General features: G+C 33.6%; 3 protein-coding genes and 1 long non-coding RNA gene across 6 annotated transcripts; 2 read left to right on the top strand and 2 right to left on the bottom strand.

The window, feature by feature from the left end:
* Positions 1-46,665: 46,665 nt before the first annotated feature.
* Positions 46,666-56,159, top strand: LOC146993737 (uncharacterized). Its single transcript, XR_015044355.1, has 2 exons — positions 46,666-46,800; positions 55,692-56,159. It is a non-coding gene; the product is annotated as an uncharacterized LOC146993737 (long non-coding RNA).
* Positions 56,160-74,595: 18,436 nt separating this feature from the next.
* On the top strand, positions 74,596-110,169 carry Tsp26A (Tetraspanin 26A). Of its 3 annotated transcripts, XM_085806863.1 has the most exons (9): positions 74,596-74,808; positions 80,398-80,592; positions 82,844-82,918; positions 84,378-84,476; positions 85,913-86,041; positions 87,728-87,778; positions 92,411-92,527; positions 92,886-93,002; positions 100,547-110,169. In XM_085806863.1, exons 1-9 carry the CDS (start codon positions 74,647-74,649, stop codon positions 100,613-100,615), a joined length of 1,014 nt encoding a protein of 337 aa, XP_085662989.1. In that variant the 5' UTR covers positions 74,596-74,646; the 3' UTR covers positions 100,616-110,169. The 3 variants fall into 3 exon arrangements, with proteins under 3 accessions (XP_085662989.1, XP_035211061.1, XP_035211055.1); XM_035355170.2 differs by lacking the exon at positions 92,411-92,527; XM_035355164.2 differs by lacking the exon at positions 92,886-93,002.
* A 7,853-nt stretch (positions 110,170-118,022) lies between these two features.
* Positions 118,023-225,796, bottom strand: LOC118185314 (uncharacterized). The gene is made up of 11 exons (XM_085806862.1): positions 225,642-225,796; positions 216,729-216,968; positions 152,188-152,292; positions 147,271-147,432; positions 143,311-143,382; positions 128,358-128,432; positions 128,176-128,271; positions 122,478-122,540; positions 122,306-122,377; positions 122,020-122,091; positions 118,023-118,622 (listed from the first exon to the last, which is right to left on the bottom strand). Exons 2-11 carry the CDS (start codon positions 216,930-216,932, stop codon positions 118,467-118,469), a joined length of 1,077 nt encoding a protein of 358 aa, XP_085662988.1. The 5' UTR covers positions 216,933-216,968; positions 225,642-225,796; the 3' UTR covers positions 118,023-118,466.
* A 31,192-nt stretch (positions 225,797-256,988) lies between these two features.
* Dpit47 (DNA polymerase interacting tpr containing protein of 47kD) lies at positions 256,989-287,927 on the bottom strand. The gene is made up of 11 exons (XM_085806861.1): positions 287,646-287,927; positions 276,246-276,360; positions 274,272-274,433; positions 272,033-272,110; positions 269,300-269,367; positions 267,525-267,581; positions 265,067-265,153; positions 261,580-261,764; positions 259,970-260,057; positions 257,704-257,783; positions 256,989-257,240 (listed from the first exon to the last, which is right to left on the bottom strand). Exons 1-11 carry the CDS (start codon positions 287,781-287,783, stop codon positions 257,141-257,143), a joined length of 1,158 nt encoding a protein of 385 aa, XP_085662987.1. The 5' UTR covers positions 287,784-287,927; the 3' UTR covers positions 256,989-257,140.
* Between the last annotated feature and the right edge of the window lie 431 nt (positions 287,928-288,358).

The raw sequence follows: 288,358 nt of genomic DNA, 5'->3' as shown, positions 1-288,358 counted from the left end.
TGACCGCCGAACTTCTCGAAAAAGTCGATGCTAAAGTCCGTGAAAATCGAAATTTCACAATAACGGAACTTTCTTTGAGTTTTCCACAAATTTCGCGAAGTTTGTTGCACGAAATCATCAGCGAAAAGCTTGGTTACCACAAGTTTTGTGCAAGATGGATTCCAAAAATCTTGACAGAGGACCACAAAAATCAGCGAATGGCTGCAGCGTTGAACTTTTTGGACGCTTACCATAAGGATGGTGACTCTTTACTCGATAGCATCGTTACTGGTGACGAAACATGGGTGAAACATGTGAACTGTGAAACGAAATTGCAATCAATGCAGTGGGGGCACACAAGTTCTCCCCAAAAACCCAAGAAATGCATGCAAACAATGTCGGCAAGGAAGATGATGGCGACTGTTTTTTGGGACAGAAAAGGTGTAATTTTGGTGGACTTCCTGGAAAGAGGCACTACAATAAACTCTCAAAGGTATTGCCAAACTCTCCAAAAACTCAGAAGAGCAATTCAAAACAAGCGCAGAGGAATGTTGAGCTCTAAGATCTTGTTGATTCACGACAACGCCCGGCCCCACACGGCAAATGTCACTCGTAAAGTTCTTGAATCTTTTAAGTGGGAGTTGTTTCCTCATCCGCCGTACAGTCCCGACCTGGCACCGAGCGACTTTCACCTATTCCCAGCAATGAAGAAGTGGCTGGCTATGCAGCGTTTTGATGACGACGCACAGCTGCAAGAAGAGGTAACGAAGTGGTTGAAGGCGCAGGCGGCCGAATTTTTCGACGAAGGAATTTCCAAGCTCGTACATCGCTACGATAAATGCCTTAATTTGTATGGTGACTATGTAGAAAAGTAGTATTTGAGTGTGGCTTTCATCTGTATATAATAAAATTTGTTTCCTATACTTTGTTTATTTTTTTATTCCAAAACGTAATCTACTTTCTGGATAGCCCTCGTATGTCATCATTTCTGCCTTTACTGTCACTTTCGTAGGCTATGACCTGGATGCAAATTAGTGAATGTGTATAAGTGCAAATTTCTTGAGTCTAGAAGAAGCTTTTGGCACTATTCGATGACCGTCTAGATCAGCGATTCTCAACCGGTGGTACGCAAGACAAAAAGTAGGTGGTACGCAAAGAAACAAGATATTTTTAAGTTCAAAAATCTCGTGAAGAAAAAGAACAATTGATAGAAATTTTCTTCCATCAAAATCTAACTAAAGATTTAAAATATAATACACTTGCTGACTTTTGGCTGTATCGAAAAAAAGAATTTAAAAGCATTTCAAATAAACCTATTAAACTTTTATTGCCATTTTGCATAACCTATTTGTGTGAATAAGGATTTTTCCATGTTATATTTGAAAAGGAAATACAGAATAAAATTAAAAGTAGATTCTAGTTTACGGTTAAAAGTAAGTGAAATAAGACCAGACATAAAAAAAATTGATCTCTCCTAAATCACACCCAATTTTAGAATTACAAATACAGAATAAAATTAAAAGTAGATTCTAGTTTACGGTTAAAAGTAAGTGAAATAAGACCAGACATAAAAAAAATTGATCTCTCCTAAATCACACCCAATTTTAGAATTAAAGTATTATAATTTAATTTTGATAGTTAAAATGATAACCAATTTTTAATCTAAGATTTTTATATGTGCATATTTAATACAAATAGTCGATAGGTTGTGCAAATGGCAAAATATTTTTTTTTAAATATTTCTCTTCAGAAACTGAATAATAATCGTTGTAAAATGTAATTGTGGTACTAAAGTTTTTCAATTTTCTTTTAAGTGGTACACGTTAGTCAGAAAGTTGAGAACCGCTGGTCTAAATAATACCTTTCTCTAGGTCTTGAATTTACCTGGATTCAGCTGTAGTCTTGCTGGCTGTATTTTCTCATGTGAGTAGAGGATCTGAGCAAAACTTGTAGGCGCGGTTTGTCATGCAAATTTCATATTTTATTATTTATATTTTGTTTCTGTTAATGATACAAGTCGCTGAGACTGTTGTGTAAATTGTAAGGTTGAAGAAAAAATTAAAAGATTTGTTTTAAACCTACTTCTGTATTCGACGTTACTTCACTGGAAGATTAGGAGCGGACCATAATACACCTAACTGTCTTCACGGAGCCATAGTTAACGTATAAAATACGCTGCTCAAAACAATAAGCATTCTCCCTCTTTACAGCATGCCTTCGTGATGAAACGGTTTGCACACTCGGCACGTGTTCGAGAGGTTCGGTTTCGAGTCCCGGCGAGGGCATTGCTAATTTTTCCTCTACTCCTGCTTTAAAAAGAACCTAATGACTCCTCAACTGTTTTAACGAAAATGAAAGAGACGAGATCGAACAGGAAAATTATAATTTTTACAAAGTTAGGAGGACGCAGATTTTATCTACGACGCCGAAAACTACGCGCTTTAGATAAAGAACTGAAAAGCGACCTGCAGAATTCTTTCTATAGGAGGAGATTAAAAACATTTGACATGTTTTGTAACAGTGAATACGATGGTTGAGCAAGTTGACTTAACTGAATGGGTAGCCTAGAGGACCATCGGTCGTTTAGAGGTGGGTTAAACGCGTTCCGTTGCAGCTAAAGCGGACGGAGTTCTTCAAATTGTCCTTCCAGACTATGCAGTTGGTTTTTGGAAACTGGAAATGTTCGCTGAAGATCGGATGTCTTGCGCTTGCAACAACGCAAATAAGGATCGGTATTCAGCACAAACGGCCAGAAGAAACCGCACTATGAAAGCCACTTTCTTGCAACAGCACTTTCAGAGGGCTACAGGTACCAGAGTTTCGATTCAACCTGTTCTGAACCGATTCCACCATGTGGGTTTATATTCTCGCAGACATATAGTTTGTACTTCGTCGATACAGGACGGCCGTGCTGCCAGTAGAAGGAGGGAAACAGGAGCATCTCAGATGGAGACGAGATGAGTGGAGCAACATGCTCTTCACGGATAAGTCCGGCTTTAATGTAAAAGCTGACAATAGTCGGATATGTGAAGGGAACTTCGTACACGGAATACTCCTGTATTTGCGCATGAATGTGTCCGATTTGGTGGAGTGGTGGTCTGGGCTGGCATTTCTATCAATGACCGCACCGACCTGCACATTATGAGGAATGGAGCACTAACAGCTCAACGATGTAGGGATGAGATACTGAGACCTATTGTGGTCCTTTACGCTGCAGCAGTAGGAGATTAATTCATTCTTTTGGATGATAACGGCAGGCCACATCGTCGATAGCTCAGCTAGTGGAAAATTTCCTTTCCGACGAAGGGGTCCTTTAAATGGGTTGGCCAGCATATTCTCTAGATTTGAATCCAATAGAACATTTTGAAGCATTCTAGGAAAAAGATTTGCTAGTCGTTTATCACCCTAAGAAACAGTTAAGTAGTTTGAAAGCTCTCTTTTACAGAAATGGAAGAGAGCATCTAAGGCCCTCATTAAAAACTTCATTAATTCCATGCCTCGTAGGAGTGTGACATTGCTTTCGGTTAGGAGGAACCGTACCCCTTATTGAAACTCATTTGCATCCGAGTGTGCATTTTTGTTTGCCCGCAAATTTTGTCATTAAGATTTAAATACTCCTTGTCGTTGCTTCTTTTTCTTTTCTCATATCTTACAGCATCTATCAGTCACCAAAATAGATCCTTTTCATAGGTTTATATCCAAAATCATAATATCCCCTAAATGTTTTTAGCAGTATAGTTAAGCTGTGTGATGCTTCAATGATAGAAGAGAATAAATTTGAATTAAAAACTGTGTGATGAAAATTTAAGAACCTGGAACTCTGTGAATGAATGTTTGAATCTTACCATTTTGAATCCTGAATTCAACAGATATATGCATAAGCCTGAAACATAATAAAAAATACCAACTGCTTACACGAAAGAAACGAAAAATCTCTCTAAAGTTTAAAAAGCAATGTAAGAGTAATAGTGTTCTAGCATAGGAAGAAGAAGGTTGAGGCTTTGTCAATGTATGCTTGTACGGTGGGTCCCATTACTAAAGTAGATGAAAGAAAATCCCAAATTGATTTAGTCCATAACTTCCCAGCCGACAGCTAGTGGTGCTTTAGTATTCTGAAATTTCTAGTCTTCCTGTTATTATTATTGTTATTTTTAATTATTATTCTATTATTATTTGTGTATGTTTTGATAAATATTCAGTTGCAAAATCTAGTTCTTTTTATTTGTTAAAATTGTTTTTGAATTTTGTTAAAAAATATTCTATTCCGTCAGTTGCTTTCAAATCAACCATTCGGTCCGCAGGAAATATGATTTATTAACATTAGCATACTGTACATACAGGAGATGTAATTTCTAAGTATTCTACCCATTGAAAAGACAGTTACTCTTCAGATGAGGAAGTGAAAATTACCATCCCACAAAGCAAAAGAGGATATCACAGAAAAAATTTTAAACCGTTAAAATGGTTGTTTAAAATACTGTTTAAAAGAATTTAATTCAATGTGAAGGATTCAGATTTGAAAAAGAAAAATACAAGATCCGTAGTTTCAACCGATTCTGAATAACGAATTTAGTTCCAAAACGTTTTTCAGGAAACTTACGCATTAAAAGTTTTAAATTATGAGCACTATTTGTATTCTTTTTCATGTTTTGCGCATACTTAAAATAGTGACCTTTAAAAAAAACTGCGGGAGGGTGCACACGTTTCGTAGCTTTTAAATTAAAGTTTGCACAACGTTTTAAACACTTTTACTCCTTAAGTGGTTCAAAATTTGCGTTTTAAATTGTAGCGAAATGAAGTTTTTTAAAATGGAATACTTTTGGTTTTTTGACTTTGGAGGAAACACAGTCGTTTCTACCCAATTAGAAAAAGAAAAGGAAAAACTAATTAACTTTTTACTGACGCCTGCCCAGTAAATTCTAAATTAAGAAGAAATTGGAAAGGCAAAACGCAAAGAATCTTGAAATTTCTTTGAGAACTTACTTTGTGTTAAAGCTAAGTTATGATGAGGGGTTCTCTTTTATACATGAATTTCTACACTTACAGCATAGATCTGCTTTACAATTGGCCATTTTGAAGCAAAACTGCATTGTAGATGTGTTCTAGAACAATCGTCATCACATTGCAAAAGAATTAATGAGCCGTTCGTAGCATGTTACTAAGTTTGCTACCCATACCTTCTATGATAGGTTAGTGAGATAAGAGCTAAAATACTATCAAATAAATTGTAAGATCAAAACTTCTTGGTTAGCATTCAGTGCTACTAGACCTAAAAAGACGAATACAACCGAGAAAGGAGTAAAAACCCGTTTTATTGAATTCAATTATCTACAGATGGCACAGTTTTTGTGCTTACAAATCCTCCATCCATTTGTGGCGATAAAACTAAAGATAATAGTAAACTAAGCTAAGTTAATAGACAAGCTATTAGTTCAAGACTACACAGAATAATTTAACCTAGCGAATTAACTCAGAAGCCTATACCGCCGTGATATTAAACTTCGGCGGCAAGAATGCGAAACTGTGAAAGTAGAGATAATATACACACAATACAACTGAAAAATGCTGATGCAAATAAATAATATACTCTAAATTCTAAACACAGTACAGTAGAGTGATACTACCTCGGTATATATCAGCATTGAAATAAGCCCAACTTTGTACACGTTCTGTTTGGACGTGAAAATGTTTTTTAGTGTACGATACTTGCTTAAAATAAATACTACTGATGAATCACGACTGCTCCCGCTATTCTTGCCTCTTTCGAGCCAATGCTACAACTTCCCATTAGTGTCAGTACACCTGATGCTACTATTCCATAAATAACCCGCATAGCTCTGAAATTTCAAGTGATTTTGTATTTAGCGCGTAAATGATTTGTAAAGTTTTTAACAAAGAAAAGGAAGGAGGAGCAAAAGTCAAGAAAAGGAAAGTTAATAAGAATTAGGGAAGAAATACAAAAAGGCTAATGTTAAGAAGCAGGTGAAATTGGTTACCAAGCAAAGATCACAAATGTCAAAACATTTTAAAAATTGCTTTTGATCGAGATAACAGAAAAACATTTATGTACAATATCATGCCCAGCACTTTATTTATGTACAATATATACTTCACTCTTTGCATTTGTATTTCAATATCAAACAGTATTATAATGATAACAATAAGACTTTTTTATAAAAAAGGATTAATTAAGTTTTTTTTTTTTTTTTTTTTACTTTGTAGAGTCATTAATTATATCGAATCAAGGGAAATGATAAAATCCTCAATGCCCTTACAGGGATTCAAACTCCCGAATAGGCTTCGAGCGCGCTTCCAGTTACGCCAACGAAGGCATGCGGAAATTTACAAAGAAAATACCTTATATACATCCCCCTTTAAAGAGTCAATGTGGATTAACAGACCCAATCCCCAAATTCTGGTGCAGATGAATTCTCGTCCATCATCAACGTTTTTAGTTCAGGCGCCTTTTGAAGAATCATTTTTTAGAATTTTTCGATCATAGGAAACCGAAGAAATCCACTTTGCCCTCGTTGGGATTCGAACTCCGGATCTCCCGAATATACGTCGAGCGCGCTTTCTACTTACATAACGAAGGCACTCGGAAATGAAGGAGAAAATACCTATACTTCCCCTTTTAAAGGACAACTGGGGAGAGGGGATCAAATTGCCAAATCCTGGTGATGACGAATCATCATCCACCATCTTTTAGTTCGTGCGATTATTGTAGTCTTTTGGAGTTTTTCGAATTAAAGAATTCGAAGAAATCCGCAATGTTCTTGCTGGGAGTTGAACTTTGGACCCCCTAATATATGTTGAACGTGTTCCCAGTTACATCACGGTGGCCTACAGAAAGGAGGGAGAAATTATCTAATTAATTTCTTATTAGAAAGGTTCGTTTGGTATATATCCAAGGATCTGCGAATGATTAATGAAGTAAACCGAGTTATTATTGTAAATAAAAAATTATAAATAAACAAAGAACTACTTTTCTATACAGTATATACCATATACTATATATTTTTACTTTAGCAAATCTCTCCTAAATTGAGTCTTAGTTTCTTAAACACCAGTGAGGACAGTTCCACTTTTTGAGAACAAAGTTTTGTTCGCATCTGTGAAAGTTCACGAAGTGGTTCGTATCTGTGAAAGTTAGTATGTTCCGTACAGGGAAGTGATTATATGCTTCATTAGATTTGGATATACGAGTATAAAATGCAACCAAATCGTACCAAATTTTGAATAAAATTATGTCAATATCAAAAAGCAAACAGGCTAAATTTTCATCTTTTTCAAAAGCAAAAATTTTTTGCAAAGTTTGGAGGACCTACAACCATATTTATGTAGAAATTAATGTGAGGCGCAAAGCGAAAACAAACACAGCGCCATCTGTCGAGGAAAAGAGTAATGGGCCTCTTTTCAGTTCAAACAATATTTTTGACTGCTAGATTTTGAGATAATCAATTAATGAAAACAAATTGATTAATTAATTGTACGTGTAAAATATGCACCTATGAATTACATATATTTTTATTTAAAAATTATAGCACTCCTAAAATCATATGGAGTTTAACGCTAGTTATGAAATAAAAAGCAAATTTTACATTTGAAAATGTAAGCAAAGGTCGGAGTCTAATATCCTAAAGGTTACAGGTTCCTCACCTCTGGATACATTTATAACACTTGAATAGGCCATTCTGCTGCTGCATCTAAGAGTCATTAAACTTTGCAAATAGCACTGAACGCGCGAAACAGCTTTTCGCTCAGCAAATGCATATTGTTTTTAGATTTTCAAGGTCAAAAGCGCTTCATAAATATTTAGTCTGCTGTTATTTTATCGCTTCAGGAAGGTTATTCATCAAGTATGGGGCCGAATACAATAAAAGAAAAATTTCATAATAACATGAGAGAAATTGCAACCCTGAAAAACCAGAAGAAAAACATTTTGATGGTTAAGAGACTAACAGTTTTATCCAGCACCATCCTGTACTGTCCCTGATGCCATTCAATAAACGTGCAATGCTTTCTTTTGCGAGAAATTTTACAAGTACTCGAAAATTGCACGAATTTCGGGAACAAAAAATGTCTGTTTGCATGAAAAGTTAGACGATTTTTCAGAAATAAAGGAAAAGTGGGAGGCTCAATTTCTTTATCTGCAATAATCATAAATATTAATAATAAATAATCATAAGAATTAATAATAAAATTTCAGTTAAAAATAATCGTTCTCTTTTCAGTGAAGATTTTACTACGTAAATTTCAACATTTACGATCAAAATTAAAAAATCTGCAAATTTGGCTCATTAAGCAGGTAAAAATATTTTAGAAATTAAAGTACTTTAAATTCGCTCTAAATCTGCATCTATGATTTTCCAAAAAAGCGATGTATCCCCATTTTTCCTAATATGGTTGCATATTGCTACGAATTTTGTATATATGTAAATAATTTGAATGAAATTGCAGTATCTTCAATATAACGTAAAAAGAAATGCTTGAAGAAGACGAAGCTCTGCCAGGAAATATAAGAATATAGTGGCAAGTCTATTCAACATTCGCCAAAATAGTGATCGTTTTGGCGACTAATTTTTGTCGCCAAATTTGTTGAAAAATCCTCCAAAGTCACCAACCTTGGCGATTAATTGACGCAGTCCCTGTATAACCATAATTAGTATTGTAACTGAATAACTGTAATTGATTTCTATTAGTGCAAATGTATTCGGCACTCATATGCCTTCTATTAATTTCGAGAAGTGGAAGGTGCTAGAGATTTCTTAGGGGTAGAGGGAGTACTTTATAAAACAGGGAAGAGCATCAGTTTCGGAGTTTCTCAGTTCATAGTCGAATACGTATTATTGAGAAATCATCGTGTGAGTTTTGCTCTTTGGATGCGCTTTGCAGTGCGTTGCGTTTAACGTTCTTAGTCGTTTGACGTGGTAACTACTGATTCTGCTCTGTGATAATGAGAAGAGCTGTACGAGTATTTTTGGAAAGTTCGAGAACTTTAAAATGGTTGTTTTGGTAAAATAAATGTTATCGAGTCATCATCTGTTCTGTGTGCACTCAGTCTAATACGAACCCGTACGCATGCAACGATATTTAAATATCCTCGAAACGGAAAATAAACTTATTGGCGAAATCTTTGCTTTTATTTTCTCGAAGATCTATTGGAAAAAACTTTAGCTTTTAGTAGTAAGTCCATATATTATTTCTATCCCGAAATATATAAAATAAGACTATTTTTTTTTCATAATTAAGGACGGTATTTCTTATCCACGGGAAATAACTCCGTTAGTTCAGACTTTAGATATGCATATCAATAAACCAATCAAAGAAAATGTAAAAGGACAGTGGAATACGTGTTATGGCAACCTAGAAATAATGTGTATTTGGATAATATAAGCATGGAATGAAATTAAACCCTAAAACATTTTAAAGTCATTAAAAATGTAGTATATCTGACAATCTAGATGGGACGGAAGATGATTATTTATATCGATTAGAGTAACAGTGATGGTGAAGAACAGACTTCGACGATGTACCTGAAAATATAATGGGAAACGAATGTGAAGATCTTTTCATGCTATTCCATAATGAACGTTTTTTAATTCATAAAATATTGCAGAGACATTAGGTATCTTTGGATACGGGAGACGTGAAAAGTGAGCATTGCCCTCGCCGAGACTCGAACCACGGACCTCTCGAATACGCGTCGAGCGTGCTGACCACGAAGACATGCTAAGAAGGCGGGAGAAATACATTATGTATTCAGCCTTTTAAGGGGACTCATATACCTTAAAACCCATAAGATCTTTGAATATGTGACTGTTGCAAGAATTGGAATAATTTATTTATTTTAAAAGAAATTACTTTCAACTTTTTACAGCTGGCTAATAATATAGCTGCTTTTTGAAATAGTAATCAGAAAGTTTGTGTTGCCACAAATATTTGTATAATTTAATCCGCTTTGTGACAAAATTTTTCGTCATGTTTCCATTTTGTTAAAAATATTCTGTTGCATAATTCTATATTTAATATATAGCTTTTATAACATTTGGAAACTACTGTGAACCAAAAATTCTAAGGATTCCGTGTTAAATTTTTATTTTATTTGGAGTTAGTTGGGTTTACAAAATGTATTTTATTAAAAAAATCTGTAATGTTTTCTTGCATAAAATTTTTTAATATTAAAATATTAGATTTTTGATTCAGTTATAGAATAGTGCCCATATAAAGAATCCCAACAAATTTCAAGTATGTACCATTAGCCATTTTTAAAATATCATGCGCGCAAAGGGGAAACATGACGAAACATTTTGTCATAAAGGGGATTAAATTACAAAAGTATTTGTGGCAACACAAACTTTCTGGTTACTAATTCCCGAAGCAGCTATATTATGTAGTCAGCTGTAAAACGTTGGAAGTAATTACTTGTAAAATAAATAAGTTAACCCAATTCTTGCAACAGTCACATATTCGAAGATCATAAGGGGTTTAAAGTCTATGAGCCCCCTTAAAGGGCGATTGGAGTTTTAGGGAACACAATCGCCAAATCCTGGTGGTGAAGAATCATCCTTCACCACCCTTTAGTTCGGGCGCCACTGCAGAGACCTTAGGTATTTTTTGAAAGTAAGAAAGATGAAAAATGAGCAAGTCCCTCATCGGGACTCGAACCATGGACCTCTCAAATACCCGTCGAGTGTTCTGACAATCACACCACGAAGGCATGCTAAGAAGGCGGGAGAAATACCTTATAATATGTCATTTGGTTTAAATAAATCATATTTAGGTACGTGTAGAAATTTAATATTTTCATACTCATCTTATCTTTATTGTTAAATCTATCATTTTTATATCCGATTTATAGCGCGCACACTTAAATATTGATCTTATTTGTTGCATTAAAAGGGCGCGTTATATGCCGAAATATACAGACAGCATTTCTAAGTAACCTTTTTATGTAGGCAAACAAAAAATAATTTTGTTAAAGAATGTGTTTTCCATATTAGCATATCGGAATGAAAATGCTTTTTCATGCTTTAGTCTTTTTGGAAGTAAAATGAAATAAACAAATAAAAAAATTCTCCCACTTCCAGTATAGAAAATACACATTTGGCCAACATAAATCATTTACTCGAAATTGTTAAATAAACAGATGGTTCTATGGACCCAATTAGTTCGTATACTTAGAGTTTCATTGTGAATAAAAATTTTTCTGTTCCTCATAATGTCCTCCCTCTTTGAAAATAATGCAAAGTGTCTTCTGTAGGACATTTACTATAAATGCAAGGTTTTTTTTTTTTTCACTTCATTCTGCAATCTTATATGGGGGGGAGGACTTCTTAAACTGGGCCATCACACCTGAATTAACTTCATTTAAAAATGATACATTTTTTCATGCTGTGAATGAGTTTTGAAAATGCATGTAAAAAACTATTATTTCAGACCCAGTCTTTCTGAACGATATGTCACGTAAGATATTTTATTCACAAAAGTAACAAAACCGAACTTTGATTAGAACATACGTCATGCCCTGAAGATCTTCATTTTGGGTGTATTGCTCCTACCGGGGCAAGGTTAAAAGAAGAAAAGAGAACCGCCTCCCAAATTCTGTGTAAGGTTTTTATTTATTATTTACGTCTGACTAGTTATTTAGACTGACCAAGCCTTTCGGTTAGCAAACCCCACCAAAGTAAGAATGCTATACGAACTGGTTTTTCGGCTCTATCTTCTGTAGCATATAACAAAGAACAAAGAGAATGAGAAAATGCAAAATTTTTTATTTCATTTATATATTTATTTTTATTATTTGTTTATTTATTTCTTCCTTTTTTCTCCTTAATTCCTTTGTCGAAAATGCGCATTAGTTATGAAATAAATTAGTTATTATAATACTCTACACTTTATTTATTAATAAAATAGTTATTAAATTAAAGTATCACTTTTTACCTATTAAGCTTTCAAAACGAAATATAATTATTTGCGGTTCTAGCAGCTCGACTTCTTCATTTCTCGAGAAAAGATTTTTTTTTCTATTGGTGGAAATTTTTCAATAGTTCTCTCGAAGCATAATCTATGCTTAATTTTGTTGCAAGTGACGATTAATATAAGCAAATATCAGTTTATTTCAACATACTGAGAATCAGACTCCAACCAGATGCTCTCAGAAAGGACTTCACGAAGACATCCCTTCTCTGTTAAGTGGATGGTTCTTTGTACTTTCGCAGGTTACTGCGTTTCATTAAACAAGTAACAAAAGCGAATTATTTTTAAGTGAAATTTTTATTTTATGGGTTCTATTTAAATGATGATGATAAACGGTATTTAAAAAGTTGTCAAATCATTAGGAATTCTGAAAATATTACAGTCTAAATGAATTAGCTTTGAAGAGACAGTTCTATCTCCTGAAGTAAATGGAAATTTTTTAACCCTCTTTTCATCAGCATCAAAGTAACTTTGACTGATTCTAGCAACGTATTTAACATCTTCCCCCCCACACACACATTCCGCAAATTTATACTCACAGTATTTGATGCGAATTTACCGTGCATTAAATGTAACAGCATTTACTATGAGTATATTAAATTTACTGTAAATAAATTCAACAACAAATTAACTTATTTTTGTACTTTGTAATTTACTGTGCATTAACTGTGACAACATTTATCGTAAATGTATTAAATTTATCGTAAATAATTTCAACAAAGAGCTGTTGCCTTTTCGTACTCAGTATTTGATGTGAATTTACCGTGCGTTAACTATAATAGCATTTGCAGTGAATATATCAGTTTAATGTAGCTAATTTCAACAAGAAACTGTTGCTTTTTTTGCACTCACTGTATTTAATGTGAATTTACTGTCCATTAACTATGACAGCATTTAGCGTGGTATATTAAATTTAGTGCAAAATCTTTCATCAAGAAGCTGTTGCCTTTTTATACTCAATATTTGATGTGAATTTACTGTGCATTAACTGTGACAACATTTACCGTGAATATATTAAATATACTGTAAATAATTTCAACAAGAAGCAGCTGCTTTGTTCGTACTCACAGTATTTCATGTGCATTTACTGTGCATTAACTGTGACAGCATTTGCCATGACAATATTAAATATACTGTAAATAATTTCAACAAGAAGCAGCTGCTTTTTTGTACTCACAGCATTTAATGTGAATTTACTGTGCGTTAATTGTGATGACATTTACCGTGAATATATTAAATTTACTGTAAAAAAATTGGAGTATAAATTTCATATCTTCTTATGTGGTTAATTGTATCATATCTAGAATTTATTACAAAACATTTGTTCTACGTATTATCCATATTCAGGCCAACTAGTACTTTTTATTAACATTTTAGTTCAGGAATTCATTCATTCATCGTCTCCGAAATATACCACTTTGACTTCTATTTCAAAATCAATCCTAACAACTTTCCTTCATCTTAATCAACACATTTTAGTAATATATTAATAATAAAGAAAAAAAAGTTGAAACTAATTTTCTGCCGTTCTTAAAGCCAAGAAAGCACCTCCAAATGAAATCAAAAAGAGAAATGTACGTGAAAAAGCATTATTAAAAAAGCCAGTGTAATAATAATGATACGAAGTAGATTATGCTTATTAAGAATTAGTTTTCCGATAACAAAACTATGTTGAATCTACGACTACGTCCGTTTGCAAGTGTCATCGGTGCATCTTTTCAAATAAACCATCTCCAATTCATTCTTGATAACTAATTCTGAAGACACATACTCCTCTTTCCACATCATCCTTATGCATGCGATAAGAACCCCCACAATTTGATATTGGAAAGAGGGTCAGTTTGAATACCTAGCAGGCACTGGACCACTATTGATAATACTCGAGGCAATGGACAGCATAGATAGCAGAAGGACACGTGCAAGCAGAGCGTAAGGAAGGCAAGAAAATGAATGCGCATTTCAGCAAAGGGATATTTATAAAATTGATTTCTTTGTTTAAATTTTGAACGGCGATTGGATCATAATGCAGGATTAATAAGATAGCATGACCCCATAAATTCATATATTAGAAATTTTTAAGACAGGAAGGGAACGTAGCCAAATTAAAATGAGGAATTAAAAGATTAAAAGGACTATAGCTAAATTAAAGTTAGTGAGTTTCTTTCGCATTTTATATACCTATAAATTAAACGTAGTATAATTTTGTAGATTTACTTCTCAAATTAAATGATTATGAATAACCTCTAAAATTAAAAAAAAATTAACTATCGAAAGTCTATAAAATTCATTTTATAATTCGATCAGTATCACAAGAATTATTCTCTCTTGAATGGGATCTGAATTCAGTAAATATAGGGGATGTTATGCACTGATTATTTTTCATAATCCTATGAGTAATATGTAGAAATATTTGCTTTTTAGCTTTTTAGCGTTATGGACGTAAAATTCCGTATAGGGAGTTAACGCTCATATTCATTACATATAAAAATTTCTACCAGCTTTTATTTCGGGATGCATGTATATTCGAAGAAAAGCAATCGAGATACAAAGTGAGAAAGTCATTTCAATCGAGGTACAAAGCAATCGAGTGGAGGAGTAATCGAGGTACAAAGTCGTCCAAAGATGAGAATGGCCGAAATGGCTTCCCACGAATTTTTGGAATCCGGGAGTACCTCTCTCAAAACTCAACACCCCGCCGTTACGGAGATGATGTTCCAAAAAGCAAACAAAGAGATAGACGCGCACAGATTTTGGTAGTATAGATTTTATAAGCATGCCGTTTAATGTAATGTACATTGTTTCATTTCATCAGTCATTTTCGCAGATGTTCAGAGAAGAAATAAATCTATATTTGTCATTTAATTTCACTGTAATATAGTGACAATAGTACTTTTCCTTGTTAATTTGTTTATCCAAAACTATGAAACACGAGAACTGTTTTTATATGCCGCTCTATTAAGTAAGATAATTACTAGGAAAATTTCTTATCCCCTTCCTTTTATTTCAGAGCTGTCGTTACACTAAACCTAATCTAATATTCATTTTGGATTCTAGTCAGATTACACTAAGATGTCGTTATGACAAACAAAACTAAAATCGATTGTATCATGGGAAATAAACTACTCAGCTTCTTGAATTTCTCAGGAAATTTTTCAGTTCCTCTTAACAGGCTTAATAATAATAAGACGAATCCTTAGAGTATTTCTATCTACGTCGCATACCTTTTCTGCATATTCTAAAACCGAACACTATTATTAGCGCAAATTGAATGAAACTTATTGTTGTTGGGAAAGCACTTGCTGTGAATGGTAATTAGTTTATTTTTTTCCTATTTGTTCAACGTATTTACTTGTTTCTACGCTTTTGAAAGGAAGATAATTTCGCTGACTATAGTTATAAAAAACTGAAAGTAAGTGGTTGCTAAGATGTTTTATGTAAACAAAGAGAGGCATTTGAAGAGCAAGCAATCTTTCTTAGGAAATTTAACTATCATGTCAATTAGATTACATTCAGTACTTGCAAAATTTAATTACTGTGTATTTCTTAAGCATTTATGCAACATTCTTTTTACCTTTCTTATATCTGTAAATTCTTTCACATCTTTGGTTAAACTAATTAGTTTTTCTTTTCTTTATTCTTTTATTCAAATGTCTCTGTCTTTGAAATAAAAGTGCATTTTTGAGACATTCAAAGCTACAAGCCGCATTCAACATCAAGACAATTTCCTCCTCCTAATGGAGAGCAGTTTTTATATTGTCAAAATTTTACAAAGTGGAACTTAAGCTACTCTGAATGTTCATGTTTAAGGGCATAAATAAAGAGTTATTATTCCACAATTAAAAGCATTTCTTATGTTCTACATGCAGATATCTATTATAACTATATAAAAATGTTTTTTTTTAAATAGGGAAAATCATTTAAAATTTTAATTAACATGTTATTTCATATGTTGAATCTTTCCCACATTTCTGTTATTTCGTTTGCTTTACCAGAACTTATAAATTGAAAGAGTTTTAATAGCATCGAGAATCAAAGTTTTAGAAAGAAGGGTTGAAAAGCTCAATCTGCCTTGGTGAAACTCATTTATTGCTGTCGGTTGGTTCTTTAACGTTGTGCTATAATGCATACCAGTTAGAAACGTGGTAGCGAAGCCAGGTTGTTAAGTTTTAAACTTTAACTGGTAGATAACTTTGAATCTTTTCTGCCTGTCTAGCCTGTAAAAAGCAGTAAATTTGTTAATGTGTGACAAGGTTGCATACATGTTCTTTGTGAAGTTTCTTCCAGGGGGAACGAATTCCGAATGCAATGGTGTCTCTTTCACACCAGAAGAGACATCATATTCCAACGAAGTGCCACTCTTAATTATTCTGGTTTCAGCCTACAAGTTCGTTTCAACGGTTCTAGGGATAAAGAAGTCTTTCATCGGGATTGGAATGTGGACCCGTTTGTTATGTAGGAGTGAAGGAATTCTCACTGTCTCTCCTCCCGAGGTTCAGCGGAGGTAACGACACTTGATATGAGTTACTAAAGTTTTGGCAGCAAGAAATTTTCTGAGAAGAGCCAGGACCTTCCTGCTGCGGTTATGGACATTTTGGCCTGCTAGAACTATAATTCCTCGTATATGTTGTTAATTGCGCACATTCCTGTTTAACAAATTTCTGGAATTACAGAACTGGATGTATCCAAGTTCTACATCGTCATGAACAGCACCTGTTAAAGCTTTTATTTTATTAAAGTTCATGTTATTGTTAGAACTTGAGTTAGAAGCTCATTTCAGGCCTGGATTACAACAGGAGTTCTGGGTAGCGGATTCGGCCACTACATCACAAATGATTTAGTATATGAAACTTAATGCTGAAGTACGAAATAAATTTTTTACTTGTCTCGTACTGTACCAATTTCTTACCGTTCTGATGTTGAAAGATCTAGAATGGACGGGAATTCACCCGACTGTCTAAGAATATTAGACTATTGGTTACATTAAGCCAAATTGAGTTTAACCTTTAAGTGTGTAAGGATTTTCTTTCTTCTGAACGCGTGCCTTCAGAGTAAAAGTGGGAGCAAGTCCTGCTAGCAATCGGAAGGTCCGGAGTTCGAATCCCGGCAAGTGCATTACTTATTTCTCGTGTCTACTGCTTATGATTACTGTTTACTACTTATATTACCTATTGAAATCTACACTGGTGCAGAACTAAAAGGTGATGGACGATAATTCGTCTTCACCAGGATTTAGTGATAGGGCCCTCTCCACCCCAGTCGCCCTTTAAGTAGGGGAAAATGTAATGTTTTTTTCTATCTAATTACCTTGTGCCTTCATGAATAATTGGAAATCCGTCCGGACCCAGTCCTTTTTAATTAGGAACTTTTTTTATTTCCTGAAATTTTGACATAGTCTTTTTTTAATTATTGTAACAGGTTTCTAAATAAAAACATTTATGGAGCATATAATTTTTAAATTAGAGAACCTGTTAAATTAAATTAGAGAATGCATTGGATGTAAATCAGAAACGCATTAAGTTAATAAATTTAGAATGCAATCAAAACAGGAAAGCGTTGTTAGCAAGCCTTCTTAAGGGTTTTCCCGAATTTTCGAATAGCTGTGCTCGAAAACATTCGATAGTGCATCTGGAAACGGTGAGGGGCACTTATCAAAATTAGTAAAATGGAAAAATACTTTAGACATATATCATTCGATTTAATTAAGAATTCAATCAAACACTTGAAAGATTTGATAAACTAGCAATTTTCCAATTTATAAAGCAAAATTCTTCCGAAAATTAGAATTATTTATATATTGACTCGGACATTCGCATAATTCTAAATGTTTGCTGATTCTGCCCTGATTCTGAATTCCATATTAACTGAAAGTCAAGGAAATGAAAGACAAGGCAGGACATCATGCCCTTGGGTACTGAGATACATTCCAACGTGCTTTGGATCTTGGATCATATCTTTACTTCTGGCTTTAGCTACTAGGAGCTCTTACCAGTATATTATCATTTTACCATAGGCCATAAAGTTAAAAATTTAAGAGGTGTATTTAAAATACACCGCGCCCGAAGGCGAGATCAATAAATGAGAGAACTCATAAAATAAGTTTTGCTAAGTTGCATATCATGACATAGCATGGGTGATTATATACGTAAATGGTGGCGAGAAGCGAAATGAAATTCTAAGCTTCTGCGTGAGTCAAGAAGAGCAGGAGCACGTGATCAGCGTCCGGCATTTAGATTGGTCGAGGAGTCAGAGTTCGAAAAATGAAGTTTTTGTAGTTTTTGGCAATAAATAAAGTTCGAACATAGTAAAAGCAACGTCTATTTGTGAATTTAAGAGTCTTATGTCTTTTGAAACACTTGAAAATCTTCTAAACTTGCGATATAATCATTAAATGAATAGGAAACTGTAAAAGGTGAAAATGAGGTCATGTAGCTCACTAGGGCTAATGAGTGAGAGTAAGCACTTGGTGTTACCACGAACTTTGATTTTAAAACACACGATACGAAATATTAAAAATAAAAAGTAAACATCTTGGTTAAATAAGTAGTAAAACGAAGAATTCATCGATGAAAAATAAAGTCCTAATGCCAACGTGCTTGAGAGACTACGTGACTTATATATAGCTAATGTAAACAAACAATGCAGATGACCTCAGAGATCACGTGTATCGCCAATGTAAATAAGCAAAGTTTTTTTCCTTCTTCTTCTCTTATGGAATGTTATTCTTCGAATTTAAGCATGCTTGAACTCAGAAAATGTTCATGTGCCACAATTTATCATTAACTGACGCATTCAATGGCAAGTTCGCTCAAAGAATTCCTAGGAGAAATGCGTGAATAGTAACTAGTAAACACTGAGTACCTGTGCCTCTGGAAATGTAACATTTTAGACACATATAGGAAATCCTGACAAATATAAGCGCTTCATTTGCAGCACTAAAAGTAGATCAGGTAGTAACAGCTATTTCCCTTATTACGTTCTCAAAGACATCAAGACAGAAAATTTTCTTGGTTTGTTTTCACTAATTATATCTTGCGGAATTATATTGGAGATGCAAAAGTTTCCAAGGCTTCGTCATGTTTACTGTTGATGACATTTCTGTCATCGAATGTATTCGAGTAATTATTTGATTTGGATTTCGTCTTTCCATTCTGATGTGTATTTTTCGATGCTGTTTAAACTGAATGGATAAGAATTGTTGGATTAAATCCAGTCTCGTGATTTAAAGTCACCAACGCATTTGAAACACTCTGGTAGGTTATCTTGTATACGATGGAATTGTTGGCAACGGAAGCACTGCGTCCACGGAAACACTACAGTATCGTTCGACTCTTATTCGAAGATGTATAAAATATTAGAAGTCTTAGATTTTGAAAGAGTTATCTGATTTCGGTGTCATGACTATAAAGAGGGCAAATCCTTCTCGACTTTCTTCTATTCTTCTAATAAGTTGTTTATCATATTAGCGTACGTTATTGGCATTATTGACATCGACATTATTGGCAGAAGAAAACAGGCGGTTGTGGACACTTTTGTTTGTCTACAGTCTGCAGCCAGAGACATCGGACTAAACATTAATGAGTATAAAACAAAATTTATGGCAGTGGCTAGTAGCATACATAATCGCCTTTCACTGCAAATAAAGTCGTAAACTTTCGAGGACGTTTCTCAATTTACGTATTCTCGGCACTATCATCTCAAAGTATAATAATATTAAACTTGAAATTGACAATAGATTGTTTACAGCTAATAAATCTCATCGTGGTTCAAAGACTTTTTACTGTCTAAATTATTAAGTTTCAAGACAAAAATAAATCTTTATACAATCCTTATTGGACCTATCATATTGTATTATAGTGAATGTTAGTGATTAACAAAAGCAATGAAGAAAGACTACTAAGCTTTGAAAGAAAAATACTGCAGAAAATGTATGGGCCATCTAGAGAAAAAAATAGATGGTGAATTTTATTTAACCATGAAATGTATAGAAGATACAATCAACCTAATATTGTTCGAGTCATCAAATCTCATCTTATCAGGTGGCTTGGAGTGAGTGAGTGAGTGAGTGCACCGCTATGATGACTTCCGACCACGGACATGAACCAAACGGAGTTGTATACCATCATATTTTCAGATGTGACAGCTTGAATCGTATTAGAAAGGTGACCTTTGCAAGTGCAGAGGGTTCCAGGAAAAGAGGAAGATCTCCCACAAGATGGAAGCAGATCTCAGGACACTAAAAATCAGTCGGTTGGCAGACTGTAGTGACTAATCGGATCTTTTGAAGCAAGCTTGTTGAAATGGCCTTGGCCTGTGATAGGCTGTAGTGCAACTGAAGAAGAAAAATTGTTTATCTTTTAACCTCCAAGCGTTATGGACTTAAAATTCCGTATCAAAGAATAGCTTTCTAACTCCTTGTATATGGAAGTTTCTTCCAGCTCCTTATCAGGTTCAATGTTTCTTCTTACCTTCTTCGGAAACATACAATGACCTGACTAGAACAGAGAGCTTACTAAAGCTATGTTCACTAATTGTAGTAAGTAGACAGGATACAGACGAAGGGTATACAAAACCCTTTATTTTTTCTTTATATACAATGACTTCCGTACTTCGGAATACAATGACCCTCCACTCGGGGTCTAACTTAAAAGATATCAAAATAAAACTAAACTCTAATTTAACTTTAGAATAAGATTGGCCTTATAATAACAGGAAGCGTATGTAGCACAGAGACTGTGAACACTACAATACGTTTAATTTATCAAGAGGATTAAAACCTCTGGCCTGGAAGGCAAAGTAGCAACTGCGTAACTTCTAAGGTAAGCGGCCTGCTTCGAACTCACGGCTTCCTCTCTTCTGCTTGGCAAAAAGGCCACACTTAAATACTTGGCGTTCGCCAGACAACTTTGCATAAACTCCTTCACGCTTATAATTCTGGCCGGAAGTAGAAAATAAGAAGTGATAGTAAAGATTTAAAATAAAATAAACGTTAGTAAAACTTAAGATCCTTACATACTTCCCGCCAGAGTTAATTAGTTTGAAACTGAGGTCTAAAACGACCTTGTTGAAAACTTTTAGCTCTAGAAACTAACGCGAGGCCAAACTTTTACAAACATAACTTAGCTAGAAACTAGAAAATTTTAAAAGAAAGAAATTTGTTACAATAGCAGCTCCCGGAATATACAACAATCTTTTTTCTTTTTCATCTGTACTGCATCAAAACAGGAGCTTTATTCAATTCTGGTTCCTTCCAGATCTCTGGAAGGAAAACTAGTTTAATGAAATGTTACAGAATGACATTGCAAATAACATATAGAATATACTTTTCTTAACATTCTTATTTCATTCATGACTATTTTAATTATCTCTCCCCGTGCTCTCTGACATGTGTTGTAAAAACACCAAACACGAATGTGTTTCTGTCTATGTGTTCAACACTTCCTCCTACAATCAAAACACTAACGTGTTAAAATTCAACATACGAGACCTCTTAACACACCCTAATTTCAACTCTAGACCCTGAGGTACTATTCTGAAAGTGGCTAACTCTAAAGTGTAGCGTCAGAGAGCCTAACTACATCATTCAACCTTTAACACATATTCACCATGATTTAATCTTTACAGTCACACGAATAACAAATTTTTTAACATTACTTTCACTTTTACCATATCACGTTATTTCTAAACATTCAAAATAACAGTTCACATGTATACAAGAACATATCAAGATGCCGTTAATTTTCCACATTTGAAAACATACATTAGTAGTACATTGTTAACTTCTATTCTTTTCAAAGCAAGTGTCAATTCTTTCTACATTGAAATAATACTACATTTCAAAAAGTCTTTCAGACTAAAACTTCTTTCTTGTTAGAATGTTTTAAATAAAATTTATACAATAACTTTTTACAATATTTAAGTCTTTATACAACGCTATTATACATCAACTTTAGTTTTACGCGCGAGTAATTGAAAAACATAATAAGAAAATCGGTCACAACTCATTTCTCGCCCTTTTGGCGATAAAGGTAGACCTCGCATGAGGTAAAACTTCTTCAAATCTGCCACTTGCAGTAAGAATGAAAGATTAACTTAAGTTTGTAAAGTAACACAAAATTTTACTTATCTTTGTAATATTCAGACATCCTTTTCTGGGCCCAGTCTTTAAAGGTGCTGCAGACCGTAGCTTGGTTGATCCTCCTTCTTGTACGGGCTCGCCCTTCAGTGCTTTCCTCTGGAAGCTTCCGTTTTTCACCACTACGGCCACCCTTGAACATCTTCCTTCTGTCCTCTGCTTGTGGTCTTGGTCGTTTGAAGGCAGCTGGTCTTGGTGGAACCGGGAAACTTCTGTCGTGATCCTGCTTGGACCTCGTTGTTGGCCGTTCAAATTTTTCTTGTACTTTTTCCTCCGCCGCTGATGGCCCTTCCGCAGTTCGGCGACTTTTGCTGCGGAGAGTTCTGTCGGATGAGTCAATCTTCCGTTTCACAGCCGGGTTATAGTTGCCGTCCTTTCTCCCGGTCTTTTCCACATACGTCGTCCTTCTCCCTTCTTCATTCTGGGGGTGTTCGTGAACTCTGTTTTTTGGACGGTGGAACGGCTTCTTTTTCTTTGTACCTTCAATTTTTCCGCGGGGCAATTTTCTTTTCACTTGCTTCTGTCTCTCATTGGCTTGCCCTTGTACTTGTCGTTTTCCCACCTCTGGAACTTGTACCTGCGGTGTCTGCCGTACCGGATCCTGCAAAAGATCTGAAAAGATTTGCATTTTATTACGGTCATAGAATGGTTTTATCTGGTCAATGTTTGCGGAACAGGTTTCACCATTTCTTGCCTTTAATACTACAACAGCGTGAGTTATTTTTTCTATAACATATGGTCCTTCAAAGCGTGGGAAAAATTTGGCAGTTTTATCTTCTGGTGCTGAAGAAAGTGAATGCTTAATTTTTAGTACTTCATCCCCTACTTTATAAGTTACTCCCCGTCGTTTCAAGTCATAATACAATTTTTGTTTTCTTTGTGCTACTTCTGTATTCTTTTTTGCTTCTTTTATTAGTTTTTCTATATCACCCATTTTAAATTCTGGGGCTCTTTGTTGCACATAAAATAGTTTATCTAACGGTGTTATAATCTTTCTGCCTAGAAATAACTCAGCAGGAGTTTTTCCCGTTGTATCATGTTTTGCGGTCCTAAGGGCGAAAGCAAATTCATTGACATAGTTATCCCAGCTTTTATGAAAATTTTTAACATAACTACGGATAATTTTCACTATATTTCTGTTGACCCGTTCCGCTATATTTGATTGCGGCCGATACGGGACCATTTTTAAATGACGTATGCCCAGTTTTTGGCACATGTCTTCAAATATATTACTTACAAATTGAGGACCATTATCCGATATAACTTTTAGGGGCGCCCCGTATTTTAAAATATATTTATTTAAAATAGAATCGGTAACTAATTTCGCGGAGGCTCGTTTTAAGGGAACAATTTCGGTCCATTTACTAAAATGATCAACTATAACAAGGAGATAGCGACTTTTGTTTAACTGACTTTTTGGGAAAGGGCCCAATAAATCGATGCCGATTATTTCATTTGGAAATTCGGATTTAATACTATTTAGAAACCCGGCCGGGCGGAAATTAATATAATTAACGGCTTGACATGTTGGGCAGGACTGGACATACGCCCTTGTTAACTTTTGCAGTTCAGGAAAGTAGACTGCCTCGCGTACGCGTTGAGTAGTTTTTCGAATACCAGCATGAGAAGCTAAAGGGCTGTCATGGAGCTCTTGCAGGATATTTAATCTAAGACTAGCTGGGATAACAGGTCGAAATTCGTTGTTGGAATTCGTAGTTTTTGTATAAAATAATAGACCATCTATTAGTTCGTAATGGGCCGCCCTATTTCTTATCGCCACAATATCTTGGTGGCTAAAATTTTCAGGATCCTTCAAATACTCATAAATACTTCCAAACTCAGGATCCTTACCCAGTTCGGTTATTACAGTTTCTCGGGAATTTATTGTACACGCTGTCAGCATTGCAACTTTTACGGTATTACCCTGTTCGTCTAATTTAATTCGTGACAGGGCATCTGCTACGATATTTTCCTTTCCGGGGGTATGCTTGATTACCAGATTATATTCTTGCAGCTTGAGTGCCCATCTTATTAACCTTGGGGATAAATTTTTTCCAGAGTACAATCTAGTTACCGCCGCATGATCAGAATATACTGTTATCGGCGCCTTTCCAAAATAGACTCGGAACTTTTGCACTGCTAACAGAACTGCAAGTGCCTCTCTCTCGGTCGCGGAATAGTTTCTTTGTGTTTGATTTAAAGTTCGGCTAAAAAATGCTACTGGCTGCTGATTTTGCGAAAGTACCGCTCCTACCGCATAATCCGAAGCATCCGCTGAAATTTCTAAATTTTCATCCTTTTCAGGAAATTTCAACACAGGGGCTTGCGTTAATGCTTGTTTTAATTTTTCGAAAGCACTATTGGCTTTGGCCGTCCACGAGAATCTTGCCTTTTTCCTTTTTAATTTTAACAATGGCTCAGCGATAGCCGCAAAATCTTTTATAAAGGACCTATAATATGAACAAAGTCCTAGAAAAGAAGAGAGCTTCTTTGCCGTGTTTGGAGTCGGATACTTTTGTACAGCGATTATTTTTGATTCATCTGTCTCGATCCCTTTTTGCGATATTTTGTAACCTAAATATTTTAATTCAGGGGCTGCAAATTTGCATTTTTCGACATTAACTTTTAGACCGGCCTCATTTAATAAAGAAAACACCTGTCTTAAATCCTGTACATGTTGGTCTAGATTATCACTAGTAATAATGATATCGTCTAAATAGATAAATGTGGACTTTCCGAGAACAGGTCTTAACACAATGTCCATGCATCGCTGAAATGTTGCTGGGGCGCCTGAAAGGCCAAACGGCATTCGCAAAAATGCATAAGTGCCAGACTTGGTTATAAAAGCAGTCTTAGGCACGTCCTCAGGCCTGATCCCTATTTGAAAATAACCATTCGTTAAGTCTAAAGTTGTCATAAATTTGGTTGATTTTATGTTCCTTAAAATTTCTTCTATAATCGGTAACGGATATACCGGATATTTCGTTATGGAATTTAATTTACGGTAATCAATAGCGAATCTCCCCCTTTTTGGATGCTCCAAAGGATAATCATTATTTTTCTTACATAAAACCACCGGACTAGCATAACTACTTGAGATAGGCGTTACGATCTTTTTACGTAGCATATCGGTAATATGCCATTCTATAATTTTTTCCTTATTCTTATCATACCGGTATGGTTTTTGACGAACCGGCAATGCATCTCCGGTGTCAATACTATGGTTAGTAACCTGGGTAAATCCTGGAATATCACTAAATAAGGAAGCAAATTCACTTACCACTTGTCGGATTCTATCTTGCTCGTCATTAGGCAGGTGGTCGAGATTTACCCTTGGCGGTTCAACCTTTTCTACACGCACTGGTTTCATCGTCAGTTTAAGAGACGCTTCATTAAAATCCAGTGTAGCTTGTGCGTCTGAAAGAAAGTCTATTCCTAGTATTAAGTGTGCTTGCAAATTCTTTACTATAAAAAACATCACCTTTACTTGTTCGTCCTTGATACGGATGTACAAAGGTACTTTACCTACGCACTTACATTGTTCTCCTTGCGCCGCTAATACTGTTGTATTATCCGCATTATATATGCGGTATTTGCGAAAATACTTTCTAAAAAAGACTTCTGCCACACAGGAACACTGCGCGCCGGTATCCAGGAGTGCGGTGGCCGGGATATTATTTACCAAGACTTCAATCTTCGGAAGAGTTAAATTTTTCACCATTACTGTATTTAACTTGTAGGAAGAGGGGTTTTCGTGGCCTTCGGATTTCCGCACCCTCTCGTCAGCAGAAATCCGTTTTAGTTTAAATTATTTTTTCTTTCGGTGCTTTCCTTCTTTCTCCACTGGCCTTGAGACTTTTTTTCTGGGTTGCTATTGAACTGTCGACGTTCGCCGGCTGTTTTTGAATGCTCGGGTTTCCTTGCCCACTGATTCGCTTTTTCTCCGTAGCCATGTGCTTGAGTTTGCTGTAGTCTTGGCGTACCAAATTGGTTTCGCTGTTGATATTGGCGTCTTCTTTCGACGTCCGCCGTTCTTCTACTTTCAAACTGGATTGCTAGCTCAAATAATTTTTCCAGTGTAGTCGGATTTCTCAATTCAATAAAGTCTTGCACTTGGGGTAGTAACCTCGGCAAAATCACTTGAATTATTTCAGGATCCGGACGGTTTCCATACAAGAGCTTGAAAACGTGAATTTTTCTTAAAATAAACCTGGAGAGGTTTTCCATTCTTTGTTGATATATACTGAAAAGTTCTGTTTCTAATTTCGCACGATCCCTTACAACAGGGAAGGCTTTTAGTAGGGCAGTCTTGAAATTTTCGTAGGTATAGGTGGGACTTCCTGCTTGACCCAAGAGACTTCTGCCGATACATTTGAACCAGTTAAGCGCTTGGCCCCTCAAAGCGCTGGTAGCTAAGGTAACTTTTTGAAACTCGTGCACGGGGTAGAGCATGAAGTGGTCATCCAATTTTCCCAAAAAACTGGTTACCTGTGAGTTTCCATTAAACGTTGCTTCCGGTTTCATCGAAGCGCGCATGGTCTGGACAATATACCCAAATCCTTCCAGGGCGGCAGCTGGCATTTCTGGATTCTGAGCTGTTTCTGCAGGCAGCACAGGTTCTTCTTGAAACTCGGCCATGGTTATTCTTCGTCGGGCGCCACTATCAGGTTCAATGTTTCTTCTTACCTTCTTCGGAAACATACAATGACCTGACTAGAACAGAGAGCTTACTAAAGCTATGTTCACTAATTGTAGTAAGTAGACAGGATACAGACGAAGGGTATACAAAACCCTTTATTTTTTCTTTATATACAATGACTTCCGTACTTCGGAATACAATGACCCTCCACTCGGGGTCTAACTTAAAAGATATCAAAATAAAACTAAACTCTAATTTAACTTTAGAATAAGATTGGCCTTATAATAACAGGAAGCGTATGTAGCACAGAGACTGTGAACACTACAATACGTTTAATTTATCAAGAGGATTAAAACCTCTGGCCTGGAAGGCAAAGTAGCAACTGCGTAACTTCTAAGGTAAGCGGCCTGCTTCGAACTCACGGCTTCCTCTCTTCTGCTTGGCAAAAAGGCCACACTTAAATACTTGGCGTTCGCCAGACAACTTTGCATAAACTCCTTCACGCTTATAATTCTGGCCGGAAGTAGAAAATAAGAAGTGATAGTAAAGATTTAAAATAAAATAAACGTTAGTAAAACTTAAGATCCTTACATCCTGATCTATCGGATTTTGGGTTTGATGAATATTGGGGAAAAAAGTCAGTATATAAAGAAATCATTTTGGAACTATAGTCAAGACATTAATATTTATTCGTGAAATTTTGAGAAACTCCGAAATTTCGTGACAAAACGCGTAACACTGGGAGTTTTAAACATCACTGCTGTTCTTTTAGAGATACTAAATAACATCTAGTGTCCTGTGATAATGAAGAAGTCTCTTATATTTTAAGTTTAAAAATACATGATATTCGATATTCTTTTTAATTTGCATTGAGTCCATTGTAGTTCTCTGGATTTGCTCTGATTCCTCTTTACTTTTCAGCACCAAAACCCTAAAGCACGCGATAATGTTCATACTGCATTTTGATTGTAAAATCATTTCTTATGATTTTCGGAAATGTTAGTGAAACGTTTTCCTAATTATATTTAATGGAAGTAATTTTCTTATTGGGTAAAATACAAAGGAAAGTTTGGGATTTGAAATCTGATTGATGGAAGTTAATCCGTTGGAACGATCCTCGATGCTATTTCATTGTTTTAAATTTCTACTGAATCAACTTGATTCTAGACTTGAGTATCAAAGGCCGGACAAATACTACCAATTTGTTTTCGAAAATAGCATATTTTTGTAAGACATTTTGAATTATTTAGTTTTCTTTTTAGCAAGAGCATCACAGTATGTAAAGAAGAGTGAATACCTTGCTCACTTTCTTCTTTGCTGTTGGTCCACTCCAATATAGTGGACACTCCAATATACTATATAATTTATAGGGGACTAATTTTGCCGTAATGTTTGAAGACAGTTCATTATGTCCCATCAACATGATTGTTTCTACCACCAGAGAAATTTAGTGCAAGCGTGGGTAAAAGTTTACAGTAGGGTGTCTGTTGATATTTTTGGCAAGTTTATGGAGCCAAGAATGGCGCCAAAAAGCAATGTTTCCAAGATGGCTTTCGCCCAAAACAACGCTGATGAAAAAGTGTATTAGAAAGTACTCACCTCCTATGTTCTTGGCTACGTCTCATCGTCAGCGTCTAATGACTACTGCACATATTAGCAAATTATGTAGTCCCGGAATTGATCTTCCTCCTGCTGATCTCGCTGTTGGCGCTGTTGACGATAAGCTCTGCAAAGAAGGAGTACAAAATATCATCCGACGATTGCCGAAGACCTTGCTTACGAAACTCACACTTAACGTGACTCCACATTCTCTCAATGGTGTTGGCATAAGCTGCAGTTTCGGTCACCTTTTTCGCGACAAACCCACTCAAAACCAGGTGATGGATCCTTAAGTTCGACCACGCGCATACCGTTAGCACAAAACTGATATTCATAGCGAATTAAAACCTTTATTCGTGCACTGATCAGCTACAGCTTTCTTACCCTTTCAATCTAAATCACGGAAAAAAAGTATTAATCTGACCAGACATACTTCTTTGGAGAACTGACGGGACAATGATTAATTAGAACCAGCCAGCTGAGAAACCCAAAGGTTCTCAAACTTTTTAACGGCAATTAAAATTTTGGTAATTCAAAATTTTCAATAACTCCAATAATTCAAATTCCAACATATGTCGAAATTCAAAATACGTTACCTGTAGTACGTGAAACGTATACTACAAATCACATAGTCCTCAATCACTAAAGTTCCAATCAATAAACTTCAAAAAAGTATTAGCACGTAATGAAAATGGCTGCCATAACATTGGGAAAACAGAGTTGTTTCCAGGTTACTAAAAAACTGGTATCAGCTTCGGTATTTGACGCCAAATCAAAGGGCACCCTTGTCTATACTAGAACCTCTGATTTATAATTGCTGTTTTGTGATGTCGCTGGTTTCAGGATCAGGAGGAAGATAATCCGTGTCGAAACTATATAAATTATATTAAAGAATTGTATGTTCTGCAGTCACCCGAAGCTGACGATAAGACATAGCCAGCAACATTCAAGCTGAGTACTTTTGTTGTTTTGGTAACATACGTTTTCGGCGTTGTTTTCGGTGACAGGCATCTTGGAAAAATGGCTTCTTGGCGTTAAAAATCTCTCCAAAAAAATCAAGGGTCCCCCGATTGCAAAACTTTACCGTAAAAAGGTTAATTCCATGGAGTTTTCTTGCTGCTCGTAAAATAATAATTTAGGTTAAACATTTTTAGTTTTAGCGCCTAATTTAACTGTGTAATTTACATTTATCAATTAATAGGCAACATTATTTTGTGTTTTTGCATATGCATCACCTGCATATGTAATGCATCGCGTCTAACATATGCGTAATGATACATTTTCATGGATCAACTTACTCTGAAGAAAGATCTGTAGCCCATCGATGTAATCATGCAGTATTGTTACCTCTTTCTCAGTTTTAATGTTTCGCCTCTCCTGAAAGATATCTAATTTTTAGTGCCTTCTAATTTATCCTATTAACTTGCATTATTAACACTAGAATGTTACTTTTAGGTTATAGAAATTCGTAAAACAGTACGTGAAATAAAGTTTCGGTAGGAGATGTATATCTTCTCAGAGATTCCTTTAACAACATAAGTAGGCAGGAAATCAAATTACATGCTTCCACAAATATAAGGATCAGTTAAATGAAAGACAACTGTGAAATTGTTTCAGTGTAGTTAAAATCATTATATTCGAAAACGTATGAAACAATTGGTAATGCATTATGCAATAATGATGCTTTCTGTCCCGGTTCCCTTCCTAAAATTTAACAACAAAATCTAAAATATTACTCTTGAAAAGGCGAGAAACAACCCGCGAAATTAGCAATATTCAATCAGACCGTGAAACTACATGCATGTTACGAAGTTATCTTCCCAAACCGTTAGATAGGGTCCTGGTCATTAGGGTCTTTGATGCTGGAGACGTGAAAAATGAGCAGTGTCCTCGCCTGGATTCGAGCCTTAGACCTCTCGAATACGCGTTGAGTATGCTTCCAGTTACAACACGAAAGTATGCAGAAAGGAGGGAGAAAATACCTTATATACTCCACCTTTTAAAGGCCGAAAGGAGTATGAGAGAACCCAGTCGGAAAATTATGGTAGTGACGAATTATTGTCCATTACCTATTAGTCCGGGAGCCACTTGTAGAGTCATTAGGGTTTTTGAAGCAGAAGACGTGAAAAATGTGCAGTATCTCGAGCCCTGGACTTCTCTAATAAGCGTCGAGTATGCTTCAATGACGCCACAAAGGTATGCAGAAGGATGGAAGAAAAGACCTTACAGTTTTATATTAGTTATGCAAATAAAGCTTACGTGTTTAAGTGTGAAAATACCTCTTGATAGAGGTCCTCAAACTTTTTAAATTTTTGCCACATAAATAAGGTTAAAATATATGTACCGAAAGGGGTAAGGGGTACCATTTTACATTCATTTTAAAAATGCATTGAAAGCTTTTGTATAAAAATTGTACTAGAAAAAAACAATGTAATATAATGTTCCCCCCCCCGTGCTTGCGTGCAAGGTGTGCATGCTATCAAAATTACAATGCTGTATACTTATTCTGAATTTATGGTTATCTTCAGAACATAAATTTAAAAGCTCTAAAGCTGAGAACATTTGCTCGAGTAATATGTTTAAAGGGAAAGCATCTGAAACTAAAATCAAGCAGCATGTAACATTTGAGTTACCTTTTCCAGGTTTTGCTACCGTTTTATCTCGTAGTGCATTTTTGAATAAATTAGACAAATTAATTATAGAGACTGGAAGAAAAACAATGTTAGATTATACGAGACATTCAAGTAATAGTTGCTATGAAAATGAAAGTTAATGATTAAGTGTCTAAATAAATCTGTCAAACGAGTTTACGTTTCATAATAACAAATTTCCTCTGAGACGTCTTCGAGAAGACCAAAATGTAATTGAAACATAGATTTTTACTTCACTATTTTTTAATTTATCAATATTTCCTCAACTGATTCAGTAAATATACTACTTTTTCCCTCTTTCTTAATTTTCTACAGTTGAGTGTTTTTTTAGCTTCTGAGTTTTCCTCTTTCTAGCTGCCTTTCTTTCCTTGAGCTCCCTTGTTATCATAAGTGTCTTGAAGATAACAATCCATGCTAAATATAAATTCAGACAATTCTTTCCTCCTAATTTTTTATTTTTTCTTGGAAAATGAAATGTCGTTGTGAATTATGAAATTAGTCACAAGCCATCAATAGATGTCTATTCGAGTTAAAAAGAAAAACAAATTTCAGTAACGTGATATGTCCCCGATGGAGCTATCTCCACTAGTTGGAAGTACTGCAAAAAAATCATTGAGGTCAATACTCTGCGTGCTTACTTTCAGAAGAAAAAAAATAACTTGTATAAATAGTTTTATTGGAAAAGTTTCCATTCACTGTCTTGGGAAAAAGACTTTCACATTTACATACATAGATATTTTCAGGAAGTACTTCTAAAATCCTCCAAAATTTCATTAACAATATTCTTGGGCGATTTTGATAGCGTAATGATGGAGGATTCTTAATTCTAATATGAAAAAATCTGATGTGATCAACACATGACATTCTTGTGCGGGCGTATTAAATTATATACATTTTTTGCTGCACTTCATTTAAACTTATTTCCTCGAACTATTCTCCCATAGCTAACAGATCCCTCAAAGCCAGATAAAAATGACACCCAAAACTGCAAATTTTGAAATTAAATATCCCGGTTAATTTTTATCGTACGTATTTTCTTATAATTTTATGTTTTCAGAACAGATATATATATATATGTAATAATAGCAAGAAAAAGACGGAGAAGCGTCGATGCGTAATAGCTATATAGGATAGATCATAGATTCATATTGAAGAGGAAGAATTCTGATTGCGTAGTATGCTAATATGTTGACTTCGTAATATATAAAAAAACTTGGCAGTCGAGGAGGTTTTAATTCCATTTTTATTTCCCAGTTGACGTTTGTGGCCACAGTCACTTGGCACTCTAGTCGGGCCTATTCACAGAACATTTACATTTTTTATACTTTTTGCGATAGTAAGGGAGTTCATCGAAATTGCGTACAAGCACTGAACAGACAGAAGCTGAAGTGCGTAGTTATCCAATATAGAATTACACGAAGAGAAAGGTTTTGGTTTGAGTTAAAAGTTTCAATTCCCAATTATTACGTCATCAGCGCTGCGCAGGCCATGCGAAATGGAATGATCTAGAAATGACGCAATCCAGAGACGTTATTACGATTTTTAAAACAGAGAGGGAGAATTAAAGGGTTACCGTTAGTTTAACTTATAATTTTAATTCACATATTTTTTATCTTACATTTATACATATAGTTAGAGCTGCTAATTGCAGTAAAAAGGGAGATGCACAGCTAGATGTTATAACAGTCCAATACACAACATTTCAAGGAATAATGGCTAATCGTGTTCGAGTTATGCGAGATACATATACGCGTACGTACATACGTACGTACAGACATCACGAACAAAAATCCTTTTACGTATTAATTTTAATCCCATTTTATGATCCCTTTTAGAAAAAAAGGTAAATCCGTAAGTATAGACGTCATACAAAACAATTGTCTACATGGATTCGGGAAAGGTCAAAATCGATATTTTCGTTTGAAATATGGTATCCGAAATTTTTCGCGATTACAATACTTGAGGTAACAATACGTCCATCACGGCGTACAAGGAAGTAAAACGTTTTCAACTGACATACTTAACTATGCCGCAAGTATAAATGTTAGTCTGTATTTTAATTTTCAATTAAAGTAGAAAACGAGATTCATTTAATATTTTGATGGCTACAAAATATAGGATTTTCCTAGATTTTTTTAAAAAATCTTTTTACTATTTTGCCAAATTCCCTAATGCAAAACATTTTTTCCATTTTATTGCAAAAGCTTTTCCTGCCTATTTTTGTTAAAACTGTTAACCAAAAGATAACAAAAGCTAAAATAAGTCTTTTGAAAAGCACAATGTTTTTCAAAGAAGATTTTTTACTCTTTTATTATACAGTCAAGCACCTCTCAAATAGCTAACAGATTCTATCACGGAACTCTTGAATTCCTTTTTCATTTTAATTCTGTTATTTTCAGAGACTTTTATAAGAAATCTAGCTCATCAAGCTAACAGTCTAGATTATGAAATTTAGCAAAACCTTGTGTTTGGTTTAAATTTTAATCAAGAACTCAATCTATTTAGAGGGTAAACAAGTACAGGTCCCTCTTCATCATAGCAAAGAAATCTGCAAGACTGGAAAGCAGCGAGTGCGACGGTCGTAATTATTTCCTACGGCAGTAAAGGGAATAAGACGGTAGCACCATCTGTCGGCAAAAGTACAACGAAATTGAAAAATTAAATTAATAGAATTCTAAAAGCGTTAGGAAGCACTGGATTGGACTTAAAGTCATAAACTGAAGAAGATAAAATTTTGTGAATGTGAAATTCAAGAAAACAAAATTCACAAATTGTAGAACTTTTCGAATAATTTTGAGGACTTAAAATTAAAATTATGATTAAATTTCGAACTATGATGATTAACTATCGAAAACTTGTTAATTTCATCTTTTCGTAGATAAGATTCGTGTACTTGATACGAAACTTAAACGCTGTTTTAGTTTGTCCAATATATCTGAAAACGCACTGAGAACATATGCTATAAATTCCCCAAGAATTAAAGTTAGAAATGAAACCTTAGAAATTGAGTTCTTGATTACTGCAGACGCAAAGTTACAGCTTTGCTAATTTTATGCTTCACTTTTGCGTGTTTTCCTTCTGTTTTGTTTCTTGAATTATTCTAAGATTTATTAGGGCAATGCCTTGCTATTAAAACAGCCGGATTAACAGTAGCATGTGTGGAAGTTTATAGGCTGGAAATCCAATCAGCTTAAAGACCTTCTCCATCGTAAAGTTACTGAAATTAACTGCTATGTTGGCGCCCTAAATCGGAAGATAAATTTTCTCAGTGCAGCGCTACTAATAGCCTTCCTAAACGAAGGAGATACTAATGTTCAACTTGCACGCAGAGAGAATTTGCTCTAAATGTAATCCTTTTCTCTAATCGCATAATAAATGTTTTTCTACCTCTGTCTTTCCCTGAAACAAATGTATACAGGATAAATATGCTACTTAAATGGCAACATATTTCAGAGAAATTTGCATCGTAAGCGATAACATGTTACGAAATAGTTTATAGGAAAGATTCCTTTTTAATCCACATCCCAAAGCAATTTACCTTCATAAGTATAATGTTATTAATGTAAATATATCTTCATACAAAAATGACTCACGTATCATCCGATTCCTGAAATATTTTTGAAAATCATCTATTTTAATGATACATCTAATGATAGCGTCATTAAATCGGTTGATTTCATATTTCATACCTCTATCTCTCTACTTGTTTCTCCTTAAATGGAACACGACCATATGGGGTTAAATTTAAGTCACGTATTCATATTTTTCTACTTAATTTTTTTGGTCCTATGTGCTTGGTTTTTCATCATTCCATCTTTCCTAAATCTGCTTAGAGTGTCCAACCCATGCTGAACAGGATTTAGGTCGAGTAATGGCGGTAAGTAAATAGCCTTACATTTAAGTTTCTTTATTGAAGATACGTATAAAAAGCATAAATAGGTCAGTTCGAATCCTGTTGAGAGTACCGTTTATTTTACCCGTTTCACGGCTTCTAAAATTATAATAAGTCCGTACGTGAATCCTGAAATATAATGTGTGGTGTGTGGGGGGGGGGATAATTCGTTACTATCCGAATTAGTCGAACGGCTCTCGTGCCTCTTCCCAGTCGTACTTAAAAGATGGGATATAAGAAATTATTGTATTCTCCCATTCGCGCTGTCGTGGTGCAAGTGGTTATCATGTCCAGTTGAAGTCAGCTTGGAAGATCTATAGTACGAGTGGTAATGAAGATAAAGTCCATTTATCATAACTAATTTTTCAAAAGATTTAACCACCTCTAAAAGTTTGAAATAAAATTCGAGTTATTTAATAATTTAGGCTGCAGCATTTGACTATTATTTGAAATGAAAATATCTGATGCAGACACCACATGACTTTCTTGTGCGACCTATTAAATTATACACATTTTTAGAGCACTTCATTTAAATTTATTTCCTCGAATTCCATTAGCGATGTATACAGAAAATAATATTTGTATTTATATAAATATTTAAAATTAAATAATATTAATAATTATTATTAATTAAATAATATTTTATATTATATAATATTTGTATTTATAGAACTACTATTTTACGTATTTAAGTACTCTTGAGACATACTAAATATTTTCCTCTGTAATTAATATTTTGTAAATTTGAGCATAATGGTTTTCTACTTTTATGCAGTATAAAATTATCTGAACTTGAAGAGTGCAGATCTTAACCGGAAAGACGTGATATAATTGGTCAAAAGTCATACTAACAAAAGCTGATTTTGCAAAAAATTTCACTTTGCAGAAAAACGCAATCATATAATAATTTTCTAAGAGACAGTATCATTCCATTTGCTGGATTTAATATTCCCATAAAAGGAGCAAAAATATTTTGTCTATAGTTAAACATTTTTTTAAAATGATTTGTGCAGTTTTCGTTTCTTTTTTAGTGATTTTCTGCTTTACATGAGTTGTAATATTTACATAATTTAAATTCAGATTTTATAAAATTGATCAGAAAGTTCAAAACTGGAATAGTGATTTTGTTCAGGAATGCAAAATGACGAAACACGATCCTCTTCTATTGTTGGTGATTGTATGGAGAGATTCCATTTCCCCTTGAAAAGTCGAAATGTTTCTATGGAATCAACAATGATTCTCTTACTTTTAATTGTTTAAAATTTCTTTTAATTAATTAATCCTTTTATTTACCAGTTCATGTTTAGCTAATTTTTGGTTTCCACAATACTACACATTTACTATCTAAATTTCACTTCATATTTTCTAGGAGATAATTTATCATTTCTCTATTAAATTAAATTTTTAATCTTTGCAGCGATAGTGTAGGATTTCGCTTTTTCAGTCCTCTCAAAATAAATTTTGAAGTTCATTAATTTTAAAGTTTTCTCCTGCTATTTGTTTAAAAATTACACACATATATATATATAATTCTTACACTTCCAATTTACATGTGACAATTTAACTGCTCTACACAATCGTTCTCGGATTGAATAATCTTTAAAAAGATTTTTCTTTAGAAATATTTCCTTTTTGACTAATTACTTTATATACGTATACAAGTTTATAAAGTCTAGTCCTCTTACGGAGCATAACTATAGTCTTTAGAAAAGAGTACTGAAGAATTATCTTCCAGTCTTGTGAAACAAAACAGATGGCAGAAGAAGGTTGTATAAGACCCTTTTATTCGAACACAAACTTGAGACAATTACCCAACTTGGGTTTACACAAGAACTTCTGAACAGAAATACGTAACGTTTTGAACAAATTCAAAATGTGGCAGATTAGCCTAAAGGCTCACAGGATAATTTAACGCGCAGACAAGGCTCTGGTCTGTATAAAACCGGCGAGACAAAGACGAATGGCTAGATGTACAAACGCCATTAAATCAAATCGCTAATAATCACAACACAACTTGGCCTGGAATAGACAGATAAGCTCTAAAAACAATTTTTTGAAATTCTTGCTTACATAGCACTTCTTTCTATCTTAATCTGAACAACCGCTCGCTATCTCATTTACATTCTGGCATGAAAAGCGTGGGTAAAAAGAGAGTAATAGGAAAGTGCTAACTTAAAATGAACTATTCGTTGCAAGTAAACAGATATACCTGTGTTTAAAAAAATATATTATTCCATGCAATACATCACGTAACGAAAAGATCTACTCATTTCGTAACAGATGTAATCTCTGAAGGCTAAAAGACAGAGAGACAAGGAAAAGTCATACCGGAAATACAAAATTCCAAGAAGAATGACAGCGCACTTGTTTGCATGTAAAGATGGCGGAATGATTCAATGATGCTTTAACAGACAACACTTATAGATAAAATTACATACTTATGGACATAAGACATAATTGTTATTAACATTTTAAATTACGAATTTCACACATTAGAATTTGTAAGAAAACTCTTTACTAGCCAGTACTTGAAAGTGTTCACTTAACTCCTACAAGCTACAGGGGTTGGACAAAAATATGAAAGCACCTTTAAAAAAAACATGTCTCTTTGCTTAATATGGTGTAGGAAACCCGTTGGCAACCAAAACAGCTTGCAGTCTTCTCGGAATGGATAAATACAGTTTCTGTATGTTTGCTCAGGGAATATTATACCATTCTTCCTGCAAAACGGTGGCAAGTTCAGATAACGATGTTGGCGGTGGATAACAAGAACGCACTTTCCGTTCCAATGAAGACCACAAAGGTTCGATAATATTCAGGTCTGGTGACTGTGGTGGCCAGGGGAGATGGGACAATCCTCGTGCTCAGAAAACCAGTCCTGGACAATGTGAGCTGCGTGAACAGGGGCTTTGTCGTCTTGGAAGACACCATCACCATCGGGGAACAAAGTTTGTACCATGGGATGAACTTGATCGGCCAAAATGTTCACGTAAGTCTTGGCAGTCATGTGCCCTGACACAGTTATCATGGGGCTAGCAGAGAACCACGATATGGCTGCCCAATTCATAACAGAACCCCCGCCATGTTTCACTCTTGGCAACAAGCAGTCTGTATTATAGGCTTGAGATGGCGTTCTCCAGACGTAAACTCGGCCAGAAGTGGGAAACAATGTGAAAGAAGACTCGTCAGACCATATTACTCGCTTCCACTGCTCTATAGTCCAGGCTTTATGACTTAAACACCACGTTTTTCTATTACGGGCATTAGCATCACTGATAAGTGGCTTCTCAATTGCAGCACGGCCAGCAATTCTCTGTTTATGAAGCTCCCTTCTAATTGTTTTGGTACTCACAGGGTTCGGTAACACAACATTCATTTCAGCAGTAACTTTTGCAGCTGTGGTCTTATTTTTCGTCACAATTGCCCTTAATGATCGTCTGTCACGATCACTCAGGACATACTTTCGTCCGCGCTGTGATTTAGCAGATGATGTTTTTCCGCTTTTCAAATATGCGGAAAAAAATCTTCGTTACAGTACCTCTTGAAACATTAAACACCTCGGCTACCTTGCTTACGGAAGCACCTACCATACGTGCTCCAACAATTTGCCCATGTTCGAGGTCTGTTAACTCTGACATAATGCAATGACAACCTCACATAACAGTACTCCGACAACAACTGAACTGTTTAGCACATTTACGAAGTTGTATAGGTGGCGTCAGTAGTCAAAAACGCCAGCGCCAACTACATATTTCATTAAAATCAATCTTTCTTTTTTAAACATGCATTTCACAAGGTGTTTCCATATTTTTGTCCATCCACTGTATGTTTATAAGGTATTTCTCTCGCCTTCCTAGCATGCCTTCGTAGTGGGGTGATCAACACGCTGGGCGCGTATTCCAGAGGTCCGTGGTTCGATTCCCGGCGCAGGCGTTGCTCATTTTTTCTCTCTCCTGCTTCGAAATAACCTAATGTATCTTAATGTTACTTAACCTGTAATTAATGCATTTTTATGTCTTATGTCACCTTATAATTAAAATGTTTTATATTCAGCCCTGTGTCAGACTTATAATTAGATTATATATATTTATATGGTGTAATTAAATAGCATTTTATTATTTGCATTGTTATTTGAGAGATGATGAAATGCTTTTACTAGCCAAAATGTTATTTTCATTTACTCGGTACTTAAAATGATAATATTCTGTCATAAATAAAAGAAATGTTATTTTAAAAATAGGTAAAGTAAATGTTACGTGAGCAATGAAATACTTAAACGATTTCCCTTTCAGAAGTGCAAAAAGAGTGGTTTGAAAGGAACTTTGAGGAAAGTGCAGAAGCGAAAAGTACTTCAAGCATGTCTGAATTCCAAACGATTGACCATCCATAAAATGACTTGTGAGGCCTTGACACCGAATTATTTTTATGGTTAAATGTTTTGTTCAGACAACGTAGAACTCATACATTGATCCAAACTATTTCGATTCAGGATGAGAAATATCACTGTACTACTGGAATTCGAAATAGCTTTATATCGATTACTGTAAATTTTCCTCTCAAAATGGATGTATTATAAAATTCCTAAGAAATTTTATGACATATGTTTTAGTAGGATTACTTGCATTATTATGTGCATTTCTTTGCAATGGGTTTAATAAAAACTGAAAACATCTCTTTATAATAATTTGATACTAACTTTTCACAATATTGGTATCAAATAATTTTATCCTAATAGTTGAAATATTTTGTTCAGAGAGAGAGAATGTTTTTAGAGACTAAAATACAGCTAAAATATGTACTTTACAAAGAATTTTAACTAAAGGTTTTCAAAATTACTTCATTTCTTCTTCATCACCATTATTATCCGAGACCCTAATCCCTAAAATTGTTAAATCAAGGTTTATAGTCATTGTTTATAAGGTGTTTCACGTTAATTAACCAATTATTATGATCTAAAACTTTACTATAATTTTTCCTTTCCGTAGTTCTCACCAGAATGTAAATTAGTTGTTTTTATATTTAAGTCGAGGGTTTTAGCGCTTTTATCAGAGCTTCTGGCAGTCTTATCATACAGTTACCTACTATCACCAGCTCTGCTTAAATTTATTTCTGGCTTTATTACATACTTGCTATCCGACAATTAAAATACGCGACGTAATTGTCTTGAGCCAGCTTAAGTAGATTATTTTATGTTGTAGTCTCAAAGACGTAACCTACATTTGAATTTTATCTTACATTAATTATTAAGTTACCTTACATTAATCTGTAAACAGCTGCGCATGGATTAAAGGACACGAAGGAAATGATGGAAAATATACAGATATACAGATAAATATACAGATAAATTTACGAAAGGATCTGTACAAGACATAGCAACAACAAACAGCAACGTACTGTACATTTAATGGCCAAAACATCATCTCACTATTAATCTGCAACAAATAACAAGGACAGCATGGCGAAAGGTGCGGTGTATCATAAAAAAAAAGAAGGACAACTTTCAATATATTTACAAATTGTAATCCACAAATACTACTCCACAAATAAAATGTATTCTACTCAGACCATGGTTCATTCCTTACTTATTTTTACTGAAGCATTTCATCTATAGATACTGCATCTGCGGCGAATTAAGAGATGGTTCTTATTATCTATTGAAATGACCATTAACAAAAGATTTCTACATTTGTCATCCATCGTAAATAACTCTAAAATGTTTACCGTTCATTACGAATACAGTAGCAAACATAGGCACAGATTTATTTCCTCCCTGATGAAGAAATTTCCCTCTTCTGCACGTATAGAACAACCATTAAGTTATTAACTTTCATTTTACAAGATTTGTTTCAAGCCATATTCAAGGTAACCATTCATGACTGCAAGCATTGCATCGTCGTAAGTACAAGTGCTTCTCGTATACTACAAGTCAGTTCTCGCAAATCTGCTTATGCATTTAATTTTGGAATAGTACTGAACTTTGAAATCGTCTAACTTACAGAAACTTGCAGTCGAAAGGCATTACCTGTTGACTTCACGGTAAAGCACTGGTTCCTTCGTTTGCCATCAATTATCAACTGTCAGCTATCAATTATGTTAATTTAAATACTCGGAAGTGACCGAGGTTCATCTATCGCGCAAGCTGTGAGACAGACATTTAAGAACCAAATTTAAAAAAAGTTTATTTGAACCTCTTTTAAACTTTGTATTTTTTTTTTCAGACTAAGCAATAACTCTTTTCCAATCTAGTAGGGTTTGCAGGTGTTCTACATACAGCAGAACCCTAACCGTTTAAGCGTTTAAAACTTTGGAAACTTTCCTTTGAAGAAATCTTAATAATTTTTGTATGCATCTCAAAGTAGCTTATGCATCCTTCTTTTTTCACAATATTACACGAATATTTATTAAATACAGGGTGGTCATAAAAAACTTTCTCCGATGTATGAGCTCCTAACAACCTATCCGTTCAGACAATCGAAAGGAAATTTCAGACATTGTTATTTGAAAGTATACTCTCGAGTTGATCATGATTTAAAACAATAGAATTCTTACGGTTACTGTTATAGTGGAAATTTTTCCATATTTTCGAATAGCAACACCCTTTCTGATTAGTTATTAACAACCCGAACATAAGTGGGACACTAGTGGCCATAAGGACCCTTGATAAATGACTCAGACAATGGAACTGCGTTGACAAGGTCTATTGGCTCGACTATCCCTCCCCCAAGCACACCCATAAGAGCGTTTGCAATGGTGCTAGTTCATTTGACATGAACTCACAGTGATTGAAATATAATTTCTTCAGCAATGAGCCACGATGTGTAGCAAAGACGAGGCTGGAGATATCCAAGACAGCTAATGGTAATCGAACTACCGTAGGTCACACAGGCCGACAACAAAGTGTCATTTCATTTGAAATTCGGACTTATTTGGTTGCCATTCGTGACCCCTTGCATCAAGACAAGGGGTCTTGAATGACAACCAAAGAAGTCCGAATATTACATCCATGACGCCTTGCTTTTTGCTCTTACTTTCGAGGAACTCCAGGCTTCAATACGAAAATGCACGGTAGGGTAAATAATTTTTAGTCATTACTTACGTGCTTGTCAAACATTTCCTTGATGTCAGATCTCTGCCCAAAAGAGCTCATTTAGGATCAGATGAGAAAACTCTCCGACTGTCCCAGGACGTTGCCGATTTAACTAGAACATTTGGTGGGCAATTACTAACTATTATTACTTTAACTATTAGCACTTTCAAAGGAACTCTTGTGCATCCTGTATGAGGCAGGATTTCAAACACAAAATTAAACTTTACAACTTTAGTAAAATAATATTTCTGAAAATATAGTAAAGTTTTAAGGAACTATAAAGCTTAACTTGCTATGAAAAGCAAGATAAAAACTTCTCCGCTCACTGCTATATAAAAATATTTATTCAGTCAACCTTTCAATAAATTTTAAATGATACCGACCAAAAAAAAAAAAAAAAAAACGTAATTTTCCTAAAGAACCCCGCTTCTTTTACATCGGGATTTTTCAAATAACTACAAATGTTTTAAACTTCTCGAAAAACTAATAAAAATTCTATTTTTAATGTCGCATAATTATACTAAAGAATCTTTTAGAAACTCAGCATCATAGAATAATTTCGTATCCATAACATTAGCAAAACAACAACCTTGTGTTTGACATAGATTTTAGTCAAGACTGTATTGATTTCGAAGGCGAAAGGTACAGGTCGCCCTTCATCATTAGCAATTAAAGCAGCAAAGAAGGAAAGCCACGATCGTATTTATACTCAAAAGGACTAAAGCAAACGAGAAGAAAGCGCCATCTCTTGGTATAAATAGTAAAGAAAATTGAAAAATTAAGTTAATAGAATCTTAAAGCATTAGGAAGGACTAGACTAGAATTAAAATAATTGACTAAGATAAGTTTTTGCGAACATGAAAAACTTTATGAAAATCTGATTCACTAATAAAGAAGTTTTTTCGATAATTTTTACAAAGTCAAAATTCTTAACAAATTTCTAACTACGATTAGCTGTCGAAGGTTGTTAATTTCGCCCTTTCAGACATAGATTTGTGTTCTTTGATGCAAAACTCTAATTCTCTTTTAGTTTGGTCGATATATCTCAAACCACGCTGACGCGATATGCTATAAATTCTCCAAGCATTAAAGCCAGAAAGTGGAATCTTTAAGAGTCGAACCATAGATTTTATAGATAAACGAGAAAATGACTAGAAAATTGAACTCCTGGAGAATCCGTGCAATTTTGTAACTGACAGAAGGATGAAATGGAACCACAAGGTTATTAATGTAGTTTTTAAAAGCGAAAAGTCTTCTTTGATGGTAAGATAAAATTTTTTTAAAAGCTTTATTAAAGACCCCTGAAGAAAATCCTCGGTCAATGGCAACTGATCTCAAATAAGGTTTGTAGTGTTCCAACCTATAATTTACAGCTAAATGTGTGGAACCTTGAGAACTGGTAAGCGAATAATCGCTTGGTTCAGAAAGATAGAAACGTAAACTCACGAGAGCGGTTAATTACCCTTTATTGCTCAAATTAAGTTCACAGTCTGTCCTCTCTTGGGACATACAGAAAAGCCTCTAGTTGTGCTTGAACTCAAGAATGCTAAAAAATAAAACTTAACTAAAGAGATATAGCCGAAGCTATCACAGTTTTACAGGAGTTGGCCCCTTAACGCTAACTAACGGCGAAGCTATCCAAGAGCCTAAAGTACTGTCGAGCGTAGAAATAGAATTACAGAAAGTATAGGCAAAAGGCGAACGCGCGCTGGTTAGAATCTCTGGCTTTCTACTCACATCGCTAGAAAGCCAGAGATTCTAACGAGCTAATTCTTGCTCTTCCTTCATTGCATTAACCGCGATTCTGAAAACACATTCTGGAGGAAATTGTAAGCTAAAATTAAGAAGGATAAGACAGTGGATTTAACTCAAAATTAACTGTTAAAAACTTAGGATAAACCTTAGAATTTCATTAGCAAGTAAAATCTCTAAGGAACAAACATTGAGATCGCGAAATGCATTTTAATAAAACGAAGCTATTTTTGCTTAGCCAGGTGACATGACTTAGCACAAGGAGACAAACAAAACAGAAAAAGTTTAAGGATAAACAAATAAAAAAGTTTCATTTTTGGTACAAATAATAGGGGGACAGGAAAGTGATGCCGTTTCTGCGCATGTCGACAGCAACATGCTAAGGTCAGAAGTGGAAGAAAATCCATGTCAAACGCTCTTAACCAACCTTGGTCGACCATCCAAGAACATTTAAAGCAGAATGGAAAAATAAACAAAGCAGGTGTTTGAGTCCCCCATAATCTGTCCGAAAAGAACAAAGCCAACCTATCCATCACATGCAACGTATTGCTTCAACGGCACCATACAGAACCGTTTTTTGATCGTTTGATTAGTGGAGAGAAAAAAAAATAAGTCCTATATGATAATCCAAAACTCAAAAGGCAGCTTTTAATAGGGGTTACAAAGGGTTTACATCCCGAAAAGGCGCTTCTGGGTGCTTGATGAAGTATTCGCGGAATTGTTCATTTTGAATTGCTGAAACCTGGATAAGCTGTTAATGTAGACCTTTGTTGTGAACAATTGGATCGAGTGAACCAATCTTTAATCGAAAAATATCTGGCGATTGTCAACGGAAAAGGCGTCATTTTTCTACACGACAATGCAAGACCGCACTGTGCAAGACGAATACTGGAAAAATGTAATGAATTGGAGTGGGAGATACTGCCAAAGAATCTGTAATCTCCTTAGAGATTCTCTGATACTGCCTCACCCACCATATTCACCCGATATCGCACCATCGGATTTCCATTTATTCCGATCCCTACAACATTTTCTTAGTGACAAAAAATTTGAAAATTTCGATGATGTCCAAAATGCCATCTCGAGATATTTTACTCAAAAACCAATTGATTTTTATCGGTCTGGGATCGAAATCGGCATACTAGATGGCAAAAGGCTGCTGATAACGAGGGTGATTACATTATTGATTAAAAATAAAAACTTGTAACAAATTTATTCGTTTGAATTTAATGTAAGAAAGCGAAATTACTTTCCGTTCCCCTGTTATAGTCGTGGCTTTCCCTTCGTTGCAGATTTTATTTATTTATTTATTTATTTATTTATTGCTCCTTATGAAAGAGGGATCTATATCCTTTGCCCTCGAAATCGATATAGTCTTGACTATGGCTATACACCGGGTTATTGCTTTGCTAATTTTATGTTTCCACTTTGGCTGTTTCTCTTAATTTTATATCTAGTTTTCTGAAAATTTCGATATATCTAAAAATTGTATCATAGTCTTAAAGATTTAGATTTTTCGTCTAAGGTTACAACTATCTAAAGCCTAAATTTTTATCATGTTGAAATAGTAAAAAGTAACTCTTACTTCTTGTACCTTTCTTCATTACATAAGGCTTCTATTAAAATTGATATTTCTTTACTTGATTTTTATTCTCATTTATTTAGTTATACTCGCATACATACTACGTTTCATTTCCAAAGTTGTTTTTTTACCTTCTTCCTCATCTTTCGTTTATACCTATAGGGTATGCACAAATTCTGTTTTTTAATCTTTTGCGTACCCATATTTGAAGAGGATAAGACAGAGATACACGTTCTAATTAGAACCCCATTTTTACTCAATGTGTTTTTTAGATTTCGCATGGTGTCTTCCTTTTCGTATATGCAGCATTTCAATTTTTTCTAAAAATGAGTGAAGTAATGCAAATAATATCGCAATTACAGACTTTCACATAAATGACCCTCAGGAATCTCAATCAGTAATTAAGGTTCCGAATAAATCGATTGATTGCAAGAATAGTTTTAAGGGTAAAAAATTTATTGAAACAATGTAAGGTACTCCGATGAAAATACTTTTTTTATTAGCAAGTTTTCTAACTGTGCAAAACATACGTATTTATCACCAAACTATCATATTATAATTATAGACAGAGACTGCTCATACATTTATTTAGTCGACTTTGCTTTAACTGCAACTAAGTATAGGTTAACGTCTGCTATTTGACAATTCCGTTTTCACGCAAAATGGCGCATTTAAAGAAGCAATGGACGGAAAGCTACATTTGTGCTCTTTCCAAAGAAAATTATTCGTATTTAGTTATTAAAACATTTTGGGAAAGCCATGTGATATTTCGATATCTAAAGCAAAAATGAAATAAATACAATGAAAATCGTCTAAAAGTGTACGAAAAGTCTTAATATGGAACGGATACTTTAATGTACTTTGTTCTGATGGACAACCGTTTTCTGTGATTATGATAAATGTTTAAATTTGTTATCGATAAGAATATTAAACTAAGTATCTATATGAAAAGGAGTTAGACATGCAAAAGTATGATAGGTAGAGCATGCTAAAAGTTTTAAAGTTCAAAAGATTAGGGTAAGATATTTTCATGTTAACTTGTACGTTTGATGAAGGTTAAATTGTTTAGTATAGAATAAAAGGTTTTATTTAAGATTGCCTATCTTATATGAAATTAAGAAATGATATTTGTATACCAATAAAAATTGTTTTTCTATTTAGATTAAAACTTGAAGCCTTTGATACTTAGTATGCGCTGCTAGATTTACTATCTGCCTCAAATTAACCATTAGTAATATAAAAATTTTTTATCTAGTATCTCTAAGCGGGATTCAGTATGAAACAGATTTTGGATAAAAAAACTTTTCAGTTCACCAAACAAGTTTGTGGCAACAGAAGTTGTATCAAATGTAAATAATGAATAATTAAAGGTTTTTTAAATTTCACTTTCCAAATTATTTTACAAAATTCAGATGGATCTCTTTTAGGCAGCTGTCCAGTTAAATTGCAGATTTTCGAATCAAATTCATGACCGTCTGAGTAACCTAGCCAGTAAATGACTGAAATAGGTATTTTTACTTCTTTCATATAAAACTATAATTCACGAATCATATGCCTCACAGTCTGCTTTCGATATGCAATAATTCTACTTTTAATAAAAAAAGGGGGTTATTGTAATTATTCAGATAAACTGTATTTCAAATGTTTCTATAATGAATTCAAATTTCAAGTCTGTGTTTCGAATTAAATACAAAGTAAAAATTGGCCCGCATTTTTTACCGCTTTGTTGGTCTAAAGATTTCTTCGTTTAAAATTCCTTGCTGAAACCGATGCTTCTTTTATACCAATACTAAGCCTAAAGATACTTAAAAAATACTCCAAACGTTAGCTCAAGGTGTTTATAAAGCACTGGAGTGTCTATTTGAAATACAAAAATTTATTATTTAGTCACCTTCGAAGAAGCGTTCATCGAAACACAACGCATTTTCTTCAAAGTTCCCAACCACTCGTTGAATCATTGGTAGAATACCTTTTTTTGGTATTCATTACAGATTGACCGTTAGAGCGTTTTGAATAACTTGAACTGTGTACAGACGTTGATCTCATAAAGGTCTTGATAACCGATTTAAGAATTGGAGAAATCAGGCAGTTTAAGTGCTTACGGCATTACAGGACTGTGTTTTAACCAAACAAATCCAAACATCTTTGCTGAAACCCCTTTTACTGAAAATGCGACATTGGGAAGAATGGTCGAAAAACACTTTATTTTAACATGATACTTTACCTTGGATAATGTCGTTTCATACATAATTTTTTTCTATAAAGAATATTATATTCAAGAATTTAAGAATCAACTTCAACTATTGCAAGTTTCACGAGCATGACATGACTTTTCTATTTTCTAGATACTTTTTTAGCAGAAAGATATATTAAAATACTTTGTCAATTATTCCTTTAAACTTAAGTGTCAAAAGAAAAACGTTTATTTTATGCAATCTCAAAGTATAATGTTTAAACATTTTTGTTTTTTATTTTTATTTTACTTTCATAACTCCTTCAACATATCAAGTTCAAATATGTGACGTTATAAAAATTTCAGGGTCATCTAAATTTGTGGCACTTTGGATTCGGGCCAGAGCGGTAATTAATGTTAACTATGGGCATAAATTTTAGGTAATCGCTTAAGTAAATAATTGTGTATTTCATTATCTTATTTTCAAATGGAAATAAGCGTTGAAAATTTGCCTTTAATTAATGCAGTTCTTAGTGTAGGAGTTTCCTGTTGTATTATTTGAGGAATGTTTTGCTAGGAAAATGAAACTACGTGTACAACTTTCTGAATAATTTTAAATGAAAGTTATTCATAAATAATGTTTAAAACATCTGATTTGACAAAAGGAAAAAAAGTTCAATATTCCTGTCCATAGTGGTTTCGAAAGTGTTTTTTTTTTTTTTTTTTTTACAGAATAATTCGTCCAAAAACATCTTGTATAAAGCCTAGAAATCGCATTTAGTTTTCTTCTTGATTATATTAATGCTGCTAAGTACATAAAATTTCATACTCTTGAAATGAAAGCATGCATTTCTATTATACTGCTAAATATTTCCACGAAATCAGAATTTTTCCCTCGAACAGACCTTCAAAATATTTTGCCTTAGGTATCTTTTTTTAGTGTTAGGAGTACTTATTAAGTTATACACAAGATGCTTTCTTAAAGAATAAATTATTTGCATAGTTTTAGAATATAAATATTAGAATATTTTAGATTTTTATCTTTTTTATTGGTGCTAAGTAACAGAAGAGAGAATAATGATGGAATGGCCTTAATCAACAAATAGACTTAGGTTTAGAGAAGCTAAGCCAAGCGGATGGCTGCCCCATTATTGGTGGAAAAGAAAATAAAAGCTATTTACAGAAGCTCTGGAAAGAGTGTAATCATATGTTTTATTTGAAAGTTTCTGGAGCTCTTCTTTTACTTGCTTCTATAATTAAGAATGTGTTTATTAATATCGAAACTGAAAATATTAGGTATGTTACAAGTAAAATTTGCAGAGCGATTATTAGTCCCACTTTATGATTAGAGTGTATTTTTCCCTTTCAATTTTTTCGTTTGCGATATTATTATTGTTGTTTATGTAAGTTTCGATTAATATTTAGTAAGCGAAATTTAAAATTTACATAAAATATTTTTCATTATAATAAAAAATTCTTCATTTTGTTTAAAAAATGTGGCCCGTCAACTGTCTTCAGGTAGTGCATTTGGCCGCCATGCAATTTGATTTTGAGAACATTGCTTTTCTAATCCCTCGGTTATATAATTTGCTCGGATCTTAAGCCATTGAACAACTATACGATTTTCTTCACCGATACATTAGGTTAGTGGTTCTCAAACGTTTTTCCCCATGAACTTCTTTCATCATTTGTTAGGCGACAATACCTTTTTCCTTTCCAAAATTCAACACATATACGTTTATTTAAATTTAGATTGTTTTTGTGTTTTATAAATTAAACAAGAAAAGTAGAGAAAATGTTGAAAACTACCTAAATTTGAGTAAAAGTAGTTTTTTATATTCATTAACTAAAACTAAATACTTAACAGGTAAATGAAAGGCTCTCTGCATCCCCCCCAAAACTAAATTCTTCCTAGGAGCGGAGAATATTCCCCTGTTTGTGAACTCTTGCGTCAGACGGATGAGCCTTGCTCTGTTACTCATATAGGACCTTTCGGATGTACCCTTATCTGCAATGTATCAGTTAACTACTTGAAACTTCTTGCCGACTTATTCCTTAACAAGAGACTTCGACTGTTGCCGCAATAATTTCATCTTCTGAATACTTGGTACCTTGTTGAATGACTTAGTTTTAGATCATGGCAGAGGACAGCTATCTGCTTAAAGGAATGGCGTCACGGAGGACTTTTTAAGGGACATTGACTCGCACTAACATGGTACATGTAGAAAACCCCAAAAACTGCCCTGTAATTAAGCCAATTGATTGGATTATGATTTCAGATCTAATTATCAGTGTTCATCAGTTTTACTATTTGGCCGTCCCCTGGGGTTGCGCAAACTGGCTTAGTACCTTACTATACAGTAGCAGCGGCTCTGGGAGCGCAATAGCACGGACTCGTTTCCTACTCCCAGAAACAACAGCCTATAGTGTCTCGGATGATCGTGGCTTAGGCCATCCCAGTAGGCTAACGGTATGGCCAGAAACACGATGTCTAAAGTTTGCATCCTCCCTTGGTGGCCTCCGATACCCAGAGTGTGCATGAGCGGCCAGTTCGGTCTTGGGGGCTTAAAGGGAGTTCAGAGTCTGCGTTGCGGGACTGAGGCAACCGTAGAGTAGCGAGTGATTTCGTTATATTCCTCTTTTGAGGCATTTTCTGTGGGCATTGACCGTCCCTGCCGCCTAATACACAGGTTGTTCACGGTGTGTCACCTTAGTTGCATTTAGTTACGGAAAAGGTTAAACAAATTTTGATTGATTACCACTTGTTCAACAACCAGCGGAGGAGACAAATAGTGATTTTGAATCTATTGCTCTGCTAAGATACCTAACGGCCACGATGGACCAGATACATGCGGCTTTTGACACTGACAGTAATAAAAAAACTTGAAATACTTAAGCAATTACAAAGAGTACTATAACTTATATACTCCTACTGTAATATAAAATCGCATACGTATTCACTATATAATGAAGTTTCTATGCTACAATGTAAATTACTAAGATATTTACTGGAACAAATTTTTAAAATTAGGCAAAAGACAATATGTAACCTTAGATTCGCATAGCTTTTGTACAGACACCAATTCAATTTGCTTTTTTGCTAAGTTTTATATCAGCCTTTTTATGTTTCATATATTCCGATGTATTAAACCGAAATAGTGTTTTCTAAGATAAAGAAATAATGCTCAATAAATTTCAGTAATTGAGTAAATAAATAAATTAAAGAAAATACAATTAATAAATTGAGAAGTTTATTACATACACTTTCAGGTTACAAATTTGTAAACGATTAATCCCAAATATAGTTTCTTACCGCTCCAGAAAAATTCACTGTTATGCTAGAAAAATAATTGCTGAAACTTTTACTTTGCATATAAGTCTCACCATTTATTGTTTTTTTCAATTTCTAGTCAAAGAAGTTTTTGATAATTTTTTCCGAATTCATTTAGCTACTTTCAAATAAAAATAGGAGATTTAATTTGAAAAAAAAATTTAGATACGTTACATGTCTCTAAAAAGAATTTATTTTGGGGATTAAGGAATTTTATCTGACTTACTTAACTATATGTGTCATAAGTTTTAGATCGCTACAAATATTTTGCCATTTTATGAAGCTGAAAGCCAATGAAAACATGGATTTGTTCTTGTACACTTGATTAAATACTATAAATTAATTTGTATTTTCAGAGGATCAATATCATGAATGCAATATAAATTCAACTGGAGACTCGGATCTGAATAACGTTCCAAATCGGACAGAAGAGTTCACTAGATTATTTTCAGATTGCAAAAAGCAAACATTACCTGGGTACGAAAAGACTCTGCTAAAAATCCTAGCTTTCTATGAGTTCTATAAAGCTAAAATCGATAAACAGATTGCCATTAAGATTATTTTCACAGAGCTGCCAGATTTCTGTTTCGAACACCAAGTGGAAGATAGTTGCATCTTGGTAAAACTCCTTCACGGTATTCACAATTTACCATGTACAGCTGTCCCTCATTTAGTGCTCGTCTTGTCGATCATAGGCTGTACGTATAAGATTCTACCTCGAGCAAAATACCAAAAGCACAGCATGAGCCAACTGGCATATTTCTTGCACCATACAAATAAATGCAAGGCTACTTTTGGAGGCAAGCGGTTGACAGAACTGATGCAAGAGACGAATCCATACTTGTTCGCGAAGCTGCTACTTTTTTCTGATTCAAGAAGCGTTTTAAAACTACTACACTACGGCCTCAGGTAATTAATTCTAAACATCAGCATGCCGCTCAACCGGGATAGCGGTTAGTGATACCGTACCGTAAAGACCAGGTTCGAAACCCGGAGAAGGTATGGATGTTTGTAAATGTATAGTGTCCGTATGCACTCATAAGAAGCGACGAGCATGGGGCACTCAATTATGCGGTAGCCGAAGATCTACTCTCGAGAGATTGGCGGTAGAGGAAGAGGATTGGGAGACTCTCGGACCCGTCCACCCGCGGTGCTCTCCTTCAAAATTGGGAGCGGAAATAAGAAAAGTCGTTCTCTCATCTGTATGGTGCCCAAGGCTATTGCCAACGACAGATGCAGTATTGCCTTCTTGCCACAATGATTTTTGTGGGCATGGTCTGATATCTAACAAGTGAGATTAGTCACAACGACAAATATCAGCATAAGGTATAGTTATTATTTATTACGAGCTCCGCCAGATCAGCAAGAAGTATGATCAGTGCTGCTATCTATGCCTTTTGAAATTTCTTGGGTCTATTTCTTTATTATCTCACAACTGCTTATAACTTATTTATTGCCTTTTCCTCTGTATGTCCTACCCGACATTTAAAATATATTAATGAAATTCAAGCGTTTTCTGCTGTTTATCATGAATGCCCAAATTTATATTCTTTTACATTTTAAATATGACGACTTGGGGGCCAAAACATATAGCTCTGTTCAGGCCCCAATTTTTAAGATCCCCCAACGGAGATGGGTCCGAGGATTTTCCACCCCTCTTCCCCTACCACCAATCTCTCCACAGGACTTCTAGCTCACTGCATAGTTTTAACGATTCTATGCCGTATATACAGTATAAAATTAGAAGCATCCATGCCTCCTCCAGGATTCGAAGCAGGGTCCTTCGGTATTGTAGTCAGAGTCACTGATCCTTATTCCGATTGGGCGTCACTATTCTTTTAAATCAGTCACGGAGAAATTTTGTTTTTTCCCTGATGCAATATTCAATAATATTGTTCAATAGAAATGATTAACCCTTTGAAAGCCAAAACGACCGAGATGGCCTTTCATTCAAATCACTACAACCGCCCGAAACGGCCGAGATTGCAATTTTGTTTTCTTCCCTTCCCTAAAATATGCAGTAGCAGGTGGCGTTTCACCAAAAGCGTTGTATCAGTTTATTTCAGATAGCTTGTACAAAAACATTAATAGAAGCTTCTTTGTTAAGAAGCAGAAAGGATTTTATTTGAAATCTTTACAACTTTTTGTGCGTTACTGGACGGGGAGGGGAGGACACGAGCGGGACGGATAATGGACGGGGACGGGCGTTTTCGTATTTTAAGCATAAATATTAAAAAAAGCTCCGGTTTTCTAAGGGTTAAACTTTGTTTGGTTACTTAACGTAGGTAATTTGAAAATATATTTTATTTATATTTTTAAGCTTAACTATTTTTAAATTATAGCATTATACATTTATGTAATCATATACATTTATGTAATTCATTCACAGTAATTCATGCAATTGGAAACATTCTTAAGTATACTCTTGTCCATAAATTAAGGATAATGCAAAATCAGGCAAAGGAAGAGTTAGAAGCAAAACAAATTTGACTTATTTCATTTATTAAACAAAAGGTAAAGAGCAAAAAAAAAAATGCTATATGTTTTATATTATTTAAATATTAGCGATTTTTTCTCCCTGGAGCAAATTACAAAAAAACCAATATTACATGGTTGGTATGATTGTTAATACATTGTATGTCTCCCAGACAATGCAATACAGTCCGCACAACGCCTAGGCATGCTGAGTATCAAATTATCGATCTGATCTTGGGGGATATTACACCACTCAAAACGAAATGCTCTCTGAAGTTCCGGTAGACATGTAGGAAGAGGTTGGCGGGCTGCAACTCGTCGGCCAAGCATGTCCCACACGTGCTCTACTGGATTCAAGTCCGGTGAGAATGCTGGCTAGTCCATACGGGTGATATCCTCCGATTGAAGGCATTCGCTTACGATGTTTGCACGGTGAGGACGGGCTTTGTCATTCATAAACACAAATTGTACGCCCATGGCACCCCGAAATAAACGTACATGTTGTTCCAGAATGACATTCCGATAGATTTGGCTTGTCATGGTTCCAATTTGAACATGCAGGTCAGTTCTGGAATCCAGAATAATTCCACCCCAAACGAGCACTCCTGCACCACCGTAATAGTGTCGTTCAATGATGTTTTCTTGGTGGTAACGGGTACCTGGAGCTCTCCATATGAAGGTCCGGCGAGAATCAGACTGCAAGCTAAACCTGGACTCGACGGAAAACATCACACAAGCCCACTGTTGCGGTGTCCACAATGCATGCTCTCTACTCCAGGCTAACCGCAGGCGACAGTGAGTTGCAGTAAGTGGAACGCATCTGACAGGTCTACGAGCATGTAGACCAATCTGCCCTAAGCGTCTGTACACGGTCTGCCTTGAAATTGTCGTACCAGTAGCTGAAGAGAGCTGACGAGACAGGTTTGAGGCTGTGCTCGGCCTGTTTCTTTTGGCAATAACTGCCAAATACCAGTCCTCATTCGTTGTTGTAACAGTGGGGCGACCTGTGCTGTAACGTCTACTCACATTACCATCATCTTGGAATCATTGCCAAAGCCTGGAGATGACACTCTGGGCAATTCCAAGTTCGTTTGATACTTCCAGTTGGGTACGCCCACATTCCAGACGGCCGATAATTCTACCACGTAAAAAATCATCCAAATGCGTCCTTTGTGTCATAACTATTCGGTTATTGCACTGAAATGCTTATAAAGCGCTTGCGAACAATTTTACTTCTTTGCCTGTATTCCTTATATATCACTCTCTTACACTCTCGTGATTGTGACGTACACTCTCGTCATTGTGATAGATTACGTAGCCAGCCAAATCGACCATCCTCACTGCCAGAACTGTAAGCTGTGATGGACGCCTGGAAGTCAATACGGCCACTTATCAAAAAATGGTGGAAAGTCTCCCAGGCCTGTGCAGGTTGTCATCAATGCAAAGGAGGGACCAGCATCATATTAATATATGCCTCAGGACTCTCCGAGTCCGTATCACTGAATGTCCCGATACTTTAGGCCAGATAGTGTAGAACCGACAAGCAAGAATCACGCTGAAAGCGTAGAAGAGAAATCTTCGTTCTTTTAATCGCAATGCAAAACTTTTATAAAATTATTTGGTTGGTTTAATTTAATTAAAGTGTATTAATAATTTATTAACAAGTAAAATTTTATTAAAAAGCTTTCTTTTAAACTAAACGTACTATATGTAAAATAAGGATAATGAATGTATGTAGATTAATATTTAAACCAATTTATGGAAATTTCAGCCAATTTTTTGAATAAAAGCGTATGTGTCTTGAAATTTTATTCATCGTTTTGTATTTTAACTGCAGCGAATACGTATTCGAGATGCGTATTTAAAACTAAGGTTGTCAATGCAAGTTTATTTGATAGATCCGTTAAAGGTTGTCCGTAAAAAAGCGTATCGCCTTCAACATTTTTCTTTCTTTGAGATGCATTTAAATCCTATTCATTACCTACGAAAAGAAAATCAAACTTAAAATTGCAATTCATTTATCGCCATTTAAGGTAATTATACGTAAAATTAAACGTCAAATTTCACCTTCAGGTTCAGTTAGGTATTTTTAGGAAGGTGACATAAGAACACATTTTCAAAAGCTTTTATCATTTTATCTAAAAATAATCAACTTAAAATGACTTACGGATAAGCGAAATCATGTTTTCATATTAGAAATGTAGATAAATTTAAGACTCTTACAATTTACTGTCTTTTTCCGCAATGTTTGATGCTGCATTTATTCATAAATGGTTAGCATCTTTCTCACCTTCTTTTTTTTTCTATAAGATTACATTACGGCTTTCATGTTTTTCAAACTTGTATACATGAAGTAATTATCCGAAACTAACAAATTTATTACTTGAATAATTGGCTTCATTTCGTATTTTTATTTACAGATTCGAATTACCTTGGCGAAATTCTGATATTCGAATTCATCCTTTATTCATATATTCCGCTCGCCTTTTGATTTCATTTGACAAAGATGATGACTCATTCGAGAATCTTGAGACGCATTCTGAGGTAAATAACTCTGCAGGTAAGCTGTCAAAATGTGCTAAAAATTTCCGCCTTTTGCTGCGCTCCTGCCAGAATCCTTGCATGGTGGTTGTGCTGTTGTCAGAACTTTCTTTTGTAAAAGAAACATCAGGATCCTGCCAACTCAAACAACTTCTGAAAGTTATTCTTCCAGGAATGGACTTTGAGACTTTTTCACCTCCCAGTCTAAAGCATTTAAGTCGCTATGTCATTAGGCAATGTATGTATGAGAATTGGAATCTTCCCTATGGAATTCAAAAACTTCCTGTACCTGAGATGTGTATGCAGTATCTCAACCTAAATATAAAATAAAAATTTTTTAAATTTTATTTTGGGGTGTCGTGAATATTTTCGTGAGCTCCCAATGACATCAAAAACTTCTTTTATTAACTCATAAGATACATGTACTCTATAGAACAGAAAGTTGATCATCCAACAAACCTTCAGGAACTGTCCGGAAATTAAAGAGAATTCTTTATTTTTCTTTCCAAGACGTGTTAGGAGTTTAAGAAGAATCAGGATCAAAAGCAAAATAAAATGCACTGAAAATAAACTGACAATGAATTAAATTGAGTAAAACGTAGTCACCAAAGTTTCAGGTAAGACTGATCAAGGTGAATACTGGATTCTCTATTTTTAGATTAGCGCCAGCCACTGCTTACCTTTTTCACTAAAGCTCTGAAACGACGTTTTATTATTACTGATCAGGCTGTTAACTGTCAGCAGTAATTGCTTTCATTTCTATCTCTCACAGCTACTTTGTTAGCAAACCAATTCTAGACTTAAATCTATTAGGCATTTATGAAACATTATGCAAATCTCGTCCAAAGCCTTTCAGCGATATGTTTCAAATGACATTAACTTATGGATAATCATGAGCAACGTTCCGTCGATTTTTCATTTTTCTTACAGCTGCACCAAATTTATGTAGTTATGTAATGTATTATAGTTCTATGTCGGATATGTGTAGTCCATTGTAATGCTATAGAGCATGCTAGATGAAGTATACTTCTGTGTGGGATTAGAGCAATAGCCTCTGAAGCAATAGCTAATTCTGAAACCTCATCCCGATAACTCTGGTGGGTCACAGATCCTCTATTGAAAACGTGCAAATGCGTGCGTTCATCGGTAATTATTCCTCCTCATACCTCCATACCTAAATTACTGATAATATTTACCTTATATAATGTTCGCAGGAATGGACTCCCTTCAGATGTAAACACATGTAGAATAAGATGTAAAACTAAACCTTGACTCGCCAATAAAGGGAACATTAGACCATTGATGTTCAATCCATGACATAAATGGTGATGGATTGAACACCATTTTTCTTTTATTGTGAAAACAGCGAAACACATACGCTTGGCATTCTGGCATAAAGGCCTTTTTCATTAACGCCTGCTGTATACAGTTTGTCGTGATACAACAGTTCCAGTGGCGGCTGCAAACTCTGATTGTAATTGCCAAGCAGTAGGTTTCCTATTACCAAACAGGAGTTATTGCTGGATATCAATCTTAAAAAGCAGTTGTTATTCATTTACGACTTATCCAGGTCTCCTTACACCATCTTCGGAGTTCTGAAATTGTTTCCATAGCGTAGCGACTGTCTCACTTGAAATATTCATATATCTCACTGCTTCCATAATTGTCTGACCTGTTTCTAAAGGGCCGATGGTTCACCATTTCACAGATCCTCCTACATCATACCTCGGAACCATAAGAAACCGTTTTGTGTCCTTCAGCACTAAGATCAGTTGCAGAAAATCAGAACTAAAATTATTCGCTGTGTTGCAGAAATTCATTCAGATATTCACCGTCAGATGGTGTAATGCCTTGCATATCAGAAAATGTTTGATCACTTTTGATTGGATAGTGTTGATCCGACTCATCTTTCCCCCATTACCAAACTAAACCAAAAAAATTCCTTCCCTCATGGATTCCAGTAGCATCCTGCGTTTTATTATCGGATCTGCATCACCTCGCGTAGGGTTTGCAGGCAGCAGGTAGTTCTCAAGCAGCGATAGTTCCGAGTAATCCGAGGTAGCTAATGCGGAATGCATGAGCCGAATGCACCATCTGCACGATAAAATGCACTGGAGGGCTGTCGGGATGTTGCAAGTTGATGCAAGACAATCCGCGGTTGTGAGACAGCTGAATGTGCATCAATAGGCTCCTAAACTCGTTACCAAAGGAATCAAAACCTCTGCAGAAGACGTTGGGTCTGGACGCCGAAAGATTTCCACAACTGTAAACGATTGCTTTCAGTTGCAGACGGCGTAGATCACTAAGAGCACGACATCTGGCGTCGCATCTCTCTGCTGGTGCAGGACGAACCATTATCCCGCTAAACTGTGCCGCCTCGATTACATAAAAGTACTGTACTCCCGAGGTCCTGTGGTTTGTGTTCTTTTGTCCCCCTCGCATATCAGAACGCGGTTGAATTGCGCCAGTGAACATCGCAACTGGATATCAGAGCAGTGGAGCCACGTGCTCTTTATGGTTGAGTCTCGATTTAATATCCAGATGGATTCCCGAAGGTCAGTGATATGGCGAGAGCCAGGGACATGCTATCGGTTTCCAAACATCGTCGAAAGAGTCCATTGCAGAAGAGGAGGCTAACTTGTATGGGCTGGGATAGTAAAGAACGGCACACCGATTTCCTGGTGGTTCCGTCAGAGCCGTCCGATATCGCGACAAAATTTTACACTCTCTTGTGCGTCCATTTATCTCTGCAGTGCGTACCGACGCGTTACTTATAGATGATAACGCCCGCCCACATATAACTCGAGCGGTGCGGAGTTATCTGGAAAGTGAAACCATCCCACATTTGCCATGGTCTTAGATAACCGGACCTGAATCCCATATTTGTTTAGCAGGGGTGTACTTGATTTATTTCCATTTAACTCAGATTAAATAAACACATTATTCTTAATTGAAATAAGTAATAAAATATTAAAATTGACAATGTAATTTTTAATTTTTCGTACTTTTTACTAAATTTGTAATTTTATTTGAAAAAAGTCAGAACAGATAGTTTGTTTTCTTGCAACAGCATTATGAGTCAATATTTATGTCGTACACAGAGCCGGACAAAAATATTTTTGCGCTCTGGGCAACAGTAGCCTCTAAAGTTCGCTAATATAATCCCAACATAAGAAACAGTTTACTTAAATTAATTTTTAACACTTTGATTTCGTATTAAACCTACTTCTCTGAGAAGCCGCCCACATGTCCTGCTACTTAGTCTATCCTTGGGCGTACATATTAATTGATATTTGCTTAATTTCTTAAAATTTAGTACTTTGTATCACCTTTTAAACTACAGTAAGAAGCTCTTTAAACGAAATTTACTTAATCAGAATTTGGCGAAATCGAACCGATGGAAAAAAAAAATGATAAACTGAATCACAGAGTTCAAAAGCCAACAGTCTAACTCTTTTAGCCCAAAAGGAGCCTCGAAATGGGGTTTTGCGTCAGTTCACTACAAATGGCGAATCATTGTTCAAACTGTTGCCAACAAATATTATCGCCCTGTATTATTTTTAAAGAAATTAAGCAATGAAGAATCTGCATGTATGTATGTATGTTCCTCACCTTGTGAAAAAAAAGAAGGTACCTAAAAAAATCCAACTTTGAACGAAGTATTTTTCAATTTTCGAATTCTAATTTTTTAACAAATATTCAATTTTTATTTTTATCCAATTTGGATTTTAAAACAGAATATTAATATGATTAATTGAAAGAAGACTAGAAAAGAAATGAAAATTGTATGCCAACATTTAATACTGCATCGGGAGTTCTGAACATAAGGCAGTTTTAAAATTTTTACTATTTTGATGCTGAATTGTATATGGTATGAGTGCGTTGAAAACGAGGCTTAATGATAAAACTAAAAGAAAAAAAATGTGTTAGCAGGAGTGAATGCAACAGCAAACTGGTAGACTGCGACCTCAGCGACAGCTTAAAATATCTTAACAAACACCTCTCAGATTTTTTTAACACATTTATTTTTCGTTTTTTCACTCTTAGATATGAAACTAAATTTTAAAATTAAATTAAACAAACAAACTAAACTGTGTGCAAAAATTTCGACATCTGAAATCGCTGCCTAGAAGAAAGTTTGTTATATATTGCTCAAAAGATAACGAAGTAGCTTCTCATTTTGGGAAAGAGAGACGGCGAGGATTCAGAAAAAACACCGCTCATTATTTTAACTAGAGTACAGATATAAATGTTTTGTGATACGTGATCTAGATTGCCGATTTTTTATGTAGTTATCATTACCATCAACTTCCAAAAATAGTCTTTATGGTTTACTATAAGGAAACGTATTACAAGAACTGGTTCCGCCACCATCAGCTCAGATAAGTGGTGTTCTACTCAGTTTAAATAAAATAAAATAAAAAAAGAACAAAAAATAACGTAGTAAAATAATAAAAGTATGTAAATAAATTCATTAAAACGTTGTTATATTTGATTTAGAAAGAACAATAAGAGATTCGGATAACTGGACCCCATCGTGTTTTGCAGTACGGTTATTTGGAGTTTTTTTTTTCAACTTCCTTTAAAAATGCGCATTATACTTTTTTCTAGCATTTCCTTATCTTCATTCCCGCCGGTAACAGTTTTCCTTTACCGAGAGTAGTCATTATCCAATGCTCATGCATTTTAACTCATTCTATTCATATGTCGTGAAGACAGAATCATCAGCTTTTATTAAATTATCGTAACGTTTTCATCGAAAATCAGCAAGACCTGAAATTTGCCCTAGAGGGAGATACACCTGTCTGATAATTGATCTTCTTGTGGCATAATAGAGGAAGAATTCCCGAGCTTTTTCCTTTCAAGCTAGTATATACTTTGACGTTAGGCGTAAACCTCCTTGACCAACAGCAAAAACTCGTCAAGGCTAAAGGTACATTCGTTCTATCTGGTTTTTCCTCAGAAAACAGGGGTAGTTCAAGGATAATTACGAGTAAATAAACGCTGAACAGAATAATATGAAGTGATCTATCTATCTATTGTAACACCAGACTAACAAGCAGTAATGAAAACTGAACGTTCTTGTCTTAGAATAGCTAAGTTAAAGATATTCCTTATAATATGCCTTCTGTACATTATGTCAACCAGACCTAATCTTAAAGTAAGGCAAGAAAAGACTTGAAATTATTGAAAGACGTTGTTGTTCATATAAATTAAGATTTAATTCGTAAGGATTAATCTAATGGAATACTGAGAAGAATAACTACTACGAGATTACTTCTGAACAAAGTGGGACTTCAATATTTAAGATACATGGAGCCATAGCCCATCCAGTGACTTCAAAATATCTGAACCATTGAGTAAAAAATCTTTTTTGTGACAAATATGGATCTTCTGTTATATAACTGAGAGAAATATATTTCTCCGTTTATCTTATATCACTAAAGTATTTATAAAAAAATAAAGCATGCTTGTTTGAAAAAAAAAAAAACATATTTACGCATACTGTAATCCGATTTTAGCTGTCGTCCAAAATTATTTGTTAAGTTTTTTTAGCTCTGGGTGAGCTCACAGTCTACCAGTCTGCTGTTGCACTCCCTCCTGCAAACCCATTTTTTTTTTTTTTTCCTTTTAGCTTTAAGCATCATTTTCTTCTCAATTAAGCCATATACAATTCAGCAGCAAAAGATTTTAAAAGCAGCATAGCAGTATACGAGTAACGTTAATTCCCGATGCGGATTCAATTGTGGTCATAAACTTTTCTAGATTTTTCAGTCTTTTCTCAGTTCATGATATCAAAGCTCAGTTTCCTGAGATGGCTTTTTTTGAGATGGCTTTTTTTCTCTTTTTATTATTAACGTCTCGTGTGTTTACTTTATTTATTAAATATCACTTTCTTGGAGCTTACGCTACATAAAATTTAATTCAATAGCAATATCATAAATATTTAAAAAGAGCACATTTTTAAAATTTCCGATAGACATTTTTTTTTCTCACCTTGAGTGCGTACGAAGATCGCTCGTTACCTGTTGCAGCATCTCCACAGAAATTCTCCCAGTAACGGAAATTTTGCGTGTTAACGTATCCTGAAAAAACGAAATGGCTTCGTCATTCATCAGTAAATTGTTAACAAGATTCTGGTTTCCATTAATCGACTGCAGACGTGCCTGACAAAACTGGAGTCTGTTTCCATAGTCTTGTTCCCGTAGTGATTGAGGAATGTGAATCCTGTAGGCATGAAAATGAAGATCTTTATGTAAGATCCATCGAATGCGGTGGTTTCGATTCCGGAGAATGACGATGCGCAGAGCGGCCTGGAGTCCGTTGAACGATCTCTCTTACTGCCGTGTCAGCAGCCGTGAACCATTTAGGTTGAGATTCTTAATCTGTTACAATGTTCTAAACGATTCAGACTTTCTGTGCAAACAATTTTTGTCAGTCTATGGTATTTCTCATTGTTAACGACAATTTTGACTTGTCGTTTGTTTTTCTCCTTGAGCTATTTTTAGCTGTTTATGTTCTCTGTAAGAACTGTTATTCATCTCAAGATGAAGTAAAATTTCAATTGTTTCTGCTTACATAACCTAGGTACTAAAGACAATTTCCTACGAGCCAGTAAGTACAGAGAACTGTATTTTATCTATCACCTGTACCTGAAGCAAGCACCTTATCGAAAGACCTAACTATGAGTAACCACTGTTGACCAGAAGACTTATCGAGAAAATGAGCAGGAGATCAATACATATTTTGAATGATGTAATGCATGTTATAAGGTTCTAACCTAGAATTTACAGCTACGTGTGGACAACCTTGAGAACTGGTAAGTGAATAATCGCTTTAGCTCAGGAAACAGAAAAGTAAACTCAAGAGAGGTTAATTACCTTTATTGCTCAAAATAAGGTTTTACAGATGGCTCTTTCTCAGGGCGTACAGAAAAGCCTCCACTTGGATTTGAACTCAAGAATACTAAGAAATAAAACTTAACTGATGTTTAACTAAAATGATATAGCCAAAGCTATCAAAATTCTGCAGGAGTTCGCCCCTAAATGTTAATTAAACGGCTAAGCTATCAAGGGCCTGAAATACGGCCGAGCGTAGCAATAGCTTAGAGAGAGTGTAGCCGTAAGGTGAACGCGCGCTAGTCAGAATCGCTGGTTCTCTAACGAAGTCAGTGTGACTTCGACTTAAGTACCGATATGCCTTCATTTGCATTTAACAGCGATTCTAAAAACGCACTCTGCCCGGAAATTTATGAACTTAAATTAGAAGAAATAGCAAAGTAACTTTGCTAAAGATAACTGTTAAAAACTTAAGATAAACCTTACAATGTACTAAATTCTTTTACCTTATAATGAAGTAAATAAGATAGAGGAAAAAGGCCCAATTTTAGATAAATTATAAGGTAGAAAAAATATTTTTCAGTACATAAGCATTGAAGTTTACACAAATTAACACAACTAGTATATTCTCATGAGTTGCTCATATTTTCTACTGGTTGTACCAGCAGAATTTTTGTTATGGTGAGAGTCGACTGGACATGCTTAACACCGTTTTAAATGCAATAAAAAATTTATATTACCATCAGAACTTATATTACTTAATATTACCATAAGACTTCATGTTAATTAGTAATTAAAGTAAAAAGAAATTCTCTCAGATATTGCAACTTGATGCTTTTGAAGTTAAACATCTTGAATGTCATGTGTCACAGTGGCATCACTTATAGGGTTTCCTTTATTTTGCATACCAAATTATTTAAGTTTTGGTACCTTTCCTAAACCTCTCATTTTTCCCTTGCATTTCCTCGCCAGGATGCAAATTAAAAGTTATGTGACGTATGGTATTTAAATATACGAATCTTGTAGTTTATTTAGAGTGTGACTTCACTAGCCACTGCGCGTTACTAGTTTGTCCTGGCTGTTACGCGGGGTTCTGATACGCCTTTTGGCCATTTAATACGTACATTGACGGGTAGATTGTTGACTAAGCCTCTTTAGCCTTAAATTAAATTGTTAGTCCGGCACTACTCTTTGAATTTATTATAGACTATTCTCAAGTTCTACCGCAAGTGGTCGGTGTTTTCTAAGCACGAAGTGCGTGTATTTTATGCTAAGAAGTTTAACGGTTATTTTACCCTTCTTCTGTGCTGGTAATTTTTTACGTCTGTGCGAGAATTCGCCAGGTTATCTCGCAAGATCATTTCGACTGTATGTTAGCAAAGAAGGTACGATCTTACACACTTTCCAGTTCTGTGTGGATGGGACGGGATTCTCAGGTTTTGTGCCGTTTGAAGCCGTGTGAATCGTTGGTTGACAAACACACAGACTTGTGTGGTAAAATTATTTCAACGGCATCAGAAAGTTGCTCCGTATCAGGTTTCTGGCTTCTAGAGACTTTTTTATATAAATTGTTATATGATTTTAATATATGTTTTGCTTCAGTAACTTTTAAGTAATTATTATTTATGTGGAAGTAAGGCGATGATCAAGTTGTAGTTAAAGACGATTGTGTTCTTTATTGAAAGAATACGAGACAAGTGGCACATTTTAAGATGTTCATTCATTTTTTAATTATATATATTTTTTTACTATTTGAATTATGTTATTTATCTAATTTTACTAATTTTTACTATCAAAACAGAGAACTCTTGTGTTCCTTTACGATGAATAAATCGTAAATATAAGTTGTATTAACTTATATTTAATATAAGTTAATACAACTTATATTTACGATTATTACTTATATTTAAATTTTACGATTATTACTTATATTTAAATTTTACGATTATTACTTATATTTTAAATTTTATATTTACGATTATAACTTATATTTACGTTAATACAACTTCTATTTACGATATATATAAGTTGCAATATATATAGGAAATATATAAAAAATATATAATATATATAAAACATATAAAAAAAGAATCATGCAACAGAAAATGAAATGTTAAATTAGCAAAACAATAAAGAGAGTTCAAACGAAAAGTAGGTACTGAACTGATTTTTAGGATAAATGAGAGAATAGAATTTAAAAGATGGTCCAATAGAGGAACACTAGAATTAAAAAACGGCCCGATACAGTATTTTCCTCGATTCTGCTGTGGCAGTCAACGTGCTAAACTTGCATACTAAGTCCTTATTTCAAATTACCTTTAATCTCTTTGTATGGTTTGGGCGAACTTCACACCTTCAATCATAGCGTAACTGTACCCAGATGTTTTATTCATCCTGTCTTCATGTTTAAACATCAAAACCGCCATTATCATCTCCTTTTAGAAAGGAATATAATTAGTCTTCCTTTCACATTGTCCTGAAGGAAATTTCGGCAAACATTTTTCATTGAATTCAACAATCAGTGAGCATCAAATTTTAACGATTGCCTTTGATCCTTGAAACTGCGATATATTCTTGAGAGATGCATTTTAACCTTAAACTGATATTGATATGACATTAATTCAGGGACACAAGCAACATGTTTTGCCTAAGGCTATTTTTGTTTACCGAAAATCATCAAGCTTAGCTCGCTACAAACATCATTGTTGAAAACATTGAACCTAATTTATATCAAGACATGTTATTTTATATTAAAATATGTAACGCATAAAGCCCACAGCGAAAAGAAAATATGAGACTTTAGAAAAATTAAGACATCAAAAAATGAATTGAAAATTACTAAATGATGAATTATTTATATAATAAACTAATGAAGAATTAATTAGATAATAAACAAATGAAGAATTGAATAACAATATACGGTAAGTAATCAAAAATACATTACAATAATTTCTATCTTCGAAGCTGAATCCTCCAAACTCTTTTTCGATTGATATCGCGACGCGTATTGGAGACGGGACAGAAGTTTAGAAATTTATATTTCAAAGATGATCAAAGATACTGTAGATTTATACACAAAGCCACATAATTCTTGACCAATCAAAAGTAATTGAATAGGGGAATATTAACTGCATTTTAAGAGATAAAGACGTCTATTGTTTCGAGATCACATCTGAAAGCAATCGAAACTTTTATAATCTAATTCCAATCCCACATTCCCAGTGATTCTAAACACCTGCGTAAACAGACAGCTTCACCTAAATAAAGTAATTTCTCAAAGACCACGAACTTAATTTCGTAGAAGTAAATATTTTGATTTCTCTTCTCGCTCCTGCATGAATTTAATACTTCTAGAATATATATTCTTAAAGTGGTCTATCTGGACCCCCAGGGCTGTACCCCGACCTGCAAGGAGCCCATATCAATGAAAGAAAAAAACTGAAGCTGCGTTGATGTAAATAGGTGTCCACAAGTCTAGATTCCATATAAGCACTTTATCACTAAATTTCCTTAAATCCCATAATGCACCTAAAACAGATTTCACCTATGTACACTGAAAAAAAATGGGGGCACAGTTCTATATCTCCCGTTCTCCTGGACTGGTTGACGAAATTCAACTTACGTTTTTCATGCCTCGAAAGCGCGACTTAGGATATGTATTAGATTTATATATACCATTATACTAATATAGGTATTTTGGCACTTTTTCTGAAATAATATGCCCTTTTCTTCCATATTTCAATTCTACAACTCAAATTATGCCAAACTGCCAAGTTTTGTAAAAATCGCACAAGTAGTTTTTAAATAATTAGCTATGAAAAGTTTAGCTCCTCAGTGTTAATTAAATTTGGTATACATTTATTATCATCTCTCTTTTTATTAAACTTATTTGATTCTTCCTTTTACATTTCGAAATTTAGGTTTATTCCAAATAAAATTAGTGCATTTTTTATGATTTATTTTAAAATTTATAATTTTATATACTTTTCGAAACACTTTTGAATTATAATCTACAAAATTTTTACCATCATCTTAAAGTAGATGATTTCTAAGTATACCTGCAAAAAATTAGAGTTTTTTATTCAAAATTTCCAAAGATATACGTAAATTTATATATTAACGCGTTTTGAAATTTGGCATATTTGTTGAAAGCGATAATAAGATCAAATGTGGTTTAGGCACTCCGTTAAAATTATTTGAAATTAAGAACGATGTGACTTTTTTTCCGTTCATGCACAATGGAAGGGAAAGGAAAATAGGTTGCCATATATTAAGAAGTTCACCAAGTGAATTATTTTAGGCGCAAACTGAAAAAATACACCAAGATAAATTTTTCAATTTTTTCGCAAATTTCGCACCTAAGTTTACAAAATTTTAATTTTAGGCATAATTTGAATCGTAGAATCGAAATATGGAAATAAATTGGTATGTTATTTCAGAAAAATGTCCGATTTTTTGTCAAAATACCTGTGTTAGAACAATGCTATATATAAATCTAATATATATCCTAAGTGGCGCTTTCGAGACATGAAAAACGCAATTTGAATTTCGTCAATCGGCCCAGTAAAACGGTAGATATAGGTCTTTTTTTTTCGCAGTGTACTTACTTATATAGCAAGCATATAAGTTAAATAATTACATATTAATTAAGTACATTTCAGACTTGTGCCACTTGTGCTTTCACGGAGTTGTTTAATTCGCGAATTGTAAATACGAGTGTCAAACACTGCACTTGTTATATGAGTTTTGAGGGGGGAAAAAAAAAAAAAAGAAAAAGAAAAAGATGAGCGAATATTTTCAAAAATGTAAGTACGTTGGTAGTTAGACACATAAAATTTGAAGTGAATCAAAGTCATCTTTGAACTTTTAGAAAATAACCAATGTTTTTTAAACAAAACATCAAAACATTCTTTTTGCAGTGCCTTTAATTGCGTAGAGACGTCGATCATGTTCACAGCCCCGCGTAATTTCCAAAATTTTAAGATGACTCATCTTAAATTAACATCAAAGGCAGTTCTGCGAACTGTTTATGTTTTGGGACGAACGAAATATTCCTCTTAAAAAACCTCAATGCAATAATTTGTATTATAACGAGTCCAGCTCAATAACCTAAGCCAACTTTGCGTTACTTGATCAACAGCCAACTTTAAAAAACTTTGTATAAAGCCAACTTTGTGTAGCTTTTGTCTAGTAGTTTATTTGAGTTCAGTTTTACACTTGACTTACTGTTACTTTAAATTTTCTCGCCAGATGTGTTTGGCTGAGTTGAAACCACGAATTGTGCCTTCGGTTCTTATTTAGTTTTAAATAAAGGGTCTTCTAAACCCTTCTCAATCTCAACTGCTATTTTAGACCTAGCGATAATTCGTTTAATGTCTACCAAGAGTTTGGTCACTACTGAATGATTGCAAAACACACCAGACGTTATACATTCTATTTTAAAGCCTTTTATCTTTTAAGCATTTTTAAGCAACTACATTAATGAAATATTTTGCAATTCAAATACATTTAAAAGCAGAGAATATCCTTTCTATATATTATGGCCGTATGCTTAAATTTTTTAATTAAAATATGGAATTGTAGAATCAGTATTTAAAAATTATCTATTTAAAACTCTAGTTATAAATCTGTTATATTATCTGTATGTGTGTATGTTAAACCTGTTATATTTTTATTTATAATAGTCAAATAATATTTATTTAACGTTAAATTGTACAACATTTTATTCGACTTAAAGAGTGGAAAGATTGAAGAATCTGGTTCTTGTGTTAATGAGTAAAGCAACCCCCTTCATATCTTTGCGTTATAGAAATTCTCCTATTTGGTTTAAAGATAAAATCCAGTCCCGCTTTCATTACAAGTGGTTATAACTAAAGAAATACTTGATGCATTCAAAAATATTTATGCCGAGAATATTTACAGAAATGGAAAGCTGTTCTTATACATATTGTTAAGTGCGTACGGGTTCATAATAGATTGAATACACAAGTCCGATAATAGATTGAATGCACAAGTCCGATAATAGATTAATAAAAATTATCGTTATCTAAAAAAATATTTCAGAACTCTGGAATTTTTCACAGTATTCGTACAAGTGTTCACAATATCACACAGTATAATCAGCAGTTCCACTTCAAACTACTAAGAATGTTAAACACAACTCAACGCAAAATGCATCTAAAGAAAAAGATAACTAGGATATCTGAGTTCACGCGGAACTAAAGAACAATAACTAAGCAAAACTCAAAACAATAACTAAAAAACAATAACTAAAAAACATGAACTCCGATGCTCACTCTCCGGTCTTTTATAGTTTTTAATCAGCCGCCGAGATTTTTCTAGTACTTTCTGCTTCTCAAAATTACTGGAAAACAGTAAGAGTGTGGAATTATCATAACAGCCAACATAGTGGTCAATTCCATTTATTCAATTTCAGTGCATATTACGGTGATCCAGGGACTGGACTAAAATGTGGCCGAATGGTAGCCAAATTTGGCGACTTTGGGAGATTTCTCGTCAAAACCATTGTCAGCTTATCGATATCTCGTCAAACTCCTGAGATTAACATTTACTCAATGTTAAATGCCACTGTATTCTTACTTTTCCGGCATAGGTTTCTCTTAAAATTTGTCTTGCGCTATATTACACAGAAAATACGACAATTATAATTCTACTAAAATTAACCTATCTAAGTACAAAATTTGTAACAATATTCAATGTCACTTCTAATTTTTCGTCTGCATTTTAAATCCTACAAATATTTCTTTCCTTAAAACTTCATCTCATGACAGTTGACAAACTGTTACCCGAAAATTACATTGTATTACATTGTACCACAACCTGTTACCCGAAAAATTTGGATATTTGTGTTGGTAGTTACGCTGATCAAAAATGTAACTAAAAATGCCAAATTTTACTTCAGTTAAGATACAATATGCAGAACAAATATTCGTTTTTCTATAAAACAAAAACAACACATTTTCTTGAGAAAATTAAGCAAACTAAAAAATACACAAATTAGCTACAGTTAAGTAACCTAGCATCACCATGTTTATTTAGTCCGTTTAAAAAAAAAAAACAAATGGGACGAGATTACTAACATTACAGAATACTCATTAAAAGGCTAAACAATGATTTCTGGAATAAACATAGAAAAGTAAGCTTACATACAGAACACAACTACTTTTCCGTTAATATGAATAAGTTACATGGCTGCCAAACATTGTAAACCAATGTACATGTCATACACTATTCCACAAGATTAAATTAATAGTTTCTTGAAAACGTATAGTCTTCTGTATTACGTTTCATATTAATTAAAACAAGGAAAAATTTACAAGCGGTTAATAGTTAAATAAAGAATCCAGAAGTCTTAATTTTGCTTTATTTAGAAAGAAACCTCGGACTGCAGAACGGAGCTGTGAAAATCTGGAATCAAGTTAGAAGTATAGTCAGCATATTCAGGGTGAATTAGAACCTACAGAGGCTAATAAACATTTAAAGAATATGGTGCCCGTATATTTATCTATTCAAAGCAATAATAAATCATAAAATAAAATGTTCGTATTTTTATGGCGCTCCCTTTTACTCATACATCTTAGAGACACGCTTATTTTAATTATTAATAATCAATCTAAATTAATTAATTATTATTAATTAATCCTATTCTGAATAGATACGAAAATTTAGTTCGGCATCCAGTTGATTTCAGTACTTGATTTTATGGTAAAGGTTTACAATGGAGTGCACCTTCATACTTTGGCGATTTTCATGACGCCAAGAAGGGCGCTAAAAGGCAATGTTTACAAGATAGTTGCCATTCAAAACAACGTCAAAAACGCGTGTTACAAAAACAACAAAAGTACTCACTTGGTATGTTCTTGGCTACGTTTCATCGTCATCGTCGGATGACCGCTGCACATACATAATGCTAATCATGTGGTTCTGGAATTGATCCTCCTTCTCCTGATTCCGGTATTGGTGACGTCACATAAACTCCGGAAAGTAGGAATACAAAATGTCATCCGACGACTGCCGAAGACCCCTCTTGCGAAACTTACTCTTAATGTGGCTCCACCATGCGCTCAATGGTGTTGATATTAGCGCCAATTTCGAACACTTTTTTCACGATAAACCCCTTCACAACCATCCAATTAATCCTTAATCTCGACTAGACGCATATCTTTCGTACAAATTTGACATTTATAACGAAAACTAATTAAATTTCCATTCATACACCAATCAGTTATATCTTTATTATTCTTTCGCTCCAAATCATGGGAAAAAAACGAGTATTTATCTTACATACGTTTTTTATGGAAATGACGGAACAATGATTAATTAGAACTGACTAATAAAACCAAAAGTCAATTAACGCCAATTAAAATTCTAATTATTGAAATTATGGTCAAAACTTAAACTACGTGATTTGTAGTATGTAATACCTGTACTATAAATCTCAAAACTAAGAAGTTCCAATCAGATTAAACTTGAAGAAAACCTTGGCACAAAACAAAAAAATGGCTGCCATAACATTGGTAAAACGAGTCGATTCTGGTTTACCAAAAAACCGATAACAGCAGTGGTAGTTGGTGCCAAATTAAAGGGACCACTTTTCTATACAAAAACCGATTTTATACATGCAAGGTACGAAAAATTGTTTGCGTGAAAATATTGCGGAAGCTCCGTGCGATTGCTCTGGAAAATATGCACCATCGCTAACCTACTTATGAATGCCTCCACATCTATACAGATAATTCCCTTCTGCACTTCAGTCAAGGAAGTAGGGCTGGCATTTTTTATGAACTTTGTTTTATCTATCAGCTGGAAATTTCACGACTCATTTTGATGGTGAACAGCAATCAATCTCAGCAACTCTTCAGCAACTTTCGATTCACCACAATTCCTCTGAGAAGGCTGTGATCCTCTCCGATTCAACATCTGCTCTTCGGGTTTTGTTATCTAATCAGAAGAATAAAAATTTCGCTTCCAGCAGTATAGTTCTCTGCTTGAGAGAATTCAACGTAAAATGTCTTTTCAGTGGGTATCCTTTCACTGTGCTATTGAAGAAAATGAGAAAGCAGATCTTTTTGCAAACAGAGGTTCAATTTTATTTCGGAAACCAAACAAAAATCTGCCTTTTCTTCGAAACTGGGGATTAAAAAAAAATCTTCAGATAGTCTTTCATACTGTATCTGATCACTCTTCCTGTAAAAAGTCCTGGTGTGCCCTTGACAACTATTCCCATCTTGTTCCTCGTGCAGCTGCGGTGGTCACTCTTAGACTGTTGACTGGACACAACTGTCTCCGTGCACATTTATTTCGTTTTAATAGTGTAGACTCTTCTGTGTTATTTTGTGTTCAACTGGAGAAGACATGACCGCTGCTCACACTGGTAAATGCTTTGAATCAATATCTTGTTTTAATTGTCTTACGGGAAAATATTGCAATGCCAACAGCCTAATTACTTTGTGGTTAATAGGCTAGCATTTGAAATTCGTAAATAAAATAAAATAAATATTTAGGGAAAAAAGCAATAGTTTGATTATTATTTAACAGGTTCTACACATACATTTCTCTCGACACACATTCAAGGCCCAATGCTGCCTGAAAGCATATTATATGGAAATTTTGCATTTTAAGTTGGCAAGTTAATCCTGTTCTGAAGAAGTAAAACGAAGAGAGCAATCAAAATTTATTTTTAAGAATCATATGATTAACAATTTTTGGATCTCAGTCTAAGAATTATATCTTTGCGGCTGTGTGAACAAAAAGTTATGATTTATAAGTTAAAATATAAAATTATTGATTTGAAATACTTATCTACTAAAATTTCTTTCTACTAAAATTTTCTTTCTTCTCTTTCTTTGCATTAATGAGACATAAAACTTAAACAATACATAACAATACATAAATATACAGATATGAATACAATAAGAGAAAAGTAAAAAGCAAAAAATGAGCGTTAATCATAGTTTCCCAGCTAAAGAGCAATGTAATGTATATATTAATTTATATTAGATTTCAGTGACTTCTGAGAGTTAAAACACTAAATAGGAAAATCAGCATGTTTCATTCAATTAAGTTTCTCTTTACTCAATCAACAGGTGTTCGTTTTTAATTAAATAAAACATTCTGTTTCAGCATATCAAAGGTGTTACAATAGACTGTTACTGACATTTCACTTTTCTGCCGCATTTTATAATGCAGATAAAAGAAAGGAAATTAAAGGATGCTCTATATTAGGAATCTTCAGCCCGTGGTCTGCCGGGATTTTTGGATAAATAATTAACCGTCTCAAATTCTTTGCTTTTCTTTAATTTTCCTTTCAGAGAAGTTTGGGAGATACGTTTGATAGTTATCTTCTCCTTCATCTCTGCTTTTGCTGCGGGTTAGTATATTTTAAGCGCTTCAACTTACTCGCTTTCTTGACTAAAATAAAGGTAAAAGAAACTCCACCCGAGGACTTTCTGATACCTTCATACGAATCTTGTTCAAAAGTATAGAGGAGGCAGGGAAAAAATTATAAAATTCTATTTCTTTTGATGTTGCAAGTAACAGGAACGGTAAAGGAACATGTGGATGTAAACGCCGTAATTATTTGGCGATAATCTGGGTTTGTACAAATATTTTAAGCTATGTTGCTCGTTTCTGATATTGAAATTCAGTTTTCGGTCTTGGAATGAATGCACAGTTGTCTTGGAATGAGTGTGGTAAGCCGTGATAAGTAAAAAAGAAGAAAAAAAAAGAAAGAAAAATAAAAGAAAAAGTTCGATTCAAGAAAACAGCTCATCTCTTTCATTTTCGTTCAGCACAAGATTTGCAATGAGACTGTAGCTGCAATGAAAGAATTTAACATCAGCAGGCATTGTGATACCAAGCACAGTGGGAAATATTCTGCATTGAGATTAAAGAGTCAAAAATAGTGTTAGAGTCAGCTACATGACAACAGAAGAAATTGCTAAAAGTAGAAAATCTTTTGTTTATGGAGAGTTTGTAAAAGAATATCTTTAGTGCGTAGATGATGTGTTTTTTCCGTCACAGTTTCAAGCTGTTTCGAACATTAGCCTGCCTGATATGCCAAAAGCGAGACGCGTAGACGATCTGACAGCAGATATATTCAGATATATAAAATACAAATGCAAAGAATTTTATTCTGTTGTGATGGATGGATCGACGGATGCAACACAAGCAGCTATTGGTGTTGATAGAAACTTCACAATTGCAGAGAAATTAGGTAGTGTGTTAGCACATAAAAGTACAACATGGAGATCAGATTTGTATTCAAATCTGAAAAAACATTGACTAACTGTGAGTTAGATTTCAGCAATATATCTCTCATAACCGGATATGGTACACCTTCTATGATTGAAAAGAAAGCAGTAGTAATAACATTACACAAATCCGGAACTAAGGCACGTGGAAAGAGTACTATAATGGCTTTCAACTATAATGGTATCGTTCAACAAGAAAATTTGTGCAGGAAGTCCTCAAACTGTGAACATGTGATGATTGTAATTATAATGTTAAGAATTAAAAACAACATACAAACGAATCGAATACAATAAGATTTCTTGTCATTATATTGAAAACTGTAATGATTATGCGAGAGTTTAATGAAAGATAAATGCTACTATCTGTTATTTTTATTTATTTATTTATTTATTTTCTCTTGAGCACCCGACGACTGTCCCGAACTTTTAGAAAACTTTAAAATATACAAATTTTAGAGAATTATAAGGAATACAAGACATAATTGAACATCCTAGACTAATATAACAATTGAATACTTAAAAATAGGAACAAGGAGTTAAAATTACGCATTATATAATACATGAAAAGCATTTGAGAGCACCGGACCGTTTGCCTTTTATGGCTGTTAATCTACGGGTTTCACTAACCGCGCTGAATGTTGTTTGCGAACATTATTTACAAAACAATAAATGGCATCGAAGGTGATGTGAGTCAATTTATCTGAAACTTAGTTTATGTCTTGATGAATATTTGGTTCGATGAACAAATGTCCAATTCTAGGGAGTTACAACATCTAAGGACTATAAACGATGGTAGAATGTCTGGAAGAAAGCACAGACGAGACAAAAGTGAAATTAGCTGTTGTTTAAAATATTTAATTTTCGGTTTTAATGTAATATTTTGGGTAAGTTATTAGAAGAGTTTACTCACGTAAACATAAATATTAATTAAGCATTCTATTATCTAAATTATTGAAAATAGTATATAGTATAGTGATTAATCCCTACTAACCTTTATATATCAAAAATATGCGAGTGCTAACAGTGCTTCTTATTCTGTCGTCAGTGTCCACTTTTTTAAGATAATATTCTTTATAAATGAGAGTATTTTGAACTTATAAAATGCTGTGACTTATTATTTTCTTAATAGCTTTTGATAAAACTTGTGTTATAATATACTGCGAATTTATATTTGCATGAGAAAAAATATTCTAAGCCTTTTCGTAGAATTTTAAACTAAATCACGGTAGGAATGAAGTTTATTTTAGGGACTGAAGTATGAAAGCTTCTTTTACATCTTTTCAGTTTATGTTATTATAAATATGGGGTTTTATGTATTATAAAAAGAAAAATGGGTAATTATTCTTTCAAATATTTTGATTAAGTGGTTGAGCAGAGCATTTTATGGAAAAATAATTGCCTGTGAATCGATTTAAGTTATTGAGTTAAAATTCAAATCTATTCACAAAAAATAGTAAATCAAAGTTGTATAAAAATTTTTGCATGAGTATATTCAGCATGAAAATATTAAGTAGGCTTCTCCGAGTTTCTATACGTTTTTTATTTCATCAATAAAATACATATTAAATTGAGAATTTTCTATACTTGTTACATTAGTAAAACATTTTATATTGCATTTTGTTAACTTTGTAGATTAACTTTTTCTTCATTTTAATTTAATTTATAAACATTTTCTTCTGTCGGATTAAGTAAAACATCTAATCTTATATTGAATGTGGGTTGTGAAGAAAAAGCTTCACATAAGAAGGGAGATTAGTACTAGATCCCTTTTTATTAGTTTTATTTAGAAAGGAATATTTTGCTATTTTTTTCCCACGATATTTTTATTCATCTAAGTAGAGGAATTCTGATTTTTTGCCTTTGGAATGCAGAATTTTTTCTTAAAAATCAGTGTCACTCTGGAATAAATAGGCTTCTGTCTTAATTTAAATTAGAAATTGGTGTGCTTGCTTTAAAAATTTAGTTTCAGTCTTGATAAAATTTTTGCTTGAAATCAATAAAAGCTATGTGATTAAGAGCTGAGTGTCACTTATGGAGTATTTCAAACATCCTTGTAATAAAAACACACTTCTGAATCTTTCTATACAACATGTAGAATTATGACTTTTTTCATTTTTGGTATATCAAGTTCAGCAGTAACTGAATAGCCCTTATGCAAAAACTTTTCTCAGCTTCTAAGTTATACTGTTATATATATATATTTATATTAAGAAAATAATGCGGATGTCAGTTTTTAAAAATTAGTTTAGATCATTCCTAGCAATTCAAGACCATGCTTTTGATAAAAATACAATAAATATTTTTAAATAGCATATATTAATTTAAGCCTTCAGCTGAAAGAAGAATAAAGCGTGCAAAAGGCCGAAATATTGAAAGTAAATTGATGTAACATTTTTACATGCTTTTTTTTTTTTTTTAAATTTTATTTTAGTATAATATTTTTAGGAATAGCATGGTCTTAAATCTTTAAGAATGATTTAAATTAATTTTTCAAAATTGGTGTCCTGGTGCGATAAAAATTATTTATCACATTATATTATGCATAAAATTTTCTGTTTCAGTGATAAACTCCAAAGTATTTTCTATTTTTTTTTTCCCATCGCCATTTTGTCTTCACGAAGTAAAGACATGTTTCTTTTCTTTTTATCTACTGAACACTTCTTCCAACAATCTACTAGCCGAATTACACTTATGCTAGAAATTTTATCTAACAAAACTGCTTAATCATGACAAACATTCACTGCAAAATTGGGAAAAAGTGCACAATACATACTCCTCACGTGTTTTTCAAAATAACACATACACATAAACCATGTACACGCCGACTTATTTTTACTTAAAAAAACATCCCAGAATTACACAAAAATGGCATTGCGTACACTCTTCACTATATTCATGTACACTGCTTTTTTCTCATAAATTAGAAAAATTTCACGAAAATACATGACAATTTTCTGAATCTTTAAACCCGGTAAAAAGAACATATATGAAATTACTTGATCGCGAAAAAGTTTATACCCTTTCCAAATATGAACATTTCCACATATAAAATAAATAAAATATCCAAAAACTTTTACCTCTAAATCATCTATTATATTATACACGTCACCAACGAATTCATACCGCAAGCATTACAAATACTTAGTGTCAAATATTTAAATTATTTCCATGCACGTTTACTTCAACTTAAACGTATATCAAATTCCTACAAACATAAAATTCACAAAATAACTATCATTTAATTAAAATATCACTAAACCATGTACGTGTCGACTTATTTTTACTTAAAAAAACATCCCAGAATTGCACAAAAATGGCATTGTGCACACCCTTCACTATATCCATGTACACTGCTTTTTTCTCATAAATTAGAAAAATTTCACGAAAATGCATAACAATTTTCTGAATCTTTAAACCCGGTAAAAAGAACATATATGAAATTACCTGATCGCGAAAAAGTATATACCCTTTCCAAATATGAACATTTCCCCGTATAAAATAAATAAAATATCCAAAAACTTTTACCTCTACATTATCTATTATATTACAAACGTCAATAACTAATTCATACCGCAAACATTACAAATGGTTACAAATACCTAGTGTCAAATATTTAAATTATTTTCATGCACGTTTATGCAAATTACTTTACTTCCACCTTACATTTAAAACAATGCATAAAAATAATATCCTCAAATAATTTAAAATACTAACTTACCAATTCTTCTTCTATTCTTAAAAATTAATTCTTCCTATTCTTAAAAATACTATTGATTATGTGTCCGATAAACTTTTCTTATTTCTGTTTCAGGATCTTTAAAATCATACTTATAGTTCACACCAAGGTACCAGGTAAAATAAATAACTTAATAAAACATCTTTACTTCTATCTCGCACAACCTTAAAGAAACACTTATTACTACCCCTTTCAATCCCACTAAATACCCATTTTGAATTCACTTTAGTTAGGGCCATGGGATCCAAAAATTAACGAACACTGTTTCACACAACACAGAATAAAGCCAAATACAAAATTTCCAGATTTTTTCCCGATTTCCCCCCTTTTCCGATTAAAGAACCATAATTCGTCCATTAATATCACATGACATATCCCATGATCTCTCATTTCCCTCACACAAAATAATGCGTAATCGGAACTGAGTACTGCTCACATTATTACCAAAGTCCCAGGTAGTAACCTTTATCGCCTCCAAAATGTTGCCGAACTACCAGTTACCATATTCTAAAGATCAGCCAAAACATTTTTCAGGTTTCCAAAGTTTTGACCACTTATGTATGTCGATCTGAAATTCCACTTGTTGGTGGAGAAGAGAAAAGAGAATAAGTGTATATAAAAATTTACTTTAAAAAATTTATCATGAATATGGTCCACATTTCATGAGCAAGCATTTAAAATTTTTTGAAAAATATACCACCACATGTCATGCAGAATTGCAGCTGTTACATTATAAATATTTTGTTTCAGTTGCATAATTGATTACTTTTATATACACAATTCTTAAAATACCCTCATAAAAAAGACGTTTTCAGGAGAAGATCTGAACTCTTTGGAGGTTGTAGGATGTCACTTCTGTAAGGAACCAATTTATTGAGAAACATTTCTTTAATGAAATGTTTGATGTATAGTATTAGGACCATCCTGCTACATCCAGGCCCTCTTGTAGACTTCAAATTCTTGTAATTCAGTCTATTTTCTGATGGGTTTCACATATTTTTTGTTTCAGCAAGAGTGCGATCATCCTGCTTGTTTTGCATTTATGGTAGTAGTAGTAGTTTGTTCAGATTCTTTGAGGCATGCTTTAATTAACACTGGAGCATTGAACTAATGTTGTGTAATTTTTGTTGTAACTGATACAGGTATATGAGTTGCTGTTTTTTAAAAGTGTTTTGCATAAAATGTATACTGTTCACATTTGAAGTTTTTCATGGTGACTAAATTTTCTGGAAATGATATGTTGCTAACTGCTGTCTATATACCCATCTCAAGTGCTTTTTAGCCCATCCTGTATTTTTTCAAATCAGGTGGTTATCTGGCTTCGGTAAACCAAATTTTGTTTTATCGAAAACAAATCAATTAGTTTGGCATTTTTTTGTATAACTCGTAAATTCCCTGCTGTGAGTACTGTATGCACAAGAAATTTCCATAAACCTTATAATTCTTGTATTCTAAATGCCATGCCATTGAAATCATACTTTTGCATACTGAACCATAGGAGGTTATTGTACTTGATGCTGAGATAACTATACTGGAGCAGGATGAGGTAGAAGTGGGAACCAGAATTTCAGAATTGGTCATACAGAATAGTCCTGTTTCATTATCTGCAGTTCCACCCCTATTTTAAGGGGAAGCACTCCGGAGGGGATCTGAGGATCTTGCTTCCTTCTTTCCCTACCATCAATCTCTCGAGAGGACTTTAACGTCACCTTGTATTTTGAGTGCTTCTTTGCCACAGAGGCAGTATACACTTACAAACATCTGTGCCTTCTTGGGGATTCAAAGCCATGTCCATTGGTACAACAGTCAACGTCACTAATCACTACAGAACTGGAATAGCAAAATTAAGAAATATTTTTTTAAAACAAACTCTTGGGGATATTACAGAGTAATAAAATATATTATTTTGTTACCTTTTAGCAATTTATTTCATTGTATTTTTTTTATATATTTCATTAAGTTATTTGAAATTCGATGTAGATCAGTTCATTCATATTCAGATACAATCATAGCAGTGTTTATTATTAGTCTGGAAGGAGATTTAAAAATCTGTACTGTAAAATACTATTCTGTTTTATTAGAGTTTACAATTATCTGAATTGGTATAAAAGTCAAAATATTTCAGTGTTCTGCCAAAAAAAAAAAAAAAAAAAAAAGAAAAGGGGGGGGGAAAACTGTTAGCATTATACATATAAAGTGTGACTATTTTTAGAGGAAATAATAAACATCAAGTTAAACAATCAAATACAAGTGTTAGATAATTTACATACAAATGTGCCAAGAAATGAAAAAAAATTTAAACAGAAAAAAAATTATTTGTTTAGTTTTATTTGAGAATTCTTTAACAGCTTAAATTTAAAAAAGAATTCTTTGTGTTTATTTCTGCTGCCTGCTTTTAAAATTAATGGTATCAAATAGAATTTTAGGTGCCGTATGGTTACTTAACCTACATGAACATTCTATAAACATGTTTTAATTGTATTTTTCTTATTACATATATTTACACCAAGTAGTAAATGAAATATGAATAAGAGTATATGAAGTAATACTTTATTTTGAATTATCAGAGTGATTTTAAAAATGTATAGCTCAGATTTTAAAAAAAAAAAATAGAAGTGCATATCAGGTAACTAGGTATTTTGCTGTATGTGAGTGCTAAATCAGTACTTACTATTTCCTTTGTTCATTATATTATACTTTAATTAAGAATAAGTATTTATTTTATTTTTTTTTCCAGTTATTAGGGTTAGGTATCTTTATTGTTGGAATATGGGCATGGACAGAGAAAGACATTTTTAATAATCTTAGTCGGTTAACAAATATAACCTTGGATCCAGCATTTGTATTTATTGTCTCAGGTGTTATCACATTTACGATTGGATTCACTGGTTGTGTTGGAGCATTGAGAGAAAATACTTGCCTCTTGGCTTCTGTATGTATAGCTTTTATTTTTTCATTTGATGTATTTGTAATTGTAATTTTGATCTGTCTATCAATCTTTAGAGAGAATTTTTATAACTTTGATATAAAGTGTTTTTAATGACTTAAAAATAGAATATATTCTCTTAGAACAAAAAGATCTTATAAAATTATTTTACTATATTTGATGTTTTAATTATGAAATGTGTAGACCATTACGTATAGTTTATAGAGTACTGTTCTGTGATTGGGACTGGATTCAGTAATGTATGTATACATGTATGTGCATATATACATGCATGCGTACTTACATTTCTGAATCTAATCCTGATAACACAGCAGTACCATTTATAGTAATCAGTATTATTAGTAAGAAATTATGTATGGATATTAATCATTCTTATGGAACTAAGAAACTTTTGCATCACATAGTTAAACAGTTAAACTTCGTGGGCTTACTAGGAATAATTTTTCCTCCTGTCACCTCCACATCAGAGAGTGTCTGCCAAAGGAGAGTGTTATGTTTGAAATAAATGTGTTTTGCATTTCGATTTTAAATCTACTTTAATAAGAACACAGAAATATAATTAATATAAACAGTTATATATAATTAAATACAATTAATAAATTTGAGAATAAACAAAGTAAAAAAATGCTTAAGTCAAAAAAAAAAAAAATAAATAAATAAATAAAACTCAAAAGTCATTAGTCAAAATTTCCTAAAGACATTTTGTTTGTGTGAGAAAACATCGCTAAGTGGTATTGGTTGTTCGTGAAATCTGGAAGCCGCTGTGGGAAATGGGTTTTTCGGTAACCCTAATGTTGATTGATAATGTTGGTAAAACTAGCCTTGGGGAAAATTGTGCGAATATCCCCCAATGTGTTGCGATAAATTGAGATTTTGGCTATTTTTTGTAATACTAACCCTTTTGTATCAACCGGGTTTTTTTTTACTCTTAGCATTTTCAATTGATGTGTTTGGTTTCATGTGCATTGGTGGTTGTATTTTGACATGGGTACCATAATTTGAGTATGTCTGATGTTGTGACTTTAATTTCTGATTGCTGGAAGGCATACAGTAGCCTTTCAGATGAAGGCTTTGGATACCTAACAGTAAATCATAGTCTGCAATTTAAGGATCCTGATACAGGTACCGACATTAATAAAATAGGAGGAACGTGGAGTGCAGTTAAACCCAGTTTAGCTAGGAGGAAAACAAAGGACAGCTTGGATTATTATTTGGCTGAATATGTGTGGCGCAAGAAGGCTAGGTGGGGAATCTGTTTATGGCTTTCTTGGATGCTATTATTCGTATTTATCTGCCATTGGCAGCGGATGAGCTGAATCGACCAAAAATCGAATTGAATTGTTACATGGAAAAAGGTTATGTTAAAAAATTGACGTTTCATTTATTTATTTGTCTCTGTGAGTTAATTTTTGTTAAAAGATTTGTTGTTTAATGTTTTTATGTTAGCCCCACCAGGAACATAAAAGGAAATGTGTGAAGTGCAGCATGAGCAGTCCGTAGAAATTTTCACATGTGAAATAAAATTGTGTATTTTATGAACATTTTCATAGTAATAGCTTTAAAAAAAAAGAAAAGGAGAGAGAGATTAGAGAATAAATTCTTTAAAAAAAATAACTTCTATTTTAAAGTCTCATATTTTTGCAATTTTTCAACTTTACAAATTTGTGAAAGTTGTGATTTCCAGAAAACCCTGGTGGGATGGGAAATAAGAAATATCATTTTCAGATTCAGCTCTTAAAAAATTCATAGGAATCAATTAAAAGAAATTAAAAACATGGAACAACCTAAATTTTGCTAGCTTATGTAATTGATTAGTAGGAATTGGGATTAAAATGTGAATGTGTGAGTAACAAGAAAATCCTGGCAAAATTTTGTAACATTTTCTGGTGATATATATATATAGTTTATAAGATTTTTTTTCCTTCTAAAGATTTATGTAGATATTTTGTGCCTTCTTTGCTGCTTATAATTAATGATATGAAAATAATACCTTTATTACAAAATTTAATGTTAATGCACAAATCACATATCACTGCTGTATATTTTACTATTTTAACTTTATATTTTTTAATATGATTGACATTTTATAAAGCAGCCCAAAGTGATTGGTTACATATAAAAATTTTCATTTGCATTCATGTACAAATTTATGTCTGAAATAAAATATTTTTAGATACAAAGTGTTCTAGTAATCACTTTAAAAAAATGTATATCTTAATATTCTTTTCTTTTTCAGTATGCAATATTTTTAGCTATTTTATTGCTGTTAGAGATGACAGCAGGAACTCTTGGTTTTATTTTTAAAGATTGGGTAAGTTACATATTTGTGTATGTAAACACTTTAACTGTATGCTCATTATGCTCTGCAAAATTACTTTGGAATCAAAGTTGATAAACACAATTTTTTTAATTTAATATTAACCTGAATTACTTTTCTTTAAAGTTAATTATTAAAATAAAAAGATGATTTTAAAATATTGCTCTATCAGTATATTATTTCTTTGGAAAAATTTTTTATATAGATTTTAAGCAAACTGCTTAATATTAACTAAATGATTGTAATTTTAGTAGGTTTTTAAATACAGTAGAATAGTTTAGTAGAATAGTTTGCATATACTTCTAATTGTATACTTTTGCAGTTCATGTATGTTTTCAGTTCTTCAGAATACTTTAGTGGAAAATAATGCTAATTGACTTTATGTTATCAGGAAACTTAAATTTCATTCATGTCTTATCCAGGCTGAGAAAAAATTAATTTCCTAAGAGAATACCCATTTTGCTTCACAAAATTTTATACCTTTCTTCATTTTCTGAAATTAATATCTGATAAAGATATAATCATACATAAGTTGCTTAATGCTTTATATTACACATTCCATTCTTTTCAGCAAACTGCTTAGCAAAATAGCATTTAATTAGCCTTTCCCTTTATGGATTAATATTGGAATGAAAGGATCTATCTTTAAATGGTGAAATACAAACTTTGAAATAAATGGGTAACAGGCCTGGTTTGAAGGGGGGGGGATTCTTTTCCTAAAAAGGGAATATACCATGAAAACTAGCTATTGTGATTTCCATATTGACAGTATTTATAAAAAATTATTGGAAGACAATTTTCATTAAAATGGATTACCACATTTAAAAAATCTCAGTTTCAAATAAGAAAACTTGATTTTGAGAAACCTCTTTTACAATGCTCTTTTACAATCAGTGCTGAGTTGTAGATTTTACCCTTAGGTTATACTTTAGTTTTCTGTATGATCCATCAGTCATTGGGAAGGCAAAGGAAATTGCAAGTGAGCTGAATATGATTATGATGCATCATTTTCTGCTGCATGGTTCATAAATTTTACACAAGAGTATTTCTTGCTTTATTTAGCAGTTTTATTTATTTATTTATTTATTTATTTATTTATTTTTGTGTGTGTGTTATTTTAAATTAAGAGAGTCTTTAGAGCATTTCTCACTATATACATATATATATATATATATACAGCTTCATATACAAGATTGTTCTATAATTCTTAAACATCTAAATAGCATACTGTGAGCTAATTGAAAAATTCTTTCTCTTAACATGAAAAATAAATTCCAAGAAATAAATTACTGTGATGAAATTTTTTTAATGTTAGTCTGTACATATCATCCAAGTAGGATTTTCGTAGGACATTTTAACAGAAAAAAAGTCTTTGGATAAATATAATATTTTGTGTTTTAAATTTTTTCTGCATGTTTTGCATAGTCTTAGCCATCATTTATATTGTTTGCAGATTAAAAACCAAGCTACAAATGGCTTCCAAGCTTTCATTGTCCATTATAGAGAAGATCCTGACAGACAGAATCTAATAGATTGGATACAAGAGCAATGGGTAATAAAATATGTCATATAATTTTTTTAATTGAAAATGTGACAGCTGTATTACTTTTCATGGGTACTATTCTGTTTTGAAGACCGTAAAAAATTGAAGCAAAAATGTATGCGCAAAAGCGCCAAATCTAGCAAATGCGCCCATTTAACAGCGCGCCAAATCTCGCGTATGCCCTGATTTCAAATTGCGCAAGTTTAGATAGTTCTATATTAAGATGCCATTGAACTACTAGTTTAATTTTTAAATCCTTTTTTTGATATCCTATGTATTAACGATTTGGGAATTGCCCACGATGAAAAGTCTGTAATAGAATTTTTTCAAAGAAAAGGCATCATTCATTATAGAAAATTATGTTTGAACAACCAACGAGATGAAATTATGCTTTAGCGATAACTTGGTAGCAAAATAGCGATGCAGGAATCCATTCAATTATGTTTAGCCTATTTTTTTATATAAGTTATAATAATGATCTGAAATAGTTATTTACTCTTATGCTTCCATTATGTTTAGCCTTTTTTGTATAAATTATAATAATAAAAAAGCATTATATGAAATTAACTCTTCATATAAATTAAAACAATAATCTTTAGGTAGTTTCTTACTATACTTCCTTTCTTGCGTTAGGGTTGCCGCAATTATTTTTGGCAGTACTGGCATCAACAATAGTTTGGTGATTTTTTACAGTCCTCAAAACGGAATAGTACCCTTTCATGTAATCATGCAAGTTTTCATTTTGCAATAAATCAGTAATGAATTGCTTTGTGTTTTCATACACAAGTTTTGCATAACTTCTGTTAAATTTTTAGATAAATTTCAATTGTTTTAGTTTTGAAAATAATTTCTGTAATAAATAATATATTGGCAGGCAATCATTTGCTGGTTTTCTTCACTTAATAAGGCAGCTTGTCAATTTTAGATGAAAAAAAGAAAAAAATCATGTATTTTTTATTTAAAAAAATTCTATCTGTGTTATATGTAAATCTTCATTTAAAAAGAAACTGTAGTTGAATTGTATTACATGCTTGCCTTTAAATATAGTTTATAGTTATATGTAATGTAGAAAAAACACCTTTTATTCGGCAAAAATTGGTAACTTTTTTAAATTTTTGCTTATAATCAGGATAGTTGCTTACAAAAGTGGTATTTTACACAGTTGTTAAAATTCATAATTTACAAATCTATTTCACTTTTCAATAAATATGCAAGGGAAGTGAACTAATTGTAAAATGTTGTTATTTTGATGGGATTACAGTTATTAGACACTTAATCTTGTCTGCATCTATGCTGTTAGTGATATACTAACAAGACAGGTGCATGTTTTGTTATAGTAATTGATCATAATTTGCTTATTCTCTATGCAAGTTATAAAGCAATAAAAATGTCATGATTTCATGGAATACTCTTCATGAAAACTAAATCATGTTTTTCCATTGTAGTTGGAATGCTGTGGCATTGAAGGACCAAAAGATTGGGATATGAATGTATATTTTAATTGTTCTAGTATTGATGTTGGAAGTCGAGAAGCATGTGGAGTACCTTTCTCTTGTTGTAAACCTCAGCCAAATGTAAGGGCTGTTTCTATATTTTTTCAACTTTTCAAAGTAAAAGTAATTTTAGAATATTACATATTCATGTTACTCCTCTAATGTATTATTTTATTAAGGTTTTAGACATTTTAAAACTGTTAGAAAAATTATTTTTTAGTTTAATTTTATTCTATTACTGATCTAATTGTGTTGCCATCTTTTATCTCTTAAAATATTTAAATTGCTACATTGGTTGCATCCCTCATTTTTTGTGAATGTAAAAAAAGCTCAGTTCAATAAATTTGTCTCTCTGTTCACTTTGTTATTCTTAAATCTGAGAGTTCTTCCCCCTTTTTTGTTTTTGTTAAGTAGAGTATTGCTAGTATTGTTGTGTGTTATTGTGTATGAAATTTTCCTTTCTGATTGATACTAAAAAATTTTTAATTTAATGCTAACTTCATTTTTATGTTGATTCAACTATAGGTAATATTTATAAATTTATAAGTTGGAAAGGTAGTTGTTTTATTTATTGAAATTTTAGTAAAGTATTCAGATTTTGATGCACAGCTTTGATTTTGATATGCAGTTATAGCTGTTGTAGTTCCTGTCAATGGCCATGGAATATATGTTGTGCCAAACTATTAAAAAAGCAGTTTAACATCACACTGCTACGATTTTGTGCTATATTCTATGCTAAACCATAACTGTGCCATATTCTGAGTGGTGTAGTATTTTAATTATGCGTATATATATATATATATATGTATGAAGCAGGGATGTCCAACCTGGGAACTGCATACAGCCTCACAAAATTTTTTTAATATGTGGCATAAAATGTTGAGTGCTTTGAGATCAACTTATGTTTGCAATATCTTTTTTCCAAAACTGAAATTCACAAAACATAAATAATGATTTTCCCAAGTCACAAAAACTGCAGCGTCTGTTATATGCAAATACAAGTATTGAGATTGGCTTGAAAAAACAAGTGAAAAAAAGACAAACAAGTATCTCACTGATTATAGTAAATATAATATTTAATAGTTTTATTGATTATTATTGTTATAATTACTCATGTATAGTCATGAATGTGTAACTGCTGTGTTGTTAATGTATGAATAATAATAAAAACTACATTAATAATGTAGTCTGGTTTAAATTTTCACCTCAAAGAAATTTATATCTGTATATATTTACATTCAGTGTGGCCCAACAGAATAAAGGGTATTTCCAAAGTGGCTCACAAAGTGTTTTGGGTTGGACAGGCCTGATATGAAGAATTTTAGATAGTTTCTACTCATTCTGCTTCAAATTTAGCTAAAAAAGTACTAAAGTTGGATATTACTTCTATTTTTGAAGTATCATTTGTATCTTTTTCAGAATATTTCCAGTATTTATAAATAAATATCCAGCAATGTGATTTTGCAGTCATATTATTGGTAATGTGCTAAATCATATTTTAGTACATTTAAAAATTACTTAAGTATAAATGTAAATGTTTCTTAAAATAAGGATAATTTTATTTAAAATAGTGCTTTGAAATCAAATGTGTGATTTCTAGTTGAAATTTTGGCCTTCTATAAGCAAAAGGGAACGAAAGCAGTTTTTAAAAAATTGTATTTTTGATATAAAGTAATACTTGTATTTATTTAAATATCACAAAGATCAGTTTCTAATTTATAATGTATATATAGAAGTAAAGATAATTTTTTTTATTTTTTGTTTCAGGAAATGATTAAGAACAAGCAGTGTGGTTATGATGTCAGAAAGCAAGACTATGTAAGTTACTATGATATGTAAATGTGGCATTTTTGCCTTCCTTCACTTTTATGACATCCTTTTCCAAATATTTTTATATTTCGCACACGTTTTTTTTATTTTCTGTGAATACAGTGCAAACTGCTTGTAATGAAGCTTTTACTTGTAATGATATGCTTTATAAATATATACTGTATGCCTACCATTTACTGAGTGGCTAAAGCTACAGAACACTGTTAGTTTGCAGTTATCATATTGAGTAAAGATGATAGTTTGAAATTTGTGGGGAATTTTTCCTGCATATAATATAGATGCAAATCATTTTTACTCAGAAAGCCCTCCACAAAGGCAGACTCACAATTGAGTACTAAAAACTTGTAGTTTTACCCAACTTTGATTCTTAGAAAGTGGATATTTACATGCTTGTTTTTGCAGCTTTGAGAATACAGGGCAGTTCCTGCTCAAAAGTTCTCTGCAAAAGCATCTCTTCTCTTAGGCAGACAGATCTTGTTTGTTTGCTATGAACGAAACAACAAAAATTACTAAAACAAAATTAATAAATCCTTCACAAAAGCCTTCTAGCATTATGCCATAACTAGTCGATTAACCAAGTATGTATTCTATTGAGTATAATAGTCATATGCATAATAGATGAAGATTTAAATATCACTGAGCAATTTAGTTGATAAATAAATTCACCATACTTTTTTTATGTAAATAAGCAGAGTATGTGAATTTTTCCTTCTGTTAGACACAGATGACACATTGTAGTTTTATTCTTATACATCCCTCCCCCAAGTAATATTGCATAGGCTAGCTCTTATCACTAATGTCTTTAATGGTTATTAAAAGGCCTTTTAAAATTATTAAATATAATTTTATATTGACAGTTTTCTAGTCATGCAACTAAATATGTTAAATGTTTCTTTCTTATTAATAACAGCATGCAGTAACTTGTTTCTTGAAGAAAAAAGTACTTGCTCGGGTTGTAGAGTTACTATAGATTTTCAAGGTATGCATATTAATCCTCTTAGCAGCCAAAGTTTGGGCCCGAAACCTTTAAAATTCCTTAAAACACCATGTGTAAGTTCATTTTGTTGATTACAATTCCAAAATGACCCTTCCGGTTTGTATCTAATCTTTCTTTCAATATATGTATACTACATTAATTGTTTGGACACATTTTAGGATGCATGTATGTGTATTTAAAGATAACATAATTAAAATGTTTGAATGCAGATATATGAATTGGCAGCTGGAGGTTAATTTAACTTAAAAACTTTATTATGGAATTAATTTGGTTCATAATTTAAAAAAAAAAAAAAAAAACCACACAGTAGATTTCTGATAATCCATAAATCCCTCTAATAACTGTACATTTTTTGGATATTAAAAAAAAAAAAAAAAAGAATTCAATTACAGGGAACTTATCTTGTTGTAGATTTATCAAGTGTTTTTTAAATATGTTTATGTACAATAATATAAATTTTTTAAGAAAAGGCATTATATTTATTATATATTATATATTTGTAATATATTTTGGCTGAAGAAGTGAATGTATTGTGTCATCGAGGTAATTAAGCATTTTCTGTAAGCATGCCAACACTCCTTTTTATTTTAAACACAGATAGTGAATCTGCAGATACTCGGCAATGCTTTAGAATTCCCATTCTATTTTCTGTCAGTCCAATGATATGCTCCTATCAAAGTCTTATAGCCTGGCAAAATATTTATGACTGTTTCAAAGGCATGCCTAGTAATCAGTGATATCAACAAATAGTGGTAGATAATAATAAATAGACTTTTAGTGGGTAGGCCACTAAAAGTCTTTTAACATGGGAATGAAGGTAGCGCTGTTATGCTTTGTGGTGGCAAGAGCCAGTGTCCAGGCATAATATCACAGCTGTAATGATTTATACATCTGTCTAAGATTAAACTGCATGCATAATTTTGCAGCAATCTATCTAGGTGCCCTCTCTTTCTCTATAGTCTTTTCGTTTTTTTTAAACCCCTTTTGAGATTATGAGAAAAGGGCAGTGACTATATTTGATGTATATTAACACATTGATTGTCGTCTATGAAAATACTCATAATTGGCAAACTGTGTTTACTTGTAGGTACAGGATAACTGGTTATTGATCACGTTCTAAAGTATTTCTCCCGCCTTTTCTTAGCTTGCCTTTGTGTCTAGTGGTCTGCACGCTAGGCAAGTATTCGAGAGGTCCATGGTTCGATTCCTGGCGAAGGCATTGCTCAATATTCAAGTCTCCTGCTTCCAAAAAATTCTAATGTCTCTACAACCTTACCAAAATGACCAAGTACATGTGTTACCATAGTAAATGTGTGGAATGTTTATGTGTTGGGCATGCAGAGCGAGACTAAATAATGCACTTGCCATACTAAAATGGATTATTTATTTCTCAAGACTACGAATAAGCGCCCACCAGCAGCCGAGTGTTAAAGTAAACACTGGTAGTTTGGTATGAGGTTTGAATCCCGTGAACAGGCTATCTGCATGGGTGTTTCCATGGTTTTCCCCATATGTAACTTGTGTAAGAGTCAGTTGTCCTTAGGAAGTCCTCGACAAAGGCATATAGCCCCTTAGAAAGTCCTCCCCTTAGGCATATAGCCCCTTAGAAAGTCTTCTCCTTAGGCACATAGCCCTTGAGACTTTGCTGTAATCAAATAAACCAAACCAAAACTATGAATAAATGTTTAAAACACAAACCTTTTTTTTAATTCACTTGGGAATTGTTTATAATCCAGCTTCTCAAATTTTTGTGCGGTGACTCATGTAAACCTAATGGATAGTAGTGCATTGTAGATGAGTTTTGCATGAATATGCAGAAAGGTTGAGTATTGCTTATCTAATTTTGAGTTATAACTATCCACATATATATGATAGGATCTTGGTGCATGTGAGCAGACATTCTTAATCAGCTTTGGCAGCGAACGTGTTAACTCATTTTTAAATTGCACATGTAATACTGTTATTTTCAGTTAGGCTTGATCTAATCTGAAAGGCCTATGATTGTTTCAACATTTTTCCCACATGGAAAAATTCCCTGTAATTTTATTCTTAATTTATATATTTTGAATATTGAATGAATTAATTTGTGATTTTATGTGTATGTTTGTTTCTGATAATGTAATCTTTTTATTCTATTTTCACTGATTCAATTATTCAATGATTTTATATGAGCATTTTCTTGAATAATTTGCTTTTATTGTCATAATGCTTATGTTGCTTCAAAGCCTTTTTTTAAAATTTTGCAGAATAATATATTTAAACTATGAAGTCTGGTACTTAGCCAAATTTCTCTTTTACTACATTCTATAATCCTCATTAATTCTTCTGATAAAATTAACTTCTTTGCATCAACTTTTTCTCATCTGCTGTATACTGCTAAGAGCATTGCATCAACATCTTTTCATCTGCTGTATACTACTAAAAGCATTGTATCAACCTCTTCTTATCTGCTTTATGATAAGAGCATTGTGTATTCTTTTTAATATAATTTTATAAATGATGTCTAATTGCCTCAGAGGGGGAAGATCGTTATAGATTATCAATTTTTTTTTTTTTTTTTTTTTTTTTTTTTTGGTTTTCCAATTTTTTCATAAATTCTCTAGATTTTTTCAGTGCTTAAAAATGTCATGATTACTACAAATTAATTTGAATCATTAGAAGGCTTCTATATAAGTAATAGGGTTTGAAAATATGCCAAAAAGTATAATATATATTAATCTTATATAACAAAACAAAATTAAGTAAATCATCTGCAAGACATGAAAAATGCTACCACTTTACAAGCTTACAATTACATTCTTTACTGCAGAACTTAAGGGATATGTATATATATATTATTGGTCTGCCTACTTGTTCTTCCTCTAATCTCTGCTTTTTAATTCAGATTATAAAATACAAATTTTGGATTAATAATCCATTACTGTAAATAAAGGAACGTGTCGTACAGTATTAGGAGAAAAAAATTATGAATGCGGAATTGCTAAATGTACCCTTAAAATCCTTAAAATGTTAATACTTTTATTATAACATAAAAAGTACAAATTAATTTTTATTGGCATTATTCTTAAAAATTCTGAAGGATAAATTTAATTGTTAATTATTTCTAAGAGTCTAATTGAGAATTATAGTGGTTTTACTCTTACTATGTAGTCATATTAACAGTTACTCCCAAATTTCTTCTATATTTGGACTTAAATGCTTAAAAAATGTAAATAAATAGAAGAAATAATAAAAATCCTCTCCTTATAGAATGTGATTTTATTTCTTTTATGTTATTATATTGAAATCTTAGAACAATGGATTCTTTGCTTGTATTTTCATATATGCGTTGTTCAGATGCTATGATTTTAGCTGCATGCTTTAAAAATTTTTTGCTTTTTAGTTTCTTTGCAATTTTTCCTTTATTTTTATCCATGCACCATTAATTTTACTTTTTGATGTATTAAGATTTCCTTTAAAGAACTGCAGAACTTAACATGCAGTTTGTGAAATGGACTTTTTAAGTTGAATAAATTTGTTTCTTTAATTTAACTGTATATAATCATTTTTGTGAATGATATCTTGTTGGTTAGCTATTATTTGGTGAAGTATTTAAAAAAAAATTCAAATTTTGATGCCACCAGACAGGCGATAAGTCAACAGTGATCTACGAGAAAGGATGCTTGCGTGCTGGCGAGGAATGGATAGAAGCTAACCTTGTACCGGTGGCGGGAGTTTCGGTTGGGGTTGCCGTGCTACAGGTAGCGCTACTTAACAAATTCTTAATGCTGTTGCACTAACATATTGGTGTGCTTCTTGTAAATAACCTAGTATTTTATGTTGTCTGTGTGGTTTAAAATAGAAATTTTCTTTGCATCATTTTACATTTTCTGAACAAAATTTTATGTGCAAATCAAAATGTTGATGTGCTTAAATCTCTTTCTTTTTGAGTATATCAACTTTATTTTGATTGTACCTAAAAATATATTTCCTTTTAATTAATGATGTGCTTGTATTATATGTAAAATCGCAAGGAAAATTTCATTTTATGTTTGTTTAGCTTCATAAGGTAAGTAGAATTATAAAAAGTATGGTATATGAATATATTTGAATCTCCAGGAGCGTGACAGGTCACGTGTCATATTTGAAAAAGGTTGCTTACAGTCAGGTGAAGAGTGGGCAGAAAAGAATCTGTTGCCCTTGGCTGGAGTTGTTCTAGCCATTGCATTTGCTCAGGTATGTGCTTATTTTTCGTGAGAGAAATGATTTAAATTAAACAGTAAAAGGTGTAAATTCTTGAAGTATGTTTTTTTAGCAAATGAATCAGTTACAGAGGAATTTTTTTCCAAACATTCCTTTGAATACAACAATTGAAAAGGAAAAAAAAAATAACTACCCTTTTTTTTCTTAAAATATATATTTCAAAACTGATTAGTGTCAAGTAGTAACCATCACATAAATTGCTAATTAAGCTGAGTAATAGATTTGATCTCTTTTTGTCGTGAGAATTTAAATATTGAATCTGCCACTAATTATAGCCCTGAATCCAATATGTAATTTTCCTATCATGCACAGATTTTGTGATGACATGTAGTGTAAATTTATTTGAGTACACATAAATCAAAGTTTAAGAAAGGAAATTACTCTAATTAGAAAAATACTGTAGTACCTTTCTCCCCCCCCAAAAAAAATACACCTATCAAATACTTAGTAGGTCCTTCACAAGAGCATAGGACATGGACTTGACAAATATGCTGGCGCATTCTGTAAGCAGTGAATACCTGCAGAGCAGACCATAATTTTGTTGTATCCTGAGATGCAAGATTTCTGTATTCACAATGCTATGGATTGCATCCCAGATGTGGTTGATAACTAAAATGTGAGGTGATCATTGCAAGATCCCAAACTTATATCAGTGTTTCTTTAACCATAATTTGTTGTCACTAGACATATCTACACTGGTGCACTAATTAAGGACAAAGTCGAAAAATTAGCCTATCAGCTGAACGAAGAGGCAGAGCAGACAGAAAGACCAATCAGGAGATTAAGTAAGGTGATGTACGGTAGCACATGCTCAGATATGCAGGTAGATGTAATGGGGGAGTGTCTGAGTAGTATAAAGCATGTTGTCGGTGTAAGATCAGTATTTCTGGCAAAGAGATTGCACGCCGTATAGCAGTTAAAATCACACCGAGTTGCTGCCTCAGCGAGAAATGGCGAATAATCAATCTGTTAGACGACATCTGGATGCTTTTACCCGAGGTCGAATCATTGGGAAGTTGGAGGAAGGCCGCAGTGTAACAAGTGTGGCTGCAGAGTTCGGAATTGCTTACAGCATCGTTTCACGACTTTGGAGAGAATTTCAAACTACAGGAACAGCTATATTGGGGGTTTAGTAGTGGTCGTCCATGAGGAACCACACCCGCAGATGACCGGTATATTGCCTTACAGGCCAGAAGAAACCGGCAGACAGCGGAAGAAATTGCTAGACACACGACACAGGCGACTGGACGACCGATATCGCGTTTTACCGTGGCCAGAAGACTGCACGGTGGTGGTCTGTTTGCACGACGCCCTGTACAGTGTGTACCTCTAACGCCTGCCCATCGGAGAAGGCATTCTCTGTGGTGCCGGGAACATCGGAATTGGAGAGAGAATGAATGGGGACGAGTACTCTTTACAGATGAGAGCAGATTCAGTCTGAGTAGCGATTCTCATCGCATACTCATCTGGAGAGAGCGGGGAAGCCGCAATCATCCATTGAACATCATTGAAAGGGACAGGTATGGAGGTTGCGGTGTTCTCGTTTGGGGAGGCATCATGCTTGGTAGTCGTACAGACCTTAACATCTTTGATGCAGGTTCAGTCAACGGGACCTGTTATTGTAATGAGATTCTTCTTCCATATGTGTGTCTTTTTAGAGGCGCTATAGGGGTCCGCAGTTCCATTTCATGGGTGACAATGCACCATGTCATCGCGCAGTAGCTGCCGAACAGCTCTTAGATAGTGAGGATATTGAACATATGGATTGGCCGGCACAATCTCCGGATCTCAATCCCATCGAGCATGTATGGGATTTTCTAGGCAGACGCTTGGCAGCTCGTACCTTACCACCAGTAACGATTCCGGAGCTTCGATTGGCGCTGCAAGACGAATGGGCAGCAATGCCTCAACAACTCATTGACACCCTCATTCTCAGCATGGGCAGACGCTGTGAAACCTGCCTAGCAGTCAGGTGAGATCATATCCCCTATTAAAGACCGGATGTTTCGGCCTTCAGTTGCATTGCACTCCATGCTACTTTTTCAATAAAGCTTCTTTTTATCCCTCTGATTTCTCTTTTAGTAAGTGTTGCTTACATGACTCATGTCCTTACCTATTGGGGATCTTACGGTATTAAATGTGTTGATTTGGAAAGCTTTTGTACAAAGTTATATTGAAAAAACCGTCTCATCCTTAATTTTTGCACACCAGTGTATATGTACATGGTTCTGTTAGAAGAGCCCAAACCCACTGTAATTAATGCTGGGCATAAGTGGGTATGACTCATTAGAAAGGATCCGCAGTAGAGTTCAACTCTTAGAAAAGTGTGTAGATTTTATGGATTATGGTGCCATCTCTAATCTGTACATCTCTAATCTGACTCCTGTTGACCTCTAGAATCCATGAAATCATGAGGTTTTTCACTACACACAAATTCTTTCATTTGTCCAAAAACAGTTAGAAATGAAACTGGTAGAGGTGTTTAGCAGATATTTGTTTCCAGTCATCAAGTGCCCAGCATCCAAATTGCTGACCCCAGGTAAGCTGTGTAACTCTGTGTTATACATTCATCATGCATGCTGTTGTTGGGTATCAACCCCTGAAGCCCTTATAATAATGGAAATTTTAATTCATAAATTATTAAAATTATTGATAATATCGATGAAAATTCGCTTTGGTGAGCTTGTTTTGCATGCCCACAGTATTCATATTAAGTTATGTTATAGTTTAGCTTTACCATTGAAAAGTATAACAATTTTATGGAAAATAGTGATTAAATTTTTAATTTATCTGATGTTTTGATTCAGTGTTATTCTATCTGGAACATCTTGCATGCTTGAACACTTTGTGCAGGCGACTCTTGAACAGTACTGGATGTATTTATTTCAATGTGCTGAGAAATCATCTCTAAAGAGCAAAGGTTAAGAAATGTAATTTAAAATATATATGACAGTTATCTTAACACAAATTTTATTTTAAGCCATATGGAATATTGGTAAAACAAAAAATTATACAGCCCATGGTACTAAAAACAAATGCATCTTAAATTTATTCCTGGATATACTGAAGTCAAATAGATGCCTGGGATATAAAGCATCTAATAACTCACCTTTGCAGATCTATGAAGTCTTAGAAAATAGCTTTACTGCAGTGTTCATCAAGTTCACTGCATGCACAATATTGAAAGCTTGAAGCAATAAAAAGATAAAATTAAGAAATGTAAAATGTATTGAAGATATATATGGGATTTTTAAAAAGGGAAAAAAAGGGCTATGAAATCTTGGTAACAAGTTAAGTGGCCTAAACATATTGTTGCGTTCTACGGTTTCATGGATTTGGAGTAACTGAAGATAACACTCGATGAAGAATTGGAGCACAATTTATTTGCCAGTATTACCCAGGACAGTTCCAAAGATACTTACAGTCATCGAAAAGCTAAGGTAAACACGCTGAAACAATCTGTAACAGTAAAGGCAGCTTCTTGGCAAATCACTAAAGTACAACTCCCGACTCAGTTGATCGCTCTCAAGCTAATCTCTGAAATCAAGACACTGCTACAGTACTGAATTCAAGTTACTCTTCATGCTAAAACTCGCAATACACTGCTATTTTGCATATAGGCAAAGTTTATTTAGCTTTTGACCTGCGCTCAAGAACATTCTTGGGTAAACCAGTAAGAATTCTTTCTAGTATGTTTTTGCTCCATCTATGGCATATTTCCAATTTTGTTGCCAAATGGGCGATTTCACATCTAATCTGGCAACCCTAAACCCACTTTGCAGGGAAGCTATCTTACCACAGCCGGACATTTTGTAACAATACGGTTGATAGACATTTTCCATCATTTAGCACAGTGTTAAAATGAAGTAAATCCATGAAATCTGTTATATGCTACATTTAAGCAATTATTATTGCTTGAAATTTGAAAGTAATGGATGCTCCATTTAAAAATGGTTTTTACATGGGCTGTGTATGCATTAATGTGTATGCAATGATTCAGTGTCATTAGACATTAAGAATTTACTTGCTTCAAGTAGAGGTTGATACAAAATTAACATTTTTTTTTTTTTTTTTTTTTTTGGTGTTTTTTTTTTTTTTTTTTTTTTTTTTTTTTTTTTTTTTTTTTTTTGTTTGGCACATTGTTTACAAAAGTGAGTGAGCAAAAGCTATCATATTTGATGTATATTTTGCTCTGATTATAGAGAAAGTATTTGTGATATAAAATTAATTCCCGAAATTGCTGATAGGAGGGAGACTTTCTATGAGATAATCTGAATAATGTAAAATCATATAGTATCATGTAAAAAAAAGAACATGAGACTATCTAATTGTAATGAAAGTTTTCCAACAAAAAACGTTCTTAATAAAGTTAGAAAAAAAATTAAAGCAGTACCTGTAGTGTGGGTAGCAATCACCATACAAATCTATGATTTTCTGCCAAGTTTGGGTAGTTTTTCAAAATCTTCAGCCCAGAAGTTTGGTGGCCACAACTCCCAAAAACAAATCAACCTCATTTTGGACTTCCTGTGGAGAGTGAAAGATAGCACCAGCAAGATGTATGTGCAAGTGTTGAAAAAGGTAGAAATCCAAAGGAGCAATGTTCGGCCTGTATGGCGGGTGCGGCAAAAGACCCCATTTGAGTCTGCACAGAATTCAGATGGTGAATGTAGACACATTTGGTCTTGCATTATCTTGATGGAACATTACCTTTTTGCATCAGAACTCAGTTTGACATTTTCCCTTGATAGCAGCATCTTGCTGTACGCCTTACTGTCGAGTGTTTTACCTTTTTCCAGATACTCTTTGTGGATAATACCATGGCATTTCCACCAGATACAAAGCATGATCTTTTTGTTAGTCAAACTCCGCTTTGCAACGCTGCTGACAGGCTCACTGAGTGCAGATTAACCTTCCTTTTCAGCCTGTGTTGTTGAAGTAAGTTCACTTCTTTTCATCACAAGTGATGATCCGGTCCAGAATTTTGACCTTGTGTGGATATTCAAGCAGATTAGTGCAGGCCTGAACACCTCTGTCCTAATCTACTTGAGTCAGCTAATGTGGCATCCAGTGATTGAACTTGTACATCAAGTTTATGCGATGCATAGTGCGACTAATGAATATGGCACTGACATCTAACTCCTTAGTAAGCTCTCAAGTGATTGCATACTGATCTTCTACAAGTTCTTCCTGGCAGGCTTCATCAACATCACTAGTCTGGACAGAGCACTCTGCTTCTTGAATGTCATAGTCTTTGTTTTTGAACTTTTGGTAGCAAACCTTCATAGTGTCATATGATACAACATTAGTACCTAAAACTGTATACATTATTTGGTGATATTCTGTAGCTGACTTTTTGGAAGTAAATGATGGTTCTGATCTGGTAGCATGATAGTTCCATTTCAGACACCTTGTACTTAATGACAATGATATATTTTTTACAAATTTCACATGTTCTAAAGCAAGTCTCTTTCCTTCAAATGCCAAAAATCCCAAGACAAAATATGATTAAATATTTCAATGCAAACTGTTTGTGCAGACGTTATTTGCGGTGGCAGAAAACTTTCATTAAAACCTGATATATTCTTCAGTATTTGTAATGATTTTATCAGCATAAGTGTGATTTGTATTTATGAAGCATTATTCTATAAGTAGGCTGCTACTGAACATTATGCATAATGATGCCTTAAAAACTTTGTGGGTTGGTCCTTTGGCACTGAAATTGGTAGGATGTTTTTATAATCTTTTTGAGTAGATAGGCAGCTTAATTGTTTGGTCAGAGAAGACAGTTAACTGAAAATAAAATATTTTTCAGCAACTGTTATTGAGCAGTCATGTGAGAATTTGCATGTTTAGATAGCATTTTGCCCTATAGCTTTGCATTAGAAAATTTTATTCATAGCCATGAAGAGAAAATTGTGTTATATTACTGTACATGCTGAATTAATGACTTTTCAGAACTGAAACATGGAGATCCTTTAACCTATGAAGATTTCATAATAGTCTTGAAATATAAAGTAATGGAAAACCTTTTCTGAAGTACTGAGACATACTTTTATATTTCTGGAATCATAAATGCATGGAATTTTTATGTTTAGGCTTCTGAAAGTTATTATGTTATGGAAAAAAAATGAAGAATTTTTTATGTGGCTCTTGGTGGGGTTAGTAATTAATTTGGACCAGTAGCACATAGTTATTTCAGCCTATGACCTACTAGATTATGTTGTTATTATACGCCTTTGTATCACTTTTATATTCAGTCCATTACCAAGAACAGTCAAATTTTTTATAGCTTTAAGAGTAAAAGCAGCTAAAGTTTTCAAATAACTGTCTAGTTTATGGCAGATTTCCTCTTTTAAAAACTAAAGTGTTGATAAAATTCAATACTATTTTTTACTATGGTTCTGGTAATAATGTTTATTGGGAAATTTCATATATCATTAGAATTGACTGTTCCTATCATTTGAATGCATATTTATTCAGAAAATTTCATTTATAAACTACATTTTATATTTATGTAAATGTTATGAATTAATTCTATTAATTAGTACTTCATACTAATGAAACTTATTATTACATAAAAATATAAGATTATATGCAGTCAACTCCTGATTAACTGGGACCCCACCAGTGGCTAAGGAGTTAAGACTGAATAGTGGTAGTTCAAATCCTGGCTTGGGTTCAAATCCAGGTGAAACAGGCAGGCTTCATGGTTGATTTTTGTTCTTTGCTCCATGTGTAATTAAATACCAGGCAGTAACATAAATACCAGGCAGTTTGTCCTCCCTAAAGGCATCCCTCCCCTGACGCAGATAGTCCTTGTGGCAGATGACCTAACCTAACCTAACCTGATTAACTGAGTTTTTTTTTTTTTTTTTTTTTTTTTTTTTTTTAATTATTTATTGCAGAATGATGGAAAAATTACCATCAAACAAGTGGAATAAAGCAAAATTTTTATAGTAATTACAAAAATGGGAAAAATTATATGAGATAATAGCAACATGTCACAGTATTCAGGAATTGCTTTCATCCATAACAGTAGATAATTTAATTGTATGTATTCTGTATTATATAAATATTGTGAAATTATTGATTAAACGTAAATTACTAAATCTTAAAAAAAATTAAGTGTACAGCCATCAATCTTGTATGTACATTGATTTTGTCAAAATACAAAAGGAAGATAAATAAAAATATTGTTCTTTCTGTTTAGAAGCATATTCTTCATTTTTTAAATGCTGATTTAATTTACGTAATCAAAGAAAGGTATTCTCCAAATTAAACTAATTAAAAATATAGGTAAATTGTTAATAATGATTTTCTATTAATGATAATATAGGTTACTCCTCTTTCCTGTGTATTTTTACTGCTGTCGGGTTAACCTTAATTTGGGGTTAATCATGGATGTTGCCCCCAGTACTGCCTCAATTAATTGGGAGTCTACTGCATTTGGCATAGCAAAATTGTATGCTGTGATTTTATTTTTCAGGTTTAAATTTCTAATCTTAAATTGTTTTTAGATTTTAGGTATATGCTTTGCCCAGAATTTACGAGCCGACATTTTTGCCCAGAAAGCGAAGTGGCACTGACAAATAATGTCAGCAAGGTCTCACCACCTTTGCTGACAAAAAATCAAGAATTCAATCAGTGTGAAACTTTTTGAGTAAAATTTATGAATACTGTACAATTTCAGAGAACTCAGTTTTGAGCTCAACTGCAGCCATACAGCTTAATTATATTAGGCAACATGGCATTTTCCTGACAGATTTTAATTACCTTTTGCTTGCCCTATGATGGGTGTAAATGACTTCTCATTGTCACGTGAACAAATACACTTTATCAACATAGTGACTGAAATAGCAGCTGTTGTGCTGGAAGATACCTTTTTGTACAGTGTGGTTTATTTAGAATTTTGCATTAAATTTCCTGAAAGAAACTCAGCATGGTCTGTAACTGTGATGTGAAATGCTGAGTCTTTAATATTTAATTCTAGACATAACAAAGACTGACTGATAAACTTGGATTCTGTTGAGAAGTAGTTTTATTTTCTGAAAAGAAAGAACAAAAGACACTTAAAACAAGGTTTGTTCAGAAAGAGGGGGGAAAAGAAATTTCTTTAAGCTTTTTCATATGTTTAAGCTTTTGCTGATAATATTGAGATATATGATTGACATGCTGAAAAGTTTTGATGTTTATTTTATGTATTACAATCTGTGAAACTGTATTTACAGTTTGTACTTGATAAATATGTATTTGTGTGTATTTATTTTTATTTTGTATAGCTTCTGAAATTATATTATTTTAATGAATATTTCATGGTCATTTAATTAATTGTATTGTCAAATTAATAATGCTATGTAAACATGTAATTTAAAGGATGCTTTTGCATTTTTCTAGAAGATTTCAACATGCATATGAAATTAATGGAACATGTGCATATGATTGAACAACTATTTAAAAATTGTACTTTGCACATTATATTCATTATTTCATGTTTTTAATGCAACTTTAGTATTTTGTATTTTAAAGAGTTAAAATTATAGAATGGTGTATTTGAAAAATTCTTTCTTAAATCAAATATTTTAAAACTTATTTTTAAGTCTGAAATTTACTTTTGAATGTCGAAAAAATATAACAAATGGCATTTTAGTTAATTGTAGTGTGCAATCTACTGCTTTTAATTGATAGTTATTTTTTAGATCAAGGTACTAAACTTGATGTTGTTTTAATCATTTCCTTTTTTCACTCTTTTATCACATGCTCAAGTTTAAAAATAGCATTATAGTGACACAATCTCAGAAAGAAATAAGTAACTAAAAGTGGTGAATGATTACCAAATTTTGTAACTAGTTTAACTATCTTCATAATAATACAAATGTAATCAACATTTCCATCATTTGATATTTCCAGATACTTAATAGAGACTCAAAAAGGGAAAAAAAATTAAAATAATGTAGTGGAAGAATTTTTTAAATTTTAGACATAATATATTTATTTATTTTACTAAAATTATATTTAATTTTTTGCATTTTATTTAGTTTAATTTAAATTTTGCTCTCCATGTATTTTTGAGGACCAAATGGTAGCTAACATTTGCTTTGTAAAAACCATATATAATCATGCTATTGTGAAATTTTCTAATTTCAGGTTGTTTTCCTTTAATAAATATGAGCAATATGAACAATATACTATGTAATACCAGCACCTTTATTAAGGTATTTCAATTATAATTAAATACTCATATATAATTCGTTTTTATTTCTATGAATTATTATTTGCATAAAATGTTAATGAATATCTATGCTTGTATGAGTTTGCATTTAAATGTATTTGAACATATTTTGGAAAACTTTATTAGTATTTGCCAAGTTTTTCTGATTTTTAATTCTTGTGTTGAATTTTAAACAACTTTTCTATAGTGGTTCCCAATCTGAATTTTAAACTACTTTTCTGTGGTGGTTCCCAGTCTAATTACAACTTCAAAGTTATATATCTTCAATGAGTGTGTCTGTAATTTCTGTTAGTTTTTGTTTAAGTAATTTTTTGGATTAATTTGTTATGCTTTACGTTCATTTGTATATTCTTTTTTTCTTAAGATGCAGATCAATGATAAAGCTAGCTCAAGATTATAAACTTCAATTAAGTCATGAAAAATCAAAAGCAAGACAAATTACCAACTTTGTAGGTTCCTTCAGTAACATTAGGAAATACATTATAAAACCGAGAAAATGGTAACTTTCACCGTTGAAAGGCTTTGCAATATGGAAGTTAAAAATGCCCAGTAAACGAAATAATTTTTTTATTTCAAATTGTCATAACTTTTTTCAATGAAATATTTCACTTTACAAATTTTAGGACTTTTTGACAAAGATGTGATGAGCAGTCTTTAAAAAACACTGCCTGTCTATATCCTGTGCATATATTATCTTACCTATTATATGCACTTCAAGTATTGCAAATGCAAATAGTATAGATTTTGTAGTATTTATATTATTGATTAATTGCAATTTCCTTAGCTTATATTAATAATAAACATTTATAAAAAGTAAAATAATGTTTGTAAAAGAGATATTTCTTCAAATCTAAAAAACTTAATGACTGCATTTTAAACAATTTATGATATCTCATTATTGGTCATCATATTATTTATTCTCATCTATAAGAACTTTACAGAAGAAATTTCAGATAATATAGGATATACAGATTAGTTATAAAATATTCCCAGATTTTTATAATGCTTTTGTAATAAGAAAAAATTTAGAATAATTACAGAAAAACCACAATTTTTTGGCAACTTTCTCGACAAATTGAAATTTGCAAACTGTGTTGTATTCTTGACTATGTGATGCCTTAGCACAGTGTTGGTTTACTGGCAGCTTAATTTGCTGTAAACACATCATTATGAAGGTTATAGCAGCTATCTTAAAATGCAGTTAAATTTAAAACTAAAAAATAATTATTACTTAATGTCTGCAGCTTTTCTTCTTTGGAATATTTTTGAATTTTTTCCAGTGCCAAAATTATTTTTATAACTGTTTCAAAATTTGTGCATATTTATACTGTTTTAATTTTATCTAACTAAATTGTTATGCTAGAATTCTACTTCCAAGCTTTATTTTAAATATGCTGTATTTTGAAAACAGATTTTTTAAAGTTCTTTCATTGCAAAATTTTGCTGTTAAAAGGTGACACTGATCAGTAATATTGCAGTATTTTATAATTTTAGTCTTTCCCCCCAAAAAAATGTTTCTGCTACTATATGTTGTATAATAAATGTCATACGGCCAGGTTATTTAATAAACTAAGCTCTTCTCTAATTCTTTTACTCAAGACTGGATACATAAAGGCAACTTTTTGTTAATTATATATCATTTTTCAAGCAAATTGTTTGCCTAGATTTTTTTTTTTATCAGAAAGGTTAGTTAATTGAGAATTTTATTTCAAGTCTCCTAAACCATTCTTGAAGTTAATGAATTTATTGCTATGCAGAAATAAGTAATTTCAAACATAGGAGAAAAAATTATCAGTTAAGTCATATTGTTTAAAGGGCAGATTTTATTATGAAGATATTTTAAATAAACTTTTTAGTCTTTCAAATATAATATCTTTGTATCTAGCTTTAGGCATTTAATACAGATACTGTTATGAGTCCATAGCTATGCTGAGTCAAATTGTTTGATAATAATTCAGAAATATAATTTTCAAAATGTTAGTATAAAAATTATCATACTACAAGACATAGAATTATTCATTTTAATTTTTATATATTCAAAATTCTTCTTAGTCTAAGCATTTTAATAATCATTTGGGAATTTTTCAGTAGTTCTGATCAGTTATCTGAAAATTTTTAAGTGCAAACTGTTTAATACTTCAAATCTTGTGTGATTTATGTAATTTATAAAATTAATTTAAAATTCGAATGAGATTAAAATGGTTTCTTCTTAAATAAGATAGAATGTTTAATATATCATTATTTTAAATCTTTGTTATACAGCATAATTTTACTTGCAGTTTCAAACCTTCAATCAAAAAATAATTCATGAGAAGTGGAAGAACAAAATCGAAACTTCTAAAGAATATTCAGTTTCAGTAGTAAATATTAGCATAAACTGTTTTAAGAAGAGAATCACTTTATACTGTGTTTTCTTATATTTTTACAATAATTCTTAAACAGAATTTCCAAGCTGTAAGTTATATAAAATATTTTCAAATCTCTAGTATTGTCAGTTTAGTATGGCTGAAGTAGAAGTTTTAACTCTCAAATGTAGGGAATTATGAAGATTGGAACCACTGTGCTTATGTTGTTTAAAATCAGTACATATTTTATACAAATATTTAAAATTTTATGTATTCATATTTGTGCTTGTCTTAGAGATGTATATGTATGTAATATCTAGGTAATTGTAGACAGTTTCAAAGTATATTCATAGTGTAAATATGTGGATGTATATATGTGTTTAAGAGTTATATATGAAAATGTAAAAGTGCAATTTGTCACCACAATGCTTGGTAGTAAGCACATTTAGATATTTAGGTGTCTGTACATTTTAATAGTGTTACCAGTATAACACTACATCTGCACAATGTAGTTGTACATAAAATTTTAACCTGAGAACTAATAGTATTTTGGCTTAAGAAAATATTCATAATCTTTTGTGATTTCCTCAGTCAATTGCAATATGAATTTAAAATGCATAATTAATTAATTGCTCATATTTTTTAGAATCTTTAAAGTGCATTTCAATCTTTCCAGTCTTCTCCATTTAAATCTAGAAATTCATGTTAAATTATTCATTTTGAATATAGTCTAAAAGTATGGATTTTGTGGTCATGAGTACCTGAACAAATGTATTCTTGTCTGCTGAAAGCTATAATTTTTCTCATGATATTAAAAACTTCTTTTGAGATATAGAATATGATTATCAATGTGTAAATGTCGTTACTTGCGAGTCTGAAGAATGATATGTATGTACATGTGCTAGATCTGTTAAAGGCATGTCTTTCTTGAAAAATATTTCAAGTATTTGTAATGTGAATGAATGTATAACAGAAGTAGTACCTTTTATTTCAGCTGCCAATTAAATTTTGTTTGTTTTTGTATTTTTTTTTTTTTTTTTTTTTTTAAGTTTTACATCCAACTTTCAGTTTTTAAAATATTCTGCTTCAGTAGAGCAATGTTTAAATAAAATTATTTAATAAAGTAGAATTTTAAATATAATATATATAAATCATATTTCTTCAGTAGAAGACAAACATTTTGATAGACTTATTAATGGTAGTGTAATGTTAATTTAATAAATAAAGTGGATACTTATTGATGATAGAATGCATGTTATATATAATAAGCATGTGTAGGAACTATATATATAAGAAATTAATGAGAAATTTTTAAAAAAATTAAAGAATGGAATAGCTATTTTCATATTTGGCAGGAAGACAGATAAATTTTGTTAAACTTGTAGTAGTTTCTGGATTTTTACCTTGCCTTTTGTTTTATGCATATTTTATTACACTACTTAATTTTTTCAAGTGAGTTTATATAATCATATATTAGTTGAAAAGTAGAAAGTCAAATTTTTAAATAAAACTCTTTTTGTATTCAGCTTCATGTAATGCAAAATAAATAAATTAAAAAAAAAAAAAAAAAAAAAAAAAAGATTGTATTCATTTTAAAACTGTTTATTAAAAAAAAACTCTGAATTTTAAATTCTCTTATGTTCTTCAAAAATGTCACTATGGAACTTAGAAAACAAAAATATTAAAATAGTTGATAGATTTCGCTGGTGTTAAAGAATCTATATAGTATGATCAACATATATTAGGTGATGTGTGAAACACTGATAACATTGTAAATTATAAACAAAGTTCCATAATTATCTGATTACTAAAATTATTCCATAAAGTGTTCCTTCATTTGATAAATAGTCTTATTTAGTAATCGATCATGACAGTTAACCTCCCCAGAAAAGTTGTATTTATTTAAAATTTACTTTATTAACTTTTCATGATTTTGGATGATAATTTATATTAGTTTTTTGTAAACAATTAATTCATTAAGTTCTAAATTTTGCTTAAAGATTTTTCTAAGAAATGTGTACTGTTAATGAAATGCTCATTTTCACTTTTTACATTTAGTTAGTTAATTTATTATGAAATTATATAATTTATTGTTATGAGGAAAAATTCCTGTCATGCACTGGTTATGCGTGCTAGAAGAACTGTTATCATGACAGTCTTGTAATGCCAGGACTAGAACATGCGATAATTGGTGGTGTTTTGTGCTCATGGGTTGCAGTTTTTAAGTATACTTAAATACTATACACTTATTATGAGAATATGGTGGCCTATATAAAGGAATGTGCATCAAAACTGTGGGAATTTTATTCTGTTCATCATATAGCAAGTGTTTTAGTTCTTTTTTATTTAATTTTCTTTGATAATTATTATTCAGAGCATATACTTGTTTCTTCCTATAAATCTAAGTATAATGGAAGTAAATTATTTTAATATTAAAAAGTTTTTTCTGTGTAAAGCTATTTTTGCTGATTTAGAAATTTATTTATTGCCAATTTTATTAACTTTTGATATGTTTTTCATTTTTTCAGTTATTATATTGAGTTTTTAATGTAATGCATACTTTTTAATTAATTTTATTATATGTTTTTATTTTATTTTTTACATTCTTTGTTACAAATGAGTAATTTTTAAATAAGAGAGTTTCTTATTTGATGCATAAATTGGCCCCCCTTTTTTTTTTTTTGGACTGTATATTAAATTTTCTCTATTGATATTAGAATAGGTAAAGTTTCACTCTATTCTGAAAGCATATTGCATTGAATTGCCATTTTATGCACATGAAGAAACTGTATTTTTTAAATGATGTATTTCTTTATGATGGTGTTTATTTCAAGATTGATTTCATAATGAGAAAATTCAGTAAACATTTGGCCCCAAAAACTAAAAACATGTTAGTGCAAATTCTATGTTGTCTGCTAATACAAGACTTGTGTTAGAAATAATTTTTATTTTGTAGCCACATTTTGCTTAAAATCCCTTCTTTGTACTTGCAAAATTGTATTTAATTATTTCAACAATTGTAATTATTACAAAATGAAAGTAAATTAATATCTAAACTAAAAAGTTTTTAAACCCAGAATTAATTAAATATTAATGAATGATTCTTGATGTCTTCTGAAATATATTTTCTGTTTAAAATTTATCAAGAGTAACTTTATATATATATATATATATTGATGTTTTGTTTTGTTTTAAGTATTAGGGGGGGGTTGCTCTATTTAAGTTAGTTTATGCTTAAAGTCATCTTATAGTATCTTTCAATGAATTGATCTTTGCCTTTTCAGAAGTAATGGAGAATTTCTTTACTTATTTTTAAGATTTATATATTAACAACTAAATTTTAGAAATTAATAACCCATTGTTCAGGTCACAGTGACATTCAGTAACAAAAGTGTTTGCATTTAGACAAAAATTAGAGTATTTCCTTTAGAATATTACCTTTATAGAAAAGTTTAATGGTACATATTGATGTTTGAGAATATAAAAATGCACTTAAATACATTATTGCTATACATACACTAATTGTTATAAATACTCCACTGGCTGTTTGATATATAAAGCATATTGATATGTTTCTTTTTATTATTTTGTGTATAAATGCAGTAAAATTCAATTATGCAACTGATTAAAAATATTGGAATTTATTTAAATTTAAGTGGTTGAATATTACTTTTCATACATGTGGCTGAATAAGGAAATTCTGCCATTCTTTTTATGAGCTCTACAAGAAAACACATGAGCTACACACACATGAGCTTTACAGGGATCATTTTAGAGATTGCATTATAAACATTTTGCCAGTCACTTTACTTGAAAATTAAATCATTTTGTTTAAAAGACTTGTCTCTCTGGATTTCACTTTTAGTTTCTAGTTACTGTATTTCGTAGAACATTTTTACTAGAAGTGTTGGTCACCATTTATTTTGTAAACAGGTTAAAAGAATAATCATTTCTACACAATTATTTTCATATTTTTATGAAGAAGTCTTTTTGAATTACCTCAGTGCATCTTTGCTGAAAAAGATTCTACTTAATTTTTTGTTCATTTTCTTATCCTGTTATTTTATTCTCTGTTGAAAGGTGTTTCTTCAAATAAGCTGCTAGTTTGCAGAAGCGCATTGCAAATGAGTGTTTTCATGTGGCAACATTTTTAAGTTAATTTCTTTTAAAGTTCTGAACTTTAAAATAAGAAATTAATAATATTCCTGAAATGGATTCATATATTCTTGTATTCTAAAGAGATCTAAAAATATTCCGGATAAATCTTTATTTTTCTTCAAATTATCAGTAACTTTTAAGACATTTCTTTTACTGCCATTTTCCCAAACTAGTTATTATGTCATCTATAGTTAAAACATTGAACCTGGTCATGTAAGATATTCATTTTTATATATATATAACATGTGCTTTTTACTCCAAGTATTTTAAATTTCCCTTAAATTAAAACCTAAAATTAATGTTATATATATTCTAGATAATCTCTTCAGGTGCATCAGTTAGAAGTTTTTATATTTGATTTCCATTTCATTATACAGTATTTTAAATCACTCCAAAATCTGAAAGCATGTATTTTGTTAAAGAATTCGTGTGCACTAATTTCAGTGCAGATAAGTTCTTTATAAAATGTGTAGGTTGGTATATTTTTTGTAAGGATTTCATATAGAATGTTGTATTGATATGTAGTAACCATTAAATGAATATATTTATGTGGTCCTGTTATTTGCTGTGTATCAGATATTAATATTTTCTTAGCAATTCTTTTATTTTATTAGGTAGATATTGTATAACAATTCATTTCCATTTTGTTAAAAAAATTTTCAATGTGAAAGGGTTCTTATATTTTACAGTATCTAATTTAAAAACATAACTTCCTTTTATCTTCCTATGTCGGTGCAGCTATAGATGTTTTATTTTAACAAGATTGTACATTTACAAATTTATATACATTATTTGTGTTGTAGGGTTTGATAAGTGACTTAATATTTGTATAACTTTTACTTGTTTTAAGTAAGTAAATTTTTTTCACCAAACTATTTTAGTATTTAATGTAATATTTATTATGCTCTGTATTGTTCGGTTTTTCATATTTTCATTTCCCTTGTTCAGTCAAATATGGAAAGCTGCTTTATTTAAATGAAGGATTAATTTCTCCATTTGGTTGTTTGTATACTTGATTATATATTTATTTATTATGTTCTACAGTTACTGCTAGTCACATTAAAATGTTAAAATTTTAATAGTAAGTTGTACCCTGTATGTGTTCTATTCTGTTACATGGCATTAGCAGCAAAAATTTAGGTTGTAATTTTTTTTATCCAAAATTGTTGTATTATTAAAAAATATGTACTGGATAGCTCTTTGCTTATATTCACAATACATATATTATCTCATTATGTTTTAAATGCTTGAGCTGTGTATATAAAGTGTAATTTATTTATGCATTTTCAGAAAAGAACAAAAAAGAATTCTCGCTTTTGCGTTAACAAGCTGATGTTTCTGAGCTTTTTACATTTTTCAGTAAAGTTAACTTTTATAAATGGAAATAAATAGTTTTTTTTTACAGTGAGTCGTGTTATTATTTTTGTGCATGTTCCACAAGGGAATAAGATTTTAATAATACATGACTGATATTTTGTTTATATGTAATGGAAAATATATAAATACAGTAACCATTAACCATATTCAGCATACTAGAAGTAACTAGATCTGTTGTATTAGAAGATTTGGATAACAAGTGAAAATCCCATTACTTAAAAACTTCAAAACGGACATCTTTGCAAAAGTAAGAATGGTTGCCAGAGCCTCGAGGAGGGCAAAAACACTTTAGAACAAATTAAAAAAAAAAAAAAAAACTATTCCTCATCCAAATCAAATACTTGAATTTGTTAGTATTGGCCATAGGTTGCTGAAGTGTTAGATGAGAAAACATTTAATCTGTTAATTCTAGAGTTCCCCTTCTAGGGATAAAAAGAAATACATGCCTCTTGTAGGGATTTAAAGCTCAGTTACATGTGGTTTCTTTAGATTGGCTATTTTTAGGCCAAAGCACTGCAGTACTTCGAAAGGTGACAGGGAAAGTCTTACAAGCATATTGGATAACTGGGATTAGAAAATGCACTCAAAAAATGTCTCTCTGGTTCTTATCCCAGTTTTGATTGAGGTTTTTCTATTACACCTCTACCCCTAGCATCAACGTTTTGAGAGGATCATGTAAGCAGAAAACGCTACCAAAGCTGTGCTTACTTATTTTTTCATCTGAGGCAAGGAGTCAATGTGTGCCTCTGTATGCAGCCATTTCAAAAAGAAAACTTACAACCACTGATACCGACATATGTAAATATATGTAGTACAAATTAAATAATATACGAGGGCTATCCAGAAAGTAGATTACGTTTTGGAATAAAAAAATAAACAAAGTATAGGAAACAAATTTTATTATATACAGATGAAAGCCACACTCAAATACTACTTTTCTACATAGTCACCATACAAATTAAGGCATTTATCGTAGCGATGTACGAGCTTGGAAATTCCTTCGTCGAAAAATTCGGCCGCCTGCGCCTTCAACCACTTCGTTACCTCTTCTTGCAGCTGTGCGTCGTCATCAAAACGCTGCATAGCCAGCCACTTCTTCATTGCTGGGAATAGGTGAAAGTCGCTCGGTGCCAGGTCGGGACTGTACGGCGGATGAGGAAACAACTCCCACTTAAAAGATTCAAGAACTTTACGAGTGACATTTGCCGTGTGGGGCCGGGCGTTGTCGTGAATCAACAAGATCTTAGAGCTCAACATTCCTCTGCGCTTGTTTTGAATTGCTCTTCTGAGTTTTTGGAGAGTTTGGCAATACCTTTGAGAGTTTATTGTAGTGCCTCTTTCCAGGAAGTCCACCAAAATTACACCTTTTCTGTCCCAAAAAACAGTCGCCATCATCTTCCTTGCCGACATTGTTTGCATGCATTTCTTGGGTTTTTGGGGAGAACTTGTGTGCCCCCACTGCATTGATTGCAATTTCGTTTCACAGTTCACATGTTTCACCCATGTTTCGTCACCAGTAACGATGCTATCGAGTAAAGAGTCACCATCCTTATGGTAAGCGTCCAAAAAGTTCAACGCTGCAGCCATTCGCTGATTTTTGTGGTCCTCTGTCAAGATTTTTGGAATCCATCTTGCACAAAACTTGTGGTAACCAAGCTTTTCGCTGATGATTTCGTGCAACAAACTTCGCGAAATTTGTGGAAAACTCAAAGAAAGTTCCGTTATTGTGAAATTTCGATTTTCACGGACTTTAGCATCGACTTTTTCGAGAAGTTCGGCGGTCACTATGCTGGGTCTCCCACTTCGATCTTCGTCGTGAACATTGGTTCGGCCATTTTGAAATCTTATGACCCACTGACGCACTCCACCTTCAGTGATAATGTTGTCCCCATACACTTCACGAAGCTGCCGATAGATTTCTATCGGTTTACAGTTTTTTGCAGTCAGAAACCTTATTACTGAGCGCACCTCGCAGGATTTTCAATTAACGCAGACATTTCAAACCGTCACCACAGTATCTGAACGGAGCACAGCACGAACCTCTCACTAGCACGGCTAGATGCAGACTGAGCTGCGCAACGCTCTGACCCCAAGATGGCCGCGCTAGCCCCGCCCTTAGCGGACACAGACGGAAACGTAATCTACTTCCTGGATGGCCCTCGTATGTACATTTTTATACAAATAATTTGTTCATTAATTATTACTTTAGATCATAATTTCAAAACTTTCTACAATAATTATTAATTATAGTTTTATAAAAATTTCAGATAGTTTTGAAATGAAAAGCTTTAAAAAATTCCTTTCTGATAAATATAATAGTAACATTAAAAAAGCATAAATGGTAATGTGACTAATATAAAAAGCATTGTATGTATTTCTTCAAGCATTTTTGATAATTTAATTTTTCTTGCTTTTATCAAAGCAAAATTAATAATTTTCTCAAAATCTACTTAATCACCTAATAACTTCATAGAATGACTTGAAGTAGCTGTGTATGAAAAATCATGTTCATAAAATGGCCGAATCTACTTAATCACCTAATAACTTCATAGAATGACTTGAAGTAGCTGTGTATGAAAAATCATGTTCATAAAATGGCCGTGTGAAAGTTTTTCTAAGTGGAGACCTTATTCAGTTTATTTATTATTTTAACTTTGTTGAATTTTCTTTTGCTGCTAGAAACATTAACTGGCAACGTAAAAATATTGTTGCATGCATATGGGTTTGAAATGGATTGAATGCACACAGAACCAATGATAGCTTGATAAAATATATTTCAATAAAAGAAACACAGCTTTCCTCAGTATGATGCTCACTAGTAGCCAGGTAGTAAAGTTGAACACTTGTATTTCGGTTCGAGGTTCGAATCCCATGAACAGACTGGCTGCATGGGCGTTTTCGTGAATTTCCCCATGTGTAACATGTGTACGACCCAGTTTTCCTTAGAAAGTCCCCCACAAAGCCTCCTTTTCCTTAGGCAGATAGCCCTCAAGTGCTTAGCCTTAATCAAATCTTCTCAGTATGAAAGAGCACAATCAATACTTTTAATACTTTCAATACTTTTACTTACTCTTTAAACTACTAAGAACGTTAAACAGAATGTAATGCAAAGCCCTTGTAGAGTACGAAGATCTAATGTTTAATTAAAAAATGAGAAACTATTCAGTTAACGTTATGCCACGATACTGCGAATTTTGCAATGTTTCTGTCACAATACAAATTTTGCACTAAAGGCACGCACTTCACATAAAAATACATCGAGTGAAACTCCCAGAAGAGAAAATTTAACAAATGTGAAAGGGAGAACATTTTCTCATGAAACCAGAGTTCTAATGAATTGGAATATGAGATTAAAGTTATATCAGAGACAAAAATCGGTTGTATACAAAATTCAAACAAGAAATTCAAATAGAAACAGAAGAATAACTGTATACAATATATACATATACAGGAGTGCCTGTGTAGAGTTTACATAGAAAATTTAAATCTCTTAGGAGATGTGCGACATAAGGGCGTAATTCTTTGTTTTCGTGTAGAATTTCATATTGAAACAAGTTGAAATTCGTGAGGTGGTAGCTTTTTGAAAGAAACTTCTATCGATTTTTGTAGAGAAACTTATTGGTAGTTTCAGTATTGATGTTCTAGTGCAATCTTTGATTGTGTTTGCATTAGTAATGATGTGCAGATATTTACTTTGCACTTGTCGGTGTTTGAGCAGTTTAAGCCGGTGAAACATAGGAACGAACCGGGTACACAGTTGAGATATAAATGAGACATTTCTTTCTTAAGTATAATTTGGAATAATTGCCAATAATGAGGAAAGGTAGTTGATGACTTCTGTTTTTTTATTCTTAACTTTTCGATATGATCCTTTCAGTTAAGTTTCTTATTGAAAGTGATACCAAGATATTTGGCATTTGTGAACTTTTGGAATAATTTCATCAAAGACAGTCAGTTTTTTCTTAGGTAAAATATTCACATGCTTTTTACGAATAATTAAAAACAGATTTTTAAGTATTGATGGATATTCTCCATTTTGCACACCAGTCTTCAATTAATGGCGTTAACTCTTGGAGGTTTATGGTATGATTTGACTGCCAAGGCAGTATCATAGCATAACATTCCATAAAATAATTTGTATAATTCACTGGTTTTGGAAAGTCCGTCATCTAGGAGTGGCAAAAGATAAGGCCTATGATAGAGCCCTGTGGAACACCAGCTCTAATTTCCCGTAAATCTGATTGTGCTTTACCAATAATAAGAGTCTCCGATCTTATGTAGTTTCCCTCGGCGGCTGAGAAATCTCTAGTACCTTCCAAATTCCCGAAATTACTGGAAGACATAACGGCCGGATACAGTTGCAGTTACGTATAGTGATCAATTACTGTTATGCAGGGACTGGGCCAAAATGTCGCTAAGTTTGGCGATAAAGGTTAGTCGTCAAAACTAACACAGAATTTCCGATACACAGTCTCACGCGTTGGAGGTAAAAAAATTTTTTTTTTCCCTGTACAACGTTGTTTTTGCTCACTTTGAAATCCTTGAGTTTGTTATTCAAAAATTCGTTAAAGTTTCACAAAACATGAAATCGATAATAAAACAAATTTCAAATTTGCGCTTCCAGATGCCCACATTCGCAGTAGAATTACGTCATTCAAAAATATTTGGTATTTGATCCAGGCGAAAGGCCTGGAGCATGGTTAATTTTCGTGGGTTTTCCCATGTATTGAACGTCCTACGTTAAATTCCCCATATCCAGTTCCCTTAAATCCTCCATGAAGACATATCTTCCCTTAGGCAGATAGTTCTCGTGAGCTTTGCCATATTTACGCCACCTAACTTGGGTTTTTCGTTAATGTTCACATCCACAAATGGCTGACTGGATAAAACTGGAAACTTCACCTGATACGGTTTATGGCAAACGAGTTGGCTGCTTATAGCCAATAGGTTGGGTCTGTAGAAATCGTAGTTCGGTAGCCACGTCATCCTTGCTGTCAATATCACATTAAAATATTATCACTGCACGCATACTACATAATAAAAATTAATCTTTTATTTCAGGATCAGATATGCGTACTATCCCTCGACTGCCGATCTATTATGTTCTGCGCTTCTCCAAAAACTTCTCCTAAGATCCCAATCACATTATTCGCTTCTACACTACGCGGGACTGGAGGTCGAAAGGGACAATTCTCAGAACCCGTCCATTTCCAGGAAGCCCACGTAGTTAGGTTACCATTTTGAATTACTACAAAGACTTTAACAGTAATCCAAAATAACGCCAAACAGTAATTCATGATCGCTTAGATTGGGATCACGTGATCCTTCAGAAGCAGAACTTTCGTCTGACTGGTTGTTCTCTACCCGAGAAAGAGCTACAGCCGAAACAGTTTTGGCGAGGTATCAAAAAATCCGTCGTAGTACGAGTGCTATCAGAATCGCGTTTCTCAGAAAACGTTCCCCTTAAAAGATAGCCCCGCGTGCTTTACTGTACGAGATTAATCAACCAAATCAGTCTTTAATGTTGGTACGCCTTTTATCAGTCAAACGAATTTTTGTTGTAAGAAAGTTTTGAGCTTGAGCAGATCTTCGTAAGCCAGTGATGTGAAACTTGAGCAGTTTTGAAAATAAATTGATGCTATTAATTCAGATGTCTGTTAACTCAGATTGTCTGTTAATTGAGATGAGTTGTTTAAACGTAATGAAACATGCATCAAAGAAACTTGATTGCGGCAAGGAAATAATATTGTTACGAATTTTGTATATATGTAAATAATTTTAGTGAAATTGTAATTAAATTGTGGTATCCCTTGCATAATATAACATGAACGGCCTCAAGAAAGCGAAGCTTTGCCGGAAAAAATAACGTTACAGGGGCTGGTCCATTTAACATTGAAGTAAATGGCTAGCGCGATAGAGCCAAGCTGGCGATGGCTTTAGCGGCAAATTTGTTAAGCAATCACCAAAAGTCATCAGAATCTTGACGGGCGACATTTTGGTTCTAAATCAGTGCAACTGTAGCTGGTACCATCATTATGTAACTAGAATTATGTATATCCGGGCCTAGATAACTGTAACTGTGTATTAGTTCAGAATTTCGCTCGGATAATAATGAGAGATTACTGTGCGAACTTATACATTTGCGGTTTTTTAAAATACCTTGTATTTAACATTCTTAGTAATTTGAAGTGGTAACTACTGATTGTGATCTATTATAACGAGAAGAGCTATGCGAGTACTTTTGTGAAAATTTCCAGAAATGTATAGTGTTTCTTTCGGGAAAATAAATGTTGTCAAGCTATTATTTGGTTGTGTGTGCATTCAGTCCATTAAGATGCATAGGAAAGTTGCAATTTTTGGTGTTAGATGTGGGTCGGAATGCTGGTGACAAGACCGACGGAGAGGCAATTAAGTAACTGCTGACAGCCTTTCCTGCGTTCCGAGATAAAATGGAAAGAGCCACCAAGTCTGTTAAAGAAGAGACGGAAGCTATCTAAGTAAATATAGAAGAAGCTAAAGAGTTCAAGAAAAGATGGAAGAATATCAAGAAAAGGTGAAAGCGGCTGGGTTCGAATCCCGGAGAAGTCATGGATGTTTGTAAATGTATAATGTCTGTCATGGCGACATTCTAAATATGTGGCAAGCTGAAAGTCCTCTCAAAAGGTTGCTGGTAGAGGAAGACAGGTGAGAGACCCTCGGATCCTTTGCCTCCCTCTCTCGGGATGCTGTCATTCAAAATTGGGGTAGGAGTTGAGCTCTGTCACCTGTATGGAGCCCAAGGCTATTGCCAATGACAAGCGCTATCTTGGCTCCTTGCCACAACGAATTTCGTGGGCTTCCTCTGATATCAGAAAAGCAAGATTAGTCACAGCAACAAAGGGTGTGCCAACTAGAGCACGCTTTAAGATCATAAACTGCACAAATAACCTGTTTTGCGTCTTGTGCTTGCTTTCGGAGATATGCTTAAATACGACATAATAATGCATTTATTCTTTAATGCAAAACTTAAATTTACAGAGGGATCTTAGCCATGGTCCAGTTTTAAGCATTGATCTAAAAATTGAAGCTATCGTTTTCGAATTAAATCCTTCAGTTAAGGTCCTGTCACTTGGTGTTTTCTCTAAACCTCACCGTAAAGTTATATCGAGTTGGAAGGCTAGTTGATCCACTGAAGCTCATCGGGTTGTCAGTTCTGAAAACTTATAACATCCCTAATCCTTAGCATGGTTTTATGAAATGCAATTTGATCCATGGTACCTCTCCGACTAATTCTAACCAAACATATGTCCAGATTCAGGTGAATAGACTGGTTCTATGACGTTTTCTTGATTTTCACATGCCTAATGTAAATACGAGCCAGTTTGCCATAGAAAGACCTCCACGAAAGCAACCCCAACAAGCCAGATAGCTTTCGCATGCTTTGCTGCAATCAATTAACCTAACAGTTCAACTAATGTCAAGACTTTCTTTCACACTTAACATTTTCAAAATGTCTTTATTTCTGAAATTCTAACATCCTTTATCAAATAATCGACGATCTTGTCGTGTAAGTCATAAAGATCACGTGTTTTGTTCATAGTAGGGGCTGTTTTAGAGCTCTTATATCCGAAACACTATAAACTGTACGCTTACGAAGAGTTTTATTTTAACATTTGCAATGTATATTTTGCCACGCAGGAGACACGTCTGAATTTTTTGGTGATCCTAATAATGTATTTCAGCCCCCTATATTCTCTCTTTTGAAGAAGAGAGATTAATTATCAGATTCGATTTTAAAATTGCTGTTGCCATATTGTGAGTTGAAAATATTTTCCTTTAAAGTGAATGTTCCGAATGAGTTATTCATATTTAAAATGTATATAATAATAAAAAATAACCAAAACATTGATAAAATATTACATTTATTTATGAGAATATATACCTTTTGACGACGTAAGCCGCTAATATGAAAGTTTTCACCATTCTTTCAAAGTTTCTGCTATTTATGCTTTACCTGTCTGACACCTTCATAAATTTAATTTATTTGTGCTTTTTTGTGGCACTGTAAAAGTCTCTCACTGATTGTTCTTTATTTTTCCAAGTATCTCCTCAAAAGTATTTTTTGAAGCTTGCAATCAAAATTGTAGTTTTAAATATTTTTAAATGCGATAGAAGCAAAGTATTATGTACAAGAGAATTTTTTTAAATAATCCTTCAAGAAAGTTCACTGCCAGATCACCGAAATCAAAGCAGATTAAAATGAGTTAATAGCAATTGGCAATCTGCACAACCCTCAAGAGGTTTTCTGTCTTTTGCCTTATATGGCGATTCTCATCAAACAGGATACTATCACAGATCCGTAGGAGGTGCAGCATGTTTCGTCTTGTGGTCTTCGAAGGAACTGTTGTGGCTAAAGAGTCCCCGTGGTGGTGATTTGGATTCTGGTGACTTCATACCTTGTGGTGATTTGGATTTGTGATCTTGCACAACAGCTGGTTGCACTCTCTGAAAAAAAAAAGAAAAAAAAAAAAAAAGAAAAGAAAAGTTATACCTTAATGGACCAGTTTGTGTTTTTTAATGTTGACAACAGAATTAGATAACCAATAGTTTATGTTCTTCTTATCTAACCAGTTATTTTATATTCTTTTTATCTAACCAGTTATTTTATGCAGCATTACTTTTCAGTTTTCCTGCCAGAATGCTGTTTAGTCAGAGCGTGCTCTGCCTACTGAGGGCCACGTTGCTAGTTGATGTTCTAAGATAGCAATCTGTCTGGCGCGTGTTTTATTTTTGCCAATAGTGCTTGTCACGCCAGTACAGGTTTGAGCCAACTTGCGCATTAATCTTTTCTACCTAGCCTTTGGCTAACTTACGACTTAACTTAGTTTCAATTTGGAATTCATCACTTTTTAAGTTTCACTATAAATACTGGCTGGTTTTGTAAGCGCAAGAAGTGCTTTCGGTTATTTTATTTAAGTTTTTAATAAAAGGGTCTTTTACACCCTTCTCACGTTCTCTATTTTCTTACTAGATATAGAGATAAGTCGCTTAGATCCAGCTAGGGTCTCGTCTTAGTAAGTGTATGCTTCCAAAGAAGGTGGGACTGAAAAAGTCACTGAAAATTTCTCCTCACTATGCAAGGATCCTAAGTTTTACCAACGTTTATTTTATTTTAAAACTTTTCTATCTTTCTTATTTTCCACTTCCGGCCAGAATTAAATGCTTTAACTTGTTTATGCAAATTGTACTTGCTAACGCCCAAGTATTTAAGTTGTGGCTGTTTGCCAAGAGTTACAGAGAGACAGAAAGCGAGCCGCTTGCCACAGCATTCTTAGGAGTTTTCAATCAGTTGCTGCTTGCCTTTAAGGCCAGAGGTTTAGTCCTCTTGATAATTGAAAACGTGTTGTAGTTTCAGCAATTTGGCGTACTACGTACGTACCCTTTTAAAAAGGCCAATCTTAGTGTTAGGCATTTGTATACTAATTTAAAGTTAGCTTTTAGTTTGTAGTTTTATATTTTTACGTTCAGACCACAAGAGGTTGGTCTCTGTATCCCGAAGTACGGGCTGTGTTTGTCCTAGCTAGAATCACTAACACAATTTAGAACTGTTGGAAACAGGGTTCCGAAGGCGTCGCGATTTCATTACGAATTATGGACAGCGTTAGTTGCTCTGCTTTTTATTTCTGATCGCTTTCTTTTGCTACGTATTTTCACGAGGGTCAGTAATCACAGCATTGCTACTAAAAAGTGGTATTCAAAAGATATGAAGTATTTGAAAGAATCACTGGTGGTCATATGTGTCCTATTATGGACAATGAATTATAAAAACATACAAGGGTTTTTATCTGAACCTTAAGAACTACAAAACATATCAAATCTACTACGTAATTTTACGCGTGATCAATGATTATCTACAAAAGCAGGACCGGGACTAAGTATATTGCCATCTGGCGCAATTTTTTGTGTTCTTACATTCTGCTGCCCGGTGTTTCTTTAAGGTCTAACATTTTTTCACCCCTAAATCCTGCTTTCCAGTGCCTTCTCTAAAATCTAAAAATTTTTCCATTTCTAAATTTTGTTACATGGTTTCTCTCTAAACTCTAAAAATTTTGCTGTTCTTATCTTCTGTCGCCCTTCGCGAAAACACCCGCTCTGAGCAAAAAATACAGTATAGGGAATGATCTTTTGAGCTGTGCACCAAAGATATAGTGCAAAGAATTTCTTAATCTTTGATTCTAAAACTTCTAATGCCTTGGTACTAACGGTACCGCCAGGGAAGTTCCTAGCGGGGGTACAGCTCTTAAACGTACGCGGGCAGTTCAAAATCAGGGGCGGCCGGACTCTTACGATACCACGCGGTACTCCCAGCAATACCTAAACATTTTAAATTCATTTAATTACATGTCATATGTAAGTACGTTTTATACAATTTGTTATACGTAGGTACTTATGAGTATGAAATAAAAATTTTATTAACCATTGAGCATTTTTTTTTTAATTTGCGGGTGGCAATTTTAGGAAAGTTCGCGGGCTGTCTATATCCTAGGAACGGCCCTGGGTACATCGTTTAAGGCTAATTCAAGAAAAAGGCCTTTAATTCTATAACGATAAAAAAGTGATAAACATAAGAAAGCAATTTTTTATGAATGCGTCTGCAATACAGGGAATGTTTGCACATTTTTTAGATGGCTTTACTGTCAAAAAGTTGTCTACTTGGAATTTTCCTTTTAAACGTAGCTACGGTTTTGAAAGTATAAATTATTATCTGCTATATGACACTTTTGTTATGCTAAATGGCGCTTTTAAAGAAGCAGTGGATGGAAGGCTATTTTTCTGCTCTTTCTGAAGAAAGTTATTTGCAGCTAGTTATTAAAACACGCTGTGAAAGACATGTTTTTTTATATCTATAGCTACGGTAGGTAATATTGTCAGAAAAAAGGGGAAAAAAACAAAAAAAGTTTGGATCAAGTGGAAAAATTGTTCCAAAGATAAGATCAAAAGAAAATTTAAAAATAAATTAAGAGAGTGGGGAAAAAATGTTAAGATCAACTCCACATATTATGAGGAACATATTCCATGCCCAGTTTTCAATTACCCACAGTGCCATCAATCAGTATCTGCATCAAGACAAAGCAGGCAGCCATACGTCAAAATCCTCTGTTCATAAGCTTTAAAAAATAGAACAAAAAACGGATATCAAAGCCATACCCTTCACTCATATCACTAACAAATCGCTTGATGGATTTATTTACACCCATGGATTTTTGCACTTTTGGACTTTAGCAAAGTGGACTGTCCAAACGACAATCTACAACCCTCCTTGGACTTGAGAAAGCTCTTCAAGAGGAATGGGATAAAATAATCTTCCGATAATACGTAAAGCTTTCTTGTCTTGGTAATTACGGTGTAGAAAGATAGCGAAGAATAAGGGTTATCAAACAGAACGTTTAAAACATAAAACATTTAGGTAAAGTATTTCTTTTAATACAATGAAAATCGTCTCACAATGTGCAAACAGCCTCTGTATGAGGTCTTACCTTCTTGCCTTCAGAATTTCATTTGAAAATTAATTGGAATTTCCTCGAGATCAGATAATTTGAACTTAAAAACCGAAATCATAAATATAAGATTTAATTATATCTTTCGATTACAGAAATTAATTAAGAACATTCTTTGCTTAATACTACAGTAAAATATTCATGACATTTGAGGCTGGCTCATGAAGTTTAATTATGAGAGTATGATCAGGTAAAAGAACGAACGTTCTTACTGTTATAGAATTAGATTTGTATTGCATTTTGTGAACCAGAATATCTTCATCAAATAATTTGAAATTACGATAATAATTGAAACCTGTTTTGTAATATTTCGGAAATATATGAAATAGGTAGATTCTGAATACCTGCATATACTCTTTGAGCCGGACCAAGGTTTCGTTCATTTCTTCCACTGTTTGTTCCGCTATTTCTAATTTCTGCAAAAAAGTAGCTAGGTGTAAACATAAATAGATAAAGACTGTAAGACAGATGCTGATTGAATATCAAAATTACAGCGAATAGTGGAATTTTTGGACAAATAAGACTAGAACACAAATATAACTTCTACTTTACTCATATCCTTTTACTTTAAAATCCTTTTACTTTAAAAGTAAAATTTTCAAATATTATTCTTAATTTAGACTTGCTCACCTTCACTTTTTCTTGAAGAGCCGTTACTGCCTTATCTAAACTTTTGACTGTACCTAATACTGGATAAATATCCTATGAAAGGAAAGAAATATTTATATACATATAAGCAGCATTTTTATATTACAATACTTCGAAATGCGACACATTTTTCATAAAGAAATTTGAAACATACCTGCAACTGTTCTTTAAGTTTCAAGTTTTCCGAGATTGACTCCGCTACTTTATCTTCAAGCACCTGTAAAAGATATTTCATTAAATTTGGAGTATTTTACGTGCAGTTAACCACACATAACGTCACCGAATCCAGAACGGTTGCGTACTGACAACAAACTAACATTTAACTGGATATAGGCGTTTCAGCATTAAATGTCCTTTAGCCTTGACTTTCATGACAAACTAAATAAAACTGTAGATAAATACAGTGGAACCTCGAGATACGAGTTTAATTTGTTCCAGCACTAAGATCGTATAGCGAATTTCTTGTATTTAGAAACAAACTTCCCCATTGAAAATGATGGAAATCCAGTTAATCCGTTCCGCATCCTCATAAATATGAACATAAAAATCAATTTTTCTAATAAATAACACTGGTAAATAATATAACCGTAGTTTACTTTTATGATAGCTTCCGACACCGAATCGCCTTTTAATTGCTGCTAGTTAATATACCAACAATAGCTTCTCAACATCTAGAAGTTTTGGACGGTGCTTGGACGTAACGGTAACTCCTTTGGCCACATCAACTTTCTTAATTTTTTCCTTTTTGTTCAGAATAGTGCAGATCGTCGATGTCGAACGGCCGTAAGTCTTCGCCAATTCCTTCGCTGTTACACCACACTTATGTTTATCTATGATTTCTTTCTTAATTTCAATGGCCATGGTTTCCTTTGTTTTCTTTGCAGTACTATCTGAGGTAATAATCTTCTTGGGAGGCATCGTGAAAAAAATTACTTTCACATTAAATGTAAAAAACAATTAACTCACAAGCATACAAACACGCAGATGAAAGAACACTGAGTGATCTGACTAGAGGATTTTTCGAGTCGAGCCGGATCGGGAAATGGCTCCACGCATACATACCAACAACCTGGCTTGTTGCTCGTTACTCGAGTCAATGCTCGTATTTAGAGACGGATTTTTCGCTCATACTCTCCTCGTATCTCGAATTTCTCGTATGTAGAGGTGCTCGTATCTCGAGGTTCCACTGTCAATAATTTGAGAGTCGTATAATATATTGTAACATTCGCTTAAAATTCCCTTATAGCTTGCAAGTATTATTTTCCCACGAAATTAATGAAAATCTAAATGATAATTCTTGTCCACTGTAGGTAACATATAGCATTAGAAACATCTTTTATTAATAACAATAGCAATGAAGATACTCATAAAATTTATCAGTTGGTTATATTATCAGTATATCAATTAGATATAAAATTAAATTAATAAATGTATAAGTTATTAAAAAGTATATTTATTACATTTAAACCTGCTATGTTCTTAATCATCAGCAAAAATAAACTCATATTGAAAATATTATGCGATGTCGAATGGCAACACTCTACGAACTGGATACTTGTCAAACAGTGTAAAATCTTATTCTTTTGGAATGAAAACATTTGCAAGACAAGGTGGATAAATACCCTGATACCGTAATGTAACGGTCTCCAATTCGAAAAGAATTCCCTGTAAAGATATATCTAACATCAGTAATCATCTAGAACAGGCCATCTCAAACTAATTTTCATTCGTTAGCCTATTTGTTCTCAAGAAATGTTCCGCAAACGCTTTGTATTGTTGTCGTAAGTCCCTGACTTAAAAAATATGAAATCTGTTGCTAATTTCAATACGTTAATAATAATATTTACAGTCTTTATCAAATAATTAAAGAATATTCTTTAAAATAGTTTACACACACATAATCAAGAACCAAGCAAACAATAACCGTACTTACCTTTGAGATACTTTCGAGTATAATTTGATACATATTTCTATTGTGTGTGTAAAAATTTACTAATTTTTCTTAAAAAATAAAATGTTTAAAGTTTTTCTACGACTGAAAATGATTTTCACGCAACCCTTACGTTGAGTCTTGACTTAAATTGTTCAACTAACGTTCGGCAGGACACTTCAGACAGATGGTACTATATTTTTAAGGTCATTAAAATATAAAATAATGCGTTCTTTTTACATATAAAATAACAAGAAGGAATCATTCATTTATCAGCATTGATGTCAAGAATTTAAAATAATGCAATATATTTAAAATATAGTTCTAAACTATGGCTGTCAAAAGAAAGAATCTACAGTAGAGACCCGGGAACTCCACAATATGTGGACGAGAGAACATAATGAGAGAACGTTACGTTACCGAAAATCTCGAGCTGCGGAAGAAGAGATCAGCTATTTGTAACTCATAATATTTCGTCAACCACCTAAATCTAAGGGAAATTTTAAAAGCTTTCGTGTTTCTCCAGTCTTTAAAGGACCAGTTTCATTTTTATTGCCATATTTAACTTCCTTTTTCTTCTCGTAGCACCTGTAAGACTCGCATGACGTAGCACCTGTAAGACTAAATTTAAAATGAGAAACTCTACACAGAATCAACTGAAAGTCTAGCTTAATACGTACAGCTATCAAACCTCAACAGATAGAAAGGAGATATGTAAGCAGTAACCGGCAGCGGTTACCTGACTTTCCTTTAGCCATTTTGTTACTTATAGGAGAAATGGGGATAGATTAGAATTTCTACGAAAAGTACAAAAACCTGTCACCAAATTCATTATACAGGTTCCAAGATACAGGGTCACAAAAAGACAAAAATTGCAAGATTAGAATAGCATTGCAAAGCTTTGAAAAGAAAAGGAAAATATGCAGATATTCATGCGCATAAATGTGTACTATAATTACAGTAATACACGGCTGCTCAGACGGTAAAATGTTCAGTGACGCTGACTGCCGTACCGAAGGCCGGGTTTCTGTCTCTCGGAAATATGGATGTTCGTAAATGTATAGTGTCTGTGCTGCATGGAGGCACTCAAATTATATGGGGAACGGGAAAACTCTCGAGACGTTGGTGGTAAGGAAAGAGGGGTAGAAGACCCTCGAACCCATCCCTCGGCGTGCTCTTCTTCAAAACTGGGGCGGAACTGAGCATAGTCGTATCGTCACCTGTAAGAATTGTAAGAATTGGAGGCTCCCTTCAGCCCACCTGGACACAAGTGTCCCCATAGCTCAAAAGAAGGGGCCCAGTATCTCCACAAACGAGGGCAGCCAGTAACCCAACCACCCCCAAATGTCACCTGTATGCTGCTCAAGACTCTTGCCAATGACAGACGCAGTCTTGTACTCCTGTAGAGACATGAAAAATTAGCAATGCCCTCACCGGTATTCGAACCACGGAGCTCTCGAATACGCGTCGAGCGTGCTGACCACTACACCACGAACGCATGCTAAAGAGGCCGGAGACTTGGCCGAACCTTATACTCCTTGCGACAATAAAATTCGTGGGTTTGTTCTGATTACGTCAGACAAGTAAAATTACTCAGAATACGCCACAATAATATGTTAATTAAAATATATGTATACTTTGGCAATGTGTAGATGACGTTAGCAATCACTACAATCAGTTATTAGTAAATCGCCATATTATTTCAGAGATAATGCTTTGCTTGACCTGCAGATTTAATCGATTAAAGAAAGGATCATTGAGTTATACGAAATGTCGTATAGAACCACTGTGGTTAAGCTAAATAATTATCATTAGGGAAAAATACGTTCTAGTACGCAATAACTTGTAATATTATAACTGCATTGAATAAGTTACGAACTGCACGTAGCTGTAGCTAAGAAACTAAGTTTGGATCTTTAAGAAATGACTTTAAGCTATTATTTTGAGTTCATTCAAAACTTAGGAATAACCAAGAGCCGGTTATGCATTGCTCAGCCCTGAAATGTAACATCAAAATAGAAATTTCTAAGAAATTTGAAATTCACTGGATCAATAGATAATTGATAATTGAGAGTAGATGAAAGTAACAGTGCTTTATCTTGAAGTCAACGAGTACTTCCTTTCGACTGCAAATTTCTGTGAGTATATACTTTCTCAAAGAGAAATACTTTTCAGCATCAGTCCTTTAGCAGAAGAACAAGTAAGTTGTAAAGTGTCGCTGTTGCAGTTTTGACGACACAAAACTCATCACAAACATTTTGATGAATTAATTTGAATAATAACTTGCTTTTAAGCAAGTTATCATTCAAAGGAATTCATTAAATTATAGGAGTAAATTGTAATGGATTGATAGAAAAGTTAAGCATATACAATTGATGAAATATTGGAACAAAACATTCAAATCATTTCGACTTATATGAAATATGATATGATCGCCATGTGCGAAAATACAAGCACAGCCACGCCTCGGCATGCCATCAATGAGGTCATTAATCATTGGTGAGGAATATTTTGCTATGCTACAAGCATTTTTAAGACATAAAAGCTCTAAAATTTGCAACTAGCTCTTTCTTTTGCAATAGCCCAGCTAGTGATGTCTCCCAAATGAACTTAATGGGAAAGAAGGTGTGACAGATCAGGGTAGCACCTCAAGTCCAGCAAGCTATTCGTCGTAACATAAGCAATATGTGACCTAGCCTTGTCGTATTGAGAACCGGCTGCTGAAATATCTGATAAGAATGGCCTTTGTTAATTAAATCAAGGTAACATTGAGTTGGCAGTATACCAGGAAGAATACAAAAGGGATTCACCTACTATGCTGTCTCCCACACCATTATACCTGAAGTTGAGATGGCATGACTTTCGCTCGTGAAAGCTTGTTGATGGCATTAGCCAAGTAATCTTCACACTCCAACCATATTTAACTTCAAGACAAAGGCGAAACTCATCGTGAAGAGGACAGTCTTGCATTCTGAATCAACGGTAACCTACATTGTCACTTGTATGTACACCATCCTTTAAGTGCAATGGCTTGGGATAAATGGAACGTTTGTCTCGAGTTGTTTATGTCGAAACCCATTATCATGATTCTGGTGGTTTATGCAGACATTGCTGGACTTCAGTATGTGACATCCTCGCAGTACAATTAAGGATCACTTCGCGCCATTCTCCTAACTCGACAATTCTTCCGAACAGAGTTTTTCCTTTAGCCACTGTTTGCTGTCATTCCCAGTTCGTTGTTGCTCTCGTAACCGTTTAGATACAGAGCACTGAACAGTGCTGACAATTTGTCGAAATGTGCAAAAACCTTCCATGGTTATTAATCACATTTCTGAATTAAAGGGTTTTATCCCTCCTAATTTGAGATATGTGATGATAAATGGCATCTCAACTAACTCCAGGCTTTGAACTGTCAATGCGCAAGAGTTAATTTAGTTTCTAATCGTTCGCGTGACAAAAGAAAAGCATTTAATCAGATTTCTTCGCTATTTAGCCTTTCCTTTTTTTGTGGCATGTCTTAGCTTCATCTACAATCTCTAATTAGAGAGGCAGATTAATTAGAGAGTTTTCATAATTTTGCGGTTTCTCCTTGCTGTGTTTAAAGTTAAGCAAAGTATTCCGATAATCTGCACTTCTGGCCCTTCAATGGAGTACCGACCTTCCTACTTTTGATTAATAATATTTGATATAGTTTTCCCAACACCTTCAAAAAATTGCTCAAAATAGGTCTTTTGGATTTTAAACTTCTTCATATCTCGATTTTAATGTTAAGCAGATTAAAAAATTCAAAATTTACCTCCAAAAATAATAATAAATAATATTTTCTCCAAAAGAATAATAATAAATAAAATAAAGGCTAAAGCATATTGACAATTCCTCATTTAAAATACATCTGTTAAATAATTTATCTTCAGATGCTTACCTTTATATTGATTCGATACTGAGACATAGATTCTGCTATCACGCGAACATGACTTTCAATATCTTTTGAATGTTCTTCGAGTTCTTCAGCTGTTCCCTAAAAATCGAGAAGAAATTGGAATTGTCAAAAATAAGTGGCAGGACATAACGTAATTGAAAATTTGATGACTAAAAAGATTGTACCTTAAAAGAACAACCTGCATCCGAAAGAGGACAGCATCTTGGCTTCATAGGACAAGCTACTTCGTGAGTAGGTAGCTAAAAGAAAGGTATTTGATATAAATTTTTTGAAGATATAATTAAATCACTTTGAATTTACATATTACGGATACAAAATAAATACAAATTTGCCTTTCATGTTGGCCTAATTGTAAGAAAGAACAGTGCCAGCCCGCGCAATCTTTCTAGCGTTATTCATAGTTCTTTGAAAGGGTTTGTTGCTTTAGGATTCGTCTTGAGTGTTATTTCGAACGTTCAAAAATGGCGAATTTGTAGTGTGTGTCTTCTCTTCCTTTCAAAATCCATTTTACACATTTTCCCGTTTAAATTTCTGATTTATAGAGTGTATTTAGGAGTAGAAAATATTCAGCTGGTTACCAATTCAGTGGAATTAGCAAATTGCGCCATTTCTAAATAAATTTCGGCCATGTGTTATTCATATTGAAATTGTCTCCCACTGCTGTATATAATTTGATGTATTTGTTTGGTGTTTTCCAAAAGCATCATAGCAGATACATCGCGGACGAAAAAGTCGAGGAAAAAACAACGCAAGGAGAAAACATTCCAGTTCTAGAAAATCGTGGTACAAAACAGTGTCATCGAAAATATCGTGGTAAAAAATAAAGCACCTACAAATAATCACATACCGATAACACTGCATACATGCCATTTTCAGGCTTTAAAAGATGTATGTGCATATTTGCATAATGATTTGTGCGAGCAAGAAGGAATGAGGAATATTTTTACTTTTATATTTCACACTTTTGAATTATCTAATACATTTTTGCTGATAAAAAATAGAAGGAAATTTAAGAAGCCAAAAACTGAAAAATGAAAAAATTAATAAATAAATAAAATAAAATAATAATTCTTGGTATAGTAGTTAATAGAATTTTAAACTTATAGTTACATAATAAAGGTCACTAACTAATTAATAACCCTCATTGCAGAGACATTAGGTTGTTTCGAAGCCGGAGACATCAAAAATGAGCAATGCCCTAGCCGGAACTCGAACTTCGGACCTCTCGAATACACGCCGAGTGTGCTGACCATTACTTCATGAAGGCATGCTGAGAAGGAGGGTGAAATACCCTGTACATAAATCTTCAGTGGCAATTTTTCATGAAAAATATAGTCTAAATAAGATTAGAAAAAGGAAAATGAGTAACTGCATGCGGTTACCTCTACTAAAATTATTTTAATTAATTACCAAATTATAAAATTCTGTTAACTTCTATAAAATTAACATTAATTTTCTACTCATTTTCATTGCTTAAGATTCCTTCTTAATGTTTCAGCAAAAATTATTAGTTAATTTAAAATATAAAGGTAACAATATTTTTCAGTTCTTCTTACGCTCATAAATCATATGGAAATATGCATTAAATTTTTTTAAAGACTGAAAAACGCATATTTGCGATGTTATCGTAATGAAAACGCCTGTCTGCGATGTTACCGTCATGTGGTGATTTTTAGGTGCTTTATTTTTACTATGATATTTTCGATCACGATGTTTTTAGAATTGCGTTGTTTTCTCCCATGATGTTTCGCACGTAACGTTTTCGTCTTGCTGTGTTTTCTCCGCGATCCTTTTGCCGCCATGTTTTGCCTGTAATCATTTGGCTTTGCTTTATAGCTTCTGAAAATTGTAAAAAGCAAATAAAAACTGTTGTTCATGCCTCTTTTAGCTAATCCATGGTTGTACATAACGTTTACGTAATTTTTGCCATTACTGAATGAAGAATTCGCAATCATTTATGAAATCCAAATATTATCGTTCTGCTATACTTTTGCTTCCGGCTACCGGAGTTTTTCTTTGAACAGATTCATAAATAATGCCTTTCTGAAATTCTCTATAAAGGTGTAAAGATCCTTGTGCAAAACTAACAATCTGATTTTTTGGCATGATAATCTATAAGGTCAGTGAGTTTTTAACCTCCAAGGAAACTGTTTAGCTTCTTTACCAATTTTACCACTAGATATGTGCTCCTTGAGTTAATTGTAAATGAATAGAATGTATGTTGACGACATTCAGACATTTGACCGAACTTTTCAATGCTATTCCAAAAAGCAGAAAGAGGAAACGAATTACTATCTTGAGTACTTTAAAAGGTTGGATAAGGATTGAAATTAACACAGTGATGTTCAAAGAATGAATTTTGAATAATTTGAACTAAATAGCTTTATTATTTATTAATAAACAACCTTTCAGTAAAATAGTTTTGAAAATTATGGAACACACTGTACATTTATTGAAGATTAATAAATGTTATTAACCTCAAAGTTACTTCTATTATTAAAGTCGAATTAAGATATACCGATAAAGGAAACAAGAAAAGAATTACAACAGTAAAAAAGTCTGATCTATTGACAAAATTTAACATCAGTTTCGAATTTTTCATCTCTATTATTTGCCCAAAAGTTTGACTTATCGAAATTCGATTTAGAAACTCTGCAGCAATCTTATCCGGTCTCGAATCAAAATTCTAGAAAATTGTTTGATCCAAATTGAGTGGAAATTTAATTTGTTTTCATGGGTGAATATCTTTCTCAACTCGATACCTACTCATAATTTTAAAATCGAACCAGATTAGTTAAGTGCTTAAACTCGTATCTTTTCACTATAAGTGTTTTTTTATACATCCCGCAATTCATTCCAATAAAGCTCTTCAAATAAAGTAATCTGCCCTTAATTTTAGAGATGCGTAACAAGCTAAATTGGTCAAAGAGCAAAATTTAAAAAGAAAGACAGGTGCTTCCAAATGCGCACTTTATGGAGAGATCACGAAACAGGATGATTGTGATGGAAACGTGACTTCGAAGTACGTCGTTCAACCTTTTACAGGATACGTTTATAGGCGTGCAGACGAAATCATTAAGAGCTACCTACGCAAGTTATTGGGTAATAAATAATAAGCGTTTATTTTTAGGCGCCACACCTTTATAAGATGACTGACTCTGAATCAGCACTATCGATTTTGAAAAACGATCCCACTATTTATGTTAGCGATTTCCAATCCTTTTGTTCGGTTTACATGAATAACTGACACACCCGTGATATGGCAATATGTTGATTTAGATTCTGGACTGCTGTTAGTTTTATTATGATACTCACTATAAAAAAAGTCTATTCATCTAGCAAATCTGTGCAACTGCCTGGAAAGTCCATATTCCTGTACTATGAACGGCTTAGCCAGACATGCAAAAATAGCAGAAAATTCGGAGACACTGAACGCAAAGAAGGAATTTAAAAGAGCAGGGGGAAATATCCCAGAATACAATAAAAAGTGCGTTGCTCAACCATTCTGTCTGCTCTGACTAATTGCATGGTAGTGCTCTTTGCATTAAGTGAGAATGTCTCTAAGATGGTATGATCAGTTTAGAGGTTTCGGGAAAATTCGCTGAATGTGCATTCCGCCTTCAAGGAAGCAGGCTAGTTTTACCGACGAATCATCGGGCATGTGTTACGAAGCAATGATACAATCAAACGGCATTGCTGGTCCAACCAGGATGTCCATAACTAAGGTGAGGATACCGATAGAACTAAGGTAACAACTTCTGGGATGATTTTCTAGTAATTGGTGGAATAAATATACACGACAGCTTTGTCATCTGCCTTTCAGAACTATTTACCTATATCTTCCGGACGTGTGGTGTCTTAAAATGTTATTATAAAAAGGCTGGCGGACATTGAACTCCATTGTCGGTGTTCGTTGAAACATCGACTACTCTGATAGCTTTGGCATTGAAACAGTAACATTTATACTCTTGGTGTTGTTGTTTGGATGATTGGAAAGCATCGGATGGGAATCATTTAGTAATTATTTAAGGTTCTTTCTTGACTCAGATGACTTACTTACTTAGTTATCACCAGCTGAGTTGCTGTATCGCCTGTTATATGACTATCAACATTTGTACTCAATTAGTAGAGCATTCTGTTGTTGCCAGGCCCAGCCAAAAATATCTTCGGAATATTAAAATTTGTAGCGGAATTTATAAAGTTACTTCGGAAGATTATTTGTGACCTGTAACTATTAAAGAGATCCTGTCAAGATTTTTGACTGTGCTGAATGAAGATTTTATCAATATTTTACGCATTGTGGTTCTGTATAAAACGCGTGTGGAGAAAGCTTTCCAATACTGCTAATCTCAAGTCATTGTGATCATCACATTTGATGTAACCATTTAGGAAACCACTGCTTATGATACTTTTAATGATACTTCACAACATTTTAAAGCTCTAATTATACGTCAGACGATGCCCGTCTATATGCAACGAATGCTTCCAAGATATATGTCTGCAGAGCGTCATAATTTTGTCTCGGCCAGCAGACTTTAATTAAAAGTTTTTAATTTAAAGGCCTATGGTTATATATTAAGTTAATATTGTCCTTGGCAAACTACAACCTGCGGGTCACCGAGTTACCCATTTCATAATTTCATGTGGCTCATCTGAGGTCCGAAAATAAAGGATAATATGTGAAAATAAATTTTAAAATTAAAAATATGAAACGAGCACAAAAATAATAAACCAAAGATAAATAATAACAACAGCATTTTCGTTTGATAATTGAAAATTGCAATAACGAACACTACCCTTTTTTATTCATAAAAAATAAAAAATTGTAACATAATTTCAAGGAGAAATCGATAAGTTTGGCAACGCCTAGTCATAACCCATAATTCTAAAAAATTGGCTTTGCCATTTTGTTCGAATTTGGTTCAACTTATAAAAGTGAGCAAATATTTTCACTATTATTATTTCACTATTATTTTCAGTAAGATTATTATTTCACTATTAATATATTTCACTATTATTTTCAGTAAGAATAGGAGCAACTTAACTACTGAAAATTCAGATGCTTGCGTTTGTCTTAAGACGACTAACTATAAGGCAGACTTAACTAAATTTATGTCACAAATTCATAATCAGGGGAGACATTCATATCGAAGATAAAATAAAGTTAATTCAGTTATATTTATTTTTATATTAATAATAATAATTATAATTTTTATGTTTGAAGCGCATTTTAATTATATTCTCAATAAAATTTGTGTTATTATTCACCAAGAAAGACTTCTAATGAAAATACCACTAACCCTGCACGTCTTCTTAATGTACACACATTTTGGTTGATTCCGATCGGCAGACAAAAAAGCTTGCGACGCCCGAGTTAATATCTGGTTAAATATTAAAATTTTATTCAAATAAAAACAATATAAATTTAGGGACCTGATGATTAATATAATTTGTTTACATCAAAATTAAAATATCGGAGAGTATATGTTTTTCTTTCGGGGCTTTCCTTAAGCGACAACGGTAAAGTTACCGAAAACCAAACCAGTTATAATGAGAAAATCACGGAAAACGTCGACAATGAGACAACTCAAAAATAAAAATGTTAAAGACATCAACAAAAATCTCCGAAATTTTTCATCATCCACCTTTAGAAATAAATTTTTATCAACAAATTAACTTATATCAGCAACATAGACCAAAATTATCTTAATCTAATACTTTAATGAATTTTGTTTTAATTGAAACCACCGGTCTAGTTCTCCAGCTTTTGAACATTTAGTCGTGCATTATTTTAGAGACGAAAATTATGTATTTTTTAACATGACAGAAAAAAAAAATTAAGATTATATGCACGTGGGGAGGCGAATCATATTCAAAGAACAATTCTTTTTTAAACGTGTCTGCATACCTCTTCTGACACGCGTGGGCAAATGTTATTCAAAAATGTCTTTCTGGGCCACATACATTCCCCACTTTGACAGCTTACCATGTTTGTACAGAAGTGTACCGGAAAGGACTGAATGAATCACGAATTCAATACCGTTCCAGATGTCGCTGACGTAAGTAGTAAAAGATTTCTGTATTTAACCAGACAGGTGAGAAATAGGACAGTGGAATAATATTTACGATTCTGTTTTTGCAAAGAAAAGTTCATGGATTTTTGCAAGTGTAGAACAGGTAAAAAAAGTACGGTTTTCTGAAAGGCAACTCCAAAGAAATGGCTTTGATTATTAATTTTTGGCGTCAATTTCTTTAAGTTAAAATTTTGATTAGATTCATTCGAAATCAAGTGTTTGACAGATATTGTTTTGAGAGATTTACGTACATTATGACAACCCAAAATGCATTCTTATATACGAATTAAGATTTCATTCTCTCTGAATATTAAATTGAAAACGTTTGTACAGTTATAAGGTATTTCTTCCGCCTTCTTAGCATGCTTTCGTAGTATAGTGGTCTGCACTCTGGGCGCGTATTCCAAAGGTCCGTGGTTCGATTCCATGCGAAGGAGTTGCTCATTTTTCATCTCTTCTGCTTCAAAAATACCTTATGTCTCAACACAGTAAGCTACTATATTAGCTTGAATGCGACCGCCTTATGATCAATAAGTTCCTATTAACTGCGTATGAGAGGAAATCGAATGCTTCCAAAGTACAGAGAAAACAATTCTGCAACAAAAGCGCGTTCCGAATTCTAGTTCTCGAAATCGCTTTTAAAAAATTACGGAACACTTTACAGTTTTGGAACTTTCTTACAAAATTACTTTTACAGCTCTTCTCAGTATCACAGAGAACAATCAGTAGTTACACTTCAAACTACTAAGAACGTTAAACACAATGCAATGCGAAGAGCATCTAAAGAGCGAAGCTGGCACGGAGATATCTCATACTCCGAACCCAACGCTGAATTATAAACTAGGAACTGATGGTCTCTCCGGTCTTATATAGTGTTTTCCCCAGCTGCCGAGAAATCTTTAGTATCTTCCATTTTTCGAAATTACTAGAAGGCATATATGGTTATTAAGTTATATCTAAGAGTCGGATACTGTTAGAATTACATATAATGATCAATTTCAGTTATTCAATTACAGTATCAATTACAGTTCTACAAAGACCGGACCGCCTAGTTTGGCGACTTTTGGTTCCTCGTCAAATCTGGCGATAAACCTTAGTCGCCATAACCACTGCCAAATTGGCAATATGTCGCCAATTTAGCTAGATAGCAATTTACCTCAGTTTTAAATAGACTTGCCCCTGTAACCTTATTTTTCTGGCAAAGCTTTGTGGCTTTCATGTTGCATTATACAAAATTCGTAAGAATATTATTTGAGAGAGATATATTTCAAGCAATATCTATATTAATAGTTTACATATTGCATACTTTCTGAAAACAGTTATATGTTATTGAGAATGCGCTGGAAATAGGCAAGAATACTGGACTTAAATTTTTGAAGTTTTGTTATAAAAAAAGTGCAGAATACTCACCCTGTGTAAAACTCATGAGTTTTATTTTATCTATTCATGGAATGTTTATGTGTATGCATAAATTAGATCTCCACATTACAGTTCTTGAACAAATGCAAAGTTAAGTAGATAAAAGTTACTCGCGTATGTTTTTAGCTTGCGTAATAAATATATTTATTTTTCTCTGTCACTTGGCAATCTTTATAATCTACTTCCAGCTTATAGAGCGACTTCGTGCTTTTGTGGTGGTTTAAAAAATTTATTCTGCAATATTTTGATCATATTAATTGAACTGTTGATCACAGTAAACAATGTATTTTCGTATACAATGGAGCAGGACATCGGCAATTTGATAGCATTATCCGAATGATACCATAACCGAAATCACAACATTAAGCGGTGTCTGCTGTACATGATTTTGCTATTGAGCATGCACTAAAAAATTGAAATAAACAAGTAATATTAAAAAAAGTTAATTTGTATTAAGGTCACAAAAAAAAATTCTTTTAGAAAAAAATTTTAAATAAACAAAAAATTTTTAAATAAATATTTTAATTATTTATTTTTTAATATTTAATATTAATTTTTGTATATTTTAAATTTAAAATATTAATATTTTAAAAATTTTAGTGTATATTATTAGATTATTTTAGTTCCGATTATTTTAATTACGAAAAAAAAATTTCTTCGAAAGAAATTTTACATTTTTTTTTTGAAAAAAACTATATTAACATCTACTACAATTTAAAGAAAATGTATTTGAACTTGAGTGGATGAATAAAAAGCATTTTATTAACGATTAAAAATTAGTTAATTAATCATTAATTAAATAAAAAAATTAAATTCCTACTTAGGTCAAGAAAGAAAAAATTTTAAAATACAAAAAAAAAAAAAAAAAAAAAAAAAATTATTAAAAATTAAAAAAAAATTAATATGTGAATAAACTGTGTTAACGTCAAGTGTCATCTATTACAAGTTTAAAATAATGTATTTGAACTTGAGTAGATGAATAAAAAGTATTTTATTAACGACTAAAAATCTGAACAAGATATAGGGAGAGTGTGAGCTAATAGTAGGAATTTATAAAAAAAGGAAGAAGTAGAGGTTTGCATTTGCTTTAATAGGGAAAAAATTTCATAAAATTTTTCATCTGAGATAAAATTAGGGATTTTCACAACTTCTCCCATATTGCAAAGTTTTTATTTTCTGTTTGAGATGAACTTGCATTATCTGTATGACAGTACCGGTTGGAAAATATCTATTATTAAAGGAGAATTTTACCCTTAAAAAATTTTAATTTAAAATGAAATGACAGACCGTAGATTATCATCCCAAACCGTAATTTAAGAATATAATTTTTTTTACAGGATATGCTCATTTTCCTTCGAATTAATTTCTCATCTTTTTATTTCCTTCCATGGCTTTTAGAAGTAAATGATATCTGATGGTTTCGGGGAATAATTTAATCTTATTTCAAGACGCAAACATTTTACAACCTTTCGCTAGCCAGGCCGCCATGATGAAGGTTAATAGGAAAGAAAAATTAATAAAATCTCCTTAAATTAGTTTTTTAATCAAATAGTTCAAAAAGCGATTTTGAAATGGAAGTTTCAAAAAGCATTTTTAGGGTTACTGAAATAAAAATTAAATTTTTCAGTCCTTCTGTAATTGTTCTTTTCAGAAATACGAATTGGAAAATACATATATTTGTAAGCTACCGGAGTTTTACGACATATTTGTTAGCATATCTTATAAAGTTCTAGTTAATTTACATACCCTTGACCACTAGAACTTTATGGAAGTGTCCTGTTGGCTGGTCTTTTAATAACTACACTCATCTCCATAAATTAAGGATAATTCGGAGTCACGCGGAAATCGAACCCTAAAATAAATATATTACCTGCAAAATCACTACACACATCTCCAAGAATGATATGCAAATTTCAGGAAGTAACCAGATGACACCGATGGTACGTCACAATGACGAGAGTGTAAGAGAGTGATATATAAGGAATACAGGCAAAGAAGTAAAATTGTTCGCAGGCGCTTTATAAGCATTTTAGTGCAATAACCGAATAGTTATAACACAAAAGACGCATTTGGATGATTTTTTACGTGCTAGAATTATCGGCCGTCTGGAATGTGGGCGTACCCAATTGGAAGTATCAGACGAACTTGGAATTGCTAAGAGCGTCATCTCCTGGCTTTGGCAACGATTCCAAGATGATGGTAATGTGAGTAGACGTTACAGCACAGGTCGCCCCAGAGTTACAACGCCGAATGAGGACCGGTATTTGGCAGTTACTGCCAAAAGAAACAGGCGGAGCACAGCCTCAGACCTGTCTCGTCAGCTCTCTTCAGCCACTGGTACGACAATTTCAAGGCAGACCGTGTACAGACGCTTAGGGCAGATTGGTCTATATGCTCGTAGACCTATGGCCTTGGCTACTAATGTTTAAAATTAATTTATGACTAGGAACAGCATGAATTGTAAACAAATAGCTAAGTTATTGCATTTTATTTTCCGGCTATCGAAATGCGACGCTACGAGCAACGTTTTGAAACCAAAACCTAGCAATCATGAATCAGAACTAGAACTAGTTGCCATTCAGCATAAAGAAATTTAAATATAAATATGAACTACTTATTGCCATTCAGCATAAAAGAAATATAAATATGAATATTAACAAAATATTAAAGTTAATTTTATAAAATAATTAAATATATGAACAATATATGAAATAAAAAATAATTATTTCTCATGCACTAACTGGGCCACTACAGACCTGTCGGATGCGTTCCACTTACTGCAACTCACTGTCGCCTGCGGTTAGCCTGCAGTAGAGAGCATGCATTGTGGACACCCCAACAGTGGGCTTGTGTGATGTTTTCAGACAAGTCCAGGTTTAGCTTGCAGTCTGATTCTCGCCGGACGTTCATATGGTGAGCTCCAGGTACCCGTTACCACCAAGAAAACATCATTGAACGACACCGTTACGGTGGTGCAGGAGTGCTCGTTTGGGGTGGAATTATTCTGGGTCCCAGAACTGACCTGCCTGTTCAAATCGGAATCATGACAAGCCAAATCTATGGGGACGTCATTCTGGAACAACATGTACGTTTGTTTCGGGGCACCATGGGCGCACAATTTGTGTTTATGGATGACAACGCCCGTCCTCACCGTGCAAACATCGTAAGCGAATGCCTTCAGTCGCAGGATATCACCCGTATGGACTGGCCAGTATTCTTACCGGACTTGAATCCAGTAGAGCACGTGTGGGACATGCTTGGCCGACGAGTTGCAGCCGTCAAACTCCTCCTACATGTCTACCGGAACTTCGGAGAGCATTGCTGTTTGAGTGTTTGAGTGGTGTAATATCCCCCAAGATCAGATCGATAATTTGATACTCAGCATGCCTAGGCGTTGTACGGACTGTATTGCATAGTCTGGGAGACATACAATGTATTAACAATCATACCAACCATGTAATATTGGTTTTTGTAAATAGGTTTTTTTTGTCATTTGCTCCAGGGAGAAAAAATCGCTAATTTTTTTAATAATATCATACATATAGCATTTTTTTTTGCTCTTTACCTTTTGTTTAATAAATAAGCTTTGCAAATAAGTCGAATTTGTTTTGCTTCAAACTCTTCCTTTGCCTGATTTTGCATTGTCCTTAATTTATGGACATGAGTGTATAATATAAGTCTAAAGAAGGGTTGAAATACCATTTTATTCACTCAAAGGAGCACTCAAGACGACCCCTTCTCGGGCTTACAGGAAAGCCACCGCTTGGACTTTAACTTAAGATAGAAAATAAGAAACTGTACTTATTCTAACTGGTTAAACTTTAGCCGAAGTTGAATAGATAACTAACCGAGTTGGCCCGTAATTAAACGTCAACGGCGAATACTGACAGGCGTGTACACGCATGTCCGTAAATTAAGGATAATGCAAAATCAGGCAAAGGAAGAGTTAGAAGCAAAACAAATTTGACTTATTTGTAAAGCTTATTTATTAAACAAAAGGTAAAGAGCCAAAAATGATGCTATATGTTTGATAGAATTAAAAAAAAATAGCGATTTTTTCTCCCTGGAGCAAATTACAAAAAAAAAAAAAAAAAAACCTATTTACAAAAAAACCAATATTACATGGTTGGTATGATTGTTAAAACATTGTATGTCTCCCAGACGATGCAATACAGTCCGTACAACGCCTAGGCATGCTGAGTACCAAATTATCGAATTGATCTGGGGGGATATTACACCACTCAAAAGCAATGCTCTCCGAAGTTCCGGTAGACATGTAGGAGGAGGTTGACGGGCTGCAACTCGTTGGCCAAGCATGTCCCACACGTGCTCTACTGGATTCAAGTCCGGTGAGAATGCTGGCCAGTCCATACGGGTGATATCCTCCGATTTAAGGCATTCGCTTACGATGTTTGCACGGTGAGGACGGGTGTTGTCATCCATAAACACAAATTGTGCGCCCATGGCGCCCCGAAACAAACGTGCATGTTGTTCCAGAATGACGTCCCGATAGATTTGGCTTGTCATGGTTCCAATCTGAACATGCAGGTCAGTTCTGGGACCCAGAATAATTCCACCCCAAACGAGCACTCCTGCATCACCGTAACGGTGTCGTTCAATGATGTTTTCTTGGTGGCAATGGTACCTGGAGCTCTCCATATGAAAGTCCGGCGAGAATCAGACTTCAAGCTAAACCTGGACTCGTCGGAAAACATCCCACAAGCCCACTGTTGCGGTGTCCACAATACATGCTCTCTACTCCAGGCTAACCGCAGGCTACAGTGAGTTGCAGTAAGTGGAACGCATCTGACAGGTGTACGAGCATATAGACCAATCTGCCCTAAGCGTCTGTACATGGTGTGCTTTGAAATTGTCGTACCAGTGGCTGAAGAGAGCTGACGAGACAGGTCTGAGGCTGTGCTCCGCCTGTTTCTTTTGGCAGTAACTGCCAAATAGCGGTCCTCATTCGGCGTTGTAACTCTGGGGCGACCTGTGCTGTAGCGTCTACTCACATTACCATCATCTTGGATTAGTTGCCAAAGCCTGGAGATGACACTCTGGGCAATTCCAAGTTCATCTGATACTTCCAGTTGGGTACGCCCACATTCCACACGGCCGATAATTCTAGCACGTAAAAAATCATCCAAATGCGTCCTTTGTGTCAGAACTATTCAGTTATTGCACTAAAAATGCTTATAAAGCGCCTGCGAGCAATTTTACTCCTCTGCCTGTATTCCTTATATATCACTCTCTTACACTCTCGTCATTGTGACGTACCATCGGTGTCATCTGGTCACTTCCTGAAATTTGCATATGATTCTTGAAGATGTGTGTAGTGATTTTACAGGTGATATATTTATTTTAGGGTTCGATTTCCGCGTGACTCGGAATTATCCTTAATTTATGGACATGTGTGTAAGTAATGTAAGGCATGTAAGTAACAGGCCGTACGTAGTAAGACATTCTTAAAACAATGATGTGGCCCGAAGCCAGAACACGCTCTACTGAGAACTTAAGCTTTTACTGAAGTGACTGAACTTCCCATTCAATACTGGTTCCATTTCATTTACATAAAACGGGATACTGAAATCTCATTCTGGCACGGAGTTGTAAGTGGAAAATAAGACGTTAAAGGAAAGGGTTTCAAAATTAAAAATTACTTTTTATTTCATTTATTTCTCTATGCATACACCATCGTCTTTTATTCCTACGATTCTTGTTGCTATAGATCATTCCAAGTCCTTTGAGCTGACAGACACGCGAATAATTTTAAACATAATACGTTTAACATTAGGATTATTTAATTTAGGCAATCACACGAGGATTATCAGCATAAAATCCATCCCTATTTTGACGAGACAAGACAAGAAACGCCTGGAGTACATCTATTGTTGATTATAGACATTGAGCAATAGTTTAAAACTTTTGCCCGCATACATCAAAACCATAACAAAAAAGACAAAAACAAAAAAAAAAAAAAAAAAAGCCTTGTGGGAAATAAAATCCTAAAGTATTTCTCGTTCCATCCACCTCTCGATAAGGATTTCTAGCTGATTGGTTTTAAAGGATCTTACTCCATACATAATATTTCGATTTTTCCCACATTAAAATCAAAACCCGGTGGAAACATCTACCGCAACCATGTTTTCGACAGAAAGCTTAACAACCCCATAACAAACAAATTCTTTTGCAGTAAAATTAGACCATTTATAACGTTTAATAAATTTATTTTGAGACAGAGTTTATAAGGTATTTCTCCCACTTCCCTAGCGTGCCTTCGTGGTGTAACGGTACCACGCTGGGTCGGTATTCCAGAGGTCCGTGGTTTGATTCCCGGCGAAAGCGGTTGCATATTTTTCATCTTTTCTGCTTCCAATTAACCTAATGGCTCTACAAGTGGCGCCCGAACTAAAAGGGTTGTGGATGATGATTCTCCGCACCCAGGATTTGGCGACTAGGTCCCCTAAAACCCTAGTCGCCCTTTAAAAAGGGGAGTATATAAGGTATTTCTCCCGCTTTCCTAGCGTGCTTTCGTGGCGTAGCGGTTCTGCACACTGTTCCGGTATTTCAGAGGTCCGTGGTTCGATTCCCGGCGATGGCGATTGCTATTTTTCATCTTTCTTGCTTCCAAAAATATACCTAATGTCTCTACAAGTTCTCTCGCAATGGGAATATTAAGGCTCCATCGGATACTCATCGATGTGTCGTTGTTGGCACTTTTCGCAAGTGTTGCCAACGATGATATATCATTGTTCGGCACTAAAAGATTGAAAATTTTTCGAGTCAACACGTTCAGTCCCTTGTTTTTTGATCATATCAGTATGACGAATTGAGAGTATCGTTTTCTGTTTCTCTCGTTCATAAAATTTAGGACTTGACTATTACACAATTTACATACTAAACATGGAAAACTCATTTTATATTATGGTTGCTAGAAGCTCCTGATGACTAAATCTTATTAACTAAACAGCAACATAAACTTGCATGTGATTTTAATCGCTTACGGCGTTCTTTAGCATTAAATGGATGCTTTTGTGGTGGTTTTCTTGAATATTAAGGATTTATCAAAAGATTAATTAAGTGCATATACATGTGTCTTAAAATGTGCATAAAATGTTAAAGCACATCAGGAGGAAGGATTCAAAATACAAAGAAGCAGAAACTTTTAGCAGTTTGACCAACCTTTATCACGGTTGTTGCGGTTATGTAGCTGTTTTAGAAACAAATCCTGATATTTTTTCGAAAGCTTTAAATTATTCCTGAATTTTTAAACAAAAGGAAATAATTTTCTTGTGATTTTAGGTGCAGTCTTTAAAGGATTTAAAGCATCTGGAAATAACCTAATGCTGTTAATCTGTGTTAAGCAACTTAGTTAACTGTTTATTTCTCTTTTTATAAATAAAGTTTATTCTAAAGTTAAAACTTCTGTTTTTGTTTCCAAAAAGCACTAATATCCTTTAATTAGAAAGTTTAATTTATGCCCGTTCTGTATAACTATACGGAATAACATTTTGTATTAAAAAATTGAAGCACAAAACCTCTCATCTTTTGCCAAGAACAACTCTACAGTCGTTAGTAATTTTCTTTAGAAAGTTATTAAACTAATTGATTATTCTATATTTACCTGTTCTCGTTTAACCTCCGCTTTACAATGTGGGCAAACAACGGGCCTTTTACCACATACTTCATTGTGGGCCTGAAATGCAAGAAACAGCCATTAGAGTAATGTTTCATTTAACAAAAATAATTCAGATTTATTTTTCATAGAATTTAGTTTGCAACATACGGTACATTTGCAACATAACATTTAGTAGCTTGAGTAATGAGAATTAATGTAATAAAATGAGAACTATTGTAATAAAATGAGTTAATATAATCAAATGAGAACTAATGTAATAAAATGAGTTAATATAATCAAATGAGAACTAATGTAATAAAATGAGTTAATATAATCAAATGAGAACTAATGTAATAAAATGAGTTAATATAATCAAATTTTCATTCACTTTAGTTCGGAGCGAATACTTCATTAATAACATTACTTTACAATAGTTAAATCTCTGATGTTTTATGTAGATGAGTCCATGTAATTGTTTTTCGTGGCTGAGTACAGTCTTGTCCATGTAATTCATGGAAGAATGGCTGCCAGAGCCTCAAGGAGGTTGGATTTCTACTTCCACCCCGATTGGTAGAGCACCCGAGGGTCTCCCATCCCTCTCCTCTACCACCAACCGCACAAGAGGACTTTGGGCTAGCATGTATTTAGAGTGACCCCATGCCGTACAAACACTAGACATTTACAACCATTCATTCCTTCTACGTGATTCGAACTCGGATTATTATAAATGGAGACTTGAATGCACGACACGAATGTTATAATACTAACAGTACTGAACGCGTAATATATACCTTATTCAATTCGGCGTTATTAAGCATAGCAGCTCCTAGAACCCCAACACGATATAGTTCAGGGTCCACAGGAATTTTAGACTTCCTCCTGCTCAGAAAACCAGTGATCCATTCGATATTTCTGTGCTGAATGAGCTTTCTTTAGACTACAAACCGGTCAGAATTCTATTGGACATCAGTTGTCATATCACACCAGTCAAAAGAGCCATTATCACTAGCTGGCCTAAGTTTGGAAAAGCTCTCAGCAACACTCATTATACTCTTCCAACAGTACACATAAAAAATGACATTGACAGTTTGGTTAAGAATTTTACGAGTTCCATCACTGATGTTCATAAATATGCCAGTAGAACTGCTAAAACCTCCACACCTCGCAGAAGTGTTGAGCTGAAGTACCTCATCAAAAAACGTAAAGCTGCTGGGAGACAGTTTCAAAGGATCAGGCATCCGGAAGATAAACAACAATTAAATAGATTGTACGATGCCGTTAGGAATCTTACAAATACAGAAACACGAAACGACTGGACTAGCTATCTGAACTCACTCTCTGTTGATGATAATTCCCTTTGGAGAGCGGCTTCTAGATTAAAAAAAATTGCATCAAAGCTATTCCTCCGTCCCTTAAAAGCCCGAAAGGGATCCATTACACCGAAGCTGAGAACACAGAACTCTTAACTACGCATCTGGAATCTCAATTTTGCACAAACAACTTTCACGACGCAACCACACAAAACATAGTCTCTGACTTTCACTCTAGGTACAAAATACACCCATTCGCCAACAAGATTGCTCCAGCTCGACTGTCGGAAGTTATAGCCTATATAAAAAAACCCAAACAGCAGAAAAGCCCAGGAATTGACAAAATCACTAACAAGATGATTAAAATGCTGCCTCTAAAAATGATCTTCAAGTTGACAAACTTTTTTAATGTTATACTTCGTTGGCAATACTTTTCAGCTGAGTGGTAAACGGTTCATATTTCTCAAGTCCCCAAATCATAAAAGCCAGCCAATGAGTCTGGTCCCTATAGGCGCATAAGTCTGCTACCATGCATAAGAAAGCTCATAGAAGCAGTTATCCTCAAGCGCGTAAAAAGTTATCTAGACAGAAAGAATATTCTGATCCTTTCACAATTCGTATTCCACAAGAATTTGTCAACGTATTATCAACTATATCGTGTTGTTGAACACCTTTCGGAGGGCTTTCACCAAAAGCAATTCACGGTAGGGTTGTTTATCGATATAAACAAAGCTTTCGATTGTGTTTGGTTGGACGCATTTATTTATAAAATTCCCAATATGGAGTTCCCAGATTACATTACACACATAATTACATCCTACCTAACAAGTAGACACTTTTTCGTTCAAATTCTGATACACTGTCAATTCGCTCTATTATTTTATCAGGTGTACCACAGCGGTCCTTACTTAGCACCACTTTATTTAATATTAATGTAAACGATATACCTAATACATCTCACACTACATTTGCAATGTATGCTGATGATACAGCGATCCTTGCACAAAATGCATTTCTTAGTCCATTTATTCAACATCTTCAAAGCCACATACACGCACTAGAGGCCTGGCTTATTAAATCGAAAATCGAAGTGGACAAGATCATTGCAGTTATGTTCACCAGAAAAAAGAACATTAAATAGCATCTGCAGTTATATGGAACAACTCTACCCTGGGCTAAGCAAGTCCCTTATCCCGCGGGGATCTTCACTAATTCACTCACTTAGACCCCATACATAGTACACTCTATTCTTCAGAAGTTTAGAGTTCGCAAAGCTAAACTATACTCCTTAATTGTTCGAAACAGCGTTCTATTAGTTCACAACAAGTTACTCATTTATAAGTCTATGTTGCGCCCCATTTTATGTTATGGCTGTCCAATCAGGAAGTATTCTTGTAAATCTGACAGAAAAAATCTTTAAACCTCATAGGACTGTGTTCGAGGCAGATCTCCAAAGCACCCTAGTACCGTTCGTAATAATATCATTCGTGGAAAACTTGATATTGTCCAACTAAGATCATTTTATTACCATCTTGCAGTTAAATTTCATGCAAAAGTGAGAACACTTAATCTTCCTGATTTCCGGATCTATAACTATCTGGATTAGCAGCATAAAAAGTGGCCTATGACCATATTTAATCCCAAGGTGTGATAATGGAATAATTAGGACTGAATGTCATTTTATTTATAATTTTACCTTCCTTGATTTGTATTTTTTTTACTGTATTGTCTGCTTATTAAATTTTTTAAACTTTACCACTACGACCGCTTGCATTGTGCACTTAGTACTTTTTGTTCCCAGCTCGATCAGCTTTCTGAAAAATCTCCTCCAAATAATTAGTTAACACTTATATTTAAAAAAATTAATGCAAATTTGTTATGTTATTTCTTAACGTACTATTCAGTTCATTATTTCGAAATTTTTAATCGTCAATTCGGCGTAGGGCACTGGGCCCAGGCACTCGGGTCTCTTAAACACCGTTCCACGTCAGTTGTGATTTTTTTCTATGGGGTGCCAAAGTGTTCGCGCTTACATTTCCCCAAGACTTAACAGCAGCTGTAAGTGCTCGAATCATCCACAATGGGTATTCTATCACGAGTGTGGCAGGAACTGGAATACTGCACAGATATTTGCCGTGTCGCCAGACGCCCCACATATAGAATAGCTATAGAAAGTTAGATAGCTATAGTTTCAGTGTAAGTTTGGTTTATCAACTAAAAATATACACAGCGTTTACAGGTATGCTTTCTTTTTCTCCCATTTAGTATGAAATATCCAATTTTTATCTAATTGCCAAAAGAATGATTGTAAGTTACAGTTTCATGACTATAACTATGTAGTTTCCATATTGATACAGCACATGTATTAACAGCTTAAAACATTTCAAAATGGCTTAAGGTTTCTTTTTCAACAAATGAGGAAAATAACCACCCTCATGTAAAGTGAAGGCGTTGCATCAAACGTATTTACTCAAGTTTTCTAACCAAATTTAAATATCAATAAATAAGGAATTAATTTGCTAATCACGAACCATATTTATAAATTATCTACTATAGTCATTGTTAAGGAGTTGTTTGAGTTGGAAGTAGGTAATAATACAAATATTGTTATGTAATGAAATACATTTACAACACAAAATAATAAAATCTTTCTTACGTCCATATCCTTGTAGACTACTTCATCTTGGCAAAAAGGGCAAGCTACGAGCCTTCGATCGCAAGTAGATGTCAAATGCTGCGCCAGTTCTCTTTTCGTTACCTGTAGTCCACAACTGCATGGACACGAAACTGGCACATAACCGCACGTTTCCAGGTGGGTCTGAAATTAAAAAGCCTTTGTATTATTTCACAAAAACAGCCATTCATCATTCATTAAAAATATTATTTAGATTTTTTAATAATATTTTATTTTTCTTTTACTTTGCATCAGCTGCTTGTTGGTGGTTTTTTACGGAGGTGATTTCGTACAATTTACGACTTTCAGAGCTGAGTGGATTTATTTACAACAAATAAAATTTTTTATATTTTCAATTTTCATCTGATTTTTGTTTTAGAATCTTTATAGTCGTTCCAAGTTAGTGACAATTATCTTTTTGTAAGACAGAATTTGTAAAATATGCATACATATCTTCAAATTAAAAAAAATTAACTTTTTAGATATTCCTGCTGTAGAATGGTCTTTCAAAAAAACTCTATTTTTTTAGCTTAATGAGCTAAAATTTTCACCTTAAATTGCTCTGAACAAGAATAGTACATTATTTCTAATTTTACTAAATTATTTTTTATTTCTTTTTCAGCTTACGCAATCTCTTTTACAAAAAAAAAAAAAAAAAAAAAAAAAAAAAGAGTATAGAACTGTTTACTGTTACTAGGAAATTATAATTAGGATGAACAGCACAGCTATTTTAGATATTTATTAATTTTTTATAAAATCCTGAAATCAGCGATGGAAAAGAAATCCCCCCCCCCTCGAAAAAAAAATTATTCATTTGAACAACAGAAAGGAAATGCACCAGCTGCAAACTGTTTGTACTGTGGGGACAAAGGACGTAAAATGCAATAAATTCAGACATCCGTCTCACTTCAACTGTTACTTGACAAGCTTGGACTCAAAAATTCATGTCAGTGCTAATGTCGGCACATTGTTGCAGCTGATTCACGCTATCTTCATATATGTAGAGAGAACCGAGATCGGTATAACATCGTAAAACTGGTGCAAATCACCAGAAGACCTGCATGGAATTGCTGGATGCTAACTCTTCTCCCAGCCTAGATTGGTTTGGTTTGGTTCGTTGAGGTTGCCGCAAAGCACACTAGGGCTATGCGCCTAAGGGGAAGGATGCCTTCGTGGAGAACGTTTTAAGGATAACTGCCTTAAGGATAACTGGATATACATGTTACATATGGGAAAGACCACGAAAACGCCCATGCAGCCGACCCTTCGCGTAATTCGCGCCCCGGGCTGAACTACCAGTGTTTAGCGACTTTTCCGCTCGGCCATTGCTTATCCCCCAGCTTAGAAGGCAATGCTACAGCTTTATAGTGCCGGCGTTATATAGATAGAATACAGAGTGAATGAAAATGAGTTTATTTGCCAGTACACGTGAGTTTTCGCCAGACAATCGTCTGCGAACTTTTTTTTTTATTTATTTAGTTTGACACAATGTCGGTAAATTTTTCGATATTCACTTTTGCTATAAGAAGTCTTTGAAAACTACATTCTAGAAATCTTCTCCAAAAAATGGAAGCTACAATTTCTCCAGCAAGTTATTTGACTTTAAACTTCTTGTCTTCAACACAACACTACAGAAACTATAGTAACACTTGCAAAGCCGTCTACAACTATAACACTACAGAGTCGTTTGTGATTTACGAATAATCCATGCTCATTCGGCAGATATTTTAAACATCTAATATAACATGTTATACAGCAAAGTAGCTCGATCATAATTTGGCAATTAATGGAGCAAAATGATTCTTTGGTCTCTTTATTCCAACATTCCACCAGTATATGCTTATTAATAAAAACTAGGGTCTCCCGCGTATGTCATGCTGATTCTCTACGTCATTCTTACAGGAGTGAAATGAACAGCCTTATTCCAAATGCCATATGTGAAAGAAGGAAACAAGTAAGTTTAATAAGAAAAGAGATATTAATAAATATATACCAAATTCAATTAACATCGAGAAATTAAAATTTTGAGAGCTAATTTTTAAAAAACTACTCGTGCGATTTTAACAAAACTTGGCATTTTGGCATAATTAGAGTTGTAGAATCGAAATATGAAAAAACTAGGTGTGCCATTTCGGAAAAAAATTCGATTTTGTGCCAGAATACCTATGTTAGAAGAATGTCATATATAAATCTAATATATATCCTAAGTCGCGCTTTCGAGACATAAAAAACGCAAGTAGAACCAGTAGAACGGAAAATCCAGAATTGTCTTTTTGTGTGTGTGCGTGTGCAAAGTATACATTCAGTCTATTACAAATCCGTACGCATGTTCGGCAACAATTTTTGATTTGCTACATGCGTACGACTGAATTGTTACATGCGAGTGTGATTCGAATCCTTTTCTGACATAAATATGTAATGTAACATGAGCGGCTTCAAGAGTATGAAGCATCGCTCGAAAACCAGGAAACATTGACTACAGTAATAATTCAAAAGGCTGTAAGCAGACATTAAGTCTCGAAATTTAATTCAATAAGCATCTACATTTCTCTCGTCATTAGTGTAAAAGCTATATTTATGCGACACGGACATTTTTATGAGTTGTGACTTGTGATTTAGAGTACATTATTCTCTTTAGGACCCTAATAAAAGGATATTGATCTATAAAAAGTCTGAAAGAAGCTTAACGAGAATAATTTATTGTTTCATTACTAAGGGATATGGTATTTGAAACTTGAACGGACTGCAAATCTCTTTTTTCATACGTATATCTGAAGCCCATATTATGAGTCTACATGTTTGGATACGTAATTAGACTTACATGACTACGTCAGTCTTAATAAAGCCAGGAAATAGTGTCTCAGATGATACACGCGAATGACTATAATGCATGCCATTAAGACTAAAAGCAAATGCAAAAAATTAAATTTCATTGCATATTAAATCTTAGGTTAATTAATATAACATCTGGCATTTATATGTGTTTCTTTACAACCGGGCGAAAAAAATTGGCTAAAGGATACTTCTGAATAATAAAAAATAAAAAGCAGTAGCTATATAAAAAAGCAGAGACTGGGTTCAAGTACATCGAAAAACGCCACACAAACGAGCTTAACAATTTAATCCCAATTTTTGACGGACTAAAAGGAGGCTATGTCTGTTAACAGTTTGTAATTAAAATATTATCCGTATTACATTCTTTTCGACTTCCTGCCATAATAAAGTTTTCAGTTTTAGATATTTGATAATCAGGATTAAGTTTATTTTTTATGCATTCTCCTGCTCCTGATATAATACAATTTGAAGAGTCTTCTTTCGAAGTTTCTAAACTTTTTCAGCTGAAAAGATTAGCGTAAGAAAGATTAAATTCCGTTTAAACAATATTCTGTTCTCCGTCACATTACACAAGAACAAATTAGTCGAGACCAAATATTATGTGAGCCTCCAGGGGTTAAAGTCCAGTTATCCGAACAGGTTAACGACTCCTCCTGACTCAGTCCCGGATTCGGCCCCCAGACAGGGGTCAAATCTCTACAAGTAGATTTCAAAAACTTTTTTAACTAAGTGCTAAATTATTTACCCTTGGGTCTACTGAGGCAGATTATTCAGATAAATAGATAGACTTACTGTTATTCGTTTACCTGCTTCTAACAAATAATTTTAAAAAAAAATACGAAAAAGTTCAGATTCAGATTTTAGCGATAGCTCATAAGGATTTGTTAAGGTTTTTTAAGCTCTCTCTGAGGTCGCAGTTTACCAGTCTGCGGTTGCACTCACTCCTGCTGGTTTTATTATTAAACACCATTCTCACTTACGTAGTATACGATTCAACAACAAAATTACAACAATTTTAAAAGCAGCATAGGTTAATAATTCCCGATGCAGTGTTAAGTATTGGCATGCGTTTTTCTATCTTTTTCAGTATTTTCTTAGTTCATCATGTCAATGTTCAGTTTTTTTTAGTAAGATGGCTCACAACACTTGTGTCTTTTGTATGTTAATTTTATTTCTTAGATATCATTCTTCACGTTTTCTTCATATAAACTTCAATTCAACGGCAAAATCAGAAAATATTTAAAAACAACATATCTTTATAGCTGTTTTTATATAAAAATAAAATACTGTACGGAGATAAAACATATTTTATTCCGTACAGTTTTACCATTGTTCGCTTTCAAATTATTAACCTTGTTAATCAAAATTCGTCAAAGTTTATATTTTATTCCGTACAGTTTTACCATTGTTCGCTTTCAAATTATTAACCTTGTTAATCAAAATTCGTCAAAGTTTTACTAAATATGAAATGTAAAAATTATAAAGTCAGCTTCCAGGCGCACACGATTGGGTGGACGACGACATTATTCAAAATTTAATGCCTCTAGTTACCGTCGTTTTTTCACAATACGAGGAACGTACGTGCATACATAGACGCAGATTCTTCATTAATTTCTTTAAAGATAATACAGGTTGATAGTATTTGGTGGCAACAAAAGTGATTCGCCGTTTATAGTGGAAGACGCAAAATCCCGTTTCAAGACTTAATGCCCCATTCGAGCTAACAATAAGCATAACGATTAAAAGGTATACTGTGGAGTAGCAATATTCAAACAGGAATCTGATATTAATATCCATTATTATCAAAGAGTATTGTTACTATATAAAGATTGAGAACTTTTCAGAAGACGAAATGTGTTTCCCCTGGACCAATAAAGCTTTTGACTTTATTTTATTTTTGAATGTTGTTATTTAGAGGCGACGGGTTTACGAAAGAATGTTTCATCGAAAAGCAACAATAACAGCAACATGTTTGCGGCCGGTATTAAATGTAAAAAAGTATGAAAAAATGAAAATGAAAAATGTGCGCAAGACAAGAGACAATAAAATTTCGAGGTTACTCACCTCCAGTTCTTTGAGAAGAAGCGTCCTTTTGCATCCCCTTTTCTTCTGTAGACAGTAGACAGCCAAGTCTAAGATCTTATCCTTGATCTCTTTATCGGCGACGAGCTACAAAGAGGACAAGAAAAAAATGCAATTAGTCACCACTTAGTAAGCTTCTTCCATCCGCTTAGCACATTGATTAGTGTTTTTGTGACTCGCTAACAATGCCTGCATTAATCTTTCCCGGAAGAGATCTTCATCTAGGCATAATTTTGCGATTTTCAACCCTAGAGGTAAATGGAATCTATATTTTGTAAACTGGTGTAATGTTTCTTATATGTTATCAGTCTAAAAGCCAGAAATTTGAAAATAATATCACGAACTTGCTAGTTTTATTATTAAACACCATAAAAATTGGTTTGATACAAAATTTTGAACGAGTATTGTATCAAAATCGTTCAAGTTAATTAAAGCATTTAAGGAAATAGTTCTGAAGAATAGCAGATATTCTCTGAATAAACATTATAAATGTTTAATTTTCATTGAGAAAAAGGCGTAGATAACTTTTTTCCTAATAAAACTAATTTTATTTACTAAAAATTTGTCAAATCATACATAAACAGTAATAATAATGATATAAAGGGAAAACAACGATCTTTCTGCTCGATTAATGATGCAAAGAATCTATGCCAAAGTGAAACGAAATGGTGAAATTAATAAGCAAAATGAATTCCACAAAAAGAACGCAATGAATGCAATATGCCACATCTTATTAAGCAATAAAAAATAAATACATATTTATGATTTCTTGTTCGATCTATAATTTCATACTCCAGAAAAAAATATTTCTCTAAATCATATAAATATCATTCTATGATGTATCATACCACTATTCTATGATGCAAAAATTAAGGACGAAGTCGAAAAATTAGCATATCAGCTGAACGAAGAGGCAGAGCGGACAGAAACCCCAATCAGGAGATTAAGTAAGGTGATGTACGGTATCACATGCGCAGATATGCAGGTAGATGTAATGGGGGAGTGTCTGAGTAGTATAAAGCATGTTGTCGGTGTAAGATCAATATTTCTGGCAAAGAGATTGCACGTCGTATAGCAGTTAAAATAACACCGAGTTGCTGCCTCAGCGAGAAATGGCGAATAATCAATCTGTTAGACGACATCTGGATACTTTTACACGAGGTCGAACCATTGGGAAGTTGGAGGAAGGCCGCAGTGTGACAAGTGTGGCTGCAGAGTTCGGAATTGCTCACAGCATCGTTTCACGACTTTGGAGACAATTTCAAACTACAGGAACAGCTATCCAGGGGTTTAGTAGTGGTCGTCCACGAGGAACCACACCCGCAGATGACCGGTATATTGCCTTACAGGCCAGAAGAAACAGGCGACAGACAGCGGGAGAAATCGCTAGACACACAACACAGGCGACTGGACGACCGATATCGCGTTTTACCGTGGCCAGAAGACTGCACGGTGGTGGTCTGTTTGCACGACGCCCTGTACGGTGTGTACCTTTAACGCCTGCCCATCGGAGAAGGCGTTCTCTGTGGTGCCGGAAACACCGGAATTGGAGAGACAATGAATGGGGACGAGTACTCTTTACAGATGAGAGCAGATTCAGTCTGAGTAGCGATTCTCATCGCATACTCATCTGGAGAGAGCGGGGAAGCCGCAATCATCCCTCGAACATCATTGAAAGGGTCAGGTATGGAAGTGGCGGTGTTCTCGTTTGGGAAGGCATCATGCTTGGTAGTCGTACAGACCTTCACATCTTCGACGCAGGTTCAGTCAACGGGACCCGTTCTTGTAACGAGATTCTTCTTCCATATGTGCGTCTTTTTAGAGGCGCTATGGGTCCGCAGTTCCTTTTCATGGACGACAATGCACCATGTCATCGCACAGTAGCTGCCGAACAGCTCTTAGAGAGTGAGGATATTGAACGTATGGATTGGCCGGCAAGATCTCCGGATCTCAATCCCATCGACCATGTATGGGATTTTCTAGGCAGACGCTTGGCAGCTCGTACCTTACCACCAGTAACGATTCCGGAGCTTCGATTGGCGCTGCAAGACGAATGGGCAGCAATGCCTCAACAACTCATTGACACCCTCATTCTCAGCATGGGCAGACGCTGTGAAACCTGCCTAGCAGTCAGGGGAGATCATATCCCCTTTTAAAGACCGGATGTTTCTTGCTGGACACTCACAGGGATGTTTCGGCCTTCAGTCGCATTGCGCTCCATGCTACTTTTTCAATAAAGCTTCTTTTTATCCCTCTGATTTCTCTTTTAGTAAGTGTTGCTTACATTACTCATGTCCTTACGTATTGGGGATCTTACGATATTAAATGTGTTGATTTGGAAAGCTTTTGTACAAAGTTATATTGAAAAAACCGTCTCATCCTTAATTTTTGCACACCAGTGTATATGGCATTAGGCGTTCAGAAGAACTTTCTGCTATGCTTAGATCGAAGGGGTAGTTAGTATGTAATCAAGGTACTTGAAGACTATCCATGTAGAGACATTAGGATTTTTGGAAGCCGGTGAGATGAAAAACTATCAACCACCTTCACCGGGAATCGAACCACGGACCTCTGAAATACCGGCTCAGTGTTCTGACCACTACACCACGAAAGCACGTCAGGAAAGTGGGAGAAATACCTTATATCTACTTCAAGAAGTTGATGGGAATGGGACTGACTAGTATGTTCTAGCTAAATAAGATAGAACACAGTGATTTTTCTGTTTATAGGACTCTGGTTCAATGCTGTAATTTTTAAAATGTTACATATATTACGAAAAAGGATACTTTTCCGTTTTGCCTGCGCAAACGATAAAGTTGCCAATAATGGTACAACTGATGTCAAATGGAATATCTTCGCTGGTAACCTTATACGCCTCAGTTTCAAAACAAGTCGCAGCCATTTCTTATCAGTTGATTGTTTCTTTTAATACTGTCATACAATTACATAGAATTTTTGCAACATAGTTAAATTTTATCCCCTAAGACCATTCGCTGTAATTAAGTCAATTAGAATGCAATCACACCGCTCACCCAAAGGCGAAAACACAGAAAAGGCAAAATCAAGTGTTAAATTCATCAATTCTAATGAGAGTGCACTAGCGAAGTAAAGCAATGCGGTTTTACATAATTTCTGAGTAAGCTATTCGTACTAATTGAAATAATTCTACAGCTAACACAGATAAAGAAACGCGTAAGTTAACAGAAGGCACCGCTCGTGCTTATAGAATAGTCAGCATTTATGGCTTTAATTAAAGGTAATGAAATTGACTTAACTAAATAAATGCTAAAACAGATAAAGAAACGCGTAAGTTGGCTCTGACCTAAGGTCGGCGTGACAATGCCGTAAAATACAGCTCTTAGCTTAGCAACGTGGCCATCAGCAGGAAAAACAAGCTCTGATTCTAACCTGTAAAACCTTCTTTTAAATACTATCTCCTTTCTACCTTGTTAAATACACATGAACTAGAAATTTACATTTGGCAGAAAAATGAGAATGACAGAAAATAAAATTAACAGAAAATAAAATTAACATAAAATAACTGGTTGTTGAAACTAAATGAAACATTTATAGCAGTGGTGCCCAACCTTTGGCCTATCGCTAGCACATTTCCAAAACATCAACACTTTTGTTAAACATATTTCCAATCTTATGAGATACATCTGAAATATTGATGATGTCTTGTCTATGACAAAGTGCAATTATGTTCCAAAGCTGTCAAAGACAGCTTTTGCAACCTCGGCAGCTCTATCAGTATAATGCAGGTCCACTGGGTCTTCAATGCCGATGTTAAACAGTCTGGCCTGGATTGCTGGGCAGCTGAAGATCTGATGGCGACACAGTAGGATGTCATCTGGCAATGAGGACAAATGTTGGTGTAACTACGCTGTCCGTCTGCAGAAATCCTCATCCCTTTTAAGTGATTTGTCCTAAGTCTGATTATGATAGTCGATATGGCTCTGTCACAGTTCAATTCCGGGATGGAGTTTTCCTTAACTTGACCGATTAGTCTTTGGCTGGCAACTGCATTGGCATCAACGAGGGTTAGGCAGTTGGATGGCTGAGGAGAATCACGGGATGCCTTTGCAAGCTCATCGGCCTTCTCATAACCAAAAATATTTACATGAGCCGGTATCCATTGTAAGATGCAGGATCTTTCTGAATCTGAAATATTAATTTTAGCAAATGGGTTTGAGATGAATAGTAATATTGGTTGAACTTTTATGAAAATCAGAGAAGCAGAGTTCAAAATTATTTTTCAGTGCGTTTAGGTTTTCCGAGTATTTCTCTGTTTCAATTGCCTTGTGGTTATTAATAAGGCTTGATAAATTCTGAAAATGGGTGAAATTTTTTTTTCATCTGATTTATCTACAAATTTAACTTTATCTGAAAAGCAATTACAGTCCCAGTCAATTAAAAAAGTGTTTTTTTTTTTTTTTTTTTTTTTTTTTTTTCCTTTTCCCTGAAGATTTCGTTCAATTGGTTCAGTTTAGCTGTTATATCCGTGAGAAAATGCAGATCAGATAACCAATCGTCCAATTCTTTATAACTTTTGTTTCCGGATTCCCAAAACTGCTTTATTGACGAAAGAAGTTATGCAAATCGTTGAGTACTTTTTCCCTGCTGAGCCATCTAACATCGGAATGAAGCAATAAGATTCCATGTTCGCTATCAAGTTCATAAGTCAGCAATCAATTATTTTATAACGTCAAATCTCTTATGACTATAAATGCTTACCATATTTTAACAATTAAGAAAAATAAATGAATGGTTATTTTTAAAATATTTTTTGTTCATAGTACCCAATCGGGCTGGCGAGCACATACAAAAAGATCGGCGAGCACAAGGTTGGGCACCGCCGCCGTATAGCATTATGTCAGATTTCTTTGAAACGGAGAAAACTATTATTTTAAGCTTCATATTTTAAAAAATATAATAACCAAATAAATATATTTTTGCTGTCAAAATAAAATATATGCTATAAAAATTATTGTAACTTATTAGCTATTTTATTAATAAACAAATCATCTTCAACAAAAAATAAATTTTTTTGGATTTAATTCTTGGAAGGGGTTTAAATGTTTCTAGTTTAGAACTTCATTAATTTAATATTCCCTTTTGCGCATGGGAGGACAGATTTGGAATAAAAATTAATTATGATTCGTTATGTGTGATTTCTGAGCAGAGATTTATTTTACAGTTTCAATATTTTTGCTATAGAAAACAGAATTCAGAAAAAAGTAAATGATTCATTGGATTTCTAAACAATGTATTTTCGAAACGTAGACACGTAATAATAATCAATATATGAAAAGAAACTCAAACTTACCATTTTTACTGATATAATATGAACGTTTTACGTGTGCCCCCATTAAACACAAGACACACAGGCGATAGGCGAGTTCCTTTTGTAACATTTTCTTGTCAGTTGTTATCATAGTAGCATTGAAGTATTTCTTGAGTGCCACTGGTATTGTTAACAATGATGATACTTAACTAAAACAGGAATTTTAATATACTCGTAGAAGAAGAAATCACACGGTGTTAGATCAGAAGACCCGGGTGGCTCTGTCACGAAAAGCATGCGCCGAATTCTATAAGAGCTGGGATTTGCACCGTGTCCCGACGGGCAAAAATTAAGATATTTTAGTGCATGAGAAAACTTGTTGAGGTTTTACGTCCCTGCCTCCACGTATCAATTACTATTGTATGCGTAATGTTTTTTAAAATACAATGTTTTGAAATCTGATGCGTCATTGATACTAGCGATTTATACCGAGATTGTGTTTTTAATGAATCTGCATTTATTTTTAAAGAACGAAGCAATACAAAATAGCTTGAAATATTTAGAGGAGAGTGATTTTAAGACTCACTGAGCCGCATTATTTTTCTTTATATCTTCGGTTAAGCAAAGTTAATTAAACTTTGTTTTAATGATGATTAACTTAAATACTATTAGTGTATTTAATTTTCTGTATTGTTAGTGTACCTCCTTCTGTTGCTTCAGAAATTGATCTTGCGTGCAGAGAATATGCCTAGAACTTCTAATTTCAATTCAATTAATTAATAATCAATTCCTCAATTAATTAATCATCACGTCTTTTAAATCTGCAATCAAAATTTAAGTCAAGCATATTATGCGATACCATAGTCACAAGATACTGAATCCCCGAAAATATATGTATTGAATTTTTCTCATTCTAGATCTAATACATCCTCTTTGTATCTTGTAAAGCTGTGTCAAATGTGTAAATCTATTCAACGTCTAGTAGTAATTACACCACTTGCGTTCTCAATGTACATGAGGTTTTTTACCTCTGGGCTATGGTTTACAACAGATCATTAGTAATAAAAGATAACCTGAATAAATTTAGAGGTCACTCTTGCATCTGCGATGTTCGTTATAAAAACATTTCACATTAGAATTGATGGTTTATTCTTTACCTAGCTTGTTTAAAAGGTTAATCTGTAGATTCCATTGTTCTCAATGAAAAAAAAAACATAAGACTAGTAGTTACTATTCATCAGTCATACGATGGTTATCGGAATGATGATCTTCATTTAGTACAGCAAAATTATGCTATTTAGACTTTAATACTCTTACAGCTAACCAATAACAAAGCACAGGCTGCTAAGAAAATTATCAAGTTGAATTTTGTCACTAGATTTGTACATTTACGGTTCATGTCGCTGTTGAACAGGGACAGGATTGATTTTTTTTAAACAGTTTTTCATGTACGCAAAAAATCTGGTATGGACACCACATTACTTCCTTGCAAGGCCTATTAAATTATGCACATTTTTGCTGCAATTTAATTTATTTCCTCGAATTATTGTAACTTAATTAATCGATCGCTCGAGGCAAGTTGAAAATGATATAAAAAAATTGCAGATTTTGAAATCAAATATCCCGGTCAATTTTTGTCCTATGAGAGTCAAACTTCATAACACACAAACACAACGTCAAACACAACGGTTTTGGTTTTCATATCCTAGGATTTCATATATTATCGAAAATAAAATAATAAAAAAATATAATTAAATTTAAATATTTACATACGTTTGGTACTGCCGATAACATAATAAAAAACAGATGCGCATAGCTAGATACTATAATTGTCACATACACAAAATTTCCACGTTCTACGGCTAATCGTTTTTGAGTTATGCGAGATATATACATACGTACAGACGTCACAAAAAATCTCTTTTGATGCCTTTTAAATCCATTTTACAATTCATTAAAAAAAATGTCCTTTATTCTGTCCGTACGGAAGAAAGGATCAGAAGATAGGAGACGAACTCCTGTCCTGGTTCCTTTCAGAAAAATCGTCTCTCCAGGAGACCATCCAAGAAGGCGTAGTCCTGGCGGTCTCCTCTCGGCTTTATGCACAACGTTAGACGAAAGTCAGACAATAAAAAGTACGAAGTCACCTTTGCAATCGAACATCACTCCCGTCGCAACGATTAAATTCGATGTGATGTTGTTCCATCCGCTAAGTCAGTCCCTCAGCAGACGACCGAATGGAGCCAATCCCCCGAGGAAAGCCTCAAATCTAACTATCTTGCGACCCCACAGCCAAAAAACAGACAAAACAGTACCATATGGTCCCTGGCAAGCCTGAACCATCCTCCGAATGAACATAGGTTCTTGAAATACCGCCAGGAAAATTTAGTAATTTATGTCAGGCAAAAGAACAAATACATCGTATTCAAATTTTGACTGGGTTAATTGAAATAAAATAATGTATACATAATTAACAATTATAATTGCATTACTCTAATTAGTTTATTTAAAGCATTTATTTTTCATTTCATTGTAAACTTCCAGAAAGCAGAAAAATACGTGGAGGAAAAACCCATAAAAATGTTAGAATTTTTTTTTTTTTTTTTTTTTTTAATTTAGAAATAAAAGCAGAGTTCTTAAAAGCAAAAATATGCAGTTTAAATTTGATTTATTTTAGATGGATAATATTTTATTTTAACTTGATGCCTTTCTGTTTTACCTTCTACTAAGAACAACTTAAATAAAAAACAGTTTTCTCGTGAATATTATTTGCTACTTTACTGATGCTATATTCTTTGCAACATGATTTGAAACAGCGCCATTTATATTTACATTTACATATTTGTTTCATTTATATGTTCTTTCTTTAATAATAAACCGTGAGGCATAGAGAAGTTTTATTTAATTACTTTCATTCATTCCAACCAAAGAATAATAACTAAAGTTTTCGACACTTTTCAATGAATGTATTTAAAACTGGCTAATTTTCGACTGCTAGCATTATATTAAAATTATATTCAAATATATTCAAACTGAACTGTTTGAAAGTCACTGTTAAGCACAGATCATTCCTAAATTTTTGGACGAGAAGCGATTCGCTTTTTAGTATTTCAATTAATATACATTTTTTAAGAGTATTTATACTATATTCTTCACCAGATAGTATAAATTCTTATCCATGTGCTGAAAAACAGCGTATAAAGCTTAAAGTATGTTAAAATAAAGAGTCAAGAACAGGGAGGGAATTATGTTAATGACCTTTGTTTCTTTCAAAAGACACTCGAGCTCTCACTGGCAGAACTTATTAATGTATCGCGGTCAAAATCTCTGCATTTCTGATCATTTGGCGACTATTGACCTGACGCATGGTCGAATTCCGCAACTCGGGTACATGCTTCCAATTCTTACTTCCGTTTTCGATTGAATTTAAGAGACAAACATTTCCGTCTTAAGATCTGCATATTTTTTTAAAGAGCTCTTGACGTGTCATTGGTAAAAATAGACTAGTCTATAGTTTATTTCTTTTTTTTTTTTTTTTTTTTTTTTTGAATTAACAGCAAAAAGTCTATGAAGTTTTTAATATTTTTTTTTTCTGTTATTCATGCAATAACCAATAGCAAAGAAATGAACATCAGAACAAAAATATCTATTCAAACAGCAGTACATATTAACTGTAATTCTGTTTTAAAATTTAGTAGTGTACGTTTTCAAGCCAAACTCAAGTCCCTAATGCAATATTCTTTTCTTCCTTTTCATAGTTCTGCATTGTTTCACGGTATGGAACTTAAATACCAAATAATTAATCACATAATAACTAATTGTAGTAAAGTTATATTTAGAATCTTTTTCGTTACAGGACAAGCCCACCAGCGGCCGAGCGGTAAAGTCTCTGAACACTGGTAGTTCGGTCCGAGGTTCGAATCCCGCGAACGGGCTGGCTGCATGGGGGTTTCCGTGGTTTTCCCCATGTGTGACGTGTATATGAGCCAGTTTCCCTTAGAAAGTCCTCCACAAAGGCATCCCTCCCTTTAGGTAGATACCCCTCGAGGTATTGCCATAATCACACACACGCGTTACAGTACAACAAATGCAAAGCAGTTTTCTTTAGAAAAATACTGTTGAATAAAAATAAATAACGGTAGGCTTTTTCTCTTTTAGTGTAAAGTGCCTCTGGTGTTTAAATGCGTAGGATTAATAATGGAAGTGCGAGGATGTTGCAGAACCAATAAAACAAACAACAGATTTACACACGCATCTATTTTATTTTAATTTAATTTTTATTACACTTATTCACTCAATAATTAGTCGATGATATGAGAAATAGATACATAATTTAAGATGTCTGAAATTACGAGCATATTCCTACTAAATGTTAAATCTATAAATTTATTGCCGAGTGTACTTGGATAGTTACTTGGCACCATATGGAGATTAGAATGCTGTTTCATAAAATCGAATTCTTTTTCATTTGATATAAAATATCCTAATTAATTTGACAGGAGTATGGCATTCAAGAAGCAGAACGCTCTGGCCGGCTTACTCTTGTTGGTGAACCCTTATTACTTTTCAAAATATTTCGTTTAACTCATAATTAAAAACATTATTTTTTTCTTTATTCAAACTAGCTAATTTTTGTTGCCTGATAGTTATTGTAAAAGGGCAAACAAAATATAGGGATCTATATTTAAGAAGAGAAAACGGTATTTATGAATAGAAAATATATATGCAGGGCTAGCAGAGGAAGGATGCCTTCATACAGGACATTTTAAGAGAAACTGGCTCATTCACATTACACGTAAGGAAAACCACAGAAACTAACATATAGCCAGCCTGAACTACCAGTGTTCAGTGGCTTATCACTGCCCCACTAGTGGATTCCAATGATAAAATTTACTCATATGCAACCATTCGAGAGCTTGTTAAGGAGTTAGATGTTAGTGCGATGTCCATTAGACTTTGAGGTCATGGGCAACTTTTTGCGATTTTCCCATTATTCTCTTGCTATTTTAGCTCAAAAATTTCTTGCAACACTGGTTGGGAGCTATATAATGTGGAAGATTTTGTTAACTAATAATCTGACTCCTAAAATGCACGCTCAGTCATTGGTTTAACTCACTCGCTCACCTTTTCACTAAAGTGAAAGAGTTCCTGAATAGGCTGAAAGCGCTTGAAGATAACTTTAATTGATAAACTTTAATTGATAAAATTTAATTTACTTGATAAACTTTAATTGAAGGAAAAAATCACAACTCGAAAATAGGATGGTACTTTCTTGCATAATTCAAGAGTTTTGAAAGAAAAGGAAACACCGTAAATCAGCAGGATTAAGGGCTTAAGATATCTAGGTCGAAATTTGAAAAACCTAGCACTTGCTGGTATATAAACAATTTCGTTAAGAAATATTTAATGGCTAAATGTATAAAACATCACACATTATGCAATAAGTAAGATATAATGTTTTGGGCAAAAGAATTTAATGCAATAAAATCCCTCTTAAAGCCGCGGTAAAAAACTTTCTGTATATTATGCAATAAAAGGTTTTGCATCAATACAAAATATGCTGGAAATAACTTAGTTTCATTTTCAAAAGTTATAACAGAAAAAGCACATTTTTTCGACGCAATCGAAGAAATTAGCATAAGAACAAATGAGGAACTATGATTTATCTCCCAATAATTATACAATAAGAAACGTTCCGCATAGTTGAGGTATGTAGTTTATGGCGTCATATATTTTGTCGATGACATTCCAACAATTCAAGGGCAAATCTCATTGCATTTTGACGAATGCATTGTCCGGCTGCTGTCTTATTTATAAGCAAGTATTTAAAGCGAAAGGGGGGAGGAATTTTGGTTATTTGCCGTTATTTACATAAGAAGTATCTCATTTTGATTGTTTTAAAATAATATTTTAGAAGTACAAGCTTCCCAACTTACCTCTTTTTGATCTGGAAGCGGGAAATATTACGAAAACCTTTGAAACATTATGCTAATATTTTGTTTCATTTCTGCTTTTAGATAATCAGGAATTTTCCCTTCACCGTTAGTGCTTATCTTTCCTCTACTCGGCTTTCGTAAGGTCTTTGCTCCCTTTAATTTATTTCTACTTTACAAAACTGAAACTGGACATGCAGAGTTTTGGAAATGTATAGCGATACATTTGTCCTGCATGTCCAAAACCATGCATACGAGTTGGTTGGTTAATTCAGGCAAAACACGTAACAGTTATCTGCTGAGAAAAGCAGAGCTTTCGTGGAAAACTTCCTTAGAGAAATTGGCTCTTATTTGTGTCACGCGTGGAGAAACCACTGAAACGTCATGTAGCCAGTCATCCACTGGAATCTCACCCACCCAAAATTTAACGAACTAGTGAAATAATAAACAAATATGTAAAATTAACCTATGGTTTGAAAATATATTTTTTCTTGCACAAAATGCAGAATAAACTCGTTTGCAAGTGAGAGGGCAATTTCATGAACTCTGTATCTTAAACTCCTTATCTTCCATTCCAACATTTCGGAGCTTATTCAAGATTTTGGAAACATTAATTTCGGAAAAAAATTCCTCTACACGGCAAAAGTTATTTTTAAAAACTAGACCCAATGAAAAATGGAAAAGCATTTAGTAACTCCTTCATATGTATGCAGTAAAAAAGTGTGATTGATTGTTTATTGTGATTGCTTGTATTGATGATGTAGAACGCAGACGGTTGAATCCGTAATGAACAGCGAGAATTTCATGCGCAGTATGCTGAAGTGCCGAACCATAATGAATACGAAACTGGCAGCCGAAACAGATAAAATCTTTTATTTCAATCAAGAGATATCAGTTTTAATCTAAGTCTATAATTTTAAAACATCGAATAAAATAATTAACATTTAATATTTTGTTCACTAATATTTTAAAATATCGAATAAAATTCCCAGGATGTTTTTATTAAAAGATTTAATAATTTTACCAAACTTTCATTGATAAGAGTCTCATTGAAGAATAAAAATTGGTGTTTTAATTTTCCTTCTGAAAAAAATTACTTTTATTTTCCTGAAATTAATTTTTCTTTCCTTTTAGAAAATGTCTTAAATACTAACGTAACTATCTTAAAATTATGTTTAAAGAATCTAATCAAATTGGTTCTCCAGATAAGTAGATAGAATTATTCCTTTTTCAAATGTCAGTATTCAGCGAATTCCAAGAATTTTGATAAATCCAACTAAAACAAACGGAAGCACTAACTGAAATAATCTGAAGCTTAGTTGAGTGCCAAATAAAGTTGATAATGTTTTATTATAACGAAATTTCACCGTTGGATCTTATTGATTTATATCAGATAAATGCCAATGTTTTAAAGCTCACGAACACGTTTCAGTTCTATTAAGCGAATATTAAATTTTTGTACAGTTTTCACTTTAAAGTGCGCCCACGAATACTTTTCAGTTGTATTAAGTAAATATTAAATTTTTCTACAGTTTTCACTATAAAATTTCTAAAGTGAAAATGCGATCAAATGTCGCAAAAGAAGCTACAAATCGAAACCTTTCTTTGAATTCAAACCTGGAACTATTTGGTAGTCAAACTTTAAGCAGAAGAATTGAATTTACTAGCCAAGCTTCATCCGATGACCAAAAACCTCATTTAAAAAAAAAATACACGTTAAACCAAAAATCGGAAACTTTTGTCAAATGATCTTTAATGAGAACGCATCGACTCCAAGATATATTAACATATTAAAAACACCTCATCGTACTGCATATAAAGTAATTTACTAAATTATTGACATCGAAACAACCTTCAGGCGTCTGATCTCTTTCCAAGGAAAACTGTTTGCAGAGACTTTAACGAGACGTTTTTGATTACATAAAAATCAAAAACCGTAGTTGCAAAGAGTGAAATATGGATTTATTCTCTAATTAACACACAAGAATACTTGTTTTAAAAAACCAAATAAGATTTAAACTTAAAACATCAAAAGTTGTTTCGATAAAAGAAGGGAAATGTTTCATTAAAAAAGGCTTAGGGGGACAAAAAGTGTTGGATATAACAAAGAGCGAAAAATATGGATTTAAAAGAAAAATTTCTTCGGCTTGTTATAGTAATGTTGTTGTTGTTCCCAAGCTCACCTGTTTGGCGATAGTTAGCGCAAGACCACGACATTCATCGTGGGAAGACGTCAAATGAGCCTGTTGTTGGCAAGAGCTTTGAGCACTCTATAGGTGACAGCCTGACTTTAGATCAGTTCCGACCCTAATTTTGAAAGAGAGCACTCCAGGGGGGACGATTCCGAGTATCTTTCACCCCTCTTTCCCTAACGCCAACCTCTCGAAAGGACTTTCGACTTTCCGCTGCATATTTAGAGTACCTCCATGCCGCACAAGCGTTATATATTTACAAACATCCATACCTTTTCCAGAATTCCAACCCAAGCCCATCTGTCATAATAATGTTTTAGACCCAATGTTTCATCCGAATAACCCCGCACTTAGTGATAATAAAAAAAAAAAAACAGCCTTCAGTAAGATAAGGTATCCTTCCATACTTCGTGTAAATGGTTCAAATTTTGAATATTTAATAATAATAAAAGGAAAGAAAATGCTGTTATATTTAGTCACACTTTTGTTAAATTAGGTGACTGGCTTTTCATGTTTTTAACTTTGATAAAAAGTTATAACGATTTAGACTGACAACATTAGTGGTTCATGGAAAACAATTTTTTTTGGAGCTAAAAAAAATAGTCTTGCCTTTATTTATTCAAATTTCGGTACTTATGTGTTATCGCAAACACCCTAGTAGAAGTCGCCAAATTTTCAGAATGTGCCAAACTGTCGCCAGCCGTGCGCATAACAATTCTTCGGGCCACCAAGCTCATAATAATCCTTTAGTCAAGCAACGTCGCCTTTTCGCTTGCGTTCTTTTTGCTATATTCCAAGTCTTTCATAAACAAATCGTGATATTTTATGCCTTAATTTTAAAATATGCGCTTGTGGAATTCACCAGTCATGGAAGAAACTGAAGTAAGATTTCTTCAGGAATACAGAAATGCTAAAAATCTCTAAAGGAAACAACGAGGATCTGCGTTTGGTAGAGAGCCGTTGCAGCTGAAGTTTGAGCGACGCCGAGTCTGTGCATTTTTCTGATGTTGTAAACGAAAACACATCGTTGTGCGTTTGGAAAATAGAACAGCTCAATATAATTACAGCAAGATTTGAGGACAAATGTAAATGATTTATTTCTAATGTATCACGAAATGCTTAATTAATAATTAAAATGCGTATTTTAAATTGCTAAAGTATGTTTCCTTTTCGTATGTTGGTAATGTTTGCCAGCTTACAATGAATATCGATCATTTGAGATCTATTTTTTTAAAGTCACAAAAACCCCCAATTTGCCCCCGATAATTAACGTTTACCTTTTCATTTGTAAAAAATCTCCAAATTGCGCCAAGGTAGTTGCGTTAATACGTAAGTATCCAGATTTCTAATATGGAGATCTCAAGTTAACAAAGATTCTCTTTTGTATAGTTTGGTTAACAATGTATTTACTATTCAAATGTGTTATTTTAATTTCGCTATAAAATTAAATTTTTCAGCAGATATCTTTACTTTCAGAAGGAAAGTTTTGAAAGAGATGTTCCTATCCCTTTCATGTGACCTAAATCATGCCCTTACAAAATGAGCCCTTAATTTTGGTAGAAGCATTTTGCAACATAACTCTCACAGAGCTATTGAAGTAGTAATAACAAGAATATCCGGAGCAAGAAACCATTACATAGTAGAGTGCGCAATTAAATTCAGAAGGGTATTTTGTATTATATTTAACCTTTTTCTCCACGTATCTGTGACTATTTGCATCCAACCTTCAATCCGTTCCACAGGACTGAAAGCCCATTTAGCTGCCACTGCAGAAACAAGAATTTTGTCAATTGTGGAACTTCCTTTTCTTTGTTCTACATTGAGTGTCGTTTTGTTTGTGTAATTCTTTACATAGGATGAATTTTCGTCGTTCAGCTTATCCAACGTTTCGATGACCTCTTTCTTCTTTTTTATTTTATTTTATTTTTTTATTTTTCGAAAAGGAGTTAACGAGAAAGCAAAGAGATGACTGCGATTTTTTTTAACTTTCCCCAACCTCAGCTGTTTTTAATGTTTGGATATGAGTAGAGAAAGAACAGAAAAGCGGTCAGTATGTTTGAGGCCTTCAGGAAAGAAATGTCCCTGTACACTTGAAAAAGATGGTGTTATAATTCTGGGCTTCCTCCTGAATTCAAATCCTCCTAACTTCCTCTTTTCAGCACAATTTATATAAATATTTACTCACTTACATATGCTATGATTTTTCTAATACTATTAGGAGACGCGTTCAATTCATTTTTTATTTTTTCTGAAACAATAATGTATTTTGCACTTGCTAAACTTATGAAGTCAGAGAGCATTAAAGATAATTTATGGCATGCTCACAGCAGATAGAAGGACCGTGATCACAAACAAGTATATCTAATTAAGATTAATTTATTTGCAATTAATAGTGGATGGATGTGGTCCATGTGAAATATTTTACTATAATTTTGCTAATTTTTAGCACCAGAAAGTCTACATTAATCTCCAAACTCACATTTTTGTGCTTATCTGTTGTGTCGGAATCACCTTTCACACTGCTGCCATCAAATGTTATCGCGATGTATTATTTAAAAAAATAAATAAATAATAGATAATCTGTAGGTAAGTATATAAGTTCCTCGTATTGTGGAAAAGCTATGACACCTAGAGCCACCCACCAGTATTTTGAATATATGTAGTCCTCCACCCGAATATAGGCACTTTGAAGCTCGAATTAGTTTTTGTTGTATTTCATAACAGACTCAACGATCTGAAAGTAAGAAGTATCAACACTGTTCGAAATAAAACATTTTTATTGCCAACGCGCGAGATTCTTGCCTTCGGCAAAATCTGAGATATCTATCTCTCAAGTTTAATCCATAAGTTAGACTATTTGAAAGCCATGTGTCGTTTCGCTCACTTATTATCTCCACGCTCCAGAGCATTGCCATTCATTAAAACGTAATATATTTAACTTTTAAATTTAATCTTTCTGTTACTGAGTCACAAACGAAGCAATTAAAAAGAAAAAAAAATGCAGTTCTTAAAAATATGTGTTCTACTTTTTAATCTGACTGAATTCAATAAAAGGGCATTTAAATTATGAGATGTCAAATTAGAAATATTAAATATTCTTATGAAATGACACGAACTGGACTCATCATATATATATCTATATATATAGATATATCAGATTCAAGAGCAAGATCTCGAAATATTTATATTATATCTATATATATAATATAAATATTTCGAGATCTTGCTCTTGAATCTGATGCGACGTAAGTGCGAAGTAAGCGACGCTTAATAATAATGCTAAAAAGACACACAAAAAAAAAAAGTGTTAGCAGGAATTTGTCCAAGAGCACAGTGGTAACCTAGATGCTCAGCAAAAGCAGAAAAACATTTCAAATGCTCTGGTGGTGACAGTAAAGTCTAAATACTTTCATATTTCCTTTCTTTTTATAGCTTTATTTATTTATTTGCTTTTTTTTTTTTTTTCATGTACACTAAAAAGATCGGATATTATAGAGAGGTTAGATCGTCTGTATAGCGAAGAACAGAGGCGAAAGCTATGTTGTTTATTTTCTTACATCAAGTGTGCTTCCAAGTTACACCTCAGAAGGCTGTTTTTCTAGCTGATGTATTTGCTAAGTACAGCATACAGCCAAGTATTTTGCCAATCAGGGTACAACGATCCGTGGTCAGACAGCAAAATATTTCCTTAAAACTGGTTGAAAAGTTTAATAATCACTTTCAACTTTTCTTTTGTAAAGAAGTTAACAATGAAAGAACCTAGTTGTTTATAAGCTGATTATGTTGTAAGGATCTTAAGTTTTACTAACGTTTATTTTATTTTAAATCTTTACTATCACTTCTTATTTTCTACTTCCGGCCAGAATTAAAAGCGTTAACTTATTTATGCAAAATTTGTCTGGCGAACGCCAAGTACTTAAGTTGTGGCTTTTTGCCAAGCGAGAGAGAGGAAGGAGTTAGTCGAAGCAGGTCGCTTACCTTAGAAGTTTTACTCAGTTGCTAGTTGCCTTCCAGGCCAGAGGTTTAATCCTCGTGATAATTTTAAACGTATTGTAGTGTTAACAGTTCTCTGTACTGCATACGGCTTCCTGTTAATATACGGCCAATCTTCCACGTTTATTATTCCAAATTTAAGTTAGAGTTTAGTTATATTTTTATATTCTTACGTTCAGACCACAAGTAGTTGGTCTCTGTATTCCGAAGTACGGAAATTATTGTAAAGAGTGAAAAATAAAGGGTTTTGTATACCCTTCCTGTGTATCTTGTCTACTTCCCACAGTTATTGAACATAGCTTTAGTAAGCTCCCTGTTCCGAGTCAGGTCCTTGCATGTTCCCAAAGAAAGTAAGGCGGAACATAGAACCTGATAATGTGAGTCCCTTCTAAGTTCTAATCTTTTTTGTGTGTGTTTGTTTGTGTGTTTTTGACATTAAAAACGTCTTTATCAATCTATTTCCAAAGTTTTAGAGCTTTATGAAACGTTATGCTGCCAAGTATTTATCATCTATCGTTTCCTCAAGCATCGCCACTATAATAGTATTGCATCACTTTGCACGGGTAACTGAGAACCAGTAATTAAGACACAATAATTAAGACACAATAACACGCCGAATAAATACTAATTCAGAAGTCAAACAACAAAAATCAGCGTTATATTTACAAAATTTTTTTCACAGGACTAGTTTCGATGGTTTTACCGAACCACCATCTTCAGCTGCAAAACCGCAAATGAAAAATAATATTGTAATATAACGCTGATTTTTGTTGTTTGACTTCTGAATGAGAACCAGTAGTCAAGAATTACCAATAATAATAATACACAATAAACACTTGATTGCTAAGCACCAGCTACTGGTGACTATGGATTTCTTGACAACAGAGGCCTTTGGTTTCATTTAAATTATTGCATTGACTTTCACCAGTGATCTTATAAGTTGACTACAAGTAACCGTTAGTCTTTGGTCCACAATGAATACATAAGTCTCTAACGACTAATCTGTAAGCCACCGGTGACTGACATCCTTGTTGAGCACAGATGTTCTTCGGTCCTTTTATCTTAAAAACGCATTCATAGTTATGTCAGCGTCCAACATTTGAAACCCACAAGTCGAATTCCAGTGACAATCAACTTAGTAGGTCGTCTGTGACCAACAACGAACATTGGTGTCTTTCATTTTAAACTTAACTGAACATCAGTGAGAAGGTCGTTGGATAATGATGGTTAGCTTGCAAGTCACTTGTGGCCATTAGTCGTTTTGGGTAACGTCCCACTTCAATATAATTTTAATTCGAAATTTTCTCCACATTTGTTTCATTGCTTAGGATAACCAATGGTTTGACCTAAAGCGTCACCAAAGATCTCAATTTCAAAAGCTAGGATTGTGCTCTAATTTAATTTTAATCTTGAAATGTACATAAATTTATTATTCCGTCCCACACTGATGACCATATATGTCACCAAGTGATTCTCCCACTGCGGGTCATATTTGCCCCACAGCGTTCGTGGCCGCCGATGAGATTCCATTAGTTTAATTTAAGCCTATATTTAAACTGCCTGTACCACCCCACGTTAAGAGATTTATAAATTCACTCGAAATGACTCACAACTCGTATTTCACTGGAGAACAACATACTGTCAGGCATCAGTATGTCTGGATTTAATTTTAGGTCTAAAATCTATCTACTTTACTCTGCCACCTAGTACCAGTGGCATGTGGGTTGATCTTTGTGAATATCAAAGTGAACCTGACCAATAGCTTTGGCAGGCATCATAATGTTTCGGTTTCATTTTAACTTAAAGCGGCGTCTAAGTCTATCACCACACTTCGGTGATCTACATACTAACCACAAGTGACTGTCAACTATTAAGTAACCAATGATCCTTTGACAATCATCATCAGTTTAATTTTTGTTTCAGTAATCTATCTAAGTAAATACCATTTATAACAGGTCCTAATCATAGGTAAATTTTACTGACATCTACAACGTTGTTTTAGATAATAGTAGAAGTTTCAAATGCCATGGAGTTGTATTTGGTAAAAACTGCGATCCCCTTTAAATTTGAACAAAGGCTATTATATAAACTATTATAATACCATATTAATTACAATATATTCATGATATATCTTTATGTAAGAAACTGCCGATTAAAATGATTATAGGCTTAAAAATGCAAGCCGTTTCATCCGTCTGAGAGTATATTTAAAAGTAATTCGTACTTTACTGTTGCGTGCGTGCGGGTTCGTAGCAGATTGAATGCTCGCAGATGATAGCTTGGTAAAATTTATTTTTACCAAAAGAAACACTTTAGTTCTGGAAATTTCCATAAAAAATACTCGTACAGCTCTTCTTAGTATCACAGAGCACAGTCAGTAGTTACACTAAGGCTCTTGGATAAGAGGTAATTTGTGGTACTATACTACTAGCAGGACGAGGGGGCTTGAGAAATTAACTTAGGGAACTAAGAACGTTAAACACAGCGCAATGCAAAGCGTATCTAAAGGGCTAACCTCGCATCTAGCCCTTAGTACTCTAAAGTCTACTCCGAATTGAAAACCTCGGAACTGGTGTTTCCTCTGGTCTTCTTGACTCCCAAGAAATCTCTAGTATCTTCCATTTCCCGAAATTACTGGAAAACATATCGTTTACAGTTACATCTAAGGGCCGTATATGGTTACGGTTACATTTAGGGATCAATTACAATAACTTAATTACAGCTATACAGGGACCGGACCAAAATAGTAAGTTGCCAAGTTTGGCGACTTTTGGCGATCTTCCGCCGAGTTCGACAACAAAAATTAGTTGCCAAAACCATCGCCAGTTTGGCGATATCTCAACAGTTTAGCGAGATAGCCATTTACCTCAATCTTAAATACACTTGCACCTGAAAGCTTAGTTTTCCAGCAGATGTTTCGTTTATCAAGCTTTTTGTGTTACATTATACAAAAGGCACTACAATTTCACGTATAATTTCACCAAAATTATTTACATATATACACATTTCGTAACAATGTGGATTATTTCATATACATATGTGATAATTTTGTAGCGATGATGACTTGAGGTTTTAAGATAGCAATATTTTAGGATGCGTAGGAGAGAAGACACCAGTAACTTTTTAGTGATGGCCGAGATGGTTATAGATGTTTCTGGCATGCAGATAGGATGCGAAACAAACGGAGAAACCAAAAGTAGTTAGAAACCAAAAGTAGTTAGAGATTCATCACAGAGTTTTACTGATGAATAATTTCGTAGGACATATGTTCTTGGTTTACACATCACCAAGAGTGCAATAAGCACTTCACAATTTTACGTACAATTTATCACATTTCGAGACAATATATTAAGCAGAGAAATGTGCAGCAAGAGGAAGACAGGAAAAGTACTGCGCACTTTAAGAAAGCATATTTATAGAGTTGAAATCCTTTGTTTATATTGCTCTGGATATAAGACTCTTCTATGTTTTGAACGGTGAGTGGACAAGAACCAAACGCATTGCAGATGGTATAATGCGGATTAGTTTTCAGATATGACGCGGTTTAGATTCCATGAAGCGGACGTAGCCAAATGACGATGAGTTATTAAAAGGGCTATTGCTAAAATAAAGTTAGTAATTTGGAGTTATCTATTTCGTATCTTACATAGTCATATAAATACGCTGTGCATACATAATAAATACCATACCAGAAACATATAAAACGAGATTAGAAATTCAGAATTTACGAATGATAAATTACCATTTCTTCTTGTGCGTATATAGAAGAAAATATTATTTGCTTTATCCAAAGCGTAAAACAGAATAACATAGTTTCATTTCAGAAATAGGTTTTATGTTTACTTAAAAAAATTGGATTGAAGATAAGGTGACGTTTTAATGTTTTCATAGTGACTAAAACTGACAACAGATACCTCCAGAAGTTATAACAGGAGAAAACATTTTATTTAAACATTAAGAAATTTGAGAAGATAAAATGCGACTGGAGCGTCGTTTTTCTGTTTGTGAAGATGCGCTTTAAAAATTCATAGTTCTCTGAAGAAAAATTTATATAAGCCACCAGTTTAGACGTTGAGAAATCGAATTTTTCTTTCCCCCCCCCCAAATTTTTGAGGAAAAAATAGGAAAAGTAATTTAAGACGTGTAAAATTCTGAAAAAAAATAGCAATTAAACTATTGTTAAAAATTTTATTAGTTGAAATGTATTTTGCAGCAAATCGTTCATAAATATTTTCTAAAACAGTTACTTTTAATAAGCAAATGTTCAACCATTTCACGTTTTCTATTGTTTGAACTGCAATTGATAACTTTTCTCATTGGAAACCCTAGCCGTTATTTTCTCGTCAATTTAATGAGAGGAGAAAAATAAACTAGACAAAAATTTCAAATTTGAATCTTGGGCGACCAAACTACCTCGAGAACTTGATTTTTCAAGGACCATCGGTGCCCAGAAATGCAAACAAGCAATCAAAATTGCACTTCAAAACCTGCTTTCATCAGGGCTGTGGTCAAATGGAGGCATCCAAAAATGAAAGTGGGTTTAAGTAGCACGGAAATTTAAATGAATGTATATTAACGCATGCTTATAGAATGCTTAGTATAATAAGTAACATAAGGATAAGAATTCATCATTCATAATAAGTAGCAATCTATAACATAGTTTGCTGGTTTTGATTATTTCTGCTAATAGAAGAAAACTTTGAAGGATTAAAAGTATATATATACGTACAATTAAAAATTTATGTGGACACTAAATGATTTCCTTGTACGGGTCCATATATATATATATTCTGCCCTTCATTTTAACTTATTTCCTCGAATTATTCTAGTTTAGTTAGTCTCCCTCACGGTAAGTTGAAAATGACGTCAAAAATTGCAAATTTTAAAATTAAATATCCAGGTCAATTTTAGTCAAATTTCTTACATTGTTTTTACTTTTTGATAACGAGCATAAAACTTTCCCAAATATAAGTAGAGGAATCGAGAGAAAGCATTAAAAGTTTCATTTCGCTATATATATATGTACACATCAATCAGGGAAGTACTCAATTAGATGTTATAGCAGCCCCAGATACGAAATTTCAACTTTCTACTGCAAACCGTTTTTGAGTTATGCGAGATACATACATACATACGTCTGTACGCACAAGACGAACAAAAAAATTCCCGTTTGAATTCCTTTTACATACATATAGGAAAGAAGTGTTCCTTATTCTACCCCTACTTACAGATTTCACGTAAAAAATCGCCCAAATGGATTCGGAAACCATCGAAGTGGATACTTCCGTTGAAATACGGTCCCAAAATTTTTCACGATTACAATACTTGTACTTTACTTCGCTTTACTTAACTTTGTACAAATAAGTTAAAAAACAAAAAGTATTATCATGATTTTTTTCCTTATCTGGGATCTCATTTTTTATCTTTTTTATAAACTTTAAAGTAGATCGTTATCACTCGAAGTGTTTTTAACGAACTTGAAGAAAAGGAATTATTAAAAAAAAGAATTTGAAGGCTTTCAGATTTTATAATACGTCCAAAGGGGCGTTTTGTACATTTACACATTTCGAGAGTATTTGGCAAACGCCCCTTTGGGCTCAAAATATTTAAAAACAGCACATCTTTAGAATTTCCGAGAGACAGTCTCGCGCTTTAGAGATAAGAACATTTTATTCCGTACAATGTGTAGCCAGTGCTCCTTTTAAAATCGTTGAGTTTCTTAACAATTCGTTAAAATTTACAAAATATGAAATAGACAATAAAACAAATTTGAAATTCAAGATTCGGGTTTCCAGGTGCCCATTTGCGGATGAAGGACTGCGTTATTCAAAATGTGGTGGCTCTAGGTACCGTTGTTCTTGCACAATGAGGAATAGAGATACATTTATGCAGGTTCTTCATTATTTAATTCCTTTCTTTAATTATAATACAGGGCGATAATATTTGGTGGCAACAGTTTGAAAAGTGATGCGGCCGTTTATAGTGATTCAAAGCAAAATGCCGTTTCGAGACTAATAGTTCTTCTGGGCTAACAGGAAATATTTAAGTATTTCATCCTTATTATTAGAAACCGTTCATTTGCATCGAAGAACATGCGAAGCCTACCAAACCGTTTACTGATAAGCAACAAATAGCGTGTTTAATGCATGGGTATCCGTGCATTCATTGCAGGGCCCATACAAAATTTTTTTATATAAAGGCAGTCATTCGATTCTATCATTCTCAATAGATACTGAATAACAAAAATCTTTTTTATTGAGTTCATCGATGCAGTAATTATTAGCATGCAATGAGATATGTTCAAAGAAGCTCAAATAGCTTTCTGTTTTATTTACCTGGGCCGGATTAAAAAGCTATTATCAGAAAGATATAAAAGATCGAATGTTTCATGCAAATATACAAGTTGCTTTTTACTTAATTAATGTTACGATGCTTCAGCTATTTCATTAAAAACACAAGATGTTCCGTGAGCATTAAAATTGGGTGTCAGATGAAATTTTTTCTCTTTAGATTAAGTCATCAGCCACTGGTAAATTCGCTTCATAACATTACTTTGCCCTAAATTGTATGGATGTAAGTGACAATTTTCGTAAAGAAAGATAAAATAGCAGTTCTTAGGAAGTCAATAATAAATTATGGTTAAATGGCAAGGTAATTATCATTAGTTATTTATAATGTCAGCCTTTACTGTCACTTCTCTTTTCCGTTTCCTCACCAGAATGCAAATTTATTTGAGAGTATTCAAGCGCTGAAGGTTTGAATTGTAAAGTGGTTATCGAATCTAGCGACGGTCGCTGCTAGACGGGATTTTTCTGAGAAACGAGATACTGGTAGCACTGGCTTAAAAATTCCTAGGAAAAAAAAAAGCACCGTTGAAAGCGAAGTCCCGCCTAGCTACGGAAACGACGCAGCGGCTACGCGGGATTCTTCGATACCTAGCTGGAAATGCTTCAGATGAGGCTGGAAATTATTGAGTTCCAAATTACTCTAGTTAGAATTCTAAAAAAAGAAAAAACTAGATGTTAAGGCGTCAGCCGTTTTCTGTTGATATTTTATATATTTGTAAATGTGTTTAGTGCATTTGTGTTTGGTGTGCGTTTTGGCCCATCAAACTGCCTTTCTAAACCAAGAAGTCCCGTAGATTTGACTTCTACCGCCCACATAGCCACTACTGCCCACGTAGCTTGCTACTAAAAAGGGAAGTGCACAGTTAGATATCACAGCAGTTCCACATAATGAAATTTCAACATTCTACGACTACTCGTTCTTCAGTTATGCGTGGTACATCAGTAGATCTACTACTGGCTGTAAAAAGGTTATCACTTCTATCAACAGCCCCTGCTAGACGAGACTTTTCTGAGAAACGAGGTTCTGGTATCACTGGTTTAAACTGGAGGATTCCTAAAATAAAGAGCCCCGCTGGAAGCGAAGTCCCGCCTAGCTAGGGAAACAATGTCGCGGCTACGCGGGATTTTTTCAAACCTCACCAAAAATGTTTCGGCTGGAGCTCTGCGCTGGCTAGAGTCAACCAATCAGACTAAAATTTTGCTTCTGAAGGACAACGTGATCCCAATCTGAGCAATAATCGATTACTGTTTGGCGATCATGTCTTTGTAGTAAGTGAAAACGGTAACCTAGCTACGTGGGTTCCCTGGAAATGTGCGGGTTCTGAGAATTGTCCCTTTCGGCGTCCAGTCCCTCGTGGCGGAAACATAATGTGATTGTAATATATAGTTTGATTATATTTAGAGTTATTAGAAAAGCTTTCTTAGAGTTGGCAACAAGAATTTAGAATTCTAAAAAAAGAAAAAACTAGATGTTAAGGCGTCAGCCGTTTTCTGTTGATATTTTATATATTTGTAAATGTGTTTAGTGCATTTGTGTTTGGTGTGCGTTTTGGCCCATCAAACTGCCTTTCTAAACCAAGAAGCCCCGTAGATTTGACTTCTACCGCCCACATAGCCACTACTGCCCACGTAGCTTGCAACTAAAAAGGGAAGTGCACAGTTAGATATCACAGCAGTTCCACATAATGAAATTTCAACATTCTACGACTACTCGTTCTTCAGTTATGCGTGGTACATATATAGGTATACAGACGTCACGGAAAAAATCTTTTCTGAATCTATTTTAAATCCATTTTACAAAAACAAGTAATATAAAAAAAGAAAATTTTCAAGTCAATTCCTACTTGGGTCAACAAAGAAAAATTTTACTCTAGTTACTTTTTATTACCATTATTAACATTTTTTCGTTTCTAATTTATGAAGCTGATTGTGGTCTATAATTTCTCATTCTATCCATCTCTTCTAAATTTTCATTATTGTAAATAACCTTTCCAGTGAGCTTCCAACAGTCCAGTTTTCCAATTAATATTCCATCTAATAATTTCACACGACTCAATGCGACATGTGCTTGACCTTCTGCGAAGAGTTTTGGTCCTAGATATATTACTGCATAATCTACAGCGCTACCTTGCATCTTATGTACTGCTGTTGCCCATGCTAGTACTAATAGTAGCATTCTTCGTTCAGCAGTACCGTAGCTACGTGGCGGGAAATGGCACTGAAATTGGCTCGGTTCTGTAAACACCATTATTGCCAAATCCATATATTATTACCACGTTAACATAAAAATATGGAGAGAATTTTCGCTCATAATGGAACATTACATCCGCTTCATCCAACTCTATAAAAATACAATTCTTTAATTCCATACACTTTAAAAACCTTTAGAACTCTGTCTTACTGCTGCCAGTTATTTTTGTTAAATATTACAATCCCATTTATCAGTCATGTACTATTATTTATAAGTTGTTATAAAATTAATTTTTACAGCACGTGAGAATTCTTAATAATAAACGGTCATTATTTGTAAGTCTTATAATATATTTAATAAAACAGGGTATCTTTAGTTCCGATAAACAGGAATAAATAAGTAGGAATTGACTTTAATCTGTTAAAAAACTGTATTAACATCAAGTGTCATCCACTACAAGTTTAGAAAAATGTATTTGAACTTGAGTGGATGAATGAAAAGTATTTTATTAACGATTGAAAATTTGAGCAAAATATAGGGAAAGTGTGAGCTAATAGTAGGAATTTAAAAAAAAAAAAAAAAAAAAAAAAAGAGTCCTTTATTCTATCCATAGGTGCAGATGGAACGCTAAAACATCCTTCAAATGGATTCGAGAGTTGTCATAATGATTATTATCGTTGAAATATGCTACTTGAAATTTTTCGCGATTACCGATACTTCCTTTACTTCACACAAGGAAGTACCGAAAAAAAGCAGAAAATAATTTGCCGATATTTTTTAAAGAAGCCCTCTGTCAAGACCACCATTAAACACTCCTTCAGCAACGATGACGCCGGAATCATAAGCAGGATCTTCATAATTTTTACGCCCATGGTGTTCAAGAAGTGCTTTTGAGTGCTAATATGATTGATTGCCTTCTTTCCATTATGTAAGTACAGATAGAGCATAATTTAACATTTTTTTCCTAGCCACCTCTACTATATTTTTTTCCTTTTCTTTGTTTCTTTAAAAGCACTTCATGCTCATTTATATCAATTCACGTTACTAAGATGCGTAGTGAACTGCGCATACGGATAGCGTTGCTATCAAAAAGCAGCAAAGACATTTTATTTATTATTGTATCCAAAAGAAGTTCACAACCTTGAATTGTCATCCACCAGGAAATCGCGTGTTTTGACGCAGGCACGTTCTGCGACACGCGATTTGGTGCACACCGAAAGCGAAACGCAGTTTAACAACAACACATACGATGAGGGTTGTTTTTTTTTTTTTTTTTTTGCATCGAATGTCAAACAACGCGACTGCTACCGCTACGCAATCGTATCATAACTCAACTATGCATCTGTCGAGACTGGTGAAATACGGAACGCAAAATCTGAGAAAAGCACAATATTTATCTAAAATTAATACCGTTGCACTGTTTCTCGAGCTACAACGTTTTTTAATTAATAAATGCATTAAATTTAGTCTTTATACTTGCTAAAATCAACGTACGTCCGTTTTCGTGAAGATCAGACTTTTTTAGATGTCTTCTCAAACTAGTAATTAATATTTATAACAAAATTATTATCTCACATTATTGTTCTTAATTGTGTTATTATTTTATTTTGTTACACTTAGCTATTTATCATTAAATATTATTCTTGCATTATTGCCACTTTCCAGAGCTTTCATACAATTCAGATCAGCTATCAACTTAAAAAGGTTTCTTTTAGATTATTTTGATTATGGCAAATACTAGAATAGCAATTCTCAACCGGTGGTGCGCGAGAGAAAAATAGGTGATACTCAAAGAAACAAAGTATTTTTAACTATTAAGTTCAAAAATCACGGAAAGAAAAAGAACAGTTGATAGAAATTTCCTATGATCGAACTTGCGCTGAAGATATAAAAAATGACACACTTATTAACTTTTAACTGAACCGAAAAAAAGAATTTAAAGGCATCTCAAATAAAGCTATTAAATTTTTATTGCCTTTTTGCACAATCTATTTGTGTGAACAAGGACTTTCTTCCATATTTTATTTTAAAAATAAATGGAGAACAAAATTAAAAGTGGATCCTAATTTACGGTTAAAGCTAAATAAAATAAGGCCAGATATAAAAAAAAAAAAAAAAAAAAAAAAAAATGATCTCTCTTAAACAGGCCCAAATTTCTCACTAAATTTTATAATTAAAGTATTATAACTTTTGATAATTAAAATGATAACCAATTTTCAATCTAACATTTTTTTATGTGTGCATATTTCATACAAATAGCCAATAATTTGAGCAAATGTCAAAATATATATTTTAAAAATATTTCTATTGAGAAATTCAAAAATAATCATTGTAAAATGCAATGATGGTACTAAAGTTTTTCAATTATTGTTTAGATGGTACGAGTTAGTCAAAAGGTTGAGAACCGCTGCACTAGAGCTATCTGTCTAAGGAGAAGGATGCATTCGAGGAGGATATTCTTGGGGGAACCCGTTCGTTTTTTCAGCTCGTTGTTTCAAAGAATATATATGCAGTGGATGGACAAAAATATGGAAACACCTTGTGAAATGCATGTTTGAAAAGAAAGATTGATTTTAATGAAATATGTAGGTGGCGCTGGCGTTTTGACTACTGACGCCACCTATACAACTTCGTAAATGTGCTAAACAGTTCAGTTGTTGTCGGAGTACTGTTATGTGAGGTTGTCATTGCATTATGTCAGAGTTAACAGACTTCGAAAGTGGGCAAATTGTTGGAGCACTTATGGTAGGTGCTTCCGTAAGCAAGGTAGGCGAGGTGTTTAGTGTTTCAAGAGGTCATTGGCGTAGCTAGGATTCCAGCGCCCGGGGGCAACTGAAGAATTTGCGCCCCTTTCTGTGTGCCATAAATGGAAAACATTTCATTAAAAAATTTCGTAGCATCAATTTGGCGCCGCCTGGATGCTGCGCCCGGGGACAGATGTCTCCCCTTGCCTAGCTACGCCACTGCAAGAGGTACTGTATCGAAGATTTATTCCGCATATTTGAAAAGCGGAAAAACATCATCTGCTAAATCACAGCGCGGACGAAAGTGTGTCCTGAGTGATCGTGACAGACGATCATTAAGAGCAATTGTGACGAAAAATAAGAAGACCACAGCTGCAAAAGTTACTGCTGAAATGAATGTTGTGTTACCGAACCCTGTGAGTACCAAAACAATTAGAAGGGAGCTTCATAAACAGGGAATTGCTGGCCGTGCTGCAATTGAGAAGCCACTCATCAGTGATGCTAATCCCCGTAACAGGAAAAGGTGGTGTTTAAGTCATAAAGCCTGGACTATAGAGCAGTGGAAGCGAGTAATATGGTCTGACGAGTCTTCTTTCACATTGTTTCCCTCTTCTGGCCGAGTTTACGTCTGGAGAACGCCATCTCAAGCCTATAATACAGACTGCTTGTTGCCAAGAGTGAAACATGGCGGGGGTTCTGTTATGGTTTGGGCAGCCATATCGTGGTTCTCTGCTAGCCCCATGATAACTGTGTCAGGGCACATGACTGCCAAGACTTCTGTGAACATTTTGGCCGATCAAGTTCATCCCATGGTACAAACTTTGTTCCCCGATGGTGATGGTGTCTTCCAAGACGACAAAGCCCCTGTTCACACAGCTCACATTGTCCAGGACTGGTTTTCTGAGCACGAGGATGAGTTGTCCCATCTCCCCTGGCCACTACAGTCACCAGACCTGAATATTATCGAACCTTTGTGGTCTACATTGAAACGGAAAGTGCGTTCTCGTTATCCACCGCCAACATCGTTATATGAACTTGCCACCGTTTTGCAGGAAGAATGGTATAATATTCCTTTGACAAACATAAAGGAACTGTATTTATCCATTCCGAGAAGACTGCAAGCTGTTTTGGATGCCAACGGGTTTCCTACACCATATTAAGCAAAGAAACATGTTTTTTTAAAGGTGTTTCCATATTTTTGTCCAACCCCTGTATATACCCACTTTGTTACTCGGTTCAATGAGCTCAGTTTTTATTCTTATATGCTGGTAAACTGTGCATTTTTTGCTTTAAAAATGATTAAATTATGTTGTTCTTATCTTATCTTGCCGTTAAGATTTTTATGTCTTTAGTTAATCTGCGTGCAATAGTTTTAGAATTATCAACAATTTAAAAGTTGTTTACGTGCGGCTAAGCCTTTTTTTTTTTTTTTTTTTTTACCATAGCAGCCATATTTGTTTACATTTCAAACTTAGGAGAATAGTGCATTAAGTCTTTCTGTATCTTCATTGTTTTTGTTTTGCCGAATGGGACCAAAAGGAAACTCTTAGCTTTGTGCACCGAAAAATGTGCTGGCCGAATTGCTCCTTTTTGTGCAGAAACTCTAAGTTTAATTGTAAAAATTGGTTTTTAATTGTTTTAACTGTATTCGATGTTTTATGTTTTTCTATATCTTTCAATTTTTAATGAAGATTTTTTGAGATTTTATGCATTATTGCCTTTCCGCGAAGGGAGAACTGAATTAATTGAATGAGATATATATACCTCTAATGAAATTCGAGGAAATAAGTTAAAATGAAGTGCAGGAAAAAATACGTATAATTTAATATTCTTTACAAGGAAGTCATGTGGTCTACACATCGGATTATTTTCATCATTAATATCTTTGTATTTCATTTTCTAAACATTATTATCTCCGATAATATTTGGTGGCAACAATTTGAAAAGCGTTTCGCCGTCTATAGCGAACCAACCTGAAATTCTGTTTCGAGAATAATACCTCCTTTTAGGCGAATAAATCAAATGCGTTTGAAACGAGATCTTGAATTTCTGGCAAAACAGATCCCAGAGATTGTAGACACTTGAGACAAAAGTTTTTGCTATGCTCCAAACATTTGTCTTTTTTGCTTATGTGTCTATGAAATAAAGGAAGCTTGTACACTTCTTAATTATGCTAACTTGATGATAGGTTTCTTAGAAACAGCAACTTTCGTTGAATTCAAAGAACTATGCTATGTCTGCTTTTACATTTTCGCGTTTTTAAGAAGACAATATTTAATTGACGACATTTCCTTATAATACGCATACTAAATTCAGAGCAATTATTCTTTCTTCTATTTTCAGTTTATGTTTCACACAATTTTGAATTCATATCAGCCCGTATCTTTCTTTCTTAATTCATAATAAACAGGAAACAAATTCCTTTTTCTATGGAAGGTTATGCTATTGAAATAACTTTTCAACTTTATTTTCCAGACTATTTTGCTTTTTCAAGATAATAAAAAACTGGTAAAAATGAACTTGAGATTTAAATGTAATCCAAACAGCAGAAAACACAATATAAATATAACGCAGCAAAATATGCAGTTTCTGAATAAGCATGCTTTTTTTCAGCGTTTTCAAAAGCACTCTTTTATCTTAAATTCTAGTTCCCTAAACTATTATTTTCCTTTTAAAGCAGTAATAAAATGGTTTTATTCAACACCTCTTGAAAAATACGAGAATTTCAAAGTGATAAAAATTAGAGATAAAAAGAACAAAAAATTGAAAAATGCGGAAGATAAACAAAAACCCGTATGCTTTCAGTACGTAAGCAATTTTAATTTAAGCGCGCCATATGCATGTTTTCGGTACTTTCAAAGTATTAAAATAACGTATGTCAGACTTTCGTCGAAAATAGAAAACATATTTTAATCAACCATTTTTACTTTACATTTCATGCTATTTTAAGACACTGTATAAGGTATATCTCCCGCTTTCCTAGCGTGCCTTCGAGGTGTAGTGGTTCTGCACGCTGGGCCGGTATTCCAGAGGTCCGTGGTTCGATTCCCGGCGAAGGCGGTTGCATATTTTTCGTCTTTGTTGCTTCCAAAAAATCCTAATGTCTCTACAGTGGAGCCCGAACTAAAAGGGTTGTGGATGATGATTCTCCACACCCAGGATTTGGCGACTAGGTCCCATAAAACCCCAGTTGCCCTTTAAAAAGAGGAGTATATAAGGTATTTCTCCCACTTTCCTAGCGTTCTTCGTGGTGTAGTGGTTCTGCACGCTGGGCCGGTATTCCAGAGGTCCGTGGTTCGATTCCCGGCGAAGGCGGTTGCTAATTTTTTATCTCTCTGGCTTCCAAAAAATCCTAATGTCTCTACAACTGTTAAATAAAAAAATAATAAGTTCATTATATGTTATTTTTATTGCTCATTAATTAATATCATCTGGCAACAAAGTCTTAAATTTTTACGAGAAGCAGTAAAAAAATTATACCTCAGAATAAAAAATTTAAATAAACCTTTGGTAATTTGAATAAAGACTTTTTAATAGTAACTGGAAATAAAATTAATCTCTTATTAACTTTTTCAAATTACAGCTGTGGCATTAATCAATTACTAAGCTTTATTCTAAGTTAAATCTTGTAACTGAATTGTCTGACCATGGCTTGGCACTTAGCTATTTTAAATTTTGTCAGTTTCCAGATTCTCAGTTTTCCAGATGACAGTGCAAGTGTATTAAAAAAAAATCCTGTCAGTTGTTCTCAGAAATACCTAACTGCACATTATATATGACCGTTGGCTGTTCCCAAGATCACGGGTAGTTCATGCTTCAGGTATCACACAGACTGATTACAGACAGTTACTGCTAACTGAAAATTCTTTCCCACAAATTTCATGCTCTTGTGAGTTTCTGTTCACCTGCTTCCGTTCTTTGAACATCGATGATAGCCCGAGTTTGGGATGATTCTAGGTCTGTGGGAGACGTGATTCTCCTTTATTTTGTTTCGACGACTCAGTTTGCTTGAGTGAATTTGTTTCATATTTGTTTTTGGTTTGATTTCATATGAATTTTTTTCCGTTCCTGAAAGCTGCATTCCGTTTATCTGTTTTAGATTATATAACTCGGATTCACAATACATAAAAACTGCATTTTAATTTATACATATCCTCCTTCTTTTTTGGGCAATAAGGACGCTAATCCCGAATGGGATTATAGTCTCAAAACAGCATTTTGCGATGAAACAATTAAATGCGTTGCATCACTTTTCAGATTGTTGTCACTAAATATCATCACCTGTATTTTCAAGAAATAATGAAGAACCTGCATGAATGTGTGTATGTTTCTCGCATTGCGAAAAAACGATGGTACCTGGAGCCATCAAACACTGAAGAGCGTAGTCCTCCATCCGAACGTGGGCACTTACAAGCCAGAATTTTGAGTTTCGAATTGGTTTTATTATCTATTTCCTATTTTGTAAAATTCTAACGAATTTTCGATTAACAAGCTCAATGATTTCAAAGCGAGCAATGGCAATACTATATGGAAAAAAAATTTTTTTTATCTGTAGCGTGTGAGGCTGAACATTGATATGATAAACTGAGAAAAAACTGAATAAAACAGAAAAATGTACGCCAACGCATAACGCTGCATAGGGAATTCTAAACGCATACTACAGTCCTGCTTTTAAATTTTTTGCAATTTGGCTGCTGAATTGTGTATGGCATAAGTGTGAAGAAAAATATGATTAATGATAAAGCTAAAAAGACAAAAAAGGGGTGTCATTAGGAGTGAGTGTAACAGCAGACTGGTAGACTGCCAGCTCAGGATGACGTAAAAAACCTTAACGAACCCTTTTGGGCGTTCGTTAAAATCTGAAACCTTTCAGATATTTTTATTTATTTATTATTTGATTTAATTTTTCCCCTTGTCTGAAAGTTTAGTTTGTGTAACTCAGGTTTACAATACATGAAACTTCCTTTCTATTTATTATACATCTTCCACTTTCTTTTTTTTTTTTTTTTTTTTATTTTTTTTTTTTTTATTTAAATGAGTATTTGGCTTGATAACTCACTGAAATCAGCAATGAAATTTAGTTGAAGGAAGATTGCTGGTCTTTTATAGATTTCAAGCACAAAAAAATTCTTTTATAATCTCAGTTGAGGTATTGTATCTGTTCGCGCCTTATGTAAATTTGATTTTGTTCCCTGCAAGAGGGCGCCTGCGAGCGCCGAACTACTTGTATATCTATTGTACGAACTTGTTCTTCACACAGTCTAATAAACGCAGTAACGAACGTTTGAGTCTACTTTCCATCCGCTAACATGGTCCGTCGAGCCGGAGCATTTCTTTGGATGATGTGTCAAGACAATTTTTAACGTTCTGGTATAGAAGGACATTTCGTGCAGGAAAACGGATTTATATTTTGTCTGGATTGTGAAAACAGCGGCAGGAATATGGAGTCAATTTTAAAGCAAAAGCGTATCATTAAGGGTAAGTTGACTCGTTTAATTTCACAAATAAATAGTTTACAAAATCAAGAAAATTCTTTTTCTGCCATTGAAGTGTACGAAAATGATGTTAGTGCATTAAGTGTTGAAGTGAACTGTTTAAACGATAACATTCTTGGTACTTGTTCTGACGCAGAGTTTAGTAAATATGAAATAGAAATGAATGAATTATTTTCCAAATTAGATGCATTAAAAATTACTTTAAAGGAAGAATCAAGAAAACTTAGAAATTCAGGCAAAGATATAATAAATGCTAATGCAAACGGCTTGAAACTTCCTCGCGTGGAATTGCCAGTGTTTACTTCTAATTACGTTGATTGGATATCATTCAGGGATTTATTTCTTGCCAGTGTTGGAAATAATAGTACATTAAGTGACAGTCAAAAATTGCAATATCTTAAGCTTTCTGTGAAAGGTGAAGCTGCTGTTTTACTACAGTCAGTTCAAATTTCAAACGCGAATTATGAAAAGTCATGGGAAGCGCTTATTGAACGTTATGAAAACGAAATAGAAATAATAAACGCAGCATTAAATAAATTAACTTCACAACCTGTTCTAAAACATGAATCAGCTTCAGGCTTGCGGAGATTAATTGATACAACACAACAGTGTATTGATACATTAAAAATCCTTAAACAGCCGGTAGAGCATTGGGATACTATGATTATTTTTCTGTTAAAAGGGAAACTTGATCATGAAACACTAAAAGAGTGGACGATAGAGCATTCGAACAAGAAAATTTCTGCTTTCGCTGAATTCAAGCGTTTTGTTTTAAACAGAGCGAATGCTATTGCCTCTTTGGCGAGGTGCCAGAGGGAGAAGTCAATTTTGCCTTCTGAAATTAAAACTCGCGGTTCAAGTAGCAGATACGCTTTTTCGTCCCAACTTGTGGCTAATGTGTGCGTTCATTGTAAGAGTAATTCTCATTCTCAGTTATTTAAATGTGATAGTTTTTTAGAACTCCCTATCAAAGAAAAATGGGATATTATTAAAAGGAATGAATTATGTGCTAATTGTTTGAAAGATAGTAAAGCGCATCCCATTTTTAAATGTCGTGCAGGAATGTGTAAATATTGTTCAAAGCCACATAATACAGTGTTATGTTCGAAAAATTCAAATGATGAAAAATGTCATATACCCATGGAACACGGAACTTCTGCTATTAGTAGCAATAACGCCACGGTGCCTGTTGCGCAAGCAGTTTTATTGCCTACTGCGGTTGTTTATGTTAAAGATATTAATGGCGATTTACAAAAATGCAGGATGCTAATTGATTCAGGTAGCCAGGGCTCATATATTCGAGAGCACTGTGTAAATTTACTGCAGCTAAAGCGCACTATTGCAAACGTAAGTGTAAATGGCCTGAGCTCGCAAAAATTGGAAAGGTTTCAGGTTCAGTTCAATTACAAGTAACATCTCCATTTTATAAAAACGCAAGCATTTCAGTTAATGCATTAATTATACCCAAGATCACGTGTGACCTTCCTCAATATCAAGTTGATAGATCTGTTTTGGCATCTTTCAAACATTTGTGGTTGGCAGATACAAATTGTTTCCAGCCTGGCCCAATAGATATTCTTTTGGGAGCAGATGTATTTGGCGAGATAATGCTTCATGGACGTTTAACTGTTCCGGGTCATTCGTTAACAGCCTTGGAATCAATATTCGGCTGGGTCATTATCGGAAAGACTAAACGTGTATCACAGACAATTGTATCTAATCATGCTAGTTGTACCAATGTTCAGCTCCAGCTTGAAAAATTTTGGAAATTGGAAGAAATTTCGGAGATAAAGCATTACACAGAAGAGGAGATTGAGTGTGAAAATCATTTCAAGCGGAATTTTTCTCGTGATTCAACAGGTAGATTTGTTGTTAAGTTTCCATTTCGCAGATCGGGAAATGAACTTGGGTCATCAAGGGATGTTGCTGTACATCGTTTACAAAGCATTGAACGTCAATTTATTAAGAATAAATCTCTTTCCAGTCAATATCACAAATTTATGGAGGACTTTCAACAACTTGGTCATATGGAATTGATTCCAGAAAATGAAATTGATGTTCCAGCTAATTCTAGTTTTTACCTTCTGCACCATTCAGTTCCGGATAAAAATGGTGATAAATTTCGAGTCGTATTTGATGGTTCTGCAAAATCTTCTAGCGGTATTTCTCTTAATGAGAAATTGATGGTTGGTCCACAGTTGCAGACTGATCTGACAACATTAATTATTCGTTTCAGAATTCACAGAATAGCTATAACTGCAGATATAGAGAAAATGTACAGACAAATTATACTAAAAGATGCAGACTTTCAGAGAATAGTCTGGCGAGATTCACTTTATAAACCAATTCAGGATTTTCGATTAACTAGGATTGCTTACGGTACTGCATCAGCTTCGTACCTTGCGGTAAGATGTTTACAGCAGTTAGCCATAGATGAAGCAACTAATTTTCCTTTGGCTTCCAAGACATGTCTTAGGGACTTCTACGTTGATGATTTGATGTCCGGAGCCAATTCAGTTACTGAAGCTATAGAATTACAAATGCAATTGAATCAGATGTTGTCACGTGCAGGATTTATTCTAAGAAAATGGGCTTCTAACAGCAAAGAAGTCTTGAATTCAATTAATCCAGATTTGTGCTTATCAAATGTTTCTTTGAACATAGACAATGATGATACTGTAAAAACGTTAGGTATCCTGTGGCATCCAGCTTCAGATATGTTTTTATTCAAAGTCAATTCATCATATCCTGAAGTCTTAACCAAACGAACATTACTTTCAATAATCGCAAAGACCTTTGACCCTCTTGGATGGTTGGCACCGATCACGGTTCGGTATAAATTGATTATGCAAAGATTGTGGAAACATCAGTTTCAGTGGGATGAAAAGGTTCCTCCAGATATTGAATGTGAGTGGAAACAACTTACAGAAGATTTGTTATTTATTAAAAGTATCAAAATTTCACGATTCTTGTTGGTTGAATCAGATAACCAGTTTCAACTGCACGGGTTTTGTGACGCCTCAGAGAAGGCCTACGCCGCTGCAATTTATTATCGTTCTGTGTTAGATGCTGGACAAATTAATGTTCAGTTAGTGATAGCCAAAACAAGAGTTGCACCACTAAAAACCATATCACTTCCCCGATTGGAACTTTGTGGAGCATTACTGTTGACTAAATTAATGGATTTCATCTGTAGGGCTTTAAATACTCCTATATCGCAAGTTTATTTTCATACTGATTCCACTATTGTATTAGCCTGGATAAGATCTTATGCAAGCCGATGGAAGACCTTCGTCGCCAACAGAGTAGCAAAAATCCAGACTTTATCCTCTCCTGTCCAGTGGCATCATGTGAGTGGAAATGCTAATCCTGCTGATCTTGCAACCCGTGGTGTGTCATCATCTGCACTCGTTACTTCATTGTGGTTACGTGGACCAGATTTATTGTATAATTTATTTCCTTTTCAGCAAGCATTGTCTGCACCACTATTGAATGATTCTGTGCCAGAGCAAAGATGTGTTTTTCAGTCAACAACTGCTGCCAGTCACTTGACAGACGCTCATGATTTATTTTATAAATATTCCTCTCTCACTAAACTTAAACGTGTTGTGGCATTATGTCTGAGGTTTGTAAATAACTGTAAAATTCAGAAGATCAGGTAAGTGGATTTCTAAAAACAAGTGAATTAACTAAAGCTATGCATGTGTTAATTAAATTAATGCAATATGTTGAATTTAAGAATGAAATTAACACTTTAGGCAGAAATCAATCATTATCTGGTACAAGCAAAATTTTATCTTTGAATCCATTTTTAGATAATTTAGGTATTCTCAGGGTGGGCGGTCGCTTGCGACATGCAAACCTTGCATATGGTTTTAGGCATCCAATTTTGCTTCCAAAGAAGCACATTTTAACTCATCTCATTGTTAGACATTACCATGAAAGACTTTTGCATGCAGGTCCACAACTTATGCAATCTTGCATTCAAGAACAATATTGGATCATAAATGGTAGAGCTGTTATCAGAGATTTAGTTAGGAAATGTATAAAGTGTTGCAAAATTAGAGCATCTGTCACTAATCAATTGATGAGCGATTTGCCGTCTAGTCGCGTTTCGCCTGCTCCTGCGTTTTTGCGCTGTGGAGTGGATTACGCAGGTCCTTTTCAAATTAAAGCAAATAAGGGTCGAGGCTCTAAGTCATTCAAGGCATATATAGCTCTATTTGTTTGTTTTACGACAAGAGCTATTCACCTAGAATTAGTGACTGATCTTTCAGCAGATGCTTTTATTGCAGCTCTTAAGAGGTTCATTTCCCGCAGAGGCAAAAGCAGTGATATATATAGCGATTGTGGTTCCAATTTTGTTGGAGCAAAACGCAAACTGATGGAATTTGAAAGGCTTGCTAGGTCTGCAACTTATAACCAAAATGTTAGCAGATATTTGGTTGATAATGGCATTAAATGGCATCTAAACGTTCCAGGTGCGCCACATATGGGTGGACTCTGGGAAGCTGGCATAAAATCAACAAAATACCATTTAAAACGAGTAGTTGGTGAGGCGAGATTGACATATGAAGAATTTGAAACATTTCTCACACAAATAGAAGCTTGTCTTAATTCGCGACCTTTAACAAGTTTGTCTAATGATCCAAATGACTTGTCAGCATTAACGCCTGGTCATTTTCTTATTGGTAGATCATTAACAAGCATTCCTGAACCAAATTACATTGAAGTTTCCCATCTCACTAGATGGCAACATATTCAAAAAATGGTTCAACAATTTTGGAAACGTTGGCACAAAGAATATCTGTGTCGATTACAACAAAGACCAAAATGGCTTTTGCCAACTAAAAATCTTCAAGTTAATGATCTGGGTCTCATAAAGGAGGATAACTTACCTCCAACTAAATGGAAAATGGGTAGAATTACTCAGTTACATCCTGGTCTTGATAGTGTTGTTAGGGTTGTGACTATTAAGACTTCAGATGGCATGTTTAAAAGAAATATTACAAAATTGTGTCCATTACCAATTTGAGTTTTAATTCATGTATTATAAATTAAGTATTATATCATAATTTTAATATTGTATTGTGTTTTAAATTTACTGAATTTTAACCACTAAATGTTGAAATAGTATTTCAAGGTGGGCGGCATGTTCGCGCCTTATGTAAATTTTGATTTTGTTCCCTGCAAGAGGGCGCCTGCGAGCGCCGAACTACTTGTATATCTATTGTACGAACTTGTTCTTTACACAGTCTAATAAACGCAGTAACGAACGTTTGAGTCTACTTTCCATCCGCTAACAGTATCTGAAATCAAACTTGTAATGCCCACATGAAATACTATTCTAAGCTCTTTGAAAATTAATGGGAGAGCCAGAACATCAAAGCAAAAATTTCACAGGCAAAAAGTATAGATAATAATTTTATTACTTTTAATATTTGTTTATTTATATAAATTATCCTTTAGAGAATTTCAATACATATGTTTGCGGGTTTATTTCACGTCTCGTACGAAAGTGTTAACAATGAAGTCTTAAAACTGCTTTTTGCTTTCGTCGGTAACTTTGTATAGTTAAAATAGGTTATTGGAATATGGCGAAATTCGTGAAAGCTGTCCGTCCAGAGAGGAGTAATACCTTCGCGGAGGACTTTCTTAAGAGAACTAGCTCCTCGTATTCACGTTAATAATAGTTCTACCAATAAAAGAAATTTTGTAATAACTTCACTGCTATGATTTTGGAATTACGTGCAATGTGCATTTCCGATCAACGAAAAGGCCATCAAATACTATTTTAATTTATGATATCACAATTGTGCATGTCAGAACTTTCTACAATGAAAAATAGTAAAATCTAAATGTATATTCATGCTGAAGATGATTTGCCTGTTGGTCTGTTGACCATTTGACCACACAGTGCCAAAAATGTGTAGAATGTACCGAACATTGACTTCACATTAACGAAGGAGTTTAATAAAATGCTAATTAGTAAAATAATAATAGTGAAAAACATCTCAAAGGTTTCAGATTTGAACGGTCGCCCAAAAGGGTTTCCTAAGGTTTTTTTGCGCTTTTGATGAGCTCTCAGTTTACCAGTCTGCTATTATATTCACGCCTACTAACCCATTTTTTTTCTCTTTTCAGCTTTATTATTAATCATCAATTTCTTCGCAATAACGTTATGTACAATTCAACAGCAAAATTACAAACATTTTAAATGCAGCATAACAGCATACGTTTAGAGTCTCGATGCAGTGTTAAAAGCGGGCGCACATTTTTCTGTTTTTTTCTCAGTTTATCAATGTTCAGTTTTCTTACTAAGATGGATAAAAAAAACCTTTTCTATCTTTTTTATTAACGTTTGTGTGTTCTCTTTATTTTTTAAATATCACGTTTTTGGGGCTTACGCCACATAAAATTGGATTCAACTGCAAAATGACAAAATATTTAAGAACAACATATCTTTAGAATTTCGAATATACAAACTCGCATGCTGGAGATAAATTTTTTTTTTTTTTTTCGTACAGCGTTGCCAATGCTCGCTTTGAAATCGTTGAGTTTGTTAAACAATAATTCGCTAAAGTTTCACAAAATATGAAATAGATAATAAAACAAATTCGAAATTCAAAATTCGGACTTCCAGGTGTCCATGTTCGGATGGAGGAGTACGTTATTTAAATTTGGATGGCTCTAGGTACCGTTGTTTTTTTCCCACTGCGAGAAACATGTATACATTCATGCAGATTCTTCATTATTTAATTTCTTTAAATATAATACAGGGCGATAATATTTGGTGGCAACAATCTGAAAAGTGATACGCCGTTTATAAAAAAAAGATTTCCCTGTGTCACAAGATCGTGGGTATATCAGTCAAATAGGTCCGTTCAAAAGGACTGAGAATAACTGTGTTAGATGTATGACAGCTACCTCAGCATTCCATGTTAGTATTAAGAATTATAAAATCGAAAGCATCTGTATGCCACACCGCCCAGTAGATGAACTTTAGTATCGAAGAACAACGTTCATTTATAATATCCCTCTTCCTCTTAGCGTTTCCTTCATCTGCATTAAAGTTTCTGCAGCGACTTTTGAATTACCTCGCCCACTAGTAGACGTTCTTTTTTTTTCACAGGCAATTAACCCATTCAACAAAATTCATAAAACTGCATTCAGATTCTTTAGATTGTACTCATCTTTCTCAGTTGCTGAATTAACATCACTTTTTTCTGGAATATGCATCTCCATTCTATTATATGCTCTACTCAGACCTAAACATAATTCGAATATCACCATCTTGAAAGTATCAGCGTTAGAAATTGAGTAAGTTTACGAAAAGCTCTCGTTATTTGTGCTAGAAATCAAATATCTGATGTGGACACCGTGTGACTTGTTTGTACAGCCTATTAAATTATACATATTTTTGCTGCATTTCATTTAAACTTTTATTCACTCGAATTTCATTATAGATATATTTCTCATTCAGTCCACTCAGTTCTCACTTCCCGGCAAGGCAAAAATACATAAAAATTCAAATTACTTTTATTAAAATTGTAAAATGTAGAAAAGCCTAAAACACCAAATGCAGTTAAAAAAAGTTTTAAAATTTTTTTTGCTATTAAAATTAGAGTTTCTACGCAAAAACGAGCCATTCGGCCGACGGGCACGAAGACAGATTTGTCGGTGGACAAAACTGAAGGTTTACTTTTGGTCCCCCTCGGCAAAATAACACTAAGGTTGATGCAGAAACTGACTTAATTCACTATTCTGCTAAGAGTTTAAAATGTAAAGAGATGGCGGCTTCGTTAGGTTTAGTGTTGATAATTCTACAACTATAGCATGCAGATTAACTAAAGGTATAAAATCCTGAACTGGGGAATAAGAACAACATAATGCAATCACTTTTGACGTGAACCATGCACTATTAACCAATATGTAAGAACATAAATAATGAGCTCACCGAGCCCTGTAACAGAGCGGGGATATATATATATATACATACCTTTGGTGCGGCTGATTGCAACGAAAAAGGGAGTTGCACAACTAGATGTTATAACAGTCCCATACAAAAATTTCAACGTTCTGCGACTGCTCGTTTTTGAGTTATGCGAGATACATACAAGACAGTATAGAAGTTATATAAATCTCTTTTGAATCCATCTGAAATCCATTTTACGATCTCTTTTGGAAAAATGAGCCCTTTATTCTATCGTACAAACAGATGTCACGCAAATATACACTTTTCAAAGATATTCGACAGCGGTCAAAATGGATGTTTCCGCTGAAATATGATACCCGAAATTTTTCGCGATTACAATGTTTCCTTTACTTACTTATAAATTAACTAAAGGTATAAAATCCTTAACTGGAGAATAAGAACAACATAATGCAATCACTTTTGACGTAAACAATGCACTATTAACCAATATATAAGAACATAAATAAGAAAAGAAGTAAAAATGGAATTGAAGTTAACCAGAGTGGAATTCGAAAACCTGACGAATACATTAAACTTTTAAGTTCCCGTTAATCAAAGTAAACTTGGAGATGGAGAAAACATATTCCTATTAAATATTATTAGAGAATATTGAAATAGATCAAAATTTTTAAATAAAGCAAAATTATGTATTAAAAATAAATTGTTTATACTACACAGCCGTTTATTAATTTGCATTATATTGGCTATATCTTACTTTAACTAAAAATTAGAGAAATGAATCAATATATTTTTGCTATCAAAATCCTATAAACATCTACAAAGTACCCTTAAATTAATTTAAACTTAATCAATAAATACAAATATGCCAACGCTCACTGCGAATAATATAAATGTAAGTGGGCAAAAAATATAAATGTAAGGAAAAGTTTCATTCAGTTTTCGATTCTTTCCATCAATAATAATCTTTTGTACTCTAATGTCAATTTTATCTAATTTATATTCAAAAACTTATTCTTTGACAAATTTATACTTTTAATACTTCCTGTTTCAAAAGCAAAAGAATAAAACGTAACTAGAAACTTATCATCGATCAGCCTTAAAGGCAAAACACTGCGTGGCCCGACGTCGAATAAGGATAAAATACTTTCTTCGGAAATATCAGATTTCTGTGGTCGAACAAGAAGACAGCTTCGCGACTTTTCAACTCCACCTGCGGCGGTTCTGGTTTCTTTTTCCGCTTGCGAATTGCTGGTGGTTGTTGCTGTTTTACATCCATCTGTTCCGAGCCACTGAACACTCGGGGGGGGGGGGGGGTGACTTGACACTGGATACTCAAAATCAATGTCTTGACCTTCTTGTGCACTTAAGTTTCGTTTGCAGTTTCTGAATATGATATGTGTAATTTGAGTCTTATCAATAAAAATATTTACATGTAATGAAAACCTAAACTAAGAAGTTTCTTGCAGTTTCATGAAACTCTTATTCATGCCAAAAGTCTTACTTTCTTGAATAATGTTTGAGGGGAAACTTTATCAGTTTCCAGAGCAACAGAAAATGTACCATTATTCAGAATGTCAAACAGATGCTTTGTTTTTAAAGCTAGTTTAACGTTTTAGAACGACAAATAAAATATGAAATAAAAGGAAAATTCCTGAAGTTTTAAATGTTCTACGCCAGGCATACCAAATTGGAGCCCAAAGGCCACATGTGTCCCTCGGCTGATTTTTCTGCGGTTTTCGGTTTACCCTCGGAAAAAAAAAAAAAAACGAAAAAGTTTTGGTTATAAAAATTCAGCAAAGGAAATGTGATTTGTATGAAACATGTACCATGTAATTTTCAGTCTTTGAAGACTATGAATTCTAAGAAAGATTCCGCGATGTCAAATCTAATGAAAAAGAGTTCTTCCGGTTTTCTGCTCCTTTTTCAACCAACGTAAAGGAAGTTCCAGCTCTTCGAAAATCGCTAGCGCGAACAGCATGTCTTCAAGCATCTGAAAGCTACTTGCTGGGAAAAAAATGGCAGGTATTGGAAAAAAAAAAGGGGGGGGCTTCCATCAATTTTTAACAACTTTATATAAGATTTATATGAGATTATATAAGACTTCCGATCTAAATGAATTCGCAGAATTGAGGCATCAGATATTTTCTCTTTCTGTAGTCATTTGAAGCCGTAATTTTGAAGTGAACATGAAGACTTTAGTAAACTGCATTTGCTTTAGCTGAAATACAATTGATCTAGTGCTCCTTTTAGTAGTACATATGGCTCCTTCCAAATGAAACAAACACAGCGCTGGTTTTAAATGCAAGTTTTTAAAATTTAGTTTAAGTCAAATTTAGTTTCACGACGAAACGAAGTTCCGCAGAGGCTTCCGAAAGATCATAACGAATTGATAAGTTTCCAAAAATGTGTTACTGACCTACGAATTCAATTCAGCAGGCATAGAATTCTGACTGCCTTTCATGAAGACAGTAACTAGTCTAAGTTTACATACAAAAAAAAATTTACTCGTGTTCCACTCCAGTGAAACATCAGTTATGTGCCGAACGCAGACAACGAGATGGAGAATCGTCTGCTAGTCGAGAAAATTGAGGAAGTTGAAACTCACGTATCCTTTCTACGATTGTCTCTTGATCGGTAAACGATGTGCGTGGACGTTATTATTGAAGCTGATAGTGATATCGCTAGCTGTTTCCATGACAACGGATCATGTAATCCCACAGCGTGCGTGAATCCGTTCAGTGAACGAATAAAAATATAAATGCCTATTTCTATTCTTTCATAGCCTGTTTCAACTTCCGTGTCACGGTTGCAGTTTAACATGAAAAGAATCTTGGTCTTGAAAATTTGAAGTGAATGCAAACTGATTTCATGAACACAAAGTAACTCTGCGTAATTACAAATACGAATTTATTATTTTATTACGCTATTTTACTTAAAAAATTAATAATTCAATTTAAGCTTCTTTTAAGCTTGATACTTCGTCAGAAAACCCAGAATGCTCTAAAGTTCTTACAATCGCACAATTCGCATTATTAAGTTCTTCACTAACAAGAAATCCCTCTTCCATAAAAGTGGGCTTCAAACAATTATTGATAAATCTTAAGCAATAAGCAAAGATACGGCACAATTTTGACCAAAATTAAGAATTGCAAAGAGGCGAATCATCAGCAATTTCAGCGAAATTGTAAACTGCGTGTTCTTTCTTCCTTGGCTGCTTCTTGACTGTTTAATTTAACATCTTGTTTATCCAACACAGATTCCGAATAATAATTTATAAACCTCTAGCACTATCTGGATTAATTTTCCTTTAGTGTGACTCCATTTTACCTCAGGAATGAAGATTTAAATTTTGACACTCGATTGGTTACGAAAGGAAGCTGTCTCAGTGATTCTGAGACAATCCATAATAAAGTGATAGTAAAATCCGACCATGCAAAACAATTACCAGCAAGAAACAATCAGATTTTTCATTACTGCCTTGAGTAGATTTGCTAACAATAGTGCAGAACATAATTCTAAGTCTATGCAAAGATTGCACTTCAAGTGGTGCAACTCTTGTTTTTGCACATATCAATGACACTTTAAATTCCACTTCAGAAAAGGATTTAGCATAACTGCACCATACGCCTTCTCTTATGAATTACGAAATTACGATACTTATCAAGATACTTCTAAAAATACTAAAAATTTTTAATTTACTAAGCAAATTTAACTCTCCATGAAAGCGAGTCCAAATCATCGATCATTATGGGTTAAGTGTTACATCCCAATCTAATTTGTCATGAAGAAGTATTGAAGAAATATTTCTGCAGAAATAACAAATGGGGTTAACTGGCCTAAGGGGTCAAAAAGTCTGGCAACTTTCTTTTAGTGATACAGCACTGGCAGCACGTTCCTTTTTAGTGAAAACGGAAATTACAAAAGTTCCATGCCAGTCTAACTTGTCAGTGCTTAAGACTTGAGGAAATATTTTTGCAGAAATGCATTTGGGGCTAACCAACCTAAGGAGGTAAAAGAATCTTGCAACTTCCTTTTACTGGCAGCATATTCCATTTTAGTGACAACAGAAGGTTGTATAGTATGTATTCCTTTTTATTAGTCTATTCTTCAAATGTTGATTAAAATCAAATGTTTCACTGTGGGGATGCTTTTTATTCCTAATACCTTTTCTTGGCTGTTCCTTGAAACGTTTAACTGAAGAATATTTTCTCTGAATTCTTGTGGCAGTTCTCTTAATACATCAAATATATTAGATAACCATTTCCACAGTATGAAGCCGCCTCTATGCATAAGATATCAGTCACATATTAAATTTTTGGCAACAGATCATGATGCGAAGCCTTTAAAATGATCGTTAACAAAATAGTGAGTTTTAACGACTTCCGGAGCTCTCGTAAAATCCTTTATTCGTCTAAAAGATAATTGGAGGAGAGAAGGAGTCGATAAGATTGGAGCAGGGAAAGTTTCACTTAGGAGTTCGTGTTCTTGAATTGGTTCATTCTTGTGATTTCTTCAAAGAACGTGCTGGAAATTTGTATCTTCTTCTTGATGCCCGCGAATTAGTCCACACATTTTTTCTATATCTGCACAAAAAGCAACTGTAAAAATTGCATATTATACAACGCATACTATACTACATTATATTTTTATGACTTAAATCAATTAAAAAGTTTAAAACGATAAATAAATTAACAATAAGCTTAATTTTGCTTAGAACGAAAGCATTTCCTAGAAAAAGAACGAAGGAGTTGGATAAATGAAGGTCGGATCTGGAGTAGAGATAGTTGAAGTCCTGTTGTACATCCCTAGGCATTCTGACCATTTTTGTCTTGTTTTAATAAAAAAAATGAAGAATTTGACCATGAAAATACACTAAATAATTTTACGGAACACCGTCGGTTAACCATCAGACAAGCCGAAACAAAATAAAAAAGACTATATTAAGTAACCTGTGCTCAGATACGTCACTCGAATGAAGTAAATAAAAATCATAAAAGCTTCAGATTTTAACGTTTCTCAAAAGCGCTATCAAAATTTTCGAAATGGATAATTCAGAGCATGAATCTGAGAGTCAGTTTTGAACGAAGTCAAGGATAACTCTTCTGGAGCTATTCAGCTTTCTCTCTTCGCGAAGCCTACATAAAATAAAATCGTCCCCAATAGTTAGGCTTTTAGTGCTCCTTGAAATGTTAAATATTGTACAACAGTTTCAATAGATAGCCTGAAGATTAATAGACAATAAAGTTTTATCAGTAGTTCAAATACCATGAACGAAGAGTGGTCGTTCCTCTTTAGATCTTCTAATTTTCTTCCATTATTAAAACAAATTTATTTGTATAATCCTGGGTCAATGCTTTCAACACGCCATGGCATTGTTTGTCAGGGGATTTTTTTTTTTTTTTTTTTTTAATGCACTAGCTTCCTCTTCCTTTTCTTGTTCGACAGCTAAAGCGATGGTTCCCAAAAGCCTTGACCTAGTGAAGTGACATGCTACTGTAATTACCTTTTTAACAGACTTAGAAAGAGTTAAGATCTTCAATGTTAACTTTATAAGCTGAGTTATGATTAGTTTATTCCGCCGCCTAATCTGCCATCAAAATGAACAAATGAAGGATATATAAATAACCCAGTTCAGATTAGTTCTTTTCTAATCTGATAGTTTCATCTTAAAATTCTGCTATTAAGAGGTCAAGAACTTAACAAACACTCATCAGCTATGTTGTCAGAAACTCAGCTCTTGAGCTTAATTTGTCTTTCAGATTCTGATGGTTTACTTCATTTAATAAACCTTTATAATGGCTGGATACGTGGAATTTCTATTCTGAAAGGTTAACAACGCTGAAAATCATTTTGGCATACCTCGCGCTGATAAAAATTAATATATGCTTCAATCTTTCCTGTGCTCATAAAATGACGATTAGATTACGCATTATTATACACCGTGTAAACAAAAATCGGTATTTCCATATTAAGACAATCCCCTTGGCGCAATTAAACGAAGAAGAAAAAGGCGCAGAAGAAAAAGAAGATTCGGCGAAATTTTCGGGATTGTAACTTTCAATGGATATGGTTACCTAAAGAGCTGCTATATGGATGCCAGAATTTGGCGACTTTCGAAAATTTGGCGATTTCTACTAGCGATAATAGGCAAGTACTCAAAAATCATTATCCGGTCTTCATTTTCGCAACCACTGGTGATAAACATATATTTAAAGCTACAAAAATGTTTTAAATGACGCAGATTACCGCTATGGCAAAATTTCTAAATTAAAAAAAAAAAAAATCAGTTTTACAAAAATTAGGATTTTAACACTTTCCTCCGATCTCTATACTTATATTTGCCAACATTTGCGTCTTGTCATAAAAAAAAAAAAATCTGATGTGGACACCACATGACCTACTTGTACGGCCAATTAATACACATTGTTTACTGCATTTCATTTAAACTTATTTCGTCGAATTATTCTAACTTATTTATTATTATTCTAACTAACCACGCCTCAAGGCCATTTGAAAATGACATGAAAAATTGATAATTCTAAAATTAAATATTCCGCTCAATTTTTGTCGCCGGTCGTCAAATTTCGTGTATTTTTATTTTTTATAACGAGATTTAAAACTTTCTCAAATATAAGTATAGGAACTGGCAGACCACATTGAAAGTTAGATTCCGTTATTTGTCCAAAAATATATTTTTTTTAATTTGACATTGACAAAACTCGAATATTTTCATCGTTAAAACACTTCTGTAATTGGAAGTATATGGCTATGACCATTGATAGCGAAAATAAAGGCTTATTATAATTGTATTTTCATATAGGCTTATTATAATAATATTGGCATATAGGCTTATTCTAATAATATTGACATCATTTACTTTATAAGCAGCCGAACGGATAAAACTGCAAAATAATGGTAGTTTATCGGAGGTTCGGTGCTGCAAGATTAAGTCATTTCATTACATAAAATTTTCTTTTTTTCTTCATCTATAACGCGAATATCAATCATTTTTTCTTCGAAAGTTTCTCATGACAGTATTTTTATTAAGGCGGGTAGCCATCGAAGATCTTGTCTGTTTTACTGTTCAAAGACCTATGAAAATCTGTACTTTATTTCCTCTATAAAACTGATAAATACATAAAAAATGCAATGCAAATTTATTTTAATATAAAACAATATATACATATAATTTGTATAATTTTTTTCTATTATTTGTACAGTGAAACTGTAATATATGTTATATTAATTGAACAGTTATTATGATTTTAATCTTTATTCTAACTTCTCCTTTCCGTATTCCTCATCAGAATGCAAGTTACCTTTGTGTGTATATAATCAGAGGGTTTTTGAAATTCAGTGAGAGAGCTTCTGGCAATCACGCCTCGCTGTTAGTATTCTTCGCCAGTTCTGCTTCAAATTAATTATGCCGGCTTTAGTATTCTCGATAGTCGATGACTTAAACTGTGCGCCAGTAAAAGAATATCTTGGTTTTATTCGCAGCGCAATTTGTGCTTTTATATTCATTTAAGACTGAAATAAAAAGGTTATTTTACGCCTTCTTCAATTTATTAGCCCAAAGGGCGTTAGACCCAACTGAAAACTACCTTTTTAAATTTTTCCAATTTATAGCAACAATTTTAAATGCGCATTAAGCAAAATTCGCGACTATTTCTTGAGCAGCCGAATTTCTGAATACTCATTTTATTACTGATAACATATCTCTTCAAAATGCTGATAACCTATGTTGACAATTTTAGTACCATTGAATGCGTCATAAGCAGGAAACTATTGATAATAGATAGCTTCTTAAACATCTTAATACATCGCATGCAAAATTTTAAGAATTTGCACATTATGTCGAATTTATGAAAGACTTATGTCCATAATTTAATGAATCTTTGGTATGAATACATATTTATAATAGAGTCATGTACGCATTATTATCAGTACCGCTTATAGAGCATAGGGATGTCCGCCAAGCAGTTCGTGCCGGTATATTAGACAGGAGACAGTTGAGGAGACCCTGTGGCAGTAGATCTTACTTCTGCGGCAAGGTAGTTTTCAATTACGGGATGCATATAAGCATTCTGTACCGCGTCACGCACGCAGGGAAAAATCTGCACTTGTGATTGGGCATACTTTTTGATGACATCATTTTCTCTCGGTGTAACGACGTTTAGGCTGGATTCTTACGGTTTCGTTTCCGTTGAATAACGGAAGCCTGAAATTTATCGTTTGTTTTCTTTCAAACGAAAAAATTTAGGTGCCGAGTTCTGCAGATGGCTTCCTGTTTCATGGAATAATAAAATTATACTTTCAAAAGTGCTGTTAATATCAGAAGCAATCTTAAATGCTTAATACATTATGTGGTACTAAGTATATTATTGAAATTTTGTTAGAGTAAATTTCTTTCACATTGCAGAAAATGTTTCTTTTGCAAATACTATGTTGTTTACATGTTAGTGACCATGCCATTCTAATATTCTGCCTTAAATGCCTTAAATGAAAGAAAAGTGCATTCAGTACTATCGCTGAATTTAGTACACGTGTATAAGAAAAGAAACTTTCTTCTCTGACAAACACTTTATGCAAAGGTACAAAAGAACACATTAAAAAATGGGCAATATTCGTAAAGTAATATTATTCAATTTAAAATACGTATCTCTCTTTCTCTGTCCCAAATTTATATTAGTGTAACTTCAAAAATAAATTTTACTTTCTCAGACTGATTATAAATATTGTGAATTTATTGTGTACTATCTTAGCTCCCAACTTCGTTTTTGCTTTTCCGAAAACTGACTTGTCTCATGCTTTCGCAGATCGCATCAGCAGAGAATGGATATATAATGAACATGAAATAATGAATTAATAATCGGAACACCTTTAATATGAAAGGTTTTTAAATTAAGAATACATTTATTAAAAACTCTGCACTTTATATTAATACACATTTATGGAGTTAACACAAGAAGCAATAATACTTTTTCTCACTAGGAAAAAAAAAAATCACTACATTTTTTACATTAAATTTACCACACTACTGTGCTGTAAGAAGTGCAATCTCATAGCAAGAAAAATACAACGCACGTAATAATCTTTTCGGTACTGCTATCAAAATGTAAACAAACGGTATGTAGGTGTACCCTCGAGCCCAAGCAAAGTCAATGCGCTAGAGCAAAGTCAAGGCAAAGTCAAAGCAAAGTCAAGGCGCTGTTCCTAGAGGAAATGATGTCATCGGAAGCCTTATCCAATCACGAGCAGGAATTTTTCCCTATGTGCGTGGCGTGGTTCAGAATGCTTATATTCCTCCGGGATGGTCCTCGAAGGAGAATGGCAAGAGGAAATTGCCCTGTCAAGAGCGTTTCACATATTCTTTGCAGAGATAAGGTCAGGAGACCTGGGTAGCCAATATATGTGGCGAATATCCTCACTTTCCAAGTAATTTTCGACTAGCTGAGCCCTATGTGGACGAGCGTAGTCGTCCGCTAACAGTTACCCAAGACAAATCACATCCCTGAAAAGTCAAACATAGGGCTCTATGATCTTCTCCCTATATACCTGATAGCAGTCAGGGAGCCTTTATCAAATACATGCAGATGTGTGTGGCAGTCCAACATAATGTCTGTCCAAACCATTACACTTCCACCACAGTAATGATCTTTTTCCCTGATGAAACGTTTCAGCGCAGATCTTTCGACGTGTAAGTGTTATTAAGCTCTTTCTTCAGATTATGAAAGTATAAGAATATTTTCAATTTTCTAAACAAATATCAATTTTAGTTTTCTGCTCTATCAGTAACTTTGTTTTATTAGTAGCCATTGACGCCACAAAAGTATAATAATATGCAATAAATTATTCGCTAATCCTAGGTAAGAGGGCAGCATGCGCGTGTGTCCTTTCACTGATTCAGCCACATGTTGTTTATTACATAATCCATTATTTTTTGTTGCTTTGACTCATACATGAAGTTTTTGATTTTACCTGAAAGAGATACCTTAAATGCTATCAATAGTTTTACTTACAAAGACTCGGCAGATTTAAATTTTTGCAGAGAAACTTAATTCGATATCAGATCACTTTTCAAAAAATCTGACTGGACGCGAGACTTTCCTGTACGGCCTATTAAATTATACACTTTTTTACGTCACTTCCTTTAAACTTATTTTCTCGAGTTACTCTAGCTTAATTACCCGATCCCTCGGGGCAAGTTGAAAACGACATTAAAAATTGCAGATGTTGAAATTAAATATCCCAGTCAATTTTTGTTGTACAGGAGTCAAACTTCTTATAATTTTATTTTTTTCACAACAAGTATAACACTTTTCCAGATATAAGTATGGGAACCCAGATATCGCATTAAAATTTAGATTTCATTATTTGTCCAAAATCATTTTTTTTTAAATTTGACATTACCAAAACATGAAACGTACATTCATGTAGATGTTACGATAAAATCCATTTTGAATCCATTTTACAACCCGTTTTTTAACAGACGCTTTTAATCTGTCCGTATGTACAGAATTAACGAAAAAAAAATAATCAAATTCATTCAGGATATTTCCGCTGAATACTTATAACCGAAATATTCCGCGATTACGATATTTCCTTCATTTTGTACTAAGAAAATAAAAAGAATGAAAATGGTCAGGATTTGTGATATGGATGTTAATTTTAGTTTCGCTGCTGCTGTTGTAAGCAGAATGAAGTCTGAATTTGTACTTTTAATTCGACCACAAATAGCAGCATTTTCGATTATTTTAGTTTGTAAAGCAAACAGATAATTGCAAAATAAGAATTTTTTTTATTCAATTCGTGAGAATTGTTGAAGAAATGTAAAGAGCTTTAGGTACTATTAGAAGTGAGAAGGAAAATTGCTTTGCGAATCTACTAAAGCATGAGCAACATTTCGTACTAAAACCAGCACATTAAGACTAGTTCACCACTAATCTTAATGTGCAATTCTGTAATTAATTACACCAGTGGAAGAATTAATGATATTCATTAATATGTAGAATAATCATGATATAAGAGGAATCAAGCACATTACGTTAAACAAAAGCACATTTAGAGAAAATATATTCTTTTTATAAGTAGAGTTTGATTCTAATTAGAATGAGTCCCGCATTTGTTAGAACATTTGCGAATCGATCGAAATATGCGCAACATAAAACAAGCATATTAAGACTAGTGCACCAATAAACTTAATGTGCACTTCTGAAATTGCACCAGTGGAAGAAATAATGATTTTATTTGATTAATCTGTAGAATAATCGGGATGTAACAGAGAAAAATCAAATATTTTAAATTAAACAAACTCATGTTTAGACAAAATATATTGTTTTCATAAGTAGAATTTGATTCTAATTTGAATAAGTCCTACATTTCCAAGAATTTTTTTTTAGGATAAAATAACATTCAATACCAACTATAATTGTACCACACTTTTTTCTGATGTGTGAGCATTTCCTATATAACAAAACCAGCTTTAAATACCTTCTCTTTGCTGCGTAATTCACCCACTAGGAAAATGATCTTTTCATTGAAATATCGCTCTTTCTTCGACTTTGGTGATTCCACCCTTTCTCTTTTATCTTTCAAAAACTTGGTCAAAAAGGCTTTACAATTCAGTTACTATTCAAGGGAAAACAACACCGGAAATTCGTGACGGTTCTTCGGAATTGTTTAGAAATGCGGGTCACGGTCACAGTTTCTCAACGGTCTGAAGAATTTGAAATAGAACGTGGTATTCATCTTCGAATCTGCTAAAGAAAAGTTTGAAACTTTCTTTTACAAAGCAACAAAGTTTTCATCTATATTTTTCAAAATCTGCAAAGGTACTGATCGTTTTTATTTGCTTATAAATTTGCATTCAAAGGAAAATTCACGGATAGCACTTTTGCAGAAAATTACTATTTTTTTTTAAGCTATTCAGAAGCAAATTGGATCCTTTTTTTCAATCGTAATTCCAAAATGAAGGGAAGAGAATGCTTTTTCTTTATTTAGTTACTTCAATCAACTTATTTAAAGTCGTTGACACCGAAGGATGGAGATGTGTGTATGTGTTTCTCAAATGTTCGTGCTTTGCATTTTAGTGTGATAGATAGTGGAAGTGGTAATGGTAATAAATTAAATACAGTTGACATTCATTACAATCTAAAGAAAAAAAGATGAGGTCGCTAAAAGGAAGTGAACTGAATATATTCTCATCAGCTGGGAATTTTTTGCTCCGGTTTTTATAACGAAACAGTCGCTATAGTGAATGAACTTTATAATGAGCGTATGCATATACTGTACTTAAACGGGTACAAGACGACGTATGTTTCCATTTTATTGTTTTTTCCCAGCTTTTCTTTCAATTTTATGTCCATAAATGTGTTTAGTTACTATGTATATGTGCTACTGCAAAGTATGAACGGCAGCATTCTATAGATTCATTCTATAGACAGCATTGTATAGATTCATTCGACAGCATTCTCCAGACATTCCATAAAATACCTAGGAAGCTAGGTATTCATTATCTATTTCATATTTTATAGAATGTCTGGAGTTTTAGGCAAAGCATGAACTGTGAGAATTATTAGACTAAATGGGCGTTAGCCCAGAAAGGCTATTAATTTCGTTTTGGCATTTTGCGTTGGTTCACTATAAAAGTATGAATCACTTTTCAAATTGTTGCCTCTAAATGTTGGAGCCCTGACTTATAGAAGTATTTAAAGAGATTAAATAATGAAGAATTGTAAAAAAAATGAAATTACCTAGACACATCCAGTTTTGAATAACGTAGTCCTCTACCCGAATATGGGCATCTGGAAGCCCAAATTTGGAATTTGTTTCATTATCTATTTCATATTTTGTAAAACTTTAAGGAATTTTTGATGAACAAACTTAATGATTTCAAAGCGAGCAATGGCAACACTATACGAAAAAAAATTATCTCCAGCGCGCGAGACTGCGTATCGGAAATTCTAAAGATACGCTCTTTTTAAATATTTTGCGGCATTGCTGTTGAATTGAATTTTATGGTATAAGTGTTAAGGACATGATATTTAATAAATAAATGTAACACACGAAACGTTAAAAAAACCCTCCTTTGGGCGTAATATAAAATGTGAAAGCTTCCAGATTTTTTTTTTTCCATTTAGCCAGCATGCAATTTAAGTTCGAGACCTCTGGAGTAAGGAAACAATGATTTGTAACCTTAAAAGTGTTCCTTAGAAACAAGATGTTCTCTTTTACATCGTTCCGTTATGATTCTTAAGATGATGCATTTATGTACTCTTTAACAAGAGCAATGTTGTTTACTTATTTGCCTATACTTAGTAGCAATTTTTTTATTCTATCATCTAACCTGAACAATACACCTCGATGTTTGATTGAATGTTACGGGTCAATAAACTACATTGTCACAAGTTAAAAGCAAGAAAAAAAGCTTGAAGGTTAATAGCCTACCGCCTTCTCCCACCTCCAAAAATACTGCAGGTGGCTATTAAATTGAGCTGTATAGGGAATGTCATTCAGAGCTCTGGATGTGGTAAAGAACTGAGTGGTAGAACAGTTTGTTCTCGTTCTAACCACTTTCTCGTTTTGTTGAGTGTAAGATATCCTGGCGAGCAAACAGTTCAACGGAACGCCTTGAATAATTGCATGACTCTCAAATATACACATTACAGAAAAAAAAACAAAAAGAAAAGAAAAAGCGCGTGCATTGAAGTATGTAGCCGCGAACTACGCCTCTTCTTTACCAACCAACCTAACAAGCGAAAGTTAATCAGAATTTGAAAAACAAACTGCCAATGGAAGTTCATCTCTTTTCCCACTTTTCTGCTTGAAATAAGCAACCGCAAAATGGAGGTGAAGGGATTTCCAGTCACGAATTTTATGGGATCTGATGGGAAAAATCGTGATTGTGACGGGTAGTCTCGATTGTTTCTCAGAACATTCATTATTGACGAAGATTTCTTCTTCACTGCTGCTACAGTTTAAATCACTGGAAAATCGTTAGCCTACAGGCCTATAGCGGTTATATTTATTTTGTATTTTTATGCACTGATTATATTTTTTTTTTTCGATCGATGCTACACAACTTTAAATTTTTCCCCCGTATTTATATCACACACACTAATTGGGCGCTCGCATTTCACATCGAAAGCTATGAAGGAATTTGATACATTTCTGCAGCTTTCTGTTCTAGATATTTCGTTATTCTCATTAAGGAAGGTGTATGTATATTTATACGTACTATTGGGAAGAAAAAGGAAGGATATTTATACTAATCCCACCCTTCTGCTCGACTTTAAGAAAGTCAACGGTCTTTTGGACCTTGTCTGATTTCCTCTGAATCCGGAGGAAAAGCAACAACAACATATATTACTTTCAAATAATACTTACGATTGATGATCATGTAGTTCCAAAGAATTATTATGTAATAATCCCAAATAATAATAAACCTGAAAAAAAAATCAGAAAAGTTTCAGGTTTTAACGGTCGCCCAGAAGGTTTTCTTAAGGTTTTTTCCGCTTTTGCTGAGCTTGTAAGGATCTTAAGTTTTACTAACGTTTATTTTATTTTAAATCTTTACTATCACTTCTTATTTTCTTCTTCCGGCCAGAATTAAAAGCTTTAACTTATTTATGCAAATTTGTCTTGCGAACGCCAAGTACTTAAGTTGTGGCTTTTTGCCAAGCAAGAGAGAGGAAGGAGCTATTAGAAGCAGGCCGCTTGCCATAGTAGTTTTACTCGGTTGCTGGTTGCCTTCAAGGCCAGAGGTTTAATCCTCTTGATAATTTTAAACGTATCGTAGTGTTAGCAGTTCTCTGTACTACATATGGCTTTTTGCTAATATACGTCCAATCTTGGAGTAGGCACTTGTTTGATTAATCCAAAGTTAAGTTTAGTTAGAGTTTAGTTAATATTTTTATATTCTTACGTTCAGACCACAAGTGGTTGGTCTCTGTATTCCAAAGTCCGGAAATCATTGTAAAGAGAGAAAAATAAAGGGTTTCGTATACCCTTCCTGTGTGTATTGTCTACTTCCCAAATTTATTGAACATAGCTTTAGTAAGCTCCCTGTTCCGAATCAGGACATTTAATGTTCCCAAAGCAAGTAAGGAGGAACACAGAACCTGATAAGCTTGCAGTCTAACAATTTCTTTTACACTCATTCCTATTAACCCATTTTTTTCGTCTTTTTAGCTTTATTACCATTTTCTTCGCACTCACGCCATATACAATTCGATAGCAAAATTACAAAAAATTTAAAAGCAGCATAACAGTATATGTTTAGAATTCCCGATGCAACGTTAATAATATTGGCATACATTTTTTTTTTTTTTTCCAGTCTTTTTCTCAGTTCATCACACCAATGTTCAGTTTTCTTACTAACATGGCTTTGAATTTTTTTTCTCTTTTTATCATTAACGTTTTGTGTGTTTACATTAATTATCAAGTATCACGTTCTTGGCGCCTATGCCACATAAAATTCGTTTCAACGGCATAATCAAAAATATTTAAAAACAGGATATCTTTAGAATATCCGACAGGCAATCTCACGTACTGGAGATATACATATATATATTTTTCGCACAGTGTTGTCACTGCTCGTTTTGAAATCATTGAGTTTGTTGATCAAAAATACGTTAAAGATTTACAAAATGTGAAATATATAATAAAACAAATTCGAAATTCAAAATTCGTACATTATTTACTTCGTACAAGGAAGTAAAAAATGAGTTCGGAGGTTGTAGAATCACATTTGTGACTCCCCTTAAATTCATTTACAAATCGAGAGAATTAATATCTATTGCATAAGTTTTCCCGACAACACAGTAGTAGATTGGAACAATCACCTCAAATCTGTACTCACAGCATTCTAATCCAGTTCTTCCGGTACAGTCAGAGGGCGTAGTAAAATAGTATAAATTGAAGAGAGCTTTTTCTTAATCCCAAAAACGAATCGGATCGAATACTTCCAAAGCAGTGGCTCTTGGTGGCTTGTGTAGACAGACTGACAGTGTATTACTTTTAGAGTTGCAGATAGAAATGCGGCTCAAGATTCCGTAGAAACGACTGGGCTCAAATTTCGTGGAATTTCCGCCACTTTTCATGGGTACTGAAGGGTAGCCAACTTTCACGGTCAACGGTATAAACGTAAACACCAAGAATTGTTACAGCGAGGCGAATTTTTGGTGACTATAATTTTAACAACAACTTGATAGTTTTTTTTTTTGCATACGTAAAATAAATTGTATTTTCCCCTTCCAAAATCAGTTTATAGTTTAAAAGGATCCACACTTAAGTTTTGCTAAAAGAAAGAATTTTCATTAAAACGCTGAAATTATTGGAAATAAAGTAACGTGCAAAATACTGCGAACTCGTTTGCTCATTTAAAAGCCCATATTATTAAAAAGATCCTACTATTTAGTGGAAATTAAATTTTATGAATTTTTTTCTGTCATATTTTGTCAAGAAGTTCGTCGCCTGACGATAAAAGATTTCTTATTTATTACTACTTTTTGTATTTTCTACAGAATTATTATTTTCTATAGAATATTAGATAATTTTTAACGCTATATATATTCATTCATAATATATTTTATGAGAAAAAATGAGAGTTTGGACGGCGAGGTTGGACAGCTTGCCTCTTGTTAAACTTTCCCAGCAATGATATCAACTAAAAGACTCACAACTAAAGGATAATTCGGGAACACACAAGATATTGTGCAAAGAATATTTTCATAGATTTAACCTTTGTATTCCAGGTTATATATGTAAATACGCCCCTATTGCTATGCAGCGACCAGTTTCTTAAATGCACTTAAGGAACCGGGAGGAACATGGCAATATTCTTCCACCCTCATCATAATACTTACTATCCTATTTCTCACATAAATTGGTTATGAATCTCTTAATAATGTTTATACTCATACTTGGTCTTATTCGTAGTCATGTGTAGGCCGTTTTTAACACGTTAAGCGTCATGTCAGTTACCAGTGACTGCCACTATTCTTTACATTCGGACCGCTTAAGTCACTGGTGACTGACAGTATATTTTTCGTTCGGACTATATCAGTCACTGTTGACTGACGACATACAATTTAAAAAATTACATTCTTGTATCCAATTCAACGTAGATCTCCGTCAACTGGACATCTGTGAAAATGGACATCGAGGGTTAAATGGAGAGAAAGATGAAACATACTTCGCGTTTAATATGTTAACTACAATATTTTAATATTCTTTCATAAGCAAAATAGTGAATACAGAATAGTACATAAAATGGGATATAGAATAGTACAAATTTGGTAAATACTTTGTTAACCTTTAGGAATACCGTACTCGCAATTCTATATATTAACACGTTGACTGCCGTGAGGGTCACCGGCGACATGACCATAATTAGAATAAATATCGGTACCGATAAATTTTTAAATTCTAGAATTATTACTATAATGGTTTGTAGAATAATCTTTCGCGAAAATTTAAATAATAAATCACAAAAAGTATGTCTACAGCGCCTCGATGGCCACCGGTGACCCTCACCACGAAAAATGCATTAAATACGATTATATAACTCACCTTATAAGGTATTTCTCCCGCCTTCTTAGCGTGCCTTCCTGGTGTAGTGGTCTGCATGCTGGGCGTATATTCCAGAGGTCCGTGTTTCCATTCCCGGCGAAAGCGTTGCTCATTTTTCAGGTCTCCTGCTTCCAAATAACCTAATGTTTTTACAACCTTATCTTCTGTAGATAGTATTTCAATATGATATACATCGCATAATAAAAGATTTATGTTTGTGCCATGGGCAAACCACATAAAATGCCTGCGGCAGTCAACGTGTTAACTTACAGGAAGGAAAAAGAAATGTTTAAAAGAAAGTGAGAACAATTATTTAAAACACTTGGTTAGTATTTTTCAAGATCAAATGAAATGCAATAAAACCTCTCATGGTGACCGCCTCTCGTAGACAGCCACCCCTAAAAATTATTAATATTTTTAAGAACGTAAAAATAAAGGTATTGAACATCGCCTTTTTAAGCCCCACTATATCCGCAGAAGCCCAAAATACTCTCAAACTGAAGGAAACTTTCAAATACATAATGTATGTATTTGAAATTTTAATAAAAGAAACATTTTTGTACAGAGAACAACTGCAACAATTTTTCATCTCTTCGTAGAATTATTTATGAAAGACATCGTCTGTTTTGAAATTCTGTTATTCTCTTCACTTTTCATTATGTTGTATTGACATTTTCTTTAACGCATTCGTGGAAATATGTCCTTGAACGTGCTTCGTAAGCAACTCTGCTTTTTATCTAATTTTTCCGCCACATATATTTCGCCAAATGTTTCATGTTTTGAAACTTTGTTCCCGGAATTATATTCTACAAAAAAAAAAAAAAAAAAAAGTTACGACCGGTAAATACACTACTGGCCATTAAAATTGCTGCACCATCAAGGAAAGCCAAATACAAAAAAGATATTTATTGTATATAAACAGTATGGCATGAAGAAAAAATGATTAAATTTAAGCAGTTTGGAGGTTTATAGGGGAGCGAAATTATTAGAAACACCTGTTACCTGGTAAGCATGGAATCGAATTGGGCTTGGATGACAGAAACGGGCAACTCATGCCATGCTGCTTCAAGTCTATGCCACACTTCATCAAATGCATTAGCTGGAGAAAGGTGGCGGGACAGTCTCTCAGCAGCCGACGACCAGATATTTTGGAGAACGTGCAAGGCCAGGACAGAAATCCAATACCCTGTGTTATAAGGTATTTCCCGCGACTTCTTAGCATGCCTTCGTGGTGTAGTGGTCAGCACGCTCGACGCGTATTCGAGAAGTTCGTGGTTCAAGTCCCGGCGAGGGCACTGCTGATATTTTCTGCTTCCAAAACACCTAATGTCTCTACAGTGTATCGAGGAAGGACAAAACAGGACGTGGAATATGTGGTCTTGCATTATCTTGTTGGAAGATGGCGTCTTGCAGGCCTCGAAGATAGAGCACAACCATTGAACGTAAGATTCGGAAATGTAACTCCTCGGAGCTCGTAAATGCTGTCTCCTCGGAGCCTCCAGACACGTATTCATGTCTCCTCGGAGCCTCCAGACACGTATACATGTATCAGAACACTGCACGAAGAACCGGGACGCGTCTGAAAAGACAACGTTCTGCCACTCCTGTATCCAGATTTGTCATTCGGCGCAGCAGAGTATCCTTTTCTCTGCTGCATTGTGAAGGGAAGCCGAAGTGATGGTCATCGTGTTGATAGTCCACGTGGCTGCAGACATCGACACACCGTACGAGCGGATACTAGGCGTGCTGCAAACATGTCCATTTTCCTACTAATCGTGCGTGATGTGTTTGTAAGGTTTTGCAGAACTGTCCTCACTCTGTCCCCTTGGGCGTTAGTCATGAGAGGGCGTTGAGATCTTGCATGCCGTTCAATATGACCCTCAGCAACCCATTCATTTCATATTCGCATGTCAGTGGTTGGATGTTGACCAGTGCGACGGGCGGTATCACGAAACGATAAACTACATTCTCGATAGGCAACGATCCTGCCCTCGTCACATTTCGACACTTGCTGGTAAGTATTTCTTATTATTATTCGAGATATAACACAATATTCTGAACAAACTCCGACCTTGCAAAGTGCTTTCTGAATGTCCACTACACAACTTTTCTTTATGCAGATGTCGCTTCTCCCTCCTACGTCGTCTAAATAGGCTGAAATACTAACCATTTGCATATCCCAACCTCTTCTTCCTTTCATGTGATTTTGGCGTTCGTCAGGTCATTCGTACAATTTTAATGGCCAGCAGTGTAACTTCAGTCCCTTTGCTCTCGTCCCAGCGCAAATCGGTACTTACGTGTTATTGAAACCACCTTAGCAGAAATCATCAAGTTTTCAGAATGTGCCAAATCCTGACAATCATGTACATGATCATTTCTCAGGCATCCATGCTTATAACAATCCGTCTGTCAAGCAGCGTCGCCATTTTTGTATGCGTTCTTTTTGTTGTATTCCAAGTTCCAATGGTTTTTATAAACAGTTCGTGATATTTTTTGCTCTCAACTTAATTTCAAAATATACGCTTGTGGAATTTGTCAGCAATGGACAAAATTGCCGTAAAATTTCCATTACAGATTATGCCTTCCCTAAATTTAATCCATTTCTGAAAAATTCTACGGCAATAGATAATTTTGTCGCAAAGTATCTAAAGAGAATAACAAGGAGATGCGTTTAGTAGATAGCAGGTGTTGTCGAGATCTACGCGATGCCGGATCTCTGCAATTCCCTGATATTTTTTAAGCGGAAACAGATCGCTGTGTACTTAAGAAGAAAACTGCATAAAGATTTGGCGAAAAATGATATTTTTCTTTAATATATCATGCAAGCCTTACCCCAATCCAATTCTTTAATATATCATGCAATCCATACCCACTTTATATTAATAATTAAAGTTTTCATTTTAAATTGCTAAAATTAGTTTTTCCCCAATAATGTATGTATGTAATGTTGATAATGTATGCCGACTTACGATAAATATCGATAGTTTGAGAATCTTTCCAAAAAAATACGCGAGAACCACCAAATTGCGCCCTACGAGTAACTTTTCATTTTCATCTGTAAAAAGTTGCCAATTTGCATCAAGGTAGTTGCGTTAAATGTAAGTTCGCGCAAATCTTTGAAATAAACTCTTAGTAAATTGTTCAGGACCAAATTATTTTAATTCTTAATTTACTTCGTAATTTAGTTTAGAAATATCCAAATATTAAGAAAGGGCTAGGGAAAAAATTCTAAATTAAAATGCTGTGTTGAATAAAAAATAAAATCGCGGATTGCAGAAAATGACACTTTAATGTTCCATACCCGCTTAATGGACTCACAAAATTTTGAAACTGAGATGATTGCATAACATAAACAGCTTAAAACTTGGAATTCATAGATCATAGAGAATATACAATACAGCTGGATCGCAATGATTATACAAGTTTTGAAAATTTACTTAAAGGAATCTGAAATTTTTACCTTTCAAAATGACCCCTTTTCACATTTATGACCTTTCCCAACATACTTCAAATATTCTCCATCTTTCAATTGAAGTTTATCAGGTAAAAAAGAAGGGAGACAGTTTAATATCTTCTATTCTACTGGGCCGATTGACGTAATTTAATTATATATATTTTAACATTAATCGGCCTTTTTATCAAACGATATACCGATATTTTTTCATATTTCATTTCTATGACTCAAACTATGCCAAAGTGCCAAGTTTTATAAAAATAGGACAAGTAGTTATTAAAAAAAAGCTCTCAAAATTTTAGTTCCTCAAAATGAAATACCATAAATTAAGAACTTTGCCAAGTTGATTATTCTTGGTGCATACTGAAAAATATATGCCAAGATAAATTTTTAAATTTCTCGCTACGTTTCCACGAAATTTTACAAAATTTAATATTTAGACATAATTTTAGTGGTAGAATCGAAGTACGGAAAAAATTCGATATGACATTTCAGATAAAATCCGGTTTTATGACAAAATACTTTTTTTTAGAACAATGCTCAATATAAATCTGATTTATATCCTAAATGGGATTTTTTGTTGTTGTTGTGTAAAGTGTACCTTCTGTTATTCATCAAAATAGCCTCTGTGGTCATCAAAAAGAATGGGAATCTGATTCATAACTAAAAGCCTAAACTGAAGCAAATGGTCTCATAAAAGAGGACCCCCAATTTCATGAAGATTAAAGAAGCAAAGCGGAAATTAAAGGTGCAACAAAAACAAAGTTGGTAATTATTATCGATACGAAGTGAGCCGTATGAACTCGCTTCTCTAGGCGAGATAGCCAGTGCGGTTTTTTATTCAGATGCTTTGAGGCAACTGAAAATGGATTTAAAAAAGAATCAGCAATGAAGGGAAAATGAGTTGTTAGCTGTGCTCTTAAAACCCGCCGGGAACAATACCTTGAAAATGCAACAGCTTTGAAAGGAATAAAAGTCACAGTGTTTTCTCATCCTCTTACTTGTCAGATTTAGCATCCTAAAATTGTTTTTGTTTAATTCTCCAGAATGGAAATTCAAATTGAAAAATCGTTGTTTTAATTTTATTAAGAACATCCAAACCAAATCGGTATGAGTGTAAGTCCTCCAGAGGACATCGCAGCCTTGGTGCAAGTGCTTGAATCCCCCCGTAAATGCAAAACGGAATTGCATTGAAGAAGAGGAAGATCAGTTTTAATTCAAGCTAGTTTCCTAAATTTGATTAGGGAAATTTGTAAAACGTAAAATTTCTTTCAACACGGTAAACAGTTTATCGGAGCATCTTTAGGAAAATTTCACTTTCGAAGCAAAGAAGTTCAACACGATATGTTTAAAAATTCAATGAATCTATGTACTCACCTCTTTCTTCTCTACGGATCTGGAATCTACTGGACACTGGAACCGAGCTGCCCGCACTAAATTCACACATCTCCCACAAAAACCGTGACCACAACGCGCTCTGTTAAGAGAAGAATCTAAACTACTGCAACGTCTGCATCTGTACTGTATGGGGCAAGCTTGTACGAATTCCACATTTTCCAATTGTATGCTCTCGTCTGTCATGTTGCTTTTTTTTTTTCTATTAGGTTATTGGATGATCTGAAAAGAAACGAAATTATTACTCCAAGTCACCAAAAAAAATTTTACAACCACCGTGTACTAAAGCTTGGAAAATAATGAGTTTGCTGTCCCCAAACATATATTACACAAATTGTGTTAATATTATTTATTTACTTTATAAGGTATTTCTTCCACCTTCTTGGCATGCCTTCGTCGTATGATGGTCTGCACGCTGGGCGCGTATTAAGCAGCACCGGAACGTTCCGAAAACGTTCAGAGTCCGTGTCATACCGTTCTATAACGGTGTTAAGTGTATTTAGAACGTTCTACATAACGTGCTAAAGCGCTGCCGCTGCGTGTAACAACCGTGTATTTAGTACGTACCTTTCGACGTACAACAATGGTGTTTTTTGAAATGTTCCCAGAATGTGTTATGAAATAGTTCGACATAACGTGCTAAAGTTGTGCGTGTTAGAACCGTGTTCTTAGGACGTACATTTCAACGTACAATACTGGTACTTTTCGAAACGTTCTCAACATGTGCTAGAAAATACGTTCTAAACGACGTGCTAAAGCGGTGCGTATTATAACCGTCTTTCTTAAAATGTGCATTTCAAAGTACAATCCTGGTACATTTCGAAACGTTCTCAACATGTACTGTGAAAAACGTTCTAAACGACGTGCTAAAGCGGTGCGTATTATAACCGTGGTTCTTAGGACTTACATTTCAACGTACAACACTGATACTTTTCGAAACGTTCTCAAATGTTCCAGGAAACACGTTCTAAACGACGTGTTAAAGCGGTGCGTATTATAACTGTGTTCTTAAAACGTACATTTCAACGTACAATCTTGGTACATTTCTAAACATTCTCAATTTGTACTGTGAAAAGCGTTCTAAATGACGTGCTAAAGCGGTGCGTATTATAGCCGTGTTTTTAGGACGTATATTTCAACGTACAACAGTGGTATTTTTCGAAATGTTCTCAACATGTGCTAGAAAATACGTTCTAAAAGACGTGCTAAAGATTGATAAAAGGTCCGCGGTTTGATTCCCGGCCAAGGCGTTGCACATTTTTCATCTCTCCTGCTTTCAAAAAATACCTAATGTCTCTATAATTTATTGAAAGAACTTGAATTACTCATATTCACTTAAAAAATTTAAAATTCATTAAATAAGCCCTTGAATGAGAGTTTGAAATTTTTTGTTATTAAGAAAGATATAGTATTATGCTGGCATTTGAAAAATAAAACATATTTTCATTACGATTAATTTATTTATTTTTTTATAATATTTATTGTTAGATATTACGGATAAATAGACAGACCGAGAGATTTAATAATTTTTAAATAATTATTTAAAAACTTCTTATTTCATATTTTGAAATAAATTTTAAGTTTGATTCTCTGGCTAAATAATAATAGCAGCAATAATAATATTGTACGTATTTTAGAAGCCACTGTGTGCTTATGTGATATTTTTAAGAAATCTATTGAATCGAAAATTGTTTTAAAATATTTCTTATTTTACAGAAGCAAAAATTTACCAAAAACGTTTAAAGATTTAATGCTTTATTTGATCAAAGTTAATTTAAGTTGTTAAATTGCATTGTGATAAGTGAATGATATTATATTATCATATTAATTAAAATTTCAACTAAGGAAAAAAAACCTATAAACTTTTTTAAAAAAATTAAAAACTACTCTAAGAAATTTTCTAATGTAACAAATCATCGATTCATTCAAGATGCTTCTTTAATTTAGACTGAATGTGGTCTGGCAAATATCCATACTGTTGCAATCAATGTAGTATAAAAACTTCTATTTCTCTTTCAAATTATAATTATAGCTATTTAACAAACATAATACTTAATAGGGAGTTAAACGTATTAAGCAGAATTCTTAATATTTATTAGCCCAAAAGCCCTACGATTTTCAAAATGAGATTTTGCATTGAATCCTTATAAAAGCATCGTTTAACTTTTCATTCGCGTCTGTTGCATTAGGCAAAATGTAGGATATTTATTTTTCAAATTGAAGCTATTTGTTGTGGATTAACAAACTAAGCTATTTGAAAGCAACAGATGCAGTTCTTCAAAATATTAACTTTTCACTTTTCAATCGGACTGTATGAAATAATAAAAATGCATTCAATTCCCGATCTGTCTAATTAAAAATATTCAATATTACACAAAATGACGTCATACTTTTTATTATTTATTTCATATTTTGTAAGACGTTAATGAATTTTTGACTAACAAACTCAACCATTTGAAAGCGAGCGGTGGCAACACCGTACGGAATAAAGCATTTTCCTCTCCAGCGCACAAGACTGTCTATCGAAATTTATAATATATGCTATTTTGAAATATTTTTTGCTTTTGCTTTTGAATCGAATTTCATGTAGATTAAGTGCGAAGAAAGTGATATTTAATAAATGAAGTTAACACTCAATACGTCAATAATAAAAAAATCAAGAAAAAGAATTTTGTAAGCCATCTTACTAAAAACTGAACACTGATATGATTAACTGAGAAAAGACTGAAAATTGACAAAATACGAGTATATGTCAACATTTAACACTGCATCGGAAATTCTAAACATATGCTGCTATGCTGCTTTTAAAATTTTCGTGATTTTGCTGTTGAATTGTATATGATGTAAGTGCGAAAAAAAGATACTTAATAATAAAGTTAAAATAAAAAAAAAAAAAAGAAAAAGAAAAAAAGCAGGCGTGAATGCAAGAGCAGAATACTTGACTGCGAGCTCAACGAGAACTTAAAAACCTTAACAAACCTTTCTAAACGATCGTTAAAATCCGAAACTTTTCAGATTTTTAAAAAATTTTATTCTTAATAATATATTTAATTCATGTAATTGATTACAGTGGCAAAATTTATAAACATCTACACCGTTATTATAATCCATAATGCCACATATTAGAGATTTATGCAGGTAATTACTGTCTGAGCGTCACTTAGTAAGGTCACTTAGTAAGTACTTCATTCGAGTTGAATAAAAGTCTTTTCCTTAAATTAAATCATGAGAAAGAGTTTTACACCTAATGGAAACAATGTAATAAATACATAAATAAGGCACATCTCCTCGTAATTATAATTGTAAAAAAATAAACGAAATTTAAATTAAAGAAGCTGTAACACATGAAAAAGAGAAAATGAGGTGTAGAAATATAATAGATTGCTTAATTTTTTTTTTTTTTTTTTTTTTTAAAGGGCGTTTGTAACAAAGTGGAACGAAGAAGATAATACCTGTTATGTAATTACTTAACGTATCTTTATAAAGTATACACCCTGATACTAGCTGAAAACAAAACAAAAGATTGTTTCTTCACAGAAAGATCAATCATAACACGTTTCTTCGTGCACAGATATGAACACTTGTTTACCACATAGGAATTCAAAGGGCGATATTCTTATACGCTCTAATTAGAGTCGTGTGCTTTTACGCAACATAATTTCACGTTTCAGGAAATTCAAGAGCTTCTAGTATCAGTAACTATGGACTACTGATAAGAATACAGTCTGATTCGATAATTAAGATTGCAAAAAACTCTCCTTAAGTTCTGAAAATCATGCTGAACATTTTCGAATTATTAGGGTTACATATTCAACTTTTGTTTCTTTTTTGTTGGTTAAATTTGGTTAATTATGAATACTTATTGTCTATTTTTCTTGTTGTTATTAAATCATCAATCAAAAAATTTGGAATAAGTATGGCACTATATGTATCCAATGTAATGGTCTCCGAAATGAATGGGCATTTAACTTACATTATGTAGTATGATAGTTTTCTTTAAAGATATTATTAATTTATTATTTAAAGATTCTAATATTATTAAATAATTTTACATATATTACCGTATCTCTTGTAATTTAAGTTAGGTCTATAAACGTATTCCTTATCTTCCAGAAGATGTCGGATATTTCTATGAGAAAACTGTGATGTATTCGAATATATCTCGTTTATATAAGACTTTTGAAACAAGAAAATACTAATCAGTGATTGATGTATCAAATACGGTTTTTAAAGGGGTAGTTTTATTCATTAACGTGACAGATAATTAAAAATTGTAGGCGCTCCTTTTATTACCCACTTATGCGAAAGCTAAGAAACTTGATAAACAGTAATGAAAATTGCCTAGACAAGTTAAAAAATAATAATAATTCCTAGTTACTTCATAAAAAAGAAATTAAAGTTATACCCCCGGTAACTTCACTACGCTGTGATACTAAAAAAATTTTTAATAAAATCATTAATTTAAAAAAATACGTACTTAGGTATTAGGGCAACCACTTTGGCGCAGTTTGGCGCTTTTTTACAGAAATAAAGATGATATGGTGATCAAAATCGTAAAAACAAAATTGTATTTAGCGTAGGTATAATGAAACACTCAATCGATTTCGAAGGCAGCTAAAGGTCCCTCCTCATCAGGAAAAAGAAATACCTAGAAACAAGAAAATAAAGGAGAAGGAGTCTTAGAAACACGTGGTCCTTATCAGCACTGCCGTGGTTAAAACTGGATTTTTAATCAGAGTTGCATTAGCCGCCTACTTTTACTGAGCCAGGCTATCTGATCAGGCATAAAGGACAAGAAAAATTAGCGAAGTTAAAATAGGGAGCGAGGGGCAAATGCACCTTCACGCTCAAAATCTGAACTTCAAATAACGGAAAGCAACCACTGAACGGATTTTTATACCCTCTGGTAGTACCAAACGCGAGGAGGTAACGCCATCTATCGGCAAAAATAACTGAATTAAGATAGTAGGATTTTAAAGGCATTAGGAAGGACTGGATTGGACTTCAAATCATTAACTAAACCTGCTAAATCTTTGTGAATGCGAAAAGCCTCAAGAAAATCCAATTCACCTATGGAAGAAGCCTTTTGGATAATTTTTGCAGACCCAAAGTCAAAATTTTGGTTAAATGTCCAGCTATGATGCGCTATTGAGGACTTGTTAATTTCGCCTTTTCTGACATAAGATTCATGTTCCTTGATACGACATAAGATTCATGTTCCTTGATCTTTGTTTGATATGGTGAATTTTCGAACTGCAACTTAAAATGGATATGGTTACCTAAAGGACTGTTATGCGCATGGTTGCCAGAATTTGGCAACTTCTGAAAATTTGGCGACTTCTGCTAAGGTGGTTGCTGTAATACGTTAGGACAAAAAGAAGTATCAGTTTACCTATTTTATTTACAAACTACACGTGTGTTTCAATCCAATCATACATTAATGTAAATCGAAGAAATATGGATATTATAATTTTGATATGCAATTTGATTAAGTGTCATATTCAAAGAAATTTTTTATTGAATGTTTGATAACTTCTGGAATCTGACAATTTTTATAATACAGCAATGATCAAACTTTACTTTTACAAGCTAATATAACTTTCAACATACATACTTTATCGTCTGTCATAATTAAAAAGGATACCCAAATTTCAGTTCACATTTAATTTAAGAAAGATATTTAAAAAATTCAAAAATATATTTATTTTCTATATTGCTACATCAAATAATATTTATTTTTATTTTATCATTTCTTGAAAATATATTTAAAATTTTATTCTGTATATTCTTGATATTTTTACTGCTGAGCTAATGTGGGAAAACTTCACACAGGCAATTTAATAACGGTTAAACGACATAATTAGGTATTTAATGGCTCAATATCAATTATGCTAAAATATAATTTTAAAAGGTTATTGTATATGTATAATAATGCAAGAATGGAAATGCAGAATAATAATGCAAGATTATGTTTTGTTTAAAACTATTACCGTGACTGTAAAAAAAAAAAAAAAAAAAAAAAAAAAAAAATATTTTGATACGTATTGAAGAATTTAAAGTCACAAGTCTTAATGTAACATCTCCTTTGGCTTTTGAAAAAGACAATTATATTGTACACTAAATTATTGTGAAGCAGGAGACGAGAAAAAAGTGTAATGTCCTTTCCGGGACTCGAACCCTGGACCTCTCGAACACATGTCGAGTATGCTTCCAATTACACTACGAAGACACGCGGAAAGGAAAGATAAAACACCGCATAATACAATTAACACCTTCTCTGCCAACAACGAATTATATCGTAGGTCGAAATTTTTGTTTAAGCGCCAGCTACGAGTTAATTCGTGGAACGTTATTGTTTTACCTACGCCACATGCGATCAAATTTGTAGCATTTGCATGTGCTTTGAAAGTATTTGGCTTTGGAAATTAGAAAAAACACAACAGTTTGGCGCAATTCAAGAGATTTATTGTACTTAATATAAGTATAATATAAGTAATTATAAAGTAAATAATATAAGAACTGAAAAAATAATGAAGCAATTTATAATAATCGTTGTTATAATAATTGTTGTAAAAATAATCAATCTTTGTTATAAGCAACCGCCAACTACGAATATACTGGTTACGAGTATACTCGTACTTGGCGCTGTCATAAAACATTGTATCCCCAAAACCGACTGCGATGTAACTCGTATAATTAATAAAGCAATTAAAAATTATCTGAATTCAATATCTTTCCCATAAATACATGTTTTGTATTTCGATTTTGCAATAACCCACCAACGGCCGAGCGGTAAAGTCGCTGAAAACTGGTAGTTCGGTCTGAGGTTCGAATTCCGCGAACGGGCTGGCTGCATGGGCGTTGTCGTGGTTTTCCCCATATGTAACGTGTATACGAGCCAGTTTTCCTTAGAAAGTCCTCCACGAAGGCATTCTTCCCCTCAGGCAGATAGCCCTCGAGGCTTTTCCATAATCACACACACACACTATTTTGTAATAAATTAATTAAAGTTTGTTGGCGTGGTGGAAGCGTTTTCGAAAAGTCGCTCTGCAGCGAACGTGTTAAATAGTTATTCAAAGCATATATTTTATAAATTGGTACAGAGTAGATAATTAATAAAATTTCTTTTAGTATTTAAATATTTTTAATTTTCTAATAGCATGATTTAAAAATATTTTTAATTTTTGAATTCAAGGAATTATTGATACTCTTCTGTTATTGGGACCGGATTAAAAAATGTGTGCATATATGCCTATGTATGTATGTACGTGCTTACACATGTATACGTACATACATATACACATGCACACATGAACACATATATCCATGCGTATACACATATATTTCTGAATTCGGTCTTGATAACAGAAGAGTTTCGAATTATTTAAGAAATTTTGCAATGTTATACAACTTAATTTTTGCTTTAATTTTACTATTTAAATTAATGACAAAAGAAATGCTGTCTTTATTAGTATTCAAGATCTATGAGTGACATAAGACTTCCTACCCCATTCATGATAATGTATGCTATGTCTACATTTTCGGGTACCGTGAAAATAACGTAACAACATCTATTGAATATAATACAAATATTAGGAGTTGATTCCCAGCTCAGTATAGACGCATTATATTAAACTGCCATTGACCACAGAATACATTATATAGGGAATAAATTGAGTTGGCTGACCGTATTATGCAAGTACTGTGTTATTAAATCTCATTATTCTGTTACAAATTATAACGATTTCCTGTTCGTTAAATATACATCTCAATGTCATTAAAAACTACAAGTAAACTGATAAGAATTGCATTATATTTTATTACACTTTTTAGTACTCTTCTATTATCAGGACCGGATTCAGAAATATATATCTATATGATTTAGTACAAGAAAAAGTTCTTCATATATTATCTCCAAGGAACAGAAATTCAATTAAAGCCATGAATTACTATAAGAAAAAAATCTCAGCCAGTATTCTAATTAGCATATTAAATCAGTATAACTCAGTCCTCTACTGTAGTAAAAACGATTTAAAATCTATAAAAAAAAAATTTGTAAATCTGTAAAAATTTTAAGTGCTGAAAAAGCAGTTAATGTCATTCATCGCAGGTTAATTAACTCGTCAAGGGGAACAAACCAATGTGCTATCAATTAGAAATAACACAATATATATGCACGTATGTACGGATGTATGTGTTCATAAATGCATGTATATATGTACGTACGTACGTATGCGTGTGTGTATATGTGCGTGTACATACGCACACACATGCATACATATATACATTTCTGATTATCAGGTGTGCCGGACTACGTCCTAAATTAATAATTAACATACATTTCTGAATACGGTCCCGATAACAAAAATATATCCACTTTTTTAATTTAATCTAGACATAACAACTTTTACCTTTTTTCTTTAATTAAAACACATTTTATTTATTTAAAGTGAGAATAATCAATACAGTAATATCTCTGTAACATGTCAAACCAAAGCTTTAAAGCTATTGCAGTTTTAAAAATGAAATATACAGATCTAAGATGTATATATATATATATAGAGAGAGAGAGAGAGAGAGATTTTTTTTTAATTTATCTTGATAAATGCTCTTGATTTCAATAGCACAAAACTATCATTTTCAATTTTTAGAGTAATTTTCATTTTGGATATTTCTGCTTCATTTTGAGTAATCTATTGCCATTAACAAGAAATAAAATAACTTAGAATTTATTTATTCTACGTACTTTGAAATTCTGGAGTACTTTATTCAGAGCCTAATTTAAGACAAACGTTTAAAATGCTTCGGGACTTCATTAAATAAGAGAAAAAAAATCGAAAACGGGTGAAAGCATCAAATTTAATATAATTTCAAAAACAGGGGAAATTTACTTACTAATCACTGCCGTTAACTAATGAAAGCGAAGCTTATTTCAAAATATCCAGTAATCCACGATAATGCGCCAACATTCTGCTTGCTCAACTGCAGTCCACTCTTGATTGCAGCCGCATGGCGTTTGATATTTCTCAACGAATAACAAATCGTCTCCAACGTACTCTCTGTCCCTCAGGTATTTATTTCCCTTTTTTTTCCCCTACCGGTTTACCTGACGTTGCTGTGTTTACATTTTTCAGATCACTTGGTGTCTAGGCTATGAGTAAAATTCAAAATTCCACTTCGCGTCGACTCAGCAAGTAGCTCTTTCTCTATATTCGATTATGTATAGGCGGTCGATTAAATACGAATCGCGATTACAGAAGGCTGTGTCATCATTTTTTAAACATCTAAATAAAATAATGGAGAAATTAAATATGTTAAAGTAAAACATATCGGGGAAAACATCTGATAGTATTGTTACGAATATTGTAGGTACGTAAATAACTTTAGTAAAAGCCTAATTGAAATTGTAGTTTTTCTTGGGGGGGGGGTTTCTTTTTTTATAATGTAACATAAAAATTTAAAGAAGTGCAGCTTTGCCAAAAAAGTAAGAATACAGGGGCAAGTCTATGCAGCATTGAATTAATGGCTATCTCGCTAAATCGGCAAGATATCTCCAAGCTGGCGATGGTTTGGGCGACTATTTTTTTGACGACAGATTGGGCGAGAAACCACAAAAAGTTGCCAAATTTAACGACGTTTGGGTCCGGCTCCTGTATAATTGTAAAGGGTATTGGAATTCAATAACTGTAATTGATGCTATATGTAGCTGTAACCGTATCTGGCACTCATATGCTTTCTAGTAATTTCGAGAAATGTAAGGTACGAAATACCTCTCGCGGCCGGGAGAGAAAACTATATAAAACCGGAGAGAGCATCTTCTCTCAGTTGTTTGTTCAGACTGAGTTCGGAGTACTCAGATATCTCCGTGTGAGCTTCGCTCTTTAGATGCGCTTTGCATTGCATTGTGTTTAGCTTACTTTGTAACTTCTGATTGTACTGTGTGATACCGTAATCTCATTGTAAGAATCGTATATCTGATTGTACGAATATTGTTGGGAAAAGTTCTAGGTAATGTGTTTATTTTGGTAAAATAAATTTTATCAAGCTATCGTCTGTTCTGTGTGCATTCAGTCTATTACGAATCCGTAAGCACGCAACAGTATATATAGTTTTCCATCATAGAAGTTATCTAATTTATATATAATAAGTTATTATTATTATTATTATTTGTAAAATGAAACAGATTTTTTTTTCTTTAATTATAATACAATATATAGGGTTTGAAATTCTAGAAATTCAGTGTAATAATATTTCTGAACTGTACCATAAAAATATTTAAATGTTGGAATTAAATCGATGCGTCATTTCCAAAAAAAAACTTTGTAGCGTACTAGAAAAATATTTTACTTAACTTCGCTTTAATAATATTTTTAATTTGAACTGTACAATAATGGGTAACTAAATTATAAAATATTGCATTAAATTTGAAATACAATTACAAAAACTTAATGCTTTTTTGTAACGTATGAAGTTGAGTTTCATTCAAAGCTCAAATTACTGCTCATTAAAGAAGGACGGGAGTAGGTTTTTTATGCATGCTATTTTTTTAGTTACCTCTAATTTTCTGGGAAAAACTGAATTGTCATTCTAAAAGTTAAGAAAAAAAAAGTGGAATTTTCTATAGCTGACTTCTTAAAGAAATTCTGGAAACTAAAATCCGCGGAAAAAAATTTGCTTTAAATTTATTTTATGTGCATTTATTAATTTTTATATTTATTTCAAATATTTGGTTATCAAGCAGAATATAAAATTCAAACTTATATGAAACAATTTTAGAAACTTATGTGAAACAAACGAAATTTCCCTTTGCATGAACAACATATATATAATTTTTCTCAGACGGTGAACCACATTTTTTTGGCAGTCACCTGCCTGTAAAAGTTACCAGTGCTTTCATCAACATAGATAAATATTAGAACTGCATATTATCTTTCTAAATAACCACTTCCACGGAAGATTAAAAGTTCTGAATGAATATTTTACTTACGTTGCAAACAAATTATTGTCAATGCTTCATACCTTCAGAAACTTGGGTAATATTCCGACTAGTACAAAGCATATTTCGGTATTCAGTCAGTTCTAGTTAATTTGGGCATATCGGATCTTAGCAGCTTTGGCCCATTAAACAATTGCCCTAATAATTGAAGGCCGATTTTAAAAGCATCGAAACAGAACCATTTTATCCCAATTAAGAAGTTGTCCTTATTACAGATGTTGATTTTTAAAACATAAAATATCAATTTTACTAATTTAAAAATAATTTTTCCAATGAAGTAGACAACAAAGAACAATAAAATGCTGTTTAGTGACAAAATTGTTTTTAACATAAAAGCACTTCTTTGCATTTTCTTTAATTCCAATATATAGAACGAAACTTTCATTTCTAATTGTGAGAAAACATTGGATATTTAAACATTTGACTGATGGACAAACGTTCATGTACTTTTATCTCAATATTGAATCCAAAAGATAAATATTCAAAGAATTTGCATCGTCATGAGTTCATGATTGAATGATTAGGTCCAGCAGCAACATCCTACGTTGTATTTTCATCACCTTTCTCCATAAAGTGTAGTCGTAATACAGCAATACATTTCGTAGTATTCTTTGAAATCACTGGTTCAAATTTAAATGCATCTTCATTAAGTCTTTCAAACTGTTCTTTATAGTGATGCTCTGATAGCATGCTTCGTAACCTTTCATTGCTCTGAAGACATTCGGCATTTGTATAACGCAGATGTCTAAAATTTAAATAAAATTATCTTGAATTTTGCATCAATTCCGCAATTTCGGAACTTATTCGTGTATTCGTTATAACTGACAAGCATGGCCAATTAAAATGCCAAAATTTAGCATATTTCTCGCTAATAACGTCTTTCCAGTAGTTCCAGACACATCCGAATAACGTAATACCGTTTTGTGAAACAGTGTTTTCCTAGAACCCGACATACAGCCGAAGTTTGCGTGATTGTAATGCAGAGATACATTGCAGAAAGATATTTTAATACCGTTATAGCCGCCATCCAGAGAACAGTCCTAAATCGTTCAGTGTTTTTTTAAAGCTCATTTGCCATCATTTAAGACCATCAGTTGTGTACCTTTCTGTCTGTGTAGTCTTTTTTTAAGCATAACTCACATTATTTTAATAAATATATTAGGATTAACTAATTTAAATAACCAGTTATTTTATGTCGAATCATTACTGTCACTTCTCTCTTTCCGTTTTCTCGTCAGAATGCAAATTAGCTCGCGTGTGTAAGTCAGGGTTTGAGAGTGTTAAGTCAAAACATACTTTGTCTCTTGAAAGCCCATAATTTTGCTGGTGTGGATAAGAGTTCTTGTCTTCGGATTTGCTTCTTGCATATAATTAAATTCACGCCGGTGAATTCCGAGCCAGCTTTGCGATTAAATTGCTATGTGTAGCCTTTGGTTATTAGATATTTACATTAAGCCTTACATTTTGAATGTTTGGTACCGTATCAAGTAGGAAATGCAAATTTAAATGCTCAAGAAAAGTATTTACCGAACTTCTTCCAACGAAAGTCATTATGGGCTTCATTGATGCCCACATGGTGTCCACAATGAAGCCAAAATCCCTCCATGGGACTAAATGGTGCCTGCCGAGCTTGTAAACTTCAGGGAAAGGGGAAGCGCAGATTAAAAACTGAACTTCCAATGTGACATGGTTCGTTATTTATTTGGACGCCAATATAAGGTTTAACATCTTTTACTACGGCTACCTAAACGGTCTAATGGTTATGGGAGCCTGACTGCGATAGCGAAGGGCACGGGTTTGAATCTCGGACAAGGCTTGGATGTAATTATCTGTCGCCTCATAGAAGGCAAAGGTGGCCCAACTATTAGGTGTCTCTATAATAATAATAAAGAGACCATAATAATCCTCTCCATAATAAAGACCTCACATCTGGCGTTGGGAGTGGCAGATACCAACAAAATCAAGTGCCCACCATTGGGGAAAAAAAAAAAAAAAAAACTTTTACTTCTTTACTTTCTTAAAATGGGACTTTACTTTTTTATAGACTTTAAGGGACTTGTCGCTTAGTCTAAAATACGGAAACCTAACAAGGGTGTAAAAGACCTTTTGGAAATTCTTATCAAGAATAGTAATGATTTAACAATCTGAAACCCTCACTTAAGCACACGTGAGCTAATTCATTTCTGGAGGGGAAACGAAAAGACAGAAGCGACAGTAAAGATTTCAAACATAAAATAATTGTTATGTAATTTAAATAAACCTCACAAATATAAATAATAGAAAGATCTTTAGCACAGGGTTAGGAGAAACATTATATCACTGCTTATTGAGGTATTTTTGATATAACCTTATTCATGGCTTGACTGAACAGCAATCAAGGTTTTTCCGGCCTAAAACTCTTAGCGAAAGGAATTCAAAAGGCCTTGATTACGATTCATAAATTAGTTGTAGCGGTAATGTCGAAATGATCGTGAAGAATGTAAGAATACAAACATTTTAAACATATAATGAAATTATTAAAAATATATTTATTGTTCTTTAGCAACAATGATCAGCTGCTATCCCCACTGGAAACAAAATAGCAATCATTTTTTTTTTTTCTCTAATGAAATGATAAATGAACAGAAAGGAAAGTTAGAAGAATATTTTTACTACGAAGATTATATGATTAATGTTAATTATGTACTTTTAAATTCTGTAATTTTTAAACATTAAAATCTCAAGTTTTCCAAATGCAGTGTTTGTTTCTGATTGGGATGTCACCCTCTACCATAAAAATTGTTTTAGTTAAATGGTTGCCCAAAATTAGTAGGGAATTTTTTTTTTTTTTTTCAAATCTCATGGTTTGTAATTTTTAACCGTTCATATTTCAAAAAGGCTTTTTATTGACTGATGGGATAAATTTTTAAGACTATCAGTTACATTCGTTATACACTCCTAGCAGTTCTTGACATATGAAATTACCTAATTTGATAACCTCGATTATATAATTATCCCGGAAAAACTAGGAAAGATGCATAATGAAATCCTAACAAAAGTCCTTTCTTCAATGGTTGTTTGTTTGTTGTTGTACGTAGTTGCTTCCTCGTGTCGCCATCTATTAGCACCAATGAGAAATGCAGCAGCGCTAGAGTTTTGCATGCTCTTGACCGTGATAATGACCTTGGGACTCGATCCTGGGCCTATTATATGGTATCGAATATCACACCGCTGTTCCAAAAGATACAGATTCTGATATTCGAACTGCTATAATGCGATCATTTGATTAGCCCTCGAGATCATCAGATGTAATTACAAATACTTTTTTTTTTAATTAACTTTCTCGATCGGATGCCCATGACTTTTAGAAGTCATGGGCAGATATCCTTGGGCATTTTAGATATCATGGGCAGATCACCACAGATATCCTTGGGCTCTGGCTGGAATCACGATTTTAGTCAAAAGTTGAGAGGCCCAGGAGCCTCGCTCCTGTGGACTGCAGCTGAATTTAAATCTTTCCACCATTGACCGTAAAAACGCCGTCTGATTTTAAATATTATCAAAATCTATGAAATCTAGAGAAAGAATATCAGATAGAATATTCAATAGATAAATAATTTATTTAAAGTACGAATAAAACAAGGTTTATTTTAATTAAAACATTAATGATAAAAAAGGAAATACCTTCGAAAAATTTAAATGCAACACTCTGTAAATACAATACTTACGATTCTATGACGTTAGAAAACATGGTTTGAAAACTACAAATTTGAAGAAAATAATTATTTCTAAACTATGCCTTGTTTATAAATCATTTCGCATGTATGTATCACACATAAAAATACTAATAATTGTGTATTCAAAGACAGCTGGAAATTTTATCTTATTACGCAGTCAAAACATATAGCTTAATACTTGTTCAGGGGTAACACAGATAAGATGATTTGAATGAAAATCAAGTTTGAGTTCCCATGTGGTCCATGTGGTCTAGGATTCCTGGCTTTCACCCAGGCGGTCCGGGTTCGGAATGGGAAGTGGCTTCCGTGGTGTAATGGTTAGCACTCTGGACTTTGAATCCAGCGATCCAAGTTCAAATCTCGGTGGAACTTAGTTTTTCCTTTTTCAACCAGGCGCATTTTATTTAGTTTTTTAAATTTAATCTGATTTTAATGTTAGTAGGCATACAAATATTTGTGAAATATTTAATTAATTAATATCCAATTAATATCCATGCATATGAACACACGTTGAGAATATTAAACAAAATAAAACTAAGAATGCATAAAGAAATTAAAAGTTTTTTATTACCGTTACAATAACAAATGATGCAATGAAACTATAGAAACAAATTCGCAAATATAAGGTATGACTAAATGTATGACAACACTGAAATTTTTTTTTATTATTTGATCAGTTATCACTTAAAAACTGAGGCGGGTGGAATTTATTTGCAAAATATTATTTATGTTTGAAATTATATGTACTTTGTATTTAGTCTTCGTGACTTCTGCAAGAAATTTATTTGGAACAAAACTAACCTGAAAATTATCAGGAAACTCGTGTGATTGAGTCCTTCTCATTTACCATCAACTGTTTTATAAACTGGGGCACCTCAATTCGTTGTTTATTACTGTTCTTTTATATACTGTGTTCACAAAAGTCTTTATCTCGCTTTTATTTTCCTCTAACGCTAGTCGGAGGCATATATACTTCCGATTACAAAAACTCTTTAAATAACGCAAAGATACATGTTTTCGTATTTTTAAATTTAAAAAAAATAATAATTTTGAATAAATACAAAATTTAACATGCCTCTATATTCTTCCCTCTTGCCCCTATATTCTTCGGATGTATCGAAAAAAATTTTGTACTCGTTACAAAAAATAAATTACGAAACGTTTGGCACCTGTACAACACAAATGACCGAGAAATTAAAAAATCGGGAATTATATTCAGGGGCCGTAAACAAATTGAAGAGCAAAATGTTTGCATTTGTAACTAAAAAAAAAAAAAAAAAAAAAAATATTGTTTAATTTTTTTTTTAAAATTAAACACAGATTCGTCCACTGTTTACGGTATTACAATGCAGCTGTGTGCATCGTGACTGAATCGTGGTATTACAATGCAGCTGTATGCATCGTGGCTGAATCGTGGTATTACAATGCAGCTGTGTGCATCGTGGCTGAATCGTGGTATTACAATGCAGCTGTATGCATCGTGGCTGAATCGTGTATTACAATGCAGCTGTGTGCATCGTGGCTGAACTATGCAAAAATCGAAAACATTTAATTTGGTCAGATGAATCACGAGATTGTTCACAACATGTAGACAATCATGTCACGGTACATCAGCTTTCAATTGGACTACGATAGTATACGACACATGTATCACCGGTTGTAAACAAGCTCGATGACGGTGTTTTTTTTTTTTTCCCTCCATTGGAGGATATTCTTGTAGACGTCCCTAGGATTGACGATTGTTGTAGCACACACTATGACAGCTGCAGATTATGCGAACATCACTGCTGACGAGCTATTCCCAGTCATGCCTTCTAAATGCTTCTTGTTACAAGGCAAGAGTTGTGTGTGCTACTGTGGATTGAAGAACATCTCCATTAATATCAGTAGATGTCTGATTTCTTAACTTGTGGGGTGTTAACTCTGTTGAACATGTCTCTGAAATGTCATCCAGTTACTGTTCAGAACTCACCAAACACCTTCTTGTAATCTAGGGGAATTTCATGATCTCCACTTTCGAACCCGGTCAAATATTCTGTTGAATACTTAACAAGAATTGTAAAGGTTCTGAAACTTATTAGCTTCAAATCTATTTATGTGCATAAACGATATTTAAATCTAACAACTTCTACTCGCGATACATATCCCTGTGTCATCAGCGGCCAAACGGTGAAAGCCGCTACAGAGGCTGTTCACACATTTTTTACACGATTTTGGTAAGCGGTAATGAAAATTTGTTTGCTTCAAAAGAAGTAATTGCAATTGTACTATGTTTTTAAAAGTCAAAATTATCGTCTGTGGCTTGAAAGTTTTGTTTTTTATTCAAAATGGCGAATTTAACAAAGCAGTGGTTTGACAAAACATTTACGCTCTTTCCGAAGAGAAATATTAAGCATTTACGCTCTTTCCGAATTTCTTTTAACAAAGCATTTACGCTCTTTCCGAAGAGAAATATGCATACTCCGTTATCCGAAAACGATGTGAGAGTCATGGATTTGTGATATCTAAAGCGTCGATAGGTAATATCATTAACAAGAAAGGAAAAAAACGTCAACTTGGAGCCTCAAGTGGGACAAAAATTCCAAACAAGTATCCAAGGAAAAAACGGACATCTTCGACTATTGCAAAGGTACGTTGTTTAATGTTAAAAGAAAATCCCTCTAGTCAGTTGTCTAGTAAAGGACTAGTAGTCTAGTAAAGGACAGTTGCAAAATTATTAAAATGCTCGGTGTCCACTGTAAAGAAAATGATAAACTTTCATTTAAATCTTAAGAAAGCGAAAAAACGGAATGTGCATCGTCATCTTCCAAAGCATGTCGCTCAACGCAGGACACGCTGCAGAATCTTATATGAGAAACAGTTATCCAAAGAAAAATGGAAAACAATTGTCACAATAGATGAAGCATAGGTGTATTTAAATGATTGTAACAAAAAAGAGCCATTTATTATCATAAAAAGGGAGAAAAAAATGTAAGTACATGGTTCAAAGAATCGAAAGAAAGTTTTTCTAAGGGATTCATGATTGTTGCTGGTTTTTCTTATAATGGCAAGTTAAAAATAAAGAGAGTGCAAAAAAATGTCAAGATTAACTCCAAATACTATCAGGAACATATTTTATCGCCAATTTTTCTGAATGAAATACCGTCGCTTTACCCAAAGTGCTTCAATCTGTGAGACTCCATCAGGACAAAGCTAGCAGTCACACATCAAAATCTAATATAAATTTCCTAAAAGAAATGGAACAAAAAACTGGTATCAAAGCCATACCCTTCATTGATATCCCTACTAAATCTCCCGATGTGTCACCTATGGATTTTTGTGCTTTCGGACTTTTAAAAACTGCATTATCCAAACGTTGTCCCAAAACCCTAACAGGACTCTGGAAAGCTGTTCGGGAGGAATGGGATAGAATACCTCTTCTGCCACTTCAAAAGGCATTATTATCCTGAAAATTGCGATGTCAAAAGATAGTTCAGAATAAGGGAGGTCAAATAGAACATTTGAAACACAATAATTTTATGTAATTTAGTTTTGTGAATACAATATACATCGTCTAAAAAATGTGTGAACAGCCTGTGTAAACACTGGGAGTTCCTTCCGGGGTTCGACACCCGGTGAACGGGCTGGCTGCATGGGCGTTTTCGTGGTTTTCCCCATGTGTAACGTGGATACGAGCCAGTTTCCCTTAAAAATTCTTCCATGGGAATTCCCTCTGTGTATAGTGATCAATGGAGGAGCACGTAATAAATAAAAAATACAAAGTCCCTCCAGCCGAAATAGTAATTAGCAAAGTTTCATTGCCCTGGTTTGCATTGGGTTCGAATTTTGGAGTATGCTTGGGCAATTGGACTGAAGGGTCTTTACGCAATCAGGAAATGTAAAATCCATCAATACGACACTCCTTTTGAGAGGCTGATGATAAAAATAAAGTATAGTGAGAATGGATTTAAACTTACGTTTACAAGCCTTGTATTTGTTATTAATTTAAAGTAATATAGGAGCCTGACCGGAACAAGAAAGTTTCAGTATTTTACCGTTGTGGTGTCATATCAGATTTTTTACTTTATAAAAAGAATTTTTTTCCGGGTTTTTTATTAAAAAATGGAGTTAATGAAGGCCTTTCAGGATCCAAGAATATCTTCCAGAGTCCGTTCAGATAAATTTAGACAGCCTGTATTGGTCAGACAGTCTATATTGGTATTTTTTCGTGGCGTCTGTACGTACGTACGTATGTATCTCGCATAATTCAAGAACGAGTAGCCTCAGAACATTGAAGTTTTGCATATAGCACAGCTTCCTTTTTGGTTGCAATCAACAAGGCCAAAAGTATTTATATTTATACATTGCCCTCGAAAAGTTAAGGAACAGTATGTTTTTTGTATCTAATTTGAGAATGAAGCAACATAGAAACAAGAAATTTACAGGACATATTCACTAAACAGCTCTTTAATGAATGCGACATAGAATGTTTCTAAAATTTAACACAAACATGAATTACAACAAAACATTGCACTCTTAGCAGAGAAATCCTAGCTTGGAGAAACAGTATACTACAGTTTTTTGAGGAAAAGTGGGGTGGTAAAATTACAAAAACGGATTCTAATAAAGAATGAGGCTAGTCCTAGCTGCAATACATTGGCGGAAGCGACGCTCTATGCTGTCAATAAAGTTGTCGGTCAGTGAAATAGGAAGCAATGACCAGACATGGAGTAATCCTTGATCAAGCTCATCTAACGACATTGGAGGAGGATTTAAAGCAGCAACCTGTCTCCCAAGGTAGTCCCAGATTCAGGTCTGAAGATTGAGCTGGCCGTTTCATCCGCTCCATATTGTGACCCTCAAGATATTCTTCAGCCATCCGAGTTCGATGCGGTCGCGCATTGTCATCCATGAGAAGAAATCCAGGACCAATAGCAGCAGCATATGGGCGGACAAGAATCCCATCTCGATATCTCACACCAGTCAAAGTTCCTTCATAGAACACATGCGGGTCAGTGTGACCACTGAGAGAGATCCCAGCCCAAACCATTATTCCACCACCTCTGTAACTGTGTCTTCCCATAATGTGGGATTGATTGTATCTGGTGCGCTGTTCCCTACAGATCAGCTGACGACCTGAATCACCCTCCAATGTGAACCTGGACTCGTCTATGAGGAGAACAGACGTCCATTGTTGACTGGTCCAGGAGACGTGTTCTCTTGCCCAACATAAACGGGCACCTCTGTGTTCTCGGTCAAGGGGAAACAAACGACTGGTCGTCTTGCATACAGACCTGTATTGTGGTGGCCTGTATTGTGTGGTCGTCTTGCATACAGACCTGTATTTCGGAGGACAGTTTATATTGCTTTAATTATTACAAGGTTAAGAAAAGTGCCTGTTTGGGGAAAAACTGATTCTACCAATCATAAACGGGGTGTTACGGACTGCGCCACATCAGGTACCAAATGAAATCATCAAAATAAAATGTCTAAATAGCAGCACTGAAGAAAAATACAAAAACATCCGATTTTCAGTTTCAATCAGTAGAGATTCATGAGAGCCAATTTTGCATGGGGAATGAGCCTTACTTCTGCATTTCATCAAGGATGAACAAATCGGCCCAAAGTTATTATTTGTCATAAATTTACAAACAAATAATAAATAATAATCATTATTTCATGTTGCGAAAGAATTTTTTTAACAGAAAGAAATTCTCCTGAATAAATGATGTCAGTTCCTACTAAGAGTACTACAAACACGCTAGAAGGATTCATATCACATTTGAAAGCAGAGGTACGAAATACAGTAAATCTGCCTTAACACGAACTCGCTTAAGGCTAACACTTGGTTAACGTAAGCAAAATTTTGATCCCGGCAGCGATGTACATGATCTTATGAGGACGCTTTATCGGTTAACGCAAATTTCGGTTAGCACGAATTAGTTCAAAGTTTTCCATATTTTATTCCTGTTGTTTTTTTCTTGTCCACTCGGGCTGCGATCAGAAATGTTTCGTCCCGTAAAAAACCTCACATAATACACTGTATTCTGTAAAACATAGTCAGTACGAGAAACGCCGCTCTACAATCGCGATCATCTTGTCTACAATGAACAATAAATGCAATTCTGGGTTCAGATGTGCTTTTTCGTTCTTTAAAAGTTACCTCGTGAGCCTGATGTTTAATCTCGAACAATTCTAAATTAATCAAATGAAAATCGCGCTGCTGAAACGAAGACGAAAACCTCAACTTGGAGTGTGCTTGATATAATAAAAGCTATCGCCTCATCTTAGAAATCCGTGCATACAACACGTACAGAACTGCTCTAAAAGAGCCTGGAGCCATAACGAAGTTAATCCTATTGACGAGCTAAATGGTGACAACGGTCACCTGACAAATGGAATATTCTAAAAGACGTTGCGAACCCTGGTGTTAGTTTTGAGGCGTTTTTTACAGCATATGACGATGTTGCCGAATGTGCTCCAGTGGAACCTGATGTATAAGCAGCTGTGATTGAGGTGGAAGAATGTTAGCAGAAGAAAATAAGAAGGACAATGTCATTTCACCCACTTGCCGTAAAGCGTTACACGCTTTGGACACTTTAGAATGTTCCGCTGCAACATCTGAATTGATTGTCAAGGGCCATTCACACTGAGATTTATCTGACATAACGGAATGAGTTCCATGTGTCGACTGGCTCCGCTATGTCTGCAGTGCAGATTTAACTCGCTGCGCTATGGAGAAAAACTAGCTTTAGAGATGGGTCGGCTACATCAGTTGTCTCCATTAGCTCAGATAATTCCCAGTATGAACGGCCCTTTAGTTTTACAGAAGCCATGAATATAGTTGGCCACGAAGTTACCAAGCATTTTCGTTCCCGTCTACGACAGCGCAATATACAGGAATTTTTCACCAGAATCGATCAGTGAGTACATTTTTTCAAGTTACAGTACAGTAATTAATGTATTACTATAGTGTTTTATGTTAAGATATGCGTAATATACTCTAGTACATACGTACCTACATATATGTGAATGATTAATTAATATAGGGGGAAAACTATTCCAAAATTAAAACTTGAGTCCCCGGTTAACATGAAGTCTTGAATTTTCGATACCTTGAGATTGTGTTAACGAAAAGTTACTGTATATACATGGTATATTGTGATATTCATTAGCAACATCTAACAGAAAAAAATCTGAGTGAACATTTGCATAGCTCACTTCATCTCGTCATTCTTCGAGCAGTAAATAAAGTAAGATTTATATCTTTGAATAACAAGTTATTCAGAAGACTGTGCATTGAAAATGATAAAAATTTCAGTCATCTGTTGCTTAATTCTAAAGGTCGTTGGGAACCTGCTTGAGCCGTGTGTCCACATATCAACATCAGTGCTAAAATTTTAGAAGGCAAAGATGCTACTCTGAGACCAGACGTAACAAATTCAAAAGCAGATATAATTTAGCTGACAGATTTGTTTGATAGGTTCAATAAATCGAAATTTCAGCTCTGACATGATGACCTAAATCTAATAAAAACCAAAAATATAATTTAAACGTTTTAACAAAGTTTCAGATGCATAAAACAAGCTTGGGAATGGGAAGAATTTAACACCTTTGAAATTCGGCAACTGTAGAATGGTGGTGTGGTGTGGTGTATTTAATTACGGCAAAGCACACGAGGGCTATCTGCCTAAAGGGAGGGATGCCTTTCGTGGAGGACTTTCTAAGGGAAACTGGCTCGTATACACGTTACACATGGGGAAAACCACGAAAACGCCCATGCAGCCAGCCCGTTCGCGGGATTCGAACCTCAGACCGAACTACCAGTGTTCAGCGTCTTTACCGCTCGGCCGCTGGTGGGCAACTGTAGAATGGAAATAAAAACTATGAATGATAGCTCTGGCTAAATCACACCGAAAATATGACCTTGCATATTGCCAACGTCTGGAAGTTCTGGAACTGGACTCCAAGAAATAATTTCAAGATATTTTATAAACAGATCTTCATCATACGAGCATCTTACTGGCTTTTAGTCCATTTCTCTTTACAATATCAGAAACATCTAAGAAGAACAGTTTATTAAGCAAATGAAATAGGGAATAGTGTACGGAAATTCGTCTTATATGGAGGACGCGGATTTATTGAAATAATAACTCTAGCAACTAAATAAGAAACTGGTTGAATATAACTAATCGCGGTGAGATAAGAAAGTTGTTAATGCAAATGTAGCCGAATACTAATTAATCGGTAGAAACTCATCAAAATCATTTTTCTCATTTAATTTACACTGCTGACCATAAAAATTGCAACACCAGGAAGGAATGTTCTGAAGAACTTAAAATCACCTGAAAGGAAGAAGTTGGGATGTGTAAATCTCAGCGCATTTTAGACGACGCAGGAGGGAGAAACGACATCTGAAGCACTGCATAAAAGAAAAGTTGTGTAGTGGATTTCTTATTCAGAAAGTGCTTTGTAAGATTAAAGTTTGTTCAGAATATCGCGCCCAGTATCAACTCGTAAGGTGCGTCGACGTTTGCATCAGCGTGGACTATGATTAGTATGTTTTACAAGAGTGGCACAACGTCGCCTTTCTAAACGAGTTCCGGTTCTGAGTGAAGTATTCTGATGGCCATATGCGTGTCTGGAGTGTTCGAGGAGACCGCTCGTCGCTTGCATGCATTCCGTATCGGCATAGGAAGCCTGCACCTAGTGTGATGGTTTGGACAGTCATTCGGTACACGACACGCGCAGCTCTAGTTCGGATCGACGGTAATTTGAATGCAGGCGGGTACATTTCTGACATCTTACATCCAGTGGTTGTCCCCTATCTTCGAGGCCCCCAAACGCCATGTTCCAACAAGATAACGCAAGACTATATGTTGCAAGTCGTGTTCTGACCTTCCTCGATACACAGGATATTCGATTTCTGCCCTCGCCTGCACAGTCTCCCTATCTGTCACCCATTGAAAACATCTGGTCATGGGTTGCTGAGAGACTGGCCCGCCACCTATTTCCAGCTAATACGGTGGGTGAAGTGTGGCATAGACTTGAAGCAGTATGGAATGAGTTGCCCATTTCTGTCATCCAAGCCCAATTTTGACTCCATGCCTAATGGGGTAAGGGCCATTGTAGCTGACAGGGGTTGCAGATGTTTCTACTAATTTCGCACCCTTGTAAACCTCCAAAATGCTTACAAATTTAATCATTTTGTCTTCATGCTATACTCTGTACGTACAATAAATATCTTTTTTATATTTGCTTTCCTTCATGGTGCTGTAATTTTAATGGCCAGCAGTGTATTTTATTACTATTTCAGTTCCTATTCCCATTTTTTTTTCTTTGGTATTTAAATATTCCTGCGTATTTCCTGTTTAATTTCATTAATATATAAAAAGCCCAATCTCATCCTTAATGTTTTATTTTCTTAAATATAGTTTTAAAAAATTTGATGTGGACACCACACGACTTCCTTCTACGACCTATTAAATTATAACGCTTTTTGCCACACTTCGTTTAAATTTATTTTCTTGAATTATTTTAACTTAATTAACCAATCTTTTATTATCAAAAATCGCAAATTTTGAAATTAAATATCCGGCTCGATTTGTGTTGTACGGGAGTCAAACTTCTTCTATTTTTATATTTCCGTAGAGAGTATAAAACGTTCCCAGAGATAAGTATAAGAACCGACACACCACAATGAAAGTAATATCAGGTTCTGTGTTCCTCCTTACTTGCTTTGGGAGCATTAACTGTCCTGACTCGGAACAGGGAGCTTACTAAAGCTATGTTCAATAAATTTGGGAAGTAGACAATACACACAAGAAGGGTACACGAAACCCTTTATTTTTCTCTCTTTACAATGATTTCCGGACTTCGGAATGCAGAGAACAACCACTTGTGGTCTGAACATAAGAATATAAAAAATATTAACTAAACTCTAACTAAACTAACTTTGGATTAATCAAACAAGTGCCTAACTCCAAGATTGGCCGTATATTAACAAAAAGCCGTATGTAGTACAGAGAACTGCTAACACTACGATACGTTTAAAATTATCAAGAGGATTAAACCTCTGGCCTTGAAGGCAACCAGCAACCGAGTAAAACTACTATGGCAAACGGTCTGATTCTAGTAACTCCTTCCTCTCTCTTGCTTGGCAAAAAGCCACAACTTAAGTACTTGGCGTTCGCAAGACAAATTTGCATAAATAAGTTAAAACTTTTAATTCTGGCCGGAAGTAGAAAATAAGAAGTGATAGTAAAGATTTAAAATAAAATAAACGTTAGTAAAACTTAGGATCCTTACAGTAAGATTTCGTTATTTGCCATATATATATATTTGTTGTTGTTCTTTTTTAATTTGGCAATGTCAAAACACGAATATTTTCATCATGTAAAACACTTTTGTAACTGAAAGTATCTGACTACAACTAACAATTGCCAAAGAAATAGGCCGAGTAAGGCCGTTTTGCTGGTTGCAATTTAAAAAAAAAAAAGACAGGTGCTCATCTAGATGTTATAGCACTTATACAAAATTTTTGCGTTTCTAAGGCTAATCTTTTTTTATTGGGATTTATACACATATGTACACACGTCACGAAAAAAATCCATTTTACAAGTCCTTTATTCTGTCCGTACATACAAGCTTCACGCAAAAAAATAGTCAAAATGGGTATTCCCGTTGAAATAATGATAACCGAAATGTTTCGCATTACAGTACTTCATCTTTCGTACAAGGAAGTAAAAATATAGATGTTGTGTCTCAGAAAAAGAGAGGGGAGAGGGATAAACTTTCGGTTTCTCTTAAAAGTGGACGGTAGACCAAAACGGTTAGGGAAACATTGATTTTGTACAGCTACGGATATTGCATTTCCATGAAGATTAAACAATTACACAAATATCTATGCCTTGACTGGCATACCGACAATGATGCACCAGACTCCCCCCTACCACACCTACCAAGAGCTAGAATGAGAAAATTCAATGAGATAAGAAGCAGATAAGATTGTGGTGCGAAGAAAAAAGTTTGCGTAGCAGTATTTTGTATCTACTTTCCTCAGAAAGCATCTTATTTCTAGATAAAATCTCCGACACATTATAGAGAAACTCTTCCAAAGAAAAGCCATATATTTAAATTTGCATATCTTTAGTAAATTTTTACTTCATAAAATATTTTTCCCGGATGTTCTAAATAAATTCGAGACTAATGTTGTGAAAGCAGCATGGATCACTTCCTAACCTGTAATTTCAGGAGAGCTTTAATTTTATTTCAGAGCCTTAACTCAAAAATGTATTCGTTTATCAGATATGCCCTTCGACCCTAAGATATAAGATACATGTTTTTGCTCTTATATTTCAGCACTGCGGTATTCTTTCGCACAATAATTTGCTTTGAAGGGTAGTTTAAAAAGATTAACGAAAGTTCACGTTTTTGTGTTCCTGAACTCAGAAATCTGATAATGCAGCAGGAGAACGACGAAATAGAAAAGGTTGTAATAATTGGACTTTTATCGCTTAATCCTCATGCAAATCAGCGATCATGCTAAAAAAATATTCTGATGTGGATACCATATCACTTTCTTGTTTGGCCTATTAAATTGTACGCATTTGCTGCATTTTATTTCAGTTTATTTCATCGAACTATTCTAACTTATTTAATCGAGCCCTGAAGGCAAGTTGAAAATGACATCAAAAATTGCAAATTTTAAAATATTCCGGTCAATATTTCTCGCAGGGAGACAAACTTCTTACATATATATATATACACTCATGTCCATAAATTAAGGATAATGCAAAATCAGGCAAAGGAAGAGTTAGAAGCAAAACAAATTTGGCTTATTTGTAAAGCTTATTTGTTAAACAAAAGGTAAAGAGCAATTAAAGATGCTATATGTTTGATATTAAAAAAAATTAGCGATTTTTTCTCCCTGGATCAAATTACAAAAAAAAACATATTTACAAAAAAACAATATTACATGGTTGGTATGATTGTTAATACATTGTATGTCTCCCAGACTATGCAATACAGTCCGTACAACGCCTAGGCATGCTGAGTATCAAATTATCGATCTGATCTTGGGGGATATTACACCACTCAAACACTCAAACAGCAATGCTCTCCGAAGTTCCGGTAGACATGTAGGAGGAGTTTGACGGCTGCAACTCGTCGGCCAAGCATGTCCCACACGTGCTCTACTGGATTCAAGTCCGGTAAGAATGCTGGCCAGTCCATACGGGTGATATCTTGCGACTGAAGGCATTCGCTTACGATGTTTGCACGGTGAGGACGGGCGTTGTCATCCATAAACACAAATTGTGCGCCCATGGCGCCCCGAAACAAACGTACATGTTGTTCCAGAATGACGTCCCGATAGATTTGGCTTGTCATGATTCCGATTTGAACATGCAGGTCAGTTCTGGGACCCAGAATAATTCCACCCCAAACGAGCACTCCTGCACCACCGTAACGGTGTCGTTCAATGATGTTTTCTTGGTGGTAACGGGTACCTGGAGCTCTCCATATGAACGTCCGGCGAGAATCAGACTGCAAGCTAAACCTGGACTTGTCGGAAAACATCACACAAGCCCACTGTTGCGGTGTCCACAATGCATGCTCTCTACTCCAGGCTAACCGCAGGCGACAGTGAGTTGCAGTAAGTGGAACGCATCTGACAAGTCTACGAACATATAGACCAATCTGCCCTAAGCGTCTGTACACGGTCTGCCTTGAAATTGTCGTACCAGTGGCTGAAGAGAGCTGACGAGACAGGTCTGAAGCTGTGCTCCGCCTGTTTCTTTTGGCAGTAACTGCCAAATACCGGTCCTCATTCGGCGTTGTAACTCTGGGGCGACCTGTGCTGTAACGTCTACTCACATTACCAGCTTGGAATCGTTGCCAAAGCCTGGAGATGACTCTCTGGGCAATTCCAAGTTCGTCTGATACTTCCAGTTGGGTACGCCCACATTCCAGACGGCCGATAATTCTACCACGTAAAAAATCAACCAAATGCGTCATTTGTGTCGTAACTATTCGGCTATTGCACTGAAATGCTTATAAAGCGCTTGCGAATAATTTTACTTCTTTGCCTGTATTCCTTATATATCACTCTCTTACACTTTCGTCATTGTGACGTACCATCGGTGTCATCTGGTTACTTCTTGAAATTTGCATATGATTCTTGAAGATGTGTGTAGTGATTTTACAGGTGATATATTTATTTTAGAGTTCGATTTCCGCGTGACTCCGAATTATCCTTAATTTATGGACATGAGTGTATATTTTCATAAGGATTCTAACACTTTCCCAGATCTAAGTACAGAGGAACCGGAGACCGCATTAAGAGTTACATTTCCTTATTTGTGCAATTTCTTTTTGTTTTTTAATTTGACATTGCCAAAACATGAATATTATCCATTTGAAACTAATTCAAATGCATGACCACTATCAACGACTGCAAAAACAGAGGTCGGGTAAAGACTGGTATGGAGGTGGACATATATATACGTATATATATATAGAGAGAGACAGATGTACTTTTGGTTCTGCCAAAAAAGGATGGTGGACCACTAGATGATATAGCGATTCCATACACAAAATTTCAACATTTTACGGCTAATCCTTTTTCAATTATGTGAGATACTTACATAAGTACGTACGTGCACACGTAATGAAAAAAATTTCTTTTGAATCCCTTTTAAATTCTTTTTACAATCTGTTTTGGAAAAAAAGATGCAAATAAACCTTTATTCTCTCCATACGTACAGATGTGAAGCCAAAAAATATCGTTTAAATAGCTTCGGGAAGGTCAAAATGCATATTTCTTTTGAAATATGATACCCGAAAATTTTCTCGATTATTATACTTCCTTTATTTTGTGTAAAGACTAAAAAAATAAATAAAAAGTGTTGAAAATAAAGTTAAAATGTGTGATTCTAACCACACACAATAAATGAGGATACCACGAGACTAGGAATAAATGATTTACTTTAACTCCCCTTTATTTTTAATATTAACCCAGAATTATCACATACATACATAATATGCTTTAGTAAGATGGTTTGCAGAACTTTATCTTTCTGTTATTAACGTTTTGTGTTTTAACGTTATTTATTAAATTTCAATTGCTTCGAAATTACGCCATATAAAATTTAACTGAACAGCAAAATTACACAGTATTTAAAAACAGCATATTTTTAGAATTTCCGATAGACAGTCTTGCGCTGGAGATAAATTGTTTTATTTCGCACAGTGTTGCCACTACTCGTTTTCAAATCGTCGAGTTTATTAACAAAACAATTCATTAAAATTTTACAAAATATGAAATAGATTCAAAATTTGGGCGTAGGTGCACATGTTCAGGTGGAAGAGTACGTTATTCAAAATTTGATACTCTCGGTAACGCCGTTTTTTTGCTGCGAGAAACGTACATTCATTCATGCATATTCTTCATTATTAAATTTCTTTAGAAATAATACACGGCGATAACATTTGGTAGCAACAATTTGAGAAGTGTTTCACCATTTATAGTGAACCGACGCTAAATCCCGTTTCAAAACTAATGTGTTCTTTTGGGCTAATAAATAAAATGTGTTTGAAATGAGATATTGAATTTTTGGTAAAACAGATTCCAGAGGTTGTAGATACTTGAGATAAAAGTTTTCTGCGACGGAAATTCAAACTGATGTCAAATATCGCAAATTTTGAAATTGAATGTTTCGGCCAATTTTTTGTCTGGAATCAAATTTTTTATGTCTTTCATAAAAGTGCAAAAGTTTTTTAAATATAAGTGTACGGACCAGAGGAACGTGTAAAAAATTAGATTTCATATTTCACAATAAATTAATTTTTTAACTATAGAAATACAAAAAAACACGAACCTTTCGAGCATTTAAAACATTTTTGTAATTGGAAGTACACTAGTAGACATCCACAAACGCCTATTTAAGTGCGTAAAAAAGCAAGTGAGGTTGGATGCCAAGTGAAATAAAATAATGCGAGAATGCTAGGACATAATAATAAAAGTAATTTACTGTGCTCTGAAATGCAGAAAGTTTTGAAAAGTGCTTAAGAGACAAAATGATCATTTTGTGCTGAATATGTACAAGTGAAAAAAAAATTACATTTACCGTACACAGGGCGTAAGATATCAATACAAGATATGGCCACCATGGGGTACGATGCAAGATTCCACACGTCGTGTCATGCTTTGGACAACATTATCCAGCAACTCTTGAGGTAATTTATACCATTCTTCAGTCAGTGAGAGGATGAGGGTGTTCTTGTTTACTGAAGAGCCTTATCTGCCAGCAAGATTCCTCCCCAAAAGCATCAAAAACATTTTCAGTGGGATTCCGATCTAGGAGGACATGGTGGCTATACGAGCGTTGAATATCCTCGCACTCTAGACACTCCTGAATAACGACTGTTCGGATGACTTGTTGTGTTATATTACATGAAAATAAATTTATCACCGTCAGCACCTCGGGCTTTTTCCTCTATATTTTGCCGGATTATAATGCAGTACCACTCTCACGCCACATCAGTTGTTGTCCACAGTCAGACGAGAGACTAAACCTACTTTCATGTGAGAATAGTACAAAGCCCAGTCGTCTTCCCTCCAATTGTGATGCTGATGACACGCAGAGGGCGAAATGGTGACGTCTAGACAATGGAATGCATAAAACAGGACGGCAGGCACATAGTAATCTTTAATGCAAAACGTCTGGCTACAGTTCTTCGCTGTTTATAGTGAAACGCCACAAAATACTGTTTTGAGACTAACAGCCCTTCTCAGCTACCGCCCCTTTAATGTTTTTATATGAAAACCATTACTTATATAAAAAGTATTGCATCACAACTTAATAACTAATTAATCAATTAACTTTAATAAATGTAATCTACAGTTTCATTAATCTATTGAATAATGTGCCCCCGCATAGTGTATAAATGATAAAGAGACTTCAATCCTCAAGTAATTTGTAAAAATGAATCAAGTAGAAATTCGACAACTTTTCTACATTCTGCACTTTTTATTTTTTTTGGCTTATTCTGTGTGACAAGATGAAGAAAATATTTTTATGTGTGTTTATTTTTGTTACCAATATTACATAATGTAACAATGCAAGGAATCGATATAGGAGATTATGAACAATAATCTAATCAAAATTTAGCTTAATTTGAAGGGGAAAAAAATGGCAAAAGAGAAACCTCGATACTGTACTTCCGCCTTGAATTTACGAACACCAAATTATAATGATCATCTTTCACTTACGCCAAAGGAGCAAGCTTTGTGCCAAATGTCGAAGCAGCAAGCTGGGTGGGCTGGAATAACAAGAACGTGATCTGATTACCTGCTATGATAGCTATTGCCCGTTTTTTCCCCTTCTATTATGGGAGAAAAATAACGATAATAAAAGAACTCTATAAAAATTGTCTTTATCCAAACTGCCGTGTAGGTGGTCAAATAAGTTCAGCGGCCGGTCTTACTTTGACGTCTTTACGCCTTGCTTTGAAATAAAGACGTTAACAAATCTGAGGAATTTTCTATGCGAAGGGGGGAATTCGAGAATATTGTACAAGAAATGTGTCAAACAGCTTTTGAAATTTGCTCCGATTAGGCCTGGTTGACTTTATTTAACATTTTTACGTATTTTATTCTTTTAATTTCCTTATTAGTTTTTTAATATATATTTTACTGTTTGCATTCTTTTCGTCTAATTTTGTACATAACTTAGGCTGCTAAACTTCCATCTTAATTAATCGTACAGGGCAAGACTACTTAAAAATAAAACACTTTTCAAATCTTTTGCTATATTTCGGACCATATGAATGGATATTCCAATCTAATATATGCGAACTGATAGCCCGTTAATATGCACATTAATTAGCGTAATGAAAATAATTTACAAATTATCTCTCAATATAGCTTCCCCCCGTCCGAAAAAAAAAACTCCTATGTCTGATGTCTCATATATAAGGATGTGATCTGATCATTCAACTATTAAATATGCTTTGACTTGTAGCATAATTTATTATAGCTGCAGCAGAACTTTATTATTTAAATTTGAATATATTTTTAAAACTGTATCCTTACAGCAGTGGTTTCCAAACTGTGCGCCGCGAAATATCGTAAGACCTTTATAAATAATTGAACGAAGATATTTGGATTAATTAAACAAAACAGAAAGTCAGAAACTAAAAATGTGTTTTTTTTTGGGGGGGGGATATGTTTTCACTTGATCCTCTATACTTTTATAAGACTTACTCTATATTTATATAAGTCGCCTGCGCAGAATAATATTCTCGCAAATGCAAGACAGAAGTCGATCGCGCTATACCTCACTATAATCTAATATAGGAATACGTACAAGGCTAGAACGATCTTTTCACAGCTCATTCTGTAAAAAGAAACTGTGAACGTTTCTTCGTATTGTTGCTAAATTTAGCTCGCTATGTCGTTTGATACGGTTATGCGTGTAGTCTTTCAGGGGTCGTTTTTCCCCGGAGTCGAAAATCCACCATCTTTTTTTAGGTCAGATATCATGCACTTTATGCTTGCCACAGAAACTCCAGTCAAAGCAGTAGTAAAATAACAATTTCGTTGCCAGATTCATTAGGAAAATACCACACCACACCACAATTTGACAAAATCATTCGTAACGGTAATCTTAGTGGAGCTGCGCAGCGGTTTTCCAGCCTTATGAGGTTTTGAAATTGTACACATAGGACAAAGATGAAGCAGATGCCATAACAATTGCTTTTTTTCTTCTCCCGGTCAGCGAATGAATGAATGCTTCAATTGTTTTTCTCATCGAGAAAGGGGTGAGGAAAAGGTTCTGAAAGCTCTAATAATGCCAAACAATGTGGTGTCTTCCTATTGGTCATCGCCTAAGTGACATGATATTAGCAGATTTTTAAATAGTAATCTGGATGCAACGTAATCTTTTGTAAATTTTTTCATTTTGCAAATGTTTTCATCCCGTTCGCTTTGCTCAATAATATTTACATTTCACAGCAAAATTTTTACAATATGACAACTCGAAATGATAGAACTATATTCTACGATGAGTGCATATACTTTATCCAGTGTTCTCATCTTAGGCTGAACGATAGTATAAACACGTCGAGCTGCACAACCTTCCACAACAAATTTGAACTGTTCTGGAAAATCTTATGAAAAGTACATAGGGTGTTCTGTAAATGTTGAAACAAACTTCACAGGGGGAGGTAGGACACATTATCAAAATTAAGAAGATAGAAACCCATGCCTGAAAATGTCAGGTGTAAGTGGTAGCAGAGGTAGAAGATGGGAAAGGAAACAAGAGACTGATTAATTTGAAACATTTATTGGACATGAATACAAATGGTGTACGACACCTTGAATGTTAAAACAGATGCTCGAAGTCTGCACCATCAGACGCCAAACATTACTGACACCGACGGATCATGTTGGACATGCTCAAACACACCGGGAGTTTCTTTGGTTGTAGCATTTGCGCAGAAGAATCTTTTCACAAGATCCATTTCAGATACAACAGGATCGTGATACATGACACTTTTGATGGTTCCCCAAAAAAAGAAATCAAGGCTCGAAAATGTGGTGAGCATGGCAGCCAGGGAATTGATCCACCATGCCCAATCCATCGATGGGGGAATGAACTGTTCATATGGCTATGAACATCCACTCCAAAATGAGCAGATGTCTACACATTAACTTTGAAGCCTGGCTGTGCCACGTGGTTCCACACACATCTTGAGCTGACAAATGCTGATTGTGGTGATTGAATACGCCATCCTTACTGGATATAGCCTCATCCATGAGCAACAGATAAGCTGGGAAGTTAACATCACGGGCACATTCTTGCAGAAGCCACTGTGTGAAACGCACACATTCAGGATAGTCATCCCGGAGAAGAAACGAAATCCTTTGGAGACAAAAGGTGTGGAAGGACTCGGCATTCAAGGTACGCTGGACACTGATATGAGACATTCTTAATTGAGAGGCCTGGTTCTTGGATTACTCTCCACCGAATCCAACACACTTTCTTTCCTAATGACCGAGCGAGTAGATCGTGGCCTGCTTTCACTTGTCCTGCCGTTTCTTAATGACCCGTAGTTGCACAAATTTTGATGCAGACATGCAAACAAACTGTGGTGTGGTTGACGCTTGTCGGAGAAACGTTTTCGATAAATGCATGCAGCGGCTTGTCTATTACCGTCAGCTATGCTGTACACTAAGTGCATGTCAGCAAGCTCTACATTCGTATAGCGTTCCATACTCTTTGTACAGTGCCTTTAAATGAGGCAATCCTCACTTTCCACTAGTACTCCACTGTACAGCACCCCCAGGCGGCGCACAGTGACGTTTCTGGGCATGGGTTCCTATGCAATTCTAAATGCTTATGATGTGCCATACCTCCCCCAGAAATTTGTCGCAACATTTACGGGACACCCTGTATAAGCAAGCATATAAGCGATTCAATCAATCGGTTTATAATTTATGAACCAACTGACTGAATCGAACTAGCAACTTTTAATGAAATTAAACTCAGCGCTTCATACAAATAAACAATAATATAAATTAGTTCATATAATAGACACATGTTACCTTACTTCTTGTTTGTTGTCTTTGATAAATATTTTTGTGATTTTTTGCTTTTGTATTTTTGATGATGGATCGATTTTTAAACAGTAATAAACGTAAAAGTGAAGATAAAGAAAATACTCGTACGTCTTCAATCAGGGGCACGACTTTGAAGAAAGGAAAATACTATCATAAATAAGATGACGGTTCTTTAGAGTTTGATTTTACATCAAAAGAAATAAATGATGAGCAGAGACCACAATGTGTATTATGTATGAAAGTTTTGACAGTGGAATGTATGCTTCAAAGTTAATTGAAGTGCCATTTACAAGCTAAACACCACAGCATGGTTGGCAAATCTCGTGATTTCTTCCCCAAGAAGTTAAAAGAACTGAAACAACAAAATAAAAATGCATTTTTAAGACTCCATCAGTGTAGTGATCGTTTTCATCTCACTAGCACAGACAAACCCTCGCAAACTGCCTTAAGGTCACACTGAACTTTCTCTTCTAGCTGTTGAACTTTATGCAAGCTTAATACAAGAACTGGACCTACTCTACGGCGAAATCAATGTTGTTGTTGCTGTCATCTATGCATAGCGGTCTATTCAAATAGTGCCACGGGTGGAGATGACAGCCCTGGGAATCTGCAAAATGTTATCATCATAGAGATTGGACACCAAATTTTAGCAATTCAGCAAGTATGGCCGGACAATCAAAAATGTGTACAGTTGTCAGTTCTATGTCTGGGCAGTTAATACAGCTCCTGTAGGTTTTCTTACCTTCCCTGTCAATTTTCAATCCTCTGTGATGGCAGTTCTAAGTCTGACAGTAGTTTTAGTTATATTCGAACTCCATTGATGTTATGTAAACTTTACTGGAATTGAAAGTTCCTTCGATTTGTATTTGGCCATGGCTTTTGTGTCCGAGAGGGTGACATTTACATCATTATTATTAATGCCTTCATTAAGTTTCCTTTGGGTGGTAGAAAGGAAATAAAATACCTACGGACCAACAGACAGAAGTCCAACTCTTCAGGCAATGGCACTCCTTTCTATGATGAGGCTAGATTCAGTATCTGTGAATTGTGCTACCACATACAGAGTAGCAAAATAAATACAAACTTACATTCGGTCTATGATTCTGCTAAGTCAGCTGCACATTCATCTTCTCTAATTATTTTTGGATGATTTGAGGCCCAAGGAATAGCAGAGATAAGAATGAGCTAGATTCAGGTTACAAGGTACTTAGACATTGCAATGCTAATATTACTATGTATTTCTATTGGAATATAGATTTCTTTTACGGAAATAATATTGTGATAGTTACCTGTAGTTTACCCTTCACTATCTTTCATTTGCTATGTTCTTACAACTACACACACTGGAAATTAAAATATTCGCATAATTTTCCCCTTTAGATTTTTGGATGATAAAATTAATTAAAAAAGAATAGAAGAAAATATGCAAGGAAGCATGATATTACATTTTCTCAACTATAAAATCATTAATATTTTACTTTTTTTTTTCCTAACAAATGGCGGGCACTTGCCTATAACAGCATTGGCCACTCCTAAGGCCAGAAGCGGTGTTTATTTTATTAAGGAGGCACCTAATAGGCGGCCACCATTACCTCCTATGAAGGGACAGACAGTTTTACATCCATGCCTGCTCCAGGATTCGAACCCGGGCCCTTTGGTATCACAGTCAGGTTCCCCTAACCACTATACCGTCTGGCCAGCATATTTTACATATTAAAAAATAGCATTAAGAACATCATAATAGTGGTGTTGCATTACAAGTTCAGCATATATGTTATTTCAGAATAAAAATATGCCGCAAATGCACAGTAACGTCTTGCGCCACATAGGCAGTTGAGAATATGCTCGATGCCATTGCAAATTAGTTTAGTGATAATGCTTTTCTACCATAGGTCAGACGTTCTATTTCATCACAACAAGTATATATACATCAGAAGAACAATACAGTATTGTATTTTACCGTTTAACTCGACTAATGTTAGTATTTATTAGAAAAATTATCCATTTTGTTTATTTTTCAGGATAAAAATATTTTTTACCCATGAATAAATGATTGAACTCTACAAATAAAGGTAGTGATGCAGATGGTAATACTATAAAGTCTCTTCAAGAAGGATATTGTTATCAGAAAAAGGCACCTAAGTTGCAAAAAAGAAAATGTGATGAATTATTTCTTCAGTTTGGCTTAACTTTCGACGATTATGATGGTAATGAACAACCTCTTTGTTTAATTTGCAAAAACATATTGGTTATGGAAAGTATGGAACAATGAATATTAAAAAAGCATCTTGAAATCAAGTATCCTTCATATGACTTATCATAAAAAGTGTTTCAAATAACTATTAAAAATCTTCAAACAATGAGAGACAATATTTTGCAAAATTTATAACTATCATAAAAAAAATTATTCTGTCATAAAATTTCATATTTGAGTTCTAAAAATAAAAAGCCATACACCATTAGAGATCTTGTATTACCTCCTGCTTATTAACCACTTCCCAGTTTTGCCCGAACGCCGTTCAGGTACTTGGAAATGGCACTCCTTTAATTTTCCTTAGCGCCGCTCGGGCAGCATTTTTTTCTTGTGTAATACACTGATTTACCCGAATTTTTTGCTTGTTTATTGTGTAATGTTTCTAACAGATGGCGCTAGTATTCCAGTAAAGTTAGAATTGCAAAACAATTGGTTTCAAGGTTAGGTTTTACTGAATTTTATTTGCGCAAGTAAAGGCGCGAAATTTCTTTTCACTAGCTCGGTGTTTTGGCTACTGTGAATACTATTTCTTTTAAATTTGGAGCTAAAATAAAAGAAGAAATGAATGATAATGAGCAGCTTATAACTGAAGATAACTCTGATATTGACTCAGATAGAGAATTTGAAATTTCACTAAATGATTCTGGAAGTAATGACAGTTTGTTGTCTGACTTCTCTAGTGATGAAGAAACGGAAAGTATACTAGATAATTTAATGCAAATTCGGAACTTTTGTGAACTTGATATTAATAATCCTTCTTTCTTGATTTTAATAATTCTTCTTTGGAATCGAACATATATGTAATAACGATGAAACATTTTAAATTCTGAAATCTATTTTTGTAAAGTGTTCTTTCTAGTTCGTTTACTTATTCGAAAAAAGCCAACTTTAAGGAAAAATGTGCTTTTTACAATGAAAATAAAAATTAGCATAAGTCAATAAATTCAACTCTTGTAATAGTTCTGACCGCTGATTTGGGTTTATATAATGAATTTTTTCATAAAAATGTTTATCAAAAATATGCTTATGTTTTGTCATAATATGACAGAAAAAAAGAAATTGTTAAGTGGTTAAAATGGCAGAAATACTTCACAGAAGTAAATATGGTAATGAAATCCGAAGAATTCCTTTTTCAAACGACACTGTTTGTCAACAGAATTTATGAAATATGCAATGACGAGTTCCAGTATATTATTATTACAATTTAAAGCCCAAAATTTACTATTCAATTGTGAATATCAGTTGTAAGTGTATGTCAGATGCATTTATGAAGAATTTTATGAATAATTATTATTTTGTTGTCCTTGTTGAAAAATATACAAAAGGAAGACATAGTAAAGTTTATTAATTTTAAAAACTGAAGGTTTAGAATGAAAAAATTGCATTGGAATATGCATGCCAAAAGTGATGATGGAAAAAAATGTTATTTTTAAATCATTTTTTAAAGCAGCTGGTAGTAATCATGTAACATTTTTACACTGCCTGATCCACCAAGAGGTCTTTGCAATAAAAAAATTAGCAATAGCATTGAATAATGTCTTTAAGGATGCCGTGAAAATTATAGTATTAAAAGCATGCCCTTAGCATCTATTTATTTTCAAATTTCTGTAAACCTATGAACTCTGAATACAAAAATGTATTTATGCATGCAGAAGTAAGATGGATATCATGAGGCAGAAGTTCAAGATACTTTATTAAAAGACAAAATTAATATTATAATTTTAACTGAACAAAAGTCGGATCTTGCAGCTCTTTTCCAAAATAATTTATAGCTATAAAAGCTTTGCTATTTACCTACATCTGAGAAACTTAAATGATCTCAATATGTCTATTCAAAGAAAAAGTAGTAATATATTTACTGCAAGTGATAAAATTGTACATTTCATTAAAAAGAACAACATTTGCAAGAAGGGGGTGAAAAAAGAGAACTGACAATTTTATAACTTAATATATATATATATATATATATAATTACAATTTTATAATTGCAAAACTGCTAATTGAAAAAAATTATTTGAGATCAATTAAAAACGCCAGAAACACACTTTTTCAAATATTTTATATCAAATTATCTGGTCAGTCTATAAGTTCGTGCACATTAAGAGTATGTGTGAAATTCACTATGACGCATTTACTAAAACAATAACATTTTGAACCTGTTGAAACTTGTAATCGTTTGACTAACATATTATTCAATTCATCATCAACTTTCATAAATATCGAACACATTTTAGTACCCATAGAAGATGAATATAGATAATCAGTACAAATGTGCTGTGCTACATTTTTTACTTTTGTGTGGTGAATCTGGCAGGTTTGCAACGATAAAAATTAATAGTGTACATGGTGAACACACTTTTAGTGTAAGGACTGCCCAGAAATGGTTTAAAAATTTTAAAGTTTAAAAAAAACAGCATTGATGTTGAACTCCGTTTCAGGACGTTTTGAACTGTTAAAACCAAATCAAACGATTAATTTAGAAGTTTATAGTGAACACCTTTGCTGTCTAAACTCGGAATGGATCAAAAAATGCCCACAATTGGTGAATATCAAGAAAGTGTTGTTTCATCATGATAACGCTAGACCCCATATGGCTCGAAATTAGTGAAATTATTTGGGAGCTTTTGACACATCCTCCTTACTCCCCAGATATTGCCGCAAGTGATTTTTAACTTATTTTGTACCTTACAAAATTTTTACTGAGAAAAAAATTAAATTCTAAACAGGATGTACACAATGAACTTTCAAGTTTTTTTGCATCAAAACCACAGTTTTTGTACAGCAATGGCATAAAAAGCTGCCTGTAAGATGGTGAGACATTGTAGATAATGGAGGAAAATATATAATTGATTAAAATGTTAAATTTTGCTTTTTACATTATTTAAAAATTAACCAAAAAAATGCACATGAATTTATGGATTGACCCAATACTTCCAAAAAGTTATCTTAGATTCAGAAACCATTTTGACAGATGTTAACAAAATCAATTTCCTGCCATATGAAGTCTAAGAGGAATTTTTTGAGCTTTTGAACTTAATTTGAGTTTCCACAAAAAGACTGAATTCTGGATCAGAACTAGAACTGAATCTTCCACAATTTCTTCAAATGGTATTAAATATTCTTCACCCATTATTACCTATGTGAAATGAGATTTTTCAGCTCTAACATTTATTAAACCTAAACATGCTCAACACTGAAATGTCAAATATTGCACCAAGATTTAATTTGTCATGCAGCAAAAAAAGAAGTACATCCATCCCATTAAAACATGTGTGTAAGAAATTTTATGTGGAAATATATTTTAATCGCCAAAGAGGGCGTAAATCTTTCATGATGTATACTTCTTGTTCTTGGATCTGGCACCACCAGTTGAATGTGTGTTAGACATGAATAAACTTGGGAGTTTAGAAACCTGATTTGTAGTGTTCATGTATCTTGATGTTATATGTGATTCGAATTAGTGTTTTTTGAACTAAGATATCTTGCAATTCTTGACAGTTAATATAATATTTTCTAATGTGTTTCATATGTATAATATATATGCACAAAAAAAATTCTTTACGGGAATGTATGTTGTCGCGAAAAAAATCTGATAAAGAGTCAAGAATGAAAAACGTTTAAGCAACACTGCTATAAAGATTATAATGCTGATCAAAAAAAGTTTAAAAACAGATAGCAAACACAACTTTAATTCAAAAAGCAAAATATTATTTAATCCTTAAATGTATACATTACTGCAGTCAAATCCTAGGAGCAGCACAAAAGTGGATGTATATTGCAATCAAATACATTTTCATACAAAGCCATATAAACTTTCAGGTATATTTAAAAGTCTATTACTCTGTACTTTTTTCTGTAAGATCCGTCAAATTCTGAATTTGATACTGTAATAATAAAAGAAGGTATTCCCCCATGTACTTTGTACCTAGAATAATTAGAAGCAGTTATATTATATTTAAATTGCAAATAAATTATTCTCATTCAATATTTTTTAACACTTCATATTTTTATAAATCCTGTCTATTTCAGAGAATTAATATCAAGTAAAATTTTGGACATTGAAAAATATTTACAACATCAACATAATAAAACTAGTACAAAGTTATTTAAAAGTAAACTCAATTTTCGAATGCATCTCTGTATAGTTCTATATTATTTAACAATTGCTCTGTATTTAAAATATAAATTACAAAAATTTTGATTTCTTACTTTATTACCAGTTACATTTTACTTTAAATGTAACCAAAAAGGGCACAATGATTTCAGTTTTAGGTGGTAGTTTAATTGGCTAAATGTCTGAGTAAAATAAATTAAACTAGATGAAACATTAACCAGATAAACAGATCAGATAAAGCATTAAGTCACTTTTATGTTTCATTTTGACTTACATTTTATGAGTCAACACAGACCTAAGAGGCAGATCTTTGTCTATGGGTATAATGGTATCTTCTCCATCACTAAAATAAACCTAAACAAGCAAAAAAATAAATATATAAATAAATAAATAATAATCATAACATTAATAATAATTTTATTACAGTTGAAAGTGATAAGTAAAGAACACAAATGACTGATAAACATCTACAATCCATGATACAGATAATTTCCAGTAACTGCTCTCCATTGCAAACTTTATCAGAATCTAATAGAATCAAGCTGAAGAAATAAATAAAAAGTTTAGAATTATTTGCATACAAATATATGTATTTTTACTTATGCATCAAAGAAAAGTTTAATAAATAAGAGAAAGAAATTAAGTTGTCATTAATAAATAAGAGAAAGAAATTAAGTCTTGAGAATAAATATTATTCTCAAGTTTTGTTCCACTTGCAAAAGTTTCTCTGAAAGCTTAGAAATTTTTCACAATTTGCTTATTTTTAGTTTTTTAGTGTTTATCTTTAGTTTATGTGCAAGAAATATCAGTCTAAGAATTTAATATTTAGCTGCCAATATGTTTGATTTACAAGGTGTAACCAATAACTATCTCTTGCAAGTATCAAACTTTAAATTTTGAACAGAAAATAAATAGAAATTTGAGTTCCCACCTTTATGATATTATTATTATTGTTTACGTTATGTTTCCATAAATATTTATAAGTGAAATTTAAAATTTATTTTAAATATTTCCTATTTTGTTAATAACATGTTTTAGTTTTGTTTAAAAAAAATCTGGCCCCTCTGTAGTTTCCAGATTGTGCATGTGGCCTGAACACAAAATAGTTTGACACCTGTCTTTATTCAAATTCATTTTTATAGTATAAATTTATACATATATCGATACTGTTCTATTAACCAGTCTGGGATCAGGCTAAGAAATGTATGTATGCATGTATGTTTGCATCTATGTGTTCATGTATGCATGTATATATGTAAGTACGAATGTATATGTGTGCATACATATATGCACATACATGAACATACAAGGTGTGGCTATTAATTTCCAGGACTGCTCCAATAACACCAGAACAGATTATGTGAAAAACGTAACCTTTTAATATGTTTCAAAGTAATCCCCCATCTGCCGTAACACACTTTTGTGCTCAGCATTATAAGTTGTGGAAATAACTTTTAAAGTCCTCTTTCGGAAGGCTCTTCAATGTCAACATCACGTTCTTCTTGATGTCTTCAACATCCACAAAGCATGTTCCTTTCATCACAGCTTTGAGTTCGGGAAACAAAAAGAAGTCTGCGGGGACCAAGTCAGGAGAGCATGATCAGGAACATGCTTTGTGGATGTTGAAGACATCAAGAAGAACGTGACGTCGACATTGAAGAGCCTTCCGAAAGAGGATTTTAAAAATTGTTTCCACAACTTATACAGCCGAGCACAAAAGTGTGTTACGGCAGATGGGGGATTACTTCCAAACATATTAAAAGGTTATGTTTTTCACATCATCTGTTCTGGTTTTATTAGAGCAGTCCTGAAAATTAATAGCCACACCTTGTACATACAAACACACATTCACACCTTCATACATTTCTGAATCCGGTTCTGATAACAGATATCTGCATAGTTATCTACATAGTTTACAGAAAATTATCCCTTTTACACATTTGTCACCAATTCTAGAACATAAAAGTACAAAATAAAAATTACTTATACCTGTAATATTGATTTGATTTTATTGCAATCTTTGTTAGAAATATTAGTACAGAATATTACAACAGACTCACTAGCTAACACAATAAAAAGTGTTTATATTCTGATAATTAAAGGAAAAGATAATTTAGTTTCCAGAAAATTATAATATGCAAGTTAAAGCAATTTTAATACTAGAAGCGCATTATACTAAGATTTAAAAATAATATTTATAAAATACAGAAATAATTGTTTCTTTTTTCATATAAAATGTTTCTACAATATTTTTTAATTGAAAAAATGTCAAATTTTTACTAATTTAGTCAAAGCAAGATTCCACTAAATTAAAAAATATACACCTCGCAAAATATTTAAAAGGTTATAAAAATGTTTAGTTACTGGGATATACTTCCTAATGAATACAAATTTGAAAAACTTAATGTGAAATATAAGCATGTTGATATAAAAAAAAATCAGAAGCTACTTAAAATTTAAAGAATTTTTTATAAATAATGAGAAATCCAAATAAATTTGTAGTTACTCTAGGATAAAAAGCACTCTTTTTCCTTTTTTACCTGCATACTTTCAGGTGTATATTCCCTTTTCATATCCCATGGTGGAGGGTCATCATCCATAAACATAGAAATAAAGAGGTCCCTGAAACTGTGATAACAAACACATGATTTTATTTACTTACATGAAATACACATTGCATACTTTTAGACTCAAAATTTTACTGTTAGAATATCTTAATCCCTGAACTATAAAACTGGATTATTTTACTTACTCATACTACCACTACAGATATATGCAGGTTAGCAAAAGAAGAACGATTTTATTAATCATGACATATATTAGGTAGTCTTTTACAATATAGTCACCATTGGCTGTTACACATATGGTCCAATGTACTTGCCTTTTTACTACTCAGCCACTGGTGGGCCACCTCTAAAAAATGAGTTTAACTTCATACAATACATATTTTAATTATCAAGAAGGCTATTTTGTGATTGAAATCCAATTAAGGAGTAAATTTAGTTAATATATTCACTGATAAGTCATCTGTTATTTATCTTTCATAAATTTTATTTACATTTATATAACATGCATGTAGTAATTTGTAACAAAATCAATGTTTTTGCCAAGCCAAAAAATTAAAAGAATGGAGACCATGGCAGAAAGGTTGGTTAAAAAAAAGGCAGTAATAAATGGTATTTTTATGAGGCAGTTGACAAAACAAGTTGAGGCCATTGTTGTGTTACAGTTTCTGATCTGCCTTAATTTCCATCAAATTTTACATACACTGCTCATTCAGTGATCAAGTAGCATATTTTCTGATTGCACACAAAATGACAATGCATTATGACAAATGTTTTAATCAGAAAGGCAGAAATAACACAATATTTATACAACTTCTGGATGAATTAAAATTTTTTCTTCATTCTCATGCTCGCATCAAAACTTTATGCAATAAAATTAAAAACGGTCCATATAACTTTAACTCATGCTATTAAGTACTTTGGTATTAATAGTAGTATTTAGTCCATGTTTTAATAAAGCTGTGGTTTGTGCAAGGAAATTTAATGCTAAACTAATGTGGATTTATTTTGGATAATTTCTTTTTTTATTATTTAAAATTTAAATAATTCAGCACTTCCTCATGAAAAATATAAATGTTTTTATTTTACTTGATCATTTTCTTTAAAAATAAATAAACAAAATATTAATCTTACTTTTCATATAAAAAGCAATCACATCTGGTATCAATTTCAGTTGCTTTGGAAAACTATTATTACATGTTGCAACAAAAAAGTTAAATTAAATAAAGCACCATAAAAGCTTTTTTAAATACTTAATTAAAAGCACAATCACTAAACAATTAACGCTTTCAAAATTAACTTTAAAGTTCTAAGAATTTTTCACGAGAAAGCGTAATTTTTATCTAGGACTAAATACAACACATTTTCTTTTTTTTTTTTTTTTAAATAGTTGCTTTATTTTTGGTAATAACTAAGTACAACAGTACATTTGTTTCATTTTTTAAATATTTAAAGACATTACCAGTATTTAAATAATAATAAAAAAAATTCATGCTAAAGATCTAAATTTTGAAAGAGGGAAAAGATCTGCTTTCCCTTCTTCCATTTCTTGAGATAAAATGAATTAAATAGATCAATTTATTTACCATGTATCTTCATGAAATGATTTAATAAAATCTGTTACACCATATTCAGGGTAAATCAACATCACTGGCCATGACAGTCGATTATTTTCATCTAAACTGACTTTGGCTGTGGTTACAGCAGGATGCATTGGTTGTAAGGCACTGAGATCAATTTTATCTCCCTCAACTAAAGAAATTCCCCGTTTCTGGCAACAAAAAAAAAAAAAAAAAAATAATGAAAAAGTAAAATAAACTGTATGCAATTATGTTATACTTACAAAAATAAATAATAGCCTTTTATGGCAAAAGAGCTGCACAATACTTTCACCTATTATACAATAACTCATATGCCTTCAAATATTTTCACTCAAAATTAATTTATATTTTATTAACATTTAATTCAAAATATGAAAGTTCTAAGAATTATAATGCAAACTAAAACAGTAGTTTTCAAATAACATGGCAATACCTTACATTTTGCACATTAACTGTACAATATTCATATCACTGACCAACTTGGTTGGTTCACTGATTATGGGATTCCTGGCACAAAACCTTAAAAGTTACCTGTGCCGATCAATCAACTTGATAGTGAATACTGAATTGTTGACCAACTTGAACTAAATACTGAATTCATCTTGATATGCATACAAGGGTTGCTACTTATATTTCTGGCTTAATAATGAAAAAACAAATGTTTTTGACTAAAATTGTTTTATTGTTTTTCTAAATATTCTCCATGAAGATCAATACACTTTTGCATGCGTTTCAACCAATTTTCGAAGAACTTTTTCCACTCCGCTTAAGGTAACTTTCAAAGATGCATTTAGAATGCATCAACTGCTTCTTCGGGTGTCGCAAATCGCTGTTCACATAATTTACTTTTGATATGTAGGAATATAAAAAAAGTCATAGGGTGACAAATCAGGGATTTTGTACAGTGGATGTCACAGCAATTTGATATTTTGGCCTGTTAAAAATGCGTTTGTTTGAGCCGATGTGTGAGAGCTCACATTGTCATGATGAAGAATATTAATTCACTCTTTTTCTGCTTTTTTTGAATTTATCTGATGACTTCTGGCAAACAAATGTACCATTCAAAATTGACCGCCCTGCATTGCTCTAATGCCACTGTCGCTAAGTGACCGCTAATGCCGAAGAAAGAGGCACCCAATAGCTTCAATGTGCTTCTTTCATGAACAACTTTTGTTGAATTTGGCTATCTTGGAAGATCCATACAGTTGACTGCTGTTTTGTTTTGGGCTCAAATGCATAGATCCATGATTCATCACTAATGCACCTTTTCCAACATTTCCTTGCATTAATTGACATGAGCCTTTTTTTCAGCTTTTCTCAGATTATGTGGGATACAATGCAGACAAATCTTTTTTTATGGCCAAATATTCATTTAACATCTTTTTTATGCTTGTCATACTAATGACCAAAGATACCTCAATCTCGAGTTATGTCCTATAATAATATTGCTTAATCAGTTCATGAACAGCATCGATATTTTCTGGAACAACAGCCGATTTTGGACAACCTTCATGGAATTTGTCATGGAGCAAACATCGACCATGATTGAATTCGTTACGCCAGTTTTTTACAGAGCTACAGGATGATGCTTTATCGCTGTATAAAGAATTAAGTTCATCAAAACACACTTTTCCTGATAAACCCTGTCAAAAGTTATGAAAAATAATCGCCTGAAAATGTTCCCAAATCAATTCCATTTTTTTCCCAAAATGAATTTTTCAATTTACAGTAAACAACACAAATCATGCTAAAATGGCAAAACGTTCTGAAGAAGTTACGGTTAAAAATATGAAACTTTCAACTGGAATCATCTGCGGTCACCTAGCAACACTTACTGTTGCCAAGGCCAGAAATATAAATAGCAACTTCCTTACACAATAATTTTCAGTTGAAATTCACAAAAGGAAATTTTTTAATTTTAGATTTTATAAAAAGTTTTTTAAACCACAGATATAAATTTTCATAGAGATGTTTTGATTTTTAAAAAAATTTATTCAGACCATTTATAATAAAACAGCAGTGTATCTGCTATTCTACCCTCATATTCTCATTGTTGTATATGCAACTAGTAGTTGATTCAATCCCCAGTGTTAATATTTCATACAGAAATGAAATTTATGCAGTATTTGCTTGTGCATGAGAAATAAAAGCAGAAATATTAAAATGTCACAATTTTTTTGTACTTTCTGATTATCCAGCTCTGCCAAAAAGCCCTGGGAAAGAATACATGAGGTAAAGCAAAAAGTGTTTATATCACAACCCAGGTTTACACGTAATACATATCTATTTTGGCCAGCATACATACCAAAGTTGTATGGGCACTGGGTTTTCGCAATTTGCTGGTGTTTTTAGAAGTGACAATGGATTGCTGGGTACATAGAGAGAGCAACATCATAAAAAAGAAGGATTTCTTGAAACGTTTATTACTGAGGTCTGAGTTTTATTGCTGATGTTTTTTGCTTTTTAAATTTTATTGATTGTTTACTAACATGTAGAATTCTTAGGGCACCAGCATTTAAAAAAAAGTTGTTGACGTTTGTGCTTTAGCTTGGTGAAAAATTAGCTGCCAATGAATTTGCAACTTTTCAATGTGGGTGCTGATAATCATAAAATAACACTTTTTCTGTGCCCAGTGCACCTTAATAGTCATTCGATCTAAGAATTTTAACAAATCAGTCTCATATAGCACCGTCACCATTCATTAGAAAAATCACTAAATGGTTAACTCCAATAAATTCCAGAATGCGTTTTTCAAGTTATATGTTTATATCTCTCTAGGTTAACACAGAGGAAATTTATTGCAGGAGTGCAACTCCTTAATTTTCATATTTAATTAACATTAGAAAGAAAACAATAATGTAATTCCCATTAGTAATGGTTTAATGTGGGTAATAACATATACAATATTGCTGAATACAATATCACAATAAATCCTCTTTTGAATGTATATTTTCATTAATTTAAAAACACTTTATCAAAAATATACACAAATCTTATCTTTTCCTTTCCTTTTTTATTTAGAATCATAAGTGTGTATGAATAATACACATATTTCTAAGCCATACAGAGATTTCTGTTCTGTACAGTTTTACAAATGTTTTTATATCTCATGCACAAAGCTGTGTAGAATATGTACCAGCAAAACATTCTTGATGACTGCAATAATTTTTTATTATTTTGATTAAATGTATGGAGGGTAGGGAGTAAAGTTTTAAGCAAGTTACATTCATTGAATAAAAATTATATAAATTATGCAAAATATTTTAACTTTACGAATAATACGGCATAACCGCATATGAATTTCTGAGTAGCATAATTGCAACAAAAATTAGAAGATATATTGATTATGAGTAGCACATGCTTAATTATGAATGCTCCAAGATGAAATAAATTTACTAATAACTAAATAAATTTAAAATCTTAATAAAATATATTTTAAAAGTTAGAATATTGAAATATATATATATATAACCTTAACTTCTTTCTTTAAAGTGCTCCTTTCTTTCACTTTTGCCCATTCTTCAGCTTGTGCTTTTGTTTTACTTATATCTTCAAGCTTCTGCAAAGTTTTATAGCAAAAGTTAATTTAATATTTTTTTAATACATCACGAATACTTTAAGAAGCTGTTTACATTAAATTTTTACCCAAATAATTTCTTTGAATCCTTGATTGCAATTATTTAAAACATATGTTATACACATATGCCAACCTACAAATTACTGCAGTAGCTAAAAGAGAAACAGATGTTAAAAAATCTATATGCTTTCAAAATGTTAAGAGGATAATCACATAATTTGGTGCAAGACCTCTACATTGAAAGATCCAAATTCCTCCTCTAGCTAATTAAAATATTTAAAATATTTTCTTTCAAACTTAACAGTCATATGTTGTAAAACTCATTATTTTTTACAGACTATATTTAAAACAAATCTTCTTATTTTAAAATACAATATATAGTAAACACCTTTTTAAATTACATGATTTTAGCAAACTGTAATAAGAAGTTAAAAAAAATTAAAGAATGCAATATCCATAAGAAATATTAAAAAGAAGTATGAAAAATCAATACAATTATATAAAGTTTAAAAGATTAAAGTACTTAAAATTATGTTATTATTAAAAATAATATATTCATGAATATGACAGTCCCTAAATGGAGCTTCATATTTAATCCTTGTCCATCATGTTGAGATAGACAAGATTTTTGACACTTGTGTTTTAATGCAACCACCTTGGTACACTTTGATTTTTCACAGATGAAAAAGTAAAAGTTACTTACGAAGTGCAAACTGGGAGTTTTCATGACATTTTTTAAAAAGACTCCCAAACTAATATTTATTACTAATTGGCAAACTATCAACATACAAAGAGGAAACACACTTTAGTAATTTCAAATACAAACTTCAATTATTAGATAATTATTAAGTGATACATTAAAAATGAAACACATTTTTCTCCAAATCTTTCTATAATTTTTTTGTGCTATTCTTCCCAAGCACAGAGCAACCTGTTTTACACTTAAAAAAAATCGAAGAGTTGTAGGAAAAAAATCAGAGTTACAGAGATATGTTATCGCACAAGCTACAGTAACATCAGCTATCTACCAAATGAATCTCCTCGTTGTTTTCTTTAGAGATTTCCCATCAAAATTTTGTGTTCCTGAAGAAATTTTACCTCAGTTTCTTTTTCCTCAGTTCCAAATTTCACACACACATATTTTTAAATTAAGGCACAAAATATCACGATTTATTTATAAAAGCCATTGGAATATAACCAAAATAGGTACTTTTCCATTTCGCCGGCGCAAATCTCGCCAAGCAGACTTTACTGGCACAGTTAACAAATGTTAGTTCTTAAGAATTTTTTATTTTGAAGGCATAAATATTTTAATATCATTTAAAATTTTGTATAAAGCAAATAAATTTGTAAAAAGATATTAATTAGAGAATTTACTATGCTTTTATGGTTCAACATCCTGATTCGCCAATTCATATCACGTGACCCCAAGTGATCTCATCTCACATAAACTACGCTACAAAAATCTAATTCTCTCAGTAATTACCTACATTAATTTTAAGTTAAATCTTAATTTGGAATACAAGTTTAAATGAAAGAATTATTTTAATTTGTACGAATAGCTTACTCAGAAATTATGTAAAACTGCAGTGCTTTACTTCACTAGCGCATTCTCGTTAAAATTGATAAATTTAACCCTTGACATTGCCTTTTCTATATTTTTGCCTTCCTGTGCATCTTAAGATTACAAAATCTGGCAACCGTTAAGTGTAAAATTATAATTTTCATCACAATTATACTGCGTCATTACACAAAAGCAATTCTACAAAAGAATTGTATTCTCGTTTCAAGCACTGACGATATTAGCTAAAGGGGAATTTTAACAGACGTATCATTCAATGACAAGAACCAAGTTACTGAATGATAATCTTCATCATATAGAACACAAAAGATATACAAATGATAACATAAAAACTGGACTACAATAGTTCCCAATAACTTTCAATAATTCATACAGCTAAACATGAAAGAACTGCATCAGAAATTTCAGCAAGGTTTCCTGCAACAACTCCATATACTTTTATAAATAACAATATAATGAGTAATTTTTAAAAATAAGTAAATTTAAATATGCACCAAAATTTATAAATATCACAAAGTATTTAAAGTTCTTGCTAACAGAGATTTAAGAATGCATTTTATTTTTTTACAAGTAGATAAAATTAAAGTTACAAATAACAAATACCAGTAAATATTTTGCACAAAACTTCAAGTTATGAATTGAGCAATTGTTGGAATTCATAGTAAATAAGGACCATATGCATAGGATTTCCATCTCAATTTTATATAATTGTTCCAGATATTTTGTTTAAACTTTTAAATATTTTAAGAAAATGAAAAATTAATTACTAGCCTTTTTTTCCTCAGCTTTCTTCTTCAAGTCAAGAAGAGTCTTGTTCTGTTCATCTAGCTGAAACAGTACAAACATAACAAGACTAAGTACATAAATATAGCACCATTGATTATTACCAATAACAAATCATAATTTAAAATGAATAGCTTTTAAAGTCATCAAAATAACTTTTTAATCAAAAGGTAACCGCTTCCACTTAAACACACATATCTGACTTTAAGGGAAGCTAAAAAACAAGAAAGCATTCATTGATAATTTTATAAAATGTTATTTAATAACACAACTCATATCAAACAAGAGATTTAATTAAGATTTAATGAGACTTAACCGAGGTAGCTTTTTTGGAGGGGGCAAATATACATTCTTCAGTATGCATATGCTTATATAAAAGGAGCACAGTTCAAAGTAAATTTATCTTCCCCCCCCCCAAAAAAAAACATGCAGTTCACCTTCCTACACACTTTTATATAATATACCTAAATAATACTAATAACATTATATTGATATTTTTGGAAACTATTCATTAGGCATTTCATGAAAGATTTTGATCAATTTCCGAGTAAAATCACACAAATACTGTGAAATTGAAATTGACAGTTACTGTAAATTAAGTTAGCATAAATATAATGGCATGAAGGCTGTTATATCTCTTATTTATAAATATTCACCTAAAGTTTTAACTCATCACAAATATTTCCAGCAATAGCTCAAGTAGAAAAATTTTGTCAGTTAATTCAGTCAGTACAGCATAATCAAGTTATACTGCAATAAAAAAAATGGCATTTGCACTGAAATCATGAAAATATGCTTCATATTTAACTCAACCATATTTCTTAAATCAAATTTTATCCATTTACATATATTTCAAATATTTACTCAATTAAACATAGTACAAAGATCACCTGAATGAAACGCTTAATATTGTGCTAAAGGGAGGAAAACACTTAAAACTCTCACTCAGTTACATAAAAGAGAAGTTAATTCACTTTCAAACAGAAAAAGACTGCACATATAACAGACTATAGCAGATGTTCTAAAAATAAGATTATTTTCTGTATGCTACTTTTTTAAAGGAAACTTAATGCATAATACTGCATTTACTGATGTATGTTTCCCTCCATTTTTTTCACTAATTTTTCTCTGAAAATTAAGAGGAGAAAATAACATGGTCTGAAGGAAATGCTTAAAAGAAAAATTTAGCATACTAGAAAGCATAAATGAATAGATGCACTAATATTACAACATTTTATGCTTCTGTAGCATCTTCCTCCATGTATAATATTATCTTCCTTCTTGTGAAGTTAGTTTCTCTAGATTGGCAACACTTCAAAAGAAGCTAGTTACAACTATCAGCTTCCTTCTTTTAGCATCCAAAATATACTTTTTATCTGCCCATATGTTGTTACCATAAATTAGAAGTTTGAAAGTAATATACTGATAAAGCTAAGGGAGAACAATAAGGAAGAGAAATCAGAAGTACATAAGGTATTAAAAGTTGGTCAGTGCAAAAGCATTTCCTATCTTGTATTACATGGTAATCATGAGCCAAACAATCATGTCATTTTATGATCATCGGTTAAAATAGGCAAGGTGATTTACCAAGTAATTTACAGTGTTGCCTATTTTTTTATGTCAAAAAAGAAACAGGTGTTACAGTAAGAACTATTAACATATTGATTTTGGATGCAATGAACTTCATAAGAGGAAATTTTGATTTATAAGATGTTTAGATGATCCTGAAGAAAGACAGAAATGACTTTGAATAAAATTCTTACTTTTAGTCCATCAACACACCAAGAAATGCAATCCTGATATAACTGTAGTTCCATGCAACACATAGCACCTGTTACAGGAAGAAATATATGCACGCAATCAGCCCCAAATAAGTTATATAACGGCATCTTAATGAACTAGTGGATTTAAATTAAATATATAACAATGACAGAAAATGCTTTAAATTTTAAGATTTTATGTTTTATTAAAGATCATTTTATCCTTTTTCTGCCAAGTCTATGAACTAACATAGCATAATACACATACGAAGTGAAATAGAAGCATGGAAATTTTACCATAAAGAGTTATGTTACACAAAAAGAAATGGAAAATTCATGAAACACACCATTTATTTTTTAAATAACAATCATGACCAATAAAGATTCAATGTAAATATAATTAGAAATCACAGAAACTTTTAAAATTGTATTTTCAAGAATTATCAAGTAAGTGTTTTTCTATGCAAAGCAATATTAAATACATCTTTTGGTGTACATATACTGGAATCTAAAAACACAGGCAAGGTTATCTGCTGTTTTTAAATTTAAACAAAATTGCATTGTAAGTAATTAGAAGAATACTCAGGTGTCAATGAAGAAGAAATCCACTGCAAATGCAGTTTACAATAAGAAAGGCTTTGATCAACCTGCATCACAATACCATTTATGATCAATACCGATTGCCTTCATTGATGAGCAGTTTGCATAGTTGTGTTCAAACTGCTGATATTATTTGATTAGGATTGGACATCGCATATACACTGAATCTCATAGACTATTATAATTTTAATCATGAAGCTCAACATAACTGAGACATTTTACTTTCCTAACTTATACCATTTTTTATATTTCAACTCTGAAGTTAAATTTCCAATTGACACATCACTTTGCACTCATGCTACTAGGCTCCTCGCATCACTATTACTGTGAAACTATTTGACATGGACGTGATATTTCATTGTAATAGGAGTAGAAAGGTATGGATATAAATCTTATTCAGTGAAGGTATACTACTCTTATTGTAAAATTCTACCATTTAGTTTAGGCAACAGCTTTAAGTTACTTTCTGAACCCTTTACATACATATTTTTATTAGTTCATATTTTTATATGAGGACAATTCAGAATTAAACTCAATTTTCCTGTAAATAAAAAATCTGCATAGACTCAACGAATTTTGATTTGCGTCTGAAAGGTACAATCATCCTCTATTTTTCAACATAGTTACCATGAACACTCACACAACTGACATACAGTTTTACCAGCTTATCAACCTTTCTGTATAAAACTCAGCTGCCTGCAACTTCAACCAACTTGTCACACAGTGGTTTAGTATTCCTCATTGTCAGCAAAGTTCTGTGCCCCAAGCCACTTCTTCATTACAGGGAATAGATTATAATCAGAAGATGCCAAGTCTGGGATATTGAAACACGTCACATTTGGATTGGCATAAAAGATCTTGTGTTCACTTACTGCTAGCATAAGTGTTATCGTGCAGAAACTTGTATCAACAGGCCACTACGTTTGCTCTGGATGGCTCTTTTCAGTTTTCTCAAAGTGTTATCGTACACTTCAGAACTGATTGCCGTACCATGTTCCATGAATTTGACATGCAAGATTCCATTAGCTTCCCCAAATGGTAACCATAACCTTCCTCACTGACTAAGTTCGATGGGCTTTCCTCAGTTGAATCAAATGCATTTTATTTACCTGTATCAGATTCAAAAGTAAAAAACAATACCATTTTTAAAAACTGCATCTTTTGCTTTTAAACAGCTTAGTTTTGTTCATCAAAAACAGACAGATTAAATTTGAAAGATAAATATCTTACATTTTGCCGAATGGCAACAGACTTGAATGAAAGCGAAACCACACAAAATCGCATTTCGAGATTAATGGCCCTTTTGGCTAGTAAAAATAAAAAAATTTACAGTACATCTCAAATGAATTTTCACCATTCTGCCACAAATGCCACTTTTATCAAGTTCAAAAGAGGGTTCATGATCCATTCAAGAAGATGGAAGAAAAGGCATCCAAGAAAGTGCTTATCTTGCCATAAAAATGCCCAATTTCTTAAAATGCATAATACGTAAAAGATAATTTTTACATAATAAGTAAGAAAATATGCATAAATTTTCTTTTAAGTTTAAAAGGGAAATTCTCTACTTTTAATGAAAACTCCTAACCATGGATTATACAAAAAAAGTATTACCCAAAATCATGCTATTACATAAACAAAATTCTATTCTCATTGCATTAAAAATGTAAATTAATATAAGTTCACATTAAAAAATAAAAATCTTAAACTAAACCACTTTAACACTTAAGATTTTATAGTTTGTTAATTTTTTTTTTTTTTTAGCTTTTTCTCAAGCCTAAAGAATGGGAACAAAAAGAATACATATGTAAAATAGAACTGCGAATCACAATCCTGAAAAATGTTTTCAAACTAAACATTAGCTACATATTGCCTATATTACGTGAATATAACAGAATATTTTATTGAATTACCTGCAAATTTTAACTGTGAAATTATACGACATGATAATCATGTTCAAGAATGTACAGAAAATCTACTATCTTTTCTGCCAGTTTTAGTCAAAAACGTATTTTAAGATATAAATTATTATAAAATATATGAGCTGCTATTCAATATAAAAAAAAGTTGTCCAACCAAGATTTCACAAGAAAAGAAAAAAAGCATTGAAGATACATTAACTAAAGAAAAAAATTTCACCTCGATAAAATGCTTTAATGTGATCTGGTTTCAAATTCCGAGCTTCAGTAGCATCTTTCAACGATTTTTTGAAATTTCCTATAAAATAAGAATAATTTCAATTTAAGTCCTGTATTTCAGTGAAGGGGATGTAGGAGAATAATAATGTTATCAGAAAAGAGTAACCATAATATTTTAATAAAAATATCTTTAAAATTGATGCATTAACAATTTTTTGGGTACTATTCGGTTTCGAGGGCCGTAAAAAATCGCCAAACTATTGTCGATGCCAATGTTGCCAAAAATAATTGCGGCAACCCTAATAATTGCATCAAGAAAGGACGTATAATAGTAAATAACTATTTAAGATTGATGTTTTAATTTAGATGAAAGGTTAATTTCATATAATACTTTTTTATTATTATAATTTATATGAAAAAGGCTAAACATGACTGAATGTGAGCATAAGAGTAAATAACTATTTCAGATCATTATTATAATTTATAGTATAAAAATTGCTAAACATAACTGAATGGATGCCTGCATCGCTATTGCGCTACCGACTTATTGCTAAAACATAATTTCATCTCGTTGGTTGTTTAAACGTAATTTTCTATAATGAATGATGCCTTTTCTTGGAAAATATTCTCAGTAAAGTGCAGAATCACTCACTTATTTGTTTGCCGCTTTTTACAAGGGTAAAAACAATTGCATTTTTGTCAATTTTCTTTTACTTTTTAAGTGAAAATAGGTCGATGTGTACATAGATAAAGTCAAGGGTGTGCGCAGTGCCATTTTTGTGCAATTCTAGGATTTTTTTTAAGTGAAAATAGGTCGATGTGCATATGGATACCGAGTATGTGCAATTCTTAAAAATGCGTCAAGCAGTGGGTGATTCTGAACTTTACCCAAAATTCTATTGCCGACTTTGCGTCATGGGCAATTCCAAATTTTTAAATCCATAGGATATCAAAAAAGGATTTAAAATCAAAAAATGATTTAAAAATTAAACTAGTATTTCAATGGCATCTTAAGAAATATAGAACCATATAAATTTACGCAATCTGAAAGCAGCGCGTACGCTAGATTTGGTGCTTTTGCACGAACATTTTCGCTGCAATTTTTTTACGGCCCTCGAAACCGAATAGTACCATTTTTTTTTTATATTTCATTATAAAAACATCTAATACGCAACACCTCAATATATACATCAATCATAACTTCTCTACTATAATAAATGCTTGTTCAGTTTGTTAAGCAGCTTTGCCTTAATTTGGGAGGACTTCATCATGGAGAACTTTCTAAGAAAAACTTTCTTTTTATGTTATACACAGAAAATTCTGATGTGGACACCATGATTTTTTTATACGGTTCACAAAATAATACCCATTTTTCTGCTGAACTTCATTCAAACTTACTTCCTTGAATTATTCTGACTTAATTAACTGAATCTCAAGGCAAGCTGAAAATGACATCAAAAATCACAAATTTTGAAATTAAATATCCTGTTGTATTTTGTATTATGGGAATCAAGTTGTTAAAAGTCAATGAAATCTAGTATCTTTAGTTTGTTTTCTTCAACAACATCCTTAGATCCCATCGAAAACACAACTTCTTGTATTCCAAATTTTATATAACCCAATTTTGTAAAGAGCTGATCATGAAATTTGATGAAAATTCATTGACAATTAGTGAAATGTCTGTTTTACCGAATGAAAGTATATAAAATATGCACACAAACCAGGAAATTACAGAGAGTATACCTAAGCACAATTGCTATACATATTTTGGTAACCTTCCTTATGCAGTTTCTACCACCTTTCAGTTTTACCATCACTCATTGCATCAGGTTACACACTTCCATAGATCTTAACAGATCTGATGATGAATTTTTACTGATGTTGTATATCTTGTCAGGAAATCAATAAAATACTAAATTTTATACCACACTTACAGCTCAATATTTCTATCTTATAACATGTTAAACACACTGCTGACATAAATAAAAATAGAACCTGGCTGCACGGAATGCTAAGAAGTACATATATACACACTTTAAAAAGATATTGCCAAACAACCCTTACTAAATAAACATTTCATATAGAGGCAGCTTTAATGACATGTATGGATACTTTTAGAGTTATGTTTGTATGATAAAAGTGTTTTCCGTTAAAATAGGAAATGGACAGACTACTTAATATTACTTTTTCAGAAACACTTTTGGAATCAGTTTAACCAATAGACACATACTAAGCCATACCTATATGATAATGTGCATTTGCTCTATTGCAGTAAAGTTGAGCATTTAATTCTGGATCATCACATTTTGCCTCCAGACCTTTTGTATAAGAATCCACAGCCCAGTGATATTTATGCTGTTTTAAGTTCTGATTTCCATCTTCCTTATAAGATAGAGCAAGTTCTAAAAACATAATAAAACTATATTAATCACATAGACAGATGATCAAACACTATCAAAATAAACACAAATTAAAAGCTTATGGCTGTATTCAGGAGGGAGCCGAAAGAACTACAGCTCTCCCCCAATTGAAGTTTCAATTAATAAATAGAATTCAGTTACAAAAACATTGGTTTTAGATAAAAGTCACAGGCTTTGCCCCCCCCCCAATAAAAAAATAAAGAAATAATTTAAATCTTAGCTACAGCCATGACATGTAATAATATCAAATATTTTTTTACGCATTTGAACATAAAATTAGTGTGCATATAAATATTTAATTTAAACTTAAAAGCGAATAATTTTTTAATAAAAAATGCCTGCACTTTGTCCAGTATACTAGAGATAATGGCATACGTACGAAAATTTTCACATTTGAATGGTGGAATTGTCATGAATGATTGACAAGAGTGGAGGATTGGGAGAATGAAAGTATGACAAATACTGACACGGAATATGTAAAGACCTAAAAACAGCCAGAAGCATTCTGTCAAGAATCTGAAAACAGTTTAAAGACAATGGAAACCAATAGAGACAACCAGATCAAGGTAAAAAAATACACTACAAGAGATACTTAGGACTATTTTATTTGGCAATGACTGCTAAAAAAATACATAATTGATTAGCCCAAATTGCAAGAAAATTCACCGCAACTACAGGAACTTGATTATCCAGATAGATATACTAAGAGTGATAAATTGCATAAAAGAGACTGTAGTGAAGAATGCCCATGATTTATGCCCTAGTAACTTGGGCTGCAAAATGCATTCAGTAGCAGTGATACAGATATTATCGTGCAGCACTACTGACTAGAGCTTAGCTCTCTTTATCAATAACTCTCATTTTTGTTTGTAGAGTGATTCCAGCCATTTTACGATTTGAAGGGAGAAAAACATAAGCAATAGTCCTAAGAATCATGCCAGGACCAGGTACTGTTTTGAATGGTGCCACTGACATACACGGTTTGATAAATGCAGCTATGACTGTTGAAATATACAAAGATGAAGCACTTGATCCTTGTGAAGTCATTCAGTGGTGCAGTTCATAACTTCTTAAAGGATGATAATGCTTGTTCCCATCACACTGCATAAATGACTGATCTTTTTGAGAGCAAAGGAATCCAGTACATGAAATGGTTTACGTATTCTCTATATTTAAATCTGATAGAACCAGTATGAGATGCAAGAACATACCAATGTATACCATTGTAGCTCCAAAATTAACACTCTCCAGGAACTTCAAAGTGCTATTCATCATGAATACACTTTCTTACTGCAGAAACTCCTAGGCAATTTAATATGTGGCACAGAAAAATGTTGCAAAAGCATTTCAGTCAGAAGGACCACATACATTATTAATATTTTCTACTGATCTCTAACACGTAGTAATGCTAACTTTTCCCCACTCCACTTTATATCACATTTCTTACGTTCTATTTAAATTAATTTTATTAGGAATTTGAATTTTATTATGAATAACTGCCGATTTTGCAGTTAAATACCACAACAGCTACTATATAGAAACTATCACAGTAGTAAATTTTAGTTTGGTAGAAACATCACTTTTACAAAATAGCTGATTCAAATAAATTTTGCTCAAGTCCATTTTGTGTCATTTTAAAATTAAACAGAAGTAAAATTTAGTTAATGCAGTCAAAATGCAGTAAAGCTTCAATTTTTAAAAAATATTACAAGATTTAACTTCTAGATCTGATAATATAATATTAAACTAAACACAATAATTTGGCACAATTAAGGGAAAAAAGAAAGAAAATACCTTTAGGAGAATTCACTTCAGGATCATACTTTAACTGCTGCAAAGCTTCTACTAAGGGTGGGAGTTCTTGGCCTTCAACTGGTTTACGCATAAAGAAAGGATGCTTTTCCATTTCCTAATGGCCAAATGACAGCATATTTCATTGTGAATATTTCAAAAATAAATTTCCAAAGTAATTAAAGACAATCACATACACATAAAGACATACAGCACAGGAAAATATTGTGCTATTAGATTTAATCATTAGATCTGAAAAGAAACTGATAAAATTCATACGAATGAAAGAAAATTCTAAATTTTTTTAATCTGTAGGATAATCACTTCAATTTTCAAAATCATTAAAAAAGTTTGATTTTACGAGCTAAATAAAATAAATAAATTCAACAGAAAATATTAATCTGATATTAACAATATTGAATATTATTTTATTTATCTTAACATTTCTCAATCTTATTTAAATTTACAGCACTAAATTTACGGCAGCATGAATTATTTTAAAAGCAATTTTTGTGAATTTCAGGGAATTTTCCAACATCTTGCAAATGGCAAATAAATCCAAGAATTTTGGAGTTTTCATATTACCTTTTTGGTACTTTGGGATTATCCCGTTCACCATTTTTCTAGTTTGGGATTATCCCATCAACTGTCTTCGCGAAACCTGATATTATTGCCAAAAGGTTAGCTTCTGCAGCAATAACTGTGTAATCCTTGACTACCCAAGTTAGTTTTTCTTTAGTATGTTGAAATATTCTGCTTTTTCTTACTCCGCTGCAAAACGATTCAAATTTGGGATTTGCCTAGAACCGAAGAGAGTGCAGTGGCATATTTTCAAGATTATGGAATCATTTCTTCTAAGAAAATGTGCATTAATGACCACAATATGGCATTGCATATCAAAACTGATAAGCAATGGCAGTGCAATGTAAAGGGGCATGATAAACGAGTAGCTATTCGAAAAGGCACGTGGCTGGAGGGCCCAAAACTCCCGTTTCCAACTGCCCTCCGGTTTGTTTACTACTGGTCGCAAGAATTAACATCAATTGAACGGCGTGAAAAACAACTAGATTTAACAGAAAAGACAATTGTTGATTGGAACAATTATATGAGGGCAATGTGTACTCATAGCCTTTTACAACGTGAATTGAAACAAATAGGAGGTTCAAACAAAATTGTAGAGATAGATTACAGCCTTTTTACAAAATGCAAAAACCAAGTCAGTCAGTCATATTCTTCCAGAACAATGGATCTTTGGAGAACTCTGTAGAGAGAGCAACGAGTGTTTCGTCGTGTAGGTTCCCAATCAAAATGCACTAACTCTAATGGCTGAAATTAGGAACTACATTGCAGAAGGAACTACAATTTTCTCAGCCTCGTGAAAAAGTTGAAAAACTGATGAAGTGGAAGCAGAAGGATTCCAACATTTTAAAGAGAATCACCAATATAATTTTGTGGATCCTGAAACTGATACACATACACAAAATATAGAATAATATGGAGTTTGACAAAATGAAGAAACAAGAAATACTGCGGACTACCCAGAAACACTTGAATTTATACATTACAAAGTCCGTAATCCGGACTCATCGGGACTTCGGCGATTCTGGATTATAGATCATCAATTTAAATCTGGTAAGATGGCATGCAGAAATTATACAATTAAAAATATGAAACCGGAATTTATGAAATAAAGAGCAATTATGATCTAAAGGGTATCAAAATTTACAAAAAAAAAAGGCTTAATATTTATTTGTTTACTTTATTAAACATTTCTTTCAATGTAAGTTGTTTAAGTTGCTTCGTTTCATGTGATAATACTTTCTCTTTAATTCTATTAAACAGACATAATTTCTTGTTTAGTTACAAAGTTCCGCTGTTCAAGTCCTATAATTGCTGTGTCGAGAATACCGACTAATTTGTCAATCGAAATTTTTTCATTTTCAATAACCTCTGTCATTTTCTTCACTATCGGAAGCGAATCATAATGATGAGGAACTTGTTTTAAATCATATCAAAGACGGAGTACATCGAGATGAAATTCTACATTTAGTATGGAATTATAAGCCAAATAAAATAAAAACATCTGCTTTGAAGATAAAGATAGTGCTGACAGATCAACTTCCAATTCATTGCGCCCCGCAGCGTTCCCCCGCCGAGCAGCGTGAAATTGATAAACAGATTTCGGATTTTGAAACATACTTTCGCTTTAGATCTCCTTTACATATTAGCAAATATATCTCAGAAATTCTATTTGATATAATCAAAAGTTCAAGCTTACTTTTATAAAATTGCTCTACCAGTGAACAAAAAATAATAAGCCGGATCCAATTCGAAGACTAAGGAACAACGCAATCTGCAACATTAACTGAATTAGATAATTTTAGCTTAGCTTATACCATCCGTTATACATTAAACGCGTATGCGTAAACGTTTTATGCGCACGCGCATATTCGCAGCCGTAAAGGTCTTACGCGCACACGTAAACGCCTATGCGCATGCGTCAACGCGACACATGCGCAGAAATTTTGTAGCTTTGAGGTCCGGATTATGGGTGTCCGAATTAACGACTTCTGACTGTATATGTTTTTCGCATTGTGATAAAACAACAGTACCTAGAGCCATCAAATTATGAGTAGCGTAATTTTCCACGGAATAAGGGCATCTGGAAGCCCTAATTTGGAGTTTTAAATGTGTTTTATTATCGATATCATATTTTATAACCCTTTAATGAATTTTTGATTAACAAACTGAATAATTTCAAAGTGAGCAATGGAAACATTGTACGGGGGGGAAGAAAAATTTTATCTCCCGCACGCAAGCCTGTGTATCGGAAATTCTAAAGATATGCTCATTTTAAAATTATTTTGCGATATTCCTGTTGAATTGAATTTTACGGTTTAAGTGCAAAGAACATGATATTTAATAAATAAAGATAACACACAAAACGTTGAGTGTATGGGTGTAATATAAAATTTGAAAACTTTCAGATCTTTTTTTTTTTTTACTTTTGGTTTTCTTTGGGAGGAAGGGGGGCTTGCTCTTTTTCTGTTAAAGGATAAAATGGATGGCTTCTATTTATTTACTTTTTAATGCCAATTTTAGACTAATTACAGCAAATGTATACAGTACACTCCCGATTATTCACGGAATTCGGTGGCATGGCCGCCACGAATAACAAAAATCGCGGATAATCTGAAAAAAGCTAAAAACGAGTATGCAAAAGAGAAAACAGTCATTCCAACTTTGAAAAATCGTTTTATGTATAATAAAACGTAAAATAAACAGCAGGAAATGTTTAACTAACACTTAATATTTTAGTATATCACTCAAAACTAACTTAAAATGCATTTTGTTAATGAAAACAGAAAAGTGCTTTGTATACTTACAAGAGGCGTCAAGGATACACAGAAAAATTGATACATACTGTTTTAATACTGTAGTGTATTATGTAATTACAAAAGCATAACTGTAAAACTACACCTTTTTGAAGAAACAGTCATTTGTGTTTTCTTCTTGCTTTGGAAGCATTTTGTCTTGATCCGAGATTGCATTTTTCGTAGCATAAGTTTATCGGCCAACTCCGTGTCGTCTTGTTCTTCCAAATAGCTCAGCAGTCCGTCAGCAAAGCCGCTTCGTGCGTCTTCCACATCTGCATACTGGGCTCTTTTTCGCCTTCACTTCGCTGTCCTTCATTCTCGGTCTCTCCCCTTGCTTTCTTCACAATTTCGTCATCTGTCAAGCGTTCGAAGCCAGGTTCGTAGACGTTACACTCCAACCACTCATTAATGTTTTCAGCATCGACGTTCTCACCAGCCAGAACTGTTTTCACCATATCGCCAAGAGTTGCCGTGGGCGTGTCTATATCTTCATTCTCTTCTTCACAACTCAAAGGGGTTAGGTTGCTGTTGGCTTCAACATTAGGCATGAGTTTTCTCCATGATTTTATGAGGGTGGACAGTTTCACCGAGTCCCATGCAGATGCAATATCGTAGATGCTGTCCAAGATTGTGTAGTGTTTCCAAAACTCTTTCAGATCATAACCTTCTTCAATTCTGGTCATTAGTAGCTTGGTTCGGTATGTTCTCTTCATTGTTGCAATGACTCCTTGGTCCATGGGTTGGATTAGCGCAGTAACGTTTGGGGGGAGAAACTTTGCAAAAATTTGTCCATCAGAAGACTTTAGCATGCTTGCTGCTGGGTGAGAAGGTGCGTTGTCGATCAATAGCACAGCTTTTTCAGGCAGGTTTTCGATTTAAGATGTTTACGCACTTGAAGAACAAAGATTTTTTCGAACCATTCTTGAAAAATGTTTCGGTTCATCCATCCCTTTTTTTTTTTTTTTTTTTTTTTTTTTGGTTAAAGCAATCGGCGGGCAAATTTTCTATCCTTGTGCCTTTGAAAAATCTCGTTTTTTTTTTTACTTTCCAATAACAAAAAGTCTAAGTTTATGTCCACCAGTAGCATTACAGCAAGACATGATAGTGATCCTTTCCTTGCTGCTTTTATGACCTGCCACTTTACTTTCACTTTCAAATGCTAAAGTGCGAGTGGTTTCCACAAAAGTCCCGATTTGTCAGCATTGTAAATTTGTTCAAAAGATAGCTCTGCTTTTAAAACAAATTCTTCAAATTCATGGTGGAAATCGGTGGCTGCTTTTGGTCACCATTAAGTTTCTCCCCATGAAGTCCAATTTCTTGAATTCAATGTCGCTGCTTAAAACGAGTAAATCAACCAGAAGACCCATCAAAATTTCCTTTCAGGCCTAACAACTCAAAAAAGATTTTTGCCTTCGCCGCAATGATAGGACCACTTACAGGAGTATCATCTTTTCGAACTTGAGCTAACCACTCTGTCAATACTGTGTCTGTCTCATCAAAGGTAGAACCCTTCATAGTTTTTCGCGTTTTCATTGCAGAAGCACTGTCCGACATTGATGCAAAGTTCATTATTTTGTCTTTTTGCTTTAGAATGTCACGCACTGTTGTTTCCACGATTCCGTAATCCAATTCCATCTGCTGCCTTGTAGCGCCATTTGCTACTTTGGAAATTAATTCTAGTTTTTGCGCAATCGTCAATACAACCTTCTTTTGTTTTTCTGACATTTTAAATCGGTAACAAAAAACACAATAAAAGATAAGAAATTAACTCCGACCAGTTCGCAAACATTATCAGACTTAAACTAGCAATGGCGAGTGGGAGGAAGTGGACGTGTCAGTAAGATTAAGACAAGAGAGGGCGGTAGAGCGGGCACTACAAGGGTGAGTAAAAAAACACTTACTCATCATAAGAGAAGGTTCCGAGAAGGCCTGGGATATTTTTGCCATAAATAAGCATGATGTTAGCAAATTTAACGTTTAGCTCAGTTTTGTGAACATTTTTATTTTCTTTGCTTTATGCTTGTAAAAAAAGAAGAAAAAAAAAAAAAAAACCTTTGTGCGGCAGGTGCGGATAATCGGGAGTCTACTGTATTTGCATTGCATTCTTTTTTTGGCAACTCTTCTAACACAGAAAGTTTTTGGAAAGTGTTTCTTCCTCTTATGCTAATTTTTACCCCAATTTGCATGATTTACAGTGAGTACCACTTAATAAAATCACTGCTTTAAAAAATCTACCAATTATTAAAATTAAAACCCAAGGAACAAATTTGAATGAATACAATATCATTATAAAATAACAACTTAATAATACTTAATAATATCAAAACCTCCGCTTATAAAAATTAAATTCCTTTTAAAATTGTAAAGTCAAAATCTGAAGTCTATGTTTCAAGTTTAGTAATTTTGTTCAAAGCTGTTTCACTTTCGCATGTGGAGCTGCAAATACTAAAATTTTACCTGGACCAATCATGGGTGGAGGTGAATTATAAGAGGTTTGTCAGAATTGGCTTAGAAAAGTTTGAGAAAATGGGAAATATATACAAAAAAAAAAAAAAGGAAGGTGAGAATGAAGAATCTGTGTAAAAAGTTGTCTTTTTCTGCTCACACAGTTCATTCATTTTACCCATTCACATCATGCTTTTGTTGTTTGGTCATGCTTCAAAATGTCCAAGCATAAGGATTTAAGCTTAAAAGGTAACTGTTAAAGCAATATGATACTTTACGAAAATGCAACCAACGTGTAGCTTCTGTACAACTTGGAATTTCAGAATCTGCATTATGCATGTTGTTGAAAGAAAGAGAAACAATTTCAGATGAACTGTTAGCAAATGCAAATGTCTCATGTCTTCATGTCCCATGAAGTGGGACGTCTTCCCATGTAGAAACTGTCCTCTTGGAGTGGTTTTTAAATGCAGGAACAAGAACACCACAATGTCGTAAGAAAACCAGTATCAAAAGGCAACAGAAATTGCCACAATGCTGGGAGAGTACTTTGTCACTACCACTGGATGGCTCACAAGATGGAAAGAAAAACAATATCGTTTTCAGAAAATTACATGCACAGAAACAAGATGTAGACTCTAATGAAGCTGATAATCGAATAGAATACAAACTGCATTAAATTATTTTCACTGATGAGACTGGTCTTTATTATTATTTTAAACACTTTAATGTTGAGTTTATTGAGATTATATATTTTTTTGTTGGCTGCTTCTCTGACTTTTTAAGTAAATATAGTTTGATGTGTACATGGACAAAGTCAAGGGAGTGTGCAAAGCCTGGTTTGAGCAATTCTCTGATAATTTTTTAAGTGAAAATAGGTCAATGTATACATAGATAAAGTCAAGGGAGTGTGGAATGCCATTTTTGTGCAACTCTGGGAAATTTTTTTTTAAAGTGAAAATAGGTCGATGTGTACATGGATATCGAGTTTGTGCAATTCTTTGTCTTGTTATTTTGGCTTTGCGCAGCGGTGATTTTTCATCTAAAAATCGGCGTTATATTCAATAGTTATATTTGCTACTTGGAATCCTGTTAACCCGGGAGGTCGCATGCTGTATTATGTAACACGAGAATGCGCATGGGGTGTCAACACACCCCAAGCAATTAAATGACGTACAAATGAAACATATTATTACAATTCAATAAAAGAATACATTCTATATTAATTGCAACATTTATTATATAAAATAGCTTAAAATAACGCTAATTTTAAAATTAATAGCAAATAGATAATTTTTTTCAGATTTTTAGGAATCATTGATTTCTATGAGAAATGTTTGTTTTTTATTTGTGAATGTAATTATAATCCAAATTATGCAGAATTATTACATGAACAATGAGTTATATAATTAATATTAAAATCAATTAGGCCCAAGAAGCATTAGATATTTTGCAATGTATACATGAAACATCTATTTCACAGTGCTCACATAAGTTACATACATGTTTTTTACACTTCACACATATAGTTTTTGATTTTCTGTCTTTTTCTCTTGTGCACATGTAACATCTCCTGTATTATATATTTTTTTCTTTTTTTTTTTTGTGGTTCATCAAATCATTTTCTGTAAGAAATTGGCCAATTCCTAACTGGTATACCAATTGTCTGTGGTAAAGTTTCTTCCAGATTTGTATAATGGATAGGATGGGCTTTGCTATTTCACTAGAACTGCTGACTTTCTTGTACGGCCTATCTGGCTGCTGACATGCATAAATTTCCATGTTGAAAGCATAGAAGGTTCTAGAATCAACCATAACAAATATCTTTATACCATATCTTGCAGGATTCTTAGGTATATACTGCTGAAAGGAGCATCGTCCTCGAAAAGGTTCTAGCTTTTCATTCAAAGTCACGTATTCCCCTACATGATATAATTTCTGTCAATTCTTGACAGAATTTTCAAATAAATCTCTTATTGGAACTAATTTTTATCCTTTATTATAAAATAGTCAGTTTGATCCCAAGGAATGTCTTCTGAAGAGTCGCACTCTTCTTCTGATTCAGACTCATTGATCACTAAATATATCTTCATTATCTGAATCTTCTAATTCTTTTTCTATAGAATCTTCATCTGACGAAACCCTCTAATAATTTTTGAAGTCTTTTCGTTTCTTGATCATATGTCAAATGAGGAAAATACCGAACAGAGTGACTTGCACATGTCATGGCTCACATTGAAAAATAGAAACACGGAAGCGCGCGTGAGGTGTCAGCATACCCCAAACTATTATTTAAACAACAATAAATGCTCAGAATTTGCCGTTTCCTCTTGAGATGTATAGAACATAACCTTGAAGGCAGCTACTGATGGACTTGGGCCTTTCGGATTATAGGAGTGATTGGCAGCGAATTGTTTTAGCGTCTTCCCGGTTTAAATTATATCCGTTGTATTCCTAATGATTTACTCGATAATGTAAAAGCAAATGCATGAAAAATTTACGTAAATTCAATGAAAATTTCTTCGAAAAATTATTTTGTCACGGCACATAAATTTAATACATACTACATAAATTTCCTACACACAAATTATCCACAAAACATAACTACGATATAAGATACGGCAGGCTAGTTCTGACAAACTTTGATTAAAACTGAATAATTCTGCTAATCATAAACATTAAAGTTTGGTTTGGTTTATTTAATTATGCAAAGCACACTAGGGCTATCTGCCTAAGGGGAGGTATGCCTTTCTAAGGGAAACTGGCTCGTATACACGTTACACATGGGGAAAACCATGAAAACGCCCATGCAGCCAGCCCGGTCACGGGATCAAGGATCAAGGAAGTTAATTTACGGAGTGCGCTAGGCTAGGCCTTTAACTCCACATCATCAGAGATAGAATAATTACATCAAAAGAGGGGTTCATCTAATAAGGGAAAATTTTGAAGCCTAATTATAAAAATAAAAGCTTTTCAAATAATGCCTTCCGCATGAGAAAAAAGGAAAACTCTTAGAAAGTCTTTAAATTAAATTTTGTGTTTAAAAAGGGCCAGGAATAAATTTTGAGAGAGGAGTCAACATTCAAAAAGTTTTGAAAAGAATAAAAAGGTGCAATACATTTCCTTGATTCTTGATATCAACAGCAAAATAAAATCCTTAGGACAAGCAATCCGGAGAGTTGGGCAAAAAGGGCTGGGGGTGAAACCCGTTGGGCGGGTTCTAGTAGCAGTTCAGTGTTATACACTGAAGGAGGAGAAGAAAATTATTGGTCGCTATTTAGTGCGACGTTAAAAGGTCCCCTTAGGGGGTCGAAAGCAACCCGTTTAGCGGGTGGAAAAGAAGCTTTTAAGAAGCTATTGAGAAATTAAGTGCAGTCGCGTGCGGCTGCGGAGATAAGTTGTCCCTTGTTAAAGAAACGTTAGAAGACTCTTCTTAAAGAGTTAAAGAACAGGATTCCTCCGGTCAATGCCCTTATGCATTGTTAACGCGGGGGCGGTTGGGGTTTAGGAACGAGAGGTAAGCATCCACTTGGGCGTCTGTATTCCAATACCGACGCCGTTTAAAAGGTAGTTGAGCATAATCAGGTTGTAAGATTGCTCTGGGTCGTTTTTTAGAAGAGGCAACCGCAGGATAATATACCGGCAGGGTATGTAATACTGGATTTCCAACAAGATGGATGTTTTTGAAAAATCTTTCCGAAAGTCATAATTTTGAGGTCGTTATGAATGTCATCGTTCCTTATGAATGAAAATTAGATTATCTAAACGAGGGATGTTTCTTCGGATGAATAAAGTGGCAGCACATTTAGCGACATTAATTTTGATTTTATACAGTCCGAGCCAGAGTTCTAAGGCTGAAAGGTAACTCTGTAATGTAGAGATTACCGTGGTGATGTTGGTATGTTGAGTTAGGATGGCCGTATCGTCTGCATATAAAGCTAAATCGATACTAGGTGCCTTAGGCACATCGTTGATATAGATATTGAAGAGCAGAGGTGAGACAAGACTGCCCTGAGGACATCCAGCATGGATCGGGCGGGGAGAGGAGAGTTCATGGTTAACTCGTACGCAGAAGCTTCGTCCGGCTAAGTAAGAGCTAATAATTTTAATGATGTGAGCCGGAAACCCAAGTCGCATGAGCTTGTAAATAAGTCCATCATGCCAAACCCTGTCAAAGGCTTTAGCTATGTCAAGATAGACAATTCCAGTATTCTCTCGCTTACGAAAGCCTTCATGAATGAATTCCACTACACGTAGTAACTGGTGTACCATGGAGTGTTTAGGTCGGAAGCCGAATTGTTCCGGAATGATTAAGTTTTGATCTCGACAGAATTCATTCAGGCGATTAAGTAAGACATATTCATATACTTTTGAGAGTGAGGAAAGCAGACTAATTGGTCTGTAGTTGACGGGTAAGTTTAGATTTTGCCCCGGTTTTGGAATGGGGACGACCGTTGCAATTTTCCAGCGGTCGGGGAAGTAGCTTCTCCTTAGCATAAAATTAATAAGGACCGTAATCCAAACAATAAACATTACAGGGAAATTTTTAATCATGCGATTAGAGATAGAATCCATGCCTGGAGCCTTGTTGGGTTTCAGTCTATTGATGTATTCCATCACCTCTTTAGGATCAGTGGGCCTAAGTTCAGGCGTGAAAGGTTGTGTTAAAAACTCTTCAACACGTGAGTGTATGCACCCTTGAGTAACCGGGCGGTTACAGTAGGCGTCGTTATTAGGAGTAAATTGAGTAGCAAGGCTGTCGGCTAAGACTTCTGCCTTTTCAGTGTCTGTGTAAGCCATCCGTGCATCATCGGCCGTTTGGAGCAGCGGAATGTGTCTGGATTGTTTGCGTATTCGAGCGGCAGCCCACCAAATCGAATTGTCTTCAGTCGTTAGGGGCTCAATGTAGTGTTTCCACTCCGTCTGTTTGAAGAGACGGGTTTCAGTCCTTATCTCGTTCTGTATTTTGCGAAACTGGGCGCGGATACTGGGATCACGCGACCTTTCGTTCGCGGGATTCGAACTCGGACTGAACTACCAGTGTTCAGCGACTTTACCGCTCGGCCGCTGATGGGCTCATAAACATTAAAAACTATACATGAAGAATAATAGTAACGAAAGACAACTACAATATTGTAAGCAAATCATTAATGATCGTTAAAACAATGAACAAAATTAACAATGACATAGGTTCTAGTATAGAATTGGGTGCCCCTTCGATTGGCGACATTTTTTTAAAAATTTTGGCGATGAAACCTCATTTCTGATTACCACGATAGTTTTAACTTTGTTTTAGCTTCCCGATTTTATTTAAATGAAAATAGATTGATGTGTACATGGACATATTTAAAACAGTGCGCAACGCCTAGGTTGTACAATTCTAGGATGTTTTTTTAAGTAAAAACAGATCGATATGTACATGGACACAGATCTTGTGCAATTCTTATTTTGATTTTGTGTAGCGGCCATCTTGAAATTGTGCCTTCCTGGCGCCGATCTCCGCGTCAAAAAAGAATCGCCAATAAACAAGGGGCACACAATTGTAAACTTTTACTGACATATTTTTTTAAAACAAATAACATACTTCTTCCCATCGATCTTCAGCCCATCCATCCTTATATTTTTTGGGTTTTAATTGCAAAATATAATCTTCTATTTCTCTACAAAATTTCTTCGTAAGTTTAATGCGATCTTGGTAATCCATTGACTCCATTGACTCCATTGACAAAAAATAATTAAAAAATGCCCACAACAGTAAACTAATAAGGCAATGTCTTTTACGGCAAACCGATGATATAAAACCTCGTTCTTACACTAGCGTCTCAAAACAGGGATGGCTGTGAACGGCTCCCTATGAGAAAATCTTTTGACCGAATTGCGCATGCGCCGTTTCTTTTTATCGCCAACAAATGATGGTAAACTTATTGTAATTTCTCGCCAGCGTTTCGCGTTTCATTTGAATTAGCGTAGGTGTTGTCAGTGAGATTAATAACAACGATAATAAAAAAAAGTCATTTCAAATGTTTACGCAAGGAAATATTTTTAGCTTTTTTTTTCACACTATATATGCTATCACCGATAGAATTCAAGAACTTTTAGTAATTAGGTCAAAATTAATTTTAACGTGTAAATTTCAAACTCACAAATTTGAGTACAGATTTTCATCAGATGTCTGAAGGCAGTTACTATATTTCAGTACAGCAAATCCTGGAATATAAAAGAGAAAAAAATTAATTGAAGTCTATTCTTCAGCTTCATTCTAATTCCTATCGATACATCTCTCTAAAACAGTTTATT

This window comes from Stegodyphus dumicola, chromosome 12 (assembly GCF_044657685.1).
Source record: "Stegodyphus dumicola isolate Sdum_Otavi_A_Nest chromosome 12, ASM4465768v1".
NCBI lineage: Eukaryota > Metazoa > Arthropoda > Arachnida > Araneae > Eresidae > Stegodyphus > Stegodyphus dumicola.
Note: the sequence above shows the minus strand (reverse complement) of the source record. Positions and strands in the feature narration are given on the sequence as shown.

Excerpts from the sequence above, each read along its gene's own strand:
- Tsp26A (XM_085806863.1), top strand. The coding sequence starts at position 74,647 with ATGAATATTTGGTTCGATGAACAAATGTCCAATTCTAGGGAGTTACAA. Across the intron at positions 87,779-92,410 it reads ATGTCAGAAAGCAAGACTAT|ACAGGCGATAAGTCAACAGT; the intron begins GTAAGTTACTAT and ends TGATGCCACCAG. Across the intron at positions 93,003-100,546 it reads TAGCCATTGCATTTGCTCAG|ATTTTAGGTATATGCTTTGC; the intron begins GTATGTGCTTAT and ends AATTGTTTTTAG.
- LOC118185314 (XM_085806862.1), bottom strand. The coding sequence starts at position 216,932 with ATGACAGACGAGAGCATACAATTGGAAAATGTGGAATTCGTACAAGCT. Across the intron at positions 128,272-128,357 it reads ATGCAGGTTGTTCTTTTAAG|GGAACAGCTGAAGAACTCGA; the intron begins GTACAATCTTTT and ends CTCGATTTTTAG. Across the intron at positions 118,623-122,019 it reads GGCTCAAAGAGTATATGCAG|AGAGTGCAACCAGCTGTTGT; the intron begins GTATTCAGAATC and ends TTTTTTTTTCAG.
- Dpit47 (XM_085806861.1), bottom strand. The coding sequence starts at position 287,783 with ATGGAGTCAATGGAGTCAATGGATTACCAAGATCGCATTAAACTTACG. Across the intron at positions 267,582-269,299 it reads GGTGTGTTGATGGACTAAAA|CTAGATGAACAGAACAAGAC; the intron begins GTAAGAATTTTA and ends GTACTGTTTCAG. Across the intron at positions 261,765-265,066 it reads CTTTAAAGAAAGAAGTTAAG|AAACGGGGAATTTCTTTAGT; the intron begins GTTATATATATA and ends TTTTGTTGCCAG.